Source organism: Mytilus trossulus, chromosome 10 (genome assembly GCF_036588685.1).
Source record: "Mytilus trossulus isolate FHL-02 chromosome 10, PNRI_Mtr1.1.1.hap1, whole genome shotgun sequence".
NCBI lineage: Eukaryota > Metazoa > Mollusca > Bivalvia > Mytilida > Mytilidae > Mytilus > Mytilus trossulus.
The window spans coordinates 70,718,327-70,967,032 of record NC_086382.1 but is presented as its reverse complement, the minus strand read 5'-3'; the positions used below and the strand labels follow the sequence as shown (position 1 = coordinate 70,967,032).

Here is a 248,706-nt window from a genome sequence, read left to right as displayed (position 1 = left end):
TTTCACCATACCTGCTAATAAGTAATAATAGAAAAAATCGTCAGTAACTTTGATAATCCTCATACACAGATAAAAGTACAGAGATGAGCCGGTTGGTGAGGAATGGCTGTTATCACTTCTAAAGAAGAAAACAACTCGGAACAATTTTATGGAAGCGTATAATAATAGCGCCAGACAATTTTTTTTAATATTTCTTCCTATGTTTCTGTTATAACGCAAACATTTGCGAAATAACTTAAACCTTCAATTAATTAATGACATTATAGACATTGAGTTTGCTTTTTAAATGGAAAATTACAAGTACAGCCGTCTTGCATTAGGTATTGACATTTCACTTGGAACATCAATGTATACCCTTACGACACTTCAAAATAGGAAATCCTGGATAATCATAGGTATTTTCTAGGTCCCTCTTGAAATTTCCATCAAAGATGAATTAATTGATCTGCAATGACTGTATTGGATACTTAAACTATATAGGTGTATTTGCAAACAACGATATAGTACTAGGTCTTCCAAGTGCTCCACGAAAACTCATTCGCAATTATTAACATCTGTTTTATCAGTAATCATAGTTTCAACGTTTTTCTAAAACTACATATTCTAGAGGTGGCATAAATTAGAGGTGGAGAGTTAACAATTCTAAAGATCTAAGGAGAACACGCAATCTAAGACTCTTTCATCCTCCAATTTATAGACTTACCTGAAAGATTTGTAATTGGTTTGTTTCATAAAATAAATTACCAATGTCGATACAAGTATCTTGCCTTAGGAATGGATAAATCCTACTTTGTAAAGAATCACTCTGATTCAAACAAAAAGTTCTCTGTAACTGATATTGTCAAGATGATTGATTTCTTGATTGACAACATATTTATAACGTTTTTGGGACGTGTTTTCAACAAAACTTCGGCATTCCGATTGAAACCAATTTTGTCTCACTTCTTGTCCGACTTGTTCCATTTGTTTTTTTTTAGGGTGCTTTATTCAGGAACTTGATAGGAAGCTAATGATGAAAAGTTAGCAATATCATCAAAAGTTACTTTCCGCTATATATATATGATGATCTCAGTCAATATGCCTCACATCTTGACTTACATCTAGGAAATGACACCGAGGTTCAGTTACATACCAAACATCACGAATAAAGATTTCAGCTTCTCAATTGTAGGCTTTGTATTTCCCATAACAAGTCATTGATAGCAGGTTGCAAATAGTGAAGTTGAATCATCCTTTTGTAAATTTTATGGACGCTATCATGAGTTGGTTAACATTTATTGAATATCCGTTTCACAGATGATTTTGAATATGTTCCTCACTACTATCCTGATCCCTTTTCACGAATCAGACTATTTACCGGGTTTGTAATAACATAAGCGCAACCTTCCAGAGCATCTGAGACCTCCCCGCCAGATGGTGGGGTTCGTGTTGCCTAGTCCTTCTAGTTTTCTATATTGTGTCTTGTGAACTATCATTTGTCTGTTTGTCTTTTTTCTGGCAATGGCGTTATCAGTTTATTTTCAAATTTGGAGTTTGACTGTCCCTCAGTGTGTATGTGGAGTTTTATTGTTGACACGGGTTTGTTGGAGGATCTTATGCCAAGATGAACTCCAAATGCACTCTTCGATAAATCTATATATAGAACTCTTCAACCCAAAACAACGTTAGTCTCAAAAAGATTGATGAAAGTGCTAAACTATACAGCAAACTTAAAACGTACGTGAGACTTGTAGTTCAGTTTTATAACTCAGTGCTGTCACATAGTTTGTTTTGGTTCTAATATATCCTTGGTATTTAGATATAAGTCTTATGACTGTAACATGTAATGGTATAAGAAGAAAATCTGTGTGGAAGCACAACATTTATAAACGTTTTTGTTTATTAAACAGAATAAATTGCAGCATTATTCTGAAGATTTGTAATTAAAAAACTTAGATGTTCAACGTACAAAAATACAGATATCAACTTACATGAAAACACTAAGGAATACAAAAAACACCTATTCTGCATACAATATAAAAGTATTATAGAGGTAAAGTCAGGTGTTATCTAATGTTATAAGACTGGATAACTTACAAGATTTTTAAAGTGGTTCGGATTTCAAATGAGTTAGTGAGTCCGTCTGATGAGAGTCTCAATAAAACAAACAATACATTACCCGAAGACATATACATTATCGGTGTTACCAGTACAGGTGAAATCTTCAAAGGATGTCCCAGTGTATGTGAACGGAAATACTTTTAATGTTGTGGTTCCAAAGGTTAATGTTTTCTTGGTGACAGAATCTTCCCATGTGCTGCTTTGTAATTCCACTGGTACACCTGTACATACAGCATCTGTAATTGAAATTAATTGCAGGAGATCACACACTCAGTTATTCTTTTCTTGAAATATTTGTTACATGACCCGTCAAAATGGATAAACAAGATGATTTTTTTACACTACGATCATAGTATGTATTTAGACGTGCAATACATTTGATGACTAGTTTATCACCGGCATTGTATAAGACCGTTTGAGGCTGCGTTCTTACACGTTATATTCCCATATTTCAAAAAGACTGAATCTGCATTGACTGTTTTCACTGCATTTTAAAAAAATACTATAATAGTATTTCAAAGGGAGGATAATCACACCAAAGGGACATTAAAACTCATCAGTCAAAAGTAATTTGACAATGCCTTTCCTAAAACAAACAAACAAACAAACAACACGTCGAATTTGGAGCCGGCACATCTTATTTTTTATGTTTCGAGAGAGAAGCAATAAATACCAAATTGAATAATCCAACAGGTAGCCGTGGATTTCCACAATGAACACAACAAAACTACAAAATGTATGTATGTCTGATATTATATTATGTATATTGTATATTTTCATCTCTTACATCAAATTAAAATTATCAATGGTTATGGCAAGTCTGCCTTCATTGTCTGAAGTTTGATTGTACATTATCCAGTTAACGTTCATTTCCCTTTTCCTAATATAACAGGAACGGAAATGGCTGGTCGAGCGATTTATAAATGAAATTGTATTCACGTAGACCTTTTAATGAAAAAAAATAAAGTACATAGAAATACTGTTAAACTTAAACCATAAATGAAAACAATCAAGATTAATTCATTTTGCAGTTAAAACCAATTCTACGCAAATTCAAGTCTCCAGTAACGTTGATCATATTTAGTTAAGCGTTTGTCATCGCAATTGATTGAATTAATACGGAGGTTGAAAGTAAGAACCCCGCTCGTGCGGGTGCACTTGGCTCCAATCTTAACTGACTTGGATTGTCAGTTTTCCTATCGGAGGCAGGTGGTTTTCTCCGGGCACTCCGTCTCCCTCCACCAGTAAAAATTGGCCACCACGAAATAGCCTAAATGTGGTGCTCAAAAGTGACGTTAAAACACCAAAAATAAAAAATCAATCGAAATGGATTGTGTTTTTACCTTCATGATTTATTGTGTTTTCATTTGTGATTGATTCTTTTGTATTTGTCTTTGTTTGATGATGTTAGATTTTATTGTTGTTGATTTAGTTGGTATTGATGAAATATTTGTGTTGGTCTTTTTGATTTTTTTCGTGTTGGATGTTTTGATTGAACGTGTTGGTATTTAAGATTATACATGTCGTTGTAAATGGTTGTGATGTATCTTTGTGCTAACTTGTATTTGCTGTCTGTGTGATTGGTTGTGTGTTAGCGTTTGTCATTGGTTTTGATTTGTCGTTGTGATTCATTGTGTAATTGTTTTTGTGGTTGGTTGTGTTTGAACTTGTGATTGGTTGTGGGTTTGTATTTTTGATTGGTTTTGTGTTTGTGTTTGATATTGGTTGTATGGTTGATTTTTTGATTGATTTATTTATTTTGTGTTTGGTTTTGCGTTTCTATTTTTGATTGATTAGAGGTTTGACGATGTGATTGTATGTGTATGTATCTTCGTGCTTAGTTGTGTGTTTCGTCTTTGTAATTGGTTGTGTGTTTGTCTTTGTACTTGAATGTATGTGTTGTATTTGTTATTGGTTGTGTGTTTGTCTTTGTAATTGGTACGGAGTTTGTCCATTTTATTGATTGGGTGTTTGCCTAGTTGATTGTTTGTATTTTTTTTCTTTTTGATTGGTTGGGTGTTGATATATTTGAATGGTTGGGTATGTGTCTATTTGGTAGGATGGGTGTTTGTCTATTTGATTGTTTGTGTGTTTGTCTTTTTGATTAGTTGGATGTTTGTCTATTCGATTGGTTGGGTGTTTGTTTTTGTGTTTGGTTGGGTGTTTGTATTTGTGATTGGTTGGGTGTTTGTATTTGTGATTGGTTGGGTGTTTGTTGTTGTGATTTAGTGTTCGTCTATGTAATTTGTTTATTGTCTTTGAAAATAAACTCATCATAGATACCAGGACTAAATTTAGTATATACGCCAGACGTGCGTTTCGTCTATAAAAGACTCATCAGTGACGCTCGAATCCAAAAAAGTTTAAAAGGCCAAATAAAGTACGAAGTTGAAAAGCATTGAGTACCAAAATTCCTAAAAGTTTTGCCAAATACAGCTAAGTTAATCTATGCCTGAGGTAGAAAAGCCTTAGTTTTCAAATAAATCTAAATTTAGTAAACAGTAAATTTATAAATATAACCATATCAATGACAATTCATGTCAGCACAAAAAGTGCTGACTACAGGGCTTGTGAAACCCTCGAGTTAGTGTTTATATTTATATCATTTGTTGTGTTTGTCTTTGTGATATATTGTGTTTGGTCTTAGTTTACTTTCAATTTGTTTTAGTCTTTCTAGTTGTGTCTATACATTCGTGTTGATATATTTCGACTTTATTATTAATTGGTATTGGTCATTTGAGTTATGTGCGTTTTGGAAAGATAGATTGTGTGCTTGCCTTTTTGTTTGATATTATGTTAACCTTTGTGCTTGACCGATTTGTATGATTCCTTTTTATCAGACATTAATATTGTGTGTATGTTTTGTGATCGATTGTTTGTTGCTCTTATAAAAAGAAGATGTGGTATGATTGCCAATGAGACAACTGTCCAAAATAGACCAAAATGACACAGACATTAACATCTATAGGTCACCGTACGACCATCAACAATGCGCACAGCCCATACTTCATAGTCAGCTATAAAAGAATCCGATAAGACAATGTAAAACAATTCAAACGGGAAAACTGACGGCCTTATTTATTTTTACAAAAATGGACGAAAAACAAACGACAACCACTGAATTACAGGCTCCTGACTTGGGACAGGCACATACTTAAAAAATGTGGCGGAGTTAAACATGTTAGCGTGATCCCAACCCCTATAGACATTGGTATAACAGTACAACATAAGAACGAAGTATAAAAATCAGTTGAAAAAGGCTAAACTCATCAGATGGACAAAAATACAAGTGGACGTGGCCGGGTACTTGTTCATCCCGACAAAAAATGACAATGGGAACAGATCAGAGAGTACTCGCAGTTATCTGACTGCTGGTTCAAAGCCAATAACAACTTATAAAAAAAATCATTCATCTAAGACTGTATTTGATACAACTTTTTGGAATTTTGGATCTTCAATGCTCTTCAACTTTGTATTTATTTGGCTTTTCAACTATTTCGATCTGACCGTCACTGATGAGTCTTATGTAGACGAAACACGCGTCTGGCGTATAAGATTATAATCCTGGTACTTTTGATAACTATATATTAACCATCAATCCATACACATCCAACATCCAATGGATTTAGTGTATACCTATATAATTATTGATTGTGTGGTTTCTCTTATATGTTTAGTGTTAAGACATAGTGATTGATTATGTTTTGCTCCATAAGATGGATTGTATTTGCCTTTTTGTAATTGTGTGTATTTCTTTGTTATTGTCTGTATATTGGTCTATGTCATTAAATTTGTTGTTGTCTTTGAAATTGTTTTTGTTTTTTGGGATTTATTTGTATCAGTCTTTATAAAACTACAAAGCTTTATGCCCTATATTTGTACTCAACTGTACTGATTTTAACTCGGCCTGTCTGAATTTGTTTGAAGTTTACCGTATAACATCCACTGTAGTCTGAACCATACTTAACATATTTACATACTTACATATTTAACCTATAATGGTTTAATTTTTGAATTGTTGTTTGGATGAAGAGTTGTCTCATTGGCACTCACACCACATCTTCCTATATCTATTAACAGTCTAAAATTATAATAGACAAGTACTTAACCATTTTATACGAATCTGAACCATGCTCGACCTATCCTGAATCATAGTCGACCTATTCTGAACAATACTCGACCAACACTTAACCAGTTTAGACCTATTTTTGTAGCTCAACACCTAATACATAACTATATATATATATATATATACAACTCGTCTAAACATCAACCCAACAATGTTAGATCTGTAAATTTGCTTTCGCAAATTTTTGGTTCTTCCCTCGCCGGGATTCGAACCCATGCTACTGTGATATCGTGACACCAAATCGCCTGCACTGCAGCCGTCCCGCTAGACCACACGACCACCTGGGCTCTCAAAAAAAGAGCTTTCGGTGGCCATATGTTACCTTTCCACGTCAGTTTTAATCTAGCGGCGTACTACAGTACATGATATATAAGGCATGAAGATGTTATTGTTACAGATCAGCTAAATTATCTATAGTAAAGGATCCTACAAATTAATGTAAGATACAGTCACAGAAAATAATTATATTCATAAGTACGTCTGAGTCAGTGACAACCCTACAACAGATGTATCCATCGGATCGCCATCAATGATGGTGATACATGGCTGTGTACATAATGTATATACAACTCGTCTAAACATCAACCCAACAATGTTAGATCTGTAAATTTGCTTTCGCAAATTTTTGGTTCTTCCCTCGCCGGGATTCGAACCCATGCTACTGTGATATCGTGACACCAAATCGCCTGCACTGCAGCCGTCCCGCTAGACCACACGACCACCTGGGCTCTCAAAAAAAGAGCTTTCGGTGGCCATATGTTACCTTTCCACGTCAGTTTTAATCTAGCGGCGTACTACAGTACATGATATATAAGGCATGAAGATGTTATTGTTACAGATCAGCTAAATTATCTATAGTAAAGGATCCTACAAATTAATGTAAGATACAGTCACAGAAAATAATTATATTCATAAGTACGTCTGAGTCAGTGGCAACCCTACAACAGATGTATCCATCGGATCGCCATCAATGATGGTGATACATGGCTGTGTACATAATGTATATACAACTCGTCTAAACATCAACCCAACAATGTTAGATCTGTAAATTTGCTTTCGCAAATTTTTGGTTCTTCCCTCGCCGGGATTCGAACCCATGCTACTGTGATATCGTGACACCAAATCGCCTGCACTGCAGCCGTCCCGCTAGACCACACGACCACCTGGGCTCTCAAAAAAAGAGCTTTCGGTGGCCATATGTTACCTTTCCACGTCAGTTTTAATCTAGCGGCGTACTACAGTACATGATATATAAGGCATGAAGATGTTATTGTTACAGATCAGCTAAATTATCTATAGTAAAGGATCCTACAAATTAATGTAAGATACAGTCACAGAAAATAATTATATTCATAAGTACGTCTGAGTCAGTGACAACCCTACAACAGATGTATCCATCGGATCGCCATCAATGATGGTGATACATGGCTGTGTACATAATGTATATACAACTCGTCTAAACATCAACCCAACAATGTTAGATCTGTAAATTTGCTTTCGCAAATTTTTGGTTCTTCCCTCGCCGGGATTCGAACCCATGCTACTGTGATATCGTGACACCAAATCGCCTGCACTGCAGCCGTCCCGCTAGACCACACGACCACCTGGGCTCTCAAAAAAAGAGCTTTCGGTGGCCATATGTTACCTTTCCACGTCAGTTTTAATCTAGCGGCGTACTACAGTACATGATATATAAGGCATGAAGATGTTATTGTTACAGATCAGCTAAATTATCTATAGTAAAGGATCCTACAAATTAATGTAAGATACAGTCACAGAAAATAATTATATTCATAAGTACGTCTGAGTCAGTGACAACCCTACAACAGATGTATCCATCGGATCGCCATCAATGATGGTGATACATGGCTGTGTACATAATGTATATACAACTCGTCTAAACATCAACCCAACAATGTTAGATCTGTAAATTTGCTTTCGCAAATTTTTGGTTCTTCCCTCGCCGGGATTCGAACCCATGCTACTGTGATATCGTGACACCAAATCGCCTGCACTGCAGCCGTCCCGCTAGACCACACGACCACCTGGGCTCTCAAAAAAAGAGCTTTCGATGGCCATATGTTACCTTTCCACGTCAGTTTTAATCTAGCGGCGTACTACAGTACATGATATATAAGGCATGAAGATGTTATTGTTACAGATCAGCTAAATTATCTATAGTAAAGGATCCTACAAATTAATGTAAGATACAGTCACAGAAAATAATTATATTCATAAGTACGTCTGAGTCAGTATATATAAAACGTCTGTATAGTAGTCAACGATTTTCCCCACGAGGGCGCTGGATCGTTACGAGTAACGATACATGTACACAATAAATATATTATATAAACGCCTAAAAAAATGTACACAACAACTCCAAATACAAAAAAAGGTAACTATAAATGTAATTATTTATAAATATTTCGGATAACAGATATCCTTCGTCAGTCAGATTCTGATGTGAAATGAATCATCTTTGAGTCTCGTTAGATTAAACTTTTACTAAATCTTGAATTTTATACAATAAAAAAAGTCAAACCGAACATCAGTAAAGACGCTTGCACCATTCTAAAAAAATGTTAACATGACATAGGTTATATGGTTTATTACAACAGAGAGCTCATATATATGCTTTAAATACAAATAATAATGTGCGATTTGAACTAGCACAATTCTAAAACTGTATCGGGAACGACAATTATGATGGTATAACATGTATACGCATGATAACGTCTGTAAAATTACCAAATAGACAGCACTGCTGAACGATCTAAATATTTGTAATAAACCATATAACCTATGTCATGTTAACATTTTTTTAGAATGGTGCAAGCGTCTTTACTGATGTTCGGTTTGACTTTTTTTATTGTATAAAATTCAAGATTTAGTAAAAGTTTAATCTAACGAGACTCAAAGATGATTCATTTCACATCAGAATCTGACTGACGAAGGATATCTGTTATCCGAAATATTTATAAATAATTACATTTATAGTTACCTTTTTTTGTATTTGGAGTTGTTGTGTACACTTTTTTAGGCGTTTATATATATATATATATATATATACGAGTCTAAATTGAAAACTACGTTCAAACCTATGACTGCGTTGGATAAAAACCGCAATTTTTATACGTGTGCATGTCAAACAAATTTCGTTGTAGAAGGGTCTAAAAACAGCACAAACAACATTTTCCAAAAGACCAAAAGAGTGAAAAAGTATATTTAAACAAAACGCATTTGACTAACAGGTCGAACAACTGATGTTCTTTAACCCTGCTGACTGCCATTGGCGATTGCCAAATAAAATTGATCACAGGTTGTAACAAAATGGATCTTATTATAAATTTAATACGTCACAGAAAAAAAAAATTGTTAACTTGTGGACAGGATGTTGTGCCACAAACATTTGGTGTCAATATTTCTTTAGTACACCATATCCGGATTTCGACAATAAATGTCTCTTCAGTGATGTTAGGGATCGAAACGGTATTTGGAAGGCCATATAAAAAGCACCCTCATTTTTAGAGAAAGTACCCTCATTTTTAGATTAACTCTTGAATTTTAAGAGTCAATATATAGGATGAACGGATCATATAAACCGGAGGGAAAATATGATACATGCCCAAACAAAAAATATAAACGAGTCTAAATTGAAAACTACGTTCAAACCTATGACTGCGTTGGATAAAAACCGCAATTTTTATACGTGTGCATGTCAAACAAATTTCGTTGTAGAAGGGTCTAAAAACAGCACAAACAACATTTTCCAAAAGACCAAAAGAGTGAAAAAGTATATTTAAACAAAACGCATTTGACTAACAGGTCGAACAACTGATGTTCTTTAACCCTGCTGACTGCCATTGGCGATTGCCAAATAAAATTGATCACAGGTTGTAACAAAATGGATCTTATTATAAATTTAATACGTCACAGAAAAAAAAAAATTGTTAACTTGTGGACAGGATGTTGTGCCACAAACATTTGGTGTCAATATTTCTTTAGTACACCATATCCGGATTTCGACAATAAATGTCTCTTCAGTGATGTTAGGGATCGAAACGGTATTTGGAAGGCCATATAAAAAGCACCCTCATTTTTATATATATATATGCAGGCGATTTGGTGTCACGATATCACAGTAGCATGGGTTCGAATCCCGGCGAGGGAAGAACCAAAAATTTGCGAAAGCAAAAGCAAATTTACAGATCTAACATTGTTGGGTTGATGTTTAGACGAGTTATATATATATATATATATATCGAATTTAAAATATAAAATTTTAATAAAACAAGCTGTTCAAGTAATCTCAAAAATAAATTGTGACTAAGATTTTCAATGTTATTTAAAAAATTCTGTATTTTTCAAAAGTATTTTGTGGTAACTATTTTCACCATAAACGTAAGCCTATTATACATTTATTGTGTCACTTGACTTTGTTTAATAATGCAGAGAATTTCTTTTATAATTAGAATATTAAAATATATAAATAAAATACTATATAAAGCAACTTGATAAATTTCAACAAGAGGCTGTCACAACGACAACAAACCGGATTTATTAGCATTTATTTGTGTCCTGGCAATATCACAAGAACCATTACTGATGATTGGTGAAAGTGAAAATCGTCAATATCAAATTTGACCTCTATTTTGTCATCAGTATCAACATATTAAAATTTGAAAAGCTTAGATTGAATGGTTTGTGAGTAAATGCAACAACGTGAATGGAAACACCATTTTATGATCTTTCAAGAACCATAACTCCTGAACGGTAAAAGTCAAAATCGTCATTATTGAACTTGACCTCCATTTAGTCATCAGTAACAACATATAAAAATTTGAGAAGCTTTGGTAGAACAGTTCATGCATAAATGCACGGATACGACTGTAAACGCCATTTTACGATCTTTCAAGAACCATAACTACTGAACGGTAAAAGTCAAAATCATCATTATTGCACTTGACCTCTATTTTGTCATCAGTAACAACATAATATAATTTGAAAAGCTTTGGTTGAATGGTTAATGAGAAAATGCACGGACACGACTGGAAACACCATTTTTCAATCTTTCAAGAACCATAACTTCTGAACGATAAAAGTCAAAATCGCCATTAATGAGGTTGACCTTCATTTAGTTGTCAGTAACAACATATTAAAATTTTGAAAGCTTTGGTTGAACGGTTCATGAGTTAATGCACGGACAACATTTGATTTCCGCCCGCCCGACCGCCCGCCCGCCCCCCGAGCATCCTCAAATCAATAATCGACATTTTTGTCACAAAAATCCGGTTAAAAAATGAGACCTTTGTTTTGTTTTGTTAAACCAAGAATTAGATATACTCATGATCATGTCATACAAAAAGCGCTTTAATATGGTTTAATTTACTCAGTACATGTATGTTTAGAGGTAAACAGTATGCCCTATTTTCATAAACTCGTATATTACTTATATACATTTTAGTATATTCAAAAGGCCTTGTTTTTTTAGTTAAACAGGATGTTGTAATTTTGAATAAAATGCCTCTAACCAGGTGTGATCTTATTAAATTTAATGAGTTTGCCCCACGCAGGAGGTTTTTTTATAACTTTTCTTTATTGTAACAAACAGACTAGAACAACATGTATAAACAAAGTTATACAGAATGGCATATTCACACAAAGGAAGTATTCAGTAATAATACAACAATTGAATACATATGATGGTGCAACAATAAGTTGAAAATTAATAATTATCTTATAACATTAAATCGTATTGTCCTTGCAATATCTATTAGTGTTTTTTTAATAAAAATATAACATTTATATTTATTCTATAATAGGGGTCCAGGGATTCCAGTATTTGTTTTATTCCTCTACAGAGAGGTTTTTAAATTAAATGTATTTTCTAAGTGCAAGCGTTCTTTTAAATAATTTTTAAAGCACTTTTAAAAATTTGGCAAAAATTCTTGTAATTGTGTTCAGTTAATATAGTATTTTAAAAGTAGCATAATTTTATTTTAACAAAATTCAATTTAACATTTTCGTAGATACCAAAAAGAATAATCATAATATTCAAAGGCCCATTATTGGTATTTCAAAATCCAGGCATTCAATGAATGCAAGAGACAGGCGACCATTGGACAGCTCCAACATAAATGTTTTTTTGGTCTCAGGTCCAAAATGTACATATGTTGATACTTTTTATTTTCATCTTGTGAAGCAATAAATTAGTTCCTAAAATTCTATGGATGATTTTATATTGAAACCAGCAAAGCTTAGTGCTTTTAGTATGATTTGTACCCAAGTGTGTATTTTTTCCATTTAATACGAGTCATATAAAGATAGTTCTCCGATTTTCCTTTGCACCAAAAGTAATATATTTCTCATTCAATACGTTGTACCCCAAGCAGACTAAATACTTATACTTCACCACTAATAACAAGAACAATTTTATTAATTTCTTTAATTTCATCCCTTTTTAAAAAATATATTTATGTAGATAATATAAAACAAATAATTCCAAATTATGATAATAGATATATATTTTATATAAGGTTAAACACATTATTGTTGTTATATGTCAGTTAAAGAGAAATTTATTTTAACAATTAAAAAAAGGAGAGGTTATTTGATCCAGTATAGTTCAGACTGGTCGAGTATAGTTTTGACCTTTGGTTAAGTATGGTTTAGACTGGAAGAATAGGTCGAGTACAGGTCCGGAATTGGTTAAGGCTATTTCAGACTGGTCGATTAATAGTTCAGACTATATTCAATGACAAAGATAAGGGTCATGTACGATTCAGTCAGTCTGGTATGGTTCAGACTGGGGTCGAATAATGTCCATTTAAGTCAGTCCAATTCAGACTGGTCGAGTAAACATCAGTACAGTCGAGTACAGATATATGCCATTTCATATTTTTACTGGTTTGTAGTGCAATTAATTTTGTTTTTAGAAATTGATTGTAAGAATGTATTTGTGATCAACTCAGGCTTAAGGAGGTAGAATGTCATTGAAGGAAAATGTCATTGAAGGAAAAACGCTTTTAACGTTATGTGTTTAGACGTGGCTCGGTACTTATACATCTCGTCAATGTATTTGTATTGGCTTCCATTTTTTGGTTTTGTATATGCGACTTTTTGTATTTCTTTTGATGATATATTTCTATTATGAATTACAATATACGTTGAACCACAAACGTCAAAATCATTCAATCGCGTAGTTGAATTAACTATTTATGGATTCATATAAATTCTATATATAACTTTTGGACTAGTTTAAATCTCGGTCTATTCCTGGAATTTATTCGTACAAGCGTTTGATTTTTTAACCCTGTGTGCTAACATTGCCTATGTAAATTTCAAAATTGTTTGTATGCACATTGAACGACAAATCTTTGTGACGTATAAAATTTTCCGGCGTCAGACACACAAATCAATGAATGTGTTTGTAGATAGTAGATGTTTTTCTGTTCTGTCAAACTGTTCCTTTTAAAATTGTTATACGAAGATGACTGATGTACCAATATTTTGAGTATTTTATTTATTGTGTCTGTTTATTTAACGCATCAATGTAAATATAACCGAATTTGATGTGACTGTCATTAAAGTGAGAGGGTTAGCGCTATAAAACCAGGTTTAATCCAACATTTTCTACATTTAAAAATGCCTGTACCAAGTTAAGTCAGGAATATGACAGTTCTTGTCCTTTCGTTTTTGGTGCGCTTTGTTATTTGATTTTTCCATGTGATTAAGGACTTCCGGATTGATTTTCCTATACGTTCAGTATTTTTGTGATTTTACTTTTTAGACACGATAGTTAGACTAAGAATATGTTTTTTGTATATTCAGATAAATCTACTGAAGTAAAAAAAAATCTGTAATGTTTTATTACATTTTAAAAGTATATGTTGTTGTAATACGTGTGTTTTCGAATATCACCATAAGAAGACTATCCGACGACGATATTTTATTATAGAAAGCAGTCATCTATAATAAACAACATTATTTTATTTTATTTGCTCTCAGTGATCTCCGACAGTGTATTTTAATACAAATTTCAAATAAATTAAATTTACTTCGATACAAACAGTTTGTATATATCTATCAGAACAAGTTATTTAAAAATTGTTGTAAAGAAGTAAGTATAACATCTGACGAAGGAAGCTTTTGAATTGTTTTTTTTTAATTTACCTTTTAACTTTGATTTATAAATGATGCATATCCCTACAGCACATAGAATGCGGGCTGCAACAGTTTATAATTAGTTTCTTTTTTAATATACATTTGATATGGTGCATTTATTATGCATATATTTTGAACTTCATTTATGAAAATCTATAGAAGAGAGAAGTTAGATTTTTCTTTTGTCATTTTTATAAATAGATTCATATATTATTCTCTATAAATGATAGTTTAAAACTTCTCCTGAACTTATATTACAGGAATATATAGTTCAGTGCCCGCACAAAAAGTATCAAAATGAAGTGTTGATATGCTCTTTACAAATACTAGATTTTTTTAGCTCACCTGGCCCGAAGGGCCAAGTGAGCTTTTCTCATCACTTTGCGTCCGGCGTCCGGCGTCGTCGTCCGTCGTCGTCGTCGTCCTGCGTCCGGCGTTAACTTTTACAAAAATCTTCTCCTCTGAAACTACTGGGCCAAATTAAACCAAACTTGGCCACAATCATCATTGGGGTATCTAGTTTGAAAATTGTGTCCGGTGACCCGGTCAACCAACCAAGATGGCCGCCATGGCTAAAAATAGAACATAGGGGTAAAATGCAGTTTTTGGCTTATAACTCAAAAACCAAAGCATTTAGAGCAATTCTGACATGGGGTAAAAATGTTTATAAGGTCAAGATCTATCTGCTCTGACAATTTTAGATGAATCGAACAACATGTTGTTGGGTTGCTACCCCTAAATTGGTAATTTTAAGGAAATTTTGCTGTTTTTGGTTATTATCTTGAATAATATTATAGATAGAGATAAACTGTAAACAGCAATAATGTTCAGCAAAATAAGATTTACAAATAAGTCAACATGACCGAAATGGTCAAATGACCCCTTTAGGAGTTATTGCCCTTTATAGTCAATTTTTAACCATTTTTCGTAAATCTGATTAATCTTTTACAAAAATCTTCTCCTCTGAAACTACTGGGCCAAATTTAACCAAACTTGGCCACAATCATCATTGGGGTATCTAGTTTAAAAATTGTGTCCGTTGACCCGTCAAACCAACCAAGATGGCGACCATGGCTAAAAATAGAACATGGGGTAAAATGCAGTTTTTGGCTTTTAACTCAAAAACAAAAGCATTAAGAGCAAAACTGGCATGGGGTTAAATTGTTTATCATGTCAAGATCTATCTGCCCTGAAAATTTCAGACAAATTGATAGTCAATTTTTAACAATTTTCATAAAATTTGTAAATTTTTACTAACACTTTCAACTGAAACTACTGGGCCAATCATTATAGATGGTGATATATGTACGAGCAAGAATGTTCAGTAAAGTTAGATCTACAAGCACATCACCATCACCAAAACACAATTTTGTCACGAATCCATCTGTGTCCTTTGTTGAATATTCACATATACCAAGGTGAGCGACACAGGCTCTTTAGAGCCTCTAGTTTCAATTTTAACATTTTGTTTTTGTAATTTATCGTGATTCTTTGATAAGCCTGATTTTGTTTTCTGTCGTGATTGATAAAGTTTGTATTTGGTTCTGATTGTGTATTCGTCGTTTTGTAATTGCAAACTTCGATAACTTTATGTGAACACGATTTTGTGTTGTTTTGTCGCGAGTGATCGTGTTGTTTATTTGCACGATAATATATTGCTTTAATGATTAAAATAAATGTTAATTTTGACTGATTGTGTGTTGTATTTGTGATTGATCATGTTTTATTTGGCGCCATTTTGTGTAGATTTTATTAAGTTTTAGCGTTTGTAATCGTTATCATGACTTATTGTATTTTTTTATGTGATTTATCGGTTTTTTATTTGACCTGATTCAGTTATGTGTATGTGATTTGGCCTGTTTTGTGTTGATTTTGTGATTTATTGCTGTGTTTTTTTTTCGTTATTGTAACTTATTCTTATCTATTGTTCAATGTGTTCAGTTTGAGCTTTTTGATTTTTCCAATCGATATGAAACTTTGTTTATTGAATTTTCCTCGGAGTTTGGTATTTGTTTACACCTTATATTATGTATTATAATATTTCGTACTCACCAACATCCAATTTGAAGATCGACAATAGGATAAACGAACCACTTAAAATTATACGGCCTTTCATAATTTCCAATGATCTTATGCGCGTTAATATCTATTAGATGTTTACAAAATTGTATATACTCAACGCTTAGTTTAACAAATTCTACTTTTACTGTTGGTATCGTTTGAAATGAAACATTGATGCATTTAAATTACCTGTGTATTACGTAAATGAATCTTGCATATAGGTGTTTATTAGTTCCTTCTAACAGATGACCGTATAATTACTATAACGTCGTAGTACTCAAATTACACCGAGTACCCAAAATGCACCTTATCAATACAAAAATAGCTGCATAAATCTTACAAATTCTCTTTGTGACTTAACCATTTGTATTTTAAAAGTTTTGACATTATAAACGTCTTTCAACATAGGTAAATACATTTAAATATACACAAAACATTCGCAGTATATATATAAAAAAGAAGATGTGGTATGATTGCCAATGAGACAACTATCCACCAATGAATGTGAACAGATGAATCATTAACTGGAAAAAGTAAAATTTACGCAAACATCGCCATGTGACGTTAAAGAAAACCAATTTCTTTTAAAAATGAGCAAATAAAATATATAACGAGCTCCTAATCTTAAAAAATCAAATAGTTAGCATAGACTAATGTCAAATTGTTTTAAATTTTGGGAAAACAAACATTTTAAATACGATTTTAAGGATGTGAATTTAAGTATGTATGCAATTTTTTTACTACACAGAATCATGGATGGATTCGAAGATGTTTCAACACCTTTTTTTCATGATCAATATGGATTCAAAATTTGCTAGGTGTACGTATATAGTAAATACGGATACATCTACAAAAGAAATAGAGAATGAACATTTGTTTAGATTATAAGATCGTGCAAGTGACAAGTAGTAGTGCAAAACATCGTTCACAAATATATATTTTGTACACCATGTTAGTCTTTACATTTCAACAACATTTTCAATAATGAAATACGGTGAACAAAATAGAAATTTTAACCACAAAAATTAACCAAAATGGAATACTTTCCTATTTACGGCTAACGTATATATGCATAGGAAGCATATATACATCTTTTTCCTATAACTAACTCTTCCAACTAACTTACATTTAGCACTTCAAAAGCAAGCATTATAAAATTCAAACTGACCAATTTTCATCGCATTCACTATGTATCGTCCATATCTACGTGTGTCACCCGTTTGGTCATAGTCAATTCACCGTGCATTCGCTCATTATTTATCATACCATGTTTTATCATTCAACGTACACTCAACATTTATTTATTCTTAATCGTATACAGTCCGTTTAACGTTCATTCATTTTTAATCGTTTAAAGTGCGTTCGATATTAATTAATTCTTAATCGTGTAAAGTGCGTTCAACGTCATTAAATTGTTAATCGTGTAAAGCGAGTTAAAAGAGGGACGAAAGATACCAGAGTGACATTTAAAGTCATAAATCGAAAATAAACTGTCAGCGTCATGGCTAAAAATGAAAAGACAATCATAAATACAATAGAACACATGACACAACATAGAAAACAAAAGAATAAGCAATACGAACCCCACCATAAACTAGGGGTGATCTTAGGTGCTCCGGAAGGGTAAGCAGATTTTTTTTAACATGTTGCACCCGCCGTGTTACTTATGTGATAATAAATCAAGTAAACAATCTTATTCGGTAGGTCACATTCATGAAAGGGAAAGGGATTGTTGTTACGACGTATGGAAAATATCCGATATCCTATGTGAAACGGTTATTACATAACGGTCAATCAACTCGTGATGGTGTCCGAAAAATTCATGATTTCAACTTCACCATTTGGAACTCTTGGTTTAATAGATTCCTTGTGTGTAGCAGAATGTTCATTCATTTTTAATCGTGTAATAAAGGCAACAGGTACATTCCACTGTTCAAAAGTCATAAATCGATCGAGTGAAAACAAATATTGGTTACAAAGTAAAACCGAGGGAAGCACATCAACTATATGGGACAAACAACAGAAACACTGAATTGCAACAAAACCAAAGGACATTCCAACAAACATAGAAATAGTAGAAACGAACTCCTAGATAAGAACTGCCATAGTCTTGACTTAGTTCAGGACACTTGTTTTTGACATCATTACATGACAGGAAAACAATTTCTATCAATGCAAGAATACTCAAGACTGAAAAATAAATAAATAATAATATATAAGTGCATTTCGACATGTTAAACACAAAATATCAACGAATAAATAAAACTAATTTAGAACATAACAAAATAAGAATGTGTCCCCAGTACACGGATGTCTCATCCGCACTATCATTTACTATGTTCAGTGAACCGTGACCGTGACCGTGATCTCTCATTTCTGTATTATAAAGATCATATAATAGGGAACATGTTAACTAAGTTTCTAGTTGATTGGACTTCATCAACAAACTACCTCGACCAAAAATTTTAACCTGAAGCGGGACGACCGGACGGACGAACGGACAAACTAACGACGAACGGAAGCGCAGACCAGAAAACATACTGCCCATAAATGGGACATAAAACGAACTATATGACAACAACTGCAATTTTCTTAAACAGGAAACTTTTAAGAATATATTGTGGGTTGAATAGGGTTTTGTGGCGAGAACAACCTCGCGCGTTATTGTCATGTTTTACACATATAATACAGCAATACATGACAGGAATATAGTACAACAACGAATGACACTCAGGACAGAGAAATTCATCGATACATACTATGATAGTAATTTCGAAATGTTAGCCACAGAATTTCAACGAATACCTAAATAATCTAGGACAGTACACAAAAACAGCTTAATGTAATTACGAACTGTGCGTCCCACGAATGTATCAACGCCATGAAAAAAAGATATCGCAGGTAAATTTTAAAAAATTGGATACAAATTGAGATAATCTAAGTAAATATGTTTTTTTATGTATTTTATAACAATTGCAAGAACATTAATATAGAATTGTGTAATTAATTGTTGTACCTAACTATGTCGGTTTTCTTCTAAATCAAACTGTAAAACTATATAGTTGTTTAAAACTAAAATCATATAAAAGAACAATCCGATCAAGTATCTTTATTTTTACAAACGTATAGAAAAAAAATAAAGTACAGCTATAAACTATAAGCCATAAAATAGATAAAACATCAATCCTAAATACATGAACGTTTGATAAACACATACCAAAACAAGGCTTATCGAAAAACGAATTCACAGTCAGCAAAACATTCGGGAAAAAATGGTCATGTTCATTTATTAAAAAATCAGACGACGTAAATGGTAAACCACAATCTAAGTCCTTAGTAAGTTTAGATACAGACTAGATTTACGGTGTGTCATTTGTGATCTTTCCTCCTCATTACTTTGTTCCAGCAGTTTTTGTGCAAGAAGGAGCACACTCCTGTATATAAAGTCCTTATAGTGTGACCATGCATAAGCATAACTTATCAAGTGAAACATGTAAACACCAAACGATGAGGCAGAGGATATGTTACTGTTGAGAAATTATACAGTGGGAAAGCCAGTGACATTGAAGAGCTACTTCCGGTAGTCCCGCGGGAAAGGGGACATAATCTAAAAATTTTGAGGTGGCGCTGTAACCAGCGTGTAAACAAAAACGTAGCCTGTGCTTCAGACAATAAATCTATTAAAACAACGTATCATCCATCAGTATTTGAGGTTAATTTTTCATAAGAATAGATTTTGTCACACGACTGCCAAATTCGGTATTCAAATAAGTGCTCCGTTACTGAAATATGATAAACCAAAAGACTACCTCCGTTGATTTCCAAAAAACCGCGGGTAATCCCCACGACTACAAAAAACTGACACAAATGCATCCTAAAGCTTTTCATTGGTCGAGATATAAATAAATGTGACCTAGAAACTATGTACAGGATTCCCCGTCACTCTGAGTCTTGTTTACATAATAAATACTTCAACCGGAGGTCAAAATTCAACATTTTTCAGACGTTTTGGGAGTTATTTCGGTGCAAAATCAAGCAAATTATGTCATATTTTACAGACTTTAAGCACAAAATTGATTGAGACAACGAAGGGTGATGATGTTTTCAGGATTTTAAATATATTTACTCAAAATGTTGAGTGGTGGAAGGCTTGACACCGTCATTTGTTGATGTTTACAAGTTGCTCAAACTCATCGTATCACATTTTCTGTAGTTATTTAATTATGCTGCTGTTGTATAACAGATTTATGGGCAAGATTTATGAAGTACATTGAAACTGGTTTAATCTATGAACGAATTTGTCCATATAAATAACTGCCATTGTCTGGAAGTAGACCTACCCCCCTTTTTTCTACAAAAAAAATCAGTTAGTCAAAAGTTGTTGTCTGAATAAGCATGCAAAAGTGCAAAGTGTAAGCACTCAGGTAGTCTTTGTTTTTAGCTAATTTTTAGGGTAAAGATACAGTCATTCTTTGATTCTGTAAATTATGATAAATCTGAAATGTTTCAACTTGTCAATTTTAAAAAGTGCATGTACCAATCAACACATATTACTTGCCTACTACTGATGCATCAATAATTTTCATATTTTGTTCTTGTTTATATAAAAAATACTAGGCAAGTGGGAAGTTAACACTCACACATGTTTATAAATGTCTGTCCTTATCATGTTTATCAAGCAACCTGATGTACACTGTGACTAACTATTCATGTTTGAGTGTGTCTGGGTCCTGGGGCATATTTAACTCTTGAGAACTTGAGATTAACATTCAATAGGAATGCCCAATGCCTAGTTCATCAAATTCTTAATACATGTTAGAGCTACATGTATATGACCATTTAAAGCATTAACAAAATGCTATCACTTCCAAGGTCTACTTTAAAAATGGTATATGAATGTCTCACTCTGATTTTGGTGATCCTGTTTTGCTGCATTGATATAACTGCTTGACCCACATTTTTATTTTACACCAATCTACAGGAAAACAAATCTTGGACACAGGATCTATAGTTTATTAAGAATCATACCATTCCTATATATGTGTGCTGATTTTTCTGCAATAGAATACCTTTCCACACATTTTACTCCATTCTAAAAGCACACAATTGCAATAATTTGCAAAATCATGTGTTTACATATCTAGGAAAAGGGCACACAGACATCTCATTCATAATACTACACAAGGAGCAGGATCTGCTTACTCTTCCAGAGCACCTGAATCAATTATATGTTGTGGGTTCAAGTTGATCAGTTTTCTTTTGTCTAATTTGTATATTAGTTTAAACTTTTCATCAAAAAGTCTGAAAAAAAGAGATATGTATCTACTGAAAATGATTTATTTAGGTGCAGGGGTTACCAGTTACCACACTTTGAAATCTACATGGAAGCAAAACAGTGAAAGGTCATGTCATGATAGGCCACTTGAGAGACCTCACTACTTCTAGGAGAAGTGAACAATTCTAGAAACTTTCCATTCAAGTCATTCAAACCTTATAAAGAATAAAAGACCATCATTTTAACTTTTTATATCTTTTATTTTTCTTATGTCTCAAATACTACAGTACATACATGTATATGTCTGATACCAGTGACAGATCCAGAACTTTTTCTAGGGGGGGGGGTTGCTGCTGCTGACTAACTTAAGAGGGGCCCGCTCCAGTGATTCCCTATTTAATCAACCAATTTTTTCCTATGAAAGGGGGCCCTATGAATATGCTAGCTTTGCATCAATGAATCTCAGGTTTTTCAATGACATTAAGTAATATTGTATTGCAACAGCATAGTGTCTCATGTACATTTACCCCACGTTATCAATATAAAATGGTGGAGTGTTTCACATTGTATGTATATTTGAAAATATAAAAATGTTTAGTAATAAAAGTTTATTAAATAATGAATAAATACAGTCATAAAAAAAATGTTAAAATGAAAAATATGCTAATTTTTTTTAAAACAATTAAGGAGAACTATTGTTAAAATTAAAAAGTTTTTTAAAGTAAAATCAAGTCAAATAGTCCTCTGTCCCATACATGTAAATCCTCAATATAGAAATCCTGCTCTTCTTATTCCTATTGTTATCTGAAAATATATAATTTATGCAGATGATATTATCAAATGAATATAATTTCAAACTTCTCTAGAGTTGCTATCTGATCGATAAATTACAAATGTATAATATATTTTAATTGTCTACTGACCAAAACATGATCTTCTGAGTTCCCAATTTAAAAAAAAATGTTGAAAGGAAATACTGGAATCTGAAGGATCAATCCTGAAATCCTGAGCTAAAAAATACCCAATCCAGACGTCCCGAAAAAGGTCCTCCAGAAAAGGTAATAATTATACACACCAACAGATGTTTGGAGAAATTTTCTATTGATAAATTCATTTACTTAGTATCTAATATTCATCACCATAATAATAAAATTATCAACCTTTTTAATAGATATAAATAATGTTTAAATAAAGTATAACGTAATATGCAACATTAAATTATCTTACAGGTACTAGTATCTGTTATTTAAAAGATAACTTTTCATTCAATCATTCATATCTTTAATTCTTTATACCAGTAGTTGATAATAAATGTATCAAACGCCAATAAAACCTGGCCACAACACCTAGCCAATACTGAAGGTGGCAATAAAATTCAACAATAAATCACATACTGTGGATTCATTTATTTTCGTGGGTACCAATTTTCGTGGATTAAGAAAAACTTACAGGTTCGTGGATATTTGATTTCGTGGTTTTGTCGAAGTCTTCATTCTAGCAATAAGAAAAAATGTCATTCGTTGAACATTTAATTTCGTAGTTCAACTGATCACACAAAATCCACGAAAATTGGTATCCAACGAATAATAATGAATCCACAGTAAAAAAAAATTTAGCATGGAAGGAGGGACAGAATTTATACCTTCCTATTTGTGAATATTTCATATACCTGAAATCTTTAAAAGATATTTTACATGCCCATATGCACTATTCAGCAAAAATAATAGTACTGTTGTTCACATAGACAAGGGTCTGGATGGGGTGTTCTGCATTTCTTTATGATTAAATCCTTAAAGTTTATTTTTCTCTATTTTTTTTTTTACTTTTTGTCCATAATTTCTCTTTCCTCAATATATAAATTAGCACATCAATAGTTCAAAATGATTATGAGCAGACCTCTGGCTTGCTGCTAGGAATATTTAGATTATTTTTTGTGATCCATAGGAAGTCGTCCCAGAAAAAAAGTAGTCTTGTCAGACTTCATAATTATTTGGACTAGCAAGTCATTTGCTCTATTTTTTCCTTATTTCATGGTAATTTTATTCTATTCTTGTTCCTTTAATAATAATTCTCTAATTCTTTATATGTTTTAATAGTCATAGTTCCCAGTGGCAGATCCAGGGATAGGGTCCCAGGGATTTGAATCTCCCTTTTTTGGGGACGATCAATGCATTTGAATGGGGACATATAGTTGGAACCCCCCTTTATCCTGGGGATAGCTATTTTTTTCCTTTATTTTTATTTTGTTTGTTTTTTGTGTTTTTTGTCACACTTTTTGGGTTCAAAAATAAAAAATGTTAACCTTTTTACTATTCGAGACAACCAAACAAATCAGCACAAATGCTTTACACAACTGTAAAAATTTAATTAAAATTTAAATGCTATCATTGACATGCCAAAATTGAACTTTTATTCAAATTGAAGTCTCACCGCTGGAAAAGGGGCGTTTATTTACATGTGGTCTACGGAAATTTACTGGATTTCAGAATCGAAAAGAGGCAAACATGTAGCCATAACCCGATCAGATCAATAAATTATGTTATGGATAGTATTCATATCTTTCTACTAACCATTAAAAGTAATAATACTAGGATTTCGTGAGCTCAGAAACCTTAATCTGTTGAAAAATGGCGTCGATTTATGTGCTTCCTTTTCGCAGCCTCAGTTACAATCTGACACGGAGTGATGGGTATTCATGCAAATATTTTGGGACTCCTATCATCATAGATACTATTTTTGGTCATGTTATATTTAAATAGCCAATAGGATGCAAATGTGTCAGTTATTTTCAGAAGGGGAAAACACCCGCCATATTTTTATCTTCCAAATTAACAACGTCACTTGCCATTTTCAGATGTTCGTTTCTTGTAAAATAAAATCTTCAAAGAAGAAAAAATAGCATGGTCACCTGTAAAACTTACCTATATAACTAATTGATGATGAAATGACACAAGTTAATTGTCTTTAATGATAAATTTCTCGAAAAATCACACGTACACGATGTAAACAAATTGCCGCGATGGCGCGATACTGTCGCCCTCTATGAAAAATCGCGATTGTCGCCCTTGATTTTCTGGCCGTTACGTCATATGGAAGGAGGAGCAGAATCGTTCCGTGGCTTTCCCACTGATAAATTGATAATTGAGAAGTTGAAATCGTCTTGTTTGTCATAGATTCTAGTGTGAATCGTCCATTTGTATCAATATTGTGACAGTGATCAAGATAAGTAGAGGTCCGTCTTGCATCAGCGGTATCTATAATTTTAAGTCCATTGGAATATATGAGATGTAAGAACTGACTGAAATATAAGTAATTCAGCGATAGGACATCATCGATATACAGTGGATTCCTTTATTTTCGTGGATACCAATTTTCATGGATTGAGGAAAAATTATATGTTCGTGGATATTCAATTTCGTGGTTCGTCTGTTCCCACGAGATCCACGAAAATTGGTATCCAACGAATAATAATGAATTAACCATAATTTACCGAATTTCGCAACGTGCTTTTTTCTTTTTGTCTTTAAGAGTGTAATGCATGAATTATGTTTCATACAAGTACAAAAACAAATTGGGGTGCACAATAAGTATTCATTGGAAAACCGATTGTCTGTTGAAACATTGATCCCCAAACTCACAAAATATTTTGTCGATCAAATATAATTTATATTATCGCTATTTGTGTGCATTTTTCCTTTGGGTTTTTTTTTTTGTGATCATACTTCTCGAAAAATTATCGCTAGAAACTAAGGAGGCACGTGGCGTTGCTAATGAAATTGACATGAAATTGACAACGTCGTCTTAGGTAAAATAGCGATAGATTATCAGATTAGCATGGTCATCTCAACTCGATTGCTTTTCTCGCTTCCGCCGTACCGGCGCATGCGAGAATATCAATCTCGTTAAGATAATCAACGATAATCTAGAAGTATATTAACTGGTAGATTCCGTGTGGTTCTTCACAAATGTGTGAATTTGTATATTTGTATTTACGATTCCAATTATTATAGAGAAAGTACTGTTAAGTGAGATTGTGAAGTCAATCTTTTAAGCTCAACGTTCATTCATTTTTATTAGTGTATTCTTAAGTGCGCTTATTGGGTATTCATGCTGATTTGTGTAAAGTGTGATCAACGTGTGTTCAAATCATGTTTTCATTTTCGCTTATTTAGCCCGAATGGCAAAGTGAGTTTTTACTCATCTCATTGTGTCCGTTACCGTCATAGCCGTTGTCTTCGTTATAATTTTACATTTTAAACTTCTTCTCGAGAACCACTAACAAGAATGATATAAAACGGGGCACTGACCTAGTGTTGTAATTTTGTAGTCGATCAATCATCCCAGTCATCCTATGGACAACTCAGACTATGTCATGCATGTTCTGAGAAAATATCAAAGCAATTATACGTGTATTCGTTCCTGATTTATTCCATGTTCCTACGAGTAATCCATCAATGATATACAATACACATAGTTGTCAAATCCATTAAGAATCCATGAAGAACAATTGTAGTATAGAAACCTTTTTGTAAGTAGGGATTACTAAGGCTTGTTTTTACCAAATTTGGAACATCGGTCGAATTCGATCTATAATTTTGGTTGAAGCCTGTAAAACAGTAGTGTGTTCCCTAGTTGCATCATGGCTCGACTAGGCAACGTATTGTTAGTACCGTACAACAAGGAGTTGCGATAGTCCAGTTCAGACGAAAATTTAAAAAAAAACAGCAGCACTTTTGCTTTTCCGAAAACGGATATTCAACTCAACTTCAACCAAAAGTAAAGATCGAATTCGACTGATGTTCCAAATTAATACTTATTTGTATATATCAATCACATCAATCACATCGATTCCTACGTACGTCATGAGTACATAGCTTTTACAAATGTATTTTTTTATTTTCGTTTATTAGTATTTCAAATTATCTTTAAATATTTATGAATAAAACAGTCATACATGTATATATAATTTTTATTTAAAACTATTATCAATATGTGTCATATATCCATTTCAATTCGTTTATTAAAATTTTGGTACTTTACAAATTGTATTTATAACTATAGTACAATACAACCCATTAACCGAAATACTATTTAAGTAAGTGTTCGTTAAAACGTTAAAAAATAATATAATTATATAGATTTTTCTTAGAACTCAGAAGCGTTATACAGGCGCAGGTATGACCGATACATCTTGGTTTGTATAGGGTTGTTATTTTATTGATGTGTTACCCATAGATTTCGCTACTCAAAGGTAAATTTAATATTGTGATATCAAAGGTTTCAAAAGTGCATGTTTATTGTAGGATAAGAGTTTAATTTAGGTTCATTTGATTTTGAAAGATCTACATTGTTAATAGATAGATATCATACACTATCCAAATGTCTGATAGTTCATGTTGTTTTGTTTAAGTCCATATGAAGATCAAGTTTTATCGCCTGATGCAAGTATAAATGAATAAACTTGTATGTTGAGAGGTAAAAATAAAATATAATAAGATATAATACTAATCATTTTTATTATTGAGTTAACCCTTAACTGATATCTACAAAAAACAATGTTCATTATAGAAAAGAAGCATAATAATACATTATCAAAAACAATGACATTACCAGATGCACAAATTGATAATCTATGTCTTTCCATAAATACAAGAGATCAAAATATCCGGGAATCCTAAATTGAACATTTCACTGCCTCAACTACAAAGTTAATTTGGTAAAACAAAATCAATGGAAGATGCCGGTTTTGAATAAGATGTTACCTCCCCACTTCAGGATGATACTTAATTTTGTAATTTGTTGCTAAAATTTAAATATGAATATTTAGTTCCATTGTTTGACACTAGATAACACAACCAATGTGTCGTGTTTATTCACAACGCATGTTACAAATATGAAAATATAAAATTCATGACACATGTTCAGTTTCCAGAGTGGCGTCCATTGGGCCATTCAATGTTATTCTGGATAACGAAGACGAGACTAGATTCATTTCGGTGTTTGTTTTCTTCAGTGGTTTAACTCTCCATATAGGGAAGCACTTGTTAAAACATCTACTCATGTCAGCCTTTATACGCTTACGGAATTCTGTTAGCCTCCCAGCATAGATAAACACATTAACGGAGGAGTTGAGATACAACAGAATTCGAACGGTTGCCCTATAAAAAAAATGTCAAATAATCTACATACAAATGTAAATGTACTTTGAAATAAATCATTAAACCAGACACTAGTAGCACGATTTCAATCTAAAATGGTTATTTTGGTCCAATCAAGTCTTAATCGACTTGATTTACCGCTAGAGGAAAAATGATATATTAGCTATGTTTTCTAATGAAAATCCAAAAGAATTAAAATTATTTAATCATTTTAAATGAATGTTGGTTATTACGATAGAGGTAAAAGATGATAACAGCATCAGAAAAGAAAGTCTATGAAGTTCAACTATGATGTCACAATAACGCCATAAATTACTAGTACTGGTATTCGAAATCGCAGTATTTGACTCAAGAAGTCATTTTAAAAATAGTACAGTTCTTGATAAAATAAATGATGAACAAAAGCTGTATCCTGATCTATATTTGTAATAGCATACTTCCACTTTACTTTAACTCTGATAGATATTTGTCTCATTTTCAATTATGCCGAATCCCATTTCATTTACTTTGGTTGATAGTTGTCTCATTGGCAATTATGACGAATCCCATTTTCATATATATTTACCTGATATATCTGTTGGTGGTACAAGGTTGGTTTCTACAAGTAATCGTGTAGAAAAAGAATATAATCATTGGCGTCCACGACAATGTAAAGCATCCGAGTAGGAGTGATACCATCACTGTTGATTTCAGCTCATTTTTTATAATTCCGTTCTTCGACCCTACATTACCGAGGATACATGCTTGTTGTATAGCTATAACTTTAGCCTGCATAATAAAATACACATTCAGAATTATAATAATTATGACAATAATCAAGAAGAATCAATCAAGAAAAAGTTGTTTATGAAGATTTTTATTTAAATTGAAACAATGCAATACCGATATAAATAAAGGTGCAGATCTATTTCTATTTTATTTTTAAACAGTAAACCTGTTCATTCAGCAAATGTTATATAAACAATTGATTTCTAATTTTAACCATCACCTGTATGAAGACGAACGTTAATAGATCCCTGATCATTGACATCTGATAAAAAACACTAAATACCAAATGTTATACTGTTGTGCATGTAACTACAAAAGGGAGTCCAAAGAATGTACACTGTGTACTTTTGTCCTGTCAGACAGAATTAACTAATTTGACAGTGAGATTTAAAAAGGATTACAACAGATCTTGCAATACAGTCACATCACATGATTTATTGTCACCAAAAATTTCTAAATATAGGATAAAGCTTATTTTGATATCTCCCCTGCTTAGTTACCAAACATCTTTCATAAGTAAACATTAAATATCTTTAAAAGCATCTCTTTATTTATCAGTCAATAAGTCAGTCAAAGGACCAAATTTAGCAACATTTTCATTATCTACATTTAAATACTGTATAACAGCAAGAAAGATGTAATGCAAATGTATAAATACACAAAAGAGATGTGGTACCTTATTACACGAATAAAGATCTGTTGATAACTTAGTATTTACCTGTTGTCGTGCAATTCTAGCAATCTTGACATACAAAGCTAACATCACAGTTAATGGTATAAATAGCTGTATAACCAACAGAATTATCACGTGTGTTACAGGGAATATCATCTCGTAACGGCATAACTTCACTGGCCGATCTTTAATGAATAATGAAGAAAAATACGTAAGATAATGAAGACTTAAAAACTGAAAACCTGAAATACCAGTTCAATAAAAAAAATTAAGATACTAAAATCGCCAAAATAAATGATTGGGATATTTGTAAAACTATGGTTTCTAAAGAATGCATACAATGTTTCGCCTTTTAACGGATGTACTTCATGTAACTAGTTCATGGTTATTTTGTGTTCACCTTTGTCTTTATGTATTGGTCTTTCCTGGTATGGTTAAATTTAACACGTGTGTACATCTTTAGTTTTATCAATAACTTACCGATCGCTTGTATCAAAGAATATGCATTACTTGATTTCGTTTATTTAGAAATTAGCACAAGACGTCTACACACAAAACATAAAATTAATTTGTACCAGAAAATTTAAAACGGAAGGTCCCTAATCAAATAGCAAAATCAAAAGTTGAAACATATCAAACGAATGGTTAACTGTCATATTCCTAACTTAAGACAAACATTTATCGGTAAAAAATGGTTGATTGAACCTGGTTTTAAAGTTAGTTAAACCTCTCACTTGTATGACATTCTCATCAAATTACACGTTTACGAACAGTACTCATGTTATAAACTCAATAGTATCAACACCGTTGACAAACAGTGCTTATTTTATTATAAACTCAGTTATATCCTCACCGTTGACAAAACATTTTTATATTACTATATTCGCTAAAAATAAGTATAAAAAAAATTATCGAGGGTAAATTAAAAATTATTAAGGGTAAATTTAACAAAGAGAAGTCCATCATAAAAATTGAACATAATTAAAAGAGTGAAACCCGAATCTCATGTTTACCTGGCTCATACATTGTGTACATTATAAGAGATGATCCTTGTGATAAGATCCATATTACTGCTATAGCTATTGTTGTAGTCTTTGTTGTAACCCATATATGGTAACGTAATGGATACACGATAGCTATATACCTGGTAACGGTTATTGCTACCAGATGATAGGATGAACCAATCTCAAGGGCTAAAACCTCGCATACTATCACTCGACATACTGACCAGTTGCCTGCAATGCACAAAAATATAACCTAAAAATATATGTGTAATAATATCAACAGACATACAAAACTCTGAAAAACATTCAAAAGGAGAACATTCAAAATACCTGGCAAAACCAAACGCTCGACCATATACAGATATATATGAATCAATGGAACGACTGGAAAACAACTGTCATAAAGTCATGTGTGTATTGTATTGTAGTGATCAGAAAATAATGAAACATGGTAAAGTTGAAACAAAAGGGGGTACTAAAGCATGAGTTATTCGCAGTGAAGCTAAAACAGTTGTGTTCTGAAGCCATCTTTAACTAATAGCATGAAAGTCTACGTTGTCGTTAAGGACATCAATTAATCATTCGGGTTAGGCAAAACATCAACTTTTTATGCCACTGTCATACAGGTGAAAGGTTTCGGAAGCTACAAAACCAGGTTTACCCCACAATTTTTTCAATCAGAAAATGTCTGTTCCGTTCAGACTTTTTCTCAGAGTTCAGTATTTTTGTCATCATACATCTTGTTACGATAGAACTCTTTTGTTAAGGTAAAGAGTCTGTTAAAATAGTTTGTCTTTAGTGCCGTGTGGAGGCAGTAGAGTGCCTCCCCGTGCTTCAGGTTTATGCTCTTATAATATACTAGATTATGGAGTGTGTGTCCGAGCGAGAACTGCTCTAGTTCATTACTTTAAGAATATTTATCAAAAAGTAGTATTTTAATATTCAGCCTTATTCTACTATTTAGTCAGCCATCAGTCCTACCCTGATATACCCTATCCTTTTCGGGTAATTATTACTGATAGCGTTTTACATTTTTAGCCGAACAAATTTATCCATTTTACAGAACATAAATTATTGTATGCTGGTTCATATTCTGGACGCCAATCTTTGCTCCTTTATTATATAATTCACTAACAAAACAATTATGAAGCTTAGAAATGGAAAATTACTAAATACTACACTTGTTCAAAGGGTATCTACACGTCTCAATCTTCAAAATCGGTTATCTAAAAATACTATCATCGCTAACATTTTTAACAATAAAAATCGTGGTTACCCTTTTATCGATAAGTGTCATGCCAAAAAAATGACTTACATGTCCCCGTCTTTCTACCAACAATACGGTAAGGTCCACGTTTAAAAGTCGCACATTTTCTTTAAATTTTGAAACTGATATAACTTGAAAAACAAACAGTATTATTTATTTACTCACATGATACAAACCGGGGTGTGGTATTCAGTACATAGGAGAAACTGGACGACATTTATCTAAACGCACTCAAAAACATCTGTATCGTTTTAAAAAACCCAATACATTCAAACGTATCATTTACCAACACCTTAAGAAGCACAACCATCCTTTTAAATATTTAGCAGTTCAACCTTTGGAAGTAGTAAATAAGCAGCCTTGTGAATCGCATTCAAAGTTTGTACGATCACGGAAAATAATTGAATTAAATTGGATTAAAAAATTACAGACAGTTTACCCTCTCGGTCTAAATGATAATATCATGGGAATTGGTAATATATCTAGAACCAATTCCGTTAACATTTTGGATCTAGTTTCTAAAACTGTTCGTAAAAAACGTTCACACGGTTGTAGAACAAATCGCAATCAAAGAAAATTTCGGGCCAATCATACCAATATTTCGGACCTAATTTCTATTTCAAAAAACAACGGCACACATTATCTGTTAACAAAACTCTGTTCGTTACCGGTTAATAAGTTAAATAAAATTTTGGAGGATTGTAACACAATTTCATATAGCAGTCCTAAGTATGAAATTGTTCAAATTATTATGACATACTGTTATTCTAAATAATTTCCCAAAATTGATCGCCCTGAAGATCATCAAAAACATTTTATTATGAATTGAATATGTCAATAAAGGCTTTGATTTTGTAAATATTGCCGGTATATTTAACGACCATTCTGTTAAAAAACAAAATCCTTGATATTTTGACAATACTGAGCTACCTCTTATTTGTTATATTTACAAGAAATCTACCAGGAAATTTGTGTTTAACTATAGTCAATTGTGTAAAGATGTTAATATCAGTCAAAATACACCTACTTCATGTAATTGCAGTAATTCCGAATATACTTATGAACTCATTTCTCATGTTATAACAGGAGATCTTAACATCGTTCAAGACCGAGAGTTAAAATTATTACTAGGTAAAGGACCTAAATATCGTCTCCCGTCAATTATTAATTGGTATGAGTGTCGTAATATCATCCACGACTCACTCCATACTTACTGTATGAAATGGATAAAATGGGAAAAAGCTGACAAAAAATCTTTGGACTCTTTTTTTAATTCAGTAATGAAGATAGTTGATATACGTATTCAAAATTTTAAAGAACATTTTACTATTAACAATAACCACAATAAACCTATTTCTCGTATCAAACATAAACTAAAAGAACTAGCCAAGGAATTTGTTTTCGTCCCGGCCGATAAAGCTACTAATGATATTATTATTGTTTTACGTAAATTTTACGTTGAGGTTCTGAAAAATGAAATCACCAATTCACCAACATTCCAACTGACTCCATTTTCAGAAAACGACATCTTTAACAAACATAAACTTTTAGCCACCGCTTTACAAGCAGAGCCAATTAGGTCATTTTTTAGTAGCAATAAACAAAAAAACTATGTTAATTGGACATGCTTTGATACTATATATGCCCTTGAATTTTTACTAGATAACATTTTTGTTCGCTTTGGGGATTCCGTATATCGTCAGATTATCGGAATTCCAATGGGGACTAACTGTGCACCACTTATTGTGGACCTGTTTTTGTATTGTTATGAGTTACAATTTATGACAAAAATAAGCAAAGACCCAACAGAACAACATCTGATAAACAAATTTAATAATACTTTTAGATATTTGGATGATATTTTGGCTCTCAATAATGACGACTTAAGTATGTATATTAACGAAATTTATCCTGTTGAACTTACTTTGAATAAAGCTAATACTAACAATGACCACTGCCCTTTTCTCGATCTTGATATCTATATCACTAACGGAAAGCTGAATACTAAAATTTATGATAAAAGGGATGATTTTTCATTTCCTATCGTTAATTATCCGTTTTTAGATGTTGAAGTTCCCTTGTCACCATCTTATGGTGTTTATACACCTCAACTTGAACGATTCGCTCGTGTATGTAACAATGTTTTAGATTTTAACGAGAGAAATTTATGTATTACTGAAAAATTATTACACCAGGGTTTTCGATATCACAAACTAGTCAAAACATTTAATAAATTTTATCATCGGTATAAAGACGTCATTCGTAAATATAGCTCAACATGCAGACTTCTAATACGTTCAGGTATTTCACGTCCATTTTTTTATGGAAATATTCTTTATAAAGCACAAAGGTGTCAGTATTCACCTCAGAAACTTACAAAACCTCTGAAAAGACTTATTAAGAAGGGATATAATTACGATACTGTTGTCAATTCATTTAAGATTGCATATTTTTGCATTAATATTGAGTCACTGATAAGGTCTTTGCATCGGAACTAAACACATTTATTCTAAAAACAGTTGTTGGCATGACACGGGTTATGTTCTTCTCATATATGTTATGATGGTATGATACTAAACTCCTAACGGGAAGGATTGTGCCTGATTTTCATATGATGAAATCATAATATTTCAGTCAGTTTAATTGAAGTCTGGAGCTGGCATGTCAGTTAACTGCTAGTAGTCTGTTGTTATTTATGTATTATTGTCATTTTTTTTTTTTCTTTGGTTACATCTTCTGACATCAGACTCGGACTTCTCTTGAACTAAATTGTAATGTGCGTATTGTTATGGGTTTACTTTTCTACATTGGTTAGAGGTAATGGGGGAGGGTTGAGATCTCACAAACATGTTTAACCCCGCCGCATTTTTGCGCCTGTCCCAAGTCAGGAGCCTCTGGCTTTTGTTAGTCTTGTATTATTTTAATTTTAGTTTCTTGTGTACAATTTGGAAATTAGTATGGCGTTCATTATCACTGGACTAGTATATTTTTGTTTAGGGGCCAGCTGCAGGACGCCTCCGGGTGCGGGAATTTCTCGCTACATTGAAGACCTGTTGGTGACCTTCTGCTGTTGTTTTTTATTTGGTCGGGTTGTTGTCTCTTTGACACATTCCCCATCTCCATTCTCAATTTTATGTTCATATTATGGACGGTCAACACATGCACGTATTGTATTAGTGCATTCAAATAACGTTAGATAAATAATAACAGTCAATTGTTTTGATGTAAAAATATTTTATTTTTATTATGATTGTCAATGATATAAACATATGCTGGTTGTCGTGTTGTCATTTCAAATTTCATAAGATCATATATACGATTTTTTTATATGATAGAATATAGGAAACAAAGATTCTGCTATCCTAAATGAGATTTTACAATACCTTACCGGAAACATAGGAAATTCAAAACGAGCTTAGATCATGCAATATCCCCATAAATGTGGGTGCCCTTATTTTCAATGGTTAAAATCAGTCTATCATGTTAATTCAGTGGAGGAATTAGTACATCATATCACGGAATGTTCAAAAGATATGTGCAGTTTTTAACGCAAATACAATATGTTCATATTTTGTAATGAAGGGAAATAAATTCAGGTATTTTTCAAATTTGTATCCTGTTATGATGATAATAACAAAAATGCTTGTAAAAGACTTTTATATTGTTTTATGGCATTGGAGAAACAAATAATACATTTCACAATAAATGCGTTGCCATAACTACTAAGAACATTTGCAGATATTTTTCTGATAATCTTAAGCACTATTAAAATTTCCTAATGGCTTTACTAGGATTGCTTCTTAAACAATTGAACCAATTGTTAACAACTGTTATATCAATAGGTGTTATCACAGTGATGATATGGACTTGTAAAGATGATTTAATCACATGGGAGAGGAACAGACGCCTATATGTTGATACTGTCTTTGGGATTGTCTGATATTGTTTGAAGACAACGGATATTCAATATTGATTTACGATCGTTTATTTTAATAACTAATGAGATATAGTCATGAAAATAATCTTTTATACTACATGATGAATTAGAATTAGAAAAGCATTATGAATGATAATACTACATATTTAGCTGAAGGTCAAAGGGACACCAAGCTACGTCTTTGTTAAGAACTAATATTCTATGTTAGGTCCTTTGGTCATATGGTCCTTCAACTGTTTCTATTCTTATATTAGAATGTACCTGATACATGCATAACCAGAAAAGCATCTAATTTATAACGTGTTGTTGTTATTTCTTAATAAATAATGTAAAAGAAAATAGTGTGTGTATATTCATCAGTTCAAATGATTGCACACATGGAAGAAATGTATAGGATCAGTGTTTTAACGCCATCAAGATCTAGAAAAAGTATCACCTTAGTTTTGAGGAAAATGATTTGCTACATGTCGGTCAGATAACATCTGCGAATTAAAAAACACAGAGTTAAATCATTAGATGACTCATGTAAAACAATAAATATCGCTTTTCAGGCATTCCTCATTCCACTTACCTCAACGCCACCTTGACATCTATTCTCCACCTCACATTTTGTTTTAATATATATAATGTTTGTTTGGTTTTCGTTATATGAGAAACTCATAAACTCTCAACAATAAAAAGATAACCCCAAACAAGATTTTTAATCTACAAGAAAGTACAACTAAAATACAAGACAAGACTATCAAAACTAAACAAGAAGTCTATCTCAATTGCAAACGAAATGATTGGATGTTATGAATCAATCATAGTATCAGCGTTTAGCGATTATACAAACGTTACTGATTCAACTTGACAAATATGTCAAAAAATATTGGAAGTTTCTTTTTTGAATTGACTAAAAAAGCCAATTTTTTCTGGAAAATCAACAATGCATGTTGTTTTAATAGCTTTTACTGCATTTAATAAGGTTTTTCAAAGCTGATATTTCAAGTTGAATCCGTTAATCTGCATTTCTACAAAGGGGAGACTTTTTATGTAATGGGCGTTATTAAAGTGAACAAAGATGTGGTATAACCTGCATCAAAGTAAAACTCGAGACCAGTCCATAAATCACTCCAAAATGTATTGAAAGCGCAAACATATTTCCTTTTATTAACATGAACTGATATGCCCATAGTATAGCTCTAAAAGTGACAGATGTATGACAGGAAGTGTTACATCTTTTTAACACCCTTTTCGGTATTATCAGCTAATATTGGAGTGAAAGGTAAATATTTGTTTAAAACATCACTCTATTTAAAAGGAATTAGTGAATATCCTTAGTGATTAATTAAACCTACCAGTTAATATTTCTGTACAATGCAAATATCTCTGTTCGTCGGGAAGATAACGAGGACGCAGCAGGACAGGATGTGAGTGTTACTGCACTCGATTCAATGCCCCTAGGACGTTTCAAAAGTAGACATGATACAATGGGACACCAACATTCATTACTTGACAAAAGAAAGAATATATCATGAACAATTGACGAACATATAAACAATAGTCCATTTGAAAAATACTTCATAGAAAAGAGAAGAATAAGAGAAGTATACCCAAACTTAAACACCGCATTTTTGCGCCTGTCCCAAGTCAGGAGCCTCTAGTCTTGTATTATTTTAAATTTAGTTTCTTGTGTACAATTTGGAAATTAGTATGGCGTTCATTATCACTGAACTAGTATATATTTGTTTAGGGGCCAGCTGAAGGACGCCTCCGGGTGCGGGAATTTCTCGCTACATTGAAGACCTGTTGGTGACCTTCGGCTGTTGTTTTTTATTTGGTCGGGTTGTTGTCTCTTTGACACATTCCCCATTTCCATTCTCAATTTTATTAGATACCTCATGTTCTTGTTCAACTTTTGTAGCTGTAGTAACGTAAATGCATTTAAAAAACTGGCTTTTTAAAGGTGCAAGGTTTTAGACGAATTTTGTATAACTGTGTGTTTGTGTTCAGATTTAAAGTTTTGCAGACGCGTATTATTAACAAAAATATATTGATTGAGGAAACTGTTAATGAAACATAGTATATGTGTTTTCCGGACATTTAATCTCCATTTAACCTAGATAAATACACGTATTTACAGATGCACAATGTACACGAACTTTGACCTTATTTACACAATAGTATAATAATATTTCAAAATGTAAAATACAGAAACTAAGAACTAGACGTATCGATACGACCTCAGTTCTAAATAACCCCGCCAACAGCCTAATTGTAAAATGTAAACTTACTCTTTATTCATTTAAAAAGGGATGGATTCCATGGACATACACTGGCATCACTGCCTAAGACCGATATGTCAGACATCATTATACACGAAATTTAAAAAATACTAACACTACAACACAATTACAAATTCCACAAAAATCTAAATCTGCGAATTGCCAAACAACCGGAATAAAACTTATTAATTCCTTTTATGTAAGCCATATTTTATATAGTAAAAAGAACAATAATATGCTAAATATCAACACCCTAAACGTAAAAGTCAACTCTTAAATATTGGACGGGTGGAGAACGAACATGGGTGGCATTTATATACCCCGCCGTTTACTCGTGGTGGCATAAAAAATCGAAAAAATACACATATTATAAACTTCATGCCTCCAAAGTGCCATCTTCATTTACCATCATGAAGATGCTCAATGCCGACAATTTCATAAAAAAAAATATATTATGAAACACATACGCATATATATTCCAAAACACTGATACTGGTTAAATGGTACTTTTTTTTATGCCTTTTTAAAAGTTATCAAAGAAATTAAAAAATATTTTTTAGGCATAAAATATCTTAGCTGTATTATCGGGTTTCCACATGAGTTTTATCATTTAAAATTTTCAATTTTCAAAAGTTTTCAATATTAGTTCATATCTAAGGATCATAATTCGAATCATTACTTACCTAATTTTTCACTAATTTCTCTGACTTTCTCTAGATGAGATATATTGTAAATGGGGTATACTATTCCAATGAGAAAATCTGACACAGCTAAACTTGCAATATAGTAATTACATGGCTGCCTAAGTTGGTGATGTTTTAACACTGTTAGTACCACTATCAAATTTCCTGGAATGTTAATGCAAGTTAACAAACCAAATATCCCATAATAATATATAAAAAATACTATGTCTCCTTGTGATAATGTAACGTGATAGCTCGTGGAAATGTTGTCGGAAGACGACCAGCTATTGTTTCCTATACTTGTCAAATTCATGTTTCACTTCTTTTCTTTTGAAACTCTTTTAACCATCTTATTTTCGTGTTGAAATGTCGTTTGGTGAGTAACTATCTTTAAGTTTTCAATCCATTATTAAATGATTCGAAAAGTGAATAAAATCCAATAAAATTCAATGATAAAAATATCCGACACAACGCAAAAATGACCTTAATAATGAAATTTTATATTGTTTTACAAATATAGCATAAAACGGATATAGGAATGAAAAAATAAACCAATTTCCGGTTTATGAGTGACGACTTTTGTACTACGATGTAACAATGTCAGTACGACAGTACGATAAAGCGAACATGAGTCTTTAACAGATTGGCGGACTTATTTCTCTATAAAGTCATTCTCACCTTTGAAGAGATCTGACGATATCGATTACTTCTAGATGTTATATTGCTCTCTCTCTCTACTGTTGAACAATTACGAGGGATTATAAAATGATGTTCGAGAGACAATGTCCTAGTAAAGCTTTTATTACTGTTAACTGAATCTTAAAAATGAAATTATCTTTAAGTCTGAATAACACTTATTTTATTAAATAAATGTAATTCATAGATACATGAACTAGACAAACAAAAATAGGGTGAGTATTAAAACTAATATATTTTGATAAAAAAGCAGAAAGCTAATTAGGATATCAAAGAATAGTCTAAAGACTACTAACATGTAAAACAAAACATAGAAAATAAAACAACACCATTCCTGGCCTCATTCAATAATGTTACAAACGAGGACAGTTAGATGATTCAAACAAACACACATATAAAGTTGACCGCTGATTAATCAATAAAAAAATGGTTTGAAAAAAACAACATCAAAATAAAAGACATTTTTTAAGAACCACACCAATTGTCTCTGTTGATTTTTCACGAAATAAGTTACAATTTGTTTAGGTTCAACTACATCTTCTCCTTCTTCCCGGTTACGATTCGAGCTCTGTGCTAAAGTGTAATTGACTCGAGTGCATCTAAACAGCTACTCCTCTGACAAAAGTAAAAGTCCAGGGAAAAGTGGATGATTTTAATGAATGGCTATTATTTATTTTGATTTTACAAGTTTGATCGTTTATATCAATATACAATGTTATTTCCATTGTATTATGCAATGAAGGTCTACATATAATAGTAATGCTGCAGCTGATTTAATAAGTTTATGTAAATAAATCGAAAAAAACCCTTCGGTTTCTTTATAGTACAATCTGAATAAAATTTGGATCTATTATAATTTTCATTCGTATAGTTCTGGACAAAATATTCAATTTCATGATGTTTGATGTATAGGGAAAAATTGAAGTATTACATTTTCCTAGCATTAGGTTGGCCTTTTGTGTACCCAAGACAGGGCGTAGGAAGTCAACTTAAGAACGCTGTGATTGGATGTATTAAAGGGTACAAGTTATTTTTTTATTTATCTATTAATAATTGCAGTGTGTATATTTACAATATAAATTTTAGAACCTATTGAAATATTTTCTAGAGAATTATTCGAAAATGTTGCATAATTAGTAAAGATTGAATCAAGTGTATTTGATTACTATGCAATTATTCTAAAAATAGTAAAATCACGTGAAGGCCGCGTGGAGTCTGCATCCACAAAGCGTGATAGATATTGTTCGGAACCAAATTGCGTTCTGAAATTCTCTTGACTTTTTATTACTTTAACGTATTCCCAATCATTTATTTATTTAGTATATTGATATATAATTGAACCATAAAACTAATTTTTGACTCTTCACATTGAATAATCTGCGAAGCGGATTATGTAAAATGTGAAAAGTCAAAAATTAGTTTTATGGTTCAATAGAATCAAAATAAATTATTGCCATTCATTATAAATAAATTTCTATAAAAAATAAGGCTCAAAGAACTTTTTATATTATTTATATTAACAATAACAACCGTACACACATGTTGGCGTATGAATACACAACGTCAGAGTGGGCGTGTCGCTATCAAAATTGACAACATTGGAAATAAAACTAATAATTTTAACCAATCAGAAGACAGTAAAAACACAAAATTTATTTATTTTACAATAAAATAAAAAAAAATAAAAGTAATAATATCTTTATTTCATAATTGCTGTAACAATTTACTAAGTTTACAGCTTGTAACTTAGTATCCCTCATGTTAGTTTACCTAATAGTTTAGGGAAAAACTATTTGGTAAGATATTACTTATTCATAATATTAGTAGCTATAGTATATTTGATTTCACAATTATATAAAATAAATATTATTTTTTCCGTTATCGATTTTATCAAATGACCCATGTTCCATTGAAAGAAATTGGGCTTAGTTTTGGTTCGGCAATAAAATATTAATCTTCACTCCATCTATGTACACTGAGTGTCCTGCTGTCTCTCTCAGTTTAGACTGGTCTATGATGAGGTATTCTCTCTGGCCCTTAAGTCCTCTAGGGGTCAGGTCTCCACTACAGATTCGGGGAGTAAATTAAATTCTCTAGTTGTTTTTTGGAAGAATGAGTGGTAGTTGAATTTCCTCTTAACTCTAGTTTGTCTAAACTTGTGGTTGCGTGTGATGCGAATATTTGGCTGGATCAATGGCAATCAACTGGTGTTGCTTCTTGTAACATACATGTTGCACAAGAGTCTGTTTCCATCGTCTGAGCTGCAGTTGTTCCCATTAAAGTTCGTCCAGTTCGTAAAGTTCGCCCTAGTAGTTTAGTAACACATCCAGCAAATCTGTATCTTCTTTTCCTGATGCGACAGATGAGTAAACAGCCAGCTGCAAACAAACTGGCATGTGGTACCTTATCAAAGGCCTAGGTGAATTCTAACAGAATAATTTATGTCTGGTCGCCGTCCTCCATGTTCTTTGCTATTTAGAGTTAATAAGTACCCTAAGCTTCATTACTGATATTTAGACTTATCATGAGCAACACGACAGGTCACATTATGGAGCAGAATATGTTTATCCTTCCTGAGCACTCGAGGTATTAGCGTTGCTCACTCTGTGTGGTGATTTGTCTTTCAGTAGTATTTCGTTTTGTCGCAAGGGTGATGCCGGTTTTTCTTTTGACTTAAGAATTTCATCAGATCTTTTTCTTTTTCACAGCTGTAACAAGCTCTTCTGATTAAGCCCAGAATTGTCTCAATTCCAAAGGGGAAACGCCGAAATAGAGTTGAAAATGTTTTAAAAAAAACAAACAATAACTGCATGTCAAATCTGAAGTTTTCGTTATTGCAGTAAGTATTTGAATTCGTGTGACCATTGAATCCTAGTTAACCTGAATCAGTGAGTAAACCGCGAGTTTGTCACTTTCTAATTACATAACACTCTTCAATGTATTCTAAGTAAATCTAATAGTAATAGTGATCGTTGTTACGCAGCTTAATATCCCGAGTTTATCTTGCTTATTTGTATGCCATTCATTATATATATGTAAGGGTTAAGCAACCACTGAATTACATCCAGAATTTGTATATCTAATTACCGTGTCTTAATTTGAAACATATTCTGACATACGGATAAAGTTAACCTTTAATATTATTTATTTTTAAAAGCATTACAAATGTTTTCTTTTCTGTCCTTGATTTTTTATCATTATTTTTATGGCTATTTTTAGTTAAGAAGATATTTGGTTTGACATATTATCGGACCTAATTCTACTAATAGGATAAGAGATAACATATACTAAGGGTTATCATTTTTAAACAAAGAATGTGTTTAATATTGATTACCCAGTAAATAAGGCAGATTCAGAGACATACATCCGGAAGTTTGAGGATATATATGGTATAATCTGCACAGAAAAGAACGGAGGTACAGTTATTATTTTCATTTGCCAATTTGCACATTTTAATTAAATTGCCTGGCATTATGAGTTCCAGATGTGTTCGAAGTAAAACATATAACAACCAGGGGCGGATCCAGCCATTTTAAAAAGGGAGGTGCCTAACCCAGGACAAAAGGGGGGGGGGGGGGGGTGTTCCAATTACATGTCCACTTTCAAATGCATTGATCCTCCAAAAAAGGGGGGTTCCAACCCCCGGAACCCTTCCCCCTTCTGGACCCGCGCCTGACAACTTAGTAATACACTATTTGGGTAAGGTGTGCGTTTATCCTCACGAATTTTGTAATCCGTCAAAAATCTTTTTTTCTTGGCCCTGAAGAGTAAAGTTCTACTGTACATGATATCTTAGACCGATATACACTATTAAAAGTTAGTCTGTATTGTTTATAATAAGATTGACTGTTGAGAAGATATGTAAGCAATTTAAAACGTCCATTTGCATACTGTGTTTGTACTGTTGACGGGATCTGATTTATTCACACTATGATTTGCTCTTAAACAGTCAACCGTGTTGAAGGCCGCACATTAATCTATAATGGTTTACTTTTTTAAATTGTTAAAGGGATGGAGAGTTGTCTCATTGGCACTCACACCACATCTTCCTATATCTACATAGATATAGGAAGATGTGGTGTGAGTGCCAATGAGACAACTCTCCATCCAAACAACAATTCAAAAATTAAACCATTATAGGTTAAAGTACGGCCTTCAACACGGAGCCTGGTGTTTATATTAATATAATAATCATATTTTATCAGTCTGGAAAATAAAATCATAGAACTCCAATAAATACATGTTGTCTACTCTAAGGTCGAGTTGTTGATTGACACATTCCACATTTCCTTTCTCAATTTTATTATATAGAGTACATACAATCTAAGACTTTTTCTTTTCTGTGCAAAAGTATTAAAACATTTGACTTTCTACACTTTACACAAGTATTCCCCATTCCAAACTAAAAATAAAATTGAGAGAGTTGGTATTGGTTTGAGTCATAAAAAAGAATAGTCAACGTAATTACAGGTATCTTGTCTGAGGGAGGTATAAATTCTTCTTTGTAAAGGATCACTCTGATTTAAACAAAACAATATAAGAAACCGACATAATCAAGATGTTGGATTTCTTGATTGACAATATATTTGTTTCATTTGGATGACGTTTTTTCAACAGATTGTCGTCATTCTAATGGGAACCAACTGTGCCCCTCTTCTTGTTGACTTTTTCTTTTATTATTATGAGGCTGACCTCATCCATGCACTTCTTACATGTAGGAAGAAAGATAAGAAGTAACAATGTCTTTAACTTTATTTTCCGCTATTCAAACGTACCTTGCATTTTTTTCAACTGTTTCGTGTATATTTTAACCCTTATGTTCTTGTAAAATAGAAAGTTATCATTCCATCTTAAAATCGTGGAAATGTAAATGATTTTGAAAAAAAAATGTTACAAATATAGTTAAGAATTGAATGCTCTTTTTTGTAAATTTATTGGGATGTAAAAGCGTTGACGGAAGTACATTTTGTATGAAGCGCGGAAGCGCTTCATACTAAAAATGTGCGCACGGTCAACGCTTTTACAACCCTATAAAATTACAAAAAAAAAGCATTCAATACTTATAATTACATTTTTACCTATAGGGTCATGAAAGCACGCCTTTATAAAGTTTTTATTACATTTACCTGTGCACTTTATTGTGGGACCTCGTGTCATCATGAATGAAAAGTTGCATTGTGTAATGCAATTGATTACGGAATATCACGAGTTTGCTAGTTAGCCAATCAGAATAACGTATTATAATGAAACATACATCTTATGTAATTATTTACAAATATTTATGGTTTTATCTTTTTGACACATTTTCCGTTTTCATTCAATGGGGCAAATGGGTCTTCAATGCAGCTAAACATATCTGCACCCGGATGTGGGCTTCAGCTGGCTCCTTGAGAATAGTTTCTACTAGTTTAGTAAAACGGACGCCACACTAAACTCCTGAACATATTAATTTGCCATTTTTGTTTTAAATGTAGAAGTCTAACAAAGTCTAGTCTAATGGTACAGACATGTCGTTGTTCTTCGTGGCTTTCCAAACATGATACATTATATCCTGGTTTAGAATTTCTCATAGGAATTGTCACAAGTTTATGGCATCAGTTTCTATGCGATAAGATGGTCCAAATTAAAGATATATCTTATAACATTTTTAATTTGGATCTAAAACCCTTATAACTATTAGTTTTAACATTGGAAGTTGTATACTGAACAGTAAAGAGTTATGCTTTCGGGAGAGCCTACTCGGTTATGCATCTCTAAAGTTTTCTGACTCTTTTTAATTTTCCTAGGTCAGTCCTCCGTCCATCCTTAATCATGTGCTAATATATTTCTTATGACAGATCCTAGGACACGTTCGATTATAAGCTTAAGGCTTTGGTCAAAAGTCAATTTTTCATTATTTGGTTAGGATATATATAACAATAATCAAATACTACATGTAAACTATTTGTTGGGATATAAAATATTGTATAGGCAGGATAATTTTCATATAAATATCATTTAGGCCTGATACCTCATTTCTACCACAACAAAGTACAGGTCAATTTTCGAGATTTGTTTAATCAGAGGAAATGGAAAATGAAGTATTTTTACAATCAAAATTAGATTATTTATATCTCAAAAACAAACTACAGAATGAACTTCTTCTACTTCCCGATATACTAGGCGCACTCTAAAACTAATTGGAATATTGACTCGGGTTTTAACCGTATTTCCTGATTATTTCCTGATTATTTCCTGGTTTTGATTGATGCAAAAAGGTGGGTTTTTTTTACAGAGCATCATATAAATATTTCAAAGTTTGTCAACTTTATTCAATAAACCATATTTGATCTACTTATAGATAATATTTATTATTCGGTGAAAAAAAATATAGATCATGGCTTTAAACAGGGAGGGATTTTACATCGCCAAATATATAAATATAAAGAGATGTGGTATGATGGCAAAAAAAAAACAAAAAAAAACGAGACAACAATCGATCCACAAAATTATTCTTTCGTTATCTTTAAGATTTGTATTAAATTCGCCGGGTTGCCATCATTGATATCAATCATACATATATTATATATCGAAAACACAAGGCCCCGAAACCAATGGGGAACACAGGTGCTCTTTGAGAATAAATAGTTTCTGTGCCACTAATTGCGCTCGTCGTGCTATTCATTATAAGTAAAACTAAAGGTAATAAAACCGATTTCTTTTATGAATATGATATCCAATCTTTCTCAAGAGCATCTTTTATACATCATATATATAAATGTAATGTTGTTTTCGCCTTTCATATTTCCATTAATTTAGGCAAGTGACTGTGCCTAAATGATATGAACAATGGTTTTTTATGTTTTTATTTCAAAAAAAGAATATGAAAATTTGTACGAGCATTTACAAACTTGAATATGTCAATTTTTTTTAAATATTCTTATCGATTTTTCATTTTACATTTTTTATTTACCAAACTGGCATTAATTTGTCAAACAGATTTTATTTTCTTGATTATTTTTTTTATTTTCATCACAACATTTTGAAGAAAAAAAAATTAAAACGTAAGATCATTTTTTCGTCGCATAGATAAATGTTAGGGTTTTACAAACTAATATAGTACTTCCAAGAACTTGATACATATACGTCCCTGAACCAAATATGATTATTCTAATCTTTTTAAGTGTCCTTCATCTTGAACAAACTTAAACTATAGATGTAAGTTATCTTCATAATCGTTATTTTTGTTTGTAAGTACTATCAAAGAGCAAAAGATGAGATAGATATACCGAATATCTAAATATATTTCACAAATTGCCTTTAGGGCGAAAACTCTGAGAGACATTATAATATACGAACAATTTCAATTCAAACTTTGTGTGCGGACATGTAAATATCGAATGAACAATAAGTGGGCTACCTCGTCGATAAGAGAGAACACTCTTTTGGACCAAAGAACTACTTACATTAGCTATGTAGATTATTGAGAAAATGAGAAAAGACGAAAGCGTCACAGGAAAGATAAATGCAATTAATAATATGCAAGAACGTTTTTGTAATATTGGCCAATGTACGTTGCAAACTAGTCTCACTGCAACATAGTTTAGTATGTTAATATCCAAAATAGACAGGCAATAACGTATCAACTACCCATAAATCGAACACATAACATCAGAATTCTAGATACTATTTACCGCCGATATAAACATGACAATATAGGTGTATGGACATGTAAAGAAATAAATTAAGTAATCGAAATACTATAAACTACCAGTATATATAACTGGACTTATTATTCAATGTGAAGAGTCAAAAATTAGTTTTATGGTTCAATAAAATCAAAATAAATTATTGCCATTCATAATAAATAGATTTCTATCAAAAATAAGTCTCAAACAACTTTTTATATTATTTATATCAACGTACACACATGTTGGCGTATGAATACACAACGTCAGAGTGGGCGTGTCGCAATAAAAAATGACAACATTGAAAATAAAACTAATAATGTTAACCAATCAGAAGACAGTAAAAACACCAAATTTATTTATCAATTAGTAAATCTATTCCTGACCCCGAAATGACAAATTTATAAACAATTCAAATAAGAAAACTAACGGCCTAATTTATGAACGAAAAACAAATATGTAACACATCAACAAACGGCAACCCCTGAATTAAAGGCTCCATGAACATGGGGCACTGGCTCACACCGAACAGCACGCTATAAAATGGCACAACAAATAAACAGTGGTAAACCATTCAAACTGGAAAACCAACGGTCACGGTCTAATCTATATAAAACGAGAAACATTGATGAACCACATCAACAAACGACAACCACTGAACATCTGGTTCCTGTATGTATATCAACTATACTACGTTGGGTAAATCAAAACTGAAGTTTGCACAAACGATGACCATTTTTTTCTACATAAAAAAAATCTAGTTCGTTGGAAAGTACAAGCAATAACGCCATTTGTTACAAACAACGTTGTCAGAGCATTGTGTAACTGCTTAATTACACCATTCGATATTACAGACTTATTTGTCATTTCAGATGTACTTTGTTCCGAATTTAATTACATTTTTTACCTTGTGTTGTATGTGTATAATGGTGGAAACTCTTCCAGGTATATATTGATCATATACAAAAGTAATGATATTAATTTTATTTGCATATCTACAAGTATACTTGATTTTGGTTGACATGTAACAAAAACAAAACAAAAGTTTGAAATGAAAAAATCCTCACTTTTATCATAAATTAAATTAGCCTTCCGTTTAAGATATCAAGATCCAGGAAAGGAAGTGTCGTTGTTTGTACCTTTTTTTAGTAAGATGAGGGGGATAACTCTCTCTAGTGAACTGAAGTCGACATTTTTGTATGCATGTATACATTTCTACTACAATTTATCTAATGTTAAAATAATAAAAGTATTGACGGAATTTACTTTGTGTAGAGCAAAGACAATTCGTGAAAAGAGGGACAACTCTAATAGTCTAGTGAAAATAGCATTTGACCTATAAAAAATTGCAACATAATTTGTTTTTGTATTTTTCGATTCCAAATGGCTTTCTTTGTAACATGCTAAAAGTCTACCAAGATATCTGAGTGGGAACATGGATTTTTTGGGGTGAAAAATACCAAAATTTGTCAAAAATAGCGAAAAACTGGGAAAAGCTTGTTAAACATTCATTTTTTATGATAATCATTTCAAATCAAAAGTTTTACATCAGTTCATACAGTATTTATGAAATAAAATAACAAAAAATATGTGTTTTTATAATAAACATGGAATTTTAGGTGAAAACATCGGATTTTTGTTGGAATTTGAGATACCCATAGCGGGAATTGATTACCAAAACAGGCAAGAAAAATATAAAAAATTGTAAAAGTAATTCATTTGATTTTTCAATAAAGACAAACACTATTATTTTAATTATTCCAAAACTTTACAGCAATTCCTGTGAAAATGATGCATTTGGGTAAAATATAGCAAAATCAATCAAAAAAATCGTTAAAAACTGGAATTACACCAATTTGGAGTTTAAACTGCTTTTGAATCACTCCAAAACAGAAAAATGGAAATCTTAATCAGATCAAACAAAATGCATTGTAAAACGTATAGCAAAATAACAGATTTTAGGTGAAAACAGCAAAATTTGTCTAAAAATCGTCAAAAACAAGAAAAAACTACTATTCATATTGTTCAGAAACTATTTTTTCGACAGACGTATGGTTTGGTGTCATAGTTTTGTTTAAAGTTGCATCTACTAATGTTAAGAAGCTTATCAGGTCTGTGGAAGTGCTATCAAAATTGGAAAAAGTTTTCCATTTTTGATTTCCCAACCATAATATGTAGGATGTATGTCAACTTCTTCTGATAATACACTCGAAGACCATGAAATTGCCCTGTATCTGATGTTGGTGGTAAACTTTTCACCTGAACCAATGTGTTTTCAGTAATTACTATAGATTTTAATTCTCTCCAGACAAAAATGTCAGTTCCTCCATATAAACATGTTAGCGCTTCTTCTCCTGTTTTGATGGTATCTGCTTTAATGAAGCCATGATCTTGATATTTGTGATTAAGTTTTTTTAATGGAAGTCCTGGGCGTATTTCAAAAACCCTAGATGATGAGTAACCACCTGTTAAAGAATGCAAAAAGAGCAACAAATTACAAACATCCTCCCAAAGAATCCTTTAGACTGTTCATTATTTCATATTTAAAAATACCTAACCTGTTTGCACTGTTGATTAACATGGTCCAAGACCACAATTGTCGTCCCTTGATTTTCGTTGTCAACGAATATAGTCCTAAGTGTTGACAGTGGTTACTTGCAGATTTTTTTGATACCGCTTTCAAATTTATTTCTCCATATTTAATGCCTCATGTTGCAAGTAGGGATTGAAACTACACAGTCACTGTAAACAAATTTGGGTCCAGAATTTTCAAGGAAAGTAGTGATTTGGTCTAGCTGAAAAAGGTTAAAATTAAAATTTAGCACTTCGGAAGCTGTCAAAACATAAACATAAAATTGTCCATATTTTGAATTAGAGCCGATGAAGTTTTCTATAATTTTGATATAATTTGTCTCAAAAAAAGAACAACACATGTTCTGAAAGAAATGCACTACGAAATAATTGTGGTCTTGGACCATATGATGAATAAGTACAGTAACACTAATAGATCCTTATCTTCACCATTTACTATGACTTCTAAATACAATGCTGTTTGCACAATAAGAAGATCTGCATCCTTAATTGCATTCTTACATTTAATTTTATTATGCTTTAGCTTGTCACAAAGCATGTTAATAAGAACTTGTTTGTTTTGACTGTTTGACATGAAAAGTTCCTTTGGATAATAGATTATTTTCTTCATCAACTATAGAAAAGATCTTGATGAGAAGTGTCGAATCTTATGGAGGTCTAACCTGAGGCAGAGGTATGGGTGAATCCCAACGATCACAATATATACTATCAATGCCAGTTTGTGTAGACTAAAACAGTGCAATGCAATATCTCACTGGTATTGCAAACTGGACTAGTGATCAGCACGAAGAAGCTAACCGTACAAGGAAAGAATGAGACAGGGTAGACACTCTTGCAATTCTTGAGTACCTTAGTGAAAGAAATCATTTTCCTAATTATGTTTCACTTAGAAATATTGAAACAGGTGTTAAGGCAGAGCCTGCTATTAATGTTGAAAAAAACAGTAAGTTTTTGAAATCATGTTAGAATCGATGAAATGCGGAAAAAATAAGAGTTAAAGCTTCAAGAAGTCAAACCAATCAACAACATTGGCAGCCAAAGCTAAGTCAAAGTCATATTCAGACTTTCTTAAAACATTTAAAAATAGATGGTGAGGGTCTTCAGTATGTCCTTGATGGTGAATGCATATTGCAACGACTTCATTGGACACATGTTATATCATTTGGAGACATTACACAAACAAAGACCCTGTAATTTTTTTTTGAAAGTTATCAAGAACTTAATTCCTTCAATTAAAGATATTACTCATTTGCGTAGATCAAAAGGCAGTATTTTGAAGAACATCAATTTCACCTCATCTATGACTTGCAAAACTTAAACAGAACTTTTCATGTCAAACAGTTTGAACAAACCACATCTTCCTATATCTATCTTATTTTAAGGGGCTTTGTGACAATCTGCAGAATAATAACATTAAATATAAGAAAATGACTCATGAGGCAGATCTTTGGATTGTGCTTTGTCTTTAGTAGTTATAGTAAATGGTAAATATACAGATCTATTAGTGTTACTGTACTTATTCGTCGTTAATCAACAGGTAAACAGGTTATTTTTAAATCTTCAAAAAATGAAAATATGGAACATAGAACAGTCTAAAGGATTCTTTGGGAGGATGCTTGTAATTTGATGCTCTTTTTGCATTCTATAACAGGTTGTATCTCATCATCTAGGCTTTTTGGAATACACAAAGGACTTTCATTAAAAAAACATAACCAACAAGATCAAGTTTCATGAATAAGGATCATTAAAGTAGATACCATCAAAGCAGGAGAAGAAGTATCCAATTCAGGGAAATGTCATAGTCTTTGAGTTTGAGTTCGAGCATGGTATAATCGGTGCCAAAAATGGATGTAATAAGAAGTTGACATAGATCCTACAGACCATGCAGACTTATGATGGTTGAGAAATTTCTCGTGGAAAACTGGAAGTTCGTCCAATTTTGATGGAACTTCCTCCTGCACATGCTAAAAGTTTTACCATTATAAGATGCAACTGTAAGCAAAACTGCAACACCAAATGATGTGTCTAGACAAAATGGTCTTCAGAAGTGTTCGGTAGGATGCGGTGATTGTTGTGGTTTGAATCGTTCTAATTCTGTTTGCATTGCTGAATCTGACTTTACTGATGAAAAGATATTTGTTATATACAGAAAACTAGGGAATAATCTTTAAAAAAAATGTTTCCATGTATCTTGTCATTTACTTTTAAATCATTATCAGTTTTGATCAATGAGACTGTTTACTTCCAGTTTTCACGATGAACTGTTAAATCTACAGGCCCGGGGCTCATTTTTTGAATTTTTTTAGTTACATTCTCTTGGCCTGTAGATATATGATTTTCACAGGCCGGAGAGCAATTTTACAAGCCTGGGCTGCCACTCAGCATGAAGACTGTACATCTCATTAAGCATCCATGGTCAACATGCTGCTCAGTTTAAAAATAAATAGCTTTCAATAACACTAGTATATATTGATAGGGGATTAATTGAGGAATCAAAATAGCAAAAAATTTGTAAGGGTTTTGCAGAACCCAGTGTCTCGCCTACTTTTGCTGTAAATCGCAGGCTCAACAAAAATAAATGAGGAACAAAATCAATAAATATATTCCTCTTGATACAATCTTTTGATTGTAAGAGGCTTCTGTCCAAGTTTGGTAAAAATCCAGCATAGTTTATTATTTTAATAAATGCTTTAAAAACTTCAATATCAAATTTTTTTTTTTTATTTCACCAGGAGATTTTCTACCAGTATAACAACTATTTTTTTTTCTTGACAAGGTTTGAATTGAAAATCAATGTGCAACAACTTACTAAATCACCAAGAGCATAAATTTAGATTCTTGGAAAAAAATCTAAGTTCATTTAAAAGAAAATTACGGAAAAAATGGATTTATTTTTTTACAAAATTTACTTCTGGATACTATCTTATTATCATAAACAAGCTTCTGTTTAAGTTTGGTAGAAACCCAGGATAGTTTAAGACGTAGTTATTAAAATTTTTAAAAACTTTAACCACAGAGTGAATTTAATGTTTCCCAGCAGAAAAACTAAGTCCATTTACAAGTAAAATATGGAAAAAATGGAATTTCATTTTTACAAAATTTACTCCTGGATACTAACTTATGATCATAAATTAGCTTCTGTCCAAGTTTGGGAGAAATCCAGTATAGTTTAAGAAAGTTATCAAAATTTCAAAAACTTTAACCACAGAGTGAATATTTGTGGACGCCGACGACGACGAAGGAATGTAGGATCGCTTTTTCGACTAAAGTCGAAGGCTCGACAAAAAATAAAATAATAGTCAATGTGGTTGTTTTTGAGATGGTAGCCATTAGAATTTTGGCGGGAAAATGTTCTTTCTTGATTTTTCATAGCTTTATCATTGGCCAGTCAAAAACTATTAAAAAAAAATAAGATTTTATAAGACTTTTACAAATGGCTTATAATTATGCATGTAAATGATTTATAAAAAGAAAATGGGGGTTGATGGGCAATTTTTTTAAGGCATTCAAATAGATAAAACCAGAGTATTTGGAAATTTGACAAAAATCCAAAACATGACAAGCAAACATCCTTAAAATCACTTGTTGGTTAACATAGTATGAATTTAAACATTGTACTTTTTCATATAAAGAATATAAATTAATTTTCACTAACATCTTAATTGATTTCTGAAAAACTATGAATTTTATCAGTTTTTTTTCCAGTTTCCATGGTTTTTGACAATTCTGGGCCAAAGGAGTAAGTTCGGTAAGGGCCATATTTGGCCCCAATTATAAAGTTCATAGTTACAAGACAATAAATGTTTTAAGTTGCCTTAAAGACATGTTAGAAAGTTAAACAGAACTGTTTTTGTCAAAGTTTAATTCTAACACGTTGATTTTTACATCCAAAAAAGGTCAAAATAAGGGATTTTGGTGAAATTTGACAAAATCAGCTAGATTTCATCTAAATGAAGGACCAGGAAACATAGAGCGCAGTCGTCGACAAGCTTAAGATTCAAATAAGACATGTGAAATGTCTTCACAAACATTATTTTAAAAGATCTTTGTTGTCGACGCATGCGCTCTATGTTTCCTTATCCAATTATCTATGGAAATTTACCCATTTTCATTGATTTTTTCGTGAAAAATCAATATGAGTACAACTTGTGACGTCATAATGAAACGCAGAAACGTAAAATTTTCAACAAAATGGTTTATATCCTAGCTAGTCATTGTATTAGCTGTAATTTATCGTGATATTGGTCGATAAATCTGAATTTGAAATTTACGCTAAAAAAGGGGGCCATTTTAGGACCTTATCGAACATACTCCTTTAGCTTTTTTCACCCAAAATCAGCTATTTTCAAATTTGTTTAACTATGAATTTTGTTTGATCTGATTATTATTCTATTAAGATTTGAATTTTTCTATTTTTAGAGTTATTTAAAAACAGTTAAAATTCCAAATTAGTGTTTTTCCATTTTTTTAACGATTTTTTGATGATTATGCTATATTTTACCCAAAATCACCATTTACCAAACTAAGTATTGCTGTAAAGTTTTGGAATGGTTGGTTTTAAGGTTTTGTCTTTTTTAAACTATCAAATGAACCTCTTTTACCAATATTTATATTTTTGCTGTCCTGTTTGTAATCATTTCACACTTTGTAAATCTCAAATTCAACAAAAATCGGATGTTTTCACCAAAAATTTCATGCTTATACAAAAAAAAAACTATTTTTTTATAATTTCATTTTATAAACACTGTATAACCTGTTGTTAAACTTTTTATTTGAAATGATTATCATCCATAATGAATGTTTAACAAGCTTTTCCCAGTTTTTCGCTATTTTTGTCAAATTTTGCGATTTTTCACCAAAAAAATCCGTTTTCCCACTCAGATATTTTGGTAGATTTTTAGTATGTTACAAAGAAAGCCTTTTTAAATTGAAAAATACCAAAAAGAATTCTGTTGCAATTTTTTTGAGGTTGGCCACATTTTTCATCTATTTTGACTAGACTATAATACGATAAAGCTATTCACATGTTATGGTTCAGGGAGTAAAATATCAAACAAACAAACAAAAATCTGGTGAATGTGTTGGCGGTAATAAGCATAAGTGAAATTAGGAATTAAGCATTAAGCTTAAATCCTAGGCATTAAGCTAACGCCTAGGCAGTAAGTCTATTGCTTAAATGATGTTAGGCATTAGTCTTAAATCCTTGGTTTACACTTCGAAAGATCATGTTGAAAAAAACTATTTTGATTTGAAACATTCATTCTGATCTATTCAGATTCTATTGCCGTGATTTAGATGCATGGGATCGAGGGGTTCAAGCAAAATGAGACAAAATTCAAACAATTATTATTAATTGTATTAATTTTAATTTTAGTTTCTTGTGTATAATTTGGAGTTTAGTGTGGCGTTCATTATCACTGAACTAGTATATACATGTATATACATTTTGTATATTTGTGTAGGGGCCAGGTGAAGGAAGCCTTCGGGTGCGGGAATTTCTCGCTGCATTGAAGACCTATTGGTAACATTCTGCTGTTGTCTGTTCTTTGGTCGGATTGTTGTCTGTTTGACACATTGCCCATTTCCATTCTCAGTTTTAAACTAATAAATAACTGTTATTTCTATGCTAATGAACAATAAAAAGAAATATTGCCATTCAGCTTGGAATATATATAAATTGTAATAACTTGTTCGTGAAATTTCATGTATGAGCATGACGCATTAACATCGGACATAAGTTATTCACCAAAATTTATTATATGATTAAACGTTTTTCGAAATGATTCTTTTGGTATATAAAATGGACCAATTCACTCACAAACTAAAGTCATTATAACATGATATGTTCTTGAGTCACTTGTTCTAAAAATCTGTAGTTCATACGCCAATTGACTCTTTTCAAAATTCGTTTAATCTTAATAATTCTTTGACTTTTACTTGTGTTATTTAGGAGACTGCAATTTTAATACTGATCTTTGTACCTGGAGAAATGACGATCATGATACAATGGAATGGAGACTTAACCGTGGACCGACTACAACCGGTGGGACGGGTCCATTTTCTGACCACACTAGTCCAGGTAATTTTCATATATTAACATGGATATTTTCAAACAAACAGTTTCCCTTTTACGTTGATCTGGATCTGCTTATACTAACATTGCATTGCCTAGATTATCGTTCAAAGGTTTAGTTGATAAACAGGCCATCAATACCAAAAACGTGTCAAGCACAATTATAACAAAGACAATATTTTCATTTCCTTTTTTGAATTGAACTGAGACAACGTCAAGGGAGTTTGCTTTAACTTAATCTGAATATTAAACTGAATCACTAAAATAATCAGAAAGAAAAATGTTTTTTTTTTTTTGAGATCTGTTGTTGTGGGAATTTCTTTTTAAGCTCGAGGCAAGTCTAATAAAATTACACCAAATTCGTGCTCAAACTTAACTTTTTTTCAACAGAAAGTTCAATTTAAAATATATGCTCAGTGGCGGATCCAGGGGGAGGGTTCCGGGGGTTGGAACCTCCTCCTTTTGTTGGCCGATCAATGCATTTGAATGGAGACATATGGTTGGAAATCCCTATCTATCCTGGGTTGGGACCCCCCTTCTTATTAAACGGCTGGATGCTTCTGGATAAACAGAGACAAACAATCTTAATATATATATAATTGCTTTAAGGTGAAGCTGGAAAATACATTTACATAGAATCCTCAGGAAGGAAACTTGGAGATTTTGCAAGGTTGATAAGTGAAACATTTCATAACAAAGCGAATAGATGTCTAACATTTTGGTATCACATGTACGGCAAACCTGGAAGTTTACAAGTAGGTGTCACTATAAACCAAAGTCAGCCCGTTACTTTACTCAATATTACGGGGGACCACGGAAACAATTGGATAGAAGGCAGCGTATATATACCAGACACGTATAGGGACTTTCAGGTTAGTTTAAAAGGAATCGTTATACTAACTATCATTATGTCTCCAAAAATATGAAAAATACAAATTTCATGTGGTGCTTGAATGGGTTCTGTTCTTTTAGTCTGTCTCTCTCTATTAATATGATTGTACTGACAGTATAGGTCACTGTAAGTCCTTCGACAATGATCAGAGCCGATACCGCATAATGTGCTATAAAAGTCCCCGAATTGACAGAGGTAAAACAATTTAAACGAGAAAACTAATCTCCTAGATGTACAAAGAAATGAACGAAAAACAAATATGTTACACATCAACAAACGACAACCACTGAATGACAGGCTCCTAACTTGGGACAGACACACAAATACAGAATGGGGCGAGGTTAATATGTTAGCGGGATCAAACCATCTCCCCAACCTTGAACAGTGGTGTAACAGTACAACATAAGTACGAACTTTTAAATCCGTTGAAACTCATCAGATGGATACAAATAGAAATACATGTAAAAAACACACAGAGGGGGCGTGGGCGGGTACTTGTATATCCCACCAACAAAAATGACACTAAATACAGATCTGGGAATACTCGCAGTTACTGAAAGCTAGTCTAAAGCAACTAACAACTTCGCAGAAATCATGCATATTAATCTAAACTATCAATCAGTATAAATCCAACCACATTTTTTATGTATATTACAACCATTTCTTTAAACCTGTATATTTTTAATTTAAGATTGTATTTGATGGTATTCGTGGTAGTTCATATCTTGGCGATATTGCTTTAGATGATATCAGTTTTACAGGCATTTGCAATGGTACGTGAAAAGTAATGTAAAAAGGTTTATAATATGTGTAATTTGAAGGATAAATCGTGTACTCTATGCCAGGATCAAAATTCAGAGAAAATGACCAGATGCAACTGTATTATAAACTGTTCTTAGCTTATAAAACGTATATACAGTTACTGTATTTTTTGCATATGTTAGGGAAATAGATCCTATACCCAACACATAGATCAAGCACTTTGATGTGCGTTCAGTAATTGCGAGAAGTGTTTGTATTGTTTTGCTTTTATTTTAACCTGTGTTATATTATCAGATTATATCAATAAGTGTACAGTTACAACTTTTTGTTTTGGATATGATGATAGCGGCAGATTGAAAAAAATTGCCATGTTACCTTTTATGTAAAACGACATACACTTGCTAATTTCTTTGTCTTTTTTTTTTGTCACTGGTGGAAAGATGTAAATTTGGTAATCCTAGTCAAATATATTTATCACATGCACTTGTCTCAGAAAAAAATGTTCTATATAACTTTATACTATATTAAGGTATATGTTTATATTTTATCAAGTTCTTTCTGCTGAATCGACAACTACCACAACAGAAATATTTACTACAATTACTACAACTAAAACAACAGAAATATTTACTACGATTCCTTCAACTAAAACAACAGAAATATTTACTACGATTCCTTCAACTAAAACAACAGAAATATTTACTACGATTCCTGCAACTAAAACAACAGAAATATTTACTACAATTCCTAAAACAACAGAAAAGTTGACAACGTTTTCTTCTCCGGAGACAACGGTTTCTACAGGTACGGTAACTTGACAGGTAATATATATAGGTGTCGCAATGAAAATTTTACGTTGACAACTTTTTAAAATATAAAAATTGAGGTGAAACGTAAATGATAATCAGTTACTATGTGGAGCTAAGGCTACTTTAATATAATGTTAGGGAAGTCACTTTAAGTATACATGTAGTCAGGAACCGGTTGTTCAGTGGTCTTCGTTTCTCGGTGTTTTTTTTTTATAGATTATACCGTTTGTCAGTTCGCCACGGTCGATCCCGTTGATAATGTTATCTCGGGGGTACCAATCTGCTTTATCATTCTCTCAGAAAATAAGATTATTATGGGAAAATTTTGATATGACTTCGTAAACTCTTTTATGCCTGGTGTACACACAAAATAAGTACATCATAGTTAAAAGAAATTATCTTTGAATTAGGTTATATCTATAATTTTAGAAATGAATGTAATACTTTTTCTGTCTATGAAGAAATAACATAAAAAATGTATCCCACACTGTATAACATTAGACATTCTAAATTGCATTCTAATGCAACAACATTTGTAACGTTCATTTTGATTGGATAACGTCACTTTTTTAAAATGGCATCAATTGACAATTGATGCTATGAGATGTATGCGCAAGCGCAGACAGCATAATACAGATTTTAAAATGTATGTTTTAACGCTGTTTTCTGGCAGTTTCATTAGAATGGAGATAACAATATTGTATTTTAAGCTCCGACGGCATCAATTGGGGATTTGATGGTCGCAAATACCCGTTTACTGTCTCCGCTAACGCATCGCCAGTGAACTTAATTTGCGACCATCAAATTCCCAATTGATTCCGTCGGAGCTTAAAATACAATACAGTTATCTCCTAATTTAAACCGGTGTAAATTACTGAAAAAGGTTGATGATGTTACGGTCACATGACAAAATTATGTCTATGAGCTGATTTACAAAACACTGTCAACCAATCAGAAGGCGCGTTACATACAGTTTGAATTATTTGCCTATATATATTATACAAATTATATACCTTTAAGGTTTTCTCCGTTTTTTTATATATATGTTCCAGACCGTATGAGTATTTGGACCGTACGCGAACGGTCTGGACCGTATGCGTACTTTTTCAAAATAATCATACGGTCGGACCATACGCGTACGGTCTTACTAATATTAAAAAGTTAGTCAAGTTATCATTAGCAGATCAACATAACTTAACTATCAAATAAATATAAAAAATTTCGATTGTGATTGAAACAAAATCTTTATATTTTAACTTTTTTTTTAATTCACGCTAATTAAACATGCTAATCTCTTGTATTAAGCATGTCGATCAGTAGTACATTAATTGTATTATGAACTCTGAAATTGAAGATATCGGAAGTAAACATAAAGTGGGAGTTCAATTGTTTTAGAATATTTAGCAACTTTACCAAAAAATGCAAATAAGAGAGTCCAAAGTAAAAAAGGAAAATCCAGGAATGTCCTTTTTAGAGGTCGATATTTGCTGTTTTGGTGAAAATACCTAATTCTGCAATTTCATATGCTAATATTCTGCTTTTGATGGGTATGTTTTGCAAACAAACAGTGTTAGAAGAAATTTCTTCTCTGACAAAGGAAACACATGGAGAAAAAAGCATCATTAATATGACAATTTTATTGGATATACATATATTAAATTACTATTTATATTTTACAAAATATTCAAATCACAATGAAATGAAGAACAGTAACCTATAAATGAATAAAATGGAAAGCAATAATCGTTCTCTACATTTTGTTCATAAAACTTTCCCGATTCCTTGGAAGAAATTTCTTCCAACAAATTAGAAAACGTATTTTATTCCAATAAAGTATACAATTTTAGTTAGTAAAGTCAACTTGTTCTCTTCATATGCATCCTCGCTCAATTTGGAAGAAATTTCTTCCAAGTAATAACAAACCATTCAAAATTTCTCCCATCAAATATAGAAACATTTGATACATTTAAACATATTTATTTCAATGTTTTAACACAGATAGTTCACTTCATTTAATGTTCCTTCTTGGAAGAAATTTCTTCCAACTAATTAGAAAATTCATTTCTAATAAAGTTGGCAATTTCAGTTTATAAACTCAACTTGTTCATTTCGTTTTCATCCTCTCTCAAGTTGGAAGAAATTTCTTCCAAGTAATATCAAACCATTCAAAATTTCTCCCATTAAATATAGAAACATTTGATACATTTACATATTAATTTCAATTTTTTTTAACACAGATAGTTCACTTCATTTAATGTTCCTTCTTGGAAGAAATTTCTTCCAACTAATTAGGAAAATCATTTCTAATAAAGTAGGCAATTTTAGCTAATAAACTTAACTTGTGATAATTGTCGTCCTCTATGAAGTTGGAAGAAATTTCTTCCAAGTAATATCAAATCTTTCAAACAAATATAGAAACTTGTAATATATTTATAATTTTTTCCCCATTTGTTAAACACAGAAAGTTCACTTCATTTAATGTTCCTTCTTGGAAGAAATTCCTTTCAACAAATTAGAAAATGTAATTCATCATTATAAAATTTAATGCAATAATAGTTAATAAACTCAACTTGTTCACTTCATTTTTTATTCTCCTATCCTCTATCAATGCTACAGTGTACGAATCTCCCCAAGCGTATTGATAGACCCTCCTATTATGCGATTGCAGAGTATGACTCCTTCAGTTTATTGCCTCACCCTCCTATTTCGTTGATGCGGGTTATGAATCATCCAGCTGATCATATTTCGTTTGTACACTACATTTACACGTTGATAGTCTGTCTTGTAATTATTCAAACAACACAATATAAAAGTTATTCAGGGTGTCCAATTTATATTTTTTTCTTTTATCTAAATAATTTGTAATGAATTAACAATTGACAATCTCATCGGATAATACTATTTTATCATTTTCACATGTCCTTTAAATTTGGATATCAAATAATTTTAAATATTTCAAGAACATCATTCTTATTCAGCTGAAGAGATGAATCTAACATTTTCTTGTTGCACAGTTGGTTGGTCAGCTTGCCAAGTTTTGCTATAGCTAATGTCATGGTCTTTTTACTTATTGTTTCCAAATAAACGGTCAAGTTATTGTATTCTAAACTGCCACTGCCACCTGGAAAAGAAATATACATACAATTGAGATTGAAAATGGGGAATGTGGCAAAGAAACAACAACCCGATCATAGAGCAGACAACAGCAGAAGGTCAACAAGAGGTCGTCAATGCAGCGAAAAATTCACGCACCCGGAGGCGTCCTTCAGCTGGCCCCTAAACAAATACACTAGTTCAGTGACAATGTACGCCATACTAAACTTCAAATTATACACAAGAAACTAAAATTAACCGCATTCTTAATACGACCACAGATTTGGAACCCTGAACACTGGGACAAGTATGGACACAACATTCAAGCTTGATACATCTCCGAATTTGGATTGTGATTAAATAGTTGACACAGCACAGGTTTCTAACACATAATGAATGTGGTATACGAACTTAAACTTAAAAACTTTAGATTCTAAATTGGACATTACCTATTTTGGTCCAATATCCAAAATCTAAATACATCCGTTAGATTCAGCATATCAAAAACCCCAAGAATTCAATTTTTGATGAAATCAAATAAAGTTCAATTGTGGAACATTTAGACTTCAATGTGGACCAATTTGATAACCGGGCCTAAGCATAAAAAATCTAAAAACATGGTTAGATTAAGCATATATCAAAGAGCTCCATACATACAATTTTTGTTGAAATCAAACAAAATTTAATTTTAAACCCCAATTTGGACCAACTTTGAAACTGGACCCATAATCGAAAATCTAAATGCATGTCTAGATTCAGTGTATCAAAGATCCCCAAGGATTCAATTTTTGTTGAAATCAAACAAAGTTTAATTTTGGACCATGATTTGGATCAACTTGGAAACTGGGCCTAAAATAAAAAATCTAAGTACATGTTTAGATTCAGCATATCAAAGAATCTCAGGTATTCATTTTTTTTTTAAATCAAGCAAAGTTTAATTTTGGACCCCGATTTGGATCAACTTGAAAACCAAATAATCAATAATCAAAAATCTAAGTACATGAACATGTTAAGATTCAGCATATCAAAGAACCTCAAGTATTCATTTTTTTTTTAAATTACACAAAGTTTATAATTATAAATACATGTCCATGTTTAGATTCAGCATTTCAAAGAACCCCAAAAAAATCATTTTTTGTTAAAATCAAACTTAGTTTATTTATGGACATTTTGGACCTAAATGTAGACCAATTTGAAAAAGGGACGAAAAATTCAGAATTACATACATAGTTAGATTCGGCATATCAGAGAACCCCAATTAATCATGTTTTGATGAAATTAAACAAATTTTAATTTTGAACCCTTTGGGCCCCTTGTTCCTAAACTGTTGGGACCAAAACTCCCCAAATCAACCCAACTTTCCTTTTATGGTCATAAACCTTGTGTTTAAATTTCATAGATTTCTATTTACTTACTCTAAAGTTATTGTGCGAAAACCAAGAAAAATGCTTATTTTGTGCCCTTTTTGGCCCCTAATTACTAAACTGTTCCGACCTCAACTCCCAAAATCAATCCCAACCTGTGTTAACAAACCTTGTGTTTAAATCTCATTGATTTGTATTTACTTATACTAAAGTTATTGTGCGAAAACCAAAAATGATACATATTTGGGCCTTTTTTGGCCCCTATTTCATAAACTTTCAGGACCAAAACTCCTAAAAATCAATCCCAACCTTCCTTTTGTGGTCATTAATCTTGTGTCAAAATTTCATAGATTTTTATTTACTTATAATAAAGTCATAGTGCGAAAACCAAGAAAATGCTTATTTGGGCCCTTTTTTTACCCTCTAATTCCTAAACTGTTGAGACCAAAACTCCCTCAATCAATCTCACCCTTCCTTTTATCGTTTTAAACCTTGTGTTTAAATTTCATAGATTTCTATTTACGTTTACTAAAGTTAGAGTGCGAAAACCAAATGTCTTCGGACGACGACGACGCAGACGACGACTCTAACGTGATACCAATATACGACCAAATTTTTGCGGTCGTATAAAAATAATACTAGACGTATAAAACCCAGAGGCTCCTGCCTTGGGACAGGCGCATGAATGCTGCGGGATTAAACATGTATATGAGATCTCGATCCCCCCTATACATATAGCCAATGCAGAAAAGTAAACCCATAACAATACCCACATTAAAATTCAGTTCAAGAGGAGTTCGAGTCTGAAGTCAGAAGATGCAACCAAAGCAAAATAAACAAAATGACTATAATACATAAATAACATCCGACTATACTAGCAGTTAACTGACATGCCAGCTCCAGACCTCAATTAAACTGATTAAAAGATTATGTCTTCATCATATGAATATCAGGCAAAATCCTTCCCGTGAGGGGTTTAGTATCATATAATCATACCATATATAAGAAAAACAACACACATGTCAAACCAGCAACTGTTTTTTTTTAAATATGTGTTTAGTTTCGATGCAAAGACCCTATACGTGAATCAATAATGACGCCAAAATATGCAATCTTTAATGACCTGACAACAGTATCGTAACTATATCCCTTCTTAATAATATAAAAAAGAAGATTAATAAGTCTATTTAAAGTTTTTGTGAGTTTCAGAGTAGAATACTGACATTTTTGTGCTTTACAAAAAGTATTACCAAAAAATATTGGATGTGAAATACCTGAACTATAATGATTATCATCTCCGACTTCAACTTCAGCTTATCTTGGTTTCTGAAGAAAAAAATGATTCATTTTATTCATTTTTTTTGGAAAATAGAAATGAACAGATTAGTATATCTCGCGGTACATTCTATAGGTCTATGTATTTTGGTCGTTACATATGATTTATCAAGAATTGTTGTTTGATCAATTATTGGTGTCTAACACTACTTTTATCACTATTACATTTTGCAAATACCAGGGCAGCTGTTTTAACATTGGAGGGGGAAATGGTGTACCGAGAGGACCACAAAACGTCGACAGGAAAACTAGCAATCCTAGTCAATAAAGATGGGGAGTCAAACACACATACCACAACCAAACTTAGATCCACAAGACTCAGTGTTGACAGATGAAGGATACAATAGATGGACAATTTAAAACAATCATCCATTAAAAAGAGTGCCTACACTGAAATATCTCGATATCAGGTCGATATAGTCCTTACTATAAAGTTTCACTGCAACTATCACATAAACTTAACATGATCAAAGAAACTCAGGCTAATGTCGAATAATCCAAACTGGAAATACATGTACGCCTTACAATCATTCCATACACCAAATATGCTTTAAATATAGTCGATCGACCTATTGCAAATCTAAAGACCAACCTAAAATGAATTTTGAAAATGAGGTCAATGTCAGATGAACCCTGCCAGTCGAACATGTCAATACATGTCTAGTTGACCTATTGCATATATACTAGTCAACAAAAGAAACGATACAGGACTTTGAAATAAAATTTATCAAGAAGTATTAAATATAAAACAAAATGAGATATACTATCTTAAAAAGCTTTCATTTGCAATGTATGCACATGTGATAATGAAAATCAAAATTTGTCGGAAAGTATCTAAATTCCGTGTAAACGATCATAGGGTGCAAATTATTTTTGCGGAAAGTTGAATTAAAAATCGACACATAATTTTCTGTACTGAAAAAAATCATACAAGTGTTCGGTAAACAGGAAGTTGTTAAGTGATCAATCTGAAAACGCATCACACGGTATAGCTGACTTAGATAAACACTGAAACCAAATTTCAGAAATCCTTGTATTGTAGTTCCTGAGAAAAATGTGACGAAAATTTTCAACTTGGCTATCATGTGTAAAATCATACAAGTGTTCGGTAAACAGGAAGTTGTCAAGTGATCAATCTGAAAACGCATCACACGGTATAGCTGACTTAGATAAACCCTGAAACCCAAATATCAGAAATCCTTGTATTGTAGTTCCTGAGAAAAATGTGACGAAAGTTTCATGGGACGGACTGACTGACAGACTGAAGGACTGACGGACGGACTGACGGACAGACAGAGGTAAAACAGTATATCCCCCCTTTTTAAAGCGGGGGTATAAAAAGGAAATTGAAGCAGCAGGTTATGGTTTGATCCTTGTCCATGTAAAACTTAAAACACGAAAATTGGCATTTGCTGCCTTTCCGCCAATTCGAGCAGAAGGCATTGCGTAATAAGAGCAAACATGATGTCCAGGCATGCTATTCATATCGTCTAACTTCTGTTACCTTGTGAAAAAGCATATCAAATATCTGGCTCATCATGCCAGTTAGTTATAATTATACTCATCAGTCATCATAAACCTTAGAAGAGAACAACTGTGGCGGAGAGATCTGGCTAAAAAAATGATGTTCTCAACAAATAGATGTGTGTCCAAATTGACTGACTATCTTATGTAACAATATATTGAACAGGGTTGGCAAGTATTGCCAAGTCCAGAGGGAAATATATGTACTCAGAAAACCAGAGTTTTAGTGATTAGTATCAATATGAAGAGGAATCAGCGATCATTTTAAAACACACTGATAAATATACAATTTCTTATATACATGTATGTATATTATTAGTTATCTTTGTGTAATCAGGGGTGTACAAAATTTTACACCGTTGTTGAAAAGTCATACACCCTGAGGCGCAGCCGAATGGGTGTATGAATTTTCAACAACAGTGTAAAATTCCGTACACCCCTGATTACACCAAGAAAACGAATTTATTTCTTATGAACAATTCCTTTACTCATTTTGAAATCAGGATGTAAAATTGTAAAAATGGTAATGAAAAGTTTCCAGCGTAATATTTTTTCAATGTCCATGCTGCTGCACATTGTCAAATACTTGTTTACTTTATTTTTGGAAAAATTCAGAAATTTTTTGTGTTCTTTTGAGTTTACAAAAAAGAAATTTTTTTTTTTTTTTTTTTTTTAGCATTTTCTTATTATCATTAATTTTCTTTATTTTCTTTTTTTTTCTTCATTATTTTGGCAAAATTTTATATTTCAAATTTTTTTGGCAAAATCTCATTTTATTTTTAAAATTGGCAAAATTTTATTTATCCCCGGGTGAACCAGGGTGGGGTGTTATTTACACCGGGGTAGTCAACCAATCAGATTGCAGTATTTTTTCTGCATAAGAAATAAGACAAAATAAACTTATTTTTGAGAGAATTTATCTAAAGAGTATAAACTGGAAAAGGTAAAGATCCAGCAGCTCTAAAGACATACACAAAGACATGCGCGAGGGGGCGGCAGTACTTGAGGGTTAGGATATTTCCTCTTGTTTAAAACTCTGTTTTCATGGTCTAATGCACTGAGCCGTTACATTCTTTCTTAATTTAACCAGGATCATTGATTTAGAAGAATAAGTAAGAAAAATTCTTATACATAGACACGACATTTTTTGGGCATTTTTAATAATTCTATTAATTACTAAATCAAAGAATGGAAGTATTATATTGACAGGAACTCCAACGAAACGCTGGCACATTCGCATCCCCCTGATTTCTTTAGGAAAATTAAAGGTTTCGACTTAGTTTTTCTAGTACGTGCTAACTCCTTTGTGGGGTATCTGCGATGCCGCCTTCTCCTGTTGTTAACTGAAGCTAGTCTTATCTACATACCAATGTAAATTAACACGAAATCCCCCGTGGTCATTTGTGAATCGCCACATGAATAACGACATCTGTTTCCAGTTTATAAACATGCCCAAAAGTATTTGCTGTTTGGGAATAAAAAATTAATTGATATATTAATCAAAAGTTCAAATTTAATTTAAATACAGTCTTCTTTGGGATATAAGAAAAAAAAATCATAATACGTAATTATAATATATATACACAAGGAGGTTATAACAAACATTCAATGTAAACAAGTAAATATAGTAGCCATAATTTAAAAAACTCTCGAAAAGAAAATTTGTTTATTGATTTTGTTTTATATCTAAAAACAAACCATTAAAAAGACCATACGGCTGCTGGAACCCCTGCCACAACTAATAGAATAACTATACAAGTAAATTTTACGTAGTAAAAATATCTTCCTAATCAATGCTGCCTAGGTAAGCTTTTCTTTTATATGATCATTATCAATAGACATGTTACGAAAAGGTATATTCACGACGCTGAGGTTGACAATTTACACTTTAAATGTGGGGAATGTGTCACAACACCAAAGAGATTACCTGTGAAAACATTGTATTATATTTAAAAACTGCATTGATCCTTTCGCAGGCAAAGCCGTATTAGGGGACGACCATTTGATATTCTGGGGGGGGCCAGGAGGATTTTGAAAATAAATAACTCAGCCTTGATAATCACAAAAATAAATGGTTTGTTCTGTGGTAGTTTGAAAATAAATAACCTGACTTGCAATGTATTGAAAATAAATAACTTAGCAGGTCTAAAGCTTCTTTGGCCTTCAGCGGTATCAAAACCCTTCAAATTTTTTTTGCCTCGCTCCGCTCGGCAAAATAGGTTTAACAATACTTTTGAAAAAGGGTAGATAAAAACAAACTAAATTAACTTTTAATACTATGTATGTTGTATGTAATACATGTATATTGCTTGGGAATATAAATGATTCATTTCGTGAAGAAAATTATAAAATACTTAATCTAATTATACCAATTGTCTTTTATAATATACTTATTACTATGTATTTGTGTTTCGTTAGTCCTGTCTCGCTATGTATTATCTTAGTATATTTGTATATATATTATCTCTTGTACACAAGTCATGCAAGTATGTGTCTGAGGTTATGAAATAAATCTTGAATCTTAAAATTTCTGCAGGGGATACTGATCTTTTCTGATTAAATGGTACATAATGACTTGACTATACATGTATTATTCATAATTAACAAATATTTAAAAAAATGTATGTTTTCGACTATCATAAATATAGTTGTGAAAATGAATAATCAGTCCCTTGCTTTAATGAAAATGAAAAATCTTGCTTCAATAGTGCAGAAAATGAATAATCTGTCCTCTCAGTTTACAAAAATAAATAACCGATCAAAAACAAATCCTCCTGGCCCCCCCCCAGAATATCAAATGGTCGTCCCCTTAGTGCGGTGACTGAAGGTAGATTTTTTGGATTTTAATCTCCCCACCGAACACACACCTATATAATATATCATTGGAAAGAGGAAATCGTGTACTATAATAATATGCCTGTCGTCAGGACTTTGTATGGTCACAACTTTTTTAAATTGAGGTCAAAGGTTATATGTGAAAATCTTTGAAAATTTGGGAGGGTTTCAATTTTGACATTTTTTTCTATTTCTAAACTCTACATAAATACAAACGATACTGTTTTGGCTTTATTAATGTTTGTTATTATACATAAACCTTAATCATTAAGATTTATTTTATCAAAAAAATCCTAAAACGACGTTTTATAAACAAAACTTCAAAAATTAAGTTTTCAACCTATAAAATGTTTAGAGCAACTGAACCTTTTGAAAAATTTCAATTTCAGGTAAAAAAAAAAAAAAGCCATGCAGGGCAATACTTTAAATTTATTTTTTAAACTATCATATTGGGTGAGGTATCAAATCAAAGCAATAGAACACTACAGTCAAATATGACCTCAAATTGAATTGCGGATACTTCAGGTTTTATCATAGACTAGCTATTCGTTGCTTTTGTTTTTTCACAATTATTACTGCTTCCATATAGTATTATCTTTTGTTGCGTATTTAACTCTGGTTAATATCTATTACATTATAAGTTTTGTACCTATATCCCCCCTTTTTTTCCCTTGCAACGTATTTCAAAAGTATTCCATATAAAAAAAGAAGATGTGATATGATTGCAAATGAGGCAACCCTCCAAATGAGACATAAATTACCAATACGTCCCGTACGGGCTCCAACGATGAGTAAAATTTATACTGCATAGTCTTCAATTCACGAGATGAATTTTGTAAAACAAACGAAAAATCTCCCGACCTGATTAATGAACAAGATTAATAAGAAACAAACAAATATAGTATATAGAAACATAAGACAAACACTGCATTACCGTCTCGTGACTTGAAACAGACACAAACAGAATGTGGCGGGGTTTGACTTTTTAAGGGCACGCCAACACTCCCCAAACTCGGGGCTGGGACCATGTGTATCAGTTCAACAAGCTCTATACCTAATCAACCGTTATCTTCATCATCTTCATTTTCACCAACCGTCACAAGACATGTTTTTAATATTTCTATACATTTCACTCATGGCCACAGGTAGCACATGAAAGGTTCTGCTCAAAGCAAACACGTTATTTTGAGTTTTTCTTTACAAGTACAGACAAGGTATTGTAAGAAGTCCGAAGACATTTGTTCCCAAAGAAATACCAGCTTTAAACCATCCCTTTCAATTCATCCAAGATTTTACAGAGATCTTAAATGGGGTTATATACATTTTCATGGACCTACAATCTGTCGATACCTGTAACTTGGCTTTGCACACGGTCATGTTCTTCTCTGGCTGTTTATGACGTCTTTACACTAAATCCATTGTATGTTGGATGTGTACGGATTGAGTGCTTAGTCTTAGAGGCATGGTTTTTTAATTAGTTGTTAGTGGATTTGAACTAGCTGTCAGATAACTGCGAGTACTCTAAGATCTGTTCATTGTGTCTTTTTTTGTCGGGATGTATAAGTACCCTGCCACGTCAACTTGTATTTTTTGTCTATCTGATGAGTTAAGTCTTTTTCAACTGACTTTTATAGTTCGTTCTTGTGTTGAACTGTTATACCACTGTCCAAGGTTAGGGGAGGGTTGGGATCCCGCTAACATGTTTAACCCGCCACATTATTTATGTATTTGCCTGTCCCAAGTCAGGAGCCTGTAATTCAGTGGTTGTCGTTTGTTTATGTGTTACATATTTGTTTTTCGCTCATTTTTTTACATAAATGAGACCGTTAGTTTTCTCGTTTAGATTGTTTTACATTGTCTTATCGGGGCCTTTTATAGCTGACTATGCGGTATGGGCTTTGCTCATTGTTGAAGGCCGAACGGTCATTTTGGTCTTTTGTGGATAGTTGTTTCATTGGCAATCATATCACATCTTCTTTTCTATATTAAGATGACATGCATATGCTTGTCTGCAAAGATGATGGGGAAACATTATGCATGAGACGTACACTATCTTGATTTCGCTCAATTTCATGGTTGGCAACACATTAGATAGCGTCGCACTCTACTTTAAGAAGCATAAAATCCATTGGCATTCAATATTTCAACAAGGTGTTTCGAACCAAACTCATGGTACATTTGTAAAGCCAATCCTAAATGAAAAGGAGTAAAATAAAATGGCCACACAAACGGTTGACGCAAGTACGCAATTTCTGTGATGCCATTTCCTGAGAATAGTCTTGGCTATGCAGTTTCATCGAGTTACCATAAAATGAATTGCAATAAAGACGAAGGCATTGACTGAGTTGAAGAAGAAAGAGACATTTCTTCCGAAGTTGGGTATACTTCTGTAGAGTTTGTAGATATGTCTTTTCTATTGTATACTTGCAGCGGAATGACATATCTGTCCGTTATTTGTGTCTTTTACATTTGACATTAAAATTTGAGTTCAGTTTTCAATTGACTAGCAGCTGATATGGCATCTCAAATAGTTATTTTGTTACAAAATATTGTTATATTTGCCTTGAACTTATTGAAGTTGTTTGACAACTGTATTTCTATAGAAATCAATGAGTTTAGACTGTATTTTACAAGTTTACAATTTCAGCTGGAAGAAAAGATCTACTACTAAGTAGTATATTTATCTAGAAACAGTGTCATGAGTAATGACCATTACATCGTTGTCAATAGCCAAAATAAAATTAGTAAAAGCAGTATCGTGATCTGAGATATCTGCTTTTTTTTTTGTTTTAGCAAATAATTTGTAATGCAACCAAAATGACAGAGTGCTTGAAGTTTAAAAGATGGACGGGAAACTATTTAAACTCTAACTTTAACTTTAACTGACACGGTTAAAACATTCTTAATACGCTCATATGATTCAAACTTGAATAGTTTTTTATCTTTCTAAAATGTTTTGTTGCAAAATATACAAGCACTCTAGTTGAACGACTGCATTCTAGAACGCGTACACATACCCGAAAATGAGGGACAACAGTCCGATAATTGTATGTCGTCATTAAATATCAGATTAGAAGCTTCCTCGCTCTAATAGGGGGAACAAATATGTTAACTTGTGTAACTCTTGTAGCATGAACAATGATAAACAGCCTGCAAGGACTTCTGTAAATTAACAGCTTTCGCATGAAACATCTTGATGTTCACCTCATCTAATCTTTTATTCAATGCAGGTACAAAAATCGACTTTCCTATACTGGTAAATTGACTCAAAATTTCAGTCCATTTTTTCTTTTCTTTGCATATTAAGCACTGCATAAAATTTAACAACTTTTGTCTTTTCTTTGGACTTAACGGAGCAAGTTGCAACTGACTTGACATATCACGGAATATTTACTGAAACTATCCGTCAATTATTTTGATTTTACAATTAGACTTTTCTGACAAAGTATATTTAATGTTTTATAACAAAAAAATCATAGAATATAAACACATAAAAACAAAGAATGTAGCATATATCAGTGCAAATATTTGTATATAATAGCGAAAAGGGTAGTAATATCATATATCAGTTGAGAGCAAATTATTGACTAATACACAAAATGTGACGGAAAGCAAGTGATTAAGTTCCGTGTTGAAATTGAAGTTTTTTATTCCATTCTTTTTCCATTGATTTCTCAAGTTTTTTTTCATATTTTGGTTCCGAAATTTTTATCACTGATTAGTTTTATGAAATACTATATACTAAAATTATTATGGGATAAATTTTATTACTACTATAAAGAAGAAACTAAAGTTTGTGTCTGAATTTGCAATTAAAATTACCTCAATTTTTAACAGTCTAAACCTCGCAAATTTTATAGATTATAAAAAAATGAAATACTAAATAGAATATTTCGATATATGAAAATAGCTTCCGGAAAAACTATTTCAGTTAAATGCAAGCAAATATACACAATTTTTCATTTTGAAAAAGGGGGGTTGAAACTCTCCAATGTACTACCAGTCATTAAAACGACTATTTAGAAAAATGTGACCGTACGAAATTCTGACGACAGGGCAAAAACTAAAGAAGACATATTTATCTTTAAGTTAAGACCATTTTTAGCCGTGTGTTATTTGGGGAGATTAAACTCGCGATCTAGACGACTTTTTACACTTCTGTCACCGCACTATATGGAACAAATATTCAATAACATGTATACGATTAGAAATATAAGAAATAGATATTAATAATTTCCATTATATTTTTTAAGTAACTTTAATAATACTGCAAAAGGGGGGGGGGGGGACGGGACGTTCATGTTAATGAAGTAGATGTGCGGGGCAACAGAGATACGGGGTACACACGTGTGTGAATTCTTTGTCGAGTCCTTAATATATCTTGCTAATAGTCTTAAGTATTATAATCTTTTGTATACATGTACCTAGTCGTGAATATATATATAACGATCATTTTTATATAGTTTTAAAAAAAAAAAACAGTGTATGTACTTTGATCCAGTTGTTTGCCACCTAAATTGTTATATAACGGAGTCTGTTTTAAACAACTTAAACACGATTTAAACTTGAGGCATGTTGCACTATATAGAAAAATTTCTCCCGGTCATACAGCTTCGAAGGCATGTATTTTCTTTCTTTATTTCCTTTCAACTTTGTCTCAATTTCAAAAGTTTCAGCTCATTTTGTATTTTCTGTATAATAGTTTGTAATTGATTGATTGTTGGTTGCTTAGTGTTCAGTGGCAAATATTTCATGTATGTTTAGAACAAGAAGATGTTTGTGTAAAATATGACTCGCTACTCATCGGAGTTTCAGAAGCATTGCATAATGACTTAGGTTTGCATTTACATCTTAAAACCACCTTATGCAGATATTTTGTATTTCATTAATTCCTAAAATATTTGTGAAAATTCGCCAACCGTTTTTTAGGTTAAGCCGGAGGAAGTTTTCTTCTCTCTCTATAAACATAGACTGACGCACATCTTTTAAATCTGTCTTTTCTATTCATATTTTCATAAAGTATTTGTAGTGTCTTGTCTTGTCTTGTCTTGATATAGGGAAACCATGTTCAGGTTTAACACAGGTAAAAAATATCAACAGGTAAATGTGGCGCAATTTGATTTCACTTATTGGCGCAATTAATACCATTAAAATAGAAAAGAGTGGCGAAATTGATACCTTTTCAAAACTGCAATTGGCGCAAATTGATTCTGCCCATAAAATGAGAATATGAAGAAAAAAAAGTGACACCGATGACCGATGGGTCTTTCCTGCTAGAAGTTTCTCTAAAACAAACATGTTTTTTTAAAAATTAAATCTGTTCAATGGGTACCTTTTACTACCCTACGGAGGTACCAGTTGTTTTTTTTCAGGGAGAGGGGGAACTAGGATTACATTTGAAAAAGGCAGGACGGGATTTTTGAGTTAAGAAAAGGCAGAATGCGAAACTTGGCCAAAAAAAAAACCCAAAAATTTAACTTGCTTACTATGCATAATATTATCAATCTAGAATTGAATGAACCTGATAACCCTCAGCCCCCTTTTCCAGACCACCTACTCCTACGCGCGTACACCTTTTATGTCTTATGACAAGTTTTAGCCAGCAATGATATCACAATAGCAATTGTCGTATAAGATGTTAAATGCATAATGATGTTCAAAATAAATGTAATTTAAATTAACCAAGACGCATAGGATTTAAATATTACCTATTTATATCTATAATCAATGTTTTGACACCGTCCCCAAATTTTAAGTCTAATTTGTCAACCTCAGCGACGAGAATATACCTTTTCGTAACAAGTCTATTACTTATAAGTTTGTCAAATGATTAAAAATATCAACCGTATTTAATCTTCTCGATTTTGTAAATATACGATATGGACTTAATACTTACTATGAGTATTTTCTATACAAACGTGTAATTCAGTGGTTGTCGTTTGTTTATGTGTTACATATTTGTTTGTCGTTCATTTTTTTACATAAATAAGGCCGTTAGTTTTCTCGTTTGGATTGTTTTACATTGTCTTATCGGGGGCTTTTATAGCTGACTATGCGGTATGGGCTTTGCTCATTGTTGAAGGCCTTACAGTGACCTACAGTTGTTAATGTTTGTGTCATACTGGTCTTTTTGTGGCTGTTGTCTCATTGCCAATCATACCACATCTTCTTTATTATATGTGTTAAGAAAGAATCGTGTTACGCTCGTAAATGCTTAAGTTGATCCGTAAGCAACTGAAATGTCTTTTAAGGGCTGTTAATCATTCTAAGTGCCTTTTGTTACACTCTTAGTCACTAAAACAGTATTAAGATACTAAAAGTTAAATTGATGACGGGGGGGGGGGGGGGGGGGGGTAGGACCTTTATCAGGACTCCGGGATAGGATGTTTTAAGGGTAAATTGACAGAAAGTCACAGGACAAAAAGTCACAGGACATTAAGTCACAGGACAAAAATTCACAGGACATTAAGTCACAAATTTGATAGGACAAAAAGTCACAAGACAAAAATTCACAAATAATTTGTTGACAATTTTTTTAATATATAAGAGATATATCTTGAAATATTTACTTTTTGTTACATATATTCATATTGAAGTTAAGCAAAATTGTCATTTTACTTGTAAAATGCAGATTTATTAAATTTTTAGCACGCAAAGGGTATATTTCTTGGCACCATGAAGCCATTAAAGTGCCAAGCCACTTTGACATTTTGTTTTCTTAGAAATTATTTGATTATCTTTAATAATTTTTGCCATAAATTTTGTCTACAAAGTTGGTTTATTTGACAATAGTTCAAGAAAAATACATATTTTTTTTTAGATAAGCAATTTTAATTCAAAGAAAATAATCTAAAAAAAATATTTGTGACTTTTTGTCCGTGACTATAAATCTGTGACTTTTTGTCTTGTGACTTTCTGTCCTACATTCTTTTTAAGCTCGGGACTTCGGGATTGACCCTTTCGGGATCCGGATTTTTTTATTTTTTTGTATTTTGGGATGTCGGGATTTACTTTGTTTAAATTCGGGACCTCGGGATTTCGTGTTTTTAAGCCCGGTATTTTGGGATCAGGACCCCTCCTATCCCCCCTCATTAATTAAAACATGTACTAGTATTAACTATTAAACAGTTTCAGCGATCAGTGCAATGTTGTCATGGTAATCAAACGAAATTCACGGAAAAATGAAAATATGACTTTACTATTTATATAAGTAAAACATTCTGGACTGTTATTTTTATCTATCGTAAGTTCCAGGTCTGAGATTCTAAGCTAGTGATTTTGCTTACTCCAATAATTTTTTCTTTGAACTTTTCCTTCTCTTTTCAAAATCATTAGATTGATAAATAAGTTCTCGTGTCATAATAAGACAAAAACACAAATGTCGTAATCATTTTAATAACGATTATATAATATTTAATATGGAAAACGGCATCATTGACCCTTCGGAGCTTGACTCCTTTCGTCATTAAATAATTTACCCATCTATTTAAATTGTTTCTTCACATTTGTTTGACTACATGTATATATTCTAAAGCTACGTGTGTGTACATACCTCTACATGTGTAAGTTTCGACGATTCCTCGTATATATAACGTCGTATATTTAATGCTATCTTCAGAGTTTCAGAGTTTTCATTTTTTTACCAAGTGGGTTCTTTCAATTTTCCACAAAACCATATCGTAAATTCTCTAAATTCTTGTGAATGATCGAATAACACAACTGATTAAACATGTTAAAGTCTTATATTTCAATTATTCATAACACCAAATCCAGTGGCCAGGCCTCAAGATATCACTCAGCATGACGCTTAGATTTTATAATTTACGACATGTCAATATGCGACTTTGATGTACATAGTCTAACCATGGGTGTAAAAAGTTTTTTGAAATTGTTAGGTTATTTTTTTTTAATTTTTTTTTAATGCAAACTGCTATTGATATTTTTGAGGGTTGTACGAATTATTAATTTGCTTTCAGTGGATATTAACAAAATTCGGTGTTAATTAAAGAATTGAATTTTAAACGGAATTCATATTTATTATTTAAATAACAGTAAAACTAATCGATCATACATTGACATTGCAAAAAAAGTGCTTGGAATGGAAGCAATAATGTATTATATATCAATATACTTCAATGGTCACACTGGATACTGCATGCTCATATTAATTATTTTTTAATAGACTGTTTTTTTTTCTGACAGAACAGCTAAATGATTGCGTGTCACCATTTGTCTGGTTGTAACTTGGGGACAACTGTTATTCCACACGAATCTAAATAATTCATGCACACTTTGTAAAGAGATTACATTTTATTGATGTTTATTAATGTCAAATATTATAAAGGGACTACATGTAGCCGAATGTCTGATAGCAAAAGTATTCTTTTAAACAAAAGTAATCGCTCGCCTAAACTTCGCTTCAAAAATTTGCAAAATTATTTTTTATTATATTAAAAATTTCAAATCGTTCGCTCGCTCGCCCCAATTTTTGAAGACATGTGATATTATGTTTTTTTAAGGAATATATATAAATATGATTTACTTGTGGCCAAACCATTATTTACTTGTGAGTAAATTAATTAGTTTTGAATATATATATAGACTAAAGATCAAGAATTTGTTGTTTATTATACGTTCACCGTGCATGCATGACACTTATACGAGCATGTTTGATTTATATTTTCAAGTTTCTTTTTATCAATTAAAGAATTTCATTTCTCTTCTATTGTCATATAAGTCAGATTTTAATTCGTTTATTCAACGGAAAACCTCAACGTTATGTGTATACATGATATTCGAAAGTTTTGTTTATGTCGTAAGAACTGATAGGGATTTGATAACCGTCCGATCTGTAAAGTATGGAAAAGAGATGAGGAAGCGATACATATAATTATTTTAATAACGATGGGAAATGCATGCCCGTTTACATATTAACAGAACTAATATGTTTGTTGACCCTAAACTAGTCGTATCATCAAACGCATCACACAGTGCGCAAAACGTGACATCACACTGGGTGCACAACATGCCTCATAACTGCATTTCTTTCATTTAATAGACGGGTGGTATGAAACAGTCCATTTGTAAGCAATATTCAATTATTAACACATCATATGTTTGGACAGAAGTATTCAAAATTTTAAATTTGTGTTAAAAATCGGATTTTTTTTTTTATTGAGGAGAATATATCGAAAAAAAACTGCTTTCTGGGACGGTGGCTATGATAGCACCTGTGGGTGCACCACATACTGACACGGTAAGTAGAAATTTCACAAACATTTGATACAAGTAATATCTAAAGTATTGTTTATTTTGTATGTGAACGTAACATCTGGGAACCGTATATCTAACATATAAATATGTTGCTGGTAACAATTTCCATATTTCAAATAAATGCGATATATGGTCGTTAGTTTTAATTCTCGTCTAAGAAGCATCAGATCGATTATTCGTGTCGGATTATATATATATATATTTTTTAATTAAATTGTTTTTAAAAATAATGTTCACGATTTTGACCGGGCTTTTTATTTTTTTGGTAAGTTTTAGTTCAAAGTTGAAAATTTAACTTCATCTTTTATAAACAAGGAAGACTTCTGGTCAGTTCTCCCCGGTCAATTTTTAAACCTTTTTACGTAATGTAAATACATATTATACATTGTATATTTCTTTATATCATATTATTTTACATAAAAATTATCTTTAAGCACTTCATTTTACAGATTTTGACCAGGTTTTAAATTCGTGAAATTAAGATTTAAGGTTCCAAAACGAATTGCCAGTCACGCTAAGACTCGGAGACTAATTCCGGGCGGTCATCTTTTTGGTGAAAAGGCATACCTAAATCATTTTTTGAGCTGATAGTATATTGTATAAGCTTTTCAAATCCGTTTTAATTATTAATCTATCTTTAGCGGTTCCAGAGATATATACAAATTTCTCCGCGTTTTCCACTTCCGTGTTTTAGGCACCGAGGGCTCCCCTTTTTATACCTATTACCTGTTATCTGTTACTTAGTGTTTATCTTCCTTCTCTAGCAGGAGTTTCGCTTTGCAATGTCTCGTCTGCTTTACTTATGATTATTTTGATAGTTAATTTTTGGAACGTCTATAATATCAGGTGTGTACTAGAAGTGTCAAATGCGCTTAATGCGCTTAATGTATTTTTGTCCATCTGATGAACTAAACCTTTTCAAATGAATTTTATAGTTCCTTCTTATGTTGAACTGTTATACCACTATCTCAGGTTAGGGGAGGGTTGGGATCCCGCTAACATGTTTAACCCCGCCACATTATTAATGTATGTGCCTGTCAAACACCAGGAGCCTGTAATTCAGTGGTTGTTGTTTGTTTATGTGTTACATATTTGTTTTTCGTTCATTTTTTTATGCAAAAAAGGCCGTAAGTTTTCTCGTTCTAATTGTTTTACATTTTTATTTTGGGAATTTTTATAGCTGACTATGCGGTATGGGCTTTGCTCATTGTCGAAGGCCGTACGGTGACATATAGTTGTTAATGTTTGTGTCATTTTGGTCTCTTAAGGATATTTGTTTCTTTTGGCAATCATACCACAACTTTTTTTTAGATTAGAATTGTCAATGGTTCATACAAAGAGTTCAAGGTCAGATGAACCATGACATACAGATCTCTACAAATATCCCTTAGACCAAATAAATGTGTTCCGATCCTTACAATGCATTAGAAACGGAGAAATGTAAAAGTTATGCTTGGCCAATTAATGCGAAACATAAGGTCAAAATATACGAAAGATAACTTGTTATATCAAATTAATAATTTGTTATATCAAATTGTAAAAAGTAAATAAGCACGACGCTAAAAGGCTTCCGTAAAAAATAAATGAAATAGAAAATTTTGTCCATCTAAAAGTAAAACAAATATGTTCTTTTTTCTTTTTTGTATTAGGTGGAAATGCCAGAAGAAAAGAAAAAGACAAATGCAAACTCACAAGGGAAACGGAAACCAACCTCCTAAAATGGCACATCATGCTCATCTGGAAAGAAAAAAAACACAAAACAACCCTCCTCAAAGAATAAAACCAAGCAAAACAGTATAGGAAAATAGTTTTTAAATAAAAAAGAAATGGAAAAAACAGAGCAGCTCAAGAAAAGAATCTGGTAGGAATATAATTATTCTTTTATTTTTTTTAATAATGATCTGTTTTTTAGCTCACCTGGCCCAATGGGCCAAGTCATCTTTTCTCATCACTAGGCGTCCGTCGGCCGGCGTCTTTCATCCGTCGTCCGTTAACTTTTACAAAAAGTTTCTCTGATGAAACTTCTGAGCCAAAATTTAAGCAAACTTGGCCACAATCAACATTGGGGTATCTGGTTTAAAAATATGTCCAATGATCCGAACAACCAACCCAGATGACCGCCATCGCTTAAAATAGAACAACTGGGGGGTAAAAGTTAGATTTTGGCTTATATCTCTGCATCCAAATCATTTAGATCAAATTTGACAAGAAACAATGGGTTTTCAGGTTCATATTTATCTGTCCTGAAATTTTCAGACGATCGGACAAGCTGTAAATTGTTTTTGTTTTTTTGTACCTGAATAACTTTGAGGCCTGAAATTTTAGTTGTTATCTTGAATATTATTATTGATAGAGATAGAACTGTAAACAGCAATAATGTTTAGCAAAGTAAGATCTACAAATAAGTCAATTGACCAAAATGATAAATTGACCCCATAAGGAGTTATTTCTCTTTAAAGTCAAATTTAAAAAGTTTTCGTAATCTTTAAAAAAAGTCTTCTCCTGAAACAACTGAGACAAATTTAATCAAACTTGGCCAAAATCTGCATTTTGGTATATAGTTATGTGTTCGATTACCCTCCTAACCAACCAACATGGCAGACATGGCTAAGAATAGATTGATTGATTGATTGTTGGTTGCTTAACGTCCAGTGGCAAATATTTCATGCATATTCAGGACGAGAACAAATTCACAATAAATACAATAGGTAAGTTGTTATAATAGAGGATAATGGTCGGGGAAATTTGGACTGCCACTGGCAAATGAGGGTATATTGGATAGAGACAGAAATTTTGCCTTGCAACAGGCCACCTACGGATCCCTCAAAAAAAATGTTGCAAGGGTTCTTAACGTGCAAAGAGCGTGGCACTCTCTTTACACGAGGCATCGGATTTAACGTCCCCCTTCTGACCGGACATGACTGCGAACTTGATACATCCCGCACAGCCAAACGGACGCCCCACTTCGGGATTCGTTTTATAGAATAGACAACAGGGAGAAATGCAGTTCTTGACTTGCATCTCTGAAATTAAAGCAAACGTTGCAACGGTTGCATTATTTCATGCATCAATTGTAAATAAAAATATAAATGTGAGCAATGAAGCATCTTGTTCTATCTTACAGTCACCTTTTGCTAAGTGTTCCGAGAGACTGTACCGAAGCCATCTGGTTAGGAATAAGAGGCCCAAAAGGGTCCTTAACAAGCATTTTTCTAGTTTAAGGATAATAACTTGTGTATGAATATTTCTAATGGTTTGAAATTTTACAACAATGTTAAAAACCACAAGTAGAAGGTTATGATTCTGTTTAGGGGTTATGGGGCCAACAATATAAGTATGAAGGGCCAAAAAGGGGTCCAAAACCAGCCTTGTTTTCTAGTTTCCAAACAATAACTTGTGTGTAAGTGTATGGATCTCTCTGAAATTGTACCACATGTTTCATGTAACAAAAAGAATGATGGAATTGAGTTTGAGGTTAATTGCCCCAATCATGAAGGAATTACAGGCAAAAAAGGGCGAAAAAGAAGCATTTTTCTAGTTTCAGACAATAACTTGTGTTAGAGTGTATGAATCACGCTGAAATTGTACTGTAAGGTTCCAGATGAAATCTTCAATTTGCACAGTAACAGTAACGAGCAATAGCTATAGATTTACAAGCTTTTAGGCCACATTTATTTTGTGTCAAAACCGATATTACTAGTAAGTTACATATTTGACCACATTCCAAATTCAGACAGTACCAAGCTTAAATGTTGTGTCCATACTTGCCCATTTGTTCAGGGTTCGACCTTTGCGGTCGTGTAAAGCTGCGCCCTGCGGAGCATCTAGTTTATATAGATAAGACAGTTTTATTGTTTGACTAGTTATTTTGCGGCCCTTTATAGCTTGCTGTTCGGTGTGAGCCTAAGCTCTGTGTTGAAGACCGTACCTTAACTTATAATGATTTACTTTTATAACTTGTGACGTGGATGAAGCGTTGTCTTATTGTCACGTTTACCACATCTTCCTATATTTATTAACATTTATTATTACTCTGATTCGATTCATGCATAGTTTAAAATTTTTTGTCTGTTGTTTCTTACACTTTATCATCTTCGCTTGACAATGGTTACAATGTTATGCCCATTTCAACTACACAGCGATTTCTTTTAAGATGGTACTCTGACTAGAATCTTGTATTTGACGACACATGATTGCAATTACTTCTTATCCAATTTGGTGTAGAAAAATCCAGAAAATCAAAATATCATTTAACAAATTATAGAAAATATGTGTAAAAATCTTCACTTCAAGGTCATAAAAATTTTCTTTTTTCTTTAAGTGAAAGAGTACATGTAGTCGATGTTTTGAGCAGCATTTTTATATCACCGTACTGCCTTTAACAATGAGCAAACTCCATACCATGTAGTCGATCAGCTATACAACAGCACGAAATGACAAATGTAAATCAATTCTAATAAGAAAACCAACGGCCTAATTCATGTACAAAAAAGTCAAAGAAAAAAAATATGTATCGGATCAACAAACGACAATCTCTGAATTACTGGCTTCTACGGATATACAACATACATACAGAATGTAGCGGGGTTAAAAAGTAAAATCACAAAAGTATAGAGCTCAGAGGAAAATTCATTCGGAAAGTCCCTTATCACATGGCAAAATCAAATAAAAAAACACATTAAACGAATGGACAACAACTGCCATATTTCTGACCTGGTACAAGCATTTGAAGTGTAGAAAATGGTGTTTTGAACCTGGTTTTATAGCGCTTAAACTTTCACTACTGCAGGTGGTTTCAAACTGTAACTTTTTCATCGGGAATTCATTAAAATAATGGTCAAGCATCCTCTGTTTTGTCACTATTTTTTAACGAGGCATGCATTGCCATTTTTACTGCAAGGAGTCAGTGATTTTCTCCTGGAACCATGATTTTCTAAACCAATGAAAATTGTCGCCATGATATATCCAAGGTCGCTAAAAAGTCAGCTCTACGAACCAAAAACCGACACCAGAGACACGAAAATAAAAGCAGTAAAAAGGTGCAACATATAAAAGTCGAAAAAGGAACAAATAAGTAATGAATAAGTACTGGGTATCAGTCGAATCAATCAAAAACGGGTACATACGCGCTAATAGGGTAATTTCAGCTCTACGAACCAAGTACCAACACCAGAGACACGACATTTAACAGTAAAAAGGTGCAACGTATAAAAGTCGAATAAGAACAAATAAGTAACGAATTATTGGGTTCCGAATGATGCACAATAACCACATGGCAATCCTTTATTATTTTTTCTACATTCACACATGCTCATTAAACATGTTAAAGGCCCTTAATTTTAATTGAATGTTACAAGTTACAACTGGGACCAAAATAATCATAGCCACACTGATACAAAATTCTATCTTCAACTGCCAAGAGTGTAGAGGAGGGGACTTGATCATATCCCTTAATCAGATTAAAAATAAAATTATGTTGTTTTTTATGAATATAGTATTATTCTAGTTAAGTTCATGTTATTGATACATCTTTATGTTTTAGACAGAGAACACAATTAGGTTGTACTTTACTTTTTTTTTTAGATAAAACAAAGGCAACAGAGAAACGGAAACAAAGTACATTCTTATGTGAACTAATAATACTATTACCAGAGAACTGCAGGAAGAGACAACCTAAGACATTTCTTAAAACTAATTTTGGTTTTTGATCTGATAATGTTTTGTTGATATTGTGTTACAATGCATTTATCTGTTGTAGAATTATTATTTGTGTTTAATTAATTGATCATATTTCATCTTGGAGTGACTTTACATAGTCTCATTACTTCTGTTATTACCGGAGAAATGAATGGCTTTGTTTACCAATGTGCCAAAACTAGCTAACAGTAGTGTACTGTTAGAATTAGAAAAAAGTCTTGAAGGACAAGAATAGATATGTTCTAAAAATTTCTTTAACCAAATATTAGCCTGGGAGTAGGGGATAGGAATCGGGGACGCATGTTCACCCCTTCTACTGTACATAGGGCCTTTCAGTTTACTGCACTTTAAACATAGGCGGATCCAGGGGAAGGGGCCCTGGGGGTCCACCCCCCTTTTGTGGGAAAAAATGGTTGATTATATAGGGAATCACTGCAGCATGAGGTCAGTCAGCACCCTCCCCCTTATGAAAAGTTCTCTATCCGCCACTGTTAAAAAGTGCAAAGAACCAATTCGTCAGATTTCCCCCTCCTTATTGTCTCCCCCTTATTAATATTATATAGTTATATGTATTTGGTGTTTTTCACTATTGTTTTATGTAAGATGTATGTGCTAGCTATTCAAAATTTAGTGAATTTACTTCAGCATTTCAGCGTTCAAGTCTAAAATGAGTTCTAACAAACAAGTGTCATGTAATTCATTTGTACTTGTTTAAATGTACTTCATGTTTTTTTAAATCTCTTAAAAGGTAAAGATTTTTTTTTTTAATTTAGAGAAATAAAATTTCCTGTGGGAAAAAAAAAATAACGGAAAAAAAATATATACTAAGAAAAGATGAAGCTTTTATAGGAAACGAAATGACAATTTTTCACATGGCTATAAATGCACTTAAGAAATTTCTTCCAACCAGTATCACTGGTATCACTGTGGTGGAGACTTTATACAGAATAAAATGATTGTTTTCTTTCTGCTGTAAAAGTTCTTGGAAGAAATTTCTTCCAAGATTGAGTCTTAAAAGGGAGTGCCTTATTTGTGTTATTATATAAATATGTTTCTTTTTTTAATATGTTGTACATTATGTTGAATAACTAATAATGTTTTGGCATTTATTTTTTTGCTAAATTCAATTGAAACTTCTGCAGTGGAAAGATTTTTGTTTTTATGAATCTTTAAATTTTTTCTTACTGTTGTAAAAGTAACTGGAATAAATTTCGTCCAAGAAGGAACATAGAATAAGTGAACTATCTAGTGTGTTGAACAAATGGACAATAATTTGTAAATACAAGTTTTGGATGATTTAATATTACTTGGAAGAAATTTCTTCTAACTTGAGAAGGGATACAAAATGAATTGAAAAAGTTGAGTATATGAACCTAAATTGTATGATACTTTATTGGAATTTAAATAAATTTTCTAATTTGTCGGAAGAAATTTCTTCCAAGGAGTCGGGAAATTGTAAATATATTACAAGTTTCTATATTTGTTTGAATGATTTGATATTACTTGGAAGAAATTTCTTCCAACTTCAGAGAGGACGAAAATTATCACAAGTTAAGTTTATTAACTAAAATTGCCTAGTACTTTATTAGAAATGATTTTCCTAATTAGTTGGTAGAATGAAGTGAACTATCTGTGTTAAAAAATTGAAATTAATATGTAAATGTATCAAATGTTTCTATATTTAATGGGAGAAATTTTGAATGGTTTGATATTACTTGGAAGAAATTTCTTCCAACTTGAGAGAGGATGAAAACGAAATGAACAAGTTGAGTTTATTAACTGAAATTGCCCACTTTATTATAAATGAATTTTCTAATTAGTTGGAAGAAATTTCTTCCAAGAAGGAACATTAAATGAAGTGAACTATCTGTGTTAAAACATTGAAATTAATATGTTTAAATGTATCAAATGTTTCTATATTTGATGGGAGAAAATTTGAATAGTTTGTTATTACTTGGAAGAAATTTCTTCCAACTTGAGCGAGGATGCATATGAAGAGTTTACTAACTAAAATTGTATACTTTATTGGAATAAAATACGTTTTCTAATTTGTTGGAAGAAATTTCTTCCAAGGAATCGGGAAAGTTTTATGAACAAAATGTAGGGCACGATTATTGCTTTCCATTTTATTCATTTATAGGTTACTGTTCTTCATTTCATTGTGATTTGAATATTTTGTAAAATATAAATAGTAATTCAATATATATATATATTATAAAATTGTCATATTAATGATGCTTTTTTCTCCATGTGTTTCCTTTGTCAGAGAAGAAATTTCTTCTAACACTGTTTGTTTGCAAAACATACCCATCAAAAGCAGAATATTAGCATATGAAATTGCAGAATTAGGTATTTTCACCAAAACAGCAAATATCGACCTCTAAAAAGGACATTCCTGGATTTTCCTTTTTTACTTTGGACTCTCTTAAATGCAAAAGAACATGCATGAACTGCATACATGAAAATGCTAAAAATATTACGTTACTTGAATTGTGTCACGTTACTGGGCGAGAGTACATGTACCAAAATAGGATTCAGATATATACAATTTAACAAATACCTAATTGCAATTGTTCGTTTGTTCATTTTATCTATCTAATTGTAATAAATTATCAATAACAATTTGTAAAACTAAAAATAAAGATTGATTCAATTTAATACATATGATCAAATAACATTTTGTTTATATAGATTAGACCGTTGGTTTTCCCGTTTGAATGGTTTTACACTAGTAATTTTGGGGCCCTTTATAGCTTGTTGTTCGGTGTGAGCCAAGGCTCCGTGTTGAAGGCCGTACTTTAACCTATAATGGTTTACTTTTTAAATTGTTATTTGGATGGAGAGTTGTCTCATTGGCACTCACACCACATCTTCCTATATATATGTATGGTCAAATCGTACTGGACCGTACGCGTATACTCATACAGTCCGACCATACGCGTATGGTCGGGTCGTATGAGTATACGTTTACGGTCCGGACCGTTCGCTTACGCTCCAAATACTCATATGGTCTGGAACATATATACATGTATGAGTTACAAAACAAGACAAGCAAACACACATTAAGTATAATTAAGTATAAATCAATATGACACTGTTAAAACTTCATGAAATCTTTGGGAGTTGAGACCTTAGTTTACCTCCTAAATTTCCTCATTCATCAATCGAAAAAAAATGACTACCGACCCTAATGATACGCTCCAGGACTTATAACTTACCAACAAATTCAAGTATTTAACTATTCACCTAGTCTGTATATCAACCATGGTGTGTTCCTAAAAGGCGAATACGGAATATGGAACGGAAACGATAACGGAAAGAAATAGTAACAAGGACGGAATTATGGGGGAACTACACAACTCAATAAAGAAGGAAATAACGAAATCACACAATAAACACTAGTTTTAATCAAAACTTATCAATTATTGCCATGTATTGCCATTTGTATGTGTGAATGATTGAATTGGGTATACTAGTGATATATATATTGTATTTTATTGTATGAATGAACGAATGTTAAGTGTATATAAAAAAAGAAGATGTGGTATGATTGCCAATGGTCAACTATCCACAAAAGACCAAAATGACACAGACATTAACAACTAAAGATAACCGTACGGCCTTCAACAATGAGCAAAGCCCATACCGCATAGTCAGTATACGTGTATACATGTTTGTTTTAGGGCCTCAATGAAATTTTTTCTATTTCTAATTGAGTTACCCTCTTGAGATGTTATCCTTCTCTCCCCTCCCCCTCCCCCTCCTCCTCCTCCTCTTCCTCCTCCTTCTCCTCCTTTCCCTCTTCCTCATCATTCTCATCATCATCATTATCAGCGGCACTTTTATGACGAACTTAACAATACAACCTCTACAGCTAGGTCTAGTTCCCCTGACCCAATAACATATGATCTGGAGACAACAGCTGCAACTAAAACAAATTCTCCTGATGATATTACAACTTCATCAACTCTGGTGACAACACCTGCAGCTAAGACAACTTCTCTTGATGATAAAACAGCTTCATCAACTCTGTTGACAACAACTGCAACCAAAATCACTTCTCCTGATCACATAACAACTTCATCAACTCTGAAGACAACATCTACAGCTAAGACAACTTCTCTTGATGATAAAACAACGTCATCAACTCTGGTGACAACAACTGCAGCCAAAACAACTTCTGATGATAAAACAACTTTATCATCTCTGGTTACAACAACTGCAACCAAAACAACTTCTCCTGATGATAAAACAACTTCATCAACTATGGTGACAACAACTGCAGCCAAAACAACTTCTCCTGCTGATAAAACAACTCCATCATCTCCGGTTACAAAAACTGCAACCAAAACAACTTCTCCTGATGATAAAACAACTCCATCAACTCTGGTTACAACAACTGCAGCCAAAACAATTTCTCCCTATGATAAAACAACATATAAAACCACACACCATCTGACTAGAACTTCAACTCTAGAGACTAGAACATCACCTCGAGAGACTACAATATTTACACGTAAGATATCGGGTATAGTAGTTTATTATTTAAGATATTAAAGTTATAATAAGCGAAGCCAAAATATTAATCAAAATCAATGTAAGCGAAATAAGAACATATATATATATTGTAAATGTTTTGACAATATGATTTTGAATGGATGTGTTATATCAGCTTTATCATTGTTATATAAGCGTACAAAGAACACGTCCTATTCTATCTATCGAAGAGCAGAATAATAGATATGAAAAACAGAAATGCAGTTTGGTCTCGTGTTGTACTGTTACACAGCTATACAGTGTTTGGGTAGGATTGAACACTCACAAACATTTTTACTCCCTCACCTAATTCCCACCCCACCCAACATCCCCTATATACCTGTTCTATGTCGAAAGCATGTGGTGGTTGTAGTTTGTTCTGTCGTCTGTCGGCCTAAGTCATCTTTCGATAATATTGTTGAATGCATAAATAATGGTGTAAAATTAACATTTGTCTTCTCTGCTGTAGTTGCCTTCTGCAGAGTTTTATAACTGTCTATGTCTTGCTCATTGTTAAAAGCTCTGATGGCCTACGTTGTCGATAAATATGGACATTGAATAGAAATTCGTCATGTGGACTCTAGTTGATATTGTCTGATTGACAATTTCATCAATTTTCCTATAAAGCAACACAAAAACTATTTGGCCAAAATTGAAAATACGTTAATTTCATCTCCCCCACCCGGGTCAAAAATAAGCCTCTGGGGCAAAAAATAAATATATTCCACATAAATATAAAAAAAAAAATCCCCTGAATATTATTTGTTTCCTTTTATGGAAAGTGCTTGAAAGCAAAAGGATTAATTATCTAAATAATACACTTAAATTGAGCACAAACAACTGATAAGTGGCCTCGACAAGCCAAACCATTCCTGTGACCATGATATGAAATGAAGTTCAAAAAAAAAAAAAAGAACCTGAATTTCTGGTCGGATTGCAAAGGGTAGATCCGGGGAGGGGAAGCACACATTATTTTAAATGCGGCCTTATATTTCTGAATACTTTTTGGGGAAAGTCGACTGTTTAGGGAACTTGTACAGGAATTTTTCTATGAAAAACAGAGTCCGGAATAGAGAGTATAATCACTATGATAGATATGTTTCTTATACGCATGTTTCACTTAAAAGTAGATTGTACGAATGAAATGGGGGCTGCTGCATTATTGTATATCAATCCTGCATCTCATATTACTTCATTCTGTAATATTTTTATCAGCATTATATTGATTTGATTGAAGACCGTACCTTGAACTATAATGGTTTACTTTAAATTGTGCCTTGGATGGAGAGTTGCCTCATTGGCACTAATACTACATCTTCCTAGCTATATCTATTGACAAATGTAGTCCTTTAATTGCAAATATTTAACCGTCATATAGAAAAGGTGGATATTTCTTAAAATGGTTGAATTTAGTTGATCAACAGGGTAATATTTTACATAAAATTTGTTTAAATTTCAACCGTTTAAAAATTGTATATTCAAATTACTTCATTGCCAAGTATTTAATTTTATGGTCGGATTGTTGTCTCTTTGTCACATTTCTCATTTCCATTTTCAATTTTATTTGTTTACAAAATGAACTTTATAATATTCGGTTGTTTTTGTTATGTTGAACAAACCAGATTCGTTGCACAAAATTCCTACGATATCAAAATAACTTGTCGTGTTATCTTTTTTTTTTTTATTGTTGCCGTCGTATCTACGTCACTTTCATATGTGTCATAGTCTTGGAATAATCAGTTTGTAAGTAATTAATAAACAGAAAAAAATATCTGTTTATTTCTGATGAGCTTAGTAAAAGGTTTAATCACTTTATTTGCAATGACTTTTAAGTTTTCTTCCGATTCTGTACAGAATGAAGTTAGTGTAGACACAACATTTTAAAAAGCTCTGTTTACCCGCAAAAGGTATACAAAGGCTATAACATTAATTCTAACATGACGTCCTTCAAACGCTTTGAGTACACATCCGTGGTAAAATATGAATATATTGCATTGGCTGTTCCGATCGTATTCGCAAGTCATAGGTTTTTTTATGAATGTAGTAGCCGAATACATAGAATGTTGACGTTATAACTTAAGCATTTTACGGGAAAATACACGCGTCTGATACTGAAATCATCACAAAAAGGAAACATAAACAAACGATGCTCAAATGTGGTATTAGTCCATTTTTTTATACATAGAAGACATATAAGTAAATTATTATTAAAATTCATCTAAATACGTTATTGCAAATAGTTTGAGCATGTCACTTATTCTGTTTGCTCCGTTGTTTACGCCAATCTAAAAGTGCGTTAATTTATGGGAACGGCAAATATTTGCTTTACAGAGAGCGCTTTAATCCAAAAACATTGCCGTATTTGTCCTATTAGAATCGAAATAATTCATGGGGGCTTGAATATAATATCTAGATTTTGCCACGGGTTGTCCCTTTATGCCGATATTTTACCCCTCGGTATCGCTCAAGGTAAAATATGTGTCATAAAGGGCCAACCCGTGGTAAAATCACGATATATTCAAGCCCCAATGAATTATTTCTTAAATGAACGTCAATCGTAGTATTATATATCAGCCTATGCATTCACTTGTCATATAATATAAGGGAAAAACCTTGCAATGTCATTGGCTAGCTTTTCAAATAGTTTACATACCAATCTTTGCTATACATACGTTTCCTTAACCAATCGAGCGAAAGATATTTTAAGTTGCTAAAACATTTGATAAACGTACTTTTTTGTGTATACAAGTGCATTGTAAGATATTTGATAAAAAGTTTTCTCTTAGCCTATTCGCGCTTCAAATTCTTCATTTGAAATGTTTCAGTTAAAAATTATACTGTACCATCTATAAACTTTAACTTTAAATTTCTGTTTATCATAAGATATATAGCCTAATTTAAATTTAAACCTGTGCCTTTGTCTATCATTAAATGGACAATAACTTATTATTACTTTATTTGCAATTTTATTAAAGAGAATATTTACTTAGTACTGATAACGCTCTTAGGTGATAACATCCATCATATGATGACATCATAATACCCCTTCTTTATCTTGGGTGTATCGCGATAAAATATGACCTTTTTCAATCGAAGGCTTAGAACTTATTTTTACGATATTGATCAATACTTTTCACTTTTAAACTGTACGTAGACGACCATGTTGTTATATTTGTTTTGTACATGCCTTCTTGTGTATTGTGATGCCGCTTGCGATAAAGATTTTGGTCCGGAGGGATTATCAGAATGTGTCTTAATACAACCGCAATATAAAAGTTACCAATGGACAACATGTCTTTCAAATTACTTTATTAAAATGGCATCAAATGGGAAGCATTACTGTTTGGACGACAATACCTACTGTTTGTATCAGTGTATGATAGAATTCTACAATGTGGATGATGGAGAAGTTTACCAAAATTGTTCATGTTTAGGATACGATTCTGTTCCGAAATATTCCAATATCTCACTTCCCGATGTGTGTTATGTTCCGACTGGATTCGATTGTAATTGGTATAATGATTGCTTTAGAAAGAAATACTCGTGTTCAGGAATTGATGATGGCGGAATTACATTTCAAAGAGAGTTTTGCTCATTATATGATCAACATCAACATAAATTTAAACCAATAAATCAGATTTTACTTGCCAATATTCGGAGATGTTTACAAGTTGATATGGTACGTATCGTACGTCCATGGATACAGTATGAGTGTAGTGAAATAAAGAATTTAAGCGTCAGTGTAAATAAACAATGTTTCACAAGCCAGGAATTCCAAAATGTCACTCTATCACTATGTGATATGAATGCGGATAATTTTTGGAGCTTAGCTGTTACTCTTTTGGAGTCACTTTACAAACAAAATGGCAGTAGCGACGGCATAAGTAATTTATTGGAAGCTAAAAGTTTTTGTTCAAATAAGGATATAATAATGCAAACAATTAATACAACTGTGCTGCGTATCAAAACAACTATTGAAACACGTCATACATTTTATGATAACGCGTTCAGAAGTACTAAAATGGCGACTGATGTTGTTACAAAACTTGCAGAGTTGATGCTTTGGAGACAACATGGGTTATCATGGCATGCTTGGGTAGATACGAGATTTCAAAATATATCACCTGAAAAAAAATCTATATTTATATTACTAGCATCAAAGCAATCATACGATATGAATTATAATGACCCTAACCGTACAGCAAGAGTGTTTGACCGTAGCCGTACACCAAACGTTTACGACGCCGTTGATAATTTAGCAAGTGGTATCTCTGAAGGGATGTTTGTATCAGTTAACAAACAAATTGTCACTATTCAATCACTTGAAGCGTGTGTTGATCTTCTATGTCAACATATTTATCTCAGCACCGATTCGACCGAGACAAGAGGTAGATTGCAAAAAGATTTAGTCTAATTATAACAAAGGGTCGACATGTATTACTCCGACTGAACCTGTCTATATTTACTCTGATACTTAGACTCCGTTATTTAGATATTGCGACAATAGTTTGCTCCCTTTTAGTCGATTCACTCGTTTTTTTGCTTGTTTAATGTTATGTGAATTTTTCAATGTTTAAAATTTCAACAAATTTGTTTAAAGCTTGAAATTTGAATTTTCATAGATACAAAAAAATAAATATTACTTAAACTTTTAAATAGTACATGTGGTAAATGTTCTTCAAATCATTTCTCGAACAGTTTTCATCCTACTTTTTGAACATTTTAAAGTCTGTGTTTATGATTGTTTTGCATTCATAAGATTAAGATGAGACATTCCTATCCTAAATTACACATGCTAAGGTATTTAATATCAGTACATCACTCAGGTGTAATAACGTGAAGACGTAAGGGTTCTCAACTTGTTTACCGATCTCTTGATTCATTACTTTCAAAAAGGTAAATAATAATACCATTTACAGTTTATATAAAAAGTTTATCCTACAATAAAAAGTAGTCAACATTACTATGTTATCTTTTACAAATTAAATACCAGTTAATGCTCTAGATATTGACAACGCAGTAAGGATAGTTTCCAAATTCAATAAAGGTTCTGTCGACTACTGTTCTTATAAAAAAAATTATTGAATAATTGGAATATTATTCTTTTACGTTAAACAATTGTCTTAGGTATGCATTGTGGCAAAATAAATGCTGTGATTAAAACGTGATATTACTGGTGAGTAAAATAAAACAGTAGATACCTTTGTTATCATCATCAAAGATACAAGGCTTATGATATTGCTTCCATACGTTTTGCGATCTGAAGGACGATATTTAGTGATGCTCTTAGTCCTACATTGCAAGTATTTACCTTTTCTTTAATCGTTCATATTTTACGTCCTTAAATAATACATATACAATTTTATGTAAATAACACTGTGTGAAAGAAAATAAGATGAATTCAATGTATAAAGTTGTAGAAATATGAAACTTTGTGTTTTTACATACTTCGGTTTATAGATATTGTTTTACCTAGAATGTACAATGAGAGTCAATATAATGAACTGTGATCTGTTGTAGACTATTGCCCAGTTGAACAGTTAGAAAGTATCAATTGGTGGAAGACAGCTGCAGGAGAAACCGACCTAAAACAATGTCCACCAAATTATACAGGTACATTTGCCATGTTTATTAAGCAAACATTATACTATATAAGTCATCACCTTCAAACAGCTGGCCAAATACAAAGTGACTATGTTGGGTGGTACAGGAGAAATTTTTGGCGGAAAAAATATATTCATTCGACTTATTTAAAAATTAAAGTATGGGACGAACTAGGGTGATTGTAGGTATATATTTTCACTCCAGAGATTGGACTATTTTGCAATCATCGTCTAACAAATATTTCGGATCACACCCACACTTGATAGTGTGAAAAAGATAAGTGTGTCAATCAGACATAGTATATAACTAGCACATGTCTTGTTACAGATTTCTTAATATACTTTTTTTTATATATATACATCTGTTGTAGGGTTGTCACTGACTCAGACGTACTTATGAATATAATTATTTTCTGTGACTGTATCTTACATTAATTTGTAGGATCCTTTACTATAGATAATTTAGCTGATCTGTAACAATAACATCTTCATTGTTGGGTTGATGTTTAGACGAGTTGTATATATATATATATATATATACAACTCGTCTAAACATCAACCCAACAATGTTAGATCTGTAAATTTGCTTTCGCAAATTTTTGGTTCTTCCCTCGCCGGGATTCGAACCCATGCTACTGTGATATCGTGACACCAAATCGCCTGCACTGCAGCCGTCCCGCTAGACCACACGACCACCTGGGCTCTCAATAAAAGAGCTTTCGGTGGCCATATGTTACCTTTCCACGTCAGTTTTAATCTAGCGGCGTACTACAGTACATGATATATTAGGCATGAAGATGTTATTGTTACAGATCAGCTAAATTATCTATAGTAAAGGATCCTACAAATTAATGTAAGATACAGTCACAGAAAATAATTATATTCATAAGTACGTCTGAGTCAGTGACAACCCTACAGCAGATGTGTCCATCGGATCGCCATCAATGATGGTGATACATGGCTGTGTACATAATGTATATACAACTCGTCTAAACATCAACCCAACAATGTTAGATCTGTAAATTTGCTTTCGCAAAATTTTGGTTCTTCCCTCGCCGGGATTCGAACCCATGCTACTGTGATATCGTGACACCAAATCGCCTGCACTGCAGCCGTCCCGCTAGACCACACGACCACCTGGGCTCTCAATAAAAGAGCTTTCGGTGGCCATATGTTACCTTTCCACGTCAGTTTTAATCTAGCGGCGTACTACAGTACATGATATATTAGGCATGAAGATGTTATTGTTACAGATCAGCTAAATTATCTATAGTAAAGGATCCTACAAATTAATGTAAGATACAGTCACAGAAAATAATTATATTCATAAGTACGTCTGAGTCAGTGACAACCCTAGAGCAGATGTGTCCATCGGATCGCCATCAATGATGGTGATACATGGCTGTGTACATAATGTATATATATATATATATACATCTGTTGTAGGGTTGTCACTGACTCAGACGTACTTATGAATATAATTATTTTCTATGACTGTATCTTACATTAATTTGTAGGATCCTTTACTATAGATAATTTAGCTGATCTGTAACAATAACATCTTCATGCCTTATATATCATGTACTGTAGTACGCCGCTAGATTAAAACTGACGTGGAAAGGTAACATATGGCCACCGAAAGCTCTTTTTTTGGGAGCCCAGGTGGTCGTGTGGTCTAGCGGGACGGCTGCAGTGCAGGCGATTTGGTGTCACGATATCACAGTAGCATGGGTTCGAATCCCGGCGAGGGAAGAACCAAAAATTTGCGAAAGCAAATTTACAGATCCAACATTGTTGGGTTGATGTTTAGACGAGTTGTATATATATATATATATATATTTTTCACTCTTTTGGTCTTTTGGAAAATGTTGTTTGTGCTGTTTTTAGACCCTTCTACAACGAAATTTGTTTGACATGCACACGTATAAAAATTGCGGTTTTTATCCAACGCAGTCATAGGTTTGAACGTAGTTTTCAATTTAGACTCGTTTATATTTTTTGTTTGGGCATGTATCATATTTTCCCTCCGGTTTATATGATCCGTTCATCCTATATATTGACTCTTAAAATTCAAGAGTTAATCTAAAAATGAGGGTACTTTCTCTAAAAATGAGGGTGCTTTTTATATGGCCTTCCAAATACCGTTTCGATCCCTAACATCACTGAAGAGACATTTATTGTCGAAATCCGGATATGGTGTACTAAAGAAATATTGACACCGAATGTTTGTGGCACAACATCCTGTCCACAAGTTAACAAAAATTTTTTTCTGTGACGTATTAAATTTATAATAAGATCCATTTTGTTACAACCTGTGATCAATTTTATTTGGCAATCGCCAATGGCAGTCAGCAGGGTTAAAGAACATCAGTTGTTCGACCTGTTAGTCAAATGCGTTTTGTTTAAATATACTTTTTCACTCTTTTGGTCTTTTGGAAAATGTTGTTTGTGCTGTTTTTAGACCCTTCTACAACGAAATTTGTTTGACATGCACACGTATAAAAATTGCGGTTTTTATCCAACGCAGTCATAGGTTTGAACGTAGTTTTCAATTTAGACTCGTATATATATATATATATATATAAGTGTCTAAGAATGTAACTTTAACTGTAATTAGTGTTATAGAATTAGGTGTTATATTTTATATATTATTCCCGCAATATTTCGCTAAACAAGTATATATATATATATATAAGTTTTCCACAGACGACACAAAGGTGAACAACCATATAAAATTTTTAAACAATTTTATGATACCTATCAATTAATAATGTACATTTTATTAGGGACTACCATTTGCTTTTTTTTTCATTTTCATAGTACATGTACCTTCTGATATGTGTTTTTTGTTGTTGTTTTTTTTTTGTCTCTCAACATATATATATTTCCTAGTAATTCAGTCAAACATGTTAGTCAAAGTTTCATACTAAAAATAAATTAAAGACTAAGGTATATATACATAATATTTATGTTATATGAATTTAAGGCGCAATTACTACACAAGTAAGCCGCCTTCCAAACCCAATAACAGCAAAATCAATCAGACATATGCGTTACATCAATGAAATTAACGAAAATGTATCTTTTGTATTGATTATTTCATAAACTTTTTTATAGGTTCAATTCTGTAAATATTGACAATGCAATTTCCCATAGTACCATTTTTACTATGAAATTTAGAAAAAAATCATATCCTAGAATGGAAAGGTCATATGCTCTACAGTTTGTTTCAAATGTCATAATATAGGACTGTGTGGCATATTTCCAACGTTTACATGCACTTCTGGAGTTTAAACTAATATTGAATTTCTTAACTATCCCCACCCTGACTGCAGGATTGCCAGATATTTCAATTTAAACAATTGTTTTATATGAATATGTTTATTTACTGGTAACATTTCCAAGCTTTGTGTCTGAGATGAAGCATAGAGATTATAACTGGGAACAAGTATACAAGCAAAAATAATTATATATGAATAATATATCTCCCTAAATGAGGCGTGGTTCAAAAAACAGTTGTTTTTACAAAGTGCAACCCAATAGTATTAACGGTCTTAGCTATTATATGAATGTGTTTAATTGTAGGTAATGCTTCTCGACATTGCGACAGCAATGGTAAATGGGAAACGCCAGTATATATTAACTGTGTTAATGAGATACTTCATAAGACAACAGAAAAAGTGAGTGTGTGATAAGAACAAAAATACTAGCCTTACAACTGCCCGTCATCATTGTTTAATTTGTAATGGTCTCGAGGTAAAAGCAACGTCAATAATCCTTATCGATTTGAATGTTTGCATTCACCCCAATCTTTACACCAAATAAAAAGTAACTTTCTTCTTTTATCTCTCTATTCGATGTTAAAATTTTACAAACGTAAGTACAGAATAAAGAAACGCTAGTCAACTTGTCTAAATGAAAAAAAAATCGTATCTGGTGCGCAAATGTGAACAATAACTGCACATATCAATGGAAAATATAAGAAACAAAAACGAAATGATCATCGTATGTCAGGCAATATTGTTTTCACAACGTCTCATTTCCACTGAGTAGCTTCACAACTGGATACAGGTTCTCCGGAAGCAAAGAAACAATGATAATATAAAGTGTATATTCTTATCCCCTTACAGTAAATAACAATTCACCAGTTTGTGCACTTTAGTTCTGTGAGTAAAAAGGTGTTTAATTCAAAATACAACGTTGCTCAGAATTAAATGTGATAAACCTTTGTTCTAAGTAAACGTTAATGTTGTTTGTTTATTTGTCATTTATTTTGTAGCTGAAACAACTTGAACAGATCACAAATCCTGATCAGGCTACAGCTGCTATATCTGACATACTTGATACTGTAGATAATTCCACTGGGGATCACAACGACAAACCTCTCAAATCAGGAGATTTAAAACAGACTACGTCTATCCTGTCATCTATTATCCAAATAGGAAACTCAAAGAATGCGTCGGTCAATTCAGAGGTATATACTGTACATGAATGTTTTAAAATCAGATTTGATTTGAGACAAATGTGTTTTAAATATTAAAGACACCAGGGTAAATAAGTTTTAGTCTTATATTCATAATTTGCTGAAAAAGCCTTTACACGTTTTGAGCAAGTTTGAGATGTTGTTTGGCCTCTAAATGTCTTGCCTGTGTCTTTCTGTAATGCCAGGATTCTATTGCGCGTCTGGCGTATCAAATTATAATTTCGGTACCTTTGATAACATTTTTAGATATAAACACTGTGCACATGTAAAGGAATCTTGTCACGATACACAATGGCGAATGATTTAAAACTTCACACAATATGATATTTAAGACATGATTTCGCAGACGACGTGAGTTTATCAAGTACGATTTATTATGTGATGTGAGGCAATTTTAATAAAAAATGAACAGGTGCATTTGTTTAAAATTACATTTAATTTCAGAAATTTGCAGATGTTCTGAATTCTGTGTTGAATACAGGAAACAGCCATAGTTGGAACGAAGTAAACACGCATGTAAGTGTGTACTACACATATAACCTAATGTATAACACGATAAGGGGTATGCGAAACCTTCTTGTTTTCCTTTTACTCGCGGTTGAAAATATCTGAACTTTTTTTTACCATTGTAATATTGGCAATTGAGCGATGTATTGTTGACTTAATTTGGTTATTTTTTTAATAAAATGTGTGCACTAAAGCAAATTGGACATCCCATATATTTTTTCTCTTCCAATTCGATCTTATCAAAGCATCTGTTGGAGGTAACGCGCAACATTATATCCTATTTTTACATTCGTTTCAAACCATTGAAGATTCTTCTATAACAATTGTAACAAATGAAGAGAAAATTGCACCTATATTAAAGTCCTTTAATTAGATCACGCTTGGCTGTTCAAATTTCTTTTATGAAGAACCAGTTGCATCAGTTGTTCTATTGTTCTAACATCGGAGCGTAGATGGTTAGGGAATATAATTACATCAGCAATAACAGAATCTATTTTCAGAGCCATATTTTCTTTCTTTACAGTTTTAGTGTGTGTCATCAGCTTATAATAATTATTTTTGTAATAATTTGTATATCATCGTATATGTCCTGAAACATAGCATATTATAACTTATTACAGGATGATTCTGACAAAGGGGCATCAAGCATTATGCGAATAGTAGACAGTCTTGGTAGTCTCGTTCAAAAGAATTTATCATCAAATGAAACGAAAATCATCAGCAGAAAAAATTTAGGTATGCTTAGTTATAGACTCGCACATAGATGGCATAGCTTTCTATTGCACAACTATATTCGGAATGTTTGGTTATAATTGATATTCATCTTCGTCTTATGTAGATGAAATGCGCGTCTAGCGTAACAAAATTATAAGCCTGCTATCTTTGACGAGTTTCATAAGTGATACATGAAATTACATAAATGGGGTACAGGATGAAAAGGAAACTGTAGCTGTGGTAATGACTTACTTGGATAAAGCCGATATGTTTCCTTGTAGTTGTAATCCAAATGACATCTTACTAAACATACAAAAATCGAAACAACACATTTGCGCGTGATATGTTCCAATAAAGAAAAAAATAATAATTTCTAAAATACGACAAGAGTAACACATTTAACATTACAGAAAAGATAAACTCAGAGGTAAGATTCAGGTAATGTGTGTGAATACAATAATTTTAGTATTTGTATATGAAACGGGATAACATCCCTATTATATAATCATTAACAGTTACCATTTTATATAATAAACTTCATATTTCTTAAGTAGAAATTACAAGAAGAGATATCAAGTCATATGAGTTTCAAAATGAGGGAATGCGCTGGTATATTCAAGGACAAGGAATTATGTGACACCCCACATTATAAAATATTTTGAACATCCTGAGATTTTTATGAATACTTCACAATACTGCCTTCAACAATGAGGAAACAAGAATATAAAACATATTATAAGCTGACAAAAAACCCGGAATGATTCTGATAAAAATAATATTATTTTACTATCTTAATTACATATATGCAAACAGGTCAATCGGTTACTGTATTCACTTGAAATAAATAAATAAAATGGTGATTCCTTCAGTCATAGAAATTTCAACACTAAAGAAGAACCTGTCTTTCCCGCCAGATGTACATTCAAGATCAAAATTGTTACTTGCTGACCAACCAGCTCTAAAAGGTATATTACACTGGAATTTGTAATCCGGCTTGTCTTACTCGCTGTTGAATGAGTCAGGTATTATTGAAATTATATTCTGACTATTTGAATACTGCTTTTATAATCATTTCTATACAGAATTTTACAGGAAGGAGAAAATTTCTATTGTTGGAGATTGTCCATCGTTTAAGATACACATACATTCAGATTAGTGACACATTGTTGATACGTTCCGTTTCTCAATGACACATTTTATTACTTACTTATTTGAAAGACAAATATGATTTGTAGACTTCGAACCTCATGGTCACATTGTTTAAACGTATATTATGAGTTTTCTGTATGAGTTATTAATATGATTTTTTTCCGTAAAACAAATATATACATCTATTTAACTTATATTCTTTCAGATCAGTTTTACACAGCAGCAATGTATAAAACATTGTCGGGCATCCTGCCAACAACGGCAAATAGGTAGGCGTTTTTGGAGAGTTTATACACAAAGTTTTAGTTTGAACGATTTATAAAACTTTATGGTATATTATATATAGAAATGTTAAAAGTTACTTAAATGCCATTTGTTAGTAATCCTATTTTTTTCTTAAACAAGCGATCAATTGTTTCAACTAACAATCACTAGGAAAGTTTATCAAGATGTTGATGCTTAAAATGACAAGAGAAAATTTCTGTTATCTAAACTACATGGTTTTACTAGCAATGAATTGAATAGAATTATTTACCTTCAAACTGATACAGAACAGCCATTTTAACACTTTTAACCAGTTCTAATGCCAGTTTGAGGTGTATTGGTCAGCTTTTTATTTATAATAAAACATATTTGTAGATCAGTAGGCTCTGATGTGATGTCCGTTTCATTTGACCAAACTATCCACAATTTAGCAGAAAATATATCAATTACATTTGAACAAAATAAAAAGGTATGTATTGAGCTTCTTTTTTTCACATTCAAGTGCAAATATATTCACAGAAATTCGTAATAGGCAATTCATATAGTATTTGAGCTTATGCAAATCTATATTATCCGACTGCAGAGTACAAAATATACAAAATACAATTTGAATTACAGAATGCCTAGCATGTGGTTCCAGAACAACTGCCTAGGGTTCGCTATGAATTTAGGAAGCAAAAAGCAGACAAGGCTTAAATGGAACAGTTTGTGATAATTAAATAAAAAAAATAAAAAATTGTTGTTTCGAACATATCGTACCTGAGATCACCCCTAGTTTTTAGTGGGGTTCGTGTTGTTTATTCTTTAGTTTTCTATGTTGTGTCATGTGTACTGTTGTTTTTCTGTTTGTCTTTTTCATTTTTAGCCATGGCGTTGTCAGTTTGTTTTGGATTTATGAGTTTGAATCCCCCTTTGGTATCTTTCATCCCTCTTTTAAAGCTTCTAGTCTTTGATAAATTAACATATATATATATTATTTTTTGTTTTAATCGAAAGTTTTGTTTTCTGTAGGTGAAATTCATAGATCCAAAGATATCTTGTGGATATTGGAACTTCAGGTATGTACTAATCTTTATATAAAAGGTATAACTAATGCATAATTCGAGTAGAGTATATATTTTGTTGCAGTGTGATGGTAAGGAGTTGGGTATGCCGGCAATATTGAATTTTGATATGATGGCAAATGGGACAACTGTCCACCAAGAAATATGAACCCCAACGAACGCGTATGTTTAACAACTAAAGTTCATCGTACGGCTTTCATTAAAAGAAAACTAAATAAACCGTTTAGTTATCTGTAATTGACACCGGGATAACATATCTTGAAACAGGTCTAATGGGAAAGTACAAGGCCAAGGTTCGTGTCCATCTTTTATAAAGTTTGATAATCACTCAAACTAGAAATGAGAAATAGTGTCGAGTTGTAAGACATATTATCAAGTGATTTGAGAAAGATGTGCTTACTAATGGTACTGTTTTGTATTTTAAATTTGCTAATATAGACAAGTAATTCAATGGTAATTGTTAACTTTTTTATATTTTTAAAGTAAATCAAAGATCAAATCTTTTTCAATGTCAGTCATTTCTAATCTTTGCTTCCTGCAATAATCTTTTTATGATATTTAATCTTTTGTTTTTTCTCAGTTCTAGAAGTTGGACTTATGATGGATGCTATTTGAAAATGACCGATTCCAAAGTATCTACATGCACATGCAATCATTTAACTAATTTTGCAATATTGATGAGTCCTGGTGATGTTGAAATTGTAAGTTTAAAATTAAAAACAGATCCGAAATGTGAAAAAAACAGAATTGCAGTTTATTATCTAGTTATAACAACATTGTCAACATCAATTACTATACTTTCTTTTGTTAACATTGTGCCTTGTTTAAACAGCATATATATCAGTGCAAAGAACTTTCAATATTGTGAAAGTAAGTAATTATGTATTTTGATCATATAGAACATTTTTCTAAATAAAAGAGTATACAGTTCAAATTTTTATGACACATATAAATAACTATTTTGTTCATAAGACTAGGAGATAAACTCATATAGATCCTACTCCAATAAGTGACATCTGTCTTGTTTATGAAATACAGCCAGTAAACGATAGCAGATTAAAAAAAAGATCTGTTGTCTTACCCTTAGATATTGCATATTAATTTATAATTCTCTAAATATCAATTGAAGTCAAATTTAAAATGTAATTTTAATTATTTTGTTTTATTTTTCAGTCAGATGCTAACAAGAGAGCCTTAGAAATTATCACTTTTGTTGGTTGTGGACTATCAATACTTGGATGTTTACTTACTCTTATTATTTACGCTGTATTTTGGAGGTAAGATGTCTGCATGACCTTTATAAGGTATATATTTGTCAACACAATACGACGACAAAACACTATTTCCAAAAGCATGAGATAGTGATATGGACAATGCTACCCGAATGACGTGTGCTTCGATCTACCTATTCAATCCTCAACTGTTCACCTTTCTCAAAATGTTAGAGTTTAACAAACAATACAGACTATTGACTGTTGTTGAACACCCATGTCCGATCAAATGTGCTCTCGATCTTATGGAAAGATTAATGAACCTATTTATTAAAAGTCATGTCTTTAGTTACATAATGCTTGGGTTTTTTTGTTAGGAATTCATGTTTTATTTTTAATTTTTAACTTTGCGTTCTCTCTCATTGATGCAAACACTATGATAAAAGTTCTTAGATTGAGTAAGTCACATTAGACGTTGATTGGATATAGAAATACGAAGACAAAGTGACGCTTAACATTGTGTTGGATGTCCTACACTCTGCACATCCACAAATCTTGGCAACAACTCGTATAGAAGTCATTAATTTTCCTGTTGCTAGGATATATGTTTCACTCCAATATATCTTTTTTAAGTACACCTTCCAAATCCTTATTGTACGAACATTCTATGTCTTGATTTGATTTCAAAGCTCCATAATGCAACTAACTTACCTGTCGTCTAGCACACGACGTAGTGTTTTTTTATTATTTTTGTTATGTCTTATGCAGCTTTCTTTTCGGCACTTGGTATCCTCGTGTACGCGTACTAAATACATTTCTTCAAGTTGTTATATTGCGATCGTTGAACTCATTAATTACCTTTTACAGATTCGTCAAACATGAATGGGCTGTAATTTTAATGCACATGTGCATTGTTTTAATAATTGGATATTCAGTCTTCTTAAGTGCTGCAGAGGAAACCGAAAATGATGTGAGTATTGTACCATTTCTGATGACTAGTTCAATAAGATAAACCATTCGTTGTAAATGTTTCTCACTGTTGTAAACAGTACGTAAAAGTATTGCTAAAAAACCGCAACTAAGATACTAAACTCCAAAGAAAAAGATACGTTGTTGTAAAAGTAATTTCAAAAAAGGAATCGGATAACTCAAAGAAAGGACATTTCACGCAACAGAAATAGAGACAAACTGTAAAATAAATACATAAACATGTTAAACAGAACGTTTGGACAATCCAATTTATTACTTTGGGAATCTGTTCTCTTATAGTTTTCTAACACTTTTTCATTCCTAATGTGATATACTGTTTTCCACATCACCACGTCATGTTTTTTGATATGATCAATATGATCCAACTGATCCATTATGTTGTCGTATCAAGACAGTAAATACAGCCATCGATGCTTACTTCTTTATGGACCTCTCGAGACTATCTAGCTATGAGCATTTATATAGTCCATGTTTATCTAAGATTAATATTGAGCCTGTAGTGCATTAATTTTGCAATTGGAAAACATATATGTCTTGGGTTTTGCGAGGAGTTAAAGAAAATAGTTATCAAAGGTACCAGGATTATAATTTAGTACGCCAGACGCGCGTTTCATCTACATAAGACTCATCAGTGACGCTCATATCAAAATATTTGTTAAGAAAAATTAGACGCCTACTCATATAGAGTTACAACGTATACATTTATTATGCTTATTTATTTAATAGTTTTTTACTGGAGATCATCTTTGGGTTCTGTTTTTATTATAAAAATTAATTTTTTAGGTTGCTTGTATTATAATAACAGGTGTTCTACATTACGTGTTTTTGGTTGTATTTTTCCTTATGTTATGTAATGGAATATCAGTAGCTAGATCTGTCATATATGTATTCAAGACAAAATCAAGACTTCCAATATATATAGCTGTGGCTTGGGGTAAGTTGAATAGACTAGTGAGTTTACTCCTGTATTTGTAGTTAAATAAACCACATCTTCTTATTCTTAATATTTTTATGAATAGTTACAATTTGAAATTTGCTTTGAGCGTTCCCAAAAAGCGCTTTTGGATGCATGAAATTTATAACGTGTTGTTTGTATTTTGCAAAATATATGTAACTAATTTCAAATGTAAGTTTGATGGTTATTTGTTAATAGCTGGTTTTTGTCTTTGATGATGTTCGTATTTATTTGAAATTGATCTAGTTATTACGAAAAATACGTAATCTGTTTAGCTCTCAACTACATAGAACGATTTTTTTTAAGATTCAATTTTCTAAAGCCGCTGAAAACAATGATTTCACTCACCAAGTACGATTATAAGTCCTTAATTTCTTTAATTCAAATGGAAATGAAATATCGTAATTAAATAAGTAATTTTTAATTCTAACATGACCTCCTTCAAACGCTTTGAGTACACACCCGTGGTAAAATATGAATATATTTCATGGGCTGTTCCCATTGTACCCCCACGTCATATGTTTTTTAATGAATGAGCGACTCGACGTCATAGAACAATGACGTCAGAATATAAGCAATTTACGGGAAAATACACGCTTGTGAAACGGAAAATCATCACAAGGAAACGTTTAACAAATGATGCTAAAATGAGTTATATTAGCCGTTTTTGTATACATATGAGACATATAAGTACAATAATAATTTCATTAATCTAAAATTATCTAAATATGTTATTATAAATAGTTTAAGCATCATCATTTATTCAGTTAGCTCCGTTATTTTACGTCAATTTAATAGTGCGTTTATATATTGGAACGGCAAATAATGCCATCACCTAGAGCGCTTCGATCCAAAATAATTGCCGTATTTGTCCTATTAGAATCGAAATAATTCATGGGGGCTTGAATATATCTAGATTTTACCACGGGTTGTCCCTTTATGCCGATATTTTACCCCTCGCTATCGCTCAGGGTAAAATATTTGTCATAAAGGGCCAACCCGTGGTAAAATCACGATATATTCAAGCCCCCATGAATTATTTCTTAAATATTCTTACTTTTAACTCATTTTACAGTACATTTTTCGATGTACATATTAATATTGCTATGTTTTTGTACTAATTCAAGCTTTCATGTTTTCTTCAGTTGTTCCGTTATTGATCGTAGGAATAACTCTCGGAATAACCAGACTAAAAGGATATCATTCCGAAAAATAGTATGTATTACTTGGAATAGATAAGAAACATATTTTAAGATCTCCATCTTAAAGCAAGGATATTTTATATTTTATCATACTTTACTTACTTTTGAATGATCTAATACCGGTATTTTACAATTTAAGAATGTATATATGTTTGCCTTGCATTGGTATTATCAAATCATAAGTGATATTATCTTGATTTACATTTCACTTGATGTTGAATTGTTGAATTCAATTTTTAAACACTATGTTATTATGATATGGCATAGATAAATGAAATGAACGGTGAATCAGGTAAACAATAGTGTTTTAACAGTTAAGAATTTTGGTTAAAGTTTGCTTGACCAGGTTAAAATTAAGTTGTCAATGTAATATCATTTTTTATTCCATATTCTTAATACAATATATTACGGGAGACTACGTAAAAAATGTGTTGCCTGCACTTTGTTAGCGTCAAGGTTTAAAATTGATTCATTATAATGCTGAAAAGGGAGTGAGAATTACATCCCTTTTTATCTTTCATTTTTTGGTGACTGTCTTCTGTTTTCTAAGTATAAAACCAAGGGAGACAGTGTTTGTGCTGGTAATAGTTTGTAACTATTGGATTTGATTGTACCACTGCATCGTTTTACAAATCCACTCATACATATAAAAGTGGATTGTGCGTACTTAAATGTATAACCAAGTGTAGATTAACCATACTTATTATGCCTATCTCACATAATTACGATATCAGCTAAGTAGGTGATAACATGCATTTCTTACATTCTCTGAAACTAAGGTACCCACTCCTCGATGAAAAGTTGGCCCTGAATTTGATGAATTAAGCTATTCTTTTGGGGTCATTTTTCGTCAAATATCTTTCTCATATTATTTTATCAATCACCAGTAGAAGTTGAATGGGGAATAGAAAATTAAAATCCAGGGGACAACACGAACTCATTTATTTTTCAACCCAAACGCAGTACGACACACGATTATACATTGCATCGATAAAATACGACATTTCAATTGATATTGTAGAGATTTGTCCTTTTTCATCTATTTCAGTTGCTGGCTAAATACTAGTAATTTTGTATTTATGTCTTTTGTTGGACCTGCTTTACTAATTATACTGGTAATTTGTAACATTATATAATTGTTTGCATATATTTGCCTGAACTTAAAACACCACAAGAAAAAAACTACAAGAAAAAGAAAGCATACAAACCACTAACATGAAATCAGGTTATTTTAAAAAAAAGTGTTTTTTTTTAAATTTTACCGAATAATTTTTTTTAGTGTATGTACAATTTATATATAATATTGAATTCAAAATCACAAAGCTATCTTTTTTTATATAAAAATTCGTAGTATCATACTACATATAGAAGGTCAATATCGATTACAAAAGTAGAACAATTCGATTTTTGCAGATTTAATTAAATAAAGATATTGATTCTTTTTAGTCAGTTTTTTTTCTGTCTTTTTGATAACCATCCCATTACAGAAAAGCCAAACATTTTTGTATCAGCGTATTCCTTGCTTATTAGATATATTCAAGTTCGTCATATCATTGATAGCGACAAGTATTGTCTTGCCATAACTTGATGGGTGATTTTTTGTCAATTTCAAATTTAAAGTTTTGCCTAATATCGAAGAAAGTAACAACATATGCGCCGATCAAACAAAAACTTATATTTGTGTCGCTCTGTTAAAGCTTTCGTGTAAGAAGTATGGTTTATGCAATTGTTAATAATGCTATAAATATAACATAAATCATATCGTTATTTATAACTATTTGTAGATGAATATAGGAACTATAATAATCGTTTTAAGAGCTGTGTACTCTAGAAAGGGTATTCAGAATGAAACATTGAAGAAAAAGGCCAGGTTTGTATTTTTCTAATGCACGTGAGTTAAAAGTATTTTTCTGTAACAACTAAACAGAAGAAGATAAATATGTAATACTTGAAAACTAGCTGAACATCACAGCATGATGGAATATCGGCAATTTTTACATTTTCATTTTTTTAAATATATTTTATGTTTTTCTAGTGCTTTATCATACTAAGGGATGAGTTCAAATCTTTATTATTGTTTCATATATCAATTCGCTACCTGTGACAATTTCAATATATGTGGGATATTTCAATAATTAAGTATTTGACTTCATGTTTTTGACTAACAATAGTGGCTGTGTCAATGTTTCAGTGTCGTAAATCTAAATTCTTTTTCAGTATTATGAAAATGTATTTTTTTTTGTACAGCTCTCTGACTTTCGATATGTATTTGATCATTTGGTTAACACGTGTAAGTGTATTTGATGAACACAATCAAGACTAAAGTTAATCGAATACTAATTTCTGAAATCAATAAATTACAATATAAATTTATTTTTATCATAGAGATGGTATTAAATGTATGGTGACACTACTACCAGTGTTAGGACTATCGTGGTTATTTGGAATTCTAGCATTTAATGAAGATACCATCATTTTTCAATATTTATTTGGTATAACCACTTCCTGTCAGGTACATGTTTATATAAAAATTAAACCTCAAAAAGTATAGCCCACATCAGTCCAATCATGTGTAATATGGATAATCATAAAGTAATATTATGCACTTAACTGACTTCAATGACAAAAGCAAGCTAATTGTCCGCGAAGAAAACAAAAACTTCACAAATAGCCAGTAAAAGAGTGCTTTATTGGACATAGATAACTGGTATGTACTTCGAAACAATGGTTTTCTCCGGGCACTCCGATTTACTCCACCAATAAAAACTCGTCGCCACGAAATAGCCAAAATGCGGTGCTAAAAAGTAGCGTTAAAACACCATAAATTAAAATTCAAATATTTCGAAACAATGTTTGACCTTTTAAACATCAGCTCTTACAACGTTAACTGTTCAAAATGAAGTACTTTATGTGAACTTTCATTTTTTAATGTTCAAAATGAAGTACTTTATGTGAACTTTCATTTTTTAATGTTCAAAATTAAGTACTTTATGTGAACTTTCATTTTTTAATGTAAGGTGAACGTAGAAATTACGCAAAGCTATTGTCTTTATTGACAATAAATCTTGATTCCTTACATTGCAAAGTTTCAGTATAAACCATCATTTGACAATATCGGATAACGCGTCCTTTTAAACTATAAAGAGGTACGGGAATATATTTGCTTCCAGAAAAAAATCATATAAAGTAAACCTTTTTTTTAAACTGATAACAGTCAATATTGTAGTACTATTAAATTTCGTCGTCTATAATTTAATGATGAAATATATACTGAGGTATTTTTATGATATATAAAAAAGACTAAGGTGCATTTGTACGCCAATCAATTTTTGTTTGTCCTTGGTTTTGCAATATGCTGAATGTTAGTCTCTTCATTTTTGGTCGTTCACAGAAAGCATCCAGTATTCATTATCACATCTACACCAAAAACTCTTATACTCTAATGAGTATTATGCTAATCATCATGATTCTTATTTTGGAATTGCATTTTTTCACAGTAAGCAATAGCTAAGTAATTTTTTACTCATTGTCCTTATACTCTTTTTCAGGGATTATTTATATTTATTTTTCATACAGTTTTAAGTAAAAAGGTAGGTCAAGTATTATATAATGTAGTGTAAAATGGGTCAGGATTTTGATATTAGATGTTAAAGGCCAAAAATATAGATTCTGCCCTTTTAATAAGTACTTACCTTTGTATCAAAATGTGAAAGACGAGCATGAAATTAAAACAGAAAATTATACTAGTATGTTGAGTTGACCAGACTTTATTGAACAAAATATCTGACGAGGGATGAATGCCAGTAACAAATATAAAAGTCTTAAATTGAGTATTAGTGAATATCCGATATATCATATGCACCATTATATGGTGTTGTAATGTTAACTAAACCTATAAAACACAGTTTAGTCTAACAAATTATCTGCAAAGGAAAGACAACTCTATTTGCCTTATGTTTACAAAAAATAATTACTATTTAAACATATGATCATAAATGTCCACATCATTTGAACTTTCGTGGATAGTTTTCTCATTGGGACTCATACCACAACTCCTTATTATGATATCATTTGTGAATCGTCTGTTGTTTCCTATTACCTTCGTTGAATATTAAGGTCACGAATGTGCAATCAGAAATGAAGTGTATGAAACTGCAGTTTTATTAGTACTTGAATATCAATATTGTGTTAAGAAAACATTATGCATACAGTAGAAAGGCATTTCTCAATTTTGACTTTACTTTAACATTGGTCTGTGATATGCTCCGAAGTACTCCTGCTTCTCTTATCAATAAAACTTGTCGCCATGACATAGTAAAGACTACAAACAATCAATTACATTCGCTTTTAGAAATTTGATTAGTATGATAAAAACAATTTATAAGTATCAAATTGTCAAGGGGTTTTATTTAGCATTAAAAGACCGTATATATTTATATATTTCTTATCCGGAATTGCAACAAATGTAAAAGTTATATTGGTATAATTGAAAAATAGTATTCCCATTTTAGGTACAAGAAGGATTTAGACAAACAATGCACAGACGCAGAGCAAAGTCTATGTCAAACTTCAGCAGCAAACCAAAGGTTTGTTTTAACTCTACTATCGATTATTTTGTTTATACCAATCTCAATTATTCCTAACGTAGAAATATAATTATTGCATAAACCATGACTGGTGCTGCTAATATTACTTTAGTCGACTTCACTGTGTTTTTGATTTATCTTATGATAATAATATTTGATTTATGTGTTCAAATATAAACTATATGCTGTAGTATAAACTTGTCTTATCAATATATGTCAGAACAACACATTTTTCTAGACACAAATTTTGGTGCACTAAATCATATGCCACAGTAATTATAAGATCATAATGAAATACTGACAACCTAACATGGGATAAAGTTAGCTATAACCTGTTGCAAGTTTATTTCATTTTTTTAAGTGCAATTATTTAAATAAATCTCAATTTATCGGTTTGAGAATTCGTCTAATGAAAAGGTGAAACCAAATGAAAAAATTGTCAAAATAGATCATTAGCCCATTGAAAAAATTCATTACATTTCAATCAAAATTTCTGGTAGGTGTCAGGAACCTCTAAATATTATACTCTTTGTGCTTAGTTGAATAGGTTTATTACAATGGATAACGAATATGTCATTGGCAACACGGTGGGTGCCTCATATGTAGTAGGGTTGGCTCAGCCTAAAGCATTGTCGATTCCCCAAGGATTTTTTTCGGGATTCGTGTTGCTTTATTTCTGGTTTACCTTGAAATCTTTGTGGAGCGTTGTTTGATTTTAGTTGATTGTCGTTTGTAACCAGTTGCCTAATTTGTAAACTCGACTGGTTTCAGGTTTTGAAAAAATTTTGTGGAGTCTTGGCTTCTCCGTCCTGATAGTTTTACAAAGGGGTTGTATACAGAATGTAGTTAGTCATTTTGTCGCATTGTATTTAATCACATGATGTTTAGCGAGCTTTTCTCGTCTTAGGATTTTGTATTGTATCTTCGGTATGTGTTATGATTGTAATATTATTGAATTATATGTCTTTTTGTAGTCTTCTGGTACAAATGACAGATTTGATTCAAAAGGTAGGTCAATATTTTTTTATTTTTTCTTCTGTTTGTCGTATTCAATTTTTTATTTGCTGATTACAAATACTTTCATTCAATGATAGCCAATTTAATACCATAGTTTGAACTTTTATATCGCTAAAGAATACATTTGAATAACTCTTGTCTCGAAATATGATTTTTAAAATCAACAAAAAAGTTGCATTATATGTGCTTACAAAATATTATAGCAATACTACATTAACATGTGACTATGTTTCTCCAGTTTGTACTCGTTTAGTTGATAGTGAGTATTTCAGTCGACATTTTGATTTTGAATAATAGGTGCTATCCGCTTAAGAATATTATTATGAAAGCCATCAAACTTGAAGTTTTTAAAATTTGAAAATAAAGGTTCAAAGCCTCAAAGTTTGGAATCATTAGGTATCGATTCAATTAATGATCTTAGCGACGTGTTGCTTAAAGATTGCATAAACATTCAGATATTTAGACTACATGCTAAAAAAAAGTGAATTAAATTAACTTTCTACAAATAAAATTAAGTTTTTGATTATAAAAAAGATGCCGTTAATTTGACTGGCTTTAATCTCTTTTACTGTTATCATGTTGTTTTATTGATGATTGTTAAGAATAATGGATAAAAAGTGTGTATTTCCAAATTTGAGCCTTTACAGTTGCCGTTAAATTTATAAACCATTGTTAGTTAACACCCTGACGTAACATGACAAGTTATTATTTGTTATTCATCAAACCATCATGATCATAACTATAAACAGGAGCTATTTTGAAGTAAAAAAATGGCATTGCCCTCGTATACGGTGTTCGTGCTTTGTATAGTGATTGCTGCACATATTTATATGATATTTACAGATAGATACATTTTCTAGCTTAACAGGATATTGGATTATTTTTGTCAATTGATAACTTTTATGGAAACACACAGAACACTTAACTGGATCTGAAATGTGTTTATTCTACAATATGTAACATGCAGTATGATTATTGATTGACCTTTTATCGATAGCAGAGAGCAAAAGGCAACTAGTGCTTTGGTGTATTTTCACATGGTTTGAATGAAAGCATTTATAAGATTTAAGTTCTTTATTTTAAGTTTGTTTTTATTTTCAGAATAATATTCACATATTTTGAATTTGAAAATGGAATAGATAGATTTTACATAAATGTATACTTTATTATTTTAAGAAACCTTCCAACATGATTAAAAATTTGATTTGAATTTTATGAATATTCATATAAAGAAAATCATGAAAAGTCATTAAAACCAGTATAATTTGGATTTATTTGTCCATGGTTATAATAATTAATGGTACTCGTACTTTATTATCTATAAGGTAAGCCTGGGAGGCAAGTATATTATACTCAAGATAAAACAATGATGACTCAATCGAGGAAGCAGAGTTCTTTTTAAATGTATGTAAAATCATGCAGTTTATATTATAATCATAATGCCGTCTGCTTTATATGTTACTGTTTATTTTAAATGTATGCTTTCCTTCCACAACCCAAATAAACCATCACTTTTATGAATCAGCGATTAACTCGTGTAATTTTCATTCTAATGTGCACTGTATAAAGTTGATTTGCTTATTTTTTACTTATTCAAAGTGAAAACAATTATAATTCAAAAAATAATATTTTTTACAAATACATTATACATTTGTACAACACAATAATGGGAAATGAAAAATATGAAACGAAAATACACTAATACAACATTGAATAAACGGGTTTATATTTGTCCACCTTAAACTCATGTTAAATTATGTTATTGTCAATCCATACATCTTGCTTCATTCTTGGACATGTAAAAATCAAAAAAGTTAAAAGGTTAAAATAAAGAACGACGTAGATGGTCCACACCTATTTTTGATATTATGACTAATTCAAAATGAAAGCGTTTAGATTAATTGATTATTAACAAACATCTAATAGATTATTTTCCCGAGAACACAAATATTTCGTACTGCATTTATTTGAGGCACATAAAGAATTAATTTGGAAGGGATATAGACACGATGCTGCATTTTTGATTTTTTGTACTTGATTTTCCAAAACATTAATCTTAATATTACATTTTTAGACACGATTCTTGATTTTCTGTTTTTGTTTTGACGGCGATGGTTCTTTTGTCCCTTTTGACGGTGTGCAAGTGTTTATTTTCCAATTCATACGAAATGTCCGTGACTGTTTAAATATAAAATAACTTTATTTTTATATTACTGGTAAATGAAAAAGTCATGTATTTCGAATTCTTTATCAAAAATTACTTCAACCCTTCCGTATATTCTACAAAGATGGAACGATTTGATTAGGAAATTCGATTATATCTGTACGAATCGTAATTACATTTAATAAAAAGGTATCGTATCCGAATTTTACGCTGATGTTTGTTTTGGAGACACACAAATTCAGATGCACTCAATATATCCGTTTTGATTCTTTGCACGAACATATTCTGAAGGATAATCAATTTTATCATGTAGGATCTTTGAATATTGAATCGATACTAACATTGATTTTGCTTTAAATAAATAAAAAATAAACTGATATGTTAATACTTTAAATATCGATGAACGACTGTTTAATCAAATTAGTTTGTTTATTAAATTTGCATACCACATATTTCATATTTCTTAAGTATCAGTTCCATTAATGTCAACAAGTGTTTTGTGATGTTAACTAAAAACTCGATGCAATTAATCAGATATTTAACCCTTGTTTTATTAATACTTTTAACAATAAAAACACTAATCTTTAAATGAACTTAGGATTTATCAAACATGTTGTTTGTATTGAATCAAAAGAACTTTAAAACAACCAAACGCTATTAATAAAAATCATTATTATTTTAAACATAATCATTTTGAAATAACTTGAGAAAAGACTAAGCAAATTTAAAAAAATAAAACACTTTGAAGTTGACTATTTGAATTGTTATAGAACAATGTTTATTTTGTTGCATCCTCTTTAATATACATATGCATTGTACAACTCATGCTATATGTTTAATGAATTTGCGTTCATTAGTGTAACCTTGCATTTCAACAAAAGCTTTTTGTTCATGATTTATTACTTTTGAAAACTTTTAAGGGTCGATTTGGAATTTGATTCTGTGAATGTACTGCTTCTGGATAATAATTAACACTTTAAAACTGAATACGGACATGTTAATACTAGGGAATGTTATCAATTGAGTAATGGAACGGAGTAAAGGGGCGATAAACCTGTTTTTTCTTACAATAGGCTGATAATCTAAACTTCTTAAACGTCTTATAAATACCACCGAAATAATTTTGTTGATGGAATTTTTATGAAACCTGTTAGGGGTATTTTTTTCAAATTTTGTTGTATTTGAGCAGCAGTAAACAACAAATATGATGTCAAGGAAGCAGCTCGGACGTGTTGTTTTCGAATTTTTCTTTTTGTCCATATTTCGTGTTCTTTCCTTTTCTAATTGAAAGAGGGAGGGTACGAGTCGTGTATCAGTAAATAATGTTGCTTTTTATACTGTACAGTATTTGCTTAATCGCTGTTATCCTTGTTATATAATCCTTTTATATCTTTTTAACCGAAAATACTTCTGTACGGGTTTTTATGTGTTATGAACATAATATAAACCTTTTTACTTTATATATTTGTTTTATAAGCTTTTTGAATAGCAATAAGGATGTTCGAGTTTCTGAGGACAATATGTAACGATTTCCATGTCCACATTTTCGTTCAACTTTTATTATATCAACTATAGTATCTAACATTCGGAGTTCAATACTATTCTAAACTATTAGGTTTTGTACAGATGAACAGTAAAAAAATATCAATATTGTTGTACTTAGAATATTAGTCTTATACTGAATATCGAGAATATACCTATTATCGAGATTATTTAGAACAAGATATATTGTCATTTGAGATAGTCTCTCAAATTGGTTTTAACTGCTAATTTCCTAAGCTATGCATACGCCATGAAGTATGATTATCGATAGTGTAAGTAAAACAATTACATCAATATCAAATATTGTGTCTTCTCATGTAAACATTGATCTACTTATAGATTTGTAAAATTAAATGTTATTTGTTAAATTATATATAAATACCAATAAAGCAACTGATGTGAACTTTGCATGGATTTGCTATTAAATGCAATTAACGGATGTATAAATGTATTCTATAATAACACCAATCATAGTCTTTGAACTGTCATTTTTAACATATTTATATAAAAACGAAATAATTTGAATGCTTTGTAGCCAACTTAAGGGTATATTTGAGATTTTCTTCAATAATTGGACGTTTTGTTTTACGTTTTTATTAATATAACATATTCCGTTTTTCACGAATGCGACCCACCGAATAAGACTATTTACCGGATTTGTAATAACATAAGCAACACGACGGGTGCCACATGTGGAGTAGGATCTTCATACCCTTCCAAATCACATGCGATCACCCCTAGTTTTTTTATGGGATTCGTGTTGCGTAGTCTTTAGTTTTCTATGTTGTGTCTTCTGTAATATTATTTGTCTGTTTGTCTTTTTTTTTTTAGCCATGGCATTGTCAGTTTATTTTCTATCTATGAGTTTGACTGTCCCTCTGGTATCTTTCGTCCCTCTTTTATTGTGTATATTATTTACAGACATGCAATTTTCGTCTTGTTGATATAAGAGATGATTTGTATTCTAATGTTTTATTCCGAAACAGATAGTTTCCTGTTTAAACAATGGTCTATTGAATAATTTGTCTAAATGATTTTAATGATATTAATTGTATCAATAATAATTTAAGATAACATGACGCGACATAGATTGTTTCTCCTTCAGTACCGGTACAAGAAATTATGTTCCCTTCCTTTGAAATTTCACCATTCTCTACAATAACTCTTCTTTTTTAATTACAGATAGTAACACTGATTCTACAATTTTAAAGGATATGAAGAAGGAGACGCCAAAGAAATATGAATTAAGAGCTTTCCTTAAGCTAAATAAATCGCAAGCTTACGAAGTAGCAAAAGCATAAACCTGTCGTCGTAGTTATAACTGTCAATCAAATTTATAACCTTTCTGTAAGCAAAGTTAGAGACAAGTTTGACAAACGTAGTATGGAACTGATTCTAGATAACATATTGTAAACCAACTTATATTTGTATTTTACAATTTTCGCGAGTAGACAAATGACACGATCGTAAATCGTCTTGTACATGTAAAACTGTGATCTTCAATTATACACAGACGATACAAAAATTATGACTATAATTCTCCGCTAAGTCCTTTAAAGAGGGTTGCACTTGTAATAAAGTATTTGCAGAAATAAGTTGGTTTACAGTATTTACAAATTTAAAAAACACGTTTGTCTCATTGCTGTTATAATACTTTGTTATTCCATTAAATGTATCGTTAATATTTTCATTATTGCATAGTGTGTACCATTTATTTCTTTCAATAACACATTTAATAGACTTAGTGGTATTTTCTGATTTGTATTTAAACATGACATTGAATATAGAGTACTTTTTGTATGTGTTGTAATATTTTATTTGTGTCGTCTGGATGATACCGTTAAGACGTGTACCCGATGTCTCCTCTATTTCAAACATTCACAAGCACCAAATAAAACATTCAGTCTTAGCATAGCCAATGCAAGTAAAAGTAGCACAACAGAGTGTTTAAAAAAAAAGTTTGGCCTTTGATGATTACTCTTTTATTTCAATCCGATCATGTCCGCAAAGTTGACGCCTTGAAACTACAAACATAGAAATGAACTAATATAGCCAGTTGCTATCTGATTCTATATCGTCGAATGAGATTATAATGGTACATAAATAAAGGCAACAATAGTATACCGCTGTTCGAAATTCATAAATCGATTGAGAAAACAAAATCCGGTATTCAAACTAAACCTGAGGCAAACACATCAAATATAAGAGAAGAACTATGACACAACTGAAACACAACACTAAGATGTAACACACAAAGAAACGAACTATTATATTAATATAACAATGACCATATATGTATAGATATAGATACGGTACAAACACTAAAGATACTGCACATTTTCACATAGATAATTAAAACATATTTCTCTGTAATATTCCAGTACCTTTTGATGAGTTTATTATCTGCTTAATATAACACTTGCACAAAAAATATCATAAAATTGAGAATGGAAATGGGGAATGTGGCAAAGAGACAACAACAACAACCCGACCAAATAAAAAAACAACAGCAGAAGGTCACCAACAGGTCTTCAATGTAGCGAGAAATTCCCGCACCCGGAGTCGTCCTTCAGCTGGCCCCTAACTAATATATATACTAGTTCAGTGATAAATAACGCCATACTAATTTCCAAATTGTACACAAGAAACTAAAATTAAAATAATACAGGACTAACAAAGGCCAGAGGCTCCTGACTTGGGACAGGCGCAAAAATGCGGCGGGGTTAAACATGTTTGTGAGATCTCACCCCCCCCCCTAATACCTCTAACCAATGTAGAAAAGTAAACGCATATCAATACGCACATTAAAATTCAGTTTAAGAGAAGTCCGAGTCTGATGTCAGACTATGTAACCAAAGAAAATAAACAAAATGACAATATACATAAATAAGAACAGACTACTAGCAGTTAACTGACATGCCAGCTCCAGACTTCAATTAAAATGACTAAAAGATTATGATTTCATCATATGAACATCAGGCACAATCCTTCCCGTTAGGGGTTTAGTATCATACCGTCATAACATATATGAGAAGAACATAACCCGTGTCATGCCAACAACTGTTTTTAGAATAAATGTGTTTAGTTCCGATGCAAAGACCTTATCAGTGACTCAATATTAACACCAAAATATGCAATCTTTAATGACTTGACAACAGTATCGTAATTATATCCCTTCTTAATAAGTCTATTCAAAGGTTTTGTTAGTTTCTAAGGTGAATACTGACACCTATGTGCTTTATAAAGAATATTTCCATAAAAAATTGGATGTGAAATACCTGAACGTATAAGAAGTCTGCATGTTGAGCTATATTTACGAATGATGTCCTTATACCGATGATAAAATTTAGTAAATGTTTTGACTAGTTTGTGATAACGAAAACCCTGGTGTAATAATTTTTCAGTAATACATAAATTTCTCTCGTTAAAATCTAAAACATTGTTACATACACGAGCGAATCGTACAAGTTGAGATATATAAACACCGTAAGATGATGACAAGGGAACGTCACCATCTAAAAATGGATAATTAACGATAGGAAATGAAAAATCATCCCTTTTATCATAAATTTTAGTATTCATCTTTCCGTTTGTGATATAGATATCAAGATCGAGAAAAGGGCAGTGGTCATTGTTAGTATTAGCTTTATTTAAAGTAAGTTCAACAGGATAAATTTCATTAATATACATACTGAAGTCGTCATTATTGAGAGCCAAAATATCATCCAAATATCTTAACGTATTATTAAATTTGTTTATCAGATGTTGTTTTGATCGGTCTTTGCTTATTTTTGTCATAAATTGTAACTCATAACAATACAAAAACAGGTCCGCAATAAGTGGTGCACAGTTAGTCCCCATTGGAATTCCGATAATCTGACGATATACTGAATCCCCAAAGCGAATCAAAATGTTATCTAGTAAAAATTCAAGGGCATATATAGTATCAAAGCATGTCCAATTAACATAGTTTTTTTTTGTTTATTGCTGCTAAAAAATGACCTAAAAGAGTTTGAACATATATATTCACATTCTGATTTTCTAAATGCCCATTTAATAAGGTGTGTGAATTTTTTCTTAATGAGAATGCGAGGCAATGTGGTATACAGGGTAGAAAAATCTAAACTTTGAACAGATTCAAAATCACCAATATAAGCATGCAATTTATCAAGTGCTTCTAACGAGTTCTTGACACTCCAAAAGTAATTTATTCCACTATTTTCGAAGGCCTTATTTGAACAATTTATTATCAAGTTTTTAATTGTACCAAGTGTGCTGGTAAGAAGAATAGACAATTTAGTAGTTGAACAATGGCTTGAAGACGAAATAAATCTATATTTGTAAGGGGTTTTGTGTAGCTTCGGAAGCCAATACATAGTTGGGACTTTCATTGTATTTGGCTCTGCTTGTAAAGCGGTAGCTAAAAGTTTATGTTTGTTACAGATTTCGTTTTCTGAAAATGGAGTCAGTTGGAATGTTGGTGAATTGGTGATTTCCTTTTTCAAAACCTCAATGTAAAATTTACGTCAAACGATAATAATATTATTAGCAGCTTTATCGGCCGGGGCAAAAACAAATTCCTTGGCTAGTTCTTTTTTATTTTATGTTTGATACGAGAAATAGGTTTATTGTGGTTATTGTTTAAAATGTTGAATACGTATATCAACTATCTAGATCTTCATGACTGAATTAAAAAAGAGTCCAAAGATTTTTTGTCAGCTTTTTCCCGTTTTATCCATTTCATACAGTAAGTATGGAGTGAGTCGTGAATGATATAACGACACTCATTTCAATTAATAATTGACGGGGGACGATATTTAGGTCCTTTACTGAGGAATGATTTTAACTCTCGGTCTTGAACGATGTTAAGATCTCCTGTTATAACATGGGAAATGGGTCCATAAATATATTCGGAATTATTGAATTACATGAAGTAGGTGTATTTTCACTGATATTCACATATTTACACAATTGACTATAATTAAACACAAATTTCCGGGTAAATTCTTGTAAATATAACAAATAAGAGGTAGCTCAGTATTGTCAAAATATCCAGGAATTTGTTCTTTAACAGAATGGTCGTTAAATATACTGGCAATATTTACAAAATCAAAGCCTTTATTGACATACTTAATTTTTAATAAAATGTTTTTATGATCTTCAGGGAAAATAATTTAAAATAACAATATGCCATAATAATTTGAACAATTTCATACTTAGGACTGCTATATGAAATTGTGTTGCAATCCTCCAAAATTTTATTTAACTTATTAACCGGTAACGAACAGAGTTTTGTTAACAGATAATGTCTGCCGTTGTTTTTTGAAATAGAAATGAGGTCCGAAATATTGGTATGATTGGCCCGAAATTTTCTTTGATTGCGATTTGTTCTACGACCGTGAGAACGGTTTTTACGAACAGTTTTAGAAACTGTATTCAAAATGTTAACGGAATTGGTTATATATATATTACCGATTCCCATTATATTATCATTAAGACCGAGAGGGTAAACTGTCTGTAATTTTTTAATCCAAATTAATTCAATTATTTTCCGTGATCGTACAAACTTTGAATGCGATTCACCAGGCTGCTTATTTACTACTTCTAAAGGTTGAACTGCTAAATATTTAAAAGGATGGTTGTGCTTCTTAAGGTGTTGGTAAATGATACTTTTGAATTTATTGGGTTTTTTAAAACGATACAGATGTTCTTGAGTGCGTTTAGATAAATATCGTCCAGTTTCTCCTACGTTCTGAATACCACACCCCGGTTTGTTTCATGTGAGTAAATAAATAATGCTGTTTGTTTTTCAAGTTATATCAGTTTCAAAATTTAAAGAAAATGTGCGATAATTAAACGTGGACCTTACCGTATTGTTGGTGGAAAGACGGGGACATGTAAGTCATTTTTTGGCATGACACTTATCGATAGAAGGGTAACCACGATTTTTATTGTTAAAAATGTTAGCGATGGTAGTATTTTTAGATAACCGATTTTGAAGATTGAGACGTGTAGATACCCTTTGAACAAGTTTAGTATTTAGTCTTTTTCCATTTCTAATCTTCATAATTGTTTTGTAAGTGAATTATATAATAAAGGAGGAAAGATTGGCGTCCAGAATATGAACCAGCATACAATAATTTAAGTTATGTAAAATTGATAAATTTGTTCGGCTAAAAATGTCAAACGCTATCAGTATTAATTACCCGAAAATTAAAAGTGCACTTAAAAAAGAAAGAATGCACAAACCACCTATGATTAGAATCAAAATAATAAACAACTTTGAAATTTTAATGAATGGTACTAAAAGTAACCCAACAGTTTTAAACAACTTTACCACCAGGCTGTCACGTGTTACACCTTTAGAATTTATCAACAAAGAAAGTAGTTACGAGTCAGTCAAGCGTACTTTAAATAAAATAAATAACAAATTTAAAATCAATCAATATGATAAAAGACATCCATATATGTACGCTAAATGTTAAAGGACTCAGAGATAAAGAGAAAAGGACAAGATTTTATCAATGGATAAAAAATCAAAAAAGTCTTATAACTTTTATACAAGAGAGTCACTATGATGCAAATCTTGAAAAAAAATTATATACTGAAACTAGTAACGTTATCTATTTTAGTCATGGTACAACCCAAAGTAGAGGGGTAGCCATTATAATTGATAATAAGTTAGAATGTAAAGTAATTAATGAAAACAAAGACAAAGACGGTAGAATACTAATGTTAAATATAGAAATAGAAAACATAATTTATTCGCTCATTAACATATATGCACCAAACATAGAAACGGAAAGAAACAAGTTCTTTAAAAATCTGTCTGATTTCATAAGTAATTATGCAATTGGAACAGTAATACTAGGCGGCGACATGAACGATGCATTGTCAAACTTAGATAGAAAACTTACTAATGGAAAACGAAAAAATATAAAACCAGTAAACAGTTTAAAATCTTTAATTAAAACACACAATCTAATCGATATATGGAGATATTTAAATCCGAAAAAAGTACAGTTTACCTGGAAAAGACAAAACTTCAGTCAAGCAAGTCGAATTGATTACTTTTTAATTAATAAAGATTTTGTGCTCAATACAAAATCAAGCGATATAAGACCCGCATTAATAAAAAGCACAGACCACCAAGGCGTATCTCTTAAATTACAAAGCGTAACGGCCGAAAGTAAAGGTCCAGGATACTGGAAATTAAATAATTCTATTTTAGAAGAAAATGAATATTGTAAAGAAATAGAGACAATAATTGCAAAATATAAAACTATCATGCAAGACACAACTACGGATGTGCATCTTCTTTGGGACGCGATTAAACTTGATATTAAATTATTTACAATAAATTATTGCAAAAGTAGAGCTTACAATAAAAATAACGAAATAAAGCAAATGGAAAAAAAATTAACACTCTTAACTGAAAAATACCAAAAAAATGAAAATAATGATATTTTGCAAAAAATAAATCAAATTGAAAATCAGCTAGAAACACATTATGAATATAAAGCTAAGGGCGCCCAATTAAGGTCTAAACAAGATTGGGTAGAAAAAGGCGAAAAAAATACAGCTTACTTTTTAGGCCTAGAAAAAAATAAACAAACAAAAAAAACAATAATAAAACTAAAAGACGACCAAGGAAATATTGTTACAGATCAAAGTGAAATACTTCAAATTGAAAAGAAATTTTACGAAAAACTATATTCAAAAGAAAACGAAAACATAGCCCAATCATGGGAATATATTAACAGTACTGAAGTAAAAAATAAACTATCAAAAAATGAAAGTCAGACGTGCGATGGATATGTTACAATAGATGAACTAACACTAGCAGTAAACAATTTAAAACCCAATAAAAGCCCAGGTAAAGATGGTATCTCAACAAATTTCTATAAAAAATTTTGGCAATCATTAGGTCCAATCCTTGTTAACATCTTTAATACAAGTTACGACAGGCAAAAGCTACCATTTTCTCAAAGACAAAGTATTCTTAATCTTATATACAAAAAGAATGATCCACTAGATCTTTCAAATTATAGGCCAATCTCCTTATTAAACTCGGACTATAAAATACTATCTTACACATTAGCTCAAAGAATAAAAAATGTACTAAATTTAATAATAAATGCAGACCAAACAGGATATATAAAAAAACGATATATTGGCTTCAATCTCAGACAAATACAAGACATCATAGATTACGCCGACAAATTTAATGTTGAAGGTGCAATTTTGTTTCTAGACTTTTCAAAAGCATTTGATACTTTAAAATGGACCTTTATGTACCAAACTCTCGAACATTTCGGCTTTAATAGTTCATTTATTAACTGGATCAAGACGTTATATTCTGATATAAATAGCTCAGTGTTCAATAATGGATGGATTTCTGCACCAATTAGTCTAAAAAGGGGGGTGCGTCAAGGATGCCCCTGCTCTTCCATGATCTTCGTGATCGCAGTTGAAATTATGGCATGTAAATTAAGGAATGATTATAACATTAAAGGTTTTGAAATCAAACTTGACCATTCAAAACATAATTTAAAAATTTCCCAGTTAGCAGATGATACCACTCTTTTTCTTAAATCAAAAAATGAAATTATAGCAGCATTAAACGTTATTGAAATATTTGGCACATTTTCTGGTCTTATATTAAATAAAAACAAAACGGAAGGAATTTGGATAGGAAAACTAAAAAATTGTAAAGATAAGGTAGATAATATAAAATTCACAGATAAACCCGTTAAAGTGTTGGGATTGTATTTCGGCACAAATAAAGCAGAATGCGCCAAACTAAATTGGGAAAATAAGTTTGAAAAAGCAAAAAAACTCATGAAATCTTGGGAAAAAAGACATCTTACGATCATCGGTAAAATTCTTATTATCAAATCACTTATCATCCCACAATTTACATACTTAGCAAGTATGACAGTCATAAATAAAATGTATAGCGACAATCTAGAAAAAGAAATTTTTAATTTCATCTGGAACGGTAAACAAGATAAATTAAAAAGGTCAACTCTCATAGCAGATTACAATACGGGAGGACTTAATATGATAGATATCGACAGCTACTTCAACACACTTAAAATTAAATGGGTATCAAGACTAATGGAGTCAAAACATGAAAATTGGTCAATTATTCCGAGATTCTTTTTTGATAAATACGGGAAAAACTTCCTTATCTTCAAAATGAATTTAGAACTTAAAAATTTAAAACCACTTAAAATAACAACTGAACTACCAGAATTTTATCTGGATATTGTAAAATGTTGGATACGGAAAGGTGGAGGTCAAACTAAATCACCCACTAACTTTAGAGAAATACGCAAAGAAATTATATGGGGTAATAAAAACATAAAAATAAAAAATAAACCATTATTGATGCTCAATTGGATCGGAAGCAATATAATCTATATAAATGAAATTATTGACGAAAACGGTCAAATCAACGAAAAGACAATACTGCGTAAGTTAGAAATAAAACACAACTGGATAGCCGAACTATCAATATTAAAAAAAGCTATTCCAAAATGTTGGATAGATATCCTGAAAACAAATAAATCTGTCAAAACCCGCGTTAATATCAACGAAAAAATAATCAGAATGAATGAAACAGAAATAAATTTAGCAGATCTAGATAACAAAACCGTATATCAATATTTTTTAAAAAACAAAATAACTCCAAACATTGGATTAATAAAATGGCAAAAATTATTAGGCGTAAAACCATTACAAATTAAACACTCCTTATCATTTACAAACAAAGAAATATACACAAACAAACTTAAAGTATATAAATGGAAATTATTTAGCTATATATTGCCGAACACAGAAAATCTTTTTAAATGGAAAATATATAATACGTCAGAGTGTACTTTATGCAAATGCACAGACAATTATCAACATTTTTTTATCGACTGTAAATTTTTAAAAGATTTGTGGAATAAAATAACAGAAAAAATGAATATCATAAACTTCTGTAAGAAAATAAACTTAATAGATATAGTCTTTGGATATAAAATAGGAGACCGACATTATAATGACATAAATCTTATTATAACGTTGATAGGTTTCTCAATTTACAAATCATTTTACACGTCGGAGCAAAGAACAAAATCCGCCGACATATACAATATCTTTAAAAAAGAATTTGAATTATATTTTGAAGTTAACAGATGTGTAAAAAAAAGTAAAAGTAATTTAATTCGCAAATTTCAAAAAATTCTTTAAACTGTTAGATTATAAAATATAAAAATCGACACCTCAGTGGCCGTAAAGAAAAATCCTTAAATAACACCTATTCTAAAACTTAAATCAAAACACAATAAGGTACAGATTATGAACAAAGATAATAAATTCATTTTTCTATAATAATAAACATAAAATATCTCACCTTTTGATAATAATCCAAAAGCGAAAAGATTAACACGTGAAGTATATTATCCCTCAATCACGTCAAGTTACGATTATCTGATCACATTAAGACATCTGCACGATTTTTCTAAACGAGCAATATGTGTCAGGTAGATTGTATTTAATAATGAGAATGTTAAAGTAAGGGTCAAATACGGTACAAAATTACGTAATTATATATGCTTATATTGTATTTTTTTTCTATTTGAAATTGACTAACAATCAGTCAGATTGTATTATTAATTAAAAAAATGTATGTTTCAAACACAAATTAAACTAACAAATACTAACAAAGTTTATTACTACTAACGGTTAACGAGGCCGGGATAAGGTACCGGTATTTGATGTATCAACTAACAAATGTGAAAAACTATCAATAAAACATGAGAACTTTAAAAAAAAAAATTAATTACCCGAAAAAGATAGGGCATATCAGGGTAGGACTGATTGCTGACTAAATAGTAGAATGGGGCTGAATATTGAAATACTACTTTTTGATAAATATTCCTAAAGTAATGAACTAGAGCAGTTCTCGCTCGGACACACACTCCATAATCTAGTATATTATAAGAGCATAAACCTGAAGCACGGGGAGGCACTTTACTGCCTTCACACGGCACTAAAGACAAACTCTGTAAAAAATAAAATTGAGAATGGAAATGGAGAATGTGTCAAAGAGACAACAACCCGACCAAATAAAAAAACAACAGCAGAAGGTCACCAACAGGTCTTTAATGTAGCCTACATTTATTTCTTTGTATTCAAAAACTTGTAACAAACTAGTGTTTTTAGTAGCTAGGCTTTGGCGCCTATTTTAATCTAAACGAGATACCATTTTGCATTGTTTGCATTGTGTGCAGTTTTTCATTACAGTTCCGATATCTGACCACCAGGCTCTTAATATTGTACGTCAGACGCGCGTTTCGTCTCAAAAAAAATAATTCAGTGACGCTCGATTAAAACAATTTTAAAGTCCAAAATAAAGAACGAAGTAAATAATCCACACAAATAACTTATGTAATAAATAATTAAAATGTAAGTTATTAGATTAATTGAATTTTAATAAATATAATTAATAGGCTTAAGAGGAAATTAACATTGAACTATATAAAGTTAAGAAAGTAGTATTTTCATTTAGTACGCAATTGCAATCACGTATATATATATTGACCGTCGGAGTTTTCTGTTTATGAGGGAAACATATCTGCTTTTTAAATTTCTTTTTCTAATTTCGTATTTTAAGATTAGCTGAAATTGATGTGAATATTCTACTAATACATGCGTTCACTTGAAATATATATGATTATTAGATATAGGAAGATATGGTATGAGTGCCAATGAGACAATTACCCATTCGAGTGACAATTAATAAAAGTAAACCTTTATAGGTCAGGGAGGGTACGGTCTTCAACACGAAGCCTCGGATGAGCATGTTAGACTGGATCAAACTTACTTGTTTTCTGTTTTCTGTTTATGAGGGAAACATATCTGCTTTTTAAATGTCTTTTTCTAATTTCGTATTTTAAGATTATCTGAAACTGACGTGAATAATCTACTAAAACATGCGTTCACTAGAAATATATATGATAATTAGATATAGGAAGATATGGTATGAGTGCCAATGAGACAATTATCCATTAGAGTGACAATTAATAAAAGTAAACCTTTATAGGTCAGGGAGGGTACGGTCTTCAACACGAAGCCTCGGATGAGCATGTTAGACCGGATCAAACTTACTTGTTTTCGAAAAATCTACTAATACATGCGTTCACCAGAAATAAATATGATAATTATATATAGGAAGATGTAGTATGAGTGCCAATGAGACAATTATCCATTAGAGTGACAATGATAAAAGTAAATCATTATAGGTCGGGGAGGGTACTTCACTGATGAGTCTTATATCGACGAAACGTGCGGCTGGTGTATTGAATTATTATCCTGATACCTTTGATAACTATTTTAGAAACATATTTGCATATGCAGTCTGTAATGGGTTAAATCCTACGGTCTCCATCACAGTGGCCTGGTTGTATGTTTTTTTTAAAGTAACATATAATATTTCTAGATTTTTTATTTTAATTTTCTTCGTCCTCTTTTTTTAAATTTACCTCGTATTATGTCACCTTGGACCATTCTAGACTTAATTGATTTTTTAGATTTCTTTCATTTCTGTTATCTTTCTGAGTATGTCAAATTTAATATGTAAATCTTTAATAGATACATGTATTGATTTCCTACCAAGAGATGGTTTCTCCTAAATTTTCCTTCTTTTTGTCTTTTTAAAACTCACTTTTTCTTTTAATTTTATTGATTTCTGATACAACTGATGTAACTGAAGTCAGGAATATGACATACCAGAAACTCAAATACCTTACATTTAATCAGTATGGTTTCTGCTAACAACTTCCTTCTTCATAATACTTGCATATATGGAAGCTGAATGAGCTGCCATCTTCAAATATGCAATCATCTTTATTTCAATGTTGATCAGTTGTATAAAGCAATATCAAATAATCAAAATATGCACACGACAACAGCTTAACGTAATTTCATAATACATCCCTGAATTAAAGAAAAGTGTTCTAAAAAAATATGTAAACATTTAAAACAATGAAATGAAAACAGGAAAAAGCCGTGCAAAAGTAAACACGAAGTTATGTTAATATAACCCTAAATTCGGACGACACATCGTTCTTCCTTGCGATTCATACGACGTAACTTCCCCTCGCGTGAAGCAAACGACATAACGTACTCTGTTGCGGTTTCGACGACGAATCGTTCTCTATCGAAACTGTTGGTCGAACATTTAAATCAAATGGAAAAGTCATTCCAAGACCAGCAATTTGGTATGCATGGGTGGTGGTGCTACAGACATTACGGGAAAAATAATATTTTATTAAGAAATTAAACCAAATCAATAAATACATACAGCAATGGAAGGATTGGAAAACGAGTGAATTTTTGATAAAATTTGAATGTATGAAATTTAAAATTAATAAGATTTATACGTTCACCAAAGTTTTTAAATACATCGTTTTACGAATTTATTCCAAACAGTTCATTTTAACTATATTTTGGGTTTTTTTCTAAGCAGATTAGGAAATGTTATAACAGTGGGATACACATTTGTTGTATACAACTGCATCAGATGTCAGCTTTATTAAGCTTAACATTGAGAATGGAAACAAGAAATGTGTGAAAGAGACAACAACCCGACCATATAAAAAAAGGAGGTCACCAACAGGTCTTCATTATAGCGGGAAAAAAATCCCGCACCCGGAAGCGTCCTTCAGCTGGCACCTAAACAAAATACTAGTTCAGTGATTATGAACGCCATACTAATTTCCAAATTGTACACAAGAAACTAAAATTAAAAAAATACAAGACAAACAAAGGTCAAAGGCTTCTGACCTGGGACAGGCGCAAACATGCGGCGGGGTTTAACATGTTTATGAGATCTCAACCCTACCCCTATACCTCTAGCCAATGTAGAAAAGTAAATGCATAACAACACTCGCATTTGAAATTCAATTCAAGAGAAATCCGAGTCTGATGTCAGCAGACTTCTAGCAATTAACTGACATGCCAGCTCCAGACTTCAGTTAAACTGATTGAAAGATTTTGATTTCATCATGTCAACATCATGCCCAATCCGTCCCGTTAGGGGTTTAGTATCATACCATCATAAAATATATGAGAAGAACATAACCCGTGTCAGGCCAACAACTGGTTTTTGAATAAATGTGTTAATTTCCAATGCAAAAACCCTATAAGTGAATCAATATTAACGCCAAAATAAGCAATCTTTAATGGCCTTACAACAGTATCGAAACCATATCCCTTCTTGATAAGTCTATTTAAAGGTGTTGTTAGTTGATTGTTAATTTTTGTGCTTTATAAAGAATATTTCCATAAAAAATTGGATATGAAATACCTGAACGTATAAGAAGTCTGCATGTTGAGCTATATTTACGAATGATGTCCTTATATACCGATGATAAAATTTTGTAAATGTTTTGACTAGTTTGTGATTTCGAAAACCCTGGTGTAATAATTTTTCAGTAATACATAAATTTCTCTCGTTTAAATCTAAAGCATTGTTACATACATGAGCGAATCGTACAAGTTGAGATATATACACAGTAAGATGGTGACAAGGGACTGAGAGCGTAGACTGTCTGTAATTTTTTAATCCAATTAAATTCAATTTTTTACCACGATTTTTATTGTTAAAAATGTTAGCGATGGTAGAATTTTTATGTAATCGATTTTGAATATTGAGACGTGAAGATACCCTTTGAACGAGTTAAGTATTTAATATTTTTCCATTTCTACGCTTCATATTTGTTTTTTGTTTGTGAAATATTTTATAAAGAAGCAAATACGGGCGTCCAGAATATGAACCAGCATACAATACATCAAGTTGTGTAAAAATGATAAATCTGTTCGCCTAAAAATGTCAAACGCTATAGTATTAATTACCCGGAAAAATAGGGTATATGATGCGGGGTTCACACATTGCCGATAATTGCTCCCGTTTGAGATCAGACAGCAATAAGACACGTAAATTGAAAAAGTCGGATTAGTATCCTCAATTATCTGGAATGTCCTATCATTGTCTGAACGCAGTCGTTTTAGTTCGTAACAGATTCCTACGGGTCGGGAAGGTCCGAATGGTTCGGCAAAGCACCCCGCACCCGGAGGCGTTCTGCAGCTGGCCCCTAAACAAACATATACTAGTTCAGTGAAAATTAACGCCATACTAATTACCAAATTATACACAAGAAACTAAAATTAAAAAAACCAAGACTAACAAAGGCCACAGGCTCAAGACTTGGGACAGACGCAAAAATGTGGCGGGGTTAAACATGATTATGAAATCTCAACCCTCCCCCTATACCTCTAGCCAATGTAGAAAAGTAAATGCAAAATAATACGCGCATTTAAAATTCAATTCAAGAGAAGTCTGAGTCTGATGTCAGAAGATGTAACCAAAGAAAATTAAAAAAAGGAAAATAATACATAAATAAAAACAGAATACTAGCAGTTAACTGACATGTCAGCTCCAGACTTCAGTTAAACTGATTGAAAGATTATGATTTGATCATATGAATATCAGGCACAATCATGTGTCGTTACTGGCCTCAATTGTGGTTTGTTATGCGGATGTCAAACCAGGGTTTCCCTGTCTACTTAATTTGTTGCAGAGGTTCAAAACATTATGGAATATTACAAATCAGACCAACATCCATCTTTCTTATCATTGCATCCTGCTGCACATCCGAAAATCATTACCAAGCTCCTCGTAATAAAGCTACCTACTAGTATGTAAAATGACCAGAACACATTGTATGCATCGTCTATATTTGCTCCATACACTGACAGTGGAATGATTAGCAGGTAACCTGAAGAAAAAAGGTATATGTTTTACAACATAAAGAGGCACCTCTTCGCTTCCACCATAATATGTTACGAAATGTGATATATCTTGGTATCAATACAACACACTCACATGCGTACGAATGTGCACTTCTAAACATATTGACAAAGATTTAAATATCATCCTTCCAGGATATAGCAGATAATTGTAGATGATCCAAGGGTTAACCATGTAAAAAAAAAATCGCGTGCTTTTTCTAAAACAAGTTCATCGGAAAATACCACGACTTTTAACAAAAACAAGTATACATTTACCGACTGTACCAATGGGCAAATGCTTGTCAGAGATTTGATCTTCAAACCGATATTTTCTTTACGTTAAAAAAAGAGACCAGAAATAATAAACACAAAAAGAAACAACACATAATTTGAAGTTAGATTCATTTTAGAACGATTCATACATTTATTTAAAATTAACAAGATACAATATTGATTTCAAAAAAATATATTTCAGTAAACATTAAAGCTATACGAGCATTCGTCACCATTAACTTGATTTTTGAATGTGTTATCATGTTTACATACATCATCAGTGAAGATGGACAGTATCAAGTGTCCCTGTTGGGCGCCATCCTTTCGGTGTTACTCAGGAAACATTTAAAGTAATTAACCAATTAAAACCTTCAAAGACATGATGTCTGCACCAGATACTCAATGATATGCTAAACGCTGAACAGACAGTCCTAATTACTTGAGATGTACCATTTGATTTCGCGGCATGTACCATTTAATTTCTTGAGATGTACCATTTGATTTTTCGGGATGTACCAATTGATATCGAGACATGTCATTTAATATCGAGATGTACCATTTGATTTCTTTGGACGTATCATTTAATATCGAGATTTACTTTTTGATTTCTTGGGATGTACCATTTGATATTGAGAAATATCATTTGATTTATTGGGATGTACCATTTGATATTGAGACATATCATTTGATTTCTTGGGATGTACCATTTGATATTGAGACATATCATTTGATTTCTTGGGATGTACCATTTGATATTGAGACATATCATTTGATTTCTTGGGATGTACCATTTGATATTTAGATGTACTATTTGATTTCTTGGGATGTACCATTTGATATTGAGACATATCATTTGATTTCTTGGGATGTACCATTTTGATTTAGAGATGTACCATTTGATTCCTTGGGATGTATCATTTAATATCGAGATGTACCATTTGATTTCTTTGGACGTATCATTTAATATCGAGATGTTCTATTTGATTTCTTTGGATGTATCATTTGATTTCGTAAGATATATCATGATGTTCCTCGTGATATACCGTAATCGTTTAGTTGTCTGGGATGTGCAATTTGGTTTCTTGAGATTTACCATTTGGTAACGTAATATTGTCTAATGGACGTTGCAAGTTATTCTCATTACAACATTGTTTAGTTATAAAAAAATATGTATTTTTAAGAATTCATTTGGTTTGTCTATAAGTATTCATGTCAGACACGTTTATTTCAGTCATTATAAATATTTCGTATATAGATATATCAAAAAGTGAGTGAAAATAATTTGTTTAGCAATCCGTATTCCTTTACACATGGACACTGCAGCCGAAGGAAGAAAAACATCGACATTGTACAGTTGTATGCAATTTAAAAGATTCTATATGTTATAGATATTTCATATCTTTTGGATAGTTTTGTGATGTTTGTGACGAAGTCGAGTGAGGTTGCCGAGGGGTTTAAACAAAAGCTATGGTATAATTTACAAAATACCACAAAATATCCAAAAGATACAAAATATCTGTTTTAACCTATCGCATATATTTCTGTTTAAAAAATGTGTATTTCATATATTTTTGTTAGTTTACTTTAAAAATACTTATAAGAATCAGTCAAATTACCCTTTTTGGACCTTACACATAAATCTCCGCCTTCTTTCTGGAATAAGCACGGGCTTCTGAAACAGTGGGAACATCAATTAGACAAGATTTGTCTACAGCGATGGATGCACATATACATTGGTGACGGGTAACGTTTCAGACAAAATATATTGGATTTTCTGCATTAGGCTGCAAGAGATATTTAAACAGTTTTCCGGAACCCAGATTAAAAGTTGAACTACAAAGGGTTAGTGTATTTTCTTATTTTATCAAAATATTAAATGTTTGAATTGTTTAAATTTTTATTGTTAATTAATTCTATAATTCTGTGGAAATAAAATCTCAAGAATCTTTTAGTGAGTTTGGAAGAATAATTCCACGTTTTAATTTTTACCCGAAGCCAAAGTCACACAATAATTAACAGGAAATTTAAAATGTCCACGATTAAAAACGCATGTGATGTATATTCTAGATAATTTAAACAAAATGTTCAGGTTCATTTAGTCTATATAATTTAATTTTCAAACATAATTGTTATTACTTATGCAACCTCGTTAACAGTTTAGATTTATATAAAATCGGATGAGAATCCAGGAGTTTTAAAGAGGGGTGCAAAGCGGGCAGTTTAGCTTACTGGTCCCACATTGGCTCTTTTGTTTATATGTCAATTTAAAAATTCAGGCGGCCTCGTTAAGGTCTTGCCATCTTTGTTTTTCTTTTCGAAAAACATACACAACAAAACCATGGTATAATCGTGAAAATTGTACCATAGATAGCCATGGTATAATTGCGGTTATTGAGATTTATACTGTTGTTGCATTCCCATAGGTTTCAATGTACAGATATAGGTTAACAGATGTTAACACATGACAGGGGTAAAATCTCTTTGTTCTTACTGTTCAATAATCTGGATAATGCACAGCAAAAGTGCGCATTTACTAACTCAGATATACTGCACAGTTCTAATCTATTTTTACCTTAAGGGACGGTTCGTGGATTTTGAAAGGGACGTTATTCTATAAAATAAAAATAAAAATCAGCGTGTGAATCGAGACTCAAAACAATATTGATAATGCTAAAACACGATACTTTATCTAATCCAAGGGTGAACGACCCATTTGCCCCACCACGAAACCGCCATCTGCCTTAAAATTACGACAAAGCTGAACTTTGTACAAACATCGTACTTTCAAAATAGAAACGAAACGTTTCTTATTCCTTTTTTATTATTGTATTGAATTTGGAAAATGAAATATTTCATCATATTTTGTGTACAAAATAAAACTCAAATCAGTGTTTTAAAGTCAGAAAGATAGTTACAACAATTTTTGGTAGTTCTGCCAAAAAAGAAATGTATCTAAGAATATCCGATTACAGAAATCTTATTCGGATCATAATTAAGTTTGTTTCAAAACAGGGGGGGGGGGGGGGGGGGCTAGTTGGGGATCAATCAGACTTCATTAAGATAGACGTGTATTAAGAAATTTGTGAGGATGGGGAATAAAAGATTAGAAAGAGGAACGTATTTTCTGTTTATTTAATAAAACATTTTTTAATTTAGATAATACAAATCTTTCTCTTTTTTGTTGGACTATCAATGCATTTGAATGGGAGAAAATATAGTTGGAATCCCCCTTAACTCTGGGTTAGGCCCCCTTTTAAAATGGCTGGACCCGCCCCTGTTATAGATTTCGTCACTAAATAAATAAAAATTGTGAACAAATTTAACAGAAACAATAAAACAAAGTCTACCATTAACAAAGTCGTATTTCTCCCTTTCTTTACCATATTAGAAACTTTCATATGATTCGTGGATTGCGGAATATCGTCCTCTTTCTGAAACGTTTACGTACATTGATTGCGTTGTGTGTTAAAACAAATTAGTGGGCAATTGAATCCGTATATTTGATTTTATTTGCACGGCTTGTTTGAATCTTAAACCCGAACTCCTACGGCGATCGGGAAACTGGTCTGTGTCAATCGACAAGAATGTTCGGGATGGTCGACCCTGGTCGTCATCGATTTGAATTTCTACCCGAGAGTTTTTGACATGTCAAAAACATTCGAGTAAGGATCGAGAAGCCAGTCACTCGAGAAGAGGTCGAGAATTCGTCGAGTAGCAGTCGAATTGATCGGGAAAGGATCGTGTAGAGATCGAGAACAGTTTCTAAAAAGGTATCGCACAAAGGCATTTAAATTCTAGTTTGATCCACATTTTTGGGGGATATGTGACATGTTCAAACCCCTTTTTGCAATATTTTATGGTTAATAAATGCAGAATGTTGCCATGGATACACATAAAAGGAATCAATGTTCACCCTTTTAAGTTTTGAAAATCAAATCTATGGAAGATACTGATTACATTCATATGCATATGTACAACACAATCAGTTAGGTTAATGTATTAGAAATTCAGGAACAGGGGATGATAAAACATTTTGGGGCTCATTTTAAATTTTATTTTCTAACTGTGGAGTGCTACCTGAAACAGCTAAAATAGACTAAACATATCGTATTAACTGCCAGAAAATCGAAAGCATATTTAACATCAGAATTCTAGAGACTATTTACCGCCTGTGAAGAACTAGTATTCAAAATACTAAATTACAATGTACAACTATATGCTTCAATGTTGATCGATACATTTGTACACTCCTCATTCCGTGTATGGAAGTAAATAATCAGTCAAAACGATTTATTCAAATTTGTTTACACAATCCCTATATATTTGTTTTAATCATAAAGTTGTATCTTTGGCAAATTTACAATATGTTCATTTATTATTATCGAATAAATAGATATAGGAAGATGTGGTGTGAGTGCCAATGAGACAACTCTCCATCCAAATAACAATTTAAAAAGTAAACCATTATAGGTTTAAGTACGGCCTTCAACACGGAGCCTTAGCTCACACAGAATTCTTTAGATATATAAGTTTAAAAAAAGATGTGGAATGATTGCCAATGAGAAAGTATCCAAATGAGACCAAATGACACAGAAATTAATAAGTATATGTCATCGTACAGCCTTTAACAATGAGCAAAGCCCATATCGCATGGTCCGCTATAAAATACCCCGAAATGACAAAACGATTCAAACGAGAAAAATAATGGCCTAATTTTTGTACTAAGAAAATGAACGAAAAACAAATATGTAACACATCAGCAATCGACAACCACTGAATTACAGGCTTTATCAGTCTTCAACATGGAGCATTGGCTCACACTGAACAGCAAGCTATAAAGGGTCCAAATAATGACCAGTGTTAAACCGTTCAAACTGGAAAAACCAACGGTCTAATCTATATAAATAACGAGAAACTAGAAACACTCATGAACTACAACCACTGCACATCGGTTTCCTTTCTCTTTTTCAACTATATGTACGTTGGGTAAATTAAAACTGCTATTTGTACAGCCGATTTCAATCTTTTTCTATAGAAAAAAGTTCTAATTCGTTGGAAAGTACAAGCATTAAAGCCATTTGTTACAAACAACGATGTCAGAGCTTTGTGTAACTGCTCAACTAAACCATTCAATATCATAGATTTATTTTACATTGCAGATGTACTTTGTTCCGAATTTAATTACATTTTTTTCCTTGAGTTGTATGTGTATAATGGTGGAAACTCTTCCAGGTATATATTGATCATATACAAAAGTAATGATATTAATTTTATTTGCATATCTACAAGTACTTGAATTTGGTTGACATGTAATGTAAAATTGATTTTTCGGGTTTATACATCGAGAGACCATGTTGCAAAGTCTTCTGGTGTAATCTATGTAAACACTGGGTCAATTTCAACAAATACAACAATCTAAACTTTGAGAATTAAACCCCAAAAAAAAGGAAATGAAAAATCATCTCTTTTATCATACATTTGATATAAAGCCTATCGTTAAAGACATAGATATGAAGATCCAGGAAAGGAAGTGTTCGTTGTTATGTTAGCTTTGTTTCAAGTCATTTCAGCATGATTACTCTCTCTAGTGTACATGTACATTCTGAAATCGACATTTGTGTATGCATTATTATGTAACAGTGAATTTGTATAATCAGGGATTATGAAGAATCACTAAAATCAGTAGTGATTATACAGATTCCTTGAAAATGACCAGTGATTTTACATAATCACTGATAATTTTAATTGGTATTGTACTAATTCCCTAATACAATTTCAGGGATTATCAATAATTAAAAGCTTCAAAGATGATGAAACAAATTAACATAGACAAACTATCATTTTTTTTTACTACTCCTTGAAAGTTTAAGTTAACAGTTTTCAATTCTAATCTACTATGTGAATCTTAAGTGATGCGTGTTTCCCTTTATATTTTATATAAGTGTTGAACCTCATTATTTTTCTAACAAATAAGCTCGGCACAGCCACAGATGTTGCTTGTGTTGAAGAAAACGTATGCTCAAAAGTTAATAACAATTGCAAACGAAAAACAAAATGCAACATATATCTCAAACCAATTCAACTAGTGGTTCCAGGAAAGGGAGATCAAAAAAAAAAATAATGGTGATTATTCACCAAAAAAAAATGAAGAAGGATATCGCCTTGCCAAATAGGACTCCTGCTGGGGTCTTTAATACACGAAATCAGTTTGAGGTTGCTAATTTCCCTTCATTGGTACCTTCAGATATTTGTGCTGAAAACTCTATTTCTATGAGACATGCCGTAAAATATTCTTCGATATAGAGGACAAGGTTTTTTAAATGTTGACATTGTGGTAAAAACAAATATGAATTTGGTAGATATACCTGTAGAAAAGCAGGGCAAAAGTATGTGTAATAGTAGATGCCATCCAAATCTAGTTTGTAAATAAAATGTTTGTTTTTATAATATTGTGCATAAAATTGACATTTATCAAAACAATTGTACGCATAAAATGTTGTTTTAATGACAATTTAATTTTAATTCATATTTTTAACCTTAAAACAATTTCTAAAACAATACGATGAAAAGAATAATCATTATGCCATTTTACATTTTCATACTAACTTCACCAACCCGCTCTTGTGGGATCGCTTGGTATTATTAATACTGATACAGTCGATATCAAAAAGGGCGCGCTTGATATTATAACGGATAAAATCAGTATTAAAATCAAAACATCAATTATTCAATATATTTTTTGCTTATCATTTAATTATATTGTGTTTAACATTTCAATATTTTTGTGTCTGTTATATTAATATATTGTGCCTAATGTTTTACAATATTAAGGTTATTAGTTTGATATAATATTGTTAACTCTTATTGTATTTCGATGTGTTATATATTTTAGTACCATTTTAGTTATTCTGCATAATACCTGAAGATTTTTCTAGTGATTTTACATAACCCCTAAAAATTTTAGTGGTTATATATAATGCCTAAACTAACCAGTGATTCTACATAATCCCTGAACATTTTAGGGATTCCTCATAATCCCTGATTATATACTGTAACATATACATTTCTACTACGATTTATTAATGTATAATTGATAGAAGTTTCGTCGGAATTAACGTTGTGAACAGCAAAAACAATTCGTGAAAAGAGATATAACTCTAATACTATAAAGCTATTCACATGTTAGAATGAATATCAAACAAACAATCAAAATATTATATGATATATGCATATCTACAAATACTGGATTGGTTCGTTAGCATATTTTACTTGGTTTACACTTCAAAAAATCTATTTTGATTTAGAACATCCATTTTGATATATTCATGCGCGATTAAGATGAATGGAATCAAGTAAAATGAGACAGAATCCGAACAAAGTAATACATAACGGTTATTTCTATTATAATGGATAATAAAAAGAAATATTGCCCTAAAGCTTGGAAGATATAATTTTTTGGCGGAATGTCATGTAATGAGCTTGGTTTATTAACATCTGACTTTTTTATTTAGTTTGTGAGTAATCAAGTTTACGATATTATTAAACGTCTTTTAAAGTGCATCTTTTGGTGTATAAATTGGACCAGTTCTCTCACAAACTAAAGTCCTTTCAAAATATGATATGTTCCTGAGTTACTTGTTCTATAGATATGTAGTTTATACACCAATTTATTCCTTTCAAAATACGTTAAATCCTAATAATTCTTTGACTTTTACTTGTGTTATTTAGGAGACTGCAATTTTAATACTAATCTTTGTACCTGGAGAAATGATGATGATAATGATAGTAAATGGATCTTAAACCATGGACCAACTCTAACCAATAGGACGGGTCCATTCTCTGACCACACTAGTCCAGGTAAGTTTCATATATAAACATCAAATAAACCTTTTCCATTTTACATTGCATGATCTGCATGTGCTTAAATACAAACATTGAAATGTTTTGGTTATGTAGCAAACATTTCACCATCTCGTGCGTACATTTTGTTGATAAATTATTAAAAAAAAAAACGTGTCAAGAACAAAACAAATCAGTATCAATGACAGTGTTTTCATTTTTCTTTACTAATTTTTTGGGGCTTTGAATTGCGAAAATGGAGATTGCACTAACTTGACCAGATTGAAGATTAAACCAAATCACTGAAAAATAATGTTTTTTGGATCTGTTGTTTTGATATTTCTTTCTATGAATGTCTATTGAAATTACATCCAATAGTACATTAATTCAACCTTTTTTATCAAAAAGTTCAATCTGGAATACATTTTTCTGCAGATACAGATAGCAACTAATCTTAGTATTATTGCTTTTAGGTAAAGCTGGAAAATACATTTACACAGAATCCGGACCTAGTCTTCTAGGACATGTTACAAGGTTAACAAGTGAAACATTTCATAACAAAGCCAATAGATGTCTTACATTTTGGTATCACACGTCCGGCATATATAGTGGTTTAAAAGTATGGGTCATTACAAACTTTAAGCAGTACTTTACTTTACTCCATATAACGGGAGACCATGGAAACAATTGGATAAAAAGCAGTGTATACATACCAGACATTTATACTGATTTTCAGGTTTGTTTAATGAAATCTTTATATCGTTATGTCCTCAACATTAAGAGAAATACAAATTGCATGTGGTGCTTCAATGGGTTCTGTTCTTTGAGTCTCTCTCACTCTATTAGTATGGTTGAACCGATCGTATCAGCTTAATTTTAATTCTAATTTTTGCTAATATTGAAAGTTATGATATGATATCAACAAAATAGTTGAGGAAATTTTTAGCAAATTTAATGGAGCTTTTTGACTTGTCTTTACTCAAAACTTTTGTTCTGCTATTTTTCTTCAAATTTCATTCTATAACACCTACAACAGTTTTAACACTAAACAATTATGTTTTGTTTCTATGCAAACAAGTAAAATTGTGAAACAACATTGTGATGAGGAGGTATAGGTTTTGGTCATTATTAAAAGCTGTTATGTGACATATTGGTGCAAGCTTATGTGTCATTTTGTCTCTGGTCTATGGTGGAAAGTTGTCTAAATGGCAATCATATCACATCTTTTTCAAAGCCAATACCGCATAGTGTGCTATAAAAGACCCCGAAATGACAAATGTAAAACAATTTAAACGAGAAAACTAATTCCCTACTTTGTGTACAAAAAATGAACGAAAAAAACAAATATTTTACACATCAACAAACAACAACCACTGAATGACAGGCTTCTTACTTGGGACAAGCAAACACATACAGAATGGGGCGAGGTAAATATGTTAGCGGGATTCAAACCCTCTCCCCAACCTGGAACAGTGGTGTAAAAGTACAACATAAGTACGAACTTTAAATATCAGTTGAAACTCATCAGACAGATACAGATAGAAATACATGTAACAAACACACAGAGTGGACTTGACCGGGTACTTGTATATCCCAACAATACAAAGACACTACAAACAGATCTGGGAATACTCGCAGTTACTGACAGCTAGTCCAAAGCCACTTTAAAAATATGCAGAAATCATACATCTAAACCTAACCTATCAATCAGTATAAATCCCACCACATTTTTTATGTTGCTTCTTCATAGACAGAAACAAAATATTACAACCATTTCTTTAAACCTGTATATTTTTAATTTAAGATTGCATTTGAAGGTAATGAAGGTAGGATCATTGCTTTGGATGATATCAGTTTTACAGGCATTTGCAATGGTACGTTAAAAGTAATATAGAAAGGTATAAAATATGTGTAATTTTGAGTTTTAACAATCTCTGTTTATCTGCAAAGAGCATATAAAGGTTATAACTGGTTATATTATCAGATTATGTCAATAAGTGTACAGTTACTGCTTTGTTTTGAATATTGGGATTGTGGCAGATTAAAAAAAGCCATGTTACCTATTATATCAAAAAACCTATACTTGCTAACTCCTTTGTCATTATTTTGGTCTCTCTTGGAAAGATGTAATATTGGTAGTTATGTCAAATATATCACAGGTACTTGTCTCAGAAAGAAATTGTTCTATAAAACTTTATATTATATTAAGGTATATATGAAATAACATTAAAGTATACAGAAAAAAAATTCTGAGACATTTTCCTGTTATATTTATTTTCCAGACCATATGAGTATTTTGACTGTACGCATATGGATCATATAGGTTATATTTAAACAATTTAACACGATCTTTCTTTTTAGTTTTACAAATTGTTTTTATTACAATTAGATGGATAAATTAAACAAACGAACAATTGAAATTAAACATTTGTTTCATTGTATATCTGAATCCTATTTTGGTACACTTGCCCAATGTGACATTTGCTTCAACAAGTAACATAATGTTTTTTACATTTGAAATGTACATGTTTGCAGTTCATGCATGTTACTTTGCATTTGCTTTTTTATTGTACAGTTTCTAAACATTCTAAAATAACTGTCCTCCCATATTATGTTTACTTCAGATACCTCCAATTTCAGTGATCATAATTCAACTAATGTATAGCTGACTGTCGTATCTACATCACTTTTATGATTTAAAAACGTTATTTTAACCGAGTCATATAGCAGAATTTTATTATGTGTCTTGGTCTAGGAACAATCGGTTTTTAAGATATTAATAAAAAAAATATCTCATAATTATTCTGTTTATTTCATTAGTAGAAGGTGTAATCACTTTATTTGCACTGACTTTAAAGTGTTGTTCCAATATCTGTACAGAATGAAGTTAGTGTACACACAATGTTTAAACAATCTCTGTTTAACTGCAAAGAGCATATAAAGGGTATAACATTAAATGAACGTCAATCGTAGTATTATATATCCGCCTATGCATTCACTTGTCATATAATGTAAGGGGAAAACCTTGCAATGTCATTGACAAGCTTTTCAAATAGTTTTCATATCAAACTTATCTACGTTTCCTACATCGTTCGATCGAAAGATATTTTAAGTTGCTAAGACATTTGTTAAATATACTTTTATGTGTATACAAGTGCATGGTATACCTTTTTCAGATATTTTGATAAAAAGTTAACTCTTAGCCTATTCACACTTCAATGTCTTCATTTTTAATGTTTCATTTAAAAATTGTTCTGTACCATCTATAAAATTTAAGTTTAAATTTCGGTTAATCATAAGATATATATCCTAATTTAAATTTAAACCTGTACCTTTGTCTATCATTAAATGGACAATAAATTATTATTACTTTATTTTCAATTTTATTCAAGAGAATATGTACCAAGTACTGATGACGCTTGTAGGTGATAACATCCATCATATGATGCCATCATTATACCCCTTCTTTATCTTGGGTGTATCGCGATAAAATATGACCTTTTTCAATCGAAGGCTCCGATCTTATTTTTACGATATTGATAAATACTTTTCACTTTTAAACTGTTCGTAGAGGACGATGTTGTTATATTTGTTTTGTACATGTCTTCTTGTGTATTGTGATGCCGCTTGTGATAAAGATTCTGGTCCGGAGGGATTATCAGAATGAGTTTTAATACCACCGCAATATAAAAGTTACCTATGGGCAAAATGTCTTTCGAATTACATTATTGAAATGGCATCAAATGGGAAGCATTTAAGGAATAACAGTACTGTAGTTGAAGAGTTGCCACCGTCAATTGTAGATTTGACGGTCGCAAATGCAGTTTTACTGGCGACGCGTAGCGGAGACAGTAAAACGGAGATTTGCGACCGTCAAATCAAAATTGACGATGGCAACTCTTCAACTACAGTACTGTTATTCCGATTCTAATGCATTTCAAAAAGAAAAAAAATACGATAAAACTTGTAAAAATGTCTAAATTTGTCAAATAAAATAAATCCGCGAATCTTCATGAATGATTTTGGCACAAAGACGTCATGGCTAAACGTGACGTCATAAAAATGAAAACTTCTAAACTGGAAGTTATGAAGTTACTTGTACGCTTCAAATTCAGATAAAATTACATTAAAACGGCGAATTCGAGGTAGGTGTTGTTTTATTTTCGATTATATAGTAGTAATCGAACATTTGTTGAATCATCAATTCAAAATGGCGGGTCCCTCCTTAGTTACGCCTGGTCAACTGTGAATTTGACGACAATTTTTAGCCAATGAAAAAAATTGTTGCATCCAAATTGCATTAGAATACTGTTTAGACGACAATACCTACTGCTTATATCAGTGTATGATAGAATTTTACAATGTTATTGACGGAGATGTGTATCAAAATTGTTCATGTTATGGATAATATTCTGTTCCGAAATATTCCAATATCGTATTTCCCCAAGTGTGTTATGTTCCGACTGGATTCGATTGTAACTGGTACAATGATTGCTTTAGAAAGAAATACTCGTGTTCAGGAATTGATGATGGCGGAATTACATTTCAAGGAGAATTTTGTTCATTATATGATCAACATCAACCTAAAGTCGTTAGTAGTCGGACTACTAACACAAAGGTTCCTGGTTCGATTCCCGTTCGGGTTGAAAATTTCAGGAACTCAATTTTCGGCTCTCGCGTGACACCATTTGCGTGTATGGTCTTGAGGAAACGATCCATCGGAAGGGGACGATAAATGGCTCTTGTTAAGAGAGAGACCCTTGTAGATTTCGAAAAAGAGTAGGCTAATGCCGCTACAAGGCAGCACTAGCACCCGCAAAGTAGAAAGGGATAAATATAAGTTGCAAAACTTGTTTCCCAATCCACTATAAATAAATATGTTTCAACTTAACTAAATCAACATAAATTTAAACCAATAAATAAGATTTTACTGGGTAATATTCGGAGATGTTTACAAGTTGACATGGTACGTATTGTACGTCCATGGATACAGTATGAGTGTAGTAAAATAAAGATTAAAAGCATTAGTGTAAATAAACAATGTTTCACAAGCCAGGAATTCCAAAAATGTCACTCTACCACTATGTGATATGAATGCAAATAATTTTTGGAGCTTAGTTGTTACTCTTGTGGAGTAACTATACAAACAAAATGGTAGCAGCGACGGCATAAGTAATGTATTGGAAGCTAAAAAAAACAATTTTCAAATAAGGAAATTATAATGCAAACAATTAATACAACTGCGCTGCGTATCAAAACAAATATTGAAACACGTCATATATTTTATCATAACGCGTTCAGGAGTACTAAAATGGTCAACGATATTGTTACTAAGCTAGCAGAGTTGATGCTTTGGAGACAACATGGATTATCATGGTATGCTTGGGTAGATACAAAATTTCAAAATATATCACGCAACAAAAATTCTATATTCATGTTGCTAGCATCAAGACAATCCTACGATATGAATTATGATGACACTAGCCGTACAGCAAGATTTTATGACGCTGTTGATAATTTAGCAAGTGGTATCTCTAAAGGGATGTTTGTATCAGATAACAAACAAATTGTCTCCATTCAATCACTTGAAGCGTGTGTTGATCTGCTGTGTCAACATATTTATCGCAGCACTGATTCGACCATGACAAGAGGTAGATTATAATTGGCTTTAGTCTATATAAAAGGTGGTCGTCATGTACTCTAACTGAACCGGTCTATATTTATTCTGGTACTCGGACTCTGTTATTTATATAATACGACAATAGTTTGCTCTCTCTAGCCGATTCACTCGGTTTTTTACTTGTTAAATGTTATGTGAATCTTTCAATGTTTAAAATTTGATAAAATTTGTTAAAAACTTTGAAATTTGAATTTAAAAAGATTTTAAAAAATTAAATATTACTCAAACTTTTAAATGGTGTGGTAAATGTTTTTCCGATTATTTCCAAAACATTTGCCAGCCTACTGTTTGAACATTTTAAAGTCTGTGTTTGTGATTGTTTTGCATTCATGTTTGATTAAGATAATACATTCCTATCGTAAACGAGATATGCTCAGGTATTTATGGTGACTTGAGTAACACCGGTATCTCTCAGATTACAGTTCTACATTGACAGGTAAGTTTGTTTTAGCCTATAAAATACTTATTTAGCCTTGAGAATTGAAAGGTCAGTTCATCCCATTCATACAATAGAAGTTTACCTATGAGGATCAGAATGGGGTTTACAGACTAGAAAATACATGTAATATCAACAACAAAATAAAGAATAGAGAAAATGAACAACAAAATAAAGAATAGAGATAATGAACAACAACATAAAGAATAGAGGATAATGTGGTGCAAAAGTATAAAGAATAACTGTGCAAAATAACTTGAAAAGGTAACTTGGGTAACTATAATGCAATACTGATATAAATATAACGGTCAATGTACAGAATTGATAAATAATCTTGTAACAGAAAGACTAAATAGTAAAATCTTTTTCATGAGAATTTTACAGAATGAGAATTATTATTAAGGAAAATGCCCTTAAAATTTAAAGAATACAGATATTAATAAAAACCTCTTCAGGTCTTCATGTCATTTACATTGTCAAAATATAGGACACATCTAGTCAAACTGGTTTTAAACTAGACATATAGTCAAACTGGTTTGGTATAACTGACTGCTTCATGTCCTAGAAGTCTATTTCACAGTGACCTAATGTGTTTGTGCTAATAGTACATCATACTGTCACATTTATTGATTTTCTGTTGTGACATGACCTACATTGTAAACATGCAAAACAGTGGCTTGAGATTCCCAGTTTATAGGAATCAATGCTAGTATAATCTTTAAAGTTTATTCAATATGAACTGATATTAGTAAAATAAATAATATTTGGAATTTTATATCCTGGTTAATGATGGGGTTTTTTTTGGGACCAAGATGTTTTATTCATTCTTGTTCACATTATGATTATTTTAACCTTCAATGCACATTTAAAGATAGAAAACAATTCAGCTCTCATTTGAAAAATTTTGCAACTAAATAGTAATCTGTCTGATTTGGTGTTAACAAAAAACAAGGCAATCTAATAGATAACCTGCAAGTATAACATATTTCTATAAAGTCAAGCAGATATTTTTTTTTATTTGAAAAAAATCTACCATATAAAGAAATATGCAATCAAAAGGCCTAAAATAACCCTAAAATTCAACTTTAAACATATTTTGAAAAACTAAATCACGATGCACAAAGTTTAAGTATTGGTCAGAATATAGGGTTCTTTTGTACTTTTACAATATCACAATAACAATGAAGTGACCTTAATTTTGGACAAGGTAAATGGCATGAAGCCAAATTTATCAACTTCTATCGTATGAATGGGCTAAACTGACCTTTAAATTCTCAAGGCCAAATAAGTATTTTATAGGCTAAATACAAACTTGCCTGTCAAGGTAGAATTGTAATCTGAGTGAAACCGGTGTTAGTCAAGTCACCATAATATCAGTACATCACTCAGGTGTAATAACGTGAAGACGGAAGGGTTCTAGACTTGTTTACCGATCTCTTGATTCATTACTTTCAAAAAGGTGAATAATGATACCATTTACAGTTTATATTATAGAGTTTATCCTACAATAAAAAGTAGTCAAAATTCTATGTTATCTTTTACAAATTAAATACTATTTAATGCTCTTGACATTGACAACGTAGTGAGGATGGGTTCCAAAACCAGTTAAGGTTTTTCTGCCATTCATTGTTCTTATAAAAGTTATCAAGTTCAGTGTCATGTTATATATGCTACTAAATATCAAGATAGTTTTAGATAATTCGGAATACTATTATTTGACGTATAAACGAAATGTCTTGTGTACTGATTGATGATCAATATACAAACTAGTTTAGTGCAAGAAAAAGGCAGCTCCGTGTAAGTGTTGCTGGAGAGGGGATAAAAAACGTTTCATTCATTGATCGATAACATTTATACTCCAAATCATCTTAATATAAACACTAGACTTTTCCTTCTGCTTTCATGATTTATGTGTTTTAGCTTTCCGTAGGTCGCGATCAATATACCGATGCTTCGTATTTTAACGACACTGAATTATTTATCTTACCTCCACACATTCATATTAAATATACTAAATGAAAATATGTATAGTCAATAATTCTACTTAACACTTACAAAACTGAAGTATTCTGTGTTTTTACATACTTTGGTGTTTAAATATTGTTTTACTAATAATGTGCAATAATAGTAATGACAATGAACTGTAATTTGTTTCAGACTCTTGCCCAGGTGAAACGCTTGAAAGTATTAAATGGTGGAAGACAGCGGCAGGGGAAACAGACATCAAAGATTGTCCTCCGAATTATACAGGTAATCTATATACATGATCCATCTCTCCATTTTGTGTTCGTCTTCGAAAAACAAAATTTGAAAAAATTAAAATCTCGACACGTACGATTCTAAGACTTATCCATTTCTAGCTTACCGTCATTATCGCAAATCGAGATGAATTCAAAATTTTACCGACTGGCACTTTGGTAAACCCATGTTCAATCAAGTAAGACTACCGATTCATATTCAGTAATGTCGTGGCATAACATTAAAGATTATTGATATGCATTTAGTAAACGGTAGATTTTATTATCATGATAATATCAATGATAATGATGATAATGATTAGAAAAAGAAAAATAACTTTGCATACCTTATATGCGATTCGAATTGCCTATTAACATAATGTAGTCATTCTGATAAATTAAAATTATAGTGCTTTGACGTTTCTAGTTATAAATGTCGACATTCATGCTAGATAGATATCAATTCTCAGTAGTAATGGCAAAAAGTATGACGGAAATATTGAGTTCATTCAACATATGTAAAACATAAAATTGTCATCAAACAAGTAGTAGCTATAGATGTAAAACAGATCCATACAAAAACCTACGTTACAAGTCACCACCTTCAAGCAACTGGCCAAATACGAAGTGATTATGTTGAGTGGTACTGAAGAAATGTGTGGCGAAAAATATATTCATTCAACTTATATAAAAATAAGTGTATGGGACGAACTAGGGTAGTTATATATATTTGTTCCTGACCGTAAGAGTATCTGGACCATTTTTCAAAATACTCATACGGTCGGACCGTACGCGTACGGTCGGACTAATATTAAAAAGTTGGTAAAGTTGATTAGATACAAATGCTTATAGTAGATCAACAAGACTTAACTATCAAATTAATATAAAAAAGTTTAATTGTAATTGAAACAAAAACTTTATATTTGAACTTTTGTTTAAACTTCATGTTAATTAAATATGTTAATCTCTTGTCGATCAGTAGTACATTAATTGAACTATGATCACTGAAATTGAAGATATCCGAAGTAAACATAATGTGGGAGGACATTTGTTTTAGAATATTTAGCAACTTTACCAAAACATACAACTGCAAAGGAACATGCATAACAGTATACATGAAAATGTGAAAAATATTACGTTACTTGAATTGTGTCACCTTGGACGAGAGAACCAAAATAGGATTCAGATATGCAATTAAACAAATACTTAATTTCAATTGTTCGTTTGTTCATTTTATCTTTCTAATTGTAATAAATTCTCAATAACAATTTGTAAAACTAAAAAAAAAAGATTGTGATAAACGCTTGTTTTAATTTAACCCAAATGATCAAATAACATTTACATGTATGGTCAATTCGTACTGGACCGTACAAGTATACTCTTACGGTCCGACCTTACGCATATGGTCGGACCGTACGCGTACGGTCCAAATACTCATATGGTCTGGAACATATTCACTGAGGAGATTGGGGTATTTTGCAATCATCGTTCAGACAAATATTTTGTCAATACATCCTAACTTTGATAGTGGGAGTTAGATTACTATGTCAATTAGGCATATGCATGTACAATGAATGAAATTATAGACAACACTGTAATACTATTATTGATAATTAAACTTGTTATATTATGGCGGTTTGTTAGCACTTGGATGTGTTTACTTGTAGGTAATGCTTCTCGACGATGCGACAGCCATGGTATTTGGGGAACGCCAGTATATATTAACTGTGTAAATGAGATACTTCATAAAACAACAGAAAAGGTATGTACGAGATAAGAACAAGAATACCAGCCTTAAAACTGCCCGTTATCATTATTTGATTTGTAATAGTCGCGAGGTATTAGCAACGCGAAAAAAACTTTTCGATTTGAAAGTTTGCATTTACCACAACTTTTACACAAAACAAATAGTAACTTTCTTTTTTTTTCTCTATATTCGATGTTTAACTTTTATGAATTATGTATGTACAGAATAAAGGAAGGGCAGTCAAAACGACTAAATAAACTTATAATCATTTTGTTTGTATTTTGTGCGCAAATGTGAACAATAACTACACATATCAATGGAAAATATAAGAAACAAAAACGAAATTATCATCATATGTCCGGCAACATTGTTTTCAATTCTTCTTATTTCCACTGTGTAACTTCTCCACTGTATAAATGTACTTCCGAAGCAAGGAGACAATGATAACAAAAACTGTATATTCTTATAGCCGTACAGTAAATAACAATTCACTACTATCCGCCGTCAGCTTGTGCGCTTTAACATGAATTGCTCTGTGTAAACAGTTGTTTGATCTAGTTGTTCAGAATAAAATGTGATAAACCTTTGTTCTACTAAAACGTTAATGATTTTTTGTTTATTTGTCCTATATATTGTAGCTGAAACAACTTGAAATCATTACAAATCCTGAGCAGGCTACAATTGCAATATCTGATATACTGGATACGGTAAATAATACCACTGGGGATCACAATGACAAACCTCTCAAATCAGGAGATTTAAAACAGACTACGTCTATCCTGTCTTCTATTATCCAAATAGGAAACTCAAAGAATGCATCTGTAAATTCAGAGGTATATACTGTACACAACTATATCAAAATTACATTTAATTGAGACATATGTGTTCAAAATATTAAACATTCTTACATGAATTAATTTTAGTTTTATATTCATAATTTGCTGAATTAGCCTTTACACATTTGGAGCAAGCTGGAGATGTTGCTTGGCCTTTAAATGTGTAGCCTGATATATTTCTTGAATGAAAGGCTGCTATCCCGTAGACATATGCCCTAGCCTTAAATCATAAATATAAGTAAAATTGAGATGAAAGCAGCTGTATTGTATGATTTAGATATTATCACTGTGTACATGTAAAGGGATCTTGACTCCATGTGCAATGGTGAATAAAATAAAACTTCACACAACATGAGAGTTAACACAAGACTTCTCAGACTTTATATTTCTCAGACAATGCAGGTTCATCAAGTACGATTAACGATTAACAAAATTATGTCAATGTCAGGCATTTGCATAATACCATCTTCGCTAGCCAAGGGTTACGATCCACTCCCGCTCTCTTCACCCTTGGCAGATTGAGCCAACATTTGTGATATCAATGTTGCGCCATCTATCGGAAGTTTAAAGTCACGCCCATTCCGAATAAATTATTCTTGACCAATGGTAGCACTTGAACTCTTCAATTTGGAGATAAAAACACGGTAGCGTCTAGATTCTAACCACTTGGTAAAGCCGGAAACGAAAATATATGTCAATATTCATGCATTTGTGCATGAAACATACACAGAAACTTCTATAAGTTGATTAAAAACATTCAAGTTGTCACTAAATATAGTCCTATGTTTAGTGATGTAAAGACTTGTTGCACAATAAACACGTGGCAATTGTTTACAAACACTTTCAACATTTACACGTGATCATGTTATAGGCGCTTTTTGATTGGATGCAGCGAGTATCTACTGCAACCAATAAAAATCCTTACCTTGTGTCTCCGAAATATTATCTCAATCCGCCAAGGGTGAAGAGAGCGGGAGTGGATCGTAACCCTTGGCTAGCGAAGATGGCATAATACCAAAGTTAATAAAAATTTACATTATGCATTTGTTTAAATTGAAATATTATTTCAGAAATTTGCAGATGTTTTGAATTCTGTGTTGAATACAGGAAACAGCCATAGTTGGAACGAAGTAAATACGCATGTAAGTGTGAACATAATATATAAACTAATGTATAAAACCACAATGTGTATGCCAAAAAGTTTCTTATCACTAGCGGCGGAAAATATCAGATTTTTTTTATCATTGTAATATTGGCAATTGAGCGATGTACGGTTATCTTGATTAGGTTATTTTTAATAAATGTGTATTAAAGCAAATTGGACATCCCATAGATTTTTTTCTCTTCCAATTCGATCTTATCAAAGCATCTGTTGGAGGTAACGCGCAAAATTAGATCCTATTTTTACATCCGTATCAAACAATTGAACATTTGCAACAACTATTGAAATAAATTAAGATTTCACATTATGCTTGGCTGTTCATATGGAAAAATCATTGTTATTGCGTTTGTTGAAACTTTTTTGTGGGTTTGTTATTTTCCTTGTGAGGAACCCGCTATTGCATTATTCTAATATCGGAATGTATGTAGCAGGTTAGGGGGAAATTTTACATCAGCATTTACAACATCTATTTTCAAAGCCATATTTTCTTACTTTGTCTTTCTTTACAGTTTTTATTATGTGTCATCAGCTTATACAAACTATTTTTGTATTAATTGTATATCTTTGTATATGCCCTGAACAACAAAATATGATAACTAATTACAGGACGATTCTGACAAAGGTGCATCAAGCATTATGCGAATAGTAGAAAGTCTTGGTAGTCTCGTTCAAAAGAATTTATCTTCAAATGAAACAAAAATCATCAACAGAAAAAATTTAGGTGAGCTTAGTTAAACACTCGAGTATGGTATAGATGCCTCGGTCTTATATTGCACAACTATACCGGTATTGCTCTTCAGGTTTGTCTTGTGTAGAGGACATGTGCGTCTAGTGTAAAAAAAAGTATAAGCCCTGATTTCTTTGAAGAGTTAAAGCAGGGATACATGTTATTACATAAAGGGGGTACAGGAAACTGTAGCTGTGGTAATTACTTACATTAGTAAAGCCGATATATATCCTTGTAGTTGTAATCCAAATGACATCTTACTGAACGTACTAAAATAGAAACAACATGTTTGCGGGTGATGTGCCCCAATAACGAAAAAATAACAATTTTAAAAATATGACAAGAAGAACAAACTTTACATTACAGAAAAGATAAACTCAGAAATTCAAGTCAGGTTTATGTATATACAAGCATTTGAGTATTTGTCTATGAAATAGAATATCGTAAAGACTTCAACGACAGACGTTTTCTGCGGATCTTTTATACTGTAGTTAAACCGTTACCATTTTATATAATTGTACTTGACATTTTTTATGTAGAAATTGCAGGTGCAAGAAGAGAGACAAAGGCATATGAGTTGAAAACGAGGAGTTGCGCTGACATATTTAATGACGAAAAATTATTTGACACCCCAAGTTCAAAATTTTGAAGATATAATGTTATAAATAAAACAAATCTTTTGAACACCCTGAGATTTTAATGAATACTTGTCACACTTTACTACATTCAAAAATGAAGAAATAATACTCTAAAACATATAATAAACTGATAAAACCCCGAAATGATTCTTATCTAAATACTAGTATATTATTTTACTATCTTAATTACAAATATGTAAGTACATATTTATTTTGTACACCAAACGGTCAGTCCGTTACTGTATTCATTTGATATAAATAAAATGTTGATTCCTTCAGTCATAGAAATTTCACCACTAAGGAAGAACCTATCTTTCCCGCCAGATGTACATTCAAGATCAAAATTGTTCCTTGCTTACCAACCAGCTCTAAAAGGTATATTTCACTGGAGTTTGTGATCCGGCTTGTCTTACTCGCTGTTAAATGAATATTGATTCGACTGTTTCATTACTGCTTTTAAAATTATTTCAACAGTAAAAAAAATTGCATTTATATTTCTATTCCATTAAAAAACTAATCTTCAAGAGAATTTTATTTTGAAAATCGAACATGAAGTGTCAAATCATGAGACTCATTTTTGATACGTTCACATGGTCAAGTTCCTCCCAGAAGATTGATTTTCTTATTTCAATGAAGACTATGATTTGTAGACCTCAATAATACAATACCTTATGGTCACATTGTTTAAACGTAAATAATGATTTGTCTGTATTAGTCATTTGTATGATCTTTTCTGTAAATTAGTTTACAGTTATATACCTTACATTCTTTCAGATAAGTTTTACACAGCAGCAATGTACAAAACATTGTCAGGCATTCTGCCAACAACGGCAAATAGGTAAGCAATATAGTCGTTTTTGGTATATTGTAACATACATTACATTCACATTTCAGTAGCGGTAATGTAACACATAATGTTAGTGTAATTTACGATATATAAAACTGTATGGTATATTATTAGTATAATTTTGAAAATATCAACGATTTTTATTTGATTGTTTTCGTCTTTTAAACAAGCGATCAATTGTTTGAACCAACAGTCACGAGGAAAACTTAAAATGACTTTTAAACTTGTGAAATCATTCTGAACTTTCACACTCGTGTATATTTTGTATATTAGGTTCAGCATCATGAATCCATTGATTTTGTAAATGCTTAAAATGACAAGGGATTATTTTTAATATCTCTATTTTTTAATTTGATAGAAGATTTTGTGCTTTTTTGTAAATGATTGTTTAGTTTGAGTTTGAAACACAGTGATGGCAGCTTTACCCATAATTTTACTATTTTATCTATTATGTCTGTTTTGTTCATGCATAGTTGTAAATCTATCGGAATTTTGATGAGACTGTCATACAAGTGAGATGTTCGCGCTATAAAACTAGGTTCAATCCACGATTTTGAAAATGCTTCTACCAAGTAAGGAATATGACAGTTGTTGTCGATTCATTTGATGTGTTATGTCATTTTATTAGTGAATTTCCGATTGAATTTTCCTCGGAGTTCAGCATTTGTGTGAGTTTACTTTTTTTCTTTTACTCGGAACTACATGGTTTACTAGCCATCAATTAAATTGAATTATTTCCCTGAATTCCCTTATTTCAACTGATTCTGAACAGCCACCACAACACTTTTGTCTGGTTCCGAGGCTAGTTGGAGGTGTATTAGTCAGCTTATTATTGATAATAAACACGTCTATTTTTAGATCAGTTGGCTCTGATGTGATGTCCGTTTCATTTGACCAACCTATCCACAACTTAGCAGACAATATATCAATTACATTTGAGCAAAATAAAAAGGTATGTATTGAGCTTTAAACATTCATGTAAAAAATATTCTCAGTAACTCGTAAAAGGTAATAAATTAATTATTTGGAGCTTATGCAAATCTATATTATCTGACTGCAGAGTACTATTTTCAGCGAAATATACAAACAAATACAATTTGAATTGCAGAATGCCCAACATGTGGTTCTGAAAACACTGCCTAAGGTACGCTCGAAATAATTTATACGAGAATCTTAATGCATAAAATAATTAAATGCATTAAATCAAAAAGCAGACAAGGCTTAAATGGATCAGTTGAATTCGTCTGAAACCAACTATTTAAAGCGATTATAAAAAGAAAGTCTTAGTTTATCATTTTCTTAACAATTTTACAACAGTTATTTATAATTTGAATAGTCCAAGTACTTGAAATACTGCAGTAATTTAGCGTATAATTCACTCGCTACTAAGGCTATCCGCAGCGGCATCTAATTTAAGCGCACGAACGATACCGAAATAGGTATACATGGTCATGTGTATGGCAAATATGTACGTTGAATGACTACATCAGGTCTGAGTGATATGAAGGTTTGGGTAAAACAATTACAAAACAAACAACAAAAAATGTTGTTTCCAACCATTTAATAGTCCTATATTAGCTACATTAACATACATTCTTTATGTTTTTCTTGTTGAAAGTATTGTTCTCTGAACTACAGGTTAAATTCATAGATCCAAAGATATCTTGTGGATATTGGGACTTCAGGTATGTACTAATCTTTATATGGAAAGTATAACTATTGAATAATTTGAGTAGAGGATTAGTTGTGTTGCAGTATGATGGTAAGGAAGTTGGGTATGATCGCAATATTGAATTTTGATATGATGGCAACTGTGTCAAAGCAAAACCCCATTAAACGCGTATGTTTAAACACGTAAGGGTATCGTACTAGTTTCAATTTAAAAATATTCAAACAAAAACCGCTTGACCATCTGTAAATGCCACCGGGATAACATATCTTGAAACAGGTGTGAAGTGAAAGCACAAGATCCAGAGTCATGTCTTTTTTAGCAGCTTAGCAGCCAAACCAGAAATTAGAAATATGTTGTTAAGACTTTTATCGTTTCAGTTATTTGAGAAAGATGTGCTAACTAAGGATACTTTCTTTGTATTTTATACTAAATCATGACTAATTTCTAAGCTTAATCCTCCCAATTATCTGACTTTTCATGGTATTTAATCATTTTTTTAGGGCTAAAAGTTGGACTTATGATGGATGTTATTTGAAAATGACCGATTCCAAAGTATCTACATGCACATGCAATCATTTAACTAATTTTGCAATATTGATGAGCCCTAGTGACGTTGAAATTGTAAGTTCAAAATTAAAAACAGATCCGAAATGTAAAAAAAATCGAATTGCAGTTTGTTATCTCGTTAAACCAAAATTGTCAACATCTAGTCCTATACGTTCTTTGGTTAAAATTGTACCTTGTTTAAACATTATCAAAAGTGCAAAGAACTTTCAGTATTGTGGAAAGAATGTAATCATATAGAACATGTTTCTAAATAAAAAGAGTATATGTATGAAACATATCAGATTTGCATCATATTAACTCTTTTGTTAATTAGACCAGGAGAAACACTGATGTAGATCATACTCCGATAAGAGACATCTATCTTCCTTTTCCAATTAAAATCTTCTTATGAAATACATGGTAGACGATAGCAGATTAAACAAATCTATTGTCTAACCCTTAGATATAACATATTAATTGATAATTTTCTAGATATCAAGTGAAGTAATATCTAAATTGTATTTTTATTTTTATTCTATTTTTCAGTCAGATGCTAACAAGAAAGCCTTAGAAATAATTACGTTTGTTGGTTGTGGACTATCAATACTTGGATGTTTTCTTACTCTTATTATTTACGCTGTATTTTGGAGGTAAGATGTCTGCATGACCTTTACAAGGTATATATTTGTCAGCACAATACGAGAACAAAAAAATATTTACATATGCATAGGGTAGTGCCATCGGTTATAATATAAAAAAAAACGTGCTTCGATCTACCAGATCAATTTTTAAATGGCTGTCTATCCTCTAATGTTTGGAGTTATCCTACAATTAAGACTATTGTTTATTGTGAAAGACCTCATGTTCGATCTAATATTCTATTTATCTTCTGTGAAGATCAATGAACCTATCTATTTATAAATTTTAATGTTTAATCCGGGTATCGATGATGAGTTGACCAACACATTTTTTTCAAATTCTTATATTGTGTTTGTTGAATTCAATTATTATCTTTTACAGATTCGTCAAACACGAATGGGCTGTGAGTTTAATGCACATGTGCATTGCTTTAATAATTGGATATTCAGTCTTCTTAAGTGCTACAGAGGAAACGGAAAATGATGTGAGTATTGTGCCATGTCAGATTACTAGGTCAGTTTGAAACACCTCGTAAATTTTTCACCAACAGTTAGTAATAATAAAATGACAAAAATATCTATCTCCACGAAAATAGATATGAACCTTCTATGTTGAAGCAGTAATCAATAAGAGAAATATAATACCACAAAGTAATACACGTTGACGCAATTGATAATGAAATAGAGACAACCTACAAAATATATAAACATGTTAACAAAGAGTTTGGAAAATTTTGTTCAAAGGATCTTTTTCATACGTTATGTGAAATCAAGGAGTCACGATTTGTAATATTATTAATATGTTTCATATTAGAACTGAACCATGTAATCGTATCAAGACATTGAATACAAGCATATATTGTCACCACTTTTAAGGATCTATCGAGACTATATAGCTATCAGTATACGTATTGTTCATGTTTGTCTAAGATAAAACTTGAACCTGTAGTGCATCATGTTTGCAATTGGAGAATATATATGCAGACTCATCTTATAGAATTACAACATACATATTATTATGTAGATGGGGCAATATGTGTAATTGTTTCTCCATAGGCGGTAAAAGTAACGTTTTCTTCTGTTGCTCAGCCCATATCGTAAACTTGTATATGTATGATGTCTTGTTTCGAAGCTAAGTCATTTTTACATATGTAGTTAAATTTTCGAGGTACGAAGTGTGATTCATTTTTCCGTAAATTAGCTAACCCCGAGTATCTTTTTGCGATGTGGCTCCTCATGGTAACAAAATCCCATTTTTAACACAATAAGCATGATAAGTGCTTTGAAAATTTAATACTTTAAACACATTTAATAGGTTCATAGTTTTTACACATTTATTCTGTGTTCCCCTACTTTCTAAATTAATACAAATGGTTCAGCACAGTCATTTTTTTATTATGGAAATGTGTCAAATATCCCTACACACAGATTTTTTTGTTTACACGTGAATTTTGTGTTCCTCATTTCAAGGCGCATTAGGAATATTGTCCCAGATATTAGAAGATATGGTATGAGTGCCAATGAGACAACTCTCCATCCAAGTCAGAATTTATAAAATAAATCATTACAGGTCAAAGTACGGTCTTCAACATGTAGCTTTGGCTCACACCACAAAGCAAGCTTTGAAGGGTCCCAAAAATTTAATTAAAAGCGTAATAACATTTAAACTGGACAACAACGATCTTATATAGTTATCCTTTAATATTTGATGTGTTTCCCTAGGTTTTAGTTTGTTATCCGGATTTGTTTTTTTCTCAATAAATTTTAAATTCAATAATTGCGAATTGCGAATTACTTCTGTTGCATTTATTCATCTATAGTGAGATAAAAAAAAAACGAGAAACGCTTACATGTTTAAAACCACATCAACAAACAACATCTACTGAATATCAAATTTCTAACTTAGGAAGGGTGCAAACAATTGCAATTATGCCTATTTATTCAGTAGGTTTGCACTGGAGATCATCTTTGGGATCTGTTTTCATTAAAAACTATATTTTTCAGATTGCATGTGTTATAATAACAGGTGTTCTACATTACGTGTTTTTGGTTGTATTCTTCCTTATGTTATGTAATGGAATATCAGTAGCTAGATCTGTCATATATGTATTCAAGACAAAATCAAGACTTCCAATATATATAGCTGTGGCTTGGGGTAAGTTGAATAGACTAGTGAAATTACTCCTGTATATGTAATTAAATAAACCCATCTTTTATGTAGGACGAGATCCAAAATCAGCTTATAGAATGGTGTTCTATACTCGGTTAAAATTTGTTACCAATTTGTATAATCATCATCATCTCCTCACTGATTTTAACTGAAATCTTTACAACTCAGCAGGGCGATTGCATATATGGTGAAATTGTCCAACTGATTTTATAGAATTGATGGTTAATTCCAAAATTTGCAACAGGTCATATTGCAGCAACATTTCTAAAAGTGTTTAACTTCTCCAACAGTGTTTCGCCGGTATTTTAAGAGTGCACAGACATATTGTACGCATGTTGAAGTTACATGTGCAAATCACCTGCTATTATGGAGAGTTGTCTCATTTTAATTTGCAATATTTTCATGAATAGTTACCAATTGAAATTTGCTTTTGCAAAATTCATGTAACAAAATTCAAATGTAAGTTTTATGTTAACTTTTCAATTTCATGCTTTTGTCTTTGTTGTCGTTCATATTTTCTTGAAATTGCTCTATGAATATGGAATAGTTATCAAAGGTACCAAGAGTATAACACACATCTTCAGTATAGGTCTCAACTGTATATAAAAAATGAATTATTTCTTAAAATAAATTCTCGAAAGCTGCTCAAAACAATGATTTCACTCACCAACTACGATTTGAAACCTTTTGGTCCTAAATTCAAATGAAAATGAAATATCGTTATTCAAGGAGTAAATATGACTATTCTTACTTATATTTCGTTTGACATTACATGTTTCTATGCATATATTTATATTGAATGTTTCGTACTCATTCAATTGTTTTTTCAGTTGTTCCTTTATTGATCGTAGGAATAACTCTTGGAATAACCAGACTTAAAGGATATCATTCCGACAAATAGTATGTATTGCTTGGAATATAAAAATCACAATCTTGAGTGAGAGTTATTATATTATCATTCTTTGCTTTCTTTTGGCTAATCATAATTTCCAGAATACAATAATATATATATTGTACTTTGTATTTAAATCATCAAAACATTACTGATATTAACCTAATTTACAGTTCGCTTGATGCAGTTTTGTTGAATTCAAACTTTAAACACTATTATATTATAATATGGCATAAATACATGTAAGAGAACAATAAATAAGGCAAAAAAAAATGTTTCAACAAAAATTCTTGTAACAATTTCCTTGACGGATTGAAATGCAATTGTCAATTTGATATTATTTTCTAACCCATACTCTGTTTACAATTTGTTTCAGATGCTACATAAAACATGAGGTTGCTGCGCTCTGATAGCATCATGTTTCTGAATTGATTAATTTGAATGTGTAAATAGGAGAGAACTTTACCTCAAAAGTTATTTGTTCTGTTATGAAATATGAGTTTCTCTTGACTTCTGTCTTTAGTTTTCTAAGTGTTACATTAAGGGAGGCAGTGTCTGTAATACATTTGAATAACATTTGGAATGTTATGCATCTCTTTGTTAATCTCCTCGTATAAATAAAAAAAAAAATTGCGTACTTATAATGAGGTGTAGACTAGCCATATTTATTTTGACTGTCTCAAATGTTGACGATATCAGCTCAGTACAGCCAGTGCTAATTTATTTATATGATTTATACTATGCATTTCTTACATTTTCCGAAACTGAGGTTACCACCTAACCAGAAAAAAAAGTTACCCCATGATGAATTCAGCTATTCTTTTGGGTTAATTGTTGGTCAAATATCAATCATCAATAGAAGTTCAATGGACAAAAGAAAATTAAAATCCAACAAGAAGTCATTACAAACTAAATGCAATACTTCAAATGATTATACATTGTATCGATAAAATAAACATGCATAAACAAGTAACACTTACATTTATTCTGTAAACAAGACTACCTTTCTAGAGAAGACATGTCAATTGATATTGTAAAGACTCTTTCTTCTATTTCAGTTGCTGGCTAAATACGAGTAATTTTGTATTTATGTCTTTTGTCGGACCTGCTCTACTAATAATACTGGTAATTTTGTATTTATGTCTTTTGTCGGACCTGCTTTACTAATTATACTGGTAATTTTGTATGTATGTCTTTTGTTGGACCTGCTCTACTAATTATACTGGTAATTTTGTATTTATGTCTTTTGTCGGACCTGCTTTACTAATTATACTGGTAATTTTGTATTTATGTCTTTTGTCGGACCTGCTTTACTAATTATACTGGTAATTTTGTATTTATGTCTTTTGTCGGACCTGCTTTACTAATTATACTGGTAATTTTGTATTTATGTCTTTTGTTGGACCTGCTTTACTAATTATACTGGTAATTTTGTATTTATGTCTTTTGTTGGACCTGCTTACTAATTATACTGGTAATTTTGTATTTATGTCTTTTGTCGGACCTGCTTTACTAATTATACTGGTAATCTTTAACAATTTACAATAGTTTGAACACATTACCCTATACTTAAAATATCATAAGATGAACACTACAAGAAAAAAAGAAAACAAACACACAAGTTAGTGAGATCATCCTTTTTTGTTTTTATTTTAATGACTATCTCTTTTAGTTCTTGTACAACTTATAATATATCAATTCAAAGACACAAAGCTATATTTTTTTTAATATAAAAATGCGTTCGTCATTTGTCGATTTAAAAAATATAAGAATTCGATTTTTGCAGATTTAATTATATAAAGATATCGATTCCCATTTGGTCAGGAGTTTTTGTAGATTACCAGCCCATAACAGAAAAGCCAAACATTTTTGTATCAGAGTATTTCTTCCTAATTATATATATTGAATAAAATTGAGAAATGTGGAATGTGTCAAAGAGACAACAACCCGACCATAGAAAAGTTTGTCATATCAATGAAAGCAAAAAGTAGTGTGCTACCATACCTTGATATTTAGTAAATAATAAAGACAGATAATCACATAAATAGCAGCTTCGCAAACATTTTTATTTTTATTTTCTAGCTAATATCAAGGAAAGTAACATCATATGAGCCGATCAAAAACAAACTCATATTATATTCCATATGTTGAAGTTTGGTGTAAGACGAATGATATGTGTAATTGTTATAAATGATATAAGTCTTATTTATAAATCATATCTTTATTAATCTTTGTAGATGAATATAGGAAGTATTATAATCGTTTTACGAGCTATGTATTCTACAAAGGGTATTCAGAATGAAACATTGAAGAAAAAGGCCAGGTTTGTATTTTTCTTATGCAAGTGAGTTAGAAGCAATAAATTCTGTAACTCAACATAAGAAGATACATAAATGGTACTCTTACAAAACTTTATTGGACACCGCAGCGTCTTGTGTTTGACCAAAACAATATCGGCAGTTTTGTCATTAATATTTTTCCCGTTATATCATTGTTTTTTAGTACATCATTATGATAAGGGATGATTGCCATCTTTAATAATGTTTGTTATATAAATTCACGACCAGTCATGCTAAGAATATTTCAATAATTAAAATTTTTACTTTGAAGACAACATATCGGCCTGTTTATATTTTGGACTAATTATTGTGGTCAGATCAATGTATAAAGGCAGCAGTAGTATATCAGTGTCGTTAATCTAAATCTTCATTCAGGTTTAATGAAAATGTATATGGTTTATTTTTGTACAACTCTCTAACTGTCGATATGTATTCTATTATTTGATGAACACGTGTTAGTGTATTTGATGAAATAAATCAATACTTAAGTTAATCGAATACTTATTTCTTCAATCAATAAGTTAAAATATTTTTTTTTTCTTAGATATGGTATCAAATGTATGGTGACACTATTACCAGTGTTAGGGCTATCGTGGTTATTTGGAATCCTGGCATTTAATGAAGATACCATCATCTTCCAATATCTATTTGGTATAACTACCTCCTGTCAGGTACATATATATTAAACTTTAGAAAATATAACACGTATCAGTCGAATCATTCATAAAAGAAGGGCGAGAGATACCAGAGGGACAGTAAAACTTATAGATCGACTCATAGATAAACTGACAAAGCCATGGCAAACAAATAAATGGAAATACAGACAAACAAACTGCAGTAAACAAGTCACAACTTAGAAAACTAAGACTAAGATTCACGAACCCAACCAGCAGCTGGGGTGATCTCAGGTGCTCCGGAAGGGTAAGCAGATCCTGCTTTACATAGGATACCCGATATATGAAATATAAGGTGATATTAAGTATTATTGACTTGCTTTAATACACAATAGCAAAGCTTTTTGTTTGCGAAGCCAACAACTGTTTCACGAATAGCCAATTAAAGAGTGCTTCATTGGACAGATAGAAACTGGTATATATTTCGAAACCATGTATGACCTTTTACACACTAGCTCCAAAAACGTGAAGTACTTAAGTTAGTGATCATGTTTAAAATGGAGTGGACGTAGACATTCCGCATAGCTATTTTCTTTTTAGACGTTGATAAAACTTGACTCCACACATTGCAAAGTTTCGGTATAAAGCATCAACCGTCAATTCAAACTATACAGAAATTACGGGAATATGTTTTCTTCCAGAACATAGTTCATATAAAGTAAAATATTTTTGAAACAACTAACTGGATAGTATACTCAGTCAATTTTGTAGAGCTATTAATCTTATTTGTTTATAATTTTATGAAGGAATCGAACTGAGGTAGAGTTAGGTGTATTTTACGCAAATCAATAATTGTTTGTATTTGGTGTTGAAACATGATGAACGTAAGTCTCTTCATTTGTGGTCGTCCATAGAAAGCATCCAAAACTTATTACCACATCTACGAAAACAATCTTATAATAAGTGATTTTCTAATCATCATGATTCTTAATTTAGAACAACATTTTAAACAGTAAGCAATGAGTTCGTCATTTTTAACTCATTGTCTTATACTCTTTTTCAGGGAGTATTTATATTTATTTTCCATACAGTTTTAAGTAAAAAGGTATGTGAAGTATTATATGATGTATTGTAAAATGGTTCAGGATTTATTAGATTAGATTATAAAAGCAAATAATATAGATACTGCCCTTATAATGAATACTTATCGTTGTTTTCAAATTGTGAAAAAGTATTCTGGTATGTTGAATTGACGAAACTTTATTGAACAAAATATATGACAAGGGATGAATACCAGTTACAAATATGAAAGTCTTCAATTGAGTATTAGACAATATCTGATACATCATTATGTACAATTATATGTTGTTGTAATGTAAATGCAAAATATAATACCATTCTATTTGCAATGTGTTTACAAAATATAATAAATATTTTAAACATATGATCACGAATGTCCACATCATTTGAACTTTGGTGGAAAGTTGTCTCATTAGGACTCATACCACAATATAAAAAAGAAATGTGGTATGATTTCCAATGAGACAACTGTCCACAACAGACCAAAATGACACAGATATAAACAACTATAGGTCACCATACGGCCTTCAACAATAAGCAAAGCCCATACCGCATAGTCAGCTATACAAGGCCCCGATAGGACAATGTAAAACAATTCAAACGAGAAAGCTAACGGCCTTTTTAATATAAACAAATGAACGAAAAACACATAAACAAACGATAATCACTGAATTACAGGCTTCTGACTTGGGACACCTACATATATAAATAATGTGGCGGGGTTAAACATGTTGGCAGGATCCCAACCCAGTAAAACATAAGATCGAACTATAAAAATCAGTTGAAAAAGGCTTAACTCATCAAATGGACAAAAATACTAGTTGACCTGGAACAACTCCTTATTATAATAGCATTTGTGAATCGTCTGTCGTTTTCTAATAACTTCGTTGAATATTAAGGTCACGAATTTACAAGCTGCAATGAAGTGTATGAAAATGCACTTTTATTTGTACTTTAAAAACAATATTGTATTTAGAAAACATTGTGCATAAAGTAGAAAGGCATTTTTTTCAATTTTGACTTTACTTTAACATTGGTCTGTGATATGTTCCTAAGTACTCCTACTTCTCCTATCAATAAAACTTGTCGCCATGACATAGTAAAGATTACAGCAAGAGGGTTAAAACACAAAAAAATAAATTATTTTCGCTATTAGAAATATCAAATTATCAAATTGTCAAGGGGTTTTATTTAGCATTAGTAGACCGTATATTTCTTATCCGGAATTGCAACAAATGTAAAGTTATACTCATTATAATTGAAAAATATTGCTCCCGTTCTAGGTACAAGAAGGATTTAGAAAAATAATGCACAGACGCAGAGCAAAGTCTATGTCAAACTTTAGCAGCAAACCAAAGGTATGTTTTAACTTTACTTTTGATTCTTTTTATACCAATGTCAATTATTCTAAACGAAGAAATAAAATTATTGCATAAACCACGATTAGTGTTGCGAAGATTACTTTACTCGACTTCACTGTGTTTTTGATTTGACTTATGAGAATAATATTTGATTTATGTCTTCAAATATAAACTACATGTTGTAGTATGAACCTGTCTTATCAATATCAGAACAACACATTTCAATAGACAAAACTGTTGATGCACTACATCAAATGTCAAAGTTATCATAATATTGTAATGAACCTACGCAAAAACCGACAACCTAATATGGGATGAAATTAGCTACAAGCTTTTGCAAGTGCAATTATCTTTCAAGATGCATAACTAAATAAATCTCTATTTATCGGTTTGAGAATTTGTCTAATGAAAAGGTCAAAATAAATGAAAAAATGGTCAAAATAGATTATTAACCCATTGGAGAAATTCATTACACTTCAATCAAAATATAAATTTCTGGTAGATGTTAGGAACATCTTAATATTATACTCTTTGTACTTAGTTGAATAGGTTAGTAACAATGGATAACGAAAATGTCTTTGGCAACACGGTGGGTTCCTCATCTGTTGTAGTATTGGCTTACTCTAAAGCAACGGCGATCCCCAAAGTTTGTTTTCGGGATTCGTGTTGCTCTATTTCTGGTTTACCTCGAAATCTTTGTGGAGTGTTGTTTGATTTTAGTCGTTTCTCATTTCTCGTTTGTAACCAATTGCCTAATTTGTAAGACACTCTATTGATTCTAAGTTTGGAACATTTTTGTCACTGATGAGTCTTATGTAGAAGAAACGCACGTCTGGTGTACTAAATTATAATCCTGGTACCTTTGATTACTAATTAGGCTCCTCCTTTCCTGATAGTTTTACGAAGGGTTTGTAGACAGAATGTAACTAGTCATTTTGTCGCTTTGTATATAATCACATTATGTTCAGCGGGTTTTCCGCGTCTTATGATTTTGTATTGTACCTTCGATTGTAATACGTTTATTGAATAATATGTCTATTTGTAGTCTTCTGGAACAAATGTCACATTTGATTTAAAAGGTACGTCAATATTTTAATATTTTCTTTTTTTTTATTATTCCATATTATATATACGCTGAATACAAATACTTTCCTTCAATGATAAGACATTTTAATACCATTATTTGAATGTTATATCACTTATGAATATATTAAATTAATTCTTGTTTCGAAATATTATTTTTAAAACAAACAAATAAGTTGCATTGTATGTTCTAATAGCATTATAGCATATCTGCATTTCTCCATGCTGTTTGTACTCCTTTAGTTGATAGTGAGTATTGCATTTTTTGTGAAACTTTCATGATGTAAGCTGCTTAGAATTATTATCGTGAAAGCCATCAAACTTAAAAGTTTAAATGTAATTTTGAGTACCAGAGCATCATACTTTGGAATCATTTGATATTGATTTTTATAGATTCTACCACTGCATCGAGTGTAATACGATATTTATCCACTCGAGACAGTTAAATTTTCAAAGGACAAGGTATGATAAGGGCCGTTTCTTGCCCCTCTTGTTCAAGAATTTTCAAACTTAGCAGTTGAAACCTATCATGTCTGTGGAATGAACTGCAAAATCTGCTCGTCCATGTTGAAACTTATTTTTAGGTGTTATATACTCAAATATGTTCAAACTTAGACCTTGAAATGGCTTTAAGCGACGAAAAGTGTAAAAAATCTACAATTTCGTCATGTTCGGAGACGAAATTTGATATCAGCGCCAACGTAGACCATCATGAAATTTCCATCCATCAAACGTACTCTCCTGTATCTTTTATATCATAAAATAGCATGGTGGTCTACGTTGGCACTCATGTCTAAAAATTTGAAAAATAATCCGATTGTTTACAATTTTGACAAGTCAATATAATACGTCAAAGGGAACGTCACGCGTACGAGCTTATTCCGGGATCCAATAATTATCAGAATATCACGTACGGATAGCTTTAACGTCGTATTCAGGCAAGACATGTCACTCTCTTAAATAAAATATGTTAACATGTTATCCGACCCAAAATTATCAAAATACTTCACCACTGTTCAGACAAATACAGAGTTCTGTCCCTTGAACTATGCGGAATTAATTTTCATTCATTATTATTGTCAAATATTCATCGAAGACTTACAAATAAATGTTATAATAAGTTCTTAATGCATTCAAACTCTTTTTGTAATTCTGAATTCAATCTTTTCCTTAAAGCTTATATATTTTGGACTTGGAAATTTTGTTTTTAGATATAGGAAGATGTGGTATGAGTGCCAATGAGACAATTTTCCATCCAAATAACAATTTAAAAAGTAAACCATTATAGGTTAAAGTACGGCCTTCAACACGGAGCCTTGGCTCACACCGAACAATAATTACACCATTTACCAAAAATAGATTAATATATGATACTCATTTCGTTCACCATTTGTGTGAATGTTTAAGAAACAAAATTATGCATACCCAGTTCAGTAGTAATTCCTAAGTTCGATTTGTAATTAAAAAACATTTTTCCATGTAAAAGCTGTTGATACTGAAATTAAGTACTAGTACATTACACGTAAGCTATATACTGTAAATTGTATATTAACAGCCTATTCATATATTAATACATTTTTCTTATAACTGTGTCAGAGCACTCTTTTAACAAGTTGTAATCAAAAATATATGCACAAATGTAGCATTCAATTTATTCACCTTCTGTTTGGATTTTCAAATAAAACATGCTACAACGAAATTACTTTCAAGACATTTTACTTGCATAAATACAAGTTGGATAAGATCATGGCATACAGACTTATGAAGTATGTGGGGGTTATGACTTTTATCGAGACTCCGGGATCGGGGGTTCTTAAGCTGGGGATTTCGGGAGTGACCTTTTCGGGATCCGGGAAAATAATTTTCGAATTTCGAGATGCCGGGGTTTACATTAATTTAAATTCGAGACATCGGGATTTCGGGATGAGGACCCCTCCTACACCCTATATAATACGTGAAAAATCATGTGTATATTTTTTCGCAATTTCAACAATTTATTTTGCTTTGTCATGAGTTCCCTGCAAGTGACAATAATTTCATGTTTAACATATACCAAATCATGGAGTGCACTTGTATTTCCGATTTGTTCAATGAAAGGTAAACTATGCCCTCTTAATTCTATTTCACATTTATATTGCCTCTCCCTCCACTTGACATAATTTCCAGCAAGCGTGTTAATTCAGTTATATCTGTCCGTCTGTCTATTATCATCCGGATATATAGATATACGTTAAGCTATCTCCTCCTTCAGTTTTTGAGCCAAAGCTTATTATTTATAATAGAGGTGTGTTTGTCTACAGGGTTTTGATATTTTGTATTAAAATTTCTTTAAATGTTAGGTATTTTGATACACTTACTTTTTGGAACAAGCTTTATAAAGAGTCTGTTACTCTCATACAGTTTTTAAGCTACAGCTTTAATGTGTAATAGCTTTATTTTACACATCATAGCCGGATATAGGGGGGGCAGGGGGCCCGGGCCCCCTTTTGAGAAAAATTCTGAATTCTTATATAGGGAATCACTGAAGCGCGACAATATAGGGTCCCCTCTTAGGCAGCCACTGCACATATTTATTTATAATGGGTTTAATTTGTGCTTTGCCACATAATATTTTATTATTTCTCAAATACTTTCAAAATGTCAGTTATTTGGACTAAGCGCACATTTCTTGTTACTGAAATAACAATTAGGGTAGTTGTTGAATATTCACAAAAAAACTTGTTCTCGATATATATTAGCGAAGGCCTGAATTGCACTACAAGTGCTACGATTTGATGTCCCTAATGCAATACATAAAATTGTTATGCTCCATCTATGTGAATTGTGTTTTCTGGTCTGTGTTTCCGTTCGTTCGTCCGTCTATTGCGCTTCAGGATAAAGTTTCTGCTCGAGGTAGCTTTTGATGAAGTTCAAGTCCTATATGAAACTTAGTTTTTGGGAGGGTTTTGTTTATTCTTTAGTTTTTTATGTTGTGTCATGTGTACTTTTGTTTGTCCGTTTATCTTTTTTATTTTTAGCTATGACGTTGTTCGTTTATTTTCAATTCATGAATGAGTCTGTCCTTATGGTATCTTTCGTCCCTCATTTTTAATACAAATGTTTCCTATGATAAGTATATTATATTCAAGAAAAAACAATGATGACTCAATCGAGGAAGCAAAGTTCTTTGTAGATGTATGTAAAGACAAGCAGTTTATATGATAATCATTATGCCGTCTGCTTTATATGTTTCTGTTTATTTCAAATGTATGCTTTCCTTCCACAACCCAAATAAACCATTACTTTTATGAATCAGCGATTAACTTGTGTATTTAACATTCTAATGCGCAATGTATTTAAGGTGATTTGCAAAATCATTACTTATTCAGAGTGAAAACAAGTATAATTTAAAATTTAACACTTTTTAAATTTACATTCATACAACAAAATAGTAAATAAAAAATATGAAACGAAAATACACTAATATTACATTTAACAAACGGGTTTATACATACGATTTTTTTCCTTCTAAAACTCATGTTAAAATATGTTATCGTCAATCCGTACTTCTTGCTTCATTCTTGGACAAGTAATAAATAAACTATTATAATATTGCAAAAACACCAGGCTTTTTTTTTTAAACGTCAGACACGCGATTCGGCTACTAAAAAATTCGGAAACTCTAGGATAAATTCAGGTTAAAAGGCCAAAATAAAAAACGTTATTACATTTTTTAGTTTTTGTATTTGATTTTCTAAAACATTAATCTTAATTTAACATTTTTAGACAGACACATGATTCTTTGTTTTCTGGGGGTTTTTTTCACATCTCTTTTTATGTTGTGCACGTTGTTTATTTTCAAACTCGTTCAAAATGTTCAAAGTTTGCCAAGGTCTTATAAAACTAAAAGCCAAATTAATCTTACTCAATATGTCATAATTACTACATACATGTAAGCTTTTTGTACATGATTTACTACTGACATATGGATTTTTGAAAACTTTTAAAGGTCTTGGACTTTTATTCTGTGAATGTACTGCTTCTCGATAATAATAAACACTTTAAAACTGAATACGGACATGTTAATACTCGGGAATGTTATTAACTTTGTTATGGAAAGGAGTAAAGGCGCGATAATGGAACTATTTCAGATATTCTCTCTTACAAAGGGCTGATAATTTAAACTACTTAAATGTCTTATAAATACCACCGAAATAATTTTGTTGATGGAATTTTTATGAAACATATTAGGTTTTTTTGTTGTATTTGAGCAGCAGTAACCAACAAAAATGTATTTATGAAGCAGTGCAGACATGTTGACCTTGTTTTAGAACATTCTTTTTTTTCCATATTTCGTGTTTTTTTCCTTTTCTTATTGAAAGAGGGAGGGGTGTGTCAGTAATCAGTGTTGCTTTTTATACTGTAAAATATTTGTTAATCGCTGTTATCCTTGTTATAAAATCCTTGTTTATCTTTTTAAAAGAAAAAAAACTTTTGTACGGGTTTTTATTGATTGTGTTAAAAACATAGTATAAACCTTCTTTCCTTTTATATTTGTTTTATAAGCTTTTTGAAAAGCAATAATGATGTCCGAGTTTCTTAGGACAATATGCCATGTCCAAAAAATATCAATATTGTTGTACTTAGAATTAAGTCTTCTACTTATTATCGAAATCATTTAGAACAAAATATATTGTCATTTGAGATAGTCTCTCAAATTGGTTTTACTGCTATTTTCCAAAGCTATGCATACGCCTTAAATAGATATAGGAAGATGTGGTGTGAGTGCCAATGAGACAACTCTCCATCCAAAAGTATGATTATCGGTATTGTACGTAAAACAATTACATCAATATCAAATATTGTGTCTTTTCATGATTACCTTAGCCGTATTTGGCACAACTTTTTGGAATTTTGGGTCCTCAATGCTCTTCAACTTTGTATTTATTTGGCTTTTTAACTATTTTGATATGAGCGTCACTGATGAGTCTTATGTAGACGAAACGCGCGTCTGGCGTATAAAATTGTAATCCTGGTACTTTTGATAACTATTCATGTAAACATTGATTTATAGATTTGTAAAATTTGATGTTATTTGTTAAATTATATATAAATGCCAATAGATCAACTGATGTAAACTTTGCATGGATTTGCTTTTAAATGCAATCAATATTATAATAACGGTATTCTATAATAAACATCAGTCATAGTCTTTGAACTTTTGTTTTTAACATATTTATATAAAAGCGAAATAATTTGAATGCTTTGTAGCCAACTAAAATGTATATTTCTTCAATAATTGCACGTTTTGTTTTTCACGAATGTGATCCACCGAATTAGACTATTTACAGGATTTGTAATAATATAAGCTACACGACGGGTGTCACATGTGGAGTAGGATCTTCTTACCATTCCAAAATTTTTGGTGGGATTATTGTTGCTAAGTGTTTAGTTTTCTATGTTGTATCTTCTGTACTATTATTTGTCTGTTTGTCTTTTTATTTTTAGCCATGACGTTGTCAGTTAATTTTTGATCTATGAGATTCACTGTCCTTCTGGTATCTTTCGTCCATCTTTTATTGTGTATATGATTTACAGACATGCAATTTTCGTCTTGTTGATATAAGAGATAATTTGTATTCTGATGTTTGATTTTCGAAAAAGATAGTTTCCTGTTTATAAACAATGGTCATTTGAATTATTTGTCTAAATACTTTTAATGAAATTAATTTAATCAATTATAATTTAAGATGAAATGACGCGACATAGAATGTTGCTCCTTCAGTACCGGAACAAGACATTATGTTCCCTTCACTTGAAATTGTACCATTCTCGAAATCAAATCTTTTTTTTTAATTACAGATAGCAACACTGGTTCTACAATCTTAAAGGATATGAAGAAGGAGACGCCAAAGAATTATGAATCAAGAGCTTTCCTTAAACTAAATGAATCGCAAGCTTACGAAGAAGCAAATGCCTAAACCTGTCGTCATAGTTATAACTGTCAATCAAATTTATAACCTTTCTGTAGGCAAAGTCAGAGACAAGTTTGACAAACGTAGTATGGAACTGATTCTAGATAATATATTGTAAACAAACTTTTATTTGTATTTTACTATTTTCGCGAGTAGAAAATAAAACGAACTTAAATCGTCTTGTACATGTAAAATTTTGATCCTCAATTTTACACAGACGATACATAAATTGTGAAAATAAATCTCCGCTAAGTCCTTTAAAGAGGGTTGCACTTGTAAAAAAGTATTTGCAGAAATAAGTTGGTTTACAGTATTTACAAATTTAATGTTGTTGTTATAATTCTTTGTTATACCATTATATGTATCAATAATGTTTTCATTATTGCATAGTGTGTACCATTTATTTCTTTCAATAACACATTTTATAGACTTAGTGATATTTTCTGATTTGTGTGTAAACATGACATTGAATATAACGTAAGGGTACCCAAATTGCACTGAGTACCCAAATTGCACCTATTTAGAAAAAATAGCAACGGAAATCTTACAAGATTTCCTAGAGACTAAACAATTTGTATTTTTATGATTTGATACTATGCACGTCTTTCAACATAGTTAAGCATATTTAGGCATACACAAAACGTTCACAGTATTTAGCAACAGATGGACTGTTTACTGAAAAAGCAAAATGTACAAAAAACGTCACCATGCGACTTCCTCAAAACGTCATCTTTTTAAAATTAGCAAATACAACATATTATAAGTATCCATTTCGTAAAATATGAAGAGTAAGCATGGACTAATAACCAATTGTTCAAAATATTTGAAGAAATTAAACAGAAGCTCAGTTATTAGACTTTTGACGATGTGAATTTAAGCATGGATGCAATTTGGGTACTCCTCATTACAGAATCAACGATAGTTTGGAGGTTGATTCAAACCCATTTTTGTATGACTCAATATGGATTAAAAATCAAACTGGTGTACCTATACAATAAAGAAGGATAGAGCTACAAAATAAACACCGTATGGAGATTTTTTTGTAGATCATAAAAAAACGTAGGTGAAAAAACTGTCAAAATAGGTGCAATTTGGGTATCGTCACCTTAGAGTACTTTTTGTATGTGTTGTTATATTTTATTTGTATGTAAACATGACATATAATGTAGATTACTTTTTGTATGTGTTGTTATATTTTATTTGTATGTAAACATGACATTGAATATAGATTACTTTTTGTATGTGTTGTTATATTTTATTTGTATGTAAACATGACATTGAATATAGATTACTTTTTGTATGTGTTGTTATATTTTATTTGTATGTAAACATGACATTGAATATAGATTACTTTTTGTATGTGTTGTTATATTTTATTTGTATGTAAACATGACATTGAATATAGATTACTTTTTGTATGTGTTGTTATATTTTATTTGTATGTAAACATGACATTGAATGTAGATTACTTTTTGTATGTGTTGTTATATTTTATTTGTATGTAAACATGACATTGAATATAGATTACTTTTTGTATGTGTTGTTATATTTTATTTGTGTCGTCTGGATGCTATTTTTATGAAGTAAAACCGATGTCTCCTTTATTTCATACATTCACTAGCACCATATAAAACATTGAGTCTTAGCATAGCCAAGGCGAGTCAAAGTTGCGCAACAGTAAAAGAGCGTTTAGAATAAAAACGTTTGGCCTTCGTCGATTACTCTTTTATTTCAAGCCGATCATGTCCGCAAAGCCACTGTTTACGCCTTGAAACTACAAACACAAAATGTACTAATGTAGCCAGTTGCTATCAGATTCTATACCGTCGAATGAGATTATAATGGTCTATAAATAAAGGCAACAGTAGTATACCGCTATTCGAAATTTATAAATCGATTAAGAAAACAAAATCCGGGTTTCACATTAAACCTGAGGGAAACACATCAAATATAAGAGAAGAACTATGCCACAACTGAAACACAACATTAAGATGTAACACAAAAAGAAACAAACTATAATATTAAATTAATATCTCAAAAGATCTTAAATTTAATACTCGGATACTCGGTCATGATACTCGAGTACTCGCAAGTACTCGAATGAATCTTAAGTCTATTGAAAAGTTTAGGTTGTAGGTGGGATCTGGGACTGTTATACTAATAGTACACTTTGGTGTCTTTATAAAGCAATCTTTAGAATCGCGAAAATGAGGTCCATTTCCATCAAAGGTTACATTATTTACCATTTATAACTATTGTTTGTTTTATGTTTATATTTGTAATTCTTCACTGTCTGTATTAAATGTTGTATTTGTGTTTGCTTGACCCATATGGGTGTATTTTGCAAATAAATTATTGTATAATAGTCTAAGGTGGAATGCAGTGTTTTTGTAACTAACTTTTATAAAAAAAATATTAACAAAAGACAAACGTACTAGTCTACAAACACAGCTTGGTCCACTGTTTTTTTTTGTGTGTCAATTGATCAATGAATTACCGACCACCGTGTCTTCAAGTAACATATCATACTAGTAATAGCAATTAGTGTTTGTGTACGTGTTCATGAACCAAATTCTAATAAAATCAAAAATATTTGCATATAAAGTTTGACAGAGTGAACAATTTATGTTCCGGAGGAGTTGGTACTTTGTATAATACGACTAGTCCATTAATTTGTCACAACAATATTGGACTTCAAACTTGTGCCTTTCCGTAATGCTCAGACTTACTTTTCTGGGTTTTTTTTGCAATGTCTTTTGTCTTTTTTTCTTTTAATTTTAGCCATGTCGTTGCCTTTATTTTCGACTTTTGGGTTTGAATATTGCTCTCGTACTTTTGCCTATCTTTAAATTGTAAATTAAACAATGTTGGTGCTTTTTATAGCTTGTTGTTTGCTGTGAACCAAAGCTTCGTGTTGAAGGCCGTACCTTGACCTATAATGGTTTACTTTTATAAATTGTTATTTGGATGGAGAGTTGTCGCATTGGCACTCATACCACGTCTTCCTATATCTATAGATAAGTTTCAAATACAGAGTAATTAAATTAATTTAGATGTACATCTCATACAAAACACGTTTACATAGAATTCATGATTAACAAACAAAGGTAAGTGTTTACGGCTTGTGATGAGCTAATTATTAATCCATGAAAGTGTTGATCCGTGTACAAACACCGTTAAAAATGTCTCTTATCAGTTACATGTAAGTAGGCTTTACCGTAGGTCACTTTGATATTGGTTTTGTTTAAAAATATGAGCTGGTAAACAAATCAGACGAAAGACTATTTGACTTTTTATTTTTGTTATAAGATGAAGTAGTGCACATGAATACATTCCCTTGGAAGGAATGGAGTTGCTGGTACTACTATAGCACATATTATCCTCAGGATAAATATTTATGTTGTTAACTGATTTTTTTAGTATTATGAAGGGGATATTTCAACGGAACTATAAAGAGTGAACATGTGAAGAGAAATATCTAAAGATGTATAACACGCAAACGAGTATCCGAGTACTAAAACATTATTCGGGTACTCGGCCTTCCGAGCGAGTACCCGAGTACTCGAGTACTCGTTGCCATCCCATATGTTAATATAACAATGACCATAAATAAATGTGTATATTTATTTATAGATACGGTACAAACACTAAAGGTACTGCACATTGTCACATAGATAAGTAAAACATAGTTCTGTGTAATATTCCAGTATCTATGATGAGTTTATGATCTGCTTTATATAACACACACACACAAAATATCATACCTACATTTATTTCTTTGTATTCAAAGACTTGTAACAAACTAGTGTTTTTAGTAGTTAGGCTTTGGCGCCTATTTTAATCTAAACGTGATACCATTTTACATTGTTTGCATTGTGTGCAGTTTTTCATTACAGTTCCGATATTTGACCACCAGGCTCTTAATTTTGTACGTCAGACGTGCGTTTCGTCTCCAAACAAATAATTCAGTGACGCTCGATTAAAACAATTTAAAAGTCCAAAATAAAGAACGAAGTAGATAATCCACACCAATAACTTATGTTATAAACAATTAAAATGTAAGTTGTTGGATTAATTGAATTTTAATAAATATAATTAATAGGCTTTAGAGTAAATTAACATTGAAATTTACGCAATTGCGATCACGTATATATATATATATATATATATATATATATATGTTACACGCATTTTCTAAATTTAGGCATTTTGTAAAATGCCTGAAAACTTTAGGCATTTTCTAAAATGCCTGCAAGATCCAGTCATTATACATAATGACTAAATTTTCTAGACATTTTACAAAATGCCCAGAAAAATTGTTAGGCATTTTACAAAATGCCTGAAATTGTTTTGTAGAATAAAAGATTAAGAAAAACAATTAAAAGCTATGAACACTAGAGCTGTTTTATTTATGATAATTACTGAATTAAAACAAGCGAAACTGCGAGCTACTGCTCACTGATGATACCCCCGCCGCAATTGGATAATATTAATAGTGTAAAATTATGCAAGTGTTCGGTAAGCAGGAAGTTGTCGAGTGATGAATCTAAAAACGCATCACACGGTATAGGTGACTTATATAAATCCTGAAACCAAATTTCAGAAATCCTTGTATTGTAGTTCCTGAGAAAAATGTGACGAAAATTTTCAACTTGGCTATCATGTGTAAAATCATACAAGCGTTCGGTAAACAGGAAGTTGTCAAGTTATCAATCTGAAAACGCATCACACGGTATAGCTGACTAAGATAAACAATGAAACCAAATTTCAGAAATCCTTGTATTGAAGTTCCTGAGAAAAATGCGACGAAAAATATTCATGGGACGGACGGACTGACTGACGGACTGACGGAAGGACAGACAGAGGTAAAACAGTATACCCCCTTTTATTAAAGCGGGAGTATAAAAACAAGAGCTTAAATAATCAAGAATAAATTTTACTGAATTATTACAATTCACACAACCACAGAACTTGACATATTATTTTTTAATTTCTCACAATGTTTGCACGACAGAACTGTACACAATATTTGACTATATTTGTCCTGATTTTTTGGCAAATATACTGTTTGGCGTAAAATCTGAATAACTTTTTTTTATGTCTACCTGTACGAATTTCAAACGCGCATTTTTACACCAGCAATGTAAACCTTCTTTCCTTGACGGGTAGACTTTATATACATAAATTAAGTGGTACAAGAAAAGCAAAATGAGTATGTTAATTTTGATGTATGCCTTTTTGTGATTCTTCGTTACATTTGTTGTTTTTATAGTGATATTAAGATGATAACACAATAATGACTGCTGTACCCCTATTTTTGACATTTTTACTCTTTGAGTATGTTTGTTTTGTTCATACATCGTTGACAATGTAATGGAATTTGATGCGACTGTCATACAAGTGAGAGGTTTAGCTAGCTATAAAACCAGGTTCAATCCACCATTTTCTACATTAGAAAATGTCTGTACCAAGTCAGGAATATGACAGTTGTTATCCATTCGTTTGATGTGTTTGGACTTTTGATTTTGCCTTTTGATTTTGGATTTTCCTTTTGAATTTTCCTCGGAGTTCGGTATTTTTGTGTTTTAACTTCCTACTACATTTTGATTAATCTGGATCATCACACATTAACTATGTCAGTACCTTTACTGATAAAACACTTAAAGTAAGGCAACATAAGGTTTCGCAATAAGTACACACGTCACACATGCATATGCATATTGACCGTAGGAGTTTTCTGTTTATGAGGGAAACATATCTGCTTTTTGAATGTCTTTTTCTAATTTCGTATTGTAAGATTAGCTGAAACTGATTTGAATAGAAATATATTTGATGATTATATATAGAAAGATGAGGTATGAGTGCCAATGAGACAATTATCCATTAGAGTGACAATTTATAAAAGTAAACAATTATAGGTCGGGGAGAGTACGATACTGATGAGTCTTATATCGACGAAACGTGCGGCTGGCGTATTGAATTATTATCCTGATACCTTTGATAACTATTTTAGAAACATATTTGCATATGCATTATTAAATGGATTAAATCCTACGGTCTCCATGACAAGGGCCTGTTTATATGTTTTTTTAAGTAACATATAGTATTTCTAAATAACCTCGTATTATGTCACCTTGGACCATTCTAGACTTTAGTGATGTTTTAGATTTCTTTCATTTCTGTAATCTTTCTAAGTACATGTATGTTAAGTTTTTTTTCCGTAATCTTTTTGAGTATTTTAAGTTTTGTTTTATTTCTGTTATCTTTCTGAGTATGTTAAGTTTTGGGGTTTTTTTTTTGTAATCTTTCTGAGTATTTTAAGTTTTGTTTTATTTCTGTAATCTTTTTGAGTATTTTAAGTTTAATTTATTTCTGTAATCTTTCTGAGTATTTTAAGTTTTGTTTTATTTCTGTAATCTTTCTGAGTATTTCAAGTCTTTTATCCTATTAGTTGTTTTGTTGCCGATGCTGTACATTCTCAATCACGTCGGTAGATCTATTTTATACAAATGACTTACTGAGCTTACAATCTCCAAATTTATGTGTTCTTTCAATTGTCTTGTATAGTGATACAGAAGTATCTGTATCTGAATTGGCTTTCTTCACTTTTTTGATGATATGTTTTTCCAAATTAAGTTCAGAGTCAATGATTACTTTTTGTAGTATTGTATATGTTAGTATATACTTTGAGTCTGTGTCAGATTTGGGTTTACCTATGTGCATATGTTTGCACTTGTCGGGTTGACATTTAATAGCTAGGTATCACTCCATTTTTATAGTTTATTTAAGTCACTTTGTAGTTAAATTGTATTTTTATCTTAAGTGTCTCTCTTTTTTTAAAGTATATATCTCTCCTTCTTATTCTTTTGTAAATACGCTGTTAAAGAATGTTGCTAAACTTTTCTATGTCGTAATCAGTCTTTTCAGATGTTTCTTTATTTTGGTTTGTAAACTATTATACTATTCCTGATCTTGTTTTAGGCTTAAACTTTGTATTTTCAAAATGCTTTTTTGGTTTCCTTTTAGCATTTGTTCCCTTTTCAGTTTATTTAGCGGTATCAACGTACCAGGGTTATAACTTAAAACGCTAGAAGCACGTGTCGTCTACATAAAACTCATCGGGGACGCTCTGATCAAAATAGTTATAAAGCCAAACAAGTACTAAGTTGAAGAGCTTGAGGACCACAAATTACAAAAGGTGGTGCCAAATACGGCTAATGTAATTTATTGATTCAAAACATAAATTCAATTTATCATCGTCTTAACTTGGTTCCGTTCTTTATAGTGCTCAAATTTTATATGTGGATCTTTAGTAGCTACATGTATTGATGTCCTACCAAGAGATGGTTTCTTCTAAATTTTCCTTCTTTTTGTCTTTATAAAACTCACTCTTTCTTTTAATTTTAAAGTGTTTACGTGCTTGACAGGGATATAACGCTTCTCAAATTCTGATAGTTTCTGATGACTGTAAGTCTAATGTTTAAAATTGAGAATGGGAATGGGAAATGTATAAAAGAGAAAACAACCCGACCATAGAAAAAACAACAGCGGAAAGTCACCAACAGGTCTTCAATGTAACGAGAAATTCCCGCACCCGGTGTGTCCTTCAGCTGGCCCCTAAACAAATATATACTAGTTCAGTGATAATGAACCCCATACTAACTTCCAAATTGTACACAAGAAACTAAAATTAAAATAATACAAGACTAACAAAGACCAGCGGCTCCTGACTTGGGTCAGGCACAAAAATGCGGCGGGGTTAAACATGTTTATGAGATCTCAACCCTCCCCCTATACCTCTAGCCAATGTAAAAAATTAAACGCATAACAATACGTACATTTAAAATTCAATTCAAGAGAGGCCCGAGTCTGATGTCAGAAAATGTAACCAAAGAAAAAAAACAAAATGACAATCATACATAAATAACAACAGACTACTAGCAGTTAACTGAAATGCCAGCTCCAGATTTTAATTAAACTGATTGAAAGATTATGATTTCATCATATGAATATCAGGCACAATCCTTCCCATTATGGGTTAAGTATCATACCATCATAACAATATGAGAAGAACATAACCCGTGTCATGCCAACAACTGTTTTTTGAATACATGTGTTTAGTTCCGATGCAAATACCCTTTAAGTGAATCAATATTAACGCCAAAAAAGGCAATCTTTAATGACCTGACAACAGTATCGTAACTATATCCCTTCTTAATAAGTCTATTTAAAGGTTTTGTTAGTTTCTGCGGTGAATACTGACATATATATATATATGTTACACGCATTTTCTAAATTTAGGCATTTTGTAAAATGCCTGAAAACTTTAGGCATTTTCTAAAATGCCTGCAAGATCCAGTCATTATACATAATGACTAAATTTTCTAGACATTTTACAAAATCCCCAGAAAAATTGTTAGGCATTTTACAAAATGCCTGAAATTGTTTTGTAGAATAAAAGATTAAGAAAAACAATTAAAAGCTATGAACACTAGAGCTGTTTTATTTATGATAATTACTGAATTAAAACAAGCGAAACTGCGAGCTACTGCTCACTGATGATACCCCCGCCGCAATTGGATAATATTAATAGTGTAAAATTATGCAAGTGTTCGGTAAGCAGGAAGTTGTCGAGTGATGAATCTAAAAACGCATCACACGGTATAGGTGACTTATATAAATCCTGAAACCAAATTTCAGAAATCCTTGTATTGTAGTTCCTGAGAAAAATGTGACGAAAATTTTCAACTTGGCTATCATGTGTAAAATCATACAAGCGTTCGGTAAACAGGAAGTTGTCAAGTTATCAATCTGAAAACGCATCACACGGTATAGCTGACTAAGATAAACAATGAAACCAAATTTCAGAAATCCTTGTATTGAAGTTCCTGAGAAAAATGCGACGAAAAATATTCATGGGACGGACGGACTGACTGACGGACTGACGGAAGGACAGACAGAGGTAAAACAGTATACCCCCTTTTATTTAAGCGGGAGTATAAAAACAAGAGCTTAAATAATCAAGAATAAATTTTACTGAATTATTACAATTCACACAACCACAGAACTTGACATATTATTTTTTAATTTCTCACAATGTTTGCACGACAGAACTGTACACAATATTTGACTATATTTGTCCTGATTTTTTGGCAAATATACTGTTTGGCGTAAAATCTGAATAACTTTTTTTTATGTCTACCTGTACGAATTTCAAACGCGCATTTTTACACCAGCAATGTAAACCTTCTTTCCTTGACGGGTAGACTTTATATACATAAATTAAGTGGTACAAGAAAAGCAAAATGAGTATGTTAATTTTGATGTATGCCTTTTTGTGATTCTTCGTTACATTTGTTGTTTTTATAGTGATATTAAGATGATAACACAATAATGACTGCTGTACCCCTATTTTTGACATTTTTACTCTTTGAGTATGTTTGTTTTGTTCATACATCGTTGACAATGTAATGGAATTTGATGCGACTGTCATACAAGTGAGAGGTTTAGCTAGCTATAAAACCAGGTTCAATCCACCATTTTCTACATTAGAAAATGTCTGTACCAAGTCAGGAATATGACAGTTGTTATCCATTCGTTTGATGTATTTGGACTTTTGATTTTGCCTTTTGATTTTGGATTTTCCTTTTGAATTTTCCTCGGAGTTCGGTATTTTTGTGTTTTAACTTCCTACTACATTTTGATTAATCTGGATCATCACACATTAACTATGTCAGTACCTTTACTGATAAAACACTTAAAGTAAGGCAACATAAGGTTTCGCAATAAGTACACACGTCACACATGCATATGCATATTGACCGTAGGAGTTTTCTGTTTATGAGGGAAACATATCTGCTTTTTGAATGTCTTTTTCTAATTTCGTATTGTAAGATTAGCTGAAACTGATTTGAATAGAAATATATTTGATGATTATATATAGAAAGATGAGGTATGAGTGCCAATGAGACAATTATCCATTAGAGTGACAATTTATAAAAGTTAACAATTATAGGTCGGGGAGAGTACGATACTGATGAGTCTTATATCGACGAAACGTGCGGCTGGCGTATTGAATTATTATCCTGATACCTTTGATAACTATTTTAGAAACATATTTGCATATGCATTATTAAATGGATTAAATCCTACGGTCTCCATGACAAGGGCCTGTTTATATGTTTTTTTAAGTAACATATAGTATTTCTAAATAACCTCGTATTATGTCACCTTGGACCATTCTAGACTTTAGTGATGTTTTAGATTTCTTTCATTTCTGTAATCTTTCTAAGTACATGTATGTTAAGTTTTTTTTCCGTAATCTTTTTGAGTATTTTAAGTTTTGTTTTATTTCTGTTATCTTTCTGAGTATGTTAAGTTTTGGGTTTTTTTTTTTGTAATCTTTCTGAGTATTTTAAGTTTTGTTTTATTTCTGTAATCTTTTTGAGTATTTTAAGTTTAATTTATTTCTGTAATCTTTCTGAGTATTTTAAGTTTTGTTTTATTTCTGTAATCTTTCTGAGTATTTCAAGTCTTTTATCCTATTAGTTGTTTTGTTGCCGATGCTGTACATTCTCAATCACGTCGGTATATCTATTTTATACAAATGACTTACTGAGCTTACAATCTCCAAATTTATGTGTTCTTTCAATTGTCTTGTATAGTGATACAGAAGTATCTGTATCTGAATTGGCTTTCTTCACTTTTTTGATGATATGTTTTTCCAAATTAAGTTCAGAGTCAATGATTACTTTTTGTAGTATTGTATATGTTAGTATATACTTTGAGTCTGTGTCAGATTTGGGTTTACCTATGTGCATATGTTTGCACTTGTCGGGTTGACATTTAATAGCTAGGTATCACTCCATTTTTATAGTTTATTTAAGTCACTTTGTAGTTAAATTGTATTTTTATCTTAAGTGTCTCTCTTTTTTTAAAGTATATATCTCTCCTTCTTATTCTTTTGTAAATACGCTGTTAAAGAATGTTGCTAAACTTTTCTATGTCGTAATCAGTCTTTTCAGATGTTTCTTTATTTTGGTTTGTAAACTATTATACTATTCCTGATCTTGTTTTAGGCTTAAACTTTGTATTTTCAAAATGCTTTTTTGGTTTCCTTTTAGCATTTGTTCCCTTTTCAGTTTATTTAGCGGTATCAACGTACCAGGGTTATAACTTAAAACGCTAGAAGCACGTGTCGTCTACATAAAACTCATCGGGGACGCTCTGATCAAAATAGTTATAAAGCCAAACAAGTACTAAGTTGAAGAGCTTGAGGACCACAAATTACAAAAGGTGGTGCCAAATACGGCTTATGTAATTTATTGATTCAAAACATAAATTCAATTTATCATCGTCTTAACTTGGTTCCGTTCTTTATAGTGCTCAAATTTTATATGTGGATCTTTAGTAGCTACATGTATTGATGTCCTACCAAGAGATGGTTTCTTCTAAATTTTCCTTCTTTTTGTCTTTATAAAACTCACTCTTTCTTTTAATTTTAAAGTGTTTACGTGCTTGACAGGGATATAACGCTTCTCAAATTCTGATAGTTTCTGATGACTGTAAGTCTAATGTTTAAAATTGAGAATGGGAATGGGAAATGTATAAAAGAGAAAACAACCCGACCATAGAAAAAACAACAGCGGAAAGTCACCAACAGGTCTTCAATGTAACGAGAAATTCCCGCACCCGGTGTGTCCTTCAGCTGGCCCCTAAACAAATATATACTAGTTCAGTGATAATGAACCCCATACTAACTTCCAAATTGTACACAAGAAACTAAAATTAAAATAATACAAGACTAACAAAGACCAGCGGCTCCTGACTTGGGTCAGGCACAAAAATGCGGCGGGGTTAAACATGTTTATGAGATCTCAACCCTCCCCCTATACCTCTAGCCAATGTAAAAAATTAAACGCATAACAATACGTACATTTAAAATTCAATTCAAGAGAGGCCCGAGTCTGATGTCAGAAAATGTAACCAAAGAAAAAAAACAAAATGACAATCATACATAAATAACAACAGACTACTAGCAGTTAACTGAAATGCCAGCTCCAGATTTTAATTAAACTGATTGAAAGATTATGATTTCATCATATGAATATCAGGCACAATCCTTCCCATTATGGGTTAAGTATCATACCATCATAACAATATGAGAAGAACATAACCCGTGTCATGCCAACAACTGTTTTTTGAATACATGTGTTTAGTTCCGATGCAAATACCCTTTAAGTGAATCAATATTAACGCCAAAAAAGGCAATCTTTAATGACCTGACAACAGTATCGTAACTATATCCCTTCTTAATAAGTCTATTTAAAGGTTTTGTTAGTTTCTGCGGTGAATACTGACATTTTGATGCTTTATAAAGAATATGATACATGGTCACTTTGGTTGAATAGCACTTTCTTATTTGTTTCCAATATTTCTTTAGTAAAATCTGTATTGTTACTTCTATTGTAGAATATTTTGGTAGGATTATCAATTTTCAATTTTGATTAACAATTATATTGAAATTGTATCACACTATAAACCCTTCCACTTGAGTACTCTATATCGCCTACCATGTTTTCCTCATTTATGAATATTCGGCCTTAGATACGCGATGTGTCTTATCTTCTCGATCTAATTGGTTTTGTCACATGTTGATACAAATAATTGTCTTGATTGCACGGTGTAAACTTTTATTCATCTGACTCTATGACATCACTCTTACAGTGATGATTTCTCCAGTCAATATTTGGATAGTATATCTCTGCTATTGATAGTACATGTAACAGTCTTTTTGTAGACTTTGGTGTTAATTTAAAAAAAAAATCAATTGTTGTTGCTGAGAGCAGATTCTGATGTTGACCTCTATGGTAGCCTTAGAAACAGAGCATCACTGTTATTAAGCGCAAATGTCACAAAAATATTTTCTTTATGATTTATTTCCATATTTATTTCTTTTGCTCCTAGTGCTATTTGTACATACAATATCTCTCCCATTGTCACTGTCAATTTTAATTGAGAAAATATCATATTTGTCGATTTCTTCAACTTCAGTAATAGCAATTATCATTAAACGACAACGATTAATTCTAGTGTTTGGAATTCAGCAAACTTATATAAAATTGATTAGTGTTCTTATGAAAAGAACTCAAACATATTTACAACTTTATCTTCATTTATGCAATTTCTTTGTATAATGTTTTAGTTCTCATTCCACTATTATTATTCGTCGAGCACCCTAAGGGCCCCTTACTTTGAATGTGTACTTTCCCTAACTTAACTCTTTTTCCTTAGCTTCATTAATATTTTTTTTCCTCCTCTTTTTCTGACTTTTTCATGTAATGGCTAAGCGATAATGGCATAATATTTTTCATATGAACCTTCTTACTACTACTTACACTCATTTTCCAAGGCAGCTATCTTAAAAACAAATTTTTCACTTTCATATAGTATCGGTCTCTTAGCATTGTCTTTATCAAATTAACCAATCCTTCTCATTCAACCTATGCTATATGTATTTACATCAACCTCACAGTTCTGCGCAATGTCAGTCCCTACCTATAAATCAAAGTCCTTCTTTTCGTCTACATTTTCGAAATTACATTCCTCAGTTCCATATATGATCGACATATTTTCCCTAGATTTCCTTGGTTTCTGATACAACTGATGTACCAAGTCAGGAATATTTTAGTTGTTGTCCATTCGTTTGAGCTTTTGATTTTGACGTTTGCTTAGGAGCTTTCCACGGTTGTATTTTCCTTAGAGTTCTGTATTTTGATGATTTATTTTTTTTGTATTCTTGCATTTTTGTGACTGGATTTTCTTTATAATGTTGCACATAGCCATGCATCGACATTGTCATATACAGTTTGAAATGTTTAAAATTGATTTCTTGACAATTTTGCAGAAGAACTTGAATCAGATACAAAATTATTCCTTGAATTGTTTGCGGAACCTAATGGCCTATCTCTTCTCGGTGTTTATCCATCTCACGTGTTCCTCTTTAACGATCTGATTTATGTACAAAATAATGAACGAAAAAAATGATATGCAGTTAAAAAAAAAACTCTGGATTACAGGCTCCTGACTAGGGACAGGCAAATGCAGCATGTGTTGGGCTTAAACTAGTTTATAAGGAATTCTTCCCAATTTGCATGCTATCACATTATTTTGTCATGTCAGATATCCATGTACTAGTAATAACTATACTATTAAACGAGAAGACCTCATTTTGTGTGTCACTTCTCTTCCTTCCACGATAAATTAATCATCATGCCTCTGTGTTAAATAGGTTACATGCATAATCTCATTTGTCATCCATTCTGATGATTATTCAAATTGAGTTATTTTAGGAGAAAAACGACAAAATAGAATTCCGGATATTGATTCCGTCACCAGAAGTTAAGTAATAGATTAGATTTCCGGTTTGAAACATGTACATAAGTACAACCAATCGTATAATTATAACTATCATAAAATTAATGGTAGATAACAAAAATGAAAAATAAATAAGCCAATCAGAGCGTTCTCCATAGCATGGTGTATAGATCACAAGAACCACAACTATAATACCCCCTTAGAGGGGATAGTTATTTTTCGCGTGAATCTACATGTAAACTACGATACTACTACTATAATATATAGAGAGCTCGGGACCTGGGGATTGGTCTTTGCGAGAACCGGGAATATCTTTTTCGATTTTGAGATTTTGGGATATGAATTTCTTTCAATATTGTATCTCGGGATTTCATGTTTTAAACCTGGGATTTCGGGATCAGGACCCCTGACCACCCCTCGAATAGCCGTAGTCATTTTTACAAGATTCATATCCTACCATTGGCATGTTAATAAGGCTCTCAAAATAAAAACACTGATTGATGGATTGTCCTAGAAGCACATTTTATTAGACTAATAATGGTCTAATATATATATTTAGACTCGTATATACATATATATATGTATTAGAAGTTACATTCATTTCATGTTTGAAGCGGTGCAAATTTTTTATTTAATTTGACTTCTACCAAAAGATGCATTGTAACAAAGGAGAAAAATAATTGTGGTCTGAGGCCAGAAACACGAAAATAATTGAATTTGACAGGAAACAAATATCGGACATTGGAAAAAAGGGGAAGGGCTTTTAATACCTTTTATGAAATTCTCCATACATAATATCTTTTACAAAAAATTATCGTACAAAAATAGTTCACAAGCTGTAGATGCCCGCGATTTCGCGGGTGTGTTCTAGACATTGATTTAAAATCATAAATTAGTTTTGACGTTTTTAAAAACAAAAGTATTTGAATTAAATAGCCAATAACTGCGGTTATCAATATGTTCCGGACCATATGAGTATTTGGACCATACGCGTATGATCATGACCGTATGCGTATACTCATATGGTCCGACCATACGTGTATGGTGCGACCGTACGCGTATGGTCTGACCATATGAGTATAATAATCGTTTGGTTATAAACGGGCCGGACCATATAAGTATTTGGACCATATAGTATATAAAAAAGAAGATGTGGTATGATTGCCGATGAGACAACTATCCACAAAAGACCAAAATGACACATATATATTTTTCAAGTTACATTATAAACGTTTCAATAATACAAAAACTTTTTTCTAAAAAACAGTGACGTTTTAAAACATGACAATTTTTTAATTTTATAATCCAAAAAACTACGTAAAAATTTAATATTGATGCCATCGTTAGTTTTCATCGCTAGTTACATTCGTGCATGTAGGCTTGGATGACATTTACTTCCACACGGTATATCATAGCTTTTTTGCATTTGCAAGAAATTTGTGCACGATCTTTTTCATTTACACAATTTGTTTTCGAGTGAAAAACAAGCCTTTTTTGCAGCTGCGTACAGTGATACCGAGGTCTTTGACAATTCTTATGTCTACGGTGTTTTTAAGAAGCTCTAGATCTCAAATATCGTAAAATGACTGCAATACACCATCTTCACAACACAACTTAAATAAACTAATAGTATGCTGCTTTCCAGTGACTTCTTATGTAACAGTTCATTCTTGGAATTTAATTTTTTAGTCGACATATTGCCATTTACTCGTAATAAAAAAATCGGTAATGACCATCGGTATAAAATGTGACAATTAAGTAAAATTAACTATGTGAAACTTCTTATTTTTTTTTAGCTTATCTTTTCATTATAATATAATGATAAAATTGCCTATATGTTAGCGTCTTTTGAATGAGCGGTCATACCATATGAAGAGTTTGGAAGTACAAAAAGTAAACTAAAACAGAGTGTTAATTACCCCGACGATACGCGTATGGTCCGACCATACGTTATTGACATGCTTTTAATTCGATAAATTCGTATTTATGCATTATAATTAATACTATTCAGAGGGAATTAACGCTCACCTATATAAAGTCGCAACGTATTGTTTATTCTTCACCACACACTGTATGTATATATATTGACCGCTGTTATTCACTATCTGCTACATGTATTTTTCACTGTTTAATGTGGTTTTTCTTATTTTATTTGTTGAGATTAGCGGACAATCTGGAACTGATGTGACTGATCTACTTACGGCATTGTTTACTACAAATAGTTATGATAAACGTGTTAGACCAAAGTCGTCTCAGGTTACAGCAACCACTGTAGATTTGGACTTATATTTGGTCGGAATTAACGATATAGATGAAATAAAAGGGAGCCTAACAACAACTGCATTTTTATATTTGGGATGGATAGATGAATTTCTAGTGTGGACTCCGGCAAGTTACGGCGGAATAGCATACTTCTATATTCCTCAGTCAGATATCTGGAAGCCAGATATAACATTAGAAAATGGTTTTTCTAAACTTAAGGAACTTGGAAATAGTTTTATCAATGCAGCTGTTACGGAAGACGGACAAGTATTTTGGAAACCCTTCGAAGTATTTGAATCAAAATGTTCTTTTGACACGAAGTATTTTCCATTTGATAAACAGACATGCAAACTAAGTTTTGTCGTGTGGTCAAGTGGAATACAAGATGTCAATGTTACACTTTGGAACAATGGAATAAACCTGGACCATTATGAGGAAAATTCTGAATGGACAGTTTTATCGACGGCCCATATTGAGGCCTCTGATGCTGCAGAATCAAGAGTTACGTTTTCATTGAACATTAAACGTAACGCTGCATATTATGTTATGAACATTATCCTCCCTGTTATTCTTTTAAGTTTTCTGAATGTATTAACATTCGCTCTTCCTGCCGATAGTGGTGAGAAGATTTCACAATGTATAACAGTCTTTTTGTCGTTTGCCGTTTTCCTCACTATAGTCAATGCAGAACTTCCAAAGACATCTGGCTCCATCATAGGATATTATCTGATATTTCAACTAGCAATGGGAACGATTGTTATAACTATAACTGTCTTACAGTTAAGGCTTCATCATCGGAAAGATCCCGTTCCACCATCTGTAATAAGACTTATGAAATGTCTGCCGTTTAACAAGACTTCAGCCGTTAACAGTCCCGACAAAAACAAAGTGGAAAATATTCAAATTAAAAATACAGAGGCAAATGATGTTGAAACAGAAACGACCTGGAGTGACGTTACTTCATCGATTGATTTTTTTATGTTTTGGACAGTTCTTAGTATTGTCGTGATTTCCACCAGTAGCGTTGTGGCCATTTTGAGTTTACACTAGAACATTCTTAGAAAGAGATAAACTGTCATTTAGACTAATTTTCGAATAAAAAGTGTTTTATTTGATTTTTTCTTTGCGTTTTGGGGTAATTTTTTCACATTTATTAAGTAGATTAAACAATTAAGTCTGGTTATATATAAATGCATTATACATATAAAGATACCAGTAAAATGAATGTATTGATGATTCACATGACAAATAGGTTAGATACCTGAAAAGAATCTGAGTATGTTCCTATGGTTCCATAATCTGTTAATATCTATATTTTGGTAAGGCACAGTGTCATGTCAGTGTCTGACTGTGCATGGTGTATTTACACTTAGAAGTAAAATAATAAAGATACCGAACTCCTAGGGTCATCCCTAAGCAAATTTGCAAAATCAGAATTTCAATCACATCAAACGAACGGATAACAACTGTCATAATTCTGACTTGGTCTTTCTGATCCATTGGATGTTGGATGCGTACTGATTGGTATTTCAGTCTTAAAAACATGATTTGTTTTCATTAGTTGCTATTGACTATAAACTAGGTGACAGTAACTGCGATTAATTTGAGATCTTTTCTGAGTGTCATTTTGTTTTTTTGACATTTATAAGAAGCCGCCCATGTTCACTTTGTGTTTTGTTTAGATGCATTTCTATGTGTACCCATCTAATGAGTTAAGCCTTTTAAAAAAAATATATATATTCAATGTGGTGTTGAGCGCTACATGAAATAACATTTTTAAACCTCACAAATTATTTTTGTGTAATGTATGTCCTAAGTAAGGAGACTGCAGTTCAGTGATCTTCAGTGGTTTTCATGTTTGTTTTTTGTTACATATTTCATGCCAAAAATTAAAATGACGAATTTCATGCAGTTTTTCATCCAAAAACAAATATTCTTTGTTGAAATATCTTCCACCTCCAAATCAGACCCAAAAAAAATTTTCATTTTCTCAATGGTTTACCATTAGAAGTTAATCATTATTCGATTTAAAACTGACAAAGATATGGTAAAAAAAAAAAAACAGAAAGACAAACAACAATGTATATATAATAGGTTAAAAAACATAACGAGTTTAGCTCAAACGGAAATTATAAACAGATATGGCTCATGAACGTTCAAATTGTCGACGTTATAAAGCCATCATAAGTGCTGTATTTCATCAGAAACTTTGTTTTTATAATTGAGAGATATTGTTTCGTAATTTTCTATCACAAATTATCTTTTGTTACTGAATGTGGGCTTATATAAACTTTTCTTACTGGATGTGAGCTAATATTGATATCTTCTTCAAACTCTTACTTTAAACCGTTTTTGTTCTTTAAGCACAAGTCTCTAATCTTCAACAGACATGAGCATAGCATAAGACGAAGTAAATGAAACATCATAATCAAACAAGTGAAACTTAGTTATTTGAAGAAAACAAAGATCGTTATTATATCAAGGTCGAAAAACGAACAAAGCAATTTTTAATTCATGTATTTGCTTTGAATAGCCTTCTGAAAATACTAATAAATAAGTTTGAGCTTTCTTAAAATGTGAGTACATCTCCATGTGTGCATGTGGTTCATTCTTTATCTCATATTTCAGCTGTTAATAGAACTCAGCTGCATCATCAACCATCCAATAAGAATCTATGTGTGATAAGTAACAATATCAAGGTGTGTATATGTCATGTATGTCGATTGAAAAAAATAGCTCCGCATCGTGATGCAACGCAATAAACTTCGAACATAATTACGATAAACCTGCTTAGGTTGTAAGGATTCCCCCATTTTGTTACTTTCGGGAATTATTACGCTTTCATCAGTAACCCATCTTTGATAACCTAACGCGTGCATCAGAAATCCATCTTCGATGCCCTAACGTGTGCATCAGAAACCCAACTTTGATAAACTAACGCGTTCATCAGAACCCCATATTTGATACTCTAACACGTTCCACAGAAACCCAACTTTGATAAACTAACGCGTTCATCAGAACCCCATATTTGATACTCTAACACGTTCCACAGAAACCCAACTTTGATAAACTAACGCGTTCATCAGAATCCCATATTTGATACTCTAACACGTTCCACAGAAACCCATATTTGATAACCTAACGCGTTCATCGGAAACTCAATTTTGATAACCAAACGCGTTCATCAGTAACCCATCTCTGATAACCTAACGCGTTCATCAGTAACCCAGCTTTGATTACCTAACGCGTTCATCAGAAACCCAACTTTGATAAACTAACGCGTTCATCAGAATCCCATATTTGATACTCTAACACGTTCCACAGAAACCCATATTTGATAACATAACGCGTTCATCGGAAACTCAATTTTGATAACCAAACGCGTTCATCAGTAACCCATCTTTGATAACCTAACGCGTTCATCAGTAACCCAGCTTTGATTACCTAACGCGTTCATCAGAAACCCAACTTTGATAAACTAACGCGTTCATCAGAACCCCATATTTGATACTCTAACACGTTCCACAGAAACCCATATTTGATAACCTAACGCGTTCATCGGAAACTCAATTTTGATAACCAAACGCGTTCATCAGTAACCCATCTTTGATAACCTAACGCGTTCATCAGTAACCCAGCTTTGATTACCTAACGCGTTCATCAGAAATTCAACTTCGATAACCGAACTCGTTCATCAGAAACCCATCTTTGACAATCTAACGCATTCATCAGAAACTCAATTTTGATAACCTAACACGCTCATCAGTTACCCATCTTTGATAGCCTAACGCGTTCATCAGTAACCCATCTTTAATAACCTAACGCGTTCATCAGTAGCCCATCTTTGATAGCCTAACACGTTCATCAGTAATCCATCTTTGATAACCTAACGCGTGCATCAGAAATCCAACTTCGATAACCTAACGCGTGCATCAGAAATCCAACTTTGATAACCAAACGCGTTCATCAGTTACCCTTCTTTGATAACCTTACGCGTTCATCAGTAACCTTTCTTTGATAACCTAACGCGTTCATCAGTAACCCATCTTCGATCACCTAACGCGTTCATCAGTAGCCCATCTTTCATAACCTAACGCGTTCATCAGTAACCCATCTTTCATAACCTAACGCGTTTATTAGAAACCCATCTTTGATAACCTAACGCGTTCATCAGTAACCAATCTTCGATAACCTAACGCGTTTATTAGAAACCCTTCTTTGATAACTTAATGAGAACTATATAGCAAAACAAGGACCTCTTCCATTTCAGATAACGAAATTGATCAAACAAAAAGTTTTCCATTTGACGTAAATGCATGTATAAAGACTTATTTTATGTTAATGCGATTTACTGCAGGTAAGCTTATATATTACGCATGTATATATATACTTTCTTTATGATACATGTATTAAGAAAATAGTATAGTAATTTTAGATAATGCAGGCTTTATCAATACTAGTATTTGAAACTATAAACAAGAGGGATTTAACTAACGATGGGGTCAAACGTTGAATAGAGCTTTGTGCAATAATAATCCTGTAGGATTACATTGATCAGAGTGTCTTTAATACGTAGTATGCAAAGCCATTATTAGATTGACGTATGTACTGTGGTTAAGTGCTACTGTACTTAGTCTACTTAATTCGTATTAAGTCAGAAATGTGTTTTGTAATTAAAGGTTAGCATGGATTATTGGATTATTGGACCTAAGATAACACAACCTATTTATAGGAGTATAGAAAGACTTATATCTACTGTTTTGGTCATTTTATAAACTGCATATCAGCAAATTGACCTGTGTAGTTGGTTTAATGTTAATTCAAAATCACATGATTATTAGTGCAATAACAAAATAGATGGACTTTTTAATGTTTGCTCAACGTCCAACGGAAAATGTATTTCATTATGTTCAATTATGGTAGAAATGCATATTAATTATAGAAAATGGTTAATTGCAGGACTTTATAGACCTCCTTCAATAAAAGATGATAATTTTAAAAATGAATTTATATGTACATTTGATAAATTATCAACCATGTATGATAATTTTCTTCTACTTGGTGACTTAAATTATAACATGCTCTCCCAGCAAAAATGTACCCCCTTAAATGATATCTGTGATATTTTTGATTTCACAAATTTGGTAAAAAAAAAAAAAAATTGTTTCACAAAACATGCCCCTGCCACATTAAATGATGTTATTCTAACAAACCAAACAACTTATTGTCAAAATATTTTAAATTTCAACTGTGGTTTTAGTGATGTTCATAACATTATTTCCACTCAATTTAAAGGCAAACTACCAAAAATGAATAAAGGTTTCATAAATTATGAAGTTTCAAACACTTTGATCAGGAACTTTTTTTGACAGATTTAAATGGAAAAAACTTAACTGATATAATAGAAAAATCAGCAGATGTAAATACAGCATAAGAAACATTCGAAACTACTTTCATGGAGGTTATAGACAAACACATACCTATGAAAAAAAAGAAAGCCATCAACAAACCAGCACAATTCATGAATCAAACGTTACGAAGGGAAATATATAAAAAAAAAAAAAAAAAAAAAAAAGAATGGCATACAACAAATATCAAAATTTTAAAAATAAAACAAATTGGGAATGCTACAGAAAACAAAGAAATCTAGTAAATAAAATTAAAAAGAAATCCATCAGAAACTTTATCATGGAAAGATGCATAGGAGGACCTAACAGCAAAGATTTTTGGCCAACCATCAAGCCTTTCCTAACAAACAAAGGTTGACATTTTTCAAAAGACCTAATCCTTTGTGAAGAAAATAAGATAATTAACAATCAAAATGAAGTAGCTGAATTATTTAATATTTTTTTTATAAATGTTGCCAAAGATATCGGCTCAATAGATACTGTAATAGATGAACATCATCCAAGTAATAAAATTATAAAATTATAAAAGAAAATAAACCAGAAAACTAAATTTTAGCCCAGTAGATTCAGAGTTTGTTAAAAAACAAATCAATAAAATTAACATTAAAAAGGCAACAGGAAAAGATGGAATCTCTTCAAAAATATTAAAATTATCCGAATCTGAAATATCCAATCCAATTTCTAAAATAATAAATAAATCATTTGAATCAACTGTTTTCCCAGATAAAATAAAAGAAGCACAAGTAATACCCTTGAATAAAAAATCAAACACTTTTGATAAAGGAAACTATAGACCTGTAAGTATATTGCCCATGATTTCAAAAATTATTGAGAGGTCTATAGAAAATCAACTTGTTGAATATTTTAATTCATTTTTCAACATTTTTCTGTCAGCTTTTCGAAAAGGATATGGATGCCAAACCGCTTTATTAAAAATAATTGAAGATTGGAAAAAGGCTTTAGATCAGAATTAATATGTAGCTGCTACATTAATGGACTTGTCCAAGGCTTTTGACTGCCTACCCCATGACCTCCTCCTACTAAAATTAAAATCCTATGGTGTTTCCGCCTCATCTCTTAAACTTTTGGATAGCTATTTAACTAATAGAAAACAGTGTGTTAAAGTAGGTACTAATTCAAGCTATTGGCAAACAATGTTTAAAGGGGTGCCACAAGGGTCAATATTAGGGCCAACACTATTTAACACTATTGAGTTGGTTGACCGTTTTGGAATAACCGTTTCACAAATGATATCGGATATGTTCCTTACGTCGTAACTATAATCCCCTTCCCTTTCATGAATTTGACCTACCGAATTAGACTATTTACCGGATTTGTAATCACATAAGCAACACAACGGGTGCCGCATGTGGAGCAGGATCTGCTTACCCTTCCGGAGCACCTGAGATCACCCCTAGTTTTTGTTGGGGTTCGTGTTGTTTATTCTTTAGTTTTCTATGTTGTGTCATGTGTACTATTGTTTTTCTGTTTTTCTTTTTCATTTTTAGCCATGGCGTTGTCAGTTTGTTTTAGATTTATGAGTTTGACTGTCCCTTTGGTATCTTTCGTCCCTCTTTTAATAGTTTTTTTAAATGACATTTTCTATTTTATTCATAATTATGCAGATGACAACACCCTTTCATACGCGGATAACGATTTAGATAAATTAATTAAAACTTTAGAAGATGAAAGTAAAATTTTGATAAACTGGTTCTCAATAAATAAAATGAAAGCAAATCCAGAAATTTTTTAGGCAATAGCTGTAGGTAAAAAAACTAAAGACAAAAACCTAAAATTTAAATTAGAAGGTAATGAAATAGAGTGTGGAGATAACGTTAAACTTCTAAGTGTAACAATAGATTTTAAACGAAATTTCAATGAACATGTCTCTATAATATGTAAAAAAAAAAAGCATCCAAACAATTAAATGTATTAAATTTATTATTCTTTCATAATGTCCAACTTTAATTACTGCCCATTAGTTGGGCACTTTTGTGGGGAGGTAAATACAAAAAAGATAGAGAAAATTCAAGAGAGAGCATTAAGGTTTATCTATGAAGACCATTCAGCAAGTTATGAAGATCTACTCTGCAAATCAAAATTACCATCTTTAAAAGTAAGAAGAATGCGATCTTTGGCGATTGAAGTTTTCAAAATTATAAATAAAGATTGTCCTGTATATCTCCATGATTTGATTCACTTAAAGGAAAACACTTACTCTTTCAGATACCAGAATACAGCAGATCTACCACATGTAAGAACAACTGCATATGGCCTACAATCTTTCAGGTATGCAGGTGCTAGGCTTTGGAATAAGCTGACAGATGAGCTTCGTAAGCAATCATCTTTAAATCAATTCAAGAACTTGATAAATTCTTGGTCTGGCAGCTCATGCCAATGCTTTGCCTGCAAAACCAGTTAATCTCTACTCATTATTTTTTGGTTTGTTGCTTTATTTTTAGCATGGCAAATTTATTTTGTTATCTTTACTATAGTGCTTCTGCTGCTTTGTGCTAATTTTAGAAACTTATGTGCTTTTAATTAAATGCTTTTTATGTGCCAACCATTTCATTTGTGCTTTTGTGATCTCATAATTGCATGTATCAGTATGTGTTTAACTTGTAAGATGCGTAAACAACTTTTGTGCTGCATGTTTATATACTGATTGAACTCTTGCTTTATATGTTTTATGTTGTGTGCATGGACTCGATATGTATGTTTTGTTTTACTTGTTGTTATGTTGGTTTTAAAAGCTCTTCAGAGCTTTTGTTTGTAATTGCTTGCTTATACCGACTCTAAATAAAGCTTTATGTCTTACAAAACGTAACAACTATAAGTCACCGTACGGCCTTCACAAATGAGTAAAGCTTTAATCACATAGCACTAGCGGATTTAGGGGGTCGCAACATCCCCCTCCGCCCGCTTGAAAATCTTAAAATAATTTTTTTATCAACCATTTCTTGTTTTAATGTAAATATCTTAACTATAAATTGAATATCTAGCACTGAATTATTCAGTGAATAGAGTGACACTTTGTCGGTACACTCCTTTAAATATACACATGTTATAATTGCATTGGCCTGAAGGTCAATTGCTAATTAGAGGATCAAAGGATTTAATTAAGACAATCAAAGGCAGGTATCCCTATATTTTATTACTTTGATTATGATTAAAACGACATTATTTCGTTAGCTTGATTTGAAGAAAAATACCTTTTAACCCTATCATATATAAGATTTATTTTATAAAAATTATATTTTCTGAATCTAATGATAATCAAACTTTATTTCCACATGTGTACCTAGTACTCAAATGTATAGCATTCTAAATGAAAACTGGAAAACACTTCTTTTCCTTTTCATAAACGTGAAATGTACCGGTTAAAAAGATGCTTCTGATATGCGTGGATGCACTATTTCCCATGCATTGTCTGTTCAACTTCACAGGACAAATTTTGCGTTTTGTTCTCTACTGACGACAACCTTGGACAGTTTATTAAAAAATAAAAACACGTTCAGAATTGGCTAAAGCAACATCCCCCCCCCCCCCCTTTTCAAGCTCTGGATCCGAGGCCTTTTGTAACTGAATATAATATACGACTACAAAAGGCATCGAAATGACAATGTAAAACAATACAAACAAGAAAACTAAAGGCCAAATTTATGCAAAAAAAAAAAAAACAGGAAAAAAAAGATATTACACACACCCAAGTATTATGATAGTGACAACGGTATTGAAAAGTTTGGTCATGTATTAATAAACATGGGTTGAAGTGACGATCGTAGTAATATCAGACATGTTACGAAAAGGTATATTCTCGACGCTGAGGTTGACAAATTAGACTTAAAATTTGGGGACGGTGTCAAAACATTGATTATAGATTAAAATAGGTAAAATTTAAATCCTGTGCGTCTTGGTTAATTCAAATTACATTTACCTAGAACATCTTTATGTATTTAACATCTTATACGACAATTGCTTTTGTGATATCATTGCTGACTAAAACCTGTCATAAGACATAAAAGGTGTTACTGTACGCGCGTAGGAGTGGATGGTCTAGAAAAAAAAAGGGGGGGGGGGGCTGAGGGTTATACAAGTTCATTCAATTCTAGATTGATAATATTATACATAGTAAGCAAGTTAAATTTTAGGGTTTTTTTGGCCAAGTTACTCATTCCTCCTTTTCTTAACTCAAAACTCCCGTCCTGCCTTTTTTTCAAATTTAATCCTAGTCCCCCTCTCCCTGAAAATAACAACTGGTACCTCCGTAGGGTAGTAATAGGTACCCATTCAACAGATTTAATTTTTAAAAAAACATATTTGTTTTAGAGAAACTCCTAGCAGGAAAGAGCCATCGGTCATCGGTGTAACTTTTTTTTCATATTCTCATTTTCTAATGAAACGGTTGGCGAATTTCCTCAAATGTTTTAGGAATTTATGAAATAAAAAATATCTGCATAAGGTGGTTTTAAGATATAAATGCAAACTTAAGTCATTATGCGATGCTTTTGAAGCTCTGCAGGGTTGTTCAACCGACGAGTAGCGAGTCATATTTTACACAAACCTCATTTTGTTCCAAACATACATGACATATTTGCCGCTGAACGTTAAGCAATCAACAATCAATCAATCACAAACTATTATACAGAAAATACAAAATGAGCTGAAACTTTTGAAATTGAGACAAAGTTGGAAGAAAATAAAGAGAGAAAATACATGCCTTCGAAGCTATATGACCGGGCGAAATTTTCTATATAGTGCAACATGCCTCAAATTGAAATCGTGTTTTAGTTATTTAAAACAGACCCCGTTAGATAACAATTTATGTGGTAAACAACTGGATCAAAATACATACACTGGTTTTTTTTAAACTATATTAAAATGATCGTTACATATATATTCACGAGAAAGTATACAACAGATTAAAATACTTAAGACTATTTGCAAGACAAGGGCTCGCCAAAGAATTCACACACGTATGTAGCCCGTATCTCCGTTACCCCGCACATCTACTGCATTAACATGAACTCCCCCCCCCCCCCCCCCCCCCCCCCCCCCCCACACACACACACATGTTTTTGCAGTATTATTATAGTTACTTAAAAGTATAATGGAAAGTATTAATATCTATTTCTTATATTTCTAATCGTATAAATGTAATTGGATATTCGTTCCATACGAAATTGCCTGCGAAAGGATCAATGCGGTTTTTAAATAAAATACAAAGTATACACAGGTAATCTCTTTAGTGTTGTGACACAGTCCCCACATTTAAAGTGTAAATTGTCAACCTCAGCGTCGTGAATATACCTTTTCGTAACATGTCTAATACATTGATAATGTTGGTCGAAGTGCCACGATTGTATTTAGGTAGGGACGATCGTGGTGGTACATTGATACATGTAATAATGGTTTTAGTGGTGCTATTGTAAACAGGTAGGGACGATCGTGGTGCTGTATTGGCAATTTTTGTTGTTGTAGTGACGCGACGATAACATAGGAAGTGATGATTGTTGTGGTGTCTTCATATTATTGATTGTAGTGACACAATTGTAAATATGTTGTTAAGATCGTCGTTGTATATTGACAATGTAAGCATCGAACCCAAGTTGGAAAAGATCACCAAATACTAATGCCCTATTAGGATTTTTTAATATGTTTTAAGGTCATTTCTTAAAAATAGAACCCCTCTGATGGAAGATAGCTGCGTAATCCATCCCAAACGTTCAAGGCAAATACCGAAGAAATAACCGAACACCTACAGGAAAATACAAAACGAATGGCACACAAGGCAAAATTCCAAACAAATAGAGGAGAGTTTAATTTGAACGAAAGTGATGATACTTTATCCCGTTTTGAAACAACATTGACAAGGTGCCTTTTCTTAATTGCTATTTTACAGAAATGTAAAAATATGGACAATGGAATTTGATGATTGTAACAATATGACCAAATGGCTAATCATTGCATTCTACGTGTGGCATCCGTCGTGTTACTCCTGTTAGTACATTGCATTCTACGTGTGGCATCCTTCGTGTTACTCCTGTTAGTACATTGCATTCTATGTGTGTCATCCTTCGTGTTACTCCTGTTAGTACATTGCATTCTACGTGTGGCATCCTTTGTGTTACTCCTGTTAGTAAATTGCATTCTACGTGTGACATCCTTCGTGTTACTCCTGTTAGTACATTGCATTCTACGTGTGTCATCCTTCGTGTTACTCCTGTTAGTACATTGCATTCTACGTGTGGCATCCTCCGTGTTACTCCTGTTAGTACATTGCATTCTACCTGTGGCATCCTTCGTGTTACTACTGTTAGTACATTGCATTCTACGTGTGGCATCCTTCGCGTTACTCCTGTTAGTACATTGCATGCTACGTGTGGCATCATTCGTGTTACTCCTGTTAGTACATTGCATTCTATGTGTGTCATCCTTCGTGTTACTCCTGTTAGTACATTGCATTCTACGTGTGGCATCCTTTGTGTTACTCCTGTTAGTAAATTGCATTCTACGTGTGACATCCTTCGTGTTACTCCTGTTAGTACATTGCATTCTACGTGTGTCATCCTTCGTGTTACTCCTGTTAGTACATTGCATTCTACGTGTGGCATCCTCCGTGTTACTCCTGTTAGTACATTGCATTCTACCTGTGGCATCCTTCGTTTTACTACTGTTAGTACATTGCATTCTACGTGTGGCATCCTTAGCGTTACTCCTGTTAGTACATTGCATGCTACGTGTGGCATCATTCGTGTTACTCCTGTTAGTACATTACATTCTACGTGTGTCATTCTTCGTGTTACTCCTGTTAGTACATTGCATTCTACGTGTGTCATCTTTCGTGTTACTCTTGTTAGTATATTGCATTCTACGTGTGGCATCCTTCGTGTTACTCCTGTTAGTACATTGCATTCTACGTGTGGCATCCTTCGTGTTACTCTTGTTGTTAGTACATTGCAATCTACGTGTGACATCCGTCGTGTTACTCCTGTTAGTACATTGCAATCTACGTGTGGCATCCTTCGTGTTACTCTTGTTGTTAGTACAATGCATTCTACGTGTGGCATCCTGCGTGTTACTCCTGTAAGTACATTGCATTCTACGTGTGGCAGCATTCGTGTTACTCCTGTAAGTACGTTGCATTCTACGTGTGTCATCCTTTGTGTTACTCCTGTTAGTACATTGCATTCTACGTGTGTCATCCTTCGTGTTACTCCTGTTAGTACATTGCATTCTACGTGTGGCATCCTCCGTGTTACTCCTGTTAGTACATTGCATTCTACGTGTCCTTGAGAACCATCAATCGCATGCAGACATACCTCACAAATCAAGACGGCGATCCTATCAATCTCCGCAGTGAACATCTCACCATCCGCTTCCATCTTTGCTAGGTATGAATAAATAGTCTATCAAAATACGGTTTGAACTTGATAAAAGGTCAAGCTAATACATAACAGAGAGCAGCCAAAAAAGGTTTGCCGGTCACCATTCGTTTATCCCACACAAACCTGCAAGGTGAACACAAGATGTTGCTTACCCCGCGCCAGATTGAAAAGATCACCAAGCTCCTACAAAAAGGTTCTAATTGTATGAATCTGGGAATAGGCACCACCCAATTGAAGAAGAACATTCAAAAAGAAAGTGGATTCCTACCCATGTTAGCGGGAAGGGCAATGCGAGCCCTTCCTATGTTGGCGAACACAATTCTGCCAGCATGAGGTGTTGGAGCCCTAAGTTGCCTGTGTAAAATAGCCGTCAACAATGTATTTGGACCTGGATGTTACATCAAAAAGGGTGGTTTTGTGAGCTGTGTGAAGGTGCGTGATAAAGGTCTGTATATCTTCCCCCGCCAAGCTGACTTCAACCTATGGTGACGGTTTGTACTTGAAACAAGGGCCTCAATTCTACTAGGGTTCTTGTCTGATCTGATCTGGAACAAACTTTCCGTTCAAGAAACATTCCTCTTTTAATACAATCTTTATATGCATAGAATCTATGTTTTGGTTGAATTTAATGGACATTGAATGACCAGGGGGGTCTCAACTTCATTTAAACGGTCTCGGAAGACGGGAAGTGTACCCAAATGTCCTTAAGTCACGTTTGTATCTACCTATTGACTAAATGTCTGCATAATATTTGAAAGATTGAGAGATCAGGGGGCTCTTACCATTGTCTAGTGCCCTTTGTCCTAAAATTTTGACATTTTTTTGCTAAAAAGTGACAATCTTAGCGCTCCGTAGATATCGAAGATGACATTATTTTAGAAAATCCTTCTAAAACAATCTTAATATATATAGCATATATGATTTTGTTGAATTTAATGGACATTGAAAGACCAGGGGGGTCTCAACCTTATTTAAGCGGTTCGGGTAGGTTTTCGCTATATATTTTGAATATCCAACTGGCACTTTGGGCGCTCCGTAAACATGGAAGACAGGAAGTGTACCCAAATTTCCTTAAGTCACGTTTGTATCTACCTAATGACTAAATATTTGCATAATATTAGAAAGATTGAGAGATCAGGGGGCTCTAACCATTGCCCTGTGTCCTTTGTCCTAAAATTTTGACATTTTTTTGCTAAAAAGTGACAATCTAAGCGCTCCGTAGATATCGAAGATGACATTTTTCTAGAAAATCCTTCTGAAACAATCTTAATATATGTAGAATCTATGATTTGGTTGAATTTAATGGACATTGAAAGACCAGGGGGTCTCAACCTTATTTAAGCGGTTTCGGATAGGTTTTCGCTATATATTCTGAATATCCAACTGGCACTTTGGGCGCTCCGTAAACATGGAAGACAGGAAGTGTACCCAAATTTCTTTAAGTCATGTTTGTATCTACATATTGACTAAATGTCTGCATAATATTAGGTAGATTTAGAGATCAGGGGGCTCTTACCATTGCCCTGTGCCCTTTGTCCTAAAATTTTGACATTTTTTGGCTGAAAAATTGTTTTTTTGGCTTTCCATAAATATTTCTATCTCTAGAATTTTTCTAGAGTTATCAGTTTTTCTTTTTGGTTTACGAAATATCATGTACAAAAGTACATCTTTCAAGTCGTTTTATTGACAAAACTAATACTACATAAAGACAAATATGCAACTTAGAAAAGGGTTTATATTCGAGCACAACGAGAATTTACAACAGCTTGGAGAGGTCATTTTACGATTTCCTACGTATCTTATCAGTCCTCTTAACTATGAAAATCATGTTTTTAATGTTATCAAGTATTTCTTTTTTTTTTTATGATTTTCAACAAAATTTTGAATATCTAACCGACTGCTAGCAGCCGGTTGGATATTGAATATCGAATAACGAATAACGAACCGGCTGCTAACTTCACATACATCTTTTCATGATACTTATTACAATCTAACTCTCTTTCATCTTGTTATAGTATTGAAACATTTGAGTTTTCTACACTTTACACAAGTATTCCACATTTCTAACTAAAAGGCAAATTGAAAGTGTTGGTATTGCTTTGTTCATAAAAAAGAATGACCAACGTAGATACAAGGATCTTGTCTTAGCGAGGGATACATCGTAGTTTTCTCGTTTTAATTGTTTTACATTGTCTTATCGGGGCCGTTTATAGCTGACTATGCGGTATGGGCTTTGCTCATTGTTGAAGGCCGTACGGTGACCTGTAGTTGTTAATGTCTGTGTCATTTTGGTCTCTTGTGGACAGTTGTCTCATTGGCAATCATACCACATCTTCTTTTTTTTTTATATTTGTAAAGGATCACTCTGATTCAAACAAAAATTTCTTTAAAACTGACATTATCAAGATGCTTGATTTCTTGATTGACATCATAATTGTTACGTTCGAAAGACCTGTTTTCAACAGACTGTCGGCATTACAATGGGAACAAATTGTGCCCCTCTTCTTGCCGACTTGCCTCTTTATTATTATGAGGCTGACTTTATAGAAGAACTTCTTGGGAATAAAGATAAAAAGTTAGCAATAACCTTTAACTCTAATTTCCGCTATATAGATAATTTTCTTTCACTAAATTATTCAACATTTGGTGACTATGTTGAACGCATCTATTCCATCGAATTAGAGATAAAGGATACTACAGATACAGTTAAGTCGGCCTCATTTCTTGACCCACATCTAGAAATTGACAATGGTCGGTTGAAACAAAACTTTACGACAAAACAAAGATGATTTCAGCTTTCCAATTGTGAACTGTTCATTTTTAAGTAGCAACATTCCAGCAGAACCTGCATACGTGGTATATATCTCCCAATATCTACGATATTTTTGTTCAAGGTAGTTTTTGATGAAGCTGAAGCCCAATTAACTTGAAACTTAGTACACATGTTCCTTTTGATATGATCTTTCTTATTTTTAAACCAAATTAAACTTCTGACCCCACTTTCATGGTTCACTGAACATAGAAATTAAAAGTGCGAGTTTCAGGTTAAAGTTTTTGGTCAAGGTAGTTTTTGATGAAGCTGAAGTCCAATTAACTTGAAACTTAGTACACATGATCCTTATGATATGATCCTTCTTATTTTTAAACCAAATTAGACTTTTGACCCCATTTTCATGGTCCACTGAACATAGAAGTTAAAAGTGTGAGTTTCAGGTTAAAGATTTTGGTCAAGGTAGTTTTCGATGAAGTTTAAGTCCAATCAATTTGAAACTTAGTACACATGTTCCCTTTTGGTTGAATTTTTTACATTAAGGCCAAATTAGATTTTTTACCCAATTTCACGGTCCATTGAACATGGAAAATGATAACGCGAGTGGGGCATCCGTGTGCTTTGGACACATTCTTGTTTGTGATGTTTTTTCTCTGTGCAAATATGACTAAAATGTCTAAAAATTTTAAGTGGTTATTTTTTGTATTTTGAAATTCAACGAAACAATGTTCCCATATTTTTCTATAATGTTAGTTCTCTGACCAAAATTTTGTATAATGTCTACAAATATTCTCTTTGCGTCCTCCAGAAAAACAACCTGGTTTTCATATACATTCGAAAGATGAATATGAAAAACAATTCGAACGAGAAAACTAACGGCCTTATTTATATAAAAAAAAATGAATGAAAAACAAATATGTAACACATAAACTAACGACAAACAACCACTGAATTAAAGATCATTTGACGGTTTTCCTATATAATTACAGGTATATAAGAATCGTACGAAATTTATATAATTTGGATCAGGTCAATGCTAAAAAGAAGTCCCCAAGGGTATTCAGCTTACAAAATATGTTTTTCCACTGCGTACAACTCTTTTTTGGATTTTCCAACAAACCAAATTTGTTTGATCATCTTACACCCACATTTGCTTACGTCATGTTAGTATTTTGATACCTTTTTTTTAAATGAAATTGTTAGTGCATACACGACTTATCATCATAATTAATAATATTCTCGTTGAAGGTAATTATTATCAGTGATATAAGCTTGACCCTTATGTCAAAAAGATTGGCCAGTTTTATGTTTCATCAGGTGTGTAATTCAGTGGTTCTTTCATTATTCTGTGTATTCCAATGCGTATTAAACGATCTTTATCATTATCCGTAATAATTATCATTAATCTCTGGTATAAGTTAACAGGGAAAACGGTACTATTTATTCTGCCATCGGCGACAATACTAACATTTTCTAAATATACCACTTTTTATAATAAAAACTGTGATAAAACAGTTATGTGTGGTGTTAGTACTTTATTATGCTGATTAAAAAATTGAAGACAAATAGTATCATGACCAACTTCCAATGGAACTTGTTTATGTGATCCATGCCCACCGTCATTTTACAAAACAATAATTATAAATTTTTAGAAGTCTTTTCGTATAATTCTTTAGAAAATATTTCAATAGGTTTAAAAATTTATATATTAAATATACACACTGCAGTTATACATAGATAAATGAAAAAATATATTGTACCCTTACGTCCAATCACAGCGCTCCTATGTCGACTTCCTTCACCTGTCTTTGGTACACAAAAGGCCAACCTAATGCTGGGAAAATGTAATAGTACCGTTTTCCCAACACAGTAATACTGTAGACACAAAAGAAGTGAGTGAACAAATTATAATAGACACCAAAGTCAATATTGTGTACGCGTTTCGTCTACAAAAAACCTCATCAGTGATGCTCAGTCAGATTAAAACCGTTGAAAAGACAAAATATAGAACAGAGTTCAACAATTTTATAGTTAAGGTTATCTTTTTTTGGGGTAGAACATTCCTTTTAAACTTTTGGTTGAATATCTAGATGAGCATGCAGCACTTTTGTCTTTCTTTGATTGTTCTTATGCCCCATTTATGGGCATTGTATTTTCTGGCCTGTGCGTCCGTCCATCCGTTCGTCACGCTTCAGGTAAAAGTTTTTGGTCGAGGTAGTTTTTGATGAGGTTGGAGTCCAATCAACTTGAAACTTAGTACACATGTTGCTTATGTTATGATCTTTCTAATGTTACTGCCAAATTAAAGATTTCAACCCATTTTTATGGTCCCCTGAAAATAGAAAATAAAAGTGCGGATGGGGCATCTGTATACTTAGGACACATTCTTGTTTTATTCAACAACAGTATTGCACATGCTTTTAACAGATACTCCACTGACACAGAATGTCCCTGTTTCATTAGTAACCGAGGTTCAGGGATTCTTCAGGTGGCGTTATCATCGGAATTACATAGTTGATCCGAGATTGGGATGGTTTATAACATTTTACGCGATTCCATGTGTTTCCGGATAACGTTCTTTTATAATCAATATTGAGTAAATTGTATATTAGCTTTATCTACATTATTATTCAGGTAAGACAGTTATAATTCCGAAGATTTTTCAAGTACTTTTTAATATTTAATATGTTTGTAATTTTCTCCTTTTTCGTTAATGGCATAGATTTGTAATTGGAATTCCCAGAATGGCTGAGGATTCCAAGATATTTGTTTGAAAACCTATTAAATTTTAACTTTTTTATTCACAGTTCATCATGCAAGTTATTAAACAGCTTCTTTCGAATCAATATAAACATACTATTTATTGAGCATTTGATAACATATTCAAAGATGTTGTTCATATACGGGACCCAATAAGGATAAGATCTACATTTGTATTTGCAAACTATATAATCACACTAGATTGGATTTTAGACTTTAGCGGACATTTATTTCTTCTTTCTGCAGTTCAAAGTTTATGACAAATTACACGCATTTTCTGAAAATTGATATTGCTAATCGTGGTAAATAGGATTTTAACAACAATTAAAAAGAAGCCTTTACAGATAGATTGAAATAGTGGATCTAACATACTGAGTTGTGACATGTCTAGCTTGAGGATATTTGTTTTCATCACTCTTTTTGTAAAGATCGAAGCACAGAGTGGTGATGATGTTAAAAATTTAATCACCACATTATTCACAACAAATGATTATGTGAAAGAAGTCCGGCCGAATCGAAATCAGCTAGAGCCTATGATTTTAGACATAGATTTCTTCCTTGTTGGAATAGACGAGGTAGACGAACTGAAACAAAGATTGATTACAACTGCATATTTAGACATTGGGTGGACAGATGAATATCTCAATTGGACTGCTTCAGACTTTGGCGAATTATACCATTTATATGTTCCACAAACAGATATATGGATGCCTGATATAACATTAAAAAATGGTTTTTCGAAGCTGGAGAAACTTGGAAGCAGTTTTATCAAAGCCAGAGTGATGCACACAGGACAAGTTACCTGGGTGCCGTTTGAGGTTTTTGAATCAAAATGTACAATAGACATTAAGTATTTTCCTTTCGACCAACAATCTTGCGACATAGTTTTTGTTGTGTGGTCAAGTAGTGTTTCAGATGTGGTGGTAACTCTATGGAATAAAGGAATCCAACTGGACAGCATGGAGGCTAATGCTGAATGGTCAGTTGTGTCCACTTCGGCCAGAGAGAGTATTAAGTCAACCGAATCTACAGTAATATATACACTGAATTTAAAAAGGAGTTCGACATATTATTTAATGAACATTATTATTCCTATCATCTTACTCAGTATTTTGAATATATTTACATTCGCTCTTCCAGCTGACAGTGGCGAAAAAATGGGGTATTGTATCACTGTATTTCTGTCGTTTGCCGTTTTCCTTACCATTGTCAGTTCAGAGCTTCCAAAAACCTCTGGATCTATTTTGGGATATTATCTAATGTTCCAGCTAGGTATGGGAACTTTTGTTGTGTGTTGTACAACGATAGAACTTCGGCTTCATCATCGTAAAGACGATGTTCCCGTGACCATCATAAGAATGATGAAATGCCGGAATGTGAATAAAATTACAAAAATGGAAAATCAAAATGGAAGCTTTAGCGAACAGGGGATTGCATGGAGTGATGTAGTTTCAATGTTAGATGTTGTGTTGTTTTGGGTATCAACTGCACTAGTCATAATTGCTACAATGGTCTTACTTGGATTGCTTTGGACGACAAGTTAAACAAAATCCGGGTCAACAACTAATTTCAAATTCAGAAAACGATACTAAATTATAAGAAGCTGTATTAATAGAAAATAAGTTTTTTTTAACAACACGAAGAAGCAACATGAAGGGTAGAAATTGCGTATTCTCCCGAGGACATGATTTCTCATCTGGACTTTATGTGTGTTTGTGTTGTTCAACCATTAAAATTCTACTAAATCCCTTACGCGAAATATTGTGCTTGATATTCATATGATGAAGACATAATTTCAATCAGTTCAATTGAGATCATGAGCTGGCATTTCAGTTACTGCTAGTAGTCCTTGTTAATTTATGTATTATTGTCATTTTATTTACTTTATTTTGTTACTCATTCTGACATTGGACTCGGACTTCTCTTAAATGGGTTTAACTATGCGTATTGTTGTGTGGTTTTTTTTCTACATTGGCTAGAGATATAGGGGGAGTGTTGATATCTCAAAACAATGTTTAACCCCGCCGCATTTTTGCGCCTGTCCCAAATCAGGAACCTCTAGCCTTTGCTGGTCTTGTAAGAATTTCTATTTTAGTTTTTTGTGTATTATTCGGAGTTTAGATAACGTCCATTATCCCTGAACTAGTAACATATTTATTTAGAGGCCGACTGAAGGACATCTCCGGTTGCGGGAGTTTCTCACTGCACCCATCGGCGGACTTCGGCTGTTGTTTGCTCTATGAACGGGGTTTGAAGTTCTCTTTGCGTTTTACATCTTCTTTTTTAAATCGTGTGATTCATGTTGAAGGGAGATATTAATAAACACCAAGACATTCCTATTTAATGGTTTGCCTTATATGTACTTTTAAATTCCAAAAAATATATTCCACCTAAACTGATTCCATCTGAGTTTTTGATAAAAATTGAGTTGAAAAACCAGAAATGCCAAATTGCAGTTAAGCTTGTATCTAGACCAGGAATTTACATACATACTCAGTTTACAGTCAGAACTGTCTTTTCCTATTTTAGGTTTTCCATTTTTTACGACAAAAAGGACAGTTTGTTGTTTCTTATATTATTTTGTTTTTAAGATGATCTTTCTTTGGCAGCATCTGTTAAGGCTTTAAGGACCGTGTTTATATATGTTGTGGCTTTTTTGGATTTCAATGAACGTAATCTATGTTTCACTGTTAAATCATTAAGTCAAGGATTTCGTTACCAAATACTGAATCAAATTGATTCTTTTTATATTGTCTGAGCATATTTCAAAAAACCTTTATGGTGATGAATTGCTTTCTACGATCAAGATTCAGTGTCACGGCCTCCTCCATAATTATGTTCAATCTAGCAACCATGTTTTCTGTTTGTTTTTCTGGACATTTGCTTAGTTGAAATTCCATGTTTGTTTACTGTCGTCCCGTATGTTTCACAGCAAATGCATGATCAGTGTATTTGGTATCATTAATCAAAATTTGAAATACTTTCTTGATTATGAGTTGATGGGATTTAACACAGTTAGATAGAATACCACCAGTAAAACTGGTTTTAGATTAATAAGATTTGATGAATGAGAATGGAATGAAAACTGTCTATTTAAACCATTGTGGCAGTTAGGATTATTATGTCATCGTTATTTCCCTTGTTTTAAACTATAAATTTTATATTTCTGTATCTTAATGATTTACATGAAGCTTATTAAGTATATGTTTGTTAAATTATATAGATTTTGCTATTTGAATGCATTGGTTAAAGATATCTATTTATATTGTAAAGTTTAATTTTTGCATCGTCTCGAAATCTTTGGTTACCTTTTGTGAGAAACTTATATATTTTATAGAAATTATTTTAGATTAAAATGTTGAAACCTTTGCGGACTGACATTCAGTCCAACCAAGAAAAGATGAAAAAGGAAAAAAAAACATGAGAAGCCAAGCCTTCCAACCAATAAAGATAAAAAAAAAATTAAAAAAATAAGAAAAAAAACCAAGGAAAGCCAAAATTTCCAACCACCCTTTAGGTTACTGCACTTGCCATATGCCTTCTTCATACGTTTAACATTGAATTCTACATGCGGTTGGTTTATCATGATAAAAGTTGTATTTTGTTGATTAAATTATATATTGTTTTCAGTTTTTGTTTTTCATTTAATTTAGATATATTATAGCGCTTTTACATTTGGTATCCCTCGTCTCCGTTAAATCAGTTCACAAACCAGAACAAGCTGTGGTCAGCATCCCCGAATCTCCAGCAGAATTGTTCCTGCTACACCATAAAGCCTAAAGGGTTTTAACATATGATTGATTTGTCTGTATCTTAGATATATTCTTACCAAAATAGAGAATCTGTGTATTATTGATAATCACTGAAATCATATCAGGGATTGGTATTATTTTGAAGGACTTTGAAATTTACAAGATACACTGACAACGAAATGGCTAAAAATAAACAAATGGACAAATAGACAAACAATAGTATACAAATTATAGCACAACCCATGTTTCTTGAAGCACTTTGAAAACAAAGCAATATACTGAACATGTAACAAACTTAAAGCTATACAGGACTTTAAAATAATTACTGGTAAATGATTTCGGGATTATATATATATATATATATATAATCACTAATGATTTTATTGATAATGCAAAATCCCTGAAAAATCAGGATTATACATAATTCCTGATTTTATATATTCAGTGTAACAACTTCTATACTTAAAAGTCAGAAATATATATTAGTATGTCACCAATTGGTCTATGGATAGAAGAGATTACCTCAAAATTTACCAATTTATCTGAAAATAAATTAGGTTGTATGTAATTATTTGTATTTCTTACTACAATGACATACATCATTAATAATTTATTGATATTGTATTCGTGTACAGGTTTTTATCTAAGAATATATAACAATGTAAACTTAAATGTCCATGTAAGCAATTGACATATTTATCTTTACTGCCTTATCACGTTCTTAATGTTAGACCTTTTAAACACAATCTCAGCAATGACGGAATACAAAGCGCTTACAGTTATTGTCTTTACAGTTGTCGTATGTGGTAAGCAGGTACATTTCAAACATGATCTATTTTAGTCAGATATTTATATATAAGAGCATTTTGATATAAATTGAATCGGTGTTTTGTCACATATTTATCTTTTTCTACAAACAGAAAATACGTTCTTGTTTAGTAAAAATTGTGACAGGGATAGGTTGTCCAGTGTGAACGATTTTTGTTTCTGTCAGACACTTACTACAATTTGTTTCCAATACTTTGTCTCGCAATAACATGTTCAACAACTTGCAAATAGAGTCTTTTACAATTTGAAGCTTAATTTTTGTTCCTTGAAATGCATTCACTAGTTTTATAGCTTACTTGTAAAAAGTATGTGCATTCATCGACTACACTTCCAGTTTTGTTCAATTAGTACAGGCATATAATCTCATGTTTTTTTTGTGCTGGTGATATTCTATTTCATTTTATAGTGATTATGAATTAATGTTGTCCTATATGTCAGAAGTGAACACAACAGACAGGTTCTTAGGGACTACAAGACCAGCTGCAGGGGTATTATGTGGTAAGCAGGTACATTTCAAACATGACCTATTAAAGTCAGATATTTATATATATAAGAGCATTTTCGTCTGATCTGTGCCGATTGTTGGGCTAAATGATTTTTAAATCACATTCACCTTGTTAGCCTATCAGTCGGACATGTCTTTGTCACTTGTGTACCTTTGAACAGATTTGCTTCAACTATTTTCGCTGATTGGCAGCAATAACGTATAACATACCAGAATTTCACGATCTGTTAGAATTCTTCTTTTTGTTTTTCGACACGCTGCATTTTGATATAAATTGAATCGGTTTTTTGTCACATATTTCTCTTTTTCTACAAACAGAAAATAAGTTCTTGTTAAGTAAAAAATCGTGACAGGGATAGGTTGTTCCGTGTGAACGATTTTTGGTTCTGTCAGACACCTACTACCTTTTGTAGATACTTTGAGTGTTTCAAAACGTTTAATATTTGTGGGATACCTTCATCTAAATTTACTGAACAGAATGACTCTTTATTAAGGTAGCAGCTTAACACTAATGTTTTGTAACGAATTTGCGCTTTTCGTATCTGACAGACACATACAATTTGTTTCAAATACTTTGTCTCGCAATAACATGTTCAACAACTTGCAAATAGAGTCTTTTACAATTTGTAGCTTAATTTATGTTCTTTGAAATGCATTCACTAGTTTTATAGCTAACTTTATGTAAAGTATGAGCATTCATCAACTACACTTACAGTTTTGTTCAATTAGTACAGGCATATAATCTCATGTTTTTTTTGTGCTGGTGATATTCTACTTCATTTTATAGTGATTATGAATTAATGTTGTCCTATATGTCAGAAGTGAACACAACAGACAGGTTCTTAGGGACTACAAGACCAGCTGCAGGGGTATTGACCTGGTGATGTGCGAATCATTTAGACACACATATAACGCGTTTCTAAGTGATCAGAAGATAGTATGTGTGGTGTTTTCTCCATTGATCGTTTTATTTCGCGTGGTCGATGCGTTTTTCTGGGTTTGCTGGAATCAAGAACAGTTGAGCAAAATATTGTGTAAGCCAAAGATGTGTTTATACGTAAAAATACGTTTATTCAAATTTCAGTCACAATCAACTTTAAAGTTTCCTTGCGCAATTTTCTACATTAATTCTTACTTTGAATAAATCATGTCGGTGACATCTAGACAGTTTCCATATTGATCTTTATCAATTCAATGGAAAATGGTTATGTTAAAGTTTATATCTTTGCAGTAACATGCGCGTATACGGTGTCATATAGCTAGCTAGCTTATAACAGTGTTGTTGAAACTCCTTTTAACAAATAATGTGCACCGATCATCCACCAAAGTTTGCTCTTTGCTGTTGATTTCTAAAGTGAAATGCAAAATTGTCCATGTTAATACTAGGAAACACTTTTAAAACTAACAAAAAACACCACAATGCAGCAAAAGTACATTTAACGTTTTTAAATATTTTTCTATTTGAATTTTTAAGCTTTTCCTTTTACAGACAATTAAGACATTGGCTTATGTGTCTTTCGTCTTCTAATTGTGCTCACCTGCACTTGCATCCTAGCTTACTTACTTACTTAATCCTCTGCATGTTCTTGATCAAATAAGGCATCAACAAGGGACATCCAACTCGTTCTATCTTTCGCAAATCTTTCTTTTTGATATCAGGTGTAACCATGTCTTTTTATCTCTGCTGGTATATCTCTTCTCCGTGTGCTTTCGGTCTTCCAGGCTTTATTGTCCCTTGTGGTGTCCATGTTTCTACCTGTTTTCACATGCCGGTTGTTATCCATTCGCAGTATATGTCCAATATTTTTCCACCGCCTTCTCATGATCCCGTTCACTATATTCAAACCTGTTCTTTCTGATAGACTAAGTTCACTGTTTGAAATTTCACTTGGCAATCTGATGTTAATTATTCGTCTCAAACAGCGTCGTTCGAATCATCTAATTCGACTTTCTACCTATTTGGTTGTTCTCCATGTTTCTGAACCGTACAACAGAACTGATCTAAAATTGTTTTATAATGTTGTATAGCTTTCTCATATGTGTAACTTTAGATGCATTTTCAGCCTCTTCTGCAATCTTATCTATGTATGCCTTTTTGTCTGCCTTCGCATTCTTTTTCACTTCTTTTTCCTTACTGTTATGGAGATCTTTCATTCCCTCTTGTTGTTCTCTTATTGCTTGATTGGTTTTTGATTTTTATGCTTTTCTTTCCATTATTATAGCCCATGTCTTATCAGATATTCATTCCTTTCTTTCTCTTTTTATAACCTGCGACGTCTTCATTCGTTTTCAAATAAATTTCACTCATATGTTGCCATTTAGAGTTTATATCAATCTCGTTTTCTTCAAGTTGTAAGACTTCAAATCTATTCTTCAGTTCTATATTTAAGTTTTGTTGTATTTCAGGTTTTTTTAAGTTTTCCAAAGACTATTCTCTTACTTGGTGTTTTGCATTTTTTTCCCCTTTATTTTAGTCTAATCTTCCCGATGACTAGTTAATGATCGCAGTATACATCTGCACTTCTTTTCACTTTCACATCATTAATGATGACCTTCATTTCTTACTGATCAGTATGTGATCGCTCTGGTTTTTTTTCTCACTTTCCCATTTGGATACATCCTAGCTGGAATACTGCTAAAGATGATAACTCGCAAATTTCATCAACTCAAACAAACGAATAATTTCAGTATAAAGAGTTCACCTGTTTTCTTCTGCATTAAAACCCCAACCCTAAAATGTATGCATCAGTAGTTTACTGATGTTTAAACGTCATATATTTATTGAAAACAAATTTGGATAACAAACTATAAGATGAAGGCAACCGAACAGCAGAAACACTGAAGCGCAACAAACCCAAACACCAATGCAAAACACATAGACACCTTCGTGAAAGAAACTTGTTTCACTATTCAAAGTTGTTGTAATGATTATGTTTTTTTAGAAATAACAAGGACTCGAGCTGTACAACAATCATGTGTTGATGATCCACGTCTCACGTGTGATAAGTCTGCTTGTAACACCAACTTAAAAATGTTTTGCAAGGCTACTTGTAAACTATGTTGTAAGTATCTTGCCATAATAGATTAACGTTCACAATCTAGTTCACACTTTTCACCTGTTATACTTTTTTTATTTATTAAAGCTGGTCAATCCTTACCAAAGTATGCGTCAAATTTAATTCAAAAATTGTGTAAATATATTTTGAAATCTCATAGTCCAGTCCATTTAGCATAATTTTTACCTTAATTCGAAAGTAATTGCAACAGAAGATTTTAAAGTTTTAATCTTTAGCATTATACCCCAAATATACAAAGAAAAAGTCCCATAACATCTAAATTGAGGAAGATTAAAAAAAATCACCATTTAAAATTCCTATGGAGATTTGCATTGAAAAGGGAGATAACTCTTGCAAACAAGGCATAAATATCAATAAAAATCGATACAAAATTATAACTTTACCGCTTCTATTCATCAGACTGTATTGGTTCTTGATTTTAAGCGGCCTTTAGAGTATAACAAACAACTCTAAAGGTGTTTTCATATCTTTTATCAAGCTTTAATCTTGATTTCGTAATTCATTAGTTGACCATTAATTAAATTTTTCAACATGTCAAGGTTAATAATCTCAAATTTAATAAAAAAAAAAATAATTAAGCATGTATCCTTCTTTTAATGGTCACAAAGTCTCAAATTTGCAATTTCTTTAATGAAAAACGCATGAAAAAAATAAAACTACCCATAGCACTTGGGTTTTGTACACTTCATGAGTAGAAGATCATATAATTTAGTCAAATACAAACTTATAAACCCCTGAAAGTATCGTACTTTACATAGATTTCAAGAAATTCAACAAAAAAATGACAGAAAAAAACCTCATTTTTGCAAGAGTTATCTCCCCTTCCGATGTTTATTTCCATAGGAAATTAAAAATGATGATTTTGAGTTTTCCTCAAGTTAGATTTTATTGGACTTTTTTCTGTGTATATTAAGGGCATAATGCTATAGATTAGAACTAAAAAAAATTCTGTTGCAATTACTTAAATAGTTTGAGGTTAAATCTTAGTTTGACTGGACTATCAGTGTATCAAGCACTGCAGACAAACTTCTTCGTTGCTTTCGAATTGATAGGTAACATTTATTTTGTTGTGGTAAAGGTTCAGATTCAAAAATTAGATGTAAAATCATGTTAACAGCATTCTGTGCATCTGAACCTGAAATGAATGTACATTTTAAACATTTCATATTTGTATATACATGTAGTAATCATTATTTACTGCTTCCGTTTTAGAATTAATCAATCGGAACACATATAAACAAGTTGTGTTTTTCTTGTTAAAATTCGAGAATACAAAGTTGATCAAGAGCAAATGATGGAAACTGTTTGTAAAACTAAAGTTTAATTCAACTTGTCAAATAAACAGACAATACTGACATTTACTATATACCAAATGAAATATCTGAGATACATCTGAACCAAAAAAGACGATGACTGTCTCTTAAAAAAAAACGAGTGTTTCTTTATATATTTTTATACAAAACGCTCGTCAGTTGCGATCAACTCAAAATAAAGACTCTTGAAGAAATGTTTGAAACTGTTAAATGTAGCCACTGATATATGTTTACAGCTGACTGTCAAACGGGATGGATAAAGTTACATAACTCGTGTTACTTATTTAGCACAGATAGATTAAATTGGGATGAGGCATCGGTGAGAAAGCGTTTTATTTTATTGATCATGATATTACAAACAGGATATAAAAATAGTTTTATATAAACAATAACAGTTTTGTATCAACACCATCGAACTCTTTTAAAAATCCGACATCAAAGATGTAGCATATAATAAAGAGGAAGACGATGATGAAAAGATGAAAACAACACGTTTTATGAATTTCATGCGACTGACGCGCTTTTCTTTATTTATCTTCATCCGGAACGCTAAAAGTCACATATTTGAAAGTCAAGGATTTATAGGAACCAGCACAATTGAAAATATATATGCCCAAACATAACCTTATAAAAAAAGCGAAATACGTCTTAAGCCAACTTTGCCTGAGGGAAATGCAACCTTAAATTATTTATAATTTCAAAATTTATAAACCCCCAATTTAAGAAAGGATTGTTATAAATTCTTTCAATCCCGAATTACTGACAACTGAGCTGATGATATCCTCGGCGACTGATAGTTCACAAGCAAAGGTATCGACCTAGTGATGTAAAATATAGCGGTTCTTCTATGCAAATGTTTAATTCATATTGATGTTACTTGATTTATGTTCACATTTTGTAACTAGGGGCGATTCTAAGTTTGAAGTATTGTAAAGTCATCTGTCTGGTGTTGAAGACTACATGTTGATCTCTAGATGTCATTAATTATTTTGTATTGTTGGATAGCGCTCTTATTGACATATATCAAATATCTTCTTTTATTTATAAACTGCAACAAAAAGTACTGGGGTTTAACTATGCTGCCACAGAAAATCAGCAGCCTTTTTCTCAACTTCTGAATATTTTGAGTTACCATCAAAAGCATTCAGTTCAGTTCCGATTAATGGCGGTATATAACGTCTCTGCGACACATCAAATTTTATATAGCCGCAGTATATGTAATTTCTTAATCCTAAGATAAGACCACAAGTTCGAGTACATAAAAAAGTACGAAGTTCTTCAAAACATGGTAGCCAGAATACACTGAATCAAATCAAGAAATATTGAAAAATAAAAGACAATAAAAATCGCAGGGAAACTTAATGTAAAGAACTCAAAAATGAAGTAAGGGAGATAACAAATGCATCATTCCAATTTCATGAATGCCAAAGAATAAATACTGGACTGTTATATGACTGTAGTGTTTTATTTTCCCAAGCCAAGTGTAATTGTACCTCATGTATATAACTTTGTGGAATCTTCAACAATATGAAATTTATTTTATTCTAATCCATAATTGATGTTTTAGAAATACTGTCAAGCTCATCAGGCTAATCTTGTTAAAGTTGATAATGCAGAGGAACAAAAGTTTATAATGACACATGCAAGTCCTTTGGGTAGAAGTATGTATATAATATGTATGTTGATACTTTTCTATGATTCAAAACATGCAAAAGGAAAACAGACTTTTATACCGAAAAACTAAGGATTTTCTTTTCCCAGGCATAGATATCCTTAGCCGTATTTGGCACAACTTTTTGGACTTTTGGATCCTCAATGCTCTTCAACTTTTTACTTGTTTGGCTTTATAAATATTTTGATATGAGCGTCACTGATAAGTCTTATGTAGACGAAACGCGCGTCTGGCGTACTAAATTATAATCCTAGTACCTTTAATGACTATTTACACCACTGGGTCGATGCCACTGCTGGTGGACGTTTCGTCCCCGAGGGTATCACCAGCCCAGAAGTCAACACTTCGGTGTTGACATGAATATCAATAATGTGGTCATTTTATAAATTCCTGTTTACAAAACTTTGACTTTACCGAAAAACTAAGGATTTTCTTATCCCAGGCATAGATATCCTTAGCCGTATTTGGCACAACTATTTGGACTTTTGGATCCTCAATGCTCTTCAACTTTTTACTTGTTTTGCTTTATAAATATTTTGATATGAGCGTCACTGATGAGTTTTATGTAGACGAAACGCGCGTCTGGCTTACTAAATTATAATCCTGGTACCTTTGATAACTATTTACACCACTGGGTCGATGCCACTGCTGGTGGACGTTTCGTCCCCGAGGATATCACCAGCCCAGTAGTCAACACTTCGGTGTTGACATGAATATCATTAATGTGGTCATTTTATAAATTCCTGTTTACAAAACTTTGACTTTACCGAAAAACTAAGGATTTTTTTATCCCAGGCATAGATATTCTTAGCCGTATTTGGCACAACTTTTTGGACTTTTGGATCCTCAATGCTCTTCAACTTTTTACTTGTTTGGCTTTATAAATATTTTGATATGAGCGTCACTGATGAGTCTTATGTAGACGAAACGCGCGTCTGGCGTACTAATTTATAATCCTGGTACCTTTGATAACTATTTTAACATTTTCCATCGACAAGAGATTTCGATGAACGGGTTGGGTTGTCTTTTCTCGAATCATTCATTTTAATTTCCTTAACGAATATGAACATGTTATACACCGGCTATTTCCATGATGTGCAAACGAAAGATGTATTCCCCTTAACCCTCAATTACTTGTGACTACGTGCTTCACATTCAGTGGTATATATTCATGAACACAAATGATTCAGGGAATGAGTTTGCATGATTTTTCTGCTTATATAGAATCCAATAAAATTTTGTTATGGAAACTTATTAAGTATTTTCAAAGTTTCTATGGATAGCGTTTTACCTGTCGCTGTCCACAGCAAGTGCAAACATAAAATGAAAGTTCGATTCAAGTTATTTCAAAATTGATTAATAGCATAGGCAAACTGAAGTTGTTTTACCAGTTGATTGTCAGAAAAATGCAGTATTCTACTAATATTAACTAGATATCGCTAATACAGCTGACTTGTTTATCTTTATTAGTTGGTTTGGTTCAGTAAAATTCAAAAAAGTTTGTACAGTTTTTAGCTGTCGCATGCATCTTTGGTTTATTAACGTACGCTGGAATTGAACCTTTTGCTCCCTCTCCAACAGCATATCAATAAAGTCAAGCATATATGAGTTTATTACACGAGATTTTTAACCTTTAGATTTGCAATTTTATGTTTTTGTTGTAAGCAATGCATTACTGAAAGGGGATTCGTTTATTCTTTCGAAATTTTCTTTTAACTGTTTAATCTTATTTGAAATCGTATTTTGATCATTTATTTTTTAAACACTATTTAAACAGAGTGAAAAAGAAAAAATTATAATGTCGATTAAATTGGTCGTGTATTACCTAGTAAATATAATCTGTTTCGTCCAATTAGATTTTTGGATGGGAGGTTCCGATGAACAAGCTGAAGGAAGCTGGATATGGTCAGCAGACGGCAGTGGATTAGTTTATACTAATTGGTACCCGAACGAGCCCAATAATTCTGACGATAGTGGCGAGAATTGTTTAGAGTTATCTGCCCTTTATCATTGGCATTGGAATGATGCTAATTGTAAAAAGGTTTTATTCCAATTCATTTGTGAAAAAGGGTAAGTTGAGATTGAATGTTAGAAACATTTTGTTAAGTAAAACAGAAAAAAAACTGTTTATGTCATTATATTATTTCAAAAGAACTAGTGTTCGTATAAGTAAAGCTCATTTAAGAAAGATTGTATCGATAGGACATGAAATTTTCGATTGTGTGGGGAGTACTACAATATGTCTATAGTAAAAAACAATTCGATTCAGTTCTACATTTCTTTATACACATTATGCTTATCAGTACATAAATACAATTAAATTGTTTTACAAAAAATGCATAATACATCAGAGAAGCAAATAAACATCAAGTATTGTCCACTAGTAGTTCAGTCCTATGATTAATTGCCTTGAATAGGAATTTATACAAATTACGCAAATACTTGACATTTTCAGTCCTGAGAAGTTGAATTCATCTGAATAACTATAAACGCCTTTAAAACTATCTTCTTTAGTCTGTTGAGCTTCCACGTTGTAATACAAAATGGAATTCAACGCTTTCAAAGTACAAACAGCACAATTTCATTCTAAACCGTTTTCTCCATGATAAAGGCCTTCTTCAACAAACAAATTATGTGATAATAATCAGAGTTAAATTTACTCTATAATGCATATGTTTAGTGAGATAATTCTGTAAACTTTTATAAATAACATATACATTGAATGTTCATTTGATTGTTTAAAATCTGTTTTGCTTGATCAAATATTCTTGTATTTACAATCAGTAATAATGTTCTATCAATAATCAAATTGACTTAGTTATCAAATCTAATTTAAACATCTAAGTTGAATAAAAATTTCATAAATCGATAAAGAAAATTTAATTTAAAGAAAAAGAAAACTGAAGGAATCGTAAAAGTTCAAAATGGATCAAGAACGGGTACGTTGACTGAATAGGTATTTCATACAATGCATACAAAAAAATGAAATCACAAAAATACTGAATCCAAGGAAGAGTGTAAACAGTCGATCCCTAATCAAATGGCAGAATCAAAGGCTCAAACACATTAAACGAATGTTTAACAACTGTCATATTCATGACTTGGTACAGGCATTTTCTATTTAAAAAAAAGGTGGATAAAACCGTTTTATAGCTATCTTAACATCTCACTGGTATGACAGTCGCATAAAATTCCATTATATTGGCAACGATGCGTGAACAAAACAAACAGGCATGAAAGGTAAAAACATCAAAAACAGCAGACAAGATTGTGTTATAATCTTTCACACTAAGAAAATAAACAAATATGTAACAAAGACGCACAAAAAGAATAAAGATATATCACATTAATGCAAAAACTTGCCTTAGCACAATAACACAATGACGGCATGTACAAGTACAAAACCAAGTCATAAGTAACAAAGATCCACCGCCTGCGAATTCAAACTCAGTCACAATGTCACAACTTGTAAAAGGACACAATCAATAAAACTACAACAGACGACTGAACTCGTAGAAACAATTTACTCGAGATAAAATATATGGCTAGTGTGTTGAGACACCGACAATTGAGGTTACCGATTTGTGATGGTAAAACTTATGTAGTGCAGATTTCATTCGTTGTAAATATAGTTTGTAAAGTGAGCACGTGAACGAAACGTAACGTATTTTAAAAGTGGTATGTTTAAATGCACTCGATAAAGTAGATGGTGAGACAAATCATATTTTTATTTGTATAAAACTTGAGCAATTTAATTTTCCAGGTGTTTACCATCATCAGACAAGCTCAAATTGAACTATTTAAAAGCATACAAAAGCATTCACAACCGCCCATTTTTGTTAAGGATTAGAGGCGAAATTACACAGCATAAATATATTCAGTTGAAGTTCCAGCTTGGGGTCACACAATAATCGCACTAGAAACGTTCTATTCCAGGCGATGAACTGGAGATTTTCATTTTTCTGTCCTTTTGTAAACAAATCTCTACATTGTTATGTGTCCACCATTCAAAGCTCTAACAATATAAGCAATGGTTCGTTAAAAATTCGGGTCCATAACCTTAGCTTAATTTAAAAAAAGCATAAATGATGCCAAATTATGCCAAATTATGCACTGTTTGTCAATGGGTACCACTATGTGTATATATCTTTATTTCTGGGGGGGGGGGGTATTTGAGCAGTGCTCACATTATTTCTAGTTGATCTTATAAAATTATTTAAAAAGTAAATGCCACGGGCGTATCATGCGCTCATCTCGATGCTATATTATCAAAATAATTGTCCAAAAGGCAGTTATTTTGTACTTGTTTCTTTTTTAGTGCTGTAGGACTCAAACCTATTATTGGATAAAGTTACCAAGAAGAGGGAGAAAGAATTTATGTTCAAGTTATTCAGTTAGATACAGTTTAGATTGTCGTCTGATAATTTTTTTAAATTAAAATAACAAAAATACCGATCTTTGAATTTATATTTATGAGCTTCAAAATTTTCATTCGGTGGACTTTACTCATTTTGATCTGTTATCTTCATTTCCAAAACTGAAACATGTACGTTTATGTAAATGTAAATGAACGTGTAATGTAATATAAATCTACATAAATTATATATGTAAAAGATATGGGATATTTTGCGCTAAACCTGTAGTTTGTAAGCATACACGTTTATATTTTGTTCATTTCTTGTAAATAGTATGCTTGTGGTTAATAATGTAAAACTTCAGTATAAAGGAGGAAATAAAAAGAATCAATCAATCAATCATACAGGTACGTATGTGAAAGAATTTCTCACACACCGCCAAAGACCACAAAAGAACCTTTCAAAACTTAACACTTTCTTACAATTTCTATGTATATGCATCGTATTATGCTTATGCACATGTTAAAATAAAATAGAAAGAAGCAGTTAAGCGCTTGTCCGTTTAGAAAATGGTACAATTATGCTACTAGTTATCATTGAAAAAGAATATTAAATATCTTGAGACAGTTGTAAAAGTGATAACACGTTTGTACTATATAATATATTTTCTTTTCATTTTACACTATTAAAAAGAAAAAAAGCAACAATTGATGTTTTGTTTATTTGGCTTAAAACAGTATACACCCTGGGATATCAGCAGGAAGGGTATTCCAAAATCAGTTCATTTAATCTGCACAATTATGTATTGCGTCAATGCAAAATTTGACAATATTTAAACAAAGAAACTTAAACAAGATGACAACACATATGTCAATTAAAAGAACTATACAGTTTATATCTGTTTAGCTTATCTGACACTAGCTGATGCACTTCAGATGTGATTGTAACCCTACAGAATAATGAAATCACACTTGACAGCATGAAGTTTAAAAATAAAACAATGAAAATATAGAACTCCGAGGAAGAAAGTTAAACGGAATATCCCTTAGCAAATGGAAAAATGAAAAGCTTAAACACGAACAAGTTACAACTGACATATACCTGACTAGGTGCAGGCATTTTCTCATGTAGAAAATGATGGATTCAGTTGCAGCCTATTATAAAATTAGCATTATCATTCCTATTATCTGATTGAGTATGTTTAATATGTTTACACTTGCACCCCGGCTTACAGGGGCGATAAAATGGAGTTTTTTACAACGGTGTTTCTTTCGTTTGCAGTTTTCCTTACAATAGTTAATTCCAGCCTTCCAAAACATCTAGATCAATATTGGGATGGTATTTGATGTTTGATTTAGTCATGGAAACTGTGTTATATGCTTTACAAGTCTAGAACTTCGGCTAACCCGCGTGAAGGCGATGTTCCCAGAACCATCATTAGGCTAATAAATGCCAAAATCTTGATAAAATTGCAAAAATAAAAAATCTAAATGAAACACAACGCGAATAGGTGTTGACATGGAGTGATGTAATTCCATCGTTAAATGTTGTATTGATCTGGGTATCAGCTGCACTGCTTAATATTTAAAAAACAAATGGCTGAATTGAATTGATTTGGACAATAAAGACAGAACATAATTAGTGTTAATCAGGTATTGTAAAATATGAGAGGAAAAAAAAACAAATTAGATTGTTACTCATTGTAATAAAACAAAATGTTGTAAGTTTAATTGTACGGGTGCAGCATGTGGAACAAGAACAGCTTACTCTTCTGAAGCACATGTTTTTTTAGCAACCTTTTTTTAAATGGATATCGTTTTGCTCTATCTTTAGTTTCCAATGTTGCTGATTATTGACTTTTCTTCATGATTTGCCTTGCGTTGTCATTTTTCTTTGACTTTAAGTTGTTTTAATTTCCTCTTTCTATATTTTACGTCCTGTTTTGAAATTGCAAGATTCAAATTGAAATCAGATATAGATTCATCTGTCATACTTGTATTCAAATAATCAGTTTTAATTATATTTGTCTTTAAGCAAACGTAGACACTCAAACTTCTTTTTTCAATCGTTCTTAATTCCAAATTATATATGTATCCTAACCTAATTCCTTGTAGATTATTGTTGTTCAAATTGATTGTTACCTAGAAAGTTTCTAAGTAAATTACTATAAATTTAACTTCAAACTCATAATTTAGAAGATTAGTTTGTTTATATTCATTTTTATACGCATTGATACAATTTCTTGAAATTATTGTTTTTTAGGCAAATAATATAAACAACGCGAGACTTTATCCCAACAAAATAAATGTATCCTGACATGCATTATCAGCTTTAGAAGAAATCTCAGCCAAGTGTGCGGCAATAAGTAATATGGCGCAATCGATAAATGTAGAGCTAGATGATTTTGTTTTTACCTAATATCTTATACTTCGGAAATTATTTTTCTCAAACGTTGCAATATAGACGAATCGTATCGTAATTTTGTGCTAAGGTTTGCTGTAAGAAACAAACTACCAATCATTTAATCGTGATTAAACCACCATATTTATCAAACGATATGATATGTCGGCCATTTTAAATTTTGATATGGGGAATGAGAATCCAAAATTCATAGAAGAAGACACAAACAAGACAACAACAATCCTCAAACTCACCTTCTGTAACTGTCATCCATCATTATGAAAAAAACAGGAAATGTCACAACTAATTGTTTATAATATAATATTTAATATTAAGTGATTAAGAAATCGTGCATTTAAATCCATATTAATTCCATTTAGTACGACACCATAATGCATAACAACAAAATAGTTCATTCATTAATTGTTGATTGTAATAAGGGATCCTCAGAAAAACCGAGATGGCGGTTTAAGGTGTAATACCACCATTGATTTTTCCCTATTAGTCTTTGTTAAATTGGCACTTTTAAAAAAATTGTACAGTATTTACCTTTATTTCAACCAAAGAAATACTTTGCATGTGTAAAGTTTAATCCTTTCCAGTGATACAGTGACAATTTCACACTACATTTTATTGCATATAAGAAAATAATCATCACCGGAAGTAAACAACCCAATTTTTACACTGTTATTTACTGGTTACCTGCTTTGGTTACTATGTAACCTTAACGTTCCAAAATATTTTATAAGACCATCAAATAAAAAAAGAATGATGCTTTCAGACATCCAACATACATATTTACGACTCAGAAAAATTTAAGTGCATTGAAATGCAGGGTTAATTTTCTACAACTGTCAAACTCAAGGGAATATTTTTTTAGGCCTACTTTCGTATGTGACGTACTATGATTTGGTGGTATTACACCTTAACAATGAAAAGATTCTTCGATAATGTGAAAGTCAGGATTAAACAGTTGAAACACAATAACAGGTAGGACAGTAGTTGATTTTTAGAATGCTATTTGTTTCCGATAATTGAAAAACGTCATCTCGAACGAATGCGGCTGTTAGTTTAAATATTTTCAGTAAACATGATATCCTTCAATTTTCCTGGATTGATATCCCCTAAAAGATGCAAATTTTTTTTTAATCAGTATATATGTTTCAAATCAGCATAAACTTTTAATCAAACCAAAAAAAAATTGAGTCCAGAAATATTTTTTTTTTAGAAATGGACTGTTTTATTTCCCTCCATGTTTTGACAACTGAAGTAAAAATACAATAAGTGTTATCACATACATAGAAGGGAGCTACAATTTGATTTGTGGGGGTGCTTGCTTGAAAATTTTTGTTCGCATTTATTCATTTTTTATTTGGTTGTTATCTCTGTCCTGTCTTTTTATATTCCTCTCTATTCTGTCCTGACTTTTCTTTTACCAAAATTGTCATCCAGTCTTTTTTTGGCAAAGTGTCTCATCCTCCTAGCCCCTTCCATAAAATCAAAAGGTCGCTCCTTTAATGTACGTTTCTTTTCTATTGCAAAAGGAATGCCGAATAACTGGACATCAATGAATAATACTTTCCTGGCAGTAATTTTGGACCCAAGTGACGGAGTGTACCAAGCAATAAGTAGCATTTTTGAACATTATTTTCCTGGAAGGGTAATATTCAAAAAGGTATACTAGTATTTCTTTATGAATACAGCTATGATAATATTTTGTCTTTTGTGTTTCTTTCTGATTTTTTTTATTCAAACAAAAGAAGTTTAATTGAAGGAGGTTTTTAAGAGAAATGTTGTTTAAAGAAAAAAGCATAACGACATTAACTCAAATACGGATTCGTTTGAAAGTTTTCATGTATACACTGATAAACAAACTCTTCGTGGAAACCAGGATTGAAATATGAGGATTTTGATATTGCCAGACGCGCGTTTTGTCTACAAAAGAGTCATCAGTAACTCTCAAATTAAATAATGTTATAAAGGCGAAATAAAGTACGCAGTTAAAGAACACTGAGAATCAAAAATTCCTAAAGGTTTGCTTATTACAGCTACGGTAATCTGTTCCTGTGGTAGAAAAGCCTCAGTATTTTAAAAAAAAAGTTTTGTAAAAAGATTATTTATAATTATGACCATATCAATGATAATTCATGTCAACATAGAAGTGAAAACTACTTGGCTGGTGAAACCCTCAGTGAAAAACACCAGCTGTGGCATCGACCCAGTAGTTGTAAATAAACTCATCATAGATACAAGGATTGAAATTTTGTGTTTGCACGTTTGACGTTCAAATAAAAAAATGTTAAAAAGACAGTACTGATGGATTTAAAAAACGCAACGTTGAGGTAATATTTTAAATTGTATTTAAGATATGCAATTTTTTTTAAATAAAAGTACTTTATTGTCTGACAAAAGTTTGCCTTTCGAATGTGTAGGAGGTTTTTCTCCTATCAATGGAAATGTCTCCGTCAATGGCAATGACTTCGTGTAATCAATTGTTCTTTATTCGATTTTAAAAGAACCAAAAACACATCACGTCATCATTGAACGGACTCTAACTTGAATAAAGATAAAAAGTGTGATACATGAACCACGACCGTAAAACTACCTCTTAAACAAACATATTTGACAAATCTAGGAGTCATGCGAATTTTTCAGTTTGACTTTTTGTTGTTGCAGATCGAAAGAATTCAGAATAAAACTTTACACGACCAGTATGTTGTCTTAAAAAAACATATGGATAGCCACAATACAGTTGGAATTGATAATGAAACCAGATTGTGGCATGGAACTTCCAGAGATGCTATAGATAAGATAAATCACAATGGATTTAACAGAAGCTATTGTGGGAAAAATGGTTAGTGAACTCATAAAGCCAAAATAACATGATACAATTGAAGCTATAAACCATCTTCATCATTATCGCAAAGATAAGAGGATTTGAGAGTAGAATTTTGGCGCCTTACGGTCAGCGTACGGCCTTCAACAATGACCAATACACAAGCCGAAAATCAAGCTACAAAAAATCTTAAAACAATTCATATCAGAAATCTAGCAATCTCATTTATTTTGAAAACAATAAACTAACATCAAATATGATATAAAGCAAAAAACTGCCTTCTGAATAAAGTCTACTCATCCAGAAGGTGACGAAGCTAAACGTGTTTGAGGACGCCTCATCCTCCTGTTTTTCTAGGAAAAAGTATTGTAATAGCATAACATAAGTGCTATCCGAAAAAAAATAATTGAACAGGGCTGAACTAATCAGATCGATAACAAAGAACGACGAACAAAATACAAACACACAAACACCAAAAGACATATAACCCACGATACAGATCCGTGAGTACTCGCAGTTGCAAAAAAGTTCATGCAAAGCTGAAAGAAAGCCGTTTTTCTGTTTGTCTTTTTCATTTTTTGCCATGGCGTTGTCAGTTTGTTTTAGATTTATGAGTTTGGCTGTTCCTTTGGTATCTTTCGTCCCTCTTTTAATAACCAAAAGCAAAATAATCATGTCTTTTAGTTCGTATTCCAAGCTTCGCAATGAAATACATATGAAAAGACCAAAACTAAAGAGTAAGAGATTTATTCATAATATCAATCATTTGCGAATGTTATATTTCTCACAATAGAATTTATAATTTCTTAAAAGATCAGTATAATTTATTATGCCTTAGCATATATATGTCAAATTTCGAATGCTTGTCAGACAAATGTATTAATGGCATTTTAAACCAACTTCAATACCAACCTTCCAATGAAAGGATTAAATGAAGCATTTCCACTTCAAAGCTATAAAACATTTTTTTCGAGAAAAAAAAAACTATTACTACAATCAATGGTACAGAGATTGACATGCCAAAAAAGGATATGCAAACATATCAGGTCAATATGTCAACTTTATCTCTGTTCTGTTCGTAAGCAAACATTGATTAAAGCCTAGTTTCTTTACATTTTTAGATTATGTATAAGTATGCAATTGGAAAATCGTCTTCAAATAGTGTGTGAATATGCCATTAGAAAATCGTCTTTAAATAATTTATGAATATGCCATCAGAAAATCTTCATTTGAATAATCTAAATAATGTTAATTTATAGGTACCTTTAAAAAAATTACTTTTTTAACTGTATAATGAGTACAAGTTTGCAAATGCCAAGTACTCAATGATATCTACAAACAGACTGTATAATTACAGCTACTGTATATGGGAACGGTGTTTACTTTGATGAAGAGTTATCGTATTCTGCGCAAGATGTATATAGTAGACAAGATTCAAATGGACACAAGAGAGTCTATCTATGCAAGGTGCTTGTCGGAGATTTTGCACAGGGGCGTCCAGGTATTATTGATCCACCATCAAAATTTGGACAACATGAAAACCATATATTATGTGACAGCGTTGTAGATGACATTAAAAACCCGAAAATCTTTGTCATATTTAAAGATTCACAAGCGTATCCGGAATATTTAATTGAATTCAAATTTATATGAAATTAATTCGAAAAGCATTAACAAAAATGTTTGAGTTGTGTGTTCATAGTGTTGTTCCTGATAATTATGTGAATAAAACATACATGATCTGCTATTTGATTTTGAATTTTTTTTTTGCAGTACTTGATCTTGAGCAATTTCAATGTATTACTGTTCAGTGTCTTTTTTTATCTTTTCTCTTCTTTCCTTCCTCCCTCCTTTATTCTATCTTTTTTGTATTTGGAAAGAATCATAAAAAAAAGAGATTTGGACAAGCCATTAGGAGATAAAAAAAAAAATATTTTTAGCGTAGGCAATTGCTATAAATGAGATGGCGTAGTCGGAGAAATTTCGGATAAAATGAAGTATACGGAACAAATAGTGCAGAACTGTATTTTTATTTTAAGTAAATTGGTTTTGCATATTATTGATAGGTTGGCAGGTTGACATGTTGACAGGTCGACAATTTTAATAATGTACTCACTGAGGTTGACAAATTGACACGGTCTGCAGGTTGATAATGTCGACATAGTTGACAGGTCGACATGGTTGACAGGTTGTTATCGTCAACAGGTTGAACGGTTTTATATTAGGGTTTTGATTAACCCAAGGTTGGCAGCTTAACATGTATTGTTTATGAGCTATATTAAAGTTTGATTAACCAAATACAATAAAAAATAACAGAGTATAATTCCCAGTATATACTGAAAATGTATGTACATGTAAATAAAATCTCGTTGATCCTTTTACACAAAGCAAAATATAATAAAGTCAATAATAAACTGAATAGGACCATGATAGGCACAAAAGGTTATGATGGCTTTTAACAATTGAAAATCCATATGAGGTTTGAGAATAGGAGTGTAGAGTGTGCAAAATTAAGTTATTACTGTTTAATTGAGTTTGTATTGCATTTAATATTTAAATGATACGAATATCTAGAAGTTCTTCTTTAAAAAAAATGTATTGGTATCAAAAGGATAAGGTTCAGATTACAGAAATTTCGAAAGTTGAAGGTATATGTGCAATATTTATAATCAAGACAAAAGCAATTTTAAATTTTATCAAGAATAACTATAATTTTTTGTCAATGTTAGGGCTGATAATAAAATATATTCGTAACTCTATTTATTTTGAAGAATTACTATGAAATAAATACACTGGAATTGTAAATTTTTTGTCAATCGACTCGGATATGTGTACATTAAATTTACAGTTAATAACTAGCTTTACTTTATGAAGAGTGCTCATACCAAACAAGTTGAAAACGAGAGATGTATAATTATATAAAAAAGAAGATGTGGTATGATTGCCAATGAGACAACTATCCACAAAGGACCAAAATGACACAAACATTAACAAGTATAGGTCACAGTACGGCCTTCAACAATGAACAAAACCCATACCGCATAGTCAGCTATAACAGGCCCCGATAACACAATGTAAACCAATTCAAATGAGAAAACTAACGGCCTTATTATTGTAAAACAATGAACGAAAAACAAATATGTAACACTTAAACAAACGACAACCACTGAATTACAGACTCCTGACTTGGGACAGGCACATACATAAATAATTTGGCAGGGTTAAACATATTAGCGGGGTCCCAACCCTCTCCCTAACCTAAGATAGTGGTATAACAGTACAACATAAGAACGAACTATAAAAAAGTTTTTCTTTTATAAATTATCATATGGTGGCCATATAATTATTTTGATCCACTTCACTTGAACATTGCATTGTTGCGTGTCATATTACAGTGTAAATGGTCAGAAGTTTGAACTAACTGCTGTAGAAAACCACAACCGAGTCATGAAGGTGCAAGGGGATAAAATAAAACATAATGTGACTAATTTTGTCACAACATCATTTAAGTGGAGTTAAAGTCTTATAGGATTGTAAGTATGCTTTATGTTATCTCCTTGCACTTTCACATTTTGACTGAACAATTTGTTAAATATTCTGACCAGTTGAATCATTTAGTTTAATAAAACAAATTGCATTTATGGACAAAATTTTGAATGAGGAGTTGCAAGTGGTGGAGAGCAACACTATCAGTCAAGTCACTGTAAAATTCATACCACATACATCTCTTAGTATGTTCGTCCGTCTGTCCCGCTTCAGGTTTTTGGTCAAGGTAATTTTTGATGAAGTTGGAGTCCAATCAACTTCAAACTTAGTACACATGTTCCCTATGATATGATCTTTCTAATTGTAATGCCAAATTAGAGTTTTATCCCAATGTCACGGTCCACTGAACATAGAAAATGAAAGTGCGAGTGGGACATTCGTGTACTGAGGACACATTCTTGTTTTAGATATGTGTTAAAGTCCGGCATCAAATTCAGCTAATTAACGTACGGTAGATAAAGTTTTTTTGTTATACTGTTTTCTATATTTTTTTTATTTTTATGTTGACTGCTGGTAGACTAATGCTGCCTGAAGTTTTTTGGAGATTTAATAGTGTAAAAAAATATCTTTATGATTTTAAAGAACTACGATACTTACGCCACAGATGGTTAGGAATACAATCATTTGAATTCCTTTATTAATATATTCGTCGTCTTTTAAATATCAAAAAGAATGAAACACGGATTCTCTCAAAGCTTCTCCGTGACCATTATACTTTTTGATCGACTCAAATTGGCTTTCAACTCCGTGTATTCATTTTGATACCTTAACTCTTCCATTCACAATCGATCATGCAAACCATTAGATAATTTGTTTACATCGATTGCACAGTGAGTTTTGGGTTTGTTAACATAAAATAATAAAGTTTTCATAATAGATTTTTCTCACAAAATAGATAAAAAAAGTAATACTTGATATGCATTTCAATTTTATTGTTAGTATTGTGATTTTATACTCATAGATACATGTCAAATATGAATTCCCATAAGAATCATTATGTAATAAATACGCATGCATTTTAAATTTTGTGAGAGAATAATGGTACACGTAAATTGGATATACAATTTTAAATGCAGCAACTACGTGTCTAATTAAAACTATTTTTTTTGGATTAAATATATTGGAAATTAGATGCAATATAGGCGAATATTCATTTGAACATAAAAATGGAGTGGTAAAATGTTGGGTTTGGGGTATTTCGTTTTTCTACTACTGTTTGTAAAGATTGAAGGACAGAGTGGCGATAATGTTAAAAATCTTATCAAACAATTGTTTACAACAAACGATTATAAAAAGCAAGTCCGACCAAATATGGATCAACGACAACCTATGATCTTAGATTTAGATCTTTACCTTGTGGGAATAAACGAATTGGACGAACTAAAACAGAAACTGACAACAACCGGTTATTTAAATATTGGATGGATAGATGAGTATTTGAATTGGACTTCAGCTGACTTTGGCGAATTAGGTCACGTTTATGTTCCACAAGCAGATATTTGGATACCTGATATAACATTACAAAATGGATTTACAAAATTGAGGGAACTTGGAAGCAGTTTTATAAAAGCTAAGGTAGGAAGTAATGGACAAGTTACCTGGATGCCGTTTGAAGTTTTTGAATCCAAATGTACAATCGATATTACATATTTTCCTTATGACCGACAATCTTGTGACATTGTGTTTGTGGTGTGGTCAAGTAGTAATGCAGATGTGATGGTAACTCTGTGGAATAATGGAATTATTTTAAATAGCTTAGAAAATAATGCTGAATGGTCAGTAGTGTCAACAGCTGCACGAGAGGACGTTATGTCGTCCGAATCTAGGGTTATATTTACATTAAACTTGAAAAGAAATTCAACCTATTATTTAATGAATATTATCATTCCAATCATTCTACTCGGTGTATTAAATGTGTTTACTTTTGCACTTCCGGCTGACAGCGGTGAAAAAATGGGATATTGCATTACAGTGTTTCTTTCTTTTGCCGTTTTTCTTACAATTGTCAGTTCCGAGCTTCCCAAAACATCTGGATCAATATTGGGATATTATCTAATGTTCCAGCTAGGCATGGGAACTTTTGTTGTGTGCTGTACGATTATAGAACTTCGGTTTCACCATCGTAAAGACGATGTTCCAAAGAACATAATCAAGCTAATGAAATGCCGAAATGTGAAGAAAATTGAATCGAATTATAAAAATGAAACAGAAAGTAAACAAGAGATCACGTGGGGTGATGTTATTTCGTCGTTTGATTTGGTATTGTTTTGGATAACGTCTGTAATAGTTATAATTGCCACAATTACAGTGCTAGTTGTGCTTTGTACACATTAAGGAAAATATTTTCTCTTGCAAAATGTGTTAGATTGTGGCTCTCTGTAAATAAACTATTAAAAACTATTAATATAATGGCGGTTGATGATTGATTCCAAATAGAATACAAAAACATCTTCTTCTTTAACTACTCATTAGTGAGTATTGTTCATCAATCAATAGTATGTAAATGCAAGAATATCAGTCGTGTCGTCAGTATAGCATCATACATAGGTTTACATTAACATGTTACATATCACTTCAAGCAAAATTTATCAAAATTACACCTTCATGGAGCATAATTGCTACATTACTTATTTAAGAATAATATTGTACAAGAATGATTATAAAAAAAGTAGTTCACATCAGCTGTATTTGACAAACCTTTCGGAATTTTGGTTCTCAATGCTTTTCACCTTCGTACATTATTTGGACTTTTATTTGTTTTTATCAGAACATCAATGATGAGTGTTTTGTAGAAATGTAGGCGAAAAGTGGAGGGTCAGAGATATTTGAGAGAGAGAAAAAATACGTATCTGATATTTTTTGCCTTTAAAACATTATGGCCGTTTCTGTGTTAAAAACAATAATCTTGCCCATCTCTTTGCAATTAGAAAAACAAATTGCGTCTGGCGTATATACGAAATTTAGTCCTGGTATCTATGATGAGTTTTTTTCCCATCAATGATATATGTATAAAAACTTATTTTTGTTTATCAACGCTTAAATGCCCTATTACTTTTGTATGTGCATAAAACATTGAACTTGACTTTGACAAAATCATTGACGACGCATCCCGACGAAATCAGAGGAAGGTGCCTCTGGTGAACCTTACATATGGCTTAGACGACAGATTTTTACAAAAGTCATTACTAGAAAACTGTCAATACATTTTTTCATTGATTATTGAATGAAGAAAAAAATATCAATTATATTAGTATGTAATACTATGATCAGATGCATCTGGGATGAGAATCACAAATTTGCAATGCATTCTTCAGATGCTAGTTGTGGCCTCTATTTCAGTGACTGAATTAGCCAGGGGGAATTCCATTTTTTACTGACAAATCGCTTAACAAATATATTGGTACATAGCTTTAGAATATCCAATCATTTCATAGACAATGAATAGACAATTGATAGTGAGAATAAAGCACCAAAAATGTCAAACCCTTACACTTTAACTATAAAATATGTATAAGCAAGAACTGTTGAATTAGTGCATTCTACACTTATTTTATGTTTTTAACCCAAAAAGGTCCCAAAAAACATTTCCTTTTACGAGATTGGTGTGGGATATATTTTTGGTTTATTGTTTTTTATTGAGCCTCGTTTTTCATTAGAAATGTAGATAAAAAAAAAAACTTTTCCGATTTGTTAATTTTGGATTTTTTTCCATGATCTTAGCATTTAAAATTTTTATTTTTATATATATATATATAATTGGCTATTAATATGATTGTTTGGCCAAATATTTTCGAATAATTTAATTTTGGATGTTACGCGTCTTCTGAATGGCTGACGTTATTTTGTTATGAGCCCATAGACATAATTTAGTCTTTTGACTGTGACGTCGTCGACGTTTTTTCATGGTTTTCTACGGTTTGAAATGGAATTTCGAATTAAACTATAAGAAATGACTGTAATAAATTTATTCTGTCTATTCGAAATAACATAAAAAAAATGTGATGCACACTGTTAAATAACCCGCTACGCGCGTTCTTCAGTGTGCACCAAATGTTTTATGTTATTTCTTCATAGACAGAACAAATATTACAATCATTCCTTAATTATTGTCCGGAAATTATATGTTCTAAGTAGTTCATATCATCTTTCCAACTTTTATGCACTTAAATGATTTTAATAGTAAAATTTTAATATTTTATTATCTTTTTTTATAACATTTAACGAGGATTGATAAACCATTTAATCAACATAATGTTGACTTTTAAATTCAGTTCTGTCAATATATATTTGCGGGGAAGTATTTAAAATCAAATCGCCATCGTGTCACTCGAAACAATTAGTTGATTATGAAATGCTAAAAAGGTTACTTGTGTCATGTCTATATATCTAAACAAATATATCATATGAAAGATCGCATTTAAATTAGATTGCAAAGAAAACTACAATGAGAAAGATCGTATGTTAATTATATTTTAAAGATATAAACATGATTCAGTAACAACATATAATTAATTTTCCATGTGTTGAGTACATTTACTAGTGGTAGGAAATCTATGTGTAGGTGTCAATGGATCACGTTTAGCAAGGTACTAATGTAGATAGATCACTAACAATCCTTCAATTTACTGATTCAAAACATTCAATCAATCAATCCAGTCACGTCTCAGTCATAACAACTGAAAGGAAGTTTTGGGTCAGCTCCTCTTGACCCGCGATGTTTTGTTTACTGATAGATGGATCAACAACCTACTACTTTCGATGAGAGTAACAAATCAAAAGCTGTACAACCTATCACTGGTATAAAAGAGATAATAGTAACTGCAATTACGATTATCCCAATATGGCGACGGCAGATATAGGTAAAATCTTTACAGTCATTTAACTCAAATGTAGCATGTTTTTGTCACTAGTTACTCAGCTGCAAGGTTTTTCTATACCATTGCATCATATTTGAATCGTAACGGTGCACTGGAATTGTCAAAGCGCTTTGGAAATTGCCGTTGAAAAATTGGGGATGATAATCGTAACTCTATGGAATTTTTCTTGTTTGATAGTCGTAATTTCTTTATCGGATAATAGTAACTGAAAAGTTAAATGTGTCTTTCAGCATTTTAATGGTATTGTGTTTATTTAAATGCAAATGTACAGTTAATGAATAACATTAACGGAAAATGAAAAACCGTGATTTCTTGTCCCAGCCACTTTAAAAAAAATGTGTTTGATCTTTACAAGTATTTTTTTGTGCAGTCTTTACATGGAATTAGATTTAACATTTTTTAAGCAAAGAAACATAATATTTTAAGAGGAACTAATAAGCTATGGATTCCTGGCATATATTTTTAAATAGCAATGACCTTCTTAATACTACACAGCCAGGTTTCAGACCTAAACATTCGTGTACTACTCCACTTACTAAATTAGTAGATGAATGGTTAGCAAATATAAATAATGGAGAGATAAACGGAGCTATATTTTTAGATTTAAAGATAGCTTTTGATCTGGTTAATCATATAATTTTATTGAAAAAACTGGAATATTATAATGTTTCAAATAGTACACTAGACTGGTTAAATTCATACTTGTTTGAACGAAGCCAACAAGTTAAGGTCAATAACGTCATGTCTAATACTAAATGCATAAAAACTGGTGTACCACAAGGTTCTATCCTGGACCCTTGGTTATTTATTTTATATATCAATGAGTTACCACTCAATATAGAACATTCATCAACAGATTTATATGCAGATGATTCTACATTACATTGTAGAGGTAATGATGCAATTCAGTTAGCTTCTATAACCTTCAAAATGATATTCGTGTTATTGAAAACTGGTGTTTGCAAAATTGTATGAAATTAAATGCCAAAAAGTGTAAATCAATGATTATTGGTTCAAAACAAAGGCTTTGTTTAACTGGAAACAGTTTAGATATCAATATTTCAAACATCATCCAGTTTATTGTTGAATAGTTTACACTGGTTAGATGTGGAAAAACAAATTCAATACCAAAAGGCAATACTTATATTTAAAGCAATTAATGGCATGGTTCCTAATTATTTAGAAGAAAATTTTCATTTTACTGATAATCAAAACTATAACTTACGTTCAGCTGATTAAAAACTATTAAATCTTCCAAAACCAAAAACTATTTTTTAAAGAAAACATTCATTATGGCATAACGGGTATGGACTAGAATTGAACCAACAGTCGCTTCCCGGGGGAAGAAATATCACACATAGCCACCTGCATTAAATGATTTAAAACAATTATTATTATATTTACTATGTTTTTATTCATGATAAATCAATGTTCTCTAACAGTCTTAGGGCCAGCTGAAGGACGCCTCCGGGTGCGGGAATTTCTCGCGATATTGAAGACCTATTGGTGACCTTCTGTTGTTGTTTTTTGTATGGTCAGGTTGTGTTCTCTGTGATACATTCCCCATTTCCGTTCTCAATCTTATTAATCACAAATCTGATGTAGGGTGACACATGCGTTTCCCCTGACAATTATTGCCATATATCATAACTTCCTATAAAATTGCCTCATCGCTCATTCCCATATTTTGTGACATTCCTAGTTCTTGGGAGTTTTCTGTATTTTAACATAGTTCGTGTTTTTCCCATATCCAAATTTCTTAAAACTTGTTCACCCTTCCAATTTTATGATATAATAGTATGTAGCTGTTTTCATTAGAACCATTAATAATATATCCACAAAAAGATATGTCATAAGATGTTGAAACGTGATTAGTTCATCACCGTAATTTCATCATGTGCTATCAGATATACGTTTTTAGTGTCAATATCAATAAAACACTATCCAGTTACGATTATCTTCGCATTTTTTAATACCATAATTACGATTATCTTTTTATCCGAGTTACGATTATCATCCCGAATTTTTCAACGGCAATTTTCAAAGCGCTTAGACAATAAAAGTGCACCGTTACGATTCAAATATGATGTAATGGTATAGAAAAACCTTGCAGCTGAGTAACTAGTGACAAAAAAATGCTACATTTGAGTTAAATGACTGTAAAGATTTTACCTATATCTGTCGTCGCCATATTGGGATAATCGTAATTGCAGTTACTATTATCTCTTTAATACCAGTGCTATGTAAATAACCGTGTCAGCATACACTCCAAGCCCATCATGGATGGTGGAGTGTTATGCCGACTAACATCTTAGGGTCTGTATCACAGACACTTGGTTCTATCCATAGGAAGGTCGACTATCCATATAAATAGAAGCACTTGTTTCTATCAATAGGAAGGTAGACTATCCATATAAATAGAAGTACTTGTTTCTATCCATAGGAAGGTCGACGATCCATATAAATGGAAGAAGGTAGCTAACGATTTTTTTTATGTCACGACAGTCTCCGCTTCGGACGTTTTTTGTACCCTTTAAATTAATGCAAAAGAATAGACTCCTACCTTATATGAATCGATTCAGTGAATATTTTCCTTTAACACTAAACTAATTTTATCCTAGACGTAAGATAGTGGACCTCTTTTTCACCGTCTTTGGTCCTGGTCCGAAATTCATCGTGCACACCTGAACAACCTGGCCTTGAATGCAGTCGTTGTGAACGCAGAAAACAAAAACAAAAAAATACTCTACATGCCAAAACGAGCTTGTATTATAGTGATTTCGATTTTAACAGAATGTTGACTGCTGTTCCCTTATTTTTTACATTTTTACCTATTATGTCTGTCTGTTGGTTTTGTTCACACATCGTTGTCGGTATGGTGGAGATATATACTGTCATACGAGGGAGAGGTTTCGCTAGCTGTTAAACCAGGTTTAGTCCACAATTTCCTACATATAAGTCATGAAATAAACTCATCAAAGATACCAAGATAAAATTTTGTATTTCCGTCTACAAAAGACTCATCAGTGATGCTTGAATACAAAAACGTTTAAAAGGCTAAATGGCAGTTGTTATCCATTCGTTTGATATGTTTGAGCTTATGATTTTTGACATCAACTCAGTGACTATTCGTTTAGAATTTTTCTCCGAGTTGGGTAATTTTGTTATTGTTCTGTAATTTCACTTTCAGACACTTTGATGATGTTCAGTCACTCAATAACCCTTATTTCCGTGACATTTACAAGCGAACTGAAAAACTAATGATACTACCGAAAGTAGAAAGAAGGTCTGCTTTAAGTATTGATCTTTCCTTGATATTGACAGGATAAATCGGTGTCTCAACACAAAAGCAAAATGTTTTCGTTGTCTTAGATCTTAGATACCAGGTCGTTCAATCTGTAATTTTACCGAGTGTGTCTTATTCCCGATTGTGACATTTGGACTGAGCATGAATTTGCATGACGAGTGATGCCAGTATAGCAAGAGACTTTAATTCTGTCGACAAACCTGTCGTATACGTAGTTCATCAGATCCCCCGGTTTTTTGTTTGACAGTCGCATCATATTCCATTATATTTACAACGATGCGTGAACATTTTTAATTTAGACATTAGATAGATATATTTCTCCCATAATGGAAATTGCATAAATCTTCAATTAACTACTAGTACTACATTATCGGCGAATCTTAGTAACGGACTTGGACTTGTCTCTGTTTTGTTAACGCGTCGTTGTAAAAATAACGGAATTTGATGCGACTGTCATAAAAGTGAGAGGTTTAGCGATATAAAACCAGGTAAATTCACCGTTATTCAACATTTGAAAATGCCTGTACCAAGTCAAGATTAGAATATGACAGATGCTGTCCATTCGTTTGATGTGTTTTATCCTTTGATTTTGCCTTTTGATTAGGGACTTTTCTGTTTTGAGTTTAGTATTTTTGTGATTTTACATATGTATTCAACGACCATATATTAAGTTTCGCGTCTCTCGGGGGTTCTTTGGATTTATAAAGAATGAATTCACAAGAAAATACATGCACACATACATTTTATTTTATATTTCATATCAAATGCGGGTTTATGATGGTGTTTTTTAACGTCTCGGTGAAACAAATATCCCTCCTGAAACGTGTTTGTGACTATGCATGTCCCGTTTGATTTGCCAATACATCATTACTGTAAACATATGTAGTATATGTTCTGTAGGCAATATGATATTTTTTATTCTGTTTAAATGCAAACAAAGTTATACCAAGGTCTAATACCACCCGTCTTGAACATGTTTAATGATTTGTTAATTGTAGCTTCCTTGTAACGATATAGTTGTATAAAACACGTGTTCAAATCTGTCTTGTTTAATGTTGTTCCATTTTATACAAATACACAGAATGTGATGTATAGTATTTTATAAACTGTCATTTCAACAAACATTTACATGAGAACGGCAGAAACTTTGAATGTTATAACAAGAAGAAATCTAAAAGAAAATTGGAAAAATATGAATTGTCATATCTAAGCATCAATAGGAAAATACTTAGATACGTCTTCAATCTAAAAACATTGCAGTGCCTCAATACATATATCTTATCTACAAAAACAATTGTGTAATAGCTCGTGTTTACTGTATACAAGTGTCACATCAAAATTTAAAAAAACTATAAACATGACAGACCAAAGCGACTTAATTTAATTTTGTATAAATTATTAGTGTTATCTTATTTGTGCGTCACTCCCGGGAAAGTGACAGCAGAGGACTGTTTTTGTCACTTTTTTCCGATTGATAATACTTGATATTACGCATTATTCTGCTTTAATTAGTAATGATTTGTGGATAAAAGGAAAGAGTGTTTAGTAAACTCGTATAGTTACGGTGTAATTGGTTTTGATAATTTCGCGGAATAACTGAAATTTCTATAAATATTTCAGTAACTATTTTTTAACATACCGGAATTATTCAGAAATTCTATTTATTCATGTGAGTATAGTTATTATTTAAAATCTTATCAGAACATTGGGTGAAGAGGTTGGGGTAAGATGAAAAGGAAATGGCATTACATAGAATACAAAGGAAATTAACATACATAAAAGATGTATTGACCAGTAGCTGGACGGTTCAGCGTAAAAAGTTCCACCCTATGACAATAAAAATACAGCTCTGAGCATCGACTTAAGATATTGGGATATAGAATAATGGCTAAAGCTCTTTCCTTTTTCTTCATATTGTTTTATGAATTAACTTTAAACATCATATTAAGATAAATTGTTGTTATTCTGTTCCATATAAATGCTTAAATTTTGACTGAATGTGGTAATCTCGGGTTGTTGTTTTTTCTGGTCAAATAGTTTTAAAAATAGCTCTCCTATTTTAAGTCGTCGTAGTCTATTTAAAGATATCACATAAGGATCACGTACGAAACACAGATTTGTTAGTATGTCCCAATTATAGGGGCATTCTGCATTTCGTACTGTGCATCCGATCATTTGAAGTCCGTCTGTTCGTCCACTGAACATAGCAAACAGTAGTGTGAGTGGTGTATCCGTGTACTAATCAAATACAATGTATTGGATAATTGTGATGGCTTCTTTTTCAGATAATGGTTGTATTATCATTCCTCGTGGTACTGTTACCATTGTTTGGAACATGTTTGGGTTCAATATATAGCTCATTGCTTTTAAATGAACATAACCGATATAGAAAAAGTGAAAATGCAGCCAACATGCAGAAATTGGTAAGTAATAATTTAACACTGTCTAATAATTCTAATTGGCTACACAAATGGACAACAAACGTGAATCTAAAACTAGACTGACAGAAGAATTTAGCAAATATCAATTAAGTGCCTGTTATATCGAAGAATTGTCGACTTTATTACGGTTACTCGTTTTGACATTTATTTGTCGATGTTGAACGAGTAATGCAAGCAACTTGACTACATGTAAAATAAAAAGCCACCTTTTGTCGATTTGTATGAATTCGTTTAGAGTAGTCATCCGTTCAACACCTGTTTATGTAGTGACACCAATCAATTATATTGAATTCAACATTATTTTAGTTTTTAACTGGCAACATATTATTAGTAAAATACTAGTAAGGCATATTTTACTATCTGTAGCATAGGGCTAGAGTATCATTTGGTAACACATTTCTGAATGTGACACAAAAAAAATGTGTTCTCTAGTCTTATGGTCTAGAAGTAAGTGTCCCTTTTATTTTCATTTTTTATATATTTCCAATTAAAAACATATTCCCAAAAGTGGGTTGGCAGTTGCCTATGCTCCCGGTTCATATTTCCATGACTATAATACTATCTCATTTACTGCGTACTCTTCTTCAGTCTAACGACCTTCATGTTTATATTTTATTACCTTCATTTGCTCATGTTTATCTTACTTGTACCAGGTCTGGAGTACAACTCTTGAACAAGAGGCTACTGCATGGGCGTCCAGATGTTCTAACAGCCATCAGCAGAACGGTAGAGGAGAAAACCTGGCAATGCAAAGTGTTGGTGAAGATATAAATGTATTGATAAAGCGGGGTATTAAAATGTGGTTTGATGAGAAGAGAGACTATTCCCCAGGGAGTGGCTTTAGTATGTCTACAGGACATTATACACAGGTAATTGTCATTATACAGGACATTATACACAGGTAATTGTCAATATACAGGACATTATACACAGGTAATTGTCAATATACAGGACATTATACACAGGTAATTGTCATTATACAGGACATTATACACAGGTAATTGTCATTATACAGGACATTATACACAGGTAATTGTCATTAAACAGGACATTATACACAGGTAATTGTCATTATACAGAACATTATACACAGGTAATTGTCAATATGTAAAATAATGTGACATAGTATGTATCTCAGAGCCTGAGTATGCATCCTTTATTAGTAAATGCTCTAGAAATTATGCAATACATTTCAGAATTAGATGCGTTTAATTTGTGCGACTTTGTTGATTTTGACGATATTTTAAGTTTATTGCAAGTATTAAAGATTGAATTGTATTACTGCGTAGCACTTGATCAAAAATGAATAGGCTAAATTCTTTTGGAATGTTGTATTGCGACGCAAACATTGAGGTTGGCCATAAGTCAAATCTAACCCAAATAATACAATCCTTTTATTCCACACACTAATATCACTCCATTGCCGCGTGTTTAATTTATTTAACTATGATGTTCACTATTGTGTTTGTTTCACTACTCCACTGCAGCGTGTTTATTCGGATAATTTTGTTTAAACCTTTAATGTTCATTCTAAGGTTTGCTTGACTGCTCCATTGTTGCGGTGGGTTTTTTCGAACTCTTTGAACGTTTGCTATTAACTCTTGGGTTGTTGACTTTTCATTGTTCCGCTTTTATTTAAATGTCTTTGAACTTTTGCTGTTTACTCTAAAGAAAATATCTCACTGCTCCAATGCGGCGTGTTTATTCGGATTAGCTTGTAAGAAATTTTTGCTTTTTGCTCTAAGGTTTGTTTCACTTTTCCATAGCCGCGTGTTTATATTCGGATTTTTTTTTTTTAACTTTCGCTGTTTACTCTAAGGTTTGTTTCAATGCTCCAAAGCCGCGTGTTTATTCGAATTACACTTTTGTAACTTGTTTGACCTTTTGCTGTTAATTTACTCGTTGGGTTGTTTCACTTCTCCGATGACACATGTTTATTCGGAGAAATTAAGACATTCTAGTTTAATTTGACCATTTTTGATTTGATGTGTTTCTTGTTGTAATTTTGAATGGAATGCATAATGTGATATAGATTTGGCTGTTTGTTTATGTTTCTTTTGTCATATAGCTCTTCCACTGATTTGATTCTTGACTTTCAAATACTCGGCTTTGAGTATTCCTGATAAAGTTAAATCCAGAAAAGCGTTTCGGACGCATGAATTTTATATCTAAAAGGAAACAGGTAATTCACTATCGGTTTTCTTGAAAATTTCCAAATTTGTAGGAATAAATTTTGTTTTTATTTTTGACAATGTTTACGCATAGTATATGATTGCTAGGCTTTGATGTTTTTATAACTTCCTGTCATATACTTTTTGATTGACAGGAGAATTCTCATTGCACTGAAGATGAGTTCAAGTGTACATGTTGTCTAAAATACAAATTATAGTTAGACTAATTTAATTACTACGTCTCAGAGGAAACGAATATTAATGAGATAAAATTATGTGGTCCAGGTTCAAACAACTTTTGTGATTTTACATCAAAGATGATTTTGAAAATACTGCATATATTATTTTTTTAATTTTTTTTTACATTGTAGATGGTGTGGGCGGACAGTAAACAACTGGGTTGTGGTGTACAGATATGTAACGCGAACTCAAAGTTCCCTATGAAATACATGTATTTAGTATGCTTTTATGACCCACCGTAAGTATGAAATACAAGTATCCTACTAATATATATGTAACGCTAACTCTAACTTACCTATGAAATACATGTATTTAGTATGCTTTTGTTCGTGTTTCTATTGTCATCTTTATGCTGCGTTCACACATAATTCGAATTCGATTCGCATTAGCTAATTCGAATAAGTTTAATTCGAATTCGAAACGTTTTACGTCCAAACGTAAATTCTCAATTCGAATTCCAATGCGCGTCAAATTCGCTTTACTGTCCGAACGACGTTAACTTTTAGTTCGTATTAAAAAAAAACGCATTTCTAATGCGAATTGGATAATGCGATTTAGCCTATTCGAATTAAAAATAAAGAAGAATGTGTGAACGCGATTAGCGAATTCCATTCGAATTCAATTCGAATTTAATTAACATAACATTGCATCGATCCAAAACTTATAGAGAAACAAGTCACAACTAGATCTTACCTTAAACAAAAATCGCTATGACTTGTGAACACTATATTGTATTAAAAAAAAAGGAACTGATAAATCAAATCTGGCTCAATCAAGGCTTTAGAATTCAGTATATATTGATCTCTGATTAAGTTATACTTCATATGCAGTATAACGTAACCAGAGATCAATATTTTAATTAGATTGACCTTCAAGCAAAAAGAGTAAGTTATTATAAACCACGTGCTTCTTTCAAGGGGCATGGAAGCCTTAAAAACGGAAGAAATTAAAAAAAAAAAAACAAGTTTGGTAAAAATGTTTTTAAAAGATGTCTTTGAAAGGTTACGACTGAAATGTTTATTTTTTCACCAATCTTAAAAAAAATACTAAATCTGTGATTGAAAATGATATTTTGCCTGTATGGAGCATCTCTAACGTTCATCCAGCCTCCTTAGTGAAAGCGAGCTTAAGCAGCGGGTGATAGTATATAAATAACACATAGCTGAGAGGCTGATAGTGCAGATTTTTACCCCGAGAAAACATTGCCAACTGCGGCGAAGCCAAGGTTAACAACTGTTTTACAAGGGGTACCAATCTGCTCTATCTCCCTCTTCGCTATGTGTTATTTAATTTATTATACTGAATATCTAAATATTTGTAAATAAATAAATTTTGTGTATTTACTGTCTTCTGATTGGTTAAAATTATTAGTTTTATTTTCAATGTTGTCAATTTTGATGGCGACACGCCCACTCTGACGGTTGTATATTCATACGCCAACATGTGTGCACGTTTTTATTGTTAAAATAAATAATATAGAAAGTTCTTTGAGACTTATTTTTGATAGAAAATTTATTTATAATGAATGGCAATAATTTATTTTGATTTTATTGAACCATAAAACTAATTTTTGACTCTTCACATTTTACATAATCCGCTTCGCGGATTATTCAATGTGAAGAGTCAAAAATTAGTTTTATGGTTCAATAAATTCAAAATAGATAATAGCCATTCATTAAATATTGTTAAAAATATGTAAAGTAATGTTATTTAGCTATACATTTTTTATATTTGTTTGCAGAGGAAATTTTAACAACAGGGAGCCATATATAAATGGACAGGCATGTTCTAGATGTCGCTCAGGACAGCAGTGTGATGCAGGTCTATGTTCAGGTATAATAAATTGGTTTTTTTTTTCAATAACTTGTTTTAAATTGCTAAGATTATATTTAGGTGACAAACTTTTACAGTAAATATGGGTATCATTTATTTTCTTTACTCGGTTTGATATAAGTTTGACCGTTGTATAGACACTTGCTTTTTGGGTTCTTACGATGCACTATTTGGTTTCTCGCGATGTACTATTTGGTTTCTCGCGATGTACTTTTTGGTTTCTCACGATGTCCTATTTGGTTTCTCGCGATGTACTATTTGGTTTCTCGCGATGTACTATTTGGTTTCTCGCGATGTACTATTTGGTTTCTCGCGATGTACTATTTGGTTTCTCGCGATGTACTATTTAGTTTCTCGCGATGTACTATTTGGTTTCTCGCGATGTACAATTGGTTTCTCAAGATAAACTATTTTGTTTCTTGAGATATATCATAAATTTTGTTTCTTGAGATATATCATAAATTGTGTTTCTTGAGATTTATCATTTGGTTTGTTGATATAAACCATTTCGTTACCTGAGATGTAACATTTGATTTCTTGAGATGTAACATTTGGTGTCTTGATATATCGTTACCTGAGATGTAACATTTGATTTCTTGAGATATATCATTTGGTGACTTGCGATAAACCAATCGTTTTGATTTTGATTTAAATATAATATCATCTGATTTCTTGAGATATACCATTGCGTTACTTGAGATGTACCATTTGATATGTCGGGATGTATCATTTATATTCTTAAGATATAACATTTGATTTTCGGGATTTACCATTTGATTCTTCGGGATGTACCATTTGATTTTTCGGGATGTACCATTTGATTTTTCGGGATGTACCATTTGAAATCGAGACGTACCATTTTGATTTAGAGATGTATCATTTGATTTCTTGGGATGTACCATTTGATATTGAGACATATCATTTGATATGGAGATGTACCATTTGATATTGAGATGTACCATTATATTTCTCGGGATGTACGATTTGATTTCTTGGGATGTACCATTTGATTTCTTAAGATATATCATTTGGTGTCTCGAGATATACCGTAACCGTTAAGTTGTTTGGGATGTACAATTTGTTTTTTTGAGATATACCATTTGTTTACGTTAGATATGTCATATGGTTTCATCGGATGTATCAATTGGTTTCGTGCGATATATGTCCATGAATATCTCAAAGCATACTAGTACTATCAAGTTTCTTGAGATATTTCGATCGGTTTCTTCAGATAAACCATTTGGATTCCTAAGGTGTACCATTATGGTTCTTTAGATAAATCAAGTGGTTTCGTGAGATTTAACGTTTGGTATCTTGAGATATACATGTTTGGTTTCTTGAGATGCACAGTTTGGTTTCTTGCGATATACCATTTGGTTTCTTGAGATATACCGTTAGGTTTCTTGATATATACCGTTTGGTTTCTTGAGATATACCGTTTGGTTTCTTGATATATACCGTTAGGTTTCTTGAGATATACCGTCTGGTTTCTTGATATATACCGTTAGGTTTCTTGAGATATACCGTTTGGTTTCTTGAGATATACCGTTTGGTTTCTTGAGATATACATGTTTGGTTTCTTGAGATATTTCGTTTGGTTTCTTGATATATACCGTTTGGTTTCTTGATATATACCGTTTGGTTTCTTGAGATATACCGTTTGGTTTCTTGAGATATACATGTTTGGTTTCTTGAGATATTTCGTTTGGTTTCTTGAGATATACCGTTTGGTTTCTTGAGATATACCGTTTGGTTTCTTGAGATATACCGTTTGGTTTCTTGAGATATACCGTTTGGTTTCTTGAGATATACATGTTTGGTTTCTTGAGATATTTCGTTTGGTTTCTTGATATATACCGTTAGGTTTCTTGATATATACCGCTTGGTTTCTTGAGATATACCGTTAGGTTTCTTGAGATATACCGTTAGGTTTCTTGATATATACCGTTTGGTTTCTTGAGATATACCGTTAGGTTTCTTGAGATATGCCATTTGGTTTCTTGTGATTTATCATTTGGTGTCTTGAGATGCATATCATTTGGTTCTTGAGATATGCAATTTCGTGTCTTTATCATTTGGTGACGAAATATATCAATTAGCGTCTTGAGATGAACCATTTAGTTTCTTGAGATATATCATTTTATTTTTGAGACACACCATTCACTGATTCAGATACTTAATACTTTAAAAGAAGACAAAATGAAATATTAAATTGTAGAATAAATAGTTTTTTACATATATTTGTAATCGTCATCAATCATTTCATCAAAACAATATGATCGACATAACTGGTAGCATGTTCTAGTCAATTAATACCAGCTTGTAATTGTTTAATTCTGTATTGTAGATCACGCTACAGGAGGACGAAATGTCCCGAATACACCAACAAAAGTCACTAGCAGAAGTAACGTAAACGGAGGAACCGATTGGAAATATAGTCCCTGGAAGATTGTCAATGAAAATCAACGTACCAAACCTGACCAAACCAGACGTATAACTACCACCAGAGAGAATAAACCCAATGGTAGAGTCATGTGGAGCTGGACATCAGGAAACAATAGGAGAAGTCAGCAAACAAACAATCAAAATTCTCAGCCACGAACAAGTAGGAATTGGAATCTTCCACAAAGTTGGAATAGGAACGCGGGTAGAAATATGAACATAAGAAGAAGAGTTTGGACCAGTGGACAAAATTCAGGGACACCTACCACTAACTGGTCATACAGTTGGAGCACGTAGATTTCAATAATGAAATGAAAAAAATGTTTGTTATATATCACCCCGTATAACCCCGATACAAATGAATCCGGATGTTGACGCGTTCGAAGCGATAATCAGGACAACATTTGGGATGACAACAATTTCGAATGCGTCTCTAGAACTTATTT

The 248,706-nt window shown here is 32.0% G+C and overlaps 7 protein-coding genes and 3 long non-coding RNA genes across 11 annotated transcripts; 8 read left to right on the top strand and 2 right to left on the bottom strand.

Moving 5' to 3' along the window:
- Positions 1–26,742: 26,742 nt before the first annotated feature.
- On the bottom strand, positions 26,743–39,140 carry LOC134688459 (adrenocorticotropic hormone receptor-like). Its single transcript, XM_063549194.1, has 5 exons — positions 38,486–39,140; positions 30,341–30,562; positions 29,373–29,512; positions 28,452–28,654; positions 26,743–27,886 (listed from the first exon to the last, which is right to left on the bottom strand). Exons 1-5 carry the CDS (start codon positions 38,796–38,798, stop codon positions 27,637–27,639), a joined length of 1,128 nt encoding a protein of 375 aa, XP_063405264.1. The 5' UTR covers positions 38,799–39,140; the 3' UTR covers positions 26,743–27,636.
- Positions 39,141–42,482: 3,342 nt separating this feature from the next.
- LOC134686684 (uncharacterized) lies at positions 42,483–55,523 on the top strand. Its single transcript, XR_010101638.1, has 3 exons — positions 42,483–42,597; positions 47,721–47,793; positions 55,391–55,523. It is a non-coding gene; the product is annotated as an uncharacterized LOC134686684 (long non-coding RNA).
- Positions 55,524–56,129: 606 nt separating this feature from the next.
- Positions 56,130–172,100, top strand: LOC134688460 (adhesion G protein-coupled receptor L3-like). Its single transcript, XM_063549195.1, has 24 exons — positions 56,130–56,385; positions 57,097–57,178; positions 57,720–57,971; positions 93,154–93,246; positions 96,822–96,916; positions 97,516–97,710; positions 98,164–98,235; positions 98,847–98,961; positions 99,810–99,905; positions 153,280–153,343; positions 154,211–154,304; positions 154,991–155,037; positions 155,525–155,645; positions 156,117–156,220; positions 156,591–156,693; positions 158,213–158,363; positions 159,209–159,278; positions 160,329–160,395; positions 161,508–161,593; positions 162,154–162,280; positions 163,287–163,328; positions 164,587–164,661; positions 165,710–165,743; positions 171,589–172,100. The coding sequence occupies exons 1-24, from the start codon at positions 56,242–56,244 to the stop codon at positions 171,705–171,707; spliced, it is 2,448 nt and encodes an 815-aa protein (XP_063405265.1). The 5' UTR covers positions 56,130–56,241; the 3' UTR covers positions 171,708–172,100.
- Positions 59,701–75,855, bottom strand: LOC134686595 (uncharacterized). The gene is made up of 3 exons (XR_010101627.1): positions 75,680–75,855; positions 63,708–63,759; positions 59,701–61,097 (listed from the first exon to the last, which is right to left on the bottom strand). It is a non-coding gene; the product is annotated as an uncharacterized LOC134686595 (long non-coding RNA).
- LOC134686594 (uncharacterized) lies at positions 77,187–83,704 on the top strand. The gene is made up of 3 exons (XR_010101626.1): positions 77,187–77,383; positions 79,050–79,261; positions 82,984–83,704. It is a non-coding gene; the product is annotated as an uncharacterized LOC134686594 (long non-coding RNA).
- A 16,004-nt stretch (positions 172,101–188,104) lies between the features above and the next one.
- On the top strand, positions 188,105–189,454 carry LOC134688458 (neuronal acetylcholine receptor subunit beta-4-like). Its single transcript, XM_063549193.1, has one exon. The coding sequence runs from the start codon at positions 188,190–188,192 to the stop codon at positions 189,387–189,389; it is 1,200 nt and encodes a 399-aa protein (XP_063405263.1). The 5' UTR covers positions 188,105–188,189; the 3' UTR covers positions 189,390–189,454.
- Positions 189,455–192,630: 3,176 nt separating this feature from the next.
- LOC134686593 (perlucin-like protein) lies at positions 192,631–222,300 on the top strand. Of its 2 annotated transcripts, none has more exons than XM_063546268.1 (6): positions 192,631–192,696; positions 214,693–214,812; positions 216,377–216,459; positions 217,708–217,801; positions 219,669–219,882; positions 222,131–222,300. In XM_063546268.1, exons 1-6 carry the CDS (start codon positions 192,675–192,677, stop codon positions 222,159–222,161), a joined length of 564 nt encoding a protein of 187 aa, XP_063402338.1. In that variant the 5' UTR covers positions 192,631–192,674; the 3' UTR covers positions 222,162–222,300. The 2 variants fall into 2 exon arrangements, with proteins under 2 accessions (XP_063402338.1, XP_063402337.1); XM_063546267.1 differs by lacking the exon at positions 192,631–192,696 and adding an exon at positions 211,119–211,223.
- LOC134686420 (neuronal acetylcholine receptor subunit beta-2-like) lies at positions 207,049–208,209 on the top strand. The gene has a single exon (XM_063546088.1). The coding sequence runs from the start codon at positions 207,049–207,051 to the stop codon at positions 208,207–208,209; it is 1,161 nt and encodes a 386-aa protein (XP_063402158.1).
- Positions 222,301–232,115: 9,815 nt separating the features above from the next.
- Positions 232,116–233,283, top strand: LOC134688128 (neuronal acetylcholine receptor subunit beta-4-like). The gene has a single exon (XM_063548600.1). It carries the CDS (start codon positions 232,129–232,131, stop codon positions 233,281–233,283), a length of 1,155 nt encoding a protein of 384 aa, XP_063404670.1. The 5' UTR covers positions 232,116–232,128.
- Positions 233,284–240,279: 6,996 nt separating this feature from the next.
- Positions 240,280–248,589, top strand: LOC134686592 (cysteine-rich venom protein VAR5-like). The gene is made up of 6 exons (XM_063546266.1): positions 240,280–240,802; positions 241,419–241,556; positions 242,228–242,443; positions 244,117–244,223; positions 245,727–245,818; positions 248,166–248,589. Exons 2-6 carry the CDS (start codon positions 241,422–241,424, stop codon positions 248,555–248,557), a joined length of 942 nt encoding a protein of 313 aa, XP_063402336.1. The 5' UTR covers positions 240,280–240,802; positions 241,419–241,421; the 3' UTR covers positions 248,558–248,589.
- The last annotated feature ends 117 nt before the right edge of the window (positions 248,590–248,706 follow it).

Bases quoted from the DNA above. Each gene is read 5' to 3' on its own strand.
- LOC134686420 (XM_063546088.1), top strand. From the start codon at position 207,049: ATGTCTAGCTTGAGGATATTTGTTTTCATCACTCTTTTTGTAAAGATC.
- LOC134686593 (XM_063546267.1), top strand. From the start codon at position 211,142: ATGTTAGACCTTTTAAACACAATCTCAGCAATGACGGAATACAAAGCG. The intron at 211,224-214,692 runs GTAAGCAGGTAC...ATGTTTTTTTAG, and splicing joins CTTTACAGTTGTCGTATGTG to AAATAACAAGGACTCGAGCT. The intron at 216,460-217,707 runs GTGAGAAAGCGT...TTGATGTTTTAG, and splicing joins TAAATTGGGATGAGGCATCG to AAATACTGTCAAGCTCATCA.
- LOC134688128 (XM_063548600.1), top strand. From the start codon at position 232,129: ATGTTGGGTTTGGGGTATTTCGTTTTTCTACTACTGTTTGTAAAGATT.
- LOC134688460 (XM_063549195.1), top strand. From the start codon at position 56,242: ATGTACGGCAAACCTGGAAGTTTACAAGTAGGTGTCACTATAAACCAA. The intron at 98,236-98,846 runs GTAAGTGTGTAC...AACTTATTACAG, and splicing joins GGAACGAAGTAAACACGCAT to GATGATTCTGACAAAGGGGC. The intron at 162,281-163,286 runs GTACATATATAT...ACTCTTTTTCAG, and splicing joins GTATAACTACCTCCTGTCAG to GGAGTATTTATATTTATTTT.
- LOC134688458 (XM_063549193.1), top strand. From the start codon at position 188,190: ATGTATTTTTCACTGTTTAATGTGGTTTTTCTTATTTTATTTGTTGAG.
- LOC134686592 (XM_063546266.1), top strand. From the start codon at position 241,422: ATGGTTGTATTATCATTCCTCGTGGTACTGTTACCATTGTTTGGAACA. The intron at 242,444-244,116 runs GTAATTGTCATT...TTTACATTGTAG, and splicing joins CTACAGGACATTATACACAG to ATGGTGTGGGCGGACAGTAA. The intron at 244,224-245,726 runs GTAAGTATGAAA...ATTTGTTTGCAG, and splicing joins GTATGCTTTTATGACCCACC to AGGAAATTTTAACAACAGGG.
- LOC134688459 (XM_063549194.1), bottom strand. From the start codon at position 38,798: ATGAATTTGACAAGTATAGGAAACAATAGCTGGTCGTCTTCCGACAAC. The intron at 28,655-29,372 runs GTAAATACTAAG...TTTATTATGCAG, and splicing joins CTAGAATTGCACGACAACAG to GCTAAAGTTATAGCTATACA. The intron at 27,887-28,451 runs GTAAATATATAT...TTTTTTTTATAG, and splicing joins ACCACCAACAGATATATCAG to GGCAACCGTTCGAATTCTGT.